The sequence below is a fragment of the Calypte anna genome, chromosome 3, assembly GCF_003957555.1.
Source record: "Calypte anna isolate BGI_N300 chromosome 3, bCalAnn1_v1.p, whole genome shotgun sequence".
Lineage (NCBI taxonomy): Eukaryota > Metazoa > Chordata > Aves > Apodiformes > Trochilidae > Calypte > Calypte anna.
In genome coordinates, this window is record NC_044246.1 from 65,894,906 (window position 1) to 66,166,485 (window position 271,580).

The 271,580-nt window shown below is 40.4% G+C and overlaps 4 protein-coding genes across 4 annotated transcripts; 2 read left to right on the forward strand and 2 right to left on the reverse strand.

The window, feature by feature from the left end:
* Positions 1-7,872: 7,872 nt before the first annotated feature.
* Positions 7,873-55,972, forward strand: MCM9 (minichromosome maintenance 9 homologous recombination repair factor). The gene is made up of 12 exons (XM_030448354.1): positions 7,873-8,182; positions 12,122-12,438; positions 14,339-14,420; positions 15,334-15,534; positions 17,404-17,529; positions 18,773-18,892; positions 39,865-40,039; positions 41,918-42,120; positions 43,232-43,435; positions 44,923-45,005; positions 51,386-51,531; positions 54,405-55,972. The coding sequence occupies exons 1-12, from the start codon at positions 7,873-7,875 to the stop codon at positions 55,957-55,959; spliced, it is 3,522 nt and encodes a 1,173-aa protein (XP_030304214.1). The 3' UTR covers positions 55,960-55,972.
* ASF1A (anti-silencing function 1A histone chaperone) lies at positions 26,698-37,705 on the reverse strand. The gene is made up of 4 exons (XM_008497339.2): positions 37,210-37,705; positions 33,431-33,546; positions 28,799-28,975; positions 26,698-27,130 (listed from the first exon to the last, which is right to left on the reverse strand). The coding sequence occupies exons 1-4, from the start codon at positions 37,316-37,318 to the stop codon at positions 26,918-26,920; spliced, it is 615 nt and encodes a 204-aa protein (XP_008495561.1). The 5' UTR covers positions 37,319-37,705; the 3' UTR covers positions 26,698-26,917.
* Positions 55,973-135,451: 79,479 nt separating the features above from the next.
* CEP85L (centrosomal protein 85 like) lies at positions 135,452-241,328 on the forward strand. Its single transcript, XM_030447275.1, has 13 exons — positions 135,452-135,808; positions 152,114-152,275; positions 173,439-174,205; positions 208,924-209,045; positions 222,954-223,071; positions 224,478-224,654; positions 227,809-227,961; positions 228,243-228,397; positions 229,968-230,085; positions 230,424-230,474; positions 234,812-234,919; positions 235,285-235,498; positions 236,874-241,328. The coding sequence occupies exons 1-13, from the start codon at positions 135,760-135,762 to the stop codon at positions 237,035-237,037; spliced, it is 2,358 nt and encodes a 785-aa protein (XP_030303135.1). The 5' UTR covers positions 135,452-135,759; the 3' UTR covers positions 237,038-241,328.
* Positions 185,404-192,087, reverse strand: PLN (phospholamban). Its single transcript, XM_008497340.2, has 3 exons — positions 192,009-192,087; positions 187,073-187,107; positions 185,404-185,819 (listed from the first exon to the last, which is right to left on the reverse strand). The coding sequence occupies exon 3, from the start codon at positions 185,708-185,710 to the stop codon at positions 185,552-185,554; it is 159 nt and encodes a 52-aa protein (XP_008495562.1). The 5' UTR covers positions 185,711-185,819; positions 187,073-187,107; positions 192,009-192,087; the 3' UTR covers positions 185,404-185,551.
* Positions 241,329-271,580: the final 30,252 nt, after the last annotated feature.

A 271,580-nucleotide genomic window follows, 5' to 3' on the forward strand; every position in this document is an offset into this window, starting at 1 on the left:
TTCTAAGATTGCCACAAAGTAACTCACACTGGTAGTCTCAGGGAGAAAATTGTCTCTTCATTTTATGAATGTATTTTTAAGCTGAGCCTCTTACCTTTAAAAGCAGGAAACAATGTTTCAGTTACTTGAGTAGGTTTTAGTTGGCATATACAAAGGTCTTGAACTTGAATATTTCATCTGAAGCCCTAACTACATCCTTTTTTTTGCTGTCTGCACAAAGGTAAATACCCAGATGAAGATACTTGGTAATAACAATAAGTTTTATATGTAGTATATGTATAAATGAAAAATTTGTATGTTTTCATATAAACAATATAAAAATCTTCTAGATGAACATTTTAAAACTTCTGTCTTGTACTTCAGCTTGGAAACTCCACTGAAAGCTGTATTCTGGTGATGCTGCCATGGATTAAAGGTGTGTACAGCAGACTTTCTCTAGCTGGTGGACTCAACTGTAGGTATATGCAACTTTTTAATTTGAAAAGAAAGCCATATTGGGCAAAATGTCAGATTTCTTGGCTGTTACCCAAAATAAAATACACTAGCTCATTTTGTTATAATGTACTCAAGTCAGTGTTGTGTATTTTTTCTAGCATGCTTTGCAAGGGCTCAGCTTTTTTCTCCCATCCTCCCCTTCATTTTTACGTTGTTACATGTGAAATTAATAACTGAACAGTAATCCAAATATTAAAATATCTGTATCTTCTTCACCTAGTCAATAAACAGTGTGCCCACTGTTTTTTTTTCTAGTAGGCACTTATCTTTGGGATGGAAGAAGAGAATTAAGTTACCATGCCTGCCACAGCCAGCAGCTGTTCTGCTACCAAATCACTCTGTTAAAAAACCACCAACCAACCAACCAAAAAAAAAGCCCAAAACTAATAGGAAGAAACTAAGGAGAAAAAAAATTATTTTCCAGCAAATGATATTGAGAACTCTCTAAAATGTATTTGTTAAAAGAAGTTAAGACACAGCATTTGAGATTAATCCAGAAGCTTGCATTACCACAATGCCACTGTGTTCCTGATCTTTGCAGTATCAGGTATTCTGGAAAAAAGCTAAAAGTGCACATAGTCAGGAGTCCAGTTGCACAGGGAATTCTGCAAAGTCTCCACACACTCGTGCATGCAGACTTTCCTACCACAACAGACAATGCTGAGTAAGGAGGTACAGAATTAGCATAACCTGGAGTTGCATAGCATTTACAACACTGGGAAAATCTTTTGGCTCTCAGGAGAGCCACTTTCTGCACTCTGGCATATTAAACCTCAGCAACAGCCCTTACTGTAACTAATTCCCCCTATCCTTTAGTTTTATTCAGAAAAAGCAGTAAAAGGTCAATAGCAAACAATAAAGAATGCAATATTTTAATTCTTACTATGTTTTCCTAAGGAAGTAACAAGTTATACTTGATAAAGTGGCAAAATGCAGAAGAATCCTACGTTTCTTTAGAACATCATTGTAATAATCAGTCCTAAGGCCATGTTCAGCCCTTCAGTCTGGACTGCTCCAATTACTTCCATGATAAGACTGAACGCAAATCAATTTTCCAGGTTAGTGGAAAACTGCTCTGGCTGACCCATCTGACACAATCTCATGGCACAGGGAAGAATTATGTCCTGAGAAGTGCATGCCTTTCTGCAGGAGGAATTGTACCCAGAAGGCACACTTGGAAAGGAAAAAAAGAAAGGCGTCAAGATGGTTGAAAACCAAGCTGCAACCAGTGCCGACATAGATATCACTTTATCAGGTTGCCTTCTTCCTTTTGCATTTTTTCGGTTACTTCAACATAAATGTCCTTATTTACCTGAGACTTCAAGGAAAATTTTAGTCCTATGAGAAGTACTGGCAATACTATGCCAGTGATGTGACCCAATATGGGTCAATATTACAGAGTTTTTAACATTCTAACGTAATTAAATTTTCACTTTAGTTTTCCTCATGATCTGCTATTTTGAAAGCAAATGCTTGGATTATTATCTGACTGGTTTGAATAGCTCTACATTTAACATGTAGACGTTTAAATGAAAATGAAATGTATGATGTATTATAAAACAATGATATGGAATATTTAGTTTTGTGGTTATGGTTTTTTAAGGACATACCTATCATCTTTTCTTCCTAAATATCTTCTATAATGCTGCAGTAATACTTGTTTTCGTTCTTAAACAGAATATATTTTTTTCACTCTTGATGTAGGTAGTCTCTGGTCCTAAATTTTCCTGCTTTTTGAGACTAGAAAACTCTTTCCACTTATGACCTTGTTTGGTGAATTGCACTTCAAAACTCAAAGGAACAGTCTCCTGGGGAAAAACCATTTTGATTCCTGTAAATGAACTTGGAGAAATTGTAAGCAATAGCCCATATTTTAACACTTGCCTTTCACATACGCTATCGCAGTAGCCACGTCTAGAAAATCCACATATTAATTTTTGATTAAGGGTCATTTACTTTTACTCCAGTTTTAGTCTTACCTCTGAAACTATATTTGAAATCCATAGGATGTGAGGAATTCCTAATGAGTATCAGGAGACTTCACTCACAGTATTAGAAGTGAGACTTGATGATGACCTCAGAGCAATTCCTCCTTACTGTGGGTTATTTTAAGCTATATGTGAATTTTGTTATATGGTTGAATTTTTGTTACATGATTGAATTTTTGTTACATTTTTCCACAGGTGAATTTCACCAGTTCTGCATTGAGAAAATTACACCCCAAGTTTTCTTCCCTTGCTTTAATTTACTTCCCTTACAAGGTGACTGAGTCATATCTCTTAAAAAAATCTTCAGCCTCCTCTGCTCTCAACAGGTACCTTCAAGGGTGAATCAGCCCACTTATCTCTCTTGATTGCATAAAGACTATAGAGCAACAATAATAATAAGTGCCTCTTGCCTTTTTCTTTTTTTAACCAACATTTGCAAAAGTATAGGAGCTTTGAAAGGTACAAACTGACTTCCCTGACAGGAGGGGTGTTGTTTCTTCATGGTATGTTCAATGTAGTTCAATACATCACAGCTGCCATCATAGGCAAAAGCTTAACCTTATTTTGCTACAATGAAGTTGACTCTCTAATTTGTAGCATTGTTGTTCAGCCACTTTTGGTTATCAGGCAATCGGAGCAGTTTTATTTATGTATACATTCCTTAGCAAAATCTTTAAATAGAAATATGACTCCTTTCCATATACAATTATATACAGAAATCATGTTGCAGTTCTAAAGCCGATGTACTTTGCAGTGTATTTTGGTCATATGGGTAAAGATCCATTTCTTTGGATAGGCTGCAGTGATTGGGAACACCTGTGGATAGCATTAGCATCATGTAATGAAACGAAGTAGCCAAGATGAAAGAGAACTCTTCCCTTTTGAGATGACTGATTGCTGAACTCCATGTCTCTTAATCAAACAGAACTTGTTATTTGCTGGGATCAGCACCAGGCTCATTACTGCACAACAGTGTTAAGACTTTTCAATGACATACACAATTAGACCTACCCATGCTTTGGTGACTGTAAAAATTGCTCTGCAAGTTCTTAGGTTAAGGATGGGAACTATGAGGTGAACTACTGATTCACTGTCCTGCACAGTCTTAAGGACGAGCTTATAAATTGCCTGTCACTGGGGCAACTCAGTTATTTTGAGAGTTAAGCCCAGTATAGAGGCCTGTTCACAATAAACAGCTGGCTGAACACAGTGAGAAGCAGCTGCTGCCAGCACCACTGATTGCAATGTTGCTAGGGAACAAGAAGAGCCAGGCTGAAGAGAATAAAAGCATAATTCAGTAATGACTTCCAAAATCTGGCTTCATTATGATAGCGAGCACTCTAGTAAATTACAAGGCCTTCTATGTTCAACCTGGCAGAGGGACTGAATAGTTTGGAGAGTCTTCAGCTAGGACTACCACTCTTTAACTTAACATCATGATGCCTGGGCACAAGAAAGAGTCAGCAGACTTCAGGCTGTAACCACCACAGGCAGCAGGGGCTGGCAATAGGACAGACTGCCTCAGGACAGACTGAAACCCAAGTTTTACGGTCAGAGGAAGATCTGACCACATTCACACTGCTCAGTCTAAATCTTTACCTAAGCTGTGGCATCCATGTGCCCTTCTCAGCACTAGTGCAGCCTTGTGGGAGTGTCCCAATGGCACGCTGGAATGGACGTGTAGCAGCCACCCCGACCATGGCATTAGTGGGAAGTTCTTGTGCTCTCCTGGGACATTTCAGGATTGATGGCACACTCTGTAATTCTGTAAAACTGAAATACAGCGGAGGTTTTTTTAGTGTTCACAGCCACAAAAACACTATCACAAGTGACCTGAAAGCAAAAGCAGCAATATTGGCTTATGTAAGAGAAGCAGAGACCAAACCAGGAAATCATTCTGAACCTAAGACAGGAAAGCTTTGCAGGTTGGTAACTGCCAGCAGTGCCTCCATCCACTTATTTGCCATAATGACTTCTTGTCCTGTTTTGCACCATTATTCCAACAGGAGCTACCTCATGGATTTTCATAGGGGTGCGTTTTCTTATGACTACTTGCTGTGTAGTTGGAATTAGGATATGTAGCCTGCTCCGGTTGCAGGCTGCTGCTTTCTTTTTCATCCTGTAGTTGCTGTAGTTAAGCTTCAAAGTGCAGATTCTGAGGTAGGACAGGCAGATACCCTAACCCTAACCCTCCAGGAAAGCACAAAGATTACAGCTATGCCATACCAGAAGCCAGGCAACTGTCTGTGCTGATCTAAAAATGTCTAGAAATAGGTGTGTGTCTCATCACTAGAAAAAGAAGCAGCCTGCTTCTGGTACCTTGCAAGACAGCACTGTAAACTGAGTAAATTGATGCTGAAAACATATTGCTGAGACAGGGCTTGCTTGACACTCCAACCAGGATGAACATTACCAGAAACAGTTTTGAATTTTCAGTGATAGAATTATAGATTAGGTGCAGCTCTCAGATGGCTTTTGCAGCCATATCCCTTGAATTGGTCAGAATAAGACTATTTTATGAACCAAGATGTTTTTTGCTTCTAGAGACATATGTAAAGGTTAAAAAACATTTCTTTTTAACCCTCTGAATCAGTCTTTTGTTGTAAACACTGTTTCCTTCAGATGAGGATTTAGGCAGCATGTACAAATACCCTCAAGTTTATATTTGCAGATGATGGAGGGCAGATGTCTGCAGTTCTGTTCACTGGTTTCCCAGACAGGAATCATAAGCACAAGCTACCCTCTGCAATTAGCTCATAAAGCAGTGATTCAGAGGAATGTGATTTGTGATTGAAAGCACCTGAAGTTCTACCTAGAAGCTTTCGCTCAAACACTCAAAGACCCTTCCTTTCTCTGCTGGCCAAACGTTCTTTAGTCAACTCATGGATGATGAGATATTCAATATTTAACAGAGGTGAAGTAACTGCTGTAGCTTTCTTATTAAGATCACAAATATGATTGAAAGAAAAAACCTTAGCCATTCAAATTAATTATCTTGGTTTAATTAAGGCAAGTAAGACAGTTACTTTACATATTGAAGCCATAAATCATAACTGGGAAAAAAGGTAAAGAACATCTTTTGTGAAAAAAGCATTTATTTTCCTCTCCACCAACTCTCAAAATTCTTCTGATACTTTTTTATTGTAGAACTACTGGCACAGTTCCAATACCTTGGTAATACACTTTTTGTTTAAAATCTGTCATGGGCAATGACTTTTGATTTGGTTGCATATCAATAATTCATATATAATTCATAATAGTATTCATGCTTTAATTCTAGGACCATGGTCCTAGAAGCGAGGAAGTGTTTTAAGATTCTTCAAAGACTGGAGTTAAGAAGGCATCAAGTTATTCTTTGTGATATTACAAGAGTTGAATGGATATATACTCAAATATATACTCAATGGATCTATACTCAAATACAGTATCAGAAGTACTAAAAGTACATGTAGAAGACAGTCTACTTAGATGGAATTCAGTGGGGGAAAGAATTGACTCAAGCAGGCACAGCACTGAAGAACACACACAAATGTGAGTAACAAAGTAACAAGGTAAGAAACAGGTGCACCGGGGTCCATTTCACTTACGGCTACAAGTCAATTTTGAAACAGATTCAACTATATAAAAGATAAAATATTTCATGGAATTGAAGCCTGTCACTTGGTTGTAATACATGCTCAAAGAATGCAGACAGGAAAACATTCGAAACAACACAAAATTGTGGGCAAACGTGAACGATTTAAAGCATCCAGCAAACTATTTTCTGTCTGTATTAAAAATAAAATCCCTGAACTCGTGAGACTTTTGCTCTGACGTGTCCTCACAAAGAAAAGGACTGACAAATTTAGACAATATTCTTAAATAAGGGTGGGGGCGGAGGGCCAGGAACCAGCAGCAAATACAAGCTTCAGCTACCACGGGGCTACTCCTGCTGCACAGCATTCCTCTTTCCCCCCACGAGTTGCCATTCTCCCGTGTTGGACAGAGGAGCAGCGTCCCTCGGTAATGGAGTCAACACGGACATTTAGGGAGACAGCAGCGTGCGGCAGCGCTAGGACAGAGACACCCGATGGCTCAGCGGCAGGCAGAGCAGCCGGGACAGCCCCGTACCCACCGAGCGCCCTTCTCTTCCTCCAGGGGAACCGGGCCTGCCGCCCCTCACCAGCGCCCGGGGGACACAAGCCCTGCCGAAGCTGCGCGGCCGCTGAGACACCCGATGGAAGCGGTTCCCCTACGCAGCCCGGCTCCGGCCGCACGGGCTGGCGGCCCCGCGGTCACTCTCCGCCTCAGTGCCCCGTCAGGCTGCAGCCGGGCCCGGGCGTGGAGCGGAGGGGGCGGAGACGGAGCCGCTTCTCCTGCCGGGTGAGGAAGCGGCCGCCCTGGCTCCGTGCGGCGCAGCGGGGGGCTGGACAGAGGGGCGGTGGAGAGAGGCCCGCGCTACAGGTACCGAGCGGGGCGGTCGCGTAGAGCTGCCCGCCTCCGCCTGGCGGGTACTGGGGCGACGCCGAGCACACAGCCCGCGGCGGGGCTGCCGGCGAGGGCGCTGGGAGCAGACCCGAGGCCCGCGCAATCTGGAGGCAAGGCGTGCCGGAGCGAGACGCCCTAGAGGCGGTGTTCCGCAGGCGGGAAGCCGAAGCGGCGTGCTGCCGGCCCGGCCCGGTTCGGTCCGGCCCACCTCCGCTCCTCGCGGCACAACGTCTGCCCGGCCGCGCCGCATTCAAAACTTGCCGCGCTGAAGGCGGCTGAGGAGGGAGGCCCGGGGCGGGGAGCCCCACGCCTGCCGCCGCCTAGGGCGAGACGGAACAAGCGGCTGCAGCTTCTTCTCATCCCCCGCCGAGTGAGAGGGCAAAGGAGCGGGGGGTCGGCTGGAGGTCTCCCTTCCGGGCATCACCGGAGAAGAGCCCCGCTCGCTCCCCGTCCCGGCGGGGCGGGCAGGAGGAGCACAGCAGCCGCCACCCGCCGCGGGGATGACTGAGTGACGAGAGGCGGGACGGAGGTAAAGTGGCAGACGCAGGGCGGGGCTGATTGGCTGTCTGGGGCGGGGCGTAGGTGACTGACAGACGGAGGGCGGGGCTGATTGGCTGTCTGGGGCGGGGCGCGGGTGACTGACAGACGAAGGACGGGGCTGATTGGCTGGCTGGGGCGGGGCGGGGCGAGGCGGGTGGTTGGCGGGAGCTGTCAGTGAGGGGCGGCGGGCCAGAGGGTGTCGTGGGGCGAAGTAACGGGTTGTTCGATGCCCAAGCGCTTTATTCCCGCCCTGCTTTGGGCTCGGCTCCGCGATGGGCTTTTCCCAGTGACAGGTTTTTAAAGTTTTCCACTTGGCAGCCGACGGGAAAACCCTCGCTTTTGTAACTGCCTTGTCTCTGCTGCCCACACGCCAGGTGCCAACATGGTGCTGAGCGTGGATCAGGTGAACCTCATCGGGCAGGTGTTCGAGTCCTACGTGCTGGAGCACCACAGGGAGGACATCCTGGGCATCCTGAGGGAGGCCGATGATGAGGGGCACTATCCTGTCGTCGTCGACGCCTTGACGCTGTTTGAGACCAACATGGAGATCGGGGAGTATTTCAATGCCTTCCCCGGGGAGGTCCTCCCGGTTTTTGACAGCGCTCTGCGCCGGGCTGCCCTGGCAGCGCTGCAGGACACTACGGACCCCGGGCAGCTCAGCGTGAAGCAGAACCTCCATGCTAGGATCTCGGGTGAGTGGTGGGGCAGGGGCACCCCCAGGGGTGTCTCCCAGTCAGCGCTGCTGAATTCCCTTATTCTGCAATGAACTGCTGGAGGGCAAGGGGAGGTGTAAGTTTAATTCTTGCAGTTTCAGTCTGCAGAGCAGTGGGGAGCGGGTAGCATTTATTAAAGAGAAAAAAACACCTGAACATAATTTTTCACTTACGAGGGTGGTGAGACACTGGCACAGGTTGCCTGGGGAAGCTGTGGCTGCCCCCTGCCTGGAAGTGTTCAAGGCCAGGTTGGATGGGGCTTGGAGCAACCTGGTCTGGTGGGAGGTGGCAGGGATTGGGACTAGATGGATGTGATCTTTAAGGTCCCTTCCAACCCAAACCATTCTGTGATCCTGTGAACACTTGGAGTTGTGTAGGCCAACCTAGAAGAAATTGTGGCTGTCCTTGGTGGTGTGTGTGTAATAGTTGGCATTTGTTGCTGGGCCAGGACTTACACCAAAGCCAGTAAGGCTCCTCAGATCAACAGCTGGTCTCACATAATTGCTTCTCTAAGCCAGAACCTGTAAAGAAAACAAAACTGTTTTAGAGGAAGGTATGCATTGTAGATTTTCTTGTAGGTTGACTTCCTTACCATGTCAATTGGTCCATGGTATTTATTGGCTCCAGCCATCTCTCAAAAGAGGCAAAGTCTATAAATTTTGAGTTGCCTTTTAAAATCCAAAATTGTCATCCTTTTAATCCAAAATTGTCAAATTTTATGCTCAATTGTAACAAAATGACTTACTAAAAGATTGGAACAAGCCATTGGAAGGCGTGATTGTTAGTACAGGATTTTGTCCTTTTTTTCCAGTACAATTTGGCATGCCATTATTCCTTATTACTATGAATTTTTTAGTATCTTTGGGGTGTGGTAATTGATGAGAGCAGGTTCTGGGGCTAAAATGCCTGTCTTTATTGTTGTGGAGAAGAGGGTCAACAGAGGCACCATCCTTTCTGGTCATTGCTGACCAGCAGTTTGGAGCTGTCGAGTCTGCAAAGTCAAGAGCCAGTGACCTCTGTTTCCCTCCCCTGCCCTGTGTTGGAGTGGTTTATGGTGATGCAGCCTTTTGGTAGCTTGACCCTGGATGAATCACAGTTGTTAAATAGACCTATTTTATCCCAAGTTCACTTTTTTCATTAAGAATATTGTCATTAAAAGAGACACATTAGAAATATACTTAGCCTGTGGTTCTCACGGCATCGTTTTCTTAAGGTGTGTACAGGGGAAAAAAAAAAAGGCTTCCTACCTGCTTAGGTGCTGCCAAGCTTGGATACAGCTACTGAGTGTGTGATGTCAAAGGTGTCCCCTGTGTTGTACTACAGTTTGAAATGTCTGGCATTTACCTGTACCTGCAAAAGTTGGAGTGAATTAAAATTTTCTCTCTAGTGTTCTAGGATGTGTTTGCGTCATTCAGGGCTTCAGCATTAAAACAGAGCTATTTTCACTACAAGTATGGTTACTTCATAAGCTACCAGGAAGTATTAGAAGCATTAAAGCAAGGGGCAAATGATCTTTGGATGAATAGCTGTGTCTTTCAGACATTCCTGTTCCTATTATCAGCCTGTTGCTGGCACTGAGCATTCCTGCCACAGTGATGGTTTGTCTGAGTATTTCCTAATCAATCTCATGCAAAATTAGCCAGGTTTGATCAAATAGTTTTAGTAACTGGTAAAAACAATCCTGACTGATCCTTGATGTGAAGAATTAGTCGGCAGACTCACAACTTGCTCCATTACTAAACAGGGAGGAAACTGATGAAGAGCAGGGAGTGGTTATCCTCACATGGTCCAGATGGATCAAAAGAACATCTCTCCTTGTAGTTTGGTTTCTGTTCTGTACCACTGGACGTCTGGAAAAGCAAAAGCAGTAAGCTAAATGATCTTTAGACTTTTTTTCCACCCAGATTTTCCCATGGTACTGTTAACTTTTAAGTGGAAGCTGGGTTCTGATGGCCTTTGGGATTCTCATCTTGGAGTGCTGCTTCCCATTCCCACATCAAATGGGAATGAGGGAAAGGTTGTGCACTCCTCCTGGTGGGAGTGGCAGCACTGCATGGAGTGGGGCTGAGGGAATCTGAGTGTCAGGCTAGGACTGAGGTTTGATACAAAGTGTTCTTGCTTATGCTAGGTGTAAAATGCAATCTTAGCTCACTGGTACCAATACAGACTGGTGGTTCAAAGAAGGACTTGTGGAGTGTGAGTATGCAGTGATTAGTAATGGGTAATTACCCAGGTTCACTGAAGAAAGTAAAAAATTAAGTTCTTCATCTAAGCTTTAGCAGTGTGGGAATTTGATTATAAATTCTACTTTTGCTCCAAATCCATTAAGAGATTTTTTCTTACCTACTGTTAGCCCAAGCACAACTGTGTCTGTTACTGGTGTCCAAGGTGCTTCTGATAGTTCACTTTTACTCTTCAAAACTGATATAATAAAGCTGATTCAAAGAGGCACTTACTCAGAGAGTTTGTCAAGCATATAATATGATCAGAATGAAGACACTTTTTTTCCTCGTCCAAACCTTTGTCTTTTCAGTTTTCACAGAGATGATCAAATCATATATCCTGACAACAGTGCTGCAGCTCTCTCTAGTGTAAGATGTGTTGTATTTTACAAAGGCTGTTTTACAAAGAGCTGCACCAATACTGAGCTGGAGGAAAAAAAAAAGTCAAAATAGTTGAAAAAATTATGGATTTTGTCTTTTTTTTTTTTTTTTTTTACTTTATTCTTTTAACTCTTAAAATTACCTTTATATATATTGTTTAAACAAAAGATCAAACATTTTGCTTAAAAAGATCAGGTAGAATGGTTCAGCATGTCTGAAGTAAAGCATTTGGTTTTGAAAATACTGAAATAAATGTATGATGCCCTTTTTTTTAGCAGCCAAAGCTGCTAAGACGATTTGACCTAAATGGACAAATAGTTTTGATCCCTGTAGAAACATCATCTTCCAACAGATTTATTATTTTACATCTCCTTGTTTTCGAGCTCTATTTTGGAAGCTAAGAATTTATTTTTTTTAGAGCAGTTATTTTCTTTTTAAGTTGATAATTATTAGGATCTTGCAGTTTCTATACTGGCTTCTGAAGATGTGATCTTCTGATGCTCTCCTCAGGTCTGCATTTCAGAGCCCATTTATTGTTACAAAGACTTTGTAGGCTGTTGAGGTAAATAAATCTTCCTGAGAATTTCAGCTGCTGTGGTGCTGAGTGATGGGCACACAGATGAGTGGTGGAGCAGGACCAGCCCACTGCACTTGGGGTGGAATTAAAGGAGAGGAAGTGCCACGAAGATGTTCTGTCACTACTCATTTCATCGTGCAAGTGAACTTGCATTGCTTGTGCTCATAATGCCTTTATATTCTTCTTATGCCATCTTCCTTGTCTTTGAGGTTTACTGGTATGCAGTGTGGATTTAAGGTCAAGTGCTCACAGGCTGTGAATTTCAAATTTGCTTAGGCTTCAGAATTGACACAAGATTAGGAGTTTCACTTGTTTAAATGTGGGGATAACACTGAGCCAGAATTAAGCAGCGTAACTGTAATTTTGTAGTTCAGATAAGCCTGTGGGATAAGTGGCATTTGCCAAAGGGTCATTTAAATTAATAAACAGATCTGAGAACATCGGGAGCTATTTCCATGAATGGAAACTGCTCATGACCATTCAGCCCTTGGCAAGAGCCAGAGGGTAAAATGGCAACATTTGCTTTTAGTGCTCAGTGTCTGAAGTTTTTCGCTAGCTGAGGTCGGTGAATGAGATTTATGTTACAACAGATGAATTGTTTAATCACATTTATGAAAAAGTCGTAACAAAGGCTGCTGTTAATGTCTGGCATTTTTCTAGTCTTTCTGTTTAACAACATTGTAAGTCCATGTTTTATAGATGCATGTCCTTATGCTGCACATGTTTCTGTTTTAACAGGTTTGCCTGTTTGCCCAGAGTTGACTCGAGAGCACATCCCTAAAACCAGGGATGTGGGTCACTTTTTGTCTGTTACTGGGACTGTCATACGTACCAGTCTGGTGAAAGTTTTGGAGTTTGAGAGGAGTTATATCTGCAATAAGTGCAAGCATGTGTTTGTCATCAAGGCTGACTTTGAGCAGTACTACACCTTCTGTCGCCCGTCAGTCTGTCTGAATGAAGAAGGCTGCAACTCAACCAAGTTCACATGTCTCTCTGGTACAACTTCTTCTCCTACTTGCTGCAGAGACTATCAAGAAATCAAAATTCAAGAACAGGTAACAAAAAAATATAAGATGGAGAAAAAGGGGAGGGTGTTAAGGTATAGATGTCTCAAGTGCAAAAAGAATTAACTTACTGAAGAAGGCATTTTGGGCGTAACTTCCTCCTGGAATGAGGAAGCTCTGCTAATTTTAGTGAAACCATTCATGAATTAATTTGTTGACTAGACTTCCATCACTGCATAACTCCATTCCAGATCATACAAACCAGCCAGGATCAGTGCATAGCTTAAATTTCTATGCTGAATCCTTGTAATACCAGCTTTACTAAGGACTAAAGCTAGCTCGAGTGTGCCTGAGGCCACCTGTAGCAGTGCAGTATGTTCATTACATTTTGTCTGCAAATATCTGTTACCTTCTGCCAATATTGATTTCAGCAATCACTCAGTATATGCTCCTCATAGAATTTGCACTCATTTTTCTGAAGGCAGTCCAGGGTGGAGGTACAGCTAAGCTAGAGGAGTGAAAAATGATCAGACCTCTTCTTACAGTAGCACATAACCAAGACAAAACTTGCACAGGAAAATTTACACTGCTTGGAAACTGAGAATAAGTATGGTATATTGCAAGCATTGTTTTCTGTGTTCATGTGTCAGTATCCTTTTAATAAATATTTTCTCAGACTTATGAAAGACATTGTTTCAGGGTTTTGATCTTATAAATCTATAGTGGTGCCAACCTTTGTGCAAGATGTATGAAAACAGGAATGTGTGAAATTAGAAATGAAGCACTTCAGAGTTGAGAATAGCAAAATGTAAGGAAATAAAACTGTTTCTGGGGAATAATCCCTATGCTGCATCTTTATGTATGATTGTTTCTGACATATGGAGTGGTTTCTGACATATGATGTCAGGTAATACATGGTTTCTGTAACACTGTCTTTTTCTTTTACTGTGGGACACACAGGTCTCAGTGATGGGAAGGATTTTGAGCAGCACCTCAACAGGCTTGTTAAACACAGTAAAGTTAAACTGGGAATGAATTTCACCTGTGTAACCTATTGAGCTCCACAAGGAACAGTGTATGTGGCCACCAGTACTGACAGTGATGGGAACTGCCAGTGGCCATTAGGTAGTACACAAGGATGAATTAGCCTTCCTAGGCACTAGAGAGTGAATAAATCTAGAAATCTTGCATGTATGACCTGTGCTGCAGAATGAGCAGGTACTTCTGATTGCTGTCCTTGTGCATTGGATGTTCTAAAAACTACAAGCTTTAAGTGTAAATGGAAAAATTGCTGGTTGGAAATAGACTGTGACAACATTGTATAGACTTTGTTCTGGAGTAAAGAAATAGAATTACAGGAGTTACTGGCACATTTGTCAATATACATTTGTCTGGCTGTGTTTGATTTGTTTTTTCCTGATGTTGATTCAATCCTGGACATGTAGGTACAAACATATATCAGCTTGGCAAGTTATGGTTAAATACCAGAAAAATATAGAGAATAATATTTCAGTATTTACTTCAGTGACGTATATACTAACTATACCATATCTAACCCATGGACATGCCTCAGTACTCAAAGTAAATGTTACATATTGAAGGAGTCTCTGAAAATTGTTTTTTAAATAAAAAGATATCTTAAATTATTTTTAAAACAGAAAACAAACCAGCTGTTTCAAATGACCTCTTGTAGTGAGCTTTCTGCTAGAATCCCACAGCACTTCCTAGGACTGAGCGTCTTCAGCAAGTTTAATACCCAATCCTGTTGCCATTGGTACTGGCATTAAGGTTCCATCGTCAAATTCTTGGCAGCAGTGGCATGATTACTGTGTGAAAAAGCAAGAACTGACCTCAGTTCCAGGAAAGAAATGTAGGTCCTTAAGCCAGAGCAGCTATAAATGGCTTTTGAAAGGTGCTGCTTTTCAGAGTGCTTTTCCTCTCTGTCTCCTAGGTTCAAAGACTGTCTGTTGGAAGCATCCCTCGTTGCATGGTGGTTGTTCTGGAAGATGACTTAGTAGACAGTTGCAAGTCTGGTAAGGATACAGCATATATATCACATATGTTTGTGCCACAGGCATTTTTTATTTCTCCATTTGAAATGAATCTTTGCCAAGTAGTCTGTCAGTGCTGAGGGCTTGTTGAATGGTGTGTGTTCATCTGTCACATTGCTGTTGACTTTGGGCTTTAGCACAGCAGTTGAAGACTCTTCTAGAAAATGCCATAGATTCCCCATGTTTGACTGTTTGAGCTGTTTCAGTAAGTAGTATGTTGTGATGTATGGAACATAGATTAAGTCTTCTCAGTGTGGGAACACCAAGCCTCTTGAGGAAATTGGTCTACACCAACACAATGTGTGGTGCCCCTCCGTAGGGTTGGAGAGCAGGGTAACCTGACCTCCTGTCTAAGCAGTGCTACAGGTGGAAAAAGGAAGGTAGCTGGCAGGAAGATGTGTGAAGAATGGACAACAAATTCTCAGACAGGCACATCTCCACAAGAAAGTAATTTCTGGTTTTACATTCTCAGAACAATTGGGGCCAGAATGTTCAGGAGTGGTTCTGCAATTCATCACACAAGTTACCAGAACTCAAATAACTTTTGACTGATTTTTTTTTATATATATAGTAAGCCTAATTGAAAGAAGACCTCCTACAGTTGGGAGTGAATTCCTCTTTTCCAAAAGAGGAAACAAGCAGGGGTATACCATTAAAAACTCACCTACCTGAACCAAAATTAGAAAGACATAGCAACTTCCCACTAGATACAGGCAATCTACTTAATGTTTATTTTAGACTTCCAGTAACTGCAGAAGACTTGATTTTTGTTGCTGGGTATTTTAATGTTATTACTGTAACACAGGGTCTTAATGGTATTATTATGCATTACAGCTGAGAAGCCTGCATATCCCAGGTCAGATGTTACTTTACTGATATTTGCTGTAACCTCCAGGAGATGACATCACAGTGTATGGAGTGGTGATGCAGAGGTGGAAACCTTTCCATGAGGGTGCACGCTGTGACTTGGAGCTTGTTTTGAAAGCCAACTATGTTAAAGTAAACAACGAGCAGCTAGCAGGGGTTGTAATTGATGAAGAAGTCCGCAAGGAATTTGAAGACTTCTGGGAAAAGCATAGGGATGATCCCTTAGCAGGTTAGTAGTTAAAAGCTTTAAAGTAGGACACATGATTAGATAGAGATGAAATCAGGAATGAAAATACAGTGACTGAACACATTTTCCCCCTGTTATCCTATCCCACTACCCATTCATCCAATAATATATTTTTTCCAGTGCAGAATGAATCTCACTTTAATATTACGGGAAAAAAGTAGAAGAAATACTGGAATGATCTTCCTGTATTTGAGTGTTTTGTGCGATATTTATTGACAATAAATTAGCTATAATGTAAGTATCAGGGAAAAAAACACAAGCATTTTGTAATCAAGAAAGAAAAAGCATACCTCTTGAGAGAAGTAGTGCAGACCAGGTATGCTTCTGGTCAGCATAGCTGATGACTCTGGGGTGAGAGATCAGACTCACTGTCTCTGCATCCCAAATTAACCTGTGAATCTTCACCACCAAGCTTAGCACATCTCATCTTTAACCTAACTCTTGAATGCCTAAAGCCTTCCTTTAGGTGCAGTGGAGCCTCCAATCTCCAATGTGGAGGAAGTCTCCCCCTTCACAGTGCCTTCCAGAACAGCCAGAGTTTTTAGTACACTGGCTCCTAAACGTACCATGGTCTGCAATCAGACACCTAGGAACTGGCACGAGTTTTGTCTGGAACTCTGTCCTTCTCCATAATCCCAGGGCCTTCTCCTGAACAGCAGGGAAGCTCTATGGACTCTTAAGGATCTCTGTCACTGAATTGTCTCAGGCTACCACTCTATCTTTTTAAAAAAAAAATGTTTTTGTCTTTCTTCTTGAACGACAAACAGGAGGAGAAGCAGGTGGGAACATTGCCCATATCAGCTTAAAAATTAGATTGCTCATATAAGAAATTTGAGACCTTGTCAATGGCAAATATTCTTCAGAACTGCATTTCCTGGAAAGCAAATCAATTGCTAGCCTCCTGCTGTTTGAAACAAGAATATTTCTTCCTCCTGCTGCCTGTAGCGAGAACATTTCTTATCACCCTGGTTAGAACCGTTCAGAATGTAATTCAGTAAAATCTTCTTTGAAGGTCCTGTTTAATCTTGCATTCTCAGGACAATTTTTGGAAGCCTGCAGGGAGCAATATGGTTTTATGTAATATAAACCCATTCAGAATACATAAGCTAATACTAAGTGACTACGGGAGAACTGAGGTGGATATTAGAAAGACCCTTATTGCCCAAGATGTCTGTGTCGGACCATTTGTCTGAATTTGAGTCTCCTCAGGTGAGGGCAGAGATCAAATTTTACAAAGGAGTCTAAAATATAGGCCATTTCACAACATGATATATGTACATTTACTCTTTTTCAAGTGATAATGGTAGTCACTACTGCGTTTTATGGCAGTCAGCTCCTCATGCTGTGTATTTGGTGTTCTGAGAAAGCCCTGCCTTGGCAGGGCTCTAAGAGAACTTATGCAGGTGACTTTATTTTTTGGGATACTTCTAGGAAAAAGCAGAACTGCTGAGCTCCTCAGCACTGACAAGGCAAATGAATACAAAATCAAATAGAGGCAACTGTGGAGTTAAATCTAGATTTATGCAATGACTGACCAAAGTTTTAAAATTTAATTTTTGGACAAATGTGTGTTAATTTCCTCAGAAGATTTTCATAAGAAACACATATATCTCAAGTTATTTATTAGGTGCCTTCATATTTTGCCAGTACCATATCTTTATATATACATTTAAAACATCAAGAACTCAAAATTTGTCACTCTTGTTTTATTCCCTAGCAATGGGAGTAAGGTATGGCATTAAATCTGTGATCTCTCATGTGCTGTTAGTGTCAGAATCTCAAATAAAAGAATTAGAAAATGAGATTTACTTTTAGGGCAGCGCTGAGTGTCAACTTTTGCTCCTTTTCTAGGGAGGAATGAAATTCTGGCTAGCTTATGTCCTCAAGTTTTTGGATTGTACCTGGTGAAGTTGGCTGTAGCCATGGTGCTTGCTGGTGGTGTACAGAGGACTGATGCGACTGGAACTCGAATCAGAGGTTAGTATCATTTCTAATAATATCACTGCCTTTCAGTTGCTTGTTCCCAGCCCTATCTTTACTCACATACCTTCCCTCCTCCAAAACCAAACCAGTGAGGTCTCAAAAGCATAATCGACCATTCCATTTCATTGAGTAAAAGCAGTTTTTGATCAATACTGATGATTCTTCCATAAAACCAGACAAATAAAATGGGTGTCTAGACTTCCTGTTTTATTTTATTTTTTCCCAAATAAAACCCAGTAAAAGCAGTTGTTCAGGATCCCATTAGGAAGAGTATTAAAGGCAGTTGTTTTAGATAAAGCATAAACTCACTTCTTATTGTAAAAATGATGTTTTGAGATTATTTCTTGTGGAGTGTTCCCAGCAGTATTTGGCATCAAAGGGCGGAATATTAATGTTTCCTTAATGTGGATCACTATAGTTCATTGAGAGGAAAACTTTTTAAAGAGTTTATTTTACTTCCTAATGCCAGACTTTTCCATCTGTGATTACCAGCACATCTCACTTACTTCTGTTACTGAAAGTTATCTGCCTACTGATTCTCCTTCTGTTGTTATTAGATGGCAAATATGCCATGTGCCAGGTGGTATGCAGGTCATATGTTATGTAGGTCATAATAAGTCTAAAATAGGATGTCTGCATATACAAATACAGGATTTTGTTAATGTTTCAGAGGCTAAATAAAGTTATAAGCTTTATATTGATTTGAAATTATGTTAATATTGTGTAGAAGGCAAATGATTTGAGAACACTTCAATAGCCAAATTATTTACTTATGTGATTTCATTGTTTTGAAATTACTAAATTGTGGAAGTGTTGGCAGTGTAACAGAATCAGTTAAGAAAAGTTACCTGCTGATTTTGGTAGTCCTTTTTACAATAATTTAAGTGACTGAATATGATAGCTAAACCCTGGTAGCCTTTTGTTTCATGTTCAAGAATGGGTCAAGTCTGAGAAATGGGTATTTTAACACGTAAGAACTCACATTACAGGAAATGTCAAATACCTGCTAATACTTATAAAAGGTTTCATTATAAATATTTGATTTGGAAATGGCTGTTGGATGGATGTTGTCATTAAACATATTTATCTGACCTAATAAACAGTGGAGTCTTAGGCAGAATTACATATTGTAATATATATGCAGATGTTAGGTGAATAATGAGTTAATTCTGAGCATTTTGTGTGTATGATTCTCCGTATACGACCATCTACTCCAACATCAACTTTTTCCCTGCAGGTGAATCACATCTTTTGTTGGTTGGAGACCCAGGTACTGGGAAATCTCAGTTTCTCAAGTATGCAGTAAAGATTATACCACGCTCTGTGCTTACTGCAGGAATTGGATCTACAAGTGCAGGTATGTGCTTCTTCAGCTGGAATGCTTTACTTTTTTCACTCAAGTATGTTTATACAGAGGCCTTCTACATACATGAATGTAAGTGCTTGGGTTGTATGAGTACAGCTGGAGCAAATAACTGCTGTGAAGGTGTAATGAGATGTGACATAACTTTCTGCAGAGGGGCAGTCCTGCACTTTCTTTGTCAGTGGAGCAGTCTGATTAGCTCCTAAAAAGGGAACCTCACAAAGCCTCATCCAGCAGCATCTCTCACTGCTTTGCTAGCAGAGGATGATCTGGACCTATATTTTTAGTGTTTTTCACAGCTATGACAAATCTGACATCTTTCCAGAGCTCACACTGTGTGATGGGCTAGCATCATTTGGTTTATCCTGAACAGATACTCTCCTCTCTTCTGTTCTTTTATATGTTCTGGCTGAGTGCCAGATTGATTTCTGCTTACTTCCTGGAAATTCATCACTGTGCTGTGGAATTATTTTTGACTTGTAAAGATGGTTTCAAGAGGGTTTCAGAGAGCCAGCTTGTTGTTGCTATTGGGGGATGTTAGATTTAGGTATGTCCCAGCTCATCCTGAATGCCAGGTATCTTTACAAACTCGTCTGGGGCCAGTGTGCAGGGTCAGATGACCTCTGCAAATGTTGAGCAAATGGCTACCTTACTGGTACATCCAAAAATCACAAAATAATTTGGGACATTCCCCAGTGTCTCAGCTAGCACATGTCACTTGAATGCTTCTCAGATAGTGCTGCTTTTCAGTTTATGTCTGTGAAGCAGCATTATTCATACATGGGAAGACCAGAGAATAAACCTTTTGCAGTTCCATAGCTGTGTGTACGTGCACACCGGGACTTCTGTAGCTGTGGGAATGCAGTGTGATGCTGAACATAGACACACTTGTGTAAAGGGAACTTGTTATGAAACACATGTGCCTCTAGTTTTCCGTTCAAATTGTTGACAAATAGGTCTGGAGAGAAGCCAGAGAGAATATTTTGGCTCAGCATAACCTTTTCTCTGCCTTTTGTTCTGCATTAAGAACTGAGAGCAGGCTGGATAATTTAAATCTTGCTGTGGGACTGACAGTGATCTGGTGTGAAATTTTGTCATGCATTTCAATGTGACCTTGCCCACTTTTGTCAATAATGATCTCCCTGTGTCAGCTGCTTTTGGCCTCTGATGTTGCTGCTGCCTTCTTCACCAGGTCTCCCTCCTGTGCTTCATTTTCTGTATGATCTGGTTCCCAGCTCACACATGATAGGCAGTTTCAAAGACATTTCCCTGAAAACTGATATTGCAATTTACAAGCTTACTGTGTGTGCCATAGAACCAGTTGTAATGATGTGTGGAGTTGAAGTTTCACCTTATGAAAGGATTGTCTTGGGTCTTTAGATCATCTACATTTCACTTAAATATTCTTTGTATTTTAAAAAGCTCCTCCCTGCCCCATGGCTTTCTGGAATCTGACAGCAGGTGCAACACATTTCCACCTTAAAATGCCTTATCACAAGTGAAACTTGAATTCCTCAAAGAAATCATACTAGGTCTGGTTTAATTTCAGGGAACCTTTCCAAGGCTAGAACTGCTGGACTAAAGCATTCATTTGTAGCCCAGGTGTTTGGATGTATTTTGAATTATTTTCTTTGCCCTCCCTCTGCATAGAGTGTCTTACTTACCAATGTTTTTAACTGCACTTAACGTTGATCTTGTCTACTTGCTCTTCATGCTCAAGCTTCAAATGATGAGTTTAAAGAACTTGTAGATTGTTTTACTTTCCCTGTTGTAACTGCACACTTCAAATTTTCAGTTTCTGTTTTTCCATGTTTTCCCCTTTTAAACAAAGTCTGTGCTTCATCAGATGTGTTTTGCCTGATTCAGAAAGCATGATTCAAGCTAACACACTGCTTTCATGTTCTTCTGAACTGGTATGGAAGACCCTCCCCTTTCTTAGCTCACCAACATGCTCAAGCTGCCTGCTTGCTGCAAAAAGCCCTTACAAATGACCAAGAATCTATTCTCTGTTTCAGAAAAAGCAGACCTTTACCTCCACACTCTGTATAGTGTTTCTGAATTTACTTATTTTAATTGCCTTTTTTGCAAGCACTTAGTAGAAATTTTCTACTAAGTTGAGAGTTCTCCACAAGCTTAGGACTTCTGTGAGGAACTGGGGTTTGTTCCTCTCAAACCTAATGAAATTTGGCAGCCACAAGGCCAGCTCAACATGCAACAACTCACTGGCATAATTTTTTGACTGCTTTATGACTTCCTGATTTGTAAATAAAAGATGGGGTAACCATCTGTCCCACTGTCTGGTTCTGTCTATACAGCGTTTAGGTTTTTTTGAAAGTATGATTAATTCTTCCCAACTAGCATCTCCCCTAAGAGGCACAGGGAATCATTCAACAACCTGTCATTTTTAGAAACTGATACAGTTTTCCCAAAAGATAAGAGACTTAGTAACCTCTAACAAACTCTGGGTGTGTTCCCACCTTACTACCGAGTTTAGCTGTTTTGCAGTCTCCAATGCTGCTTGTGCATATTTGAATGAAAAAAGCACTAGTAAGCTAATGCTTTGTTTCCCTCAGAGCTTGAGATTTGCTGTGATAAATTGAGTGGTGTCCTTGACTCACCAACACATGCCTGGACAGGACAGGAACCAACACATACCTGCTGCTGGCAGCTCTGGGGCTTGTGGACACCCAGGCCAGAGTCATTCTGCTGCTTCCTGGTGCCTATTTGGCTGTTCACATTTCTGCAAAGTTCTCTTTGGTATCGTGTCCATCCACAGATGGACTGCTTAAAGAATTTTGTGAACTTAACTTAGAGCAGCTTGTTTAGAAATCTGGGAGAATATAATCTGTTTCTCCAGCTCTCCAGTTCTGTTCAATATGCCTTCCTGACCTCCATGAAATGCAGCCTTCTGGCCTCTCCTCTTAAAGCCTCTACAAACCCCTGAGAGTACTGCCTTTTTGCTGACATTTTGCAATGTCTAATACTGTCCATATCATGCCAGCAGCTGCCTGCTACTAGGTTTTTTTTTTCCTTTTTATTGAAAGCAACCAACTCAAAGGGGGAGAACCACCATTTTTCTTTTTCATAGAAGCCTCTCCCTGCTAGGTAGGCTTTGGATGCTAACAGCTGCCTCTCTTCTGAGCCTGAAATAAAAGTGGCTGTCATGAGCCCTCCAGCTGTGTTTATGAATGGATTAGATGGTGTCAGTATCCTGAGGTACACAGGACACTGTCCCTGCTTGTGGATGCCCAAACAGTTCCTGGGCATTCCCAAGTTGACAGAGGCCAAGGCAGTGCCAGGGAACACACTAGCAGTTTGTTGCTGTGGATCTGGCCCTGATCAGGTTATTAACAGAGATGCAATGTTTGGACACTCTTTTGGGATCTTCATTTCTACCGCAGGATTATTTATTGTTGAAAATACTTTCCTGAGCACCTGATTTTAATTGGCTGTTCCTTAAACAGTTGGACCTCAAGCTGAAGAGGCCTTAGCTCTATAGGGAGACTGCTAGACTTCTTCAATGACTTTTTTTAAGTTTTGGCCATACCTAGTCAGAGATGCTGCATCTGTAACAATGTCTCATCTCTCCAGTTCCTTGAATTTCCTTAATTTCCTCTCAATAATGCTGCTCCAAGATGACTTTATCCTAGAACAGTGCTTACCTGCATGCAAAATATTGTTTAGCCAAGAAGATAATCTGTCTTCAGAAATTTTGACCTGTACATACATCTGTAAGTGGAGACCTGTATGGACAGGAAATACTGCAGGAACAACATCATCATCATGTTGGCTGGAGGTTTCAGGTCTTATTTCTGACATAATATATCCAAGCAGACCATCAACAGTCTTTTAATGCTGCCATTGAAATGTCAGGCATTTCATGCAGGTTTTTTGGATGGATGTTTATGTCTTCAGGATTCCCTTTATCAAACCATAAAGCCCCTGCTTCTTCCCACTTCATTGGTGTAGGTCTGCCACACTTCTCTAGTGAGATAGGACAAACTGGAGGGCTCCCTTATTTTGAAAGGTTGGCCTCCTTTTCTTGTGGTCCAGGTGTTTTCGGCGTGGAAGACCCAAGAACTCCTTAAAAGTTCCTGACATTTCAAGTCAGTTCTTAACACTGCTGTTAACACAGCTGTTGTCTCAGAGCTGGTATGGCCCTTTTGCAGCACACACACCTGCTTCTGCTGATTTCCTCTTTATGCAGGAAGGACAGTGACATCCCTTATGCCATGGACAGTGAGTGCACAGCCATGCCTCCAAACAGGCATTACTGACAGATGTATTCTCCCTCCATCCCCTCCTCAAAGGACTTTTGCTTTCTAAGTTCCAGACAGAAACCTGTTTCTACAAACCATCTATAGTGACTCCATCTGGCTCTTCTTCCTTGGTCTAGACCAGAAATCAGGCAGAAATCCCTTCACCTGTCTTCTGCAGACCAACTCCCATATCACACCCTACAAAACCAGTAGTTAAGAAGCAGAACTTGGACTAGAAACGTAAATATAAATGGCAAGTCATACACACTGCCAGCTCTTATAGTTGTCAGTTTTGTTGTATCTTCCCTGTTGGCACTCAGCAAAGCCCTTCAGCTAGCAACAACAGGAACAAGTAACCCATCATCTCCAGATGAAATTTCTGTGGCTGTCAAAAAATTGAGAGAATTTCCAACCTTCCTGACCAATACGCTATGGATAAGGGATAGGGTAGTTACAGATGTAAGGGGTCTCCTGCACCTACCTAGACAGAAGCCACTAACAAGATTTAGTTAACTGTGCTCTTTTTCTGTATCTGGTAAAAGAATATTTGTCAAGAGTTTATGTGCATAAGGTAATGTGCATAACTTTAAAGGTGCATAAGTTTATGTGCATAAGGTTAAATTTCACCAGCCTCCATTATGATGGAGCCTTCAGACTCAGAGTGTCATAGGAATACAGACTGAAGGTGATGCATGAATTAATCACAATGATGGTATGATGAAAAGACAAAGGTTTTTATGAAGACAGGCCTAAAAAACCCCACCCATCATTTTCACCCCTAATGTTAACTTGTCTGATTTGTTTACTTATTTCTACACAAATAACGTGTGACAAGCATTTTGACAACCTCATAATGGAACTGAGTCTATTTATCTAGCTAAAAATTCAGCAAGGTGAACCAACAGTACAGTCAATAGAATCTGTAGCATTCCCTGGCATCTTGGTTGCTGTGCAAGCAGAGGTTTGTGGGATGGTGAACTCATCTTCAGCCTTGAAATTGTCATGTTTTACTGTCTGCACTAGCTGTCTATATGCCATGTGTACAGCCTTGCTGTTTCAAAACTTTCATAGGCTAGGGACAAATCTTTGAAGGGACATCTTGTATGCACTGTTATCTTTTAATACCACTAAGTTTGTCCAGTGATGTTGCCCAGTGATCAGACCTGAAGCCTCTGGAGTACTGGAATCTGGTTTCTTAAATTCTGTGTCTCTGTGATTTTGCCAAGATATGTGATACTCAAAAGACAGTGTGTATGGACTGCTAAGATGTGGTCAAAGTTGCAGAAGACCATTGTCTCAAAAAGCATAGAATGACCATTTCCCTTGGAAGATCATGAGAGGCTCTCATGAGTAATGGTAATTTTTCTCCAGCTATCACCAAACACGGCAGGGTTATTCTTTTTTCTGTAATTCATGAATCAGCTATATCTAGGATGTATCTGTGTATCAAGTAAGGTGGTACCAAATTCTACTGCAGCATAATACCATCCCATCTCGTTTGAACTTTATCACACCAGAGTTCATGTGCACAGTTGACTTTTTCTCCTAACCAGAACAGCAGGATCTTCATGTTCTGATTTCTCTAAGGTAACTGGATTGCTGAATGACTGATGTAGTTTTGCTGACTGTATTTTGTACTTGATTCTGCAATAGCAGTAATACAGTTTGCTTCCATCACTCGTGGCATATGCTTCTAAGCAGCCTTTGTGCTACTGATGGATGGATTCTGGTTCCAGCTTGTACTTGATCATCTTTGCATTTGAGTCTTCAATAGGTGCAAGGGTTTGACATACTATTACAGAAACCATAGCTCAAGGAAGACTTCATTAGGCTGTCAGTCTTAGAGCAGATGAATTTACATGCTTACATTTAAGAGAGATCTGAAGTATTTCTAAATAGACCAATAGAATGCATGAAGAATCTCAAAATATCACAGTAGACTTTAAATTTGCAATATAATTTAAGAAAGATCTTTTGATTTTCAAAGTTAACATAATTTCAGCCCTTGAGTGAAACAACTGCTGATTTGGGGCACCAGTCCTCTGTACTAAAAATCAGTGTTAATATTTTTAAATTGTTAATCATAATTTTAAACAACACATGATTTTTAAGAGCACACATTAGAATCAGGGTTCCAAATATTAATGGATTTCATTAAATCACTCAGCTACCATATGTACTGCTGAGTTTCCACAGAAGAAACAAACATGTGCATGTACATTCAGATCAGGTCATTCATTTCTGACTTTAAAAATATACAATGTTAGAAATGAAGACAATTTCACTAATGGTGTGGAAAGACAAAAGTGCTGACTGCTTGGGACAGCTTCATCCCTATTAGAGAATGCAAAAAGAGAAGAGAAAGCTTTCCATTTTTATTCAGAGCTATACTGTCAGTCAACATGAAATCTACCTTTTTTTTTAAGGGCCTGGAACCTACAAGGGTTCACAGTGTGGGCAGTTACTAGTAACTATAGGAACATTATTCCTGTAATCTGACATGACAGATTACAATCTTAAATGCACATATAGTCACAGTAAACATATGAGGCTAATGAGGATTGGAAGGAATAACTAAACTGTTAGTGTCATAATAATGTTTTAAGTCTTTACAATTTACTGCTTAGTTCTTTTTATCTTCGAGGATGCCTCAGGTAACAGAGATGTCTCGGTGCAAGAGCTTCAGGGCAGGCAATGCATTCTTGAGTGTGACATGCCTGCCACAACAGGGCTTGAATCTTGATTTATACCAGTGCATAGAATTGCCTTAAAGGGTAGAGAAAACAGTTGTTCTAAACTCCAGATGCTCCAAAAACCTGAAAGAAAGCATCTAAACTCCTTATTACTAGTCAAAAAGACTACAAGAATGAAGCATACCTGAAAATAAACGTACCTAACAGCAGTTTTACATAATAACCCTGCAGAAGAGCATTTTTGGATACTCATGCTACCCCTTTTGATGCTTGCATTTTCTAGTAATTGCTTGAATCCTTCCAACCAATTCTGTGCTATTAGGGTGGCTGAAAAAGAGTTCTTTCCTGAGATACCCACCCAAATCCACACAAAACATTGTCCTTAACAAACCAGTTTGACTAAACAGCAGCAGTAGATCTAAAACACAAAAAAGAATCCTAAAATCCAAGATAGCAGATGGTAAATCTCAAATTGCATCCTTTAAGTAACAAGTATGTGCCTTGAAATGAAAAGAAGCTTGCACCTAAAATTATACTGTACTGTCTGCTTTCACAGCAGGAAGACATTTTTGGACTTTTTTTTTTCTTTAAGAGATACTATTTTCTTTGCACTTCATCTAATGAGTTTTGTTCTTAAGCTGCTATTAAAGGGCACTTCATATTTGGCAATCTGGATATCAGAGATGAGGACATGACATTATTCCTTCATCTTGCCTGAATGTTTAAACTTTCACTCTCTTAGCTTTTAGCAGTGCTTATAAAGTAAAGGGGGAGGGGGGAGAATATGTATACTTTAATCAGGTTTGGTTTAGACCACATAGAATAACACATTAGAGAAAAAAGGCAATTACTTAAAAATAGTTGTATTTATATTCCACAATTTGCTCAAATACTGTTTGGTTGTTTTTTGGTTTGTTTTTTGTTTTTTTTTTATAAACTTTCTACAGGATGTTTTAAAACAAGTTCTTCACATTGCTTGACAACTATGTACTTATGGAATCTGAGGGAATAGTTCTGGTTGTTTTTACAGTTTAACACATGTACAGTACCAAAATGGTGGTGGTTAGTCACATGCAGTCCATATGAGATTCTAACATAACATTTAATGAGTTTTCTGATGTTGACCACCCCTTTGATGCTGAAGGTAATGCATCTGTAGAAAGCAGTGACTGTAGATTTGGGTTACTGCTCTCTGCATCTTCCAGTTTTTCAGTGTTGTCTTCCCAATTAATGTGGAATCTTGTGACTCTGGGATTAGATGCCAAAATATTCCTTTGAAGCTGGGAGAGAAGAAAAGACACGGATTATGTAATGTGTACATCTCAAACTGGAGTTCAGGTGCATATAGATTTTTTTTTCCTTTTACTCCCCATGGTCTTCTATATGTAAAACATTTTTTTTCAAAGGTAACTCATAAATGTGAATCTATAGCTATTATCAATGGATCAGAAACATGCTTACAGAAACACACCACTCTTCATTTATTTTAATATCCTACTCAGCAGAAGAATTGCTCTCTTGAGATGGTATTTTTAACTGTTCTGAGAGTTCAAGGCTGTATGAGAACTCTGCAAGTAAAGTGTTTATTGTTTCAGCCAGATTCAGTAAAGCAAATTATTACCCCCACAAAAATTTCTGCAAAGCACAGCACTTCATAAAATTCTGCAGCAATTTTTTTGAATTTGCAATAATTATATCAATTCCATTAACTCTGTCTTTAAGAGTACAGCTTTTCCTTAAATTAGTATGCTTTAGATGGATTTCACTAACTGAACTTTAATTTAGTAAAGACTTAGAAGAAAAAGACATTACTTAAGATTTGGAGGATATTAATGTTGTGGCAGTGGACATGCCTAGACATTTGTCATATATTTTATTCTCATGGCTGGCCTTCATTTTCCTTTGAAAACATATTATTTTCAAGGTAGCCAACTGGAGGCTGGCAACTTACCATCACTGGCCACTCATTACAGAAGTTAAGGTTATTCACAGCAAAAAACCATCTTGGAGCTAGTGCTGATTTTATTCTCCAAGGAAGTACACTCATTAAATATTATCCAACCCTCTTATGCAAGTTAATAAGACCAGTTCTTTTTCTGAACCTAGTAGGGTCTACTACCCATCAATTAATCAATTTAGTAACCTTCTACTTGTATGTTTAAATTTTGTCCCAAAGTCGTACTAAGAAATTAAAATACATGATAGCTTTTGCTGTTTCTTCATAGAAGCAGAGCTAGCTTTTTGTACAAGCAGAGAACTAAGACTAGGAGTTCTAGGCAATTCTAAATTCAAGTGCATAAAAGAAGGCCACATTCTGGCATGTAAACCAAAAATAACCAGTAAGTACATGGTTTAATTGAAATAAAAGAAAGGGAAGTTGTAAGCTTAAGAATTCTCAAGATAAACCAGAATTTTGAGAACATACTGAGCATCTGATCATTATGTAATCAATGACCCAACCTGCTCTTACTATGTTAGCTGCTTTTCCTCATTTTATACACAACTTGTTCTTCAATTTGTTTGTCCTTTTTTGGCAGAAACTGTAGCTCTAACACTAGGACAACCGGATAACAACTGAATTTAATTAATACTTAAACTTAGTTCCAGGTTGACTGTTCTAGAAGAAACATTGCTCTGTTTTTCCAAAGAACAGAGCCACTTTGTCAGTGATGCAGGTAGAGGGAACCCTAGTTTATTTCACACAGTGTAAAATAATAATGAAGTCCAGCCAAGGTTTTCACCTGCTTGAAACTCAGCAAGTTGAAACTCACTGAGGTTTCTCAATGTTCTCCAAATGTAGGGCAACTACATGGCACTTTGTACCCCCAAGTCTTTTCTCTTATTTAATGCCTCATTCCATGCACTTTGTGGAATCACTTGGGTTCGTTTCTTAAAAACCTCCTTCTGGAATCATACCTTTGATATGATTAGAACAAAACATTTCTTACCTTAGAAAAATCTGGCTTTACTGGTGGATTCTCTCTCAGTTCTGTTTCAGTATATTCATTGTTTACATAGTAGCCAACTCTAATAAATTCTTGACCTCGATAGGTACATGTAATTAGCACAACTGTTACACCTACTGCATCTGCATCTGGAATAAGCCCTGGGTTAGGTGCATCAGCCTAAATATAAAAAGGAAAGATGGATTAAAATAAAATTTATTCTACATGCTTATCTAGCAGATGAATCTTAAGTAGTATATCTCAGCAGCAGAACAGTGACTATATTTAAAATGGTTCTTCAAGTTAACCAGAAGATATACTTGCTTTCACAACATCAGCACTATCTGCTAGCACACAAATACTTTGAATGCAGTAATATTGTGTACTGACATTTCTCATGGGTGATTAGACAGCTTTGATCCAAAGCTACTTTTAACACATTGCTCAAGCAAATGCACCAACACACCTTCAATTCTACTGTGGCATTGTTCTCCAGCCCATCTCAGTAATTTATCAGAGTAAATTTTTTTTTATTTTTTGTACCTTTGAGGCTGAATTGGTCTGTACATGTTTTTTTAAAAGGACTAAACTGTTAAAAATGCAGACTGTAATTTATACTTCAGCAAGAAGACTAGAGACAGGCTACAATGAGGTTTGGGCTGTCCCACAAATTTCTAGGAAAGTAAGACTTCCCTCTTGACTCCTTCCATATGCCTACACTTGTTAAAATATATGCAGTTAAATGCATCGTTTCTCTAAGATAGCTGACATTTTTAGCCAGGATGCAATCCTAATTAGTAGGCAACCCTCAAAATCTTCCTCAGTGTCCTTAATTAGAGTGGCTTTGCCTGTAGCATTGATTAATAATGAATAAAATTTGCCTCTTAAAGTGCTGATCATACTGGTCCCTTAGAATGCTTCCTAACTGGACATTTATTGATAAAATGATGCCTAATATTGCTGTAGGATTTAAAGTAACAGCAATCTAAAGATAAATTAAAGAATTTGATACATATGATTTTAAATTAAGATCTGAACCTAACAATGAGTACCTTTTTCCCCCAGTACAAGTTGTTACCTCCAACAGCGTATGTTAGCACTGTTAGTACAGGTGTAATGAAATCCTGCCTACAGACCAAATGGTATTAATTCCTGCTGTCCTTCTCATCTCTGCTTTTTCTGTACTATTTATATGCTCCAGCACTGTGAAATTTGGGAGCTATGGTAATGCATCATTGGCTTCTGCTCTTTGCTACTTCAATTCTGAGCCTTCAAACCACTCTAGCTTTTTATAAGAAGCTGTAGGCACTCTGCAGAAGACTTAGGTCAGGTAAAATACTCCAGGGGGAGAAGCAGCAACCTGGGAATTAGGTAGAAGACAACTTCTCCCAGCCCTGAAGGGAATAGAAAATGACCAAATAGCTTGACGGTTTGCACAGGGGAATGGAAAAGATGACTAAGGAATAGAACAAGCACAGAAGCTTGAAGAATTTAGAATAATCACCAATACATATGAAGTCACTAATTCAGTAGTCTTGTTCTAACAGTGCCCATGACCATGCAGTTACTTGGAATTCCACAGTAGGAATTACAGACTAAAACACTGCAGAAGGACACTTCTGTTCAACCCCCCCCGTGAAACTCAAAATCCCACACTAGAGTAAGAGTTACTTTCATGTTTCCATTGTCATTTCGTGTCCTGTAATATTCTATTGTACAGTTGCAAGTCCAAGGAAATACTTGGATCCTACATAACTGTCCTACTTAACTCTCAAGCATTGTTGTACTGAGTGGAAAGCACAATGAACTGTTTTCTCAAATTTTGAACTTCCTGTGTTGGATATCAAATCTCTTAATTGCCTGGAAAACAAATTATCATGCACAGGTAGATGAGAAAAGAAGAGCTTAATACAACCAACTGTTAAATGACCAGTTGCAAATACGTATTTTCACAGGGAAGAAGAGGCAGCAGATTAACTTTTGCAGAAAAATCAGTCTTGCTATGCAATTCTTACGCTGTAAATTGAGAATTTTATAAAATCTCTCAATGTAGTTATCTTGCTTTTCCCCATGATACATTTATTTGCATAGCTATTATTGCAGAGTAGGTACCTAAGGTCATATCCCCACTTCCAGAGAGTAAATTATTTATGTGGTTATATTCTCAAAAACAATTTTGACAATTTATTTATTACAAATTCCCAAGTGCAGAGAGAAGGAATCAGGTTTCACTGCCACTATCTTGGTATTTAGAACCACACAGGCCATGCTGTAGGATTTTAATATGGAAACCTTTTTAAATGTTTTAGGTTCTGGGTGGTTTGTTTTTTTGTTGTTGTTTTGTTTGGGGTTTTGTTTTGTTTGGGGGGGGTTTGTTTTGTTTTAAGCTGGTTGTGTAAGTCTGAAAAGTATGTATCTAAGGCTGACTTCCCAACCTGATACACATCTTTTCTACAAAGGTAGTTTTATAATCTAATTTTATCATCCTTGGTATTTTATCTGTGTGGTACTACATTTTACTTACCATTTCAGCCAGTAAATTTATTTTCTATTTAGAAAAACCTACAGCATATTATTAGCTGAAAATTCTATACACCTTTGCAAAGGTACTTTCCTTGTTCCACCACTGGTGAAGACAACCTCTTTGTATTATAAGCCTCATGCAGTTTTGTGCTTTGCCCCGTTCTGGCCTTCCTTGGCTAGCTCTCTGTGTCTCCCAGGCTCCTTTAGTTTGCTGAATAAAATAGCTGCAGTCATCACCAAAGACTTAATGCAGCACTCTGAATTTTGGTAGTTCATATGAACATTAGTTGAGTCTTATCCTCACCTGAAATCCAATGGTTTTGAGGTGTAGTATACTTAGACCAAATGTATTTCCATAGGAAAAAAAAGGAAGACTTTATTATAACACAAAATAAGTACTGGCTCTCTTATAGGACCTATTAAAATCCAAGCCAAATGTCTACATATTTACTCCTAATTTAGCTGTAGTGTCAGTTCTTGCCAGGATACAATCAGTAAGCCCCTCCTACAGAAATTGCAAGACCAGTGATTTTAATTTTCAAGGCCACCCTAATCATACAGCCAAAAGATGCCTTTTTAGGCACCTGCTTCCTGCTCCTTTCCATCACCATCAACAATGGATGGATATAACTTAACTGAGAACAGTGCATATTTTTAAATATGCCACCTTATTTCTCTGGATATAGTCCTACAAGGTAGCCCCTTTGTGGGCAATAGAGCATCACCTATTAATGACCAATTAATGCCATAAGCTGTAAGAGCTTGATAATGGAGGAACTGTTAGTAAGTGATGCATTTGTTACACATCTGCTTTATTTGTAGTGTGGAAAAATTAAGCCCAGTGCTAAACCCAGTGTTTCAAGACTGATTTGCATGTATGTGGTTGACAAATGTAACCTCTAGTCTAATCCTATTCTTTTAGCCTGTCCTGTAAGAAAAAAAAAAGTTGTCTTGGAGCTTACAGGATTAATAAAAAAAATGTTGGTATTTTAAAACAGTTACAGTAACTGTGAAAAATAAGAAACTATATTCACTAGGACTTTTTGGTTTTTTAATTCTCATACTCCATGCCTTTGCCATGGAATAGTTACATGAATTTACAGTGTTTGGGGAAAGTAGCATGGTTCTTATACAATAAGCTGCACTCAGTTTCAGTCTGATTTTTCTGCTGATGGATTTTGCTCTCGGTTTACAAGACAAATACTAGTATTTAATAGAGAATACTAGTATTTAATAGAGAATAAAGTGAGCTAAATCATATCTTTGATTTTTAAAAATCCAAACAAAAGAAAACATCTGTAAGAATTTAGGCAAGTCTGCTATAGTGTTGTGTTGTCCCCCTCCCCTGCTGACTTAAAATGGAAATCAGAACAGGCAGTAAGCAGTAAGCCATCTTAGTGCTGCTCTTCCCATGATTTCCTTCCCTTTGTTATTCCTTCTTAGCAACGTTTGGCTTTAGCAGCAGTATTTTATAGGACTGTCACATGCTCCAGTATTTGTTGGACAGTCTTTAGGCACACGTGTCCCAGATGCCTGCCATCTACCTACAACTGGAATTCTGTCTTACTTTACAAATTACTAAATGTTGTGGTTTAGCAGGCTCAGCCAAACATTGTGGTTGAACATTTATCCTGATGAACAGAAATTAACTCTCTACTCTTCCGGCAGAGTTTTACAATATACTTGACATGATGTTCTGAAGATGTTACCTATGTTAACTTGCTGCTCCTGATTATGTGCATCTTTCACCAACTTCAGTAAACTTAAGCGTGATGGGTGCTAGTGTAAATAAGGTAACTGGCACTCTTGATTACTGAATGATCTCAAATACACTTATAAACCAGGCTTGTCAAAATTATCAAGTGGCTACAGGAGCACTGCTTGTATCACCATCTCTACTAATTATTGATACCACAAGTGAAAACACTACCATGGAAATACCAGGGGCAAAAATATCCACTCATGAACAGACTTTAAAGCAAGATAGCTGAAGATACCGTATGTGAAGAGCTGACTGAAATAGTTTTCTGAAATATTTTTCAAGTGCCTTAGTTTGATAGCAATTTTTAAACAAATTAACATGACTCTTAGCAACAATGAAATCAAACTTACCTGAAATACAAACATGTGTCTTCCTGCAGGAACAGGCCCTACTAAAACAGAGTCTAACACCTGATCATACTCTTCACTTTCAGCTGAACCCACATAAATTATTTTCCACTCCAAGTCTACAGAAAAAAAAAAACACAAAAAACAACACATAAAAACCAAACATTAATTATCATTTAAGTTTTATCTTCTGCTTTTGCCTATCCACAGTTCTGTGTAGCCTAAAATCGCTTCTTTGGACACACACCTAAAATAACAAGGGCCTGCCCCCTCCCTGGAACTGTTCAATGCCAGGGTGGATGTGGCTTTGAGCAACCTGGTCTAGTGGGAGATGTCCCTGCCCATGCAGGAGGACTGGAACTAGGTGATCTTCAAGGTCCTTTCCAACCTGAACCAGTCTACAATTCTGTGATTCACTGGGGAGTTTTATCAATGCCTGCCCCAGTCTTCATGAACCCCGTCATCCCACTCTCTCCCTACAGCCAGTCAGCACTGCAGGAACTCCTCTATTTTCATAGGCAGGTTAATTTTCAAATTCTTTAGAGGAAAGGGCACATTTGCTTGTTGGGAGCTATGCTTAACATTTTCTCATAGCCTGTCAGAATGGCTTCAGCACAGGAATGATGTGTATTTATGATTATAACACACTGCATGCCTTGATTACTGACCCACCTCTCAAAAGGTAATTCCTACCTTCCACATATTCACCTCACAGCTTAAATTAATACAGATCAGGAAAGGCAATTAACTGAGGCACATTACACACACAACTAACTGCACCAGGCACACTAACTGCACACCCTCATTCCTTTATGCATAACTTGTGTAACCTGAATAAGTATGGAGAATTGAGATAGCATTGTAAGATCATATTCTGGTCAAAGGTATTGGTGCTTGGATTTTATCCACATTCTGTAACAGTATTATAGGGGAAAAAAAAGAAAGTACCCTTTTGTAGCACCAAAAATCATTAACTTCTTACAATTCAGTTCTTTCTAATTCTCCCTCTCTACACTACAGGTGTTTCCAAGTTGAAGCTGCAAATCAGCATATATTACATCTTCCCAGGCCAGCTTTTCAATTTCACTTTTTGATTAAAATCATATGCCTAAGTAAATATCTAGAATTACTCTTAAAAGAGAGAAAAAAGATCACTATTACATAAAACTATGACTAAGTCTTTTTAAAAATGAAAGAGTTGCTTCAAAACTGGACCTTAAAAACTTAAGTGGTACACTTTTTCCTTTTAAAAAATGCCCTGATTTTCTACTTTAAAGCACTAGCCTGTACCCTATTGCATCAGTACTCCGCAAAATCCAAAGCTCTGCGCTTTGATTTCTTGACACAGGAACTGAACTTAAGCTTAGAAAAGAAAAAAAAGCAGCACCGCGACTGATGAGGACTCTAACTCTTTCCTCATTAATGAATTCTTCCTTATCACGTTTTACTTCAATGCAGGTATTGGGATGTTAAGTAACTTAATTAGCAGTGCTTAGGAAAAGATTTTACTCCTTTGTACAGGACACTGCAACTGGCTAGGTACTGTACCAGAGGTTTTATTTACCTTCTAAGCACCTAGTACTAGCTATTGCCAGCATTACAGACTATTGCTCATGTAGGAAAATTAAGGACCTCCTTTGTCAGCTTCTGACTGAGTTACCAATTACAAGAGAAGACTTTTAGGCTAAATTGCTTAAGATTAACATGCTATCGTGTACTGTTATCCAAGGAGAACAGTATGAAGTTCACTCTAAACCAGTAGTAGTATTTAGTACTGGCAAACTGACCTATTTTTAAAGTTTTAAAACATACATTTAATAGGTTGACTCAAATACTGTTTAGGTATCTTGATACAGAAAAACTTTTTTTTTTTGAAGAGGGGGTGGCACTCAAATTTAATTTTAAGATCAGTGCTGCAAAGGACTGGATGAAAACAGCACAATCAATAGACATAAAACAGCACAATCAATAGACATTTTAACACCCGAAAGCTAAGGCAAAACCAGCACATTCTTAATTAAGTATAGAAAAGGCCATGTGAAAAATAGCGCTCATTCTGAATTTATTCTGTAGTCAACTAGCATTTAGGTGGGGGAAGGGAACTGAGAACTTTGCTTTAAAACATCTATAATACTTCCCATCCTGATTGTCCGGGATTAATTCTAAAGTACATCCAGGGAGTGAGGACCACGTCACCTACAGCTGTGCACAACTGGAAGGAAAGGCGTAAGGCCTTGTGCAGAGCCCCTGAGCCACCTGCCACAGCAGCTGCCATCGAGGTCAGACTGACTAGAAAGGTCCGGAGATGGGCAACCTGGAGATGGGCAGGGAGCAGCACAGCCTGCCACGGGCAGCTCTAACTAAAGCGTGGGTCACTTGTAAAAGGCAGGAGACCGGCGGCAGAGGCCTAGAGGAAATCCCAGGCTCGGCCGAGACTTCCCCTCAAGTTCCCGCCAGCGCCAGCTCCCTCCATGCTGAGCGCGCACAAGTAAAAGCTGCTACAGGGGCGGGCAGGGTGAGGCAAGTTTAACCGCAACGATAGAGAGGCCGATAGGCGCGATCATCCCCCGAACTCGGCTTAGCCTTTTCCTTTCCCTCGCCCCTCAGGCCGCTGGGCTCCGCCGGGGCGAGAAGCCGCCGGGGCCAGACAGCTGTCCTCTTCGGCCCTCAGGCAACGCCGGCCGGGCCATCTCCTCCTCCCCCTCGCTCTCGACGTTGCCGGCGGGCAGAAGCGCCCCGCTTCCCCTCCCAGCCCGCCGCCACTTTCCTCGCCCTAAGCTGCGGTGTTCAAAACTCCCGCCCGAGGGGCGACGCGGGGCCTCTCGGGGCGACTCCCGCGGCGCGGCCTGCCGGCGGGCGGCGCTGCGCAGCGCCGCTGAGGCGAAGGCGGTTCGCGGCCCGCCCGGCTGAGGGGAAGGCGGGAGTCCGCCGGCGGCGGCGCGCCCCTCGGTGGGGAGCACGGCCGGCGCCCCGAAAGCAGGCTGGGGGTCCCCGTAGGGCGGCTGCAGGGCGGCGGCGGCGCCGGGGCCGCACCCCCCCTCTGGCGGCAGCCGGTAACTTTCGAGTGACTTCCAAAAATAGTGGCTGGCGGCCGGCCCCCTCCCCCACCGGCAGGGCTCCCGCAGCCAGCGTACCGCGCCGCGCAGAGCAGCCGGCCCCGCGCACCCTCCGCGATAACCCCCGCCGTGGCTGCCGGCTGCCGGTACCCGGGGACGAGCCCGTCCGCCTTTGCCTCCCGCAGCGATTTTTTTATTTTTTTTTTTTTTTTAAGTATTAAAATGGAGCACAAAGCCAACGAAACGCTCATTGCGGAGGGTTTCCGCGCTCCGAGTAACGCCGGGGTGTAGGGTCGCCGGCCGCGCAACAGCACCGTCTCCCCGCGGGCGCGGAGATGCGCGGCGGCCGAGCCCGGTTAACCCTCTCCCTCTCGTGCTCCCCCCCCCCCACGCACACACAAAGCTGGCAACATGGCTACCACCACTCAAACAAGTTCCTCGCAACTTGAAGCTCGCCTCGCCGATGGCGCGGCGGGGAGAGACGGCCCCGGCTCGGCGGCCAGGGCGGGCGAACGCCGCCAACTTTCCCCGCCGGTCCGGGGGAGAGCGGTTTTCCGGCGGCGGCTCGGGCGCCGGCGAGCAACATCCCTTCGCCTCGGCACGGCGATGCGGTGAAGGAGAAACTGTGAAATTGTAGGAGCAGGCCTGTGCAAAGTTTAAGCCTTAAAACCCGTGAAAAGGAGAGCCCCGAGTTAAAAAATCCGTATCGGGAAAAATTCTACTCACCTTCCGACAGGTCCTCTATGCACTCAAATGTGATCTCGAATTGGAAAGGATTGTAGAAAGGAGACGGATTATCCAACACCACTACATTGTTCACCTGAACCTTTGCCATATTTTGAAAAAAACACAAACAATAGGGAGAGCGTGCTCACGCAGCACCACCAAGTCCAGTGTGTTGGTTGTTTGCCACGCACCAGCCCCCGTGCCAGTGTCGGAGCGAGGCTGCAGAGCCGCGACTTGCAGAAACTTTTTTTTCCCCCCTTTTATTTACACCAGGAACACTCCACACTGTTTGCAGCTTTCCTATTTCACTAAACTACAGCCCATTCTGCCTTGCTCGCCGCCAGCGCCCGCCCGGATTGGCCGCACGCCGCCCTAAGGCCCTCCTCCCTGAGCACGGCGGCCGAGCGGCAGCAAGATGGGCCCCGCCGCTCCCGCTCGGCTCCCCGCGCCTGCCTGCGGCGCCCCCGCCCGGACAGCGGCGGAAACCGCCTGCCAACGGCCGGGCGGGGCGAGACCGAGGCCGGGCGGGCGGAGCCGGGGAGGGCGGGGGGCCCCCGCCCCTACCAGCTTCGGCTTTCCTCGAGTGTGGGGCTACGCTCTGTCTTGCGGGGCTATCGTGGGGTTTTGGGGTTTGGTTGTTTGCTATTTTATTTTTTTTTTAAGACTTTTTTCCTCATCCTTTTTCTGTGCTCAGAGGGTGGCCGGATCCACACAGTGAGCTGCTTTCGGCTGAGCGCTGATGGGCTCCCGGGGCCAGCCACCCCGGCTCTGGGCTGTGGGGCTGCCCGGGGGGGCATCGGTTTGCAAGAGGGCAACACTGCAGGGGAGCTGCGCTGCCCTAGTCAGGCCCCTCCTGGTGCCGCCTCTTGGTCAAAATGTGTGCGGAGACGGGGTAACGGGTCCCTCACTGACTGGGGTGCTCTCTGAATAAAGGGGGGGTTTGCTGGCGGGTTGCTGAGTACTCCAGATACGGGCAGGAGGTTTGAACTCTGCCATGGGTCCACCTCACTGCTGCTAGAGACGTCCACCATCGGAAGGGCTGTGGAGAAAGAGCGTGTCGTTTACACAGATGTGCTGACAAGAAGCAGTCCCATGCCTCTTATTTGTCGAGAGCAGCTGAGGTAGCATCGTGAACTGAAACGTCTCCCTGTGCAGCTGTAGGAAACCCAGAGAGGAGGCCATCTTGAGTGGCAGTAGGAGGCCTGTAGAGGAAGCCATCTTGTGGCTGCCACAGGCAAGGGATGGAGGGAAGTGACATGGCGCTGTAGGACCAGTTTGCATGTCTCCTGCTGCTCTAGGGGCCAAGGTATGGGGTGGGAAGAGCAGAAAGCACTCAGGGGTTGGGGGGAGGGGGGGCAGGGGGGTGTTCGAGTTTGCGATGAGTTGTGTACCAGCACCTCAAGAGGAGATTCTGTGTGGAAATGAATACACAGCCATCAGACTCTGGTTTTGTCTGCGGGGTGCCCTTGAATGTGGTGGACTGTGCAGAGCAGGAAGAGATGTAGGAGCCATCTTCCCACCTGTATGGAAAGGCCAAGCCCTGCTGGCAGGAGCAGAGTAGCTGCGAGACCTGCACTGGGTGAGAGCAGAGCACTGAGGCACGGAGGCCCTCCGCTTTCAGCACATCTCCAAACCTATACAAGGTTTGGAAGGTAGATGGCACGTTTCGTTTGTATGTACAAATAAATGCCATCATCTGATACTGGCCTGATTTATTGCTCGCTCCACTTTTAAATTGCATTCTCCTCCTGTCTGTCACAAGACTATAGATTTTTTTGCTTTTTTATAATTCTGCTTTACAATTGACTGCCTGAGTAGTTCAGTGGAGAGTCCAGGAATTGTGGAAAAATGGCACAATGGAGAAGGTTCCTCACAATAAGCTGAAGTACATGCTATCAGGAAACATATTTTTCCAATATTATTTTCTGACCGGGAACAAATGGGTACTGTGGCAGCAGTGCAGTGATGAGAAGGCTTCAGCAGTTTCTGCTCCTTGAACCAAGGGAAGATGGGGGGCAGGGGGAGGGATATTTGGGCAGGGTTTGCCATAGCATTCAAAGAGATTTTAGGGTGGTTGCAGCTAGTCACCTACTAGGCTATTTTGAGCTGATCACTAGAGTGAAGAAGGAGGGCTAAAGATAGAGAAGAAGCTGGGAAACAGGGAATAGAAGGTTTCTAAGGAGCTGCACATGAGTGTCTGTTCTACAGTTGTGTAGAGTTTCTGACCTGCCATGCTTCTGGTTTTGTATCATATGGAGTTACTGCTCCCTGCTAGGAATTTTTTTTCCCCCCTCCCCTGCGTAATCTTTGAATTTTCATTTTTGTTTAATGTGTAAAGGAATATAAAATCTCATCAATAAATTTTAATTACTTTAGTTTAAAGTGAGAGTTTGTCTCCATTTCCTGGGGCCAGGAGTAAAGAGTACTTGAATTTTATTTTTTTTTTCCTAAACTTTGGTTTGCAGCTCCAAAATACTTGTTTTAGTAGCTGATGGGGAGGAGGAGCTGAATGGTTCCTAGAGGTATGTGGTGGCACTAGCACGATGTTTTGCCTTCTGTCTGTTACACAAGCCAATGCGCCAGGTCCTTTTCTTTCACTCAAGAACAATCCTGCATTTTAAAGAAAAGACTTGACAGAAGTAATTGATTCTGCAGGTTTGACAGTGACTGCTGTGAAGGACTTGGGGGAGTGGAACTTGGAAGCTGGAGCACTGGTGCTTGCAGATGGAGGCCTTTGCTGCATTGATGAGTTCAATAGTATTAAAGAACATGACAGAACCAGTATCCACGAGGCAATGGAGCAACAAACCATCAGTGTTGCAAAGGCAGGGTAAGTGCCTTCATCTTAACATGAAAAAAAAAAGTAAAATGTTTCTTTTGTAGTTACAGGTTGGAATGAGGTTTGTAATGCTGATTAAATGTATCTGGTCTCTTTATTGTACTTAAAGAATGTAAGTTTTGTTTGCATCAGTATTCTTAAATGAGAGCTGTCAACATTTCAAAGGGCACTGTGCTGGACCAAAGGTTGCAAGCGATCAAAAAAAAATACGTACCCTCCTCTTGTTTTTCAGTCTAACAGTGTAGGCCAGAGCACTTTCCTAAGCAGAATTGATGTTTTTTTTTCTTGTTGCTTGCTGTGAGTGTTCAAAAAATCATATGTGCAGTGAGAAAATTTGTGATTTTTTTATTATAACTCAGAAAGCAGGACTTCATTTCTCTAAAATCCAGTAACACTGCATGGTAGCAAAATCAGACTAAGACATTTCCAAGCTGCTGAATTTTATGTGTTGGGTATGGCATAAATATAAACTCCTGCTTACTTTTCAGTTCCTAAGTTGCATTTTCAAAGTAGTCTGTGTTCAAATCTGCAGTTTCTCCCCCCTGCCACTTTGGTCTTTGAGCTTATATGTCATTCAGTGAGCCATATGGAGCTCTTGTTGAGGCTCAAATAATTTCCTGGCTGGTATTGCTGAAATCTCAGCTGCTCAAAAGGCTCACCCTTTCCACATTCCTCCTTGTAGCCTTTGAATCAGCTCTTGCTCCAGTCACATCTTTTCAGCTTACCTAATGGTTCATTTCTTTCCTTTATTCTGAGCTCTTCTCTTTATCTTCTTTGGCAGACAGCAGAAAAGTAAAGTCAGTCTCACCTGGGATATCCCTACCCTGTGCCAGTAATGCAGGTGGGGACAAAAATTTGGAATCAACCTGGTCCTGTCTGCTTAGTAAGATAGCAACATTTTTTATCTGGGTTCCATTTTGCAGCTGGTTGGGTTTAGTAGACCCCAAATCACAGTTTGCTAACTTGCACGTATAGCCACAGTTGCTTATTTTTATGGACTATGTGTAACGAGGATTTTTTTTGAGAGGTAATTTAGCACAGATAGGTTAAGCACTTGATTAGCTTTAGGTCTTACTTTGGTCCATAGGAGATAAAGTTTTTTACCCATTGCACATAAGCTAATAGAATATCTGTGGTCCTTTCAGTTACAGAAGAACTTTGGACTTGAGGAAGCAATTACTCAGGCACTGACTAGAAATAGCTCAGTGACAAACCAAAGTTAGAATAGTTCTCCTGCTGCCTTAACCAAAAGCATTACATTTGGACTACTAGAATAAAAATAATCCCTCCTCACATCTAAAAGCACACGCCAGGGTAGCATGAAGGATGAAATGATGTCATTCTTCAGAGAGAAAAGTAGCTATTTCTCTGGAGAAACAGTTAATGTGACTGCTAGCATTTTTGGGGTTCATAACATCTTCACATACATGAATGAAATTTATATTTATATTACATTTGATTTTACTTTCTTAAAATGTGAATTAAGGTAAAATGTTACTTTCCACCACACACACACACACACAAAAGTGTTTCCATACTGTATAAGTCAGAAAAATAACATTTATTTCTGAATAGTTACACTGTTTTTCACCATTTAAGGACCTAACTGTATACAGAAATTACTCATGGCAATATTGGTTGGTTATTTTTGTTATCCTGATCACTGATATTCTATTTGCTATTCTCTGACTGAGAAATGCTGTCTGTATAATACATATTAATACAATAATTGTATATATTATTTGCCTCTTACGGTCTTTCAAGGTAAGATGTGATCAATATAGCATAAAAATGTGATGATTTTAAAGGTTTGGAGTAATTTCCCCTACCCAATTTGATGCAATGGTAATTCACCATATTTTTCTCTAGCTTGGTGTGCAAGCTTAATACAAGGACAACTATCCTGGCAGCAACAAACCCAAAAGGCCATTATGACCCTAACGAGTCTGTCTCTGTCAACATAGCTCTTGGCAGTCCCCTGTTGAGCAGATTTGACTTGATCTTGGTATTATTAGATACAAAGAATGAGGAATGGGACCGCATAATTTCATCCTTCATATTGCAAAATAAAGGTAAGAGCAATCTTTTTAAATTATAAGGGGTGGCTTTTTTTGGGGGGTGGAGGTGTTATTTTTTTGTTTGTATGATTTTGGTTTTGGGTTTTGTTTTTTTGTTTTGTTTTAATTTCCCCACCTTTCAGTTTAGTTTATTATTTTTGAGTCTTTCATATTAATTGTGTTTATATTTTTGCTGTGGTGATTTCCTGCAGTGTGGCTGTTTCTCTAGTAGGCATAAGATAAAGATCACTAATTAGTTAATAGAGCTGAGATGACAATGTTATACTTTTACTCTAGTAGGCATAAGATAGAGATCACTAATTAGTTAATAGAGGTGAGTTGACAGCACTATACTTTTACTGTATGATCTGTGATCATCTGCAAGAGGCCCAGACTGCTCAGTAAGTAGTTAGTTTCCATTTTGTGTCTTTACATTGCTTGATGTACAGTTGCTACACACCATGCAACTGTACATTCTGGTAAGGAGAAACCAGTTCAGACAGAACGAATCTGAGCTGCACGTGCTGCCCAGCTCAAAGAATGAACAATAGCATTCCCTATGTGGAGCTCTGTGCTCTGGAATTAGGGAAGGCAGTGGGATTTCATTTTAATCAGCCCCTTCTCCCTCCATCCGCTTCGGGAACACAGCTTTGATCCCCACTAGGGAAGAAGTAGTTAGAGGAAAATTCTTCAGCTAGCCTCCTTCTTTCCCCAAAATGTTTCTGTGCAAAAAATGTTCAGAATATGGCAGGCTAACTTCAGGCTCCTACAGTGTAGGTAAAATGGCCAGAGGAAGCCCATACATTCATGTAGCATCTTACATTTCAAGGAATGGTAGAGCATAGTACTGACTGTACCATCTGGTGGGCAGTGAGTCTGACAGCAGTTCTGCTGAAATTACTGGAGGCTTTGCTGTGGAATTCTATAGGGGAGGGATTGAATGGTGTGTAAAATTCCACACTGGAATTTTACCAAGTCTTTGAGGATGAGTGTATGTACAACCCAGTATGCCCCAGAAATACTGTGATGTGTCTGTTGCAGTCACCTGTCTATTTAAACGGAAGGTGTTAGGAAAAAGCTTGGTATCTGCTGTTACAGAATCACTGACTGGGCAGTTTTTACACAGGTTGTCCAAGCAAATCAGAAAAGCTCTGGAGCATGGAAAAGATGAAAACCTACTTTTGCCTTATAAGAAGTCTACAGCCAAAACTGTCTGATGAGAGCAACTTGATCCTTGCGCGCTACTATCAAATGCAGCGTCAGAGCGACTGCAGAAATGCTGCCAGAACAACCATTCGCTTGTTAGAAAGCTTGATACGCCTTGCAGAAGGTAAGGCAGTCACAACTGCATTTTTAGGCTAACAATTAACCTTTATAAAATGAATAGATCAGGAGTGTAAGTATAGCCAGTAAGAACAGTAGCAGCTTTTCTATAGAGGTAGGGATAGGTGATTCCTATATTGTTTTGTCTTTCTAAACCTGAGAGATAGGACTGGAGATTTTGAATGTGGTAAGAGGTGTTACATTTAGATTATCAAAATTGGTTTTAATTTTGCCATCCTCATGTCCATAATAAAAACTAAAACCACTGGAAGAAATCATAGTTGAGAGGAAAATCTTAGAAGTTACTTGTTATTATGAAGAGCAGTTTTAGGATTTGCTTTACTTCATTTGAGTCCTGGGTTGCCATCCTATTCAGCCTGTGGGAAGATGCCAGCTATATGCTTGTATCCGAAAATTAATATAATGTAAAAAATAATACATTTTTTTCCTTAAGTATTAAAAATCAAGTGTGCATTTTGCAATAGGATTTCAACATTCCCATCCCTGAATTCAAATAATACTTCATTTACATGAACTAAGCCAAAGGAAGCAGTAGGTCTCTGTCTTAACAGGATTTTGTTTTGTAAAATGACATATCAAAGATTTTTCAGGAAAAATACCTTTTTCATGTATTTTTGTGTAACAATCATAAATAGTTTTTATGCTTTTGTATGAAAGTCAGCGATGTAGTTCTTCCTCCATCAGCTGCTTTCATTTTGTTCTTCCTTTTGGGGAAAATGTTATTTAAGTGAAAGACATTCCTAACTTTTAAAGATTCATATGGTGTTTCTACATTCAATCTCTCTTCCGTTCTTACACATTCATGTAATTATTGGGGTTTTTAGTACCATTTTGTTCTTTCAAAGTATTATATAGTAGGTATTAGGCTGCCTTTCTCCTGCTAAGTAAGAACAGTGTGTGTTTCCACAGCCAATTAGGAGGAGAACTTCATGTGGTAAATTATTTGGTTTACGTACATTTACTAAAATCTGTGGAGATTTATTGACTTAGGAAAGGAAAGGAAGAAAAAACAAAAACTCATCGAGAAGAGCACCTTACATAATATTAAGTCTGTAACCTAGAGCAGTTAGAGGAAATCAAATATTTTCCAATCTGTGATGAAAATAGTATCTAAATTTTCACTTTATGATCATGACACATGCCTGTATAGATAGGGATGTTTCATTTCACACTATTTGTTGCGATATCCAACACTTTACATTTTTAACTCCTGCATTTTGAGCATCCTTATTTGAAGCATCACTGTAACCATAATCTGGGAGCCACAGTACATTCTTTACTAGTAAAAATGAGCCATCAATTGATATTGACTCTAATAGAAAAAAAAGATTATATTACTATTTACGTTAGAATCATATCCAAGTGTTTGAAGAGGTAAAGAAATCTGAAGAAATACCCTGTCCCTTCTTGTACAAAATAATTGCTTTTTGACTTTGGTAATGCTTGATTTCAATGCCCATTTATTTTCTATAGCTCATGCCCGGTTGATGTTTAGGGATACTGTTACTTTGGAAGATGCTGTAACTGTGGTATCGGTGATGGAATCTTCTATGCAGGTAAGGTGTCTTGCAAACATTGCCATTCCTGCAATACCACGTTTAGGAGATTCAGTTTCATGTAGATTTATGCCAATAAATAGATTTGTACTGCCAATAAATAGATTTATGCTTCCTTCACCTCTTTGGAGAGAGTTCCATGGATTCATGGAAAGAAGGTCATCAGGGACCTTGGTAAATAATTTTTAGCCCAACTTGATTATTTAAATCCTTAAACAGATTATACTGAAAAATCTGGATTTCTGATAAAAGCCTGGTGCCTTTTTTTGTAGACTTTGTGGTATAAGTGAAGTTTTGGCCTACTATTGACCTTTGGTAATCTGTGTTCTGAAGATCTTTTGAGCCAGAAATTCTGTCTATATTGCTGTATTTAATAACTTCTGATGGGTTTTTCTTACATGTTGTTAATCTTGTCACTTAACTAGGTATGAGAGAACCCAGTATATTTTTTTTGCAGCAAAGGTCAAACAGTTGCCAAAACCTACACATTATTTTTCCATTAGATCATTTTAAAATATGTTAGTAGTGATACTAAAACTTAGACCTTTTAGAAGACTAATTTTACTCTGAGAAATTGTAGAAGTTCAAAATTTTGGTTGCGATACAGTGAAAACTGTGCTTTCCAGTTATCACATGCATTTGTGTAATGTTTCTTCATAAAAAGACATTGAAAAAATGTGGAAGGCTGGACTAGTTTACAGTAACATTATTAAGATGTTGAATGTAAAGAAAAAGCAGCACATCTAGAATTAATGAAAGGAAAGTGAATCTGGTGGATGCTTTGTAAAATGGAAATGTGGAAAATGGTACAGACACTGGTACTTTAGATAGAATAGTTTAAAAGCAAATAAATCTTCATAATTTGGAGCAGCAAAAATTATCATAAGCACGTTATCCAAAGTTTTATGCATGGGCGTTTTTAGCACTTCTGAAATACATGGATTTGGCTCTGTCAGAAATGGTGTATTCCACTGCACAGCTGACGGGTCTGATCCAAAATGGCATTTCTTATGAATCTGTATAGGTTGATATGAATATATTTAAATTAAAACAATTTTATATAGCACCCGTCAGCTCAATGGACCTTAAAGACCTCTGCAGGTGTAGATTTGCTTCTTTTTTGGAGTCAAAACTCTTCAGGATAGATGCACAAAGTCACATATGGCAGGTAGGCACTTGTGATCTCCCCCATTCTTTCCATGAGAGTTGAGAGACTAATTGCAGTTTGTGCCATGGATAATCTACTGCACAGTGCTGCAAATGGAGTTTGTCTCAAAAATACTACAGGGCCTGACCTCATTAAGTAGCAAAAGATTATTTCTCTCTCTGCTTAAGTTCATCTTGCACTGTTTTGAAGGGCTCAGCTTTTCAATGACAGCACTGCGTCCAAAGTTAAAATAAGAAGCTGTACTAATATACCCAGCTGAAACAGCAGAAGATACCACCTAAGTGTTCATTAACTGCAATTAAACCTGTAATTAACTAGATGGGAATTTGATGGAAGAGTAGTTTTAAGCAATATGGTTTTGGATGTAAGAAATCTGAAATAGTACATGTTTTTTTTCATAACAGATCAAAAAGTGGTATGTCTGTGTATGATAAATGAATGTGTATGGTCACCCATTATCTCACTACCTCATTAGCACAAGTAAATGTAAAATAATTGTTTTAACTGTGGGTCACTTTTTCAAATTTATACAGCCCCACCCTTGAGGGCTGCAGTTTGCATAACAAACATCTATGTAAATAACAGTCAGAGAGAAATTTTCCTGAATTAGGACTACAGAAGACTACCTGGGTGTAGTTGGTATGCTCGTCATATTTTCTTCACTCTTCACTTCCTGTGAGCAAGTTGGAAAATGTGTTAATTTTTTCCTAGGAAACTGCAAATTTAAGATCTGCTATTTATAGCCAAGCTTTACTTACCTCCTGGAAAGTATAAATGAATCACTGAAACAGTTTATTTTTGAAGGAAGTAATTAATTTATTTTGCTTAAAAAATAGAGGTAACATGCAAAAGTTGATTTTCAGAGATTGCTTCCTTTTCTAGGAAAAAACCAACAACCAACTTTGTTATTCAGTTTATGTGTTTCCAGCCTAATTGTAGAATGAAGTTGTAAATGGGAAATACCAGTGTCTTTCATCTCACCAAACTCTGTCATTAACACCGTCTTTGCAACTTCTATGGAAACTCGTATTCTTGCCAGTATAAAATCAGAGTTCAGGTGCTTCTTGTGAGCCCTCTTGGGAAGGACTATCACATGTTCATCACCAACCCAGTTAACAGTGGTTTTTTTGTTTTTTTCATCCTCTAATCCACCCTTATTTTTCTCTTTCCTATTTCGTGAGCATATTCTAATCCTCTCTGGCTTGATCTTTCCCTTGCCTCATTTCCTCTTTGTTAAGATTCTCTCTCCTTCTCTTGGTCATGGTTTTATCCTTCTTTTATTTCTTTCCAATCCCTCTCCTTTTATTCCCTTTTCACATTTTGTCTTCCCATCCATAAGCACTTCTACACCCTTCTTTTCTGCTAACTTTCCCTGTAATACTTTCTTTTTTCTCTCTCTCTTGTAGATCCTGTGCCCTCAGTTCCATAGCATGTAGATTTGTCATACAGCTGCCTTCCTCTTCTCAAAATGATGTCTCAGAGGGACAGATATTTCAGAGACGTAAGCACCAGCACAGGAATGAAACTCCATTGACATCTTAAATTCAGTCCCATCCCACTTAGAATTTTCCACTTAGAATTGTGATAGCCAAATAAAGCACTGAAAAGTAGTGAGGGCAATATATAATTGTACCCCTTGGGCATATATCTCAAGATATATAATCATGCATTCCATTTTTTTTTTCTATTTGGATCCTTAGGTCACAGGTTAACAGTGCTGAAGCCAAATGCAACTATCCTTTGTTAAGAGTTCTGCTCAGTGTTTTATTTATTATCTGCTGTTCTAAAGGTAGAATTCTCAATTCATGTTTTTACGTCGAATTCATCTCCAGTGTATTTGAGTATTTCAGAAATACCATTTCACTTATCTTCACAGAATCCTTCTGTAGTTCCTGTTTTATGGTCTGAAGCTGAATTATGCACAATCCAAAGACATTTTCCAGTGGAGCATACCTCTTGAGATGTGGTTAGGGCCTCAGTTTCAGAGTATCACAGAGTAATCACAAAATGGTAGTGGTTGGATGGGGCCTCCGGAGACCATCTAGTTCTACTCCCCTGTTAAAGCAAGTTCACCTAGAACAGATTGCACAGGATTGAATCCAGGAAGGTCTCGAATATCTCCAGAGAGGGAGACGCTGCAACCTCTCTGAATGGCCTGTTCCAGTGTTTTGTCACCCTCAAAGTAAAGAAATTGTTCCTCATAATTCAGATGGAACTTCTTGTGTTCCAGTTTGTTCCTGTTGCCTCTAGTCCAGTTGGTAGATTCCACTGAAAAGAATCTGGCCCCATCCTCTTTACATCTGCTCTTTAGATATTTAGAAGCATTGATAAGGTCCCCTCTCAGACCTTTCCAGGCTGAACAGACCCAGGTCTCCCAACCTTTCCTCAGAAGAGAGCTGCTCCAGTCCCCCAGTGATCTATTTTCATTAGCCCTCTGCTGGACTTTCTCAAGTAGTTCCTTGTCTGTCTTGAAGTGGACACTGAACTCCAGATGCAGCCTCACTAGGACAGAGTAAAGGTGTAGGATGACTTCCCTTGGCCTGCTGGCTGTGCTTGTCATCCTGCACCCCAGAATTCCATGAGCCTTTTTAGACACAGGGGCATATTGCTGCTGGCTCATGGTTAACTTTTCCACCAAGACTCCCAGGTCCTTCTCTGCAGATATGCTTTCCAGCAGGTCAGCCCCTCACCTGTACTAGTGCATGGGGTTATTCCTCCCTAGGTGCAGGACCCTACATTTACCTCTGTTGAACTTTGTTAGGTTTCTCTCCACCCAACACTCCAACCAGTCCAGGTCTCATGGAATGGCAGCACAGCCTTTTGGTGTATCAGCCACTTCTTTCAGTTTTGTATTCTTAGCAAGCCTGCTCTGTGGACACTCTGCCCTCATCCAGGTCATTGATGAGTATGTTGAAAAAGACTGACCCCTGGGCTACACTGCTGGCTACAGGCCCCCAGCTAGACTCTGTGCTGCCAGTCTCATCCCTCTGAGCTCTGCCAGTCAGCCAGTTCCCAATACACCTCACTGTCCACTCATTTAATCGCCACTTCATAAGCTTACCTTTGAGGGTGTTATAGGAGACTATGTCAAAAGCCTTCCTGAAGCTGCGCTAGACAATGTCTACTGCTCTCCTGTAGAGGAATGGCTTAAAAGGCAGGGGCATTTTGTGTTGCAGCACGCTTGTATGCACAGCCCCATGTTTGAAGCTGATCAGAGTGACAAGGACACCCTGTCCTTGACACTGGATTGAGAGGAGGCACGAAGTGAAAAACAAGCAAGAGCAGATGCTATGTAGGACATTGCTAACCACTAGGAGGGAGGCACGAGCCTGTGCTAAGCTCGTGGCTCCCACTCCTACATCAATAGGACTCGCTTTTGCTGCGCGTGAACAGCGTTGGGTGACCAATAGTAGGTTGTTTTGGAGTGCGGTGGAGGGGGCATGGACAGCTGAAACAGTATATAAACTGAGCTTGTGTGCAATAAAGTTGGAGCATCGACTATACCTCTATGAGGACTCATCTTTGACTTTGCGCCGAACCCATAAGGTTGCCCTTCACTCTCCTATCACCTACTCAGCCAGTCATGTTAATATAGAAGGCTATCAGGTTGGTTAAGCATGATTTCCACTTTGTGAATCCATGTTGACTACTTCTGATTACTTTCTTTTCCTCCACATGCTTAGCGATGACATCCAGAATGATCTGTTCCATCACCTTTCCAGGGATAGAGGTGAGGATGATGGGCCTGTAGTTTCCTGGGTACTCCTGCGTGCCCTCTCTGGAGACTGGGATGACATTGCCATTCCTCCAGTGGTAGCACTGGTAGCACATTTGCTTCTGACTGCAGTTTTCTTCTGTGCACATACCACATCAGGATCCCAGTTACAGATTTATTGCCTTTCAAAACAGTTGCTTAAATGGCTCATTAGGAATCACAGAGTCTGGAATTCAGTGTCAGAGATAGGATCTTGCTCTTTGTCTGATTTAACTGTTCTAACCAAGAGACTAGGCTTCCCTATCTACCATTCCTGCCTCACTAACTATGAAACTTCAGTCCTTGAAACAAATACAGCAGAGAGCTTTGGCAACAACCTTTTCCATGACTGCAGACTACTGCCTCTGTGTGGAGCAGACTATCATGTCCCTGAAGTGATATGCAAAAAAAAAAAACCCAAGTGATAACTTCAATGGGATGCATTAATGGTTGCAGAAACAGCCTTTGGTTTAGCACTGTGTGGTTTCAGAGTGTTTTAGTTAGCCACCAGAATGATGATTTGTCAATGTAAATTTTTATTTTAATACCAAGTTTTAAAATTTCCAAATGGAAGAACCAGAAGTTGCCACAAATGAAAACGTGTGGTCCATCCCATATGTAGCAATTTCAGGTTTGAGAGACCCCACTAACTTTTGCTATTGCTTTCATGGCACTTGATATGCATCCTGTTCATTAGTTGTGTTGAGCTTTATAGGTGGGATAGGAATGGTAAGTGCTAAGGAATCTGTGCCAAAAGAGGGTGTTAAGGTGTAGATTTTTTTTTTTTTCCAAAAGAGCAATTAACTACAAAGCTGTTCTAGATTATTTGTTGTGGAACAAATCACTTTGTGCAGATGCTCTGTTCCAAATAAAAATTACTTCTTTTTCACAATGCATAGCAAAATTGTCCCAGATTAAATTAACTTGCTCTCTGGCAGTATTCCTGAATAGTTAAATACTCTTAAAGAGCTATTCAGAAATAGTTTTGCTGGTCAATTTCCCCTGTGTTGACAAGCCTGAATACCTAGGTCATTCCATTTAAATAATTAGCAAAGCTAAAGAAAACTTGTAGCAGTGAGAACTTCATTAATAAAAGTCGCTCACATGGGCAAAGTGATTCTTACAAGGTATTTGGAAAACTACTTTAATCCTAATTTCCATTTTTAGTCATGATGTTCTCAAGCCTTAGGTAGACTTTCAATTATTTATATAAATAAAAATAAACCAGTAATAGTGAACTGCGGGTCTGATCAGACACTTTTTATTATGTTTGTGAGCAACTCTGCCTGTACAAGCAGACCTAGTAGGATTATTTGTGCAAATACAATCACTTGGTAAATATTTGCTACCTTAAACTTTAAAATATCTAAAAGTTGTTTAAAATGGTTTTTGATGTTTGAATTCTATGCTGAATAATAAATAAAGCTTCCCTTTTTCTCTTTCTCTTTGGTGACCTAGGGGGGTGCACTCCTGGGAGGCATCAATGCCTTACACACCTCATTCCCTGAAAATCCAATGGCGCAGTACCGAACACAGTGTCAACTCATACTGGAGCGACTGGAGCTGCAAGATCTTCTGCACAAAGAGCTACAAAGACTTGACAGGTTATAATATGCCAAAGTAATAAAATAATTCAATAGCAAAAAAAAAAAAAATTGACAATAATAATCTGGAGAGGGTCTAAAAATAGAATCTGACACTGGGAAAGGACTTGACCTTTAGAGGACATGGATAAGCAGAGGGATTGTTTTAAAGTATCGCTCTGAGATCATCACAAGATCATTTCTTCCTCTGGGTTAGGGAATTTACAAAGAATTTAGGAGCATTTTAATCATTTCCTAAATTATATCTTAATTCTATGCTCAGTTAAGTTTCAGCAGACCTTCTTAGGGTCAAAATGCTATATTCTGTAGCTGAGCAAATAATTTTATATAAACTTTTGTTACGTGCTTGGTAAGTTGCAGCAGATCTGCTTCGTACTGTTAAGCCACCTTCTTTGTTGGGCTTGTCATGATCCTTCCCTTTCTGTTAATGGAAAAGAACAGCCTGAAACTAAGTTCTTTTCTTTTGGTTAATTTTTCTTTTTTTACATACTAGAATTTTTACTACCTCTTCTCTAGTTTTCAACTCTGTCCTGGTTTGGGCCAGGATAAAGGTGATTTTCTGTCTTGTACTTTTGCTTTTAGCTAAGTGTCTTGTAAGTAGTTGCACTTGGTTGCGCCATTAGAGCTCATCACCGTTAAGGTGAGGCTCTGAGTCTCGCTTTTACCTTCCAGAAGGAAGAAAGAGGTCCCACCTGTCTGCCTTTGACTCCAGTTCAGACACAAAAGTATAAAGCCTTGGTGGACACTGGTGCACAGTGCACCCTAATGCCATCGAATCAGAAAGGGACAGACTCCGTCACTATTTCTGGAGTGACGGGGGGATCTAAAGAACTGACTATTGTGAAGGCTGATGTGAGCCTCACTGGAATAAAGTGGCATAAACACCCAATAGTGACTGGTCCAGATGCTCCGTGCATCCTTGGCATAGACTAGACCTCAAGGGAGGTGATTTCGAGGACCCGATAGGGTACCGGTGGTCCTTTGGTACTGCTTGGTTTAATCTCTGCAACTCGATGTAACCGGAATGGAGTCTCTAGTCCGAGATCGAGGTGTCAATATGGTAGTATAGACTCGGAGGATGTGGTTTGAGTCTATTGCCCACAGCGAGGAACTAGCAAGATGGTCTGCTGCTATGGAAGCAACCAGCCACTCTCTCAACTAGCTCCAGAATGAGCTGCCTCAGTGGGTGTGAGCCTCACTATTTATTGGCCCCATGGTCTTGCACATGCTCCATAGGGGCCCTGCCCTGACTGGGCACAGGTGGAGTTGATAGCGGCTCACACCCACTTCCTGATGATCAGAGGCACCTGGTCGCTCTGTTCCACTACAACTCTCTGCAACAATCTTTGGAAAGTGTGTTTGCTTTTATTAATAGAAAACTTGTACTGTACTGAGGCTGAGAGGAGAACACTAGAACCGGAAGGAAACAAAATACAAAAAACCCCCAACAATTAGTTTCCTGAAATTACATTTGGCTCTAAAGAAACTTATACTTTCTTATTGTTAGAAGTCAAATGTTACTGAGTCTCATGGGATAAGAATATCTGAGAAAATACACTTTTTCCTTTAAATGTTTTTCAGACTTCTTTTGTAACTCACAGTAAGGACAGCTTAAATAATCACAGAGGCAATAAATGCAGATGTCCAATAGATACAAACCAGCTAGTTTTAAAACATCAGTGTTCATAAGAAATCATAGAAATGTAGAAATGGGTGGGAGATAAAATACAAAGACAGCATCAGGTCTCCCACCCGTCTGGCAGGTGCTTGTGTTATCTTCTCCAAAGGAAGAAGATTTTCCATTCCCATCAACTTGCCTATTCCATTAGTGCTCCATCCTAATTCTATAAAGATTTTCTCAATATCCCACTGAATCTCCTAGGCTTTGAATTTAGCTGATTTCTTAAGCACCTTAGAGAATACTAAATGAAAGTCCTCTTTAAAACATCCTGTTCTGTATTAGGCTTGTCCCACGCACTCCCCCTAAACAATAATTCAGTAAGACAAACGTGTACATCTCAGTCTTTCTTGGTAAGTCAGATAATTACTTCTATATTCTGTCAACATTTTAATAATAAGCATAGCAGTAAATAATTATATTAATGTTTCTAAAACATACATAGTAATGTGGCTGCTCTTCATTCATGGTTAGGATTACTCATTAGCAAAATGTAGAATACTGTCTCCCTTGGAAAATACATGTTTAGGTATAATGGAGTATCAGCTATACTGAGACTCAAGGGACCTCTCATTCCAGCACCTCTCTTGTTTTGGAGACTTCTGAGAATAGTCACAGACAGTGGTAGTGAATTTTTATAGGTGATCTGAGATGTTTCACTCTACTACTGTGTGGAATTTTTGACATGTTGAGTCCATAATGATTGTGAGAGTAAACCACTAGCAACCATTATTCCAAATAGTAGCCCCATTTTACATTCTGGTAACTAATTTGAAGCTTTGCCTTGCTTAGGATGAAACCTAATAATATTCCTGCTCTACAAGATACTACAGAATATGTAAACCATAAGAGACCCTAGCAATGGCTGTAAACTGTTTGGGTGGTGGGGTTTTTTTGTTTGTTTGTTTGATTTCCAATGGAAAGGAAGTTTAACTCATTGCTTTCTTTGTTCATTTGCCTATATTTTATTTGGGACACTAAAATCAGCCACTTAGAGTAAGTAGAAGGTGCTGAAAGATCACAGACTTCAATACCAGCTTTCAGAACTGTATGTGCAACTTAAAAATGCACTTTTTGTGTCCTATTGTATTTGTAGCTTTTCACCATTCATACACAACAACCATCACTAATTCAATAAATAAAGAAAACAATTTAAATAAGTTACTATTACTTTTTTTTTTTTTTCATCCCTTAGATTACAGAAGGAGAATTCATGCCAGCTGCTTCCTGAAGAGACAAGTTTCGATCCTACAGTAGGATGCTTGAACAAGGATACATTTGGGCAGTCAAAGCAAATGTGTCCATCAGAACCTCCAGATCCACAAGAGAATAACTCTGGGACACAACCTTCTTTGCCTGAAGGCAGCTCTGGAGGGGATATACATCTAGAACCTGTATGCAACCCAGCACATGGTAGTAGCAAATATACAAAACACTTGATTGAACATAGTAAGAAAGGTGATGATGGCAGCCTGGCATGGTTTGACAGCCTGGAAGGGGGCAACACTGCTGCTGAAGAAACTTTTCAGAAAAAGTCTCCATTGCCCAGGACATCTCCAAATAACTTGGCTTCAAAAACACTGTGTGAGACATCCCATTCTGAAGAAAGATGTGCTTCAATACCAAGGAAGGGAAATGGAATGAGAGAATCACTAGCAACAGTGGATCTGCATGCACCTTTAGAACAGGACAAGATTTCCAAGATAAGCAGGAAAAGGACTGAAGAACACACATGTTCTTCCTCAGAAGAAAATATTCAGGACCCAGTGTCACCAAATGGTAGCGTGCAGGATTTAGTTATTACACAGAGGGTTTCTAGAAGCTGCCAGAGACTGCACAGGGAGAGATCCCATGGATTCTTTACAAGCACACAAGACCCTGAGGCAAATACCCTTCCTACAGTAATACCTGCATCTGCTCTGTCAGATCTTTCAAGTGATGCAGATTCTGTGCTAGGGGAGGAAAAGAACGTATCTGTAGCAGCACGAATTTCCTTGAGAAAACGAAGTAAAAGTCAAGTAGTGAGGGAAATAAAAGTAGTGAATTCCCATGAGCCAGAAATCCTTGACAGTGAAAGTCCTCCAGCAGCTAAACTAGCTAAATTTTCTTTCAGACCAAGGACAAAACTTGACCATTCTTCAGAGAAGACAAATGAAGAATTTTCTCTTTTTCAGAGTGAAACTATTTTTAAACCTGGGGAGCAGCTCCAGGGAGAGCAGCTGCCAGAAGAATGCTGCCCCCCTGAGAAATCCAAGATGACATTGACTCACTTAGGAAAAAGTAGTTTGGAAAACCGACCAATTACTAATAAAAGAAAAGAAGAGCAGCAGAGTCTGGCCTTAGGCAAAGAGATCAGAGGAAGTGCAGCAATATCCTCTGATGTCAGTTTTGATGCTGGGTCATCACCCACTGAAAAGAAAAGGGAGGGAGAGGAGAAGCTTGGTGGTCCAAGCACGGGAAAGGTGCGCTCCAGCACGTTAGCCAAGCTGTCAACATTCTCCTTTGTATCACGTCCTGAGTCAAAATTGCAAACCTCACCTACCATTAAGAATGACACCAGCAATGAAAGCCCTAGCCCATTGCTGAAGGTGCATGTGAGCAATCCTAGCAGAAGGAAGAGTTTTGCATTGGGAAATGCTACTACAGTCAGCGTGGTTGCACAGAAACCTCTCTTCTCAATAGCAGAGCTGGATGATGCTGCGTTAGATTTTGATTGGGATGAAGAGGTTAAGAAAAATCCAATCACGTAACATATATTATCCAAATCACTTAACCTACAGTTCTTACAATTCTATCAGTGGTATCCATAGTTTACAAAGCATTAAAAATAATCATTCTGGAACTCCATTAATACCAGTAAACATACTTTCTTTAAGGGCTGTATCCTTTACGTCAGCTAAGGGACTGCAGGTACTGAAGCCCTGATGTAGCTTTTAATTTTCTAAACTCTTCCCAAAACTACTTAAATTGGATGACTGTTTTGATCAACCTGATGTAACTTGAAGAAGGGTGTGCTTATGTTCATACATCCATAGTGTAGTGAGTCTTGCAGAAAAGCAGGTTCAACTGACTGTTGTTTTTTTTCTAAATTGACTCCTTTATTTCATGTAACGGATAGAACTATACATTATTCAGATTGTCCTTCCACATGACTGTACCAGAGAAATGATGATGCTAAAGCTATGTCATTATATTTTGTTCACCAATATAAGCTGTTTGTCTCAGTGCAGTTAGCAATATTCTGATTTATCATGCTGTGATATTTCCATATTATCAGTATCATGAGAATTTTGCTTCATCAGTGGTTACTGTGCTCTTTAAAACGCAGCTGATGTTAAAGACATGGCTAAAGAGCTTTTTGTTTATATTTTTATTTTATTTGTTTAATTTCAGCTTTAAATACACTGGTTCAGATACCTGTGTCTGTGTTCTGGGTCACTTTATCAAAACACAACTCTGTGATAAACATACAGTTCTTCACTGCAGAGAGAACAGATTTCAGGTGATTAAATGGGAGTCTTCAGTAACCAGGGTAACTTTAATATAGGCATTAAGCCCTGGTATATAAGATAGACTTTGAAGAGCTACCCTAGAGTAGATTGGTTCTGACTCGGATAATGTTTACTTCTCTATTTTAATTGTAGTTAGAGTTTTATCACATCTAATGTGCAGTTCATCTTCTGGAGCATGGTGCATCCTATGTCATTCATTTGTCTAATGGGAAATTAATCTCCTATTGCATTACATGTTTACAGAGAAAGGTAAGCCTTAAATTTCTTAGAGTACTTGCGTGGTACGTTTCATCTGTGTTTGAATTCTCCATACAATATAATTGGTATTACCTGCAAGGTAAACAGAGAGTGGAGTGGTTGCTTACAGCACAGTTAATCCTCTGAAAGGATTACTAGCACAAAGAAAATCTGATTCTCTCTTGATTTCCTTAAATTTAGAGCTAACTCCCTTGAAACCAAGTGAGCTAAAATACTGTAAAATTTCAGAGAATGAGGGAGTGTGAGGCCCGAGTACTTCATTGTGATCCAGTGAAATCATGACAACAAATCGTGACAGTGGCTTACTCTTAAGAATTTGAGAAAATGACAGAAACATTACTGTTCAGACTGTTGTTCCTCCACTGGGAATATGACATCAGTCATAAAAAGTGGAATTTACCTGAGCAACCCCTTCATGTTCCCCCTCACAAAGAGGAACCTCCCTTATGCCAGAATGAGGATGGCCTGTGGTTGTGATCCTACTGACCATAAAAAACATCCGTTTCCCACAGGCTGCTGTGTTTACACTGGAACAGCAGAAGGATCGAGAATCATTGAGCCATTAACACTTACGGTGCTCTTCTTCCTTGAGTTTTAAGAGCCTAGCTAAAGGCATGATTTTTCATCACCATGTGAGCTGCATCGTACCCTTGCACAGTGGTCTCATTTACAATCAAAAATCATCCTTAATAACTGGTTTGATGGATGTTACTAGCTGGCAAGTGCAAAGCCAGAACATCGCTGTCAGCTCCCCACAGTCAAGCATCACAAACTGCAGGGCAGTCGTGTTTCAAGAAAGACGAATTGCCAGGTAGTGCAGACAGCTATCTTCCTGACAGCTGAAATGTGCAAAGTTACATGAAGCAAGGGAATGCCCAGTTAGCAACAACTTTGAGAACACTCTTGGTGTCCTAAACCTGTGTATAAGTCATTGCATCTGAGTAAACGGTAGTTAAACCAAGTTTTATTTTTCATAAATGAAAAATGTTTCCTTTGATGCAGTAAAATTCAGCCTAGAGTATGGAGGCACTGTATTTCCCACAGCTTTTGGAGTCATACAGTCCTAACCACACTTGTGGTCCAGTTCAGTTGTTTGGTTGATAAAATACTAGTAGATCTTTTTTTAAATTACTATTAATCTGTCTTGAATTGAAACCTGCAGTTTAACTTTGTTAAAGGATTTGTTCTTTGAAGCACAATTAGTGGAGCCACAAACAAATTGGCAATTTGCTGAAGACTGAATCTCCTGCAATAGTCTGCCTGATGTGCCTGGTGGACTCGACCACTTCAGTCTACTTCTGGACCCTTAGGATACACCCTTTCATTGCCTTAGAGCTGTAAAACTAAGCAAGGTATGGGTACTGAGGTGTCTGAACTTGGAGGAGGCAAAATGTCTGAGCTTTTCAGCAGGCTTCCTGAAATTCCCCAACAGCAAAAGGAAAGTTGCAGCAGCTTCCATTGCCGAGAAAGCCCCCGGTGCTTAGCAGAGAACAAAAAGAAGGATAAAGATACACTGCAGCATGTGAATTCCTGCTAATGTGGGCAAATCAGCTCATTTAAACCAAGGTTTTCACTAGTAAGTGCAAACTGTACATTCTTTAGTGGGGACCATTTGCAAGGTCTGATTGTAAGGCCTGTGGATGTCCTGAACACTTAACAACAGAAGCTTAAATCAATGAGGCACGTAAGGTGCAGTGTCACTGTCATTCTGCCCTTCTGTCTTCCTCTCTCTCTCATATTGGTTGTGAAATGGCCCCTTCAGGAATAGACAGTGAGTGGTCTCACTTAAGATACCCTGTGTACTAGGACTAAAGGAAACAGGAAACTGACACAGGTTTATTCTCCTTCTTGCTGAGGACATCTGAGAACTTAAGACCTTTGCCATTTTAGAACCTATCTTTACTAGATTGCAAGTCAACTTTTCATCCCTCAGAACAGTATCTTTGAGCACATCAGGACAGATTTGATAATGCCCAGGAGACTTTGCAAGACTAGTGAGGACATTTTAGTTGTCTACAGAGCTGTGCAGCTTCGAAAAGAGTATGGAAGGGTTGCTATCTACAATCATACATATTTTAGGTACCTAAACACATCATTTAGAATTTAGGCAGAAATAATTTTCTGGTTCTGTGTAGTGTCTTAATAATTCCTGAGGGCTAATGTATTAGATAGTATGTCAGTAAAAAGAAAGTTCTCTCTTCAGATTCCCCAGATTAGAAGTAGTCAGTTTATTACTTTATGAAATGGAGGTATGCTTCATTGAGCAGAGGTTTTTCAGGTCTGAGGAGTCTGCTTCTCCCTTTGGTACAATGTAAGAAATGGAACAAAAGCCATAAGGAATTAAGATACTGCAAACTGTTCATTCTGAGGTTACTCTGCCTGGAAAGCTACTTGGGCAGCTTTGTTTCTCAACAACCAAAGAAGAGAGGGCGCAAGGATATTTTGTTCAGCTTGCAGAAGGGTCCACCTATCTCTAATAGCAGAAAAAAAAGCACTGTTGTATTCTCAAACTCTGTTCTGCAAAGAGATCTGATTCACCCGGTGGGTGATGGGTAAGGAACCAAAGAACAAATCTGGAAGAAAGATGCTGCTGAAATCTTTCTCTTTCAGGCCATTTGAAATATTACTGGTGTGTTACTGCTTCTGATTCATAGCACAAATTGCCGGTGTTCAGGGTAAATGAGAAGCATGCAGAAATAAAGAAAATTGTACCTGCTGCTGATTTACTCCACCCTCATCCTTGCCATTGCTATAGAACCCATTTATTAATGCCTTGACAGGGAACATGACTAACTTCTTTCCCTTGCCTTTTTAAACCAACTTCCCCCACGAGCAACTATGTGGGGGTTTTTAGTGCTACAATAGCCCAATGATGAGAAGATTTAATCCATTATGGCAGCGACAGTCTGCTGGGCAGATCATTTCTTGGAGTGCTTTGTGAAGTCAGTGGGCAGATGAGTCACTTCCTGCCAGCCTGTCCAGGAAATGCCATTATCTTCTCCATGTAGTAACACTTGCTTCTCTGAATTTATGATCCTAGAGAATAAAAACATGTCCAATGTATCTTCTCTGGGTTATTATATACAGATACATACCAAACCAATTATTACTGTTGAATAATATACTGTTTTATTAAGCTATGTTTTATGAGTCTGGTTCATTAAAGGTGATTATGTATGTTGCTGTCTTAAAACCTTGTTGAACCAAACCTTAGAATTCACTGGTTCTAGCAATATGTTGATCAGTCTTCATTTGTGACCAGGAGTGGAATGCTTTGTTAGATACTCTGTGGCCAGACTCCATTGCCTTGGTTGAATGCAGGTTACATCACGTCAGCGTGGGACAAGATCACAGTTTCACTGGCAACTAGTCCATAGTAGTGTTCTCCTGCATGGTCCATGCAGACGTGCTGATGAGTGAAAGGGAACCAGAAAGCAAAAAAACCCAAAAATGTAATTATATTTTTATATTGTTTAATTATATTTTTTGTGGAAAAAAGTACTTATTCTTCATTCCTTTAATCCTCCTGCATGGCACTTTTGCTGGGAAAAGAACAGCCTTGGCTGAAAGAAGACCATCACTCCTCCATATTGGGAACCCAGAGAGGACTATCCTATAGTGTCATGAGGTCTCACTGCTTTATGCCAGAATCACTCCCTGTTTGTCTTGGGAAGAGGGAGCTATGTGTGGTTGTGTCCATCACTGGTTGTTTTACAGACCTGTCTCATGGCCTCTCTTCTCACTTCATTCCTAGCTGAAAAATCCTGCTCAAAGGCATCCTAGGGAGTCTTCAGAACTCCCCAGGATGTCCCTACAGAAACAGGCTACTGACCCTGCCCAGCTCTTATTTTACCAGTTAGATGCTATCCATGGTAACTTTTATAAGGTTGTGCCTGGTTATGCAACCACAGCTTATTTCCACATCTTTATTGGAGCCTTTACCTGTTAGTTTTTAAAACAAATTCCTTTAGTTTTAAAAAACTTTCAGTGATTTTTCAATTTTGCCTTTATTCATCTCCTTATTTATTGATTACTCGCTTGCATATGAGGCTTAGCACACTACATGCAGCAATCTGGCATTTGTCATCCATGTGTTGTAGGCATCACTGCAAAAGTAAGATTCAAAATAATCAATGCAATTCATAGACATTTATGTGAAACTTCACAAAATGAAAAGGCAGCACAGTAGAGAGGAGCTGTTAATCTATCCGGTTTTCTTCTAATGTTTTTGACCTCTTTAACTTAAACAGCAACACTATTAAGTTATGCTCAGCTCCAACCCGTCAGGATCACCTGAAATTTTTCCTAGAGACAGCAGCATGTGTGGGTGTTTGTTACTTTACAGGAACTTACAGCACTTGAAAGTACAAAACTCTGCTTCTTGACCTTGTAGTCCAGTCTTGCTGAAGAACATTAGCAATGCTCTACCACTGCAACTGCTGCCACTGGTTCTATACCTTCCTCTTGATTATTTGTCATCCACTTGTCATCCTCCTCACCTTCTTTCTTTCCTCCCAGATTGTTGTTGCCTTCTTTCTCTGCAAGTCAAGACTGCTGCCACTGCCAGTCCTACACTATCAGTGCACCTCTTCTCAAAACTGGGAAGTGCTGCCCATTTTAAGGCAATTCTGGGGGGGGTGTCTAGTTCTTCAGTTTGTAAAAACAACTTATAATAGGAAACACTTGCCATATAAACATCTTTCAAACCTACCTTCAGTTGTTCCCAGCATTACAAATGTTTTAGACATGGCACAAAAACCTTGTCAGAAAAGAAACTGAAAAAGCACCATGTGTATCTGTTACTCTTCTGACACATTCTTGAGCTGACTGCCAACTTGTCTTATTCCAGCCTATATGCTGCTTTTTGTTCTAAATAACTAGTAAGCAGGAAAAAAAACCCCACAACAAAACCTTGCTTGTTGTTCACGGACATATTTGTTCATGGACATGTTGTTCATTAGTTCGTGGACATGGATTGTTGTTCATATTCTAAGGACAGTAGTTTGAATGTCATGATTCTTGTCAGATATGTGGATTAATTTGTTAAATATAATGTGATCATAGAATCAGAGTGGTTTTGGTTTGGAAGGAACTTTGAAAAGTCATCTAGTCCAATTCCTCTGCAGTGAGAAGGGACACCAGTGAGCAGGAACATCTCCCACTAGACCAGGTTGCTCAGAGCCCCATCTAAGCTGGCCTTGATAACTTCCAGGGATGGGGGAACCACAGCTTCTCTGGGCAACCTGTTCCAGTGTCTCACCACTGTCACAGTGAAGAATTTCTTCATAATGTCCAATCAAAATCTACTCTTTTCAGTTTAAAACCATTCCCATTTATTCTATCACTCCACACCCTTGTTAAAGTCCCTGCCCAGCTTTCCTGTAGGACCTCTTCAGATCATCAATGGCTGCACTAAGGTTTCCCTGGAGCCTTATCTTCTTCAGGCTGAACAGCCCCAACTCTCTCAGCCTATCTTCATAAGAGAGGTGCTCCAGCCCCTCCATGGGGCACTTCTCTGTAGTTCCCAGGGTCTTCCTGGTTTTTGTTTTTTAAACTGGGGGTTATGTTTCCTCTTTTCCAGTCAGTGGGAACTTCACCAGACTGCCATGACTTCTCAAATATGATGCAAAGTGGCTTTTCAACTTCATCCATGGGTTCCCTCAGGAGCTGCAGATAGATTGCATCATGTCCCGTGGGCTTGTGAACTTTTGGGTTCTTTAGATGGTCTTGAACTCCCTCTTCTCCTAAAGTAGGTAGATCTTCCATCTCCCAAGTCCCTTCCTTTGCCTTCTGCAACTTGGATGGTGTGGCCAGAGCCCTTGCTGGTAAAGATACAAGTGAAGTGAAGCCAAAGGCAAGAAAAGTCAATATAAACTGAACTGAAACTTCTAATTAGTGGATTAAATGTGAACAGATCTCCCAAGTGAGGAAATAACATCACATTCCAGAGAGAATGTATTTATTGATTGGAAGATGAGGTAAAGAGTATTAAGTGTTCTGCATTTCATGTGAATGAGGCAATAGCTTCATTAATAATGAATGCTAATTATGTCATCTCCCTTAGGTATCTGGTATGCCTTTTTCTTATCAATACTTCCCTTCCTGTTAGACAGAAGAATGTTAATAATTCCAAAGAGTAACATTGTTCTTTACTGAGTAAAGATCAGGGCTACTTTAGAAAAGACTATGAAAACACATTTCTTAACAAGTTTGATTATTCTGAACAAATATGTGTAGTTATAGTTGCACACATAATAACTATGTGCAATTGTATGATTGTATATACACAATAATTTATGCAAAACAAATGCATATTGTGTCATAATGCAAATATTATTGTATAAAGAAAATGTATTATTGCAATCCAATTTAGAGATAGCCTTTGGAGAAATGATTTTTCAGTCAGTAGCATTTCCTAACTTAAACTCAATAATCATTAATTGTCATCTTCTATGTCCAGTGGCATCCTTATATTGTTCACTGCCCCATACTAAGTACACCACAGTTCTAGGAAGGTCACTTGCCTTTGTCCTGAAGTGTTTTCCTTCATTCAAGGTACCTACTTGCCACAAGCTATTGTTCATCTGTCAGAACAAAACATCCCAGATGACTGTGATTAAATCACTAGCCAGTGATTGGAGCAGCTGCACCTGCAGTTCTGCTTCTGGCCCATCTGGGTAGCCTGGAAGCCATGATCTGGCTCAAGGAAGCATGCAGCTTCATTCCCCCTCTACACGTCTAGTAGGACAGTAGCTTTACTCCATTCCCTGCTCCATGGAGATGTAAAGGTGTAGGAATTCCTGTCTTTGAATGCAAAGGTGTCTGTGGACTGGAGCAATGGGCTTTTAAGTAGTTCTTTCAGGTCACAGATACAGGTCAGAAACAGGTCAGCTGCTAGGAGAGCAAGCTACCCACTAACAGCTCAAAAATGCAAGGCGGTGACTATCTTGCAGTGGATAGGGGATGCCAGCTGACACAGCCACTCACACACCAGTGCAGCCATTAAGGGATGTGCTCCGGGCCAACCCGTGGATCTGGATCAAGATGTTGCTTCCAGGTGAGCAGGTATGTCAGATCTGTGCTGAGTGTCACGGCAGTGCAGCCTTGCTGTGCCAGGTGTTCTTTTCTCAGACTGATGCTGTACTCAAGCAATCAGTCTCAGCTTTCATCTCAGCAACACCCAGAGCTACTTATGACCATGGGAAACCTCAGAAATATTAAAGATAAAGGCTAAAAACTAGAGGAAATGGTGGGAGTCACACGGTCAACTTTGTATTCAGAAGTAGGATAAACTCCCCCTAAACTACCTCAAGTCAATTTCTTGGGTAAAAACCTCTTTTCATTGTTTTTCATTGGTTTTCAGTTTCTGAATGTTTATGACTGACAGCGGTGGTCTAATATATAGGTAGAGATGAACATCATCACTGAAAGGTCTTTCTCCTTTAAATAAATAACAAAAAGACCCAAGCCAAAAAAATTTTAGATATAGCATAAGAAGTTAAGATTGAAACCTTTGAAGTCTCTAGTGGGTTGTTCCGGTTTCAGCAAGAATCTGAAGGAATGTTTCCAGTGGCTTCAGTGGAATAATTTTGTAATGACCTTCACAAGATTCAGCTCAGTAGCTTCTATTCATGGTTCTGTTCTCCAGTTATCAGTATTCAGAGTTATGAAACGTTCCACTCTTTGAAAGAAACCTTTCAGTCAAGCAAACTGGAACTGAAAATACACTGTTCTCTCAGTGAACAACACAGAGGAAAGAGAAGGTTTCTTTCCTGTATTAGTGATTAAAAATGTAAATTAAATTGTTCAAAAGTTGAAAGTCAAAGTTCCATCTCTAATCACCTGTCAGCGGTATCACTGAAGTGATGATATAATCTAATGTAATCATTAGGTTTGAAATTATATTATTCTGGTAAGTGCTATCTTGATTTAATCAGCTGCTCCTGTAATTACCTTGTGGCTCTCCCATTAGTTTTTTATCAGCTTTGTAGGGTTGTATAGCTCCACTATTAACATTTTTATAGGCTACAATTTTGTGTGCAAACTTCAGGTTGGCTGGAATTCATTGCAGTTTCACTGCAAAGACAGTGAGTTAGCTACAAGAAAATGAGTAGGGAAGTTCTCTTTGAGAGTCTTTGAGATCCTTTTAATCCGTTCAGAAAATACTTGGGCATAATGAATTTTTACCTTTTGAATTTTTTATTTTTTATTATTTGAAAAAAAAAAAAAAGCTGAAGTAGAAAATGATAATTTTTGCAGATGAGATTGTTGAATGCAGAACAAAAACATGTCCCAGAAAGGCTTGAGTCTCAGGTCTGACCCCATGCAATTTGGAGGCTATTCTGCAAACCCAGCTGTAATGACATGCCTGCTGTAAGGCAACAGGTGAGCCACTGCCTGTAAAAATGGGGAGGTTCATTTTCACCTCTGAGACTTTTAGAGTAACAGCCCTGAAGTCATGAGCAAAGGGAAACAGCTGATAGAAAAAAACACCCTGAGCTCTCTTTGAGGGTAATGAAGCTCCAGCAATACCTCAGACACACACTGTTTCTGAACACATCTGAAGTACCAACGTGATTGCTTTGTGTGGCACATTGAGCCTGGTTACAACTTAGACCAGAAAATTCTGAAACCCCATAGAGCCTGGACATACATGACCATATGAAGATACTTCTAATAAAAATGAGGGAAGTTCTAGGCCTTGTAACACTCAAATAAGATGTATAAAGGATGAGTATAAAACACAGTATCTAGGTTCTTGTGCTAGCGCACAGCATATTCACAGTGCCTTCTTTCTGGTTTACTTTGTTCATACTTAGTAAGGGATACTCTAAAATATACATTAGTAGTCACTTAACAAGTGCACACATATTAGGAATTAATGGAAGAATGGAGTGATAAGGACATCTGCTTCCATTTAACACTTGCATGCATACACTATGCATTTGCAAGTCCTAAAACTAGACTTAGAAGAAACCTTTTCTCTCCTTGTTACAGGAATGCCCAGGTTTTCTCCAGTGTAACAGCAAATACCTCAGACACATGCTCTGATAAGAGAGGTAGCAGCCTTTTTTCTTTTTTTTTTTAATCACAATACATTACATTAATTGTTTATGTGATAATCAGCAGCTTGAGAGAAGGGAAAGCAGTTGTGAGTGAAAATTGATGTCGAACCAGCAGAGGGAGCTCCAAAATTTGAATTCTTTTTTTTTGCAGCACGAAACGGCCTTGGGAGCCGACTCTCGGGAAAAATAACTCACAAGGTGAGTGTCTGCACTGCATCTTTCCTAGTCCCAGGAACCACGACAGCAAAGTTATTTCACATTTCTCTAGGTAGGAGCACTCTTCTAACATGCTTAAAATATAAATTAAAAGGTCTTTCTTGTAACATCGCTTGTTGAAGAAACAATAATATAATTGTAAGATCTTCCAATTATTGAATGATATGGCAAACACTTTCTTAATATAGTATATCTACACTGTTGCCCTTATGACCTGAATCCATTGCACTTAACAGTATGAGGAGCCAGACTTTGCTTGGAAAATAGTGTTTCATGTCAAAGACATACCATGCCTCAGCACAGTGCCCTGGCTTGTAGCAAAACATATTTTCTTATTTTTAGAAGTAGTTCCAATATGATGTGTTCCATGACACCAAAGGGACATGGAGCACAGGGTCAGCCATGGTGTGCTTTCTTCATGATGGGGCCAGCAAAGTTGATGTGCCCCAGCAGCCCTCCCTGGCATGGACTCACACAGATCTTCCTCATCACATTGCACCTTCCTCAGCTCAGGGTAAGAAATTGTCCTGGCTAAAGACAAATGTTACTGGAAATAATTTCACTGTCAAAACCTCATACTGAAAAACAGCACGGTTGTGGAAAGAGGTGGTTAGGTGCTTGCCAGGTCTCTTTGCTAAATGTAGTCATGGACTGCTTCTACCTAATGGCTTATTTCAGCAAAAAGAACCGGGGAGAAATGAAATAACCTTTCAATGCAACGTATTACCCCTGAGAGATGCATAACTGAAAGTTTCTTGTCATCAGTGTCCAAGGCAGGGGTAACTTCAGTACCTCTCATCCTTTCCTCAGTAACATGCTTATGCATTAGCTTGAGCTGATTAACCTTAGTTTAATAGGTAGCAAGCCAGATTTGAACTGAATGCTCTTGAAAACTCTTCTTGAATACTTTTGTGAGAGATTTGTTTGTTCTCTCTCTCTGTGGAGCAGGGAAAGTAGTTTATTCTCATTCTCTTTTACTGATAGCAACAGACAAGTCTTTCTGAATTATAAACAAGCAGCTTTGACCGGTAATACAATACCAGTAAATAGCAGTATCTGCTGAAAAGACCTTCTTGAGATTTCTCTTCTGTTTCCTCTTCTGTTTCTCTGATCTTTGGGGTATTATTGCCAGCTTCCCTGAATCACATGCATTTACAAATCCCCTTGCTCAAAATTAAGACAAAAGTAACATGCTTTCTGCAACTGATCATGTTAGCATCTTTTTTAGTCCTAGTTTCTGAGTAGGTATCTACCATTCTGCAGCTTTTTCCAGCAGCTCACCAATGTTTTCTCTAAGGCTGTTACATCATCCTGATGACTCCCTGCCTTTCAAATGTTTGTTTGGTAGGTGATTAGAACTTCACAGAACTCAGCCACTTCGCTCCCTCCCCCCCTTATCTAACACACCGATGTTAAGGATGACTGTCAGTTCACTATCAAGGTCTTGGACCTATGGGATTTGAGGACAGAATTATCAAAGCTGGTGTCTTGTTCTGATTTCATGTTTAAATTGAAACTCCAGCACCTGTCTGTATACAATCCTTGATTGCTTTTAACATAAGTCAATAGTTTCTTAATTAGTAGGCCTTCACGTCTTTGTTTGAAGTTCCCTCCAAAGGGGCACCTCTGCTTTCTTGGGGCTCAGGCTGTGCTGGGGACAAGCTGTGCCTGCTGGCTGAGGTGCTTTGAGGAGCACATAGAATCATAGAATCATAGAATAGGCTGGGTTGGAAGGGACCTCAGATCATCAAGTCCAACCCTTGATCAACTACCGCCACAGTCACTAGACTATGGCACTGAGTGCCATATCGAGTCGCTTTTTAAATGTCTCCAGGGACGAAGAGTCCACCACCTCCCCAGGCAGCCCATTCCAATGTCTGATCACCCTTTCCGTGAAAAAATTCTTTCTAATATCCAATCTGAACTTCCCCCGGCACAATTTAAGACCATGCCCTCTTGTCTTACTGAGAGTTGCCTGGGAAAAGAGACCAACCCCCGCCTGGCTCCATCCTCCTTTTAGGTAGTTGTAGAGAGCGATGAGGTCTCCCCTGAGCCTCCTCTTCTTCAGGCTGAACAGCCCCAGCTCCCTCAGCCTCTCCTCATAGGATCTGTGTTCGAGTCCCTTCACCACCCTGGTTGCCCTCCTTTGGACCTGTCCCAGGACCTCAATCTCCTTCCTGAGCTGAGGGACCCAGAACTGGACACAGGACTCAAGGTGTGGCCTTACCAGGGCTGAGTATAGGGGCAGAATCACCTCTTTGGACCTGCTGGTGACGCTGTTTCTGATACAGGCCAGGATGCCATTGGCCTTCTTGGCCACCTGGGCACACTGCTGGCTCATGTTCAGCTTCCTGTCAATCCAGACTCCCAGGTCCCTTTCTGCCTGGCTGCTCTCCAACCACTCTGTGCCCAGCCTGTAGCGCTGCATGGGGTTGTTGTGGCCAAAGTGCAGGACCCAGCACTTGGCCTTGTTGAAGCTCATCCCATTGGAGTCAGCCCATCTCTCCAGTCTGTCCAGGTCCCTCATACTCAGGTGCTTCCAGAACCAGGAACATGGTCTGGAAAGGCTGTGTGCCTATGTGACACTTCAGCACAGGCTCCAGCCAGCTTTTTGTCACACCCAGGAGCAAGCCTGAGGGCTGCCAAGCAGCAGACACCGAAGCAAAGCTTGGTGCAGGTGCTATGAGTTTGCAGAGTTGCAAAGCCAGGGATCAAAGAGAGACTGTAGAAGTTTCATCACCGACCATCTTAAAGGTGTCTCTTCCTCTGGCACTATGATAACGGCAGAAAGAACATGTGTCACAGGTGTCTACAAGATAGAAATAACTGCAGATGTAACTACAGGTCCTGTATCCCACTGTGCTCTGTATTTGCTAGCAGCGTGCCCCCTACAAAGTAAAGACACAGAAGCTGCAGATTTTTAATAGCTCACTGTCCATTCACTGAGCAACTTTTGTTCTGAGTGCAGGAGCTCTGTACCTGCTCACTGTTCAGGACTCAAGGTAACGTGGTTACTTTTGAGAATGAGAGTAAAATGAAGTGCTTTTTAAAATGCATTCCCAATATATCTAAGATAAAATTATGTCTTCAAAAGGTGTTATTAGAAGAAGCTGATATGTGATAGACACATTAACTTTAGACTTCTAACTGATTTTAAAAGATGAATCTTAGAAAACACTTTACTTAGTTCATTATGAAATTTCAGGGCTTTAATCTAAACATCATACAGCTACTTAAAAAAAATAACCAGAGTCTTTGTTTTTACTCCTAGGCTTGTATCAGTTAACCTAAGCTAAGTAAAAGCATCTGCTTCATGAACCCAGGATTCCTAAACTCATCTTGCTAGTAGACTCTCAGTTCAATTTAATTTTATTTCTTCATCCAAAACACCACTGCTAGAGACTCCTAACTGTTTTGTTTGAGATGTCTAAGACAGGGAAACAATACAAGAAATATCTGGTTCCTATTACTGCCACACAAGAGCAACCCTCCCTGAGCTGAGAGAGTGATGCCAAAAAGATGATTAGGTCAGTGTGTCAGTTTAAATTGTACATGAGATGAGCATTAAATGTTTACTATATTTAACTGTATGTTTCTGGATCTGGAATGTCTGTTTGCTGGGAAAGAGCAGGAACAGAGACACAGGGCTTTAAATTAATCTTAAGCAGTAGACTGACATACATGCAGAAAATGAAGTGGCACTCAGAATTACAGTATTTATTATATTACCTAAATTATAAGGCCAAGCAAAAGCTGAATAAGAGATGGGTTTCAGCATGGATGTTCTGCAAGCATCTAGGTGGCTTGCTGTGGGTGCAACTTGGAGCAATTGCCTAGATAAATAATTTCAAAAATAATGCAAAGGAACATTTTTTAAATACGTGCAACAGGAATTTGCAAATGTTAGTTCAGTACCTTCAGCTGTGTCTCAAGTATGGGCCATGGAAGTACTTCCTAGGTCCTGGGTCTAGGCATGTGCCCCAAAGGCATCTCATCTTAATCCTGTTTAGACTTTAACATCCACCATCCCTTTTCCCTAGACCATATGCTTACTTCCAAGGGAAAAATCTGGGTGCACACCCCAGAAGGCAGCACTGCAAGCTTCTGGCAGGAACTCAGCTGTGAAATCAGGAGAGCAGAGTATGCTGTAGAGCATACCTGGCCCAGAGCCTAGATACATGCTCTTTGCAACTAGGATTCCTAGACTGAAATGTTTTTTAGGTTTTTTGGTTATAGGAGCACTCCCTTATCAAGTCAATCATATTGATTAAGTTTATTCCTATATAATCACTGACATGTCCACCCTTATTTTTTGTATTAGGGGGACATAGGTTTGATACTTAACAGTGATTTTGCTTTTGCTTCCCACTATGGCTGAAATATGATGATCCTGTTGAGGGGTGACTCTACTAGGAACCTTCTGGTTCATGGTACTGTAAGGGGAGGTCATGGGCAGCCTGTTACCTTCACTGCAGTCCGTAATATCTTGATATGTGAGAAGTTCATGCTCTTACTGTTGGCTAAGTTTGCAGAACATTCTGGTGATAAAGCTGGTGATCTTCTGGGAACAGAACAGAGGAAAACTTGTGAGAAATAGAGTGGAAAGGAAAAGTACCTCAAAACCAACTAAGCTTAGTTTTAAAAGCTTGACAGAATTAGGAAGACTAGCAGTTGATAAGCTTTTCCTGCACTAAATGAATGGATTTATTTTGTGGTACTAAAAACTGTGCATGGTTTATTTTTAGATGGTATTATGCAGTGTATGCTCACTCAAACAATAAACACTGGGAAGCTGATGTAAAAATATGGCTGGAGTAAAAATAGATATTTTTCTCTGTATTTTATCAGCTTCTTGGGAGTGGGTGTTTCTTAAAGTGCCAGTATGAAAGTAACCACTGACAAAATGGACAGCAGAAATTGTCTCTGTTCCATGTGAGTTAATAACCTGCACAAGGTGGATTCCTTGTTTTCTTCAAAAATATGTTCTAGACTTGTAATCGAACAGAAGCTGCTGAAATATAGCATACATTATCAACTTCCTAAAAGAGCTGTTGTCAACTATTGTCACATATATGGTCAAACTCTTACTGTATAATCCTTATTTCTATTGGTCAGCACCTTCTGTAAGTAGATGCTCATTTCTCCTAGATGTCAATGAAACAGAAAGGGAACTGATGGTAAGAAAGAAATCAACGTTAATTGTTATTTAATATAACTACCAGAAATGTACCTCCAAGACATAAGAACACCACCACCTACCACTGCGCTATGTATTCTCTGTTTGCCTCCCGTGGCATTCCAGACATTACCAGTGTGAACCTAAGTTGATCTGTTAGGAGTTTACACAACTAATACCATCTGCAAAACTTGAAAATAAGGCACCTGTCCCATGCCACAGCCTCCCTGAAGAATGCCCCCCTCGAAAAACCAAGCTTGTACGCTTGAAATAGAGCACAGGGACAGGAGGATGAAAAAAAGCCCACCTGTTTGAGAACAGCAGCTCTCTGTTTCTCAGGGCTTGCTCCTGGCTATGCTGTGGTGCTCAAGCTACAGTCTGCCCAGGCAGCTGCTGGCCAGCTGCAGGCACCAGCTGTATCCAAGGGGATCCCAAGGACAGACCCAGTTCAGCAGCCATGGAAATAGTAGCCTGAAGACATGGACCAATTGTTGGTCTGCATGCCATCAAGCTTCAGGGAGAATGAGTAGGGAATAAAGGGAATACTTCCTTTTTGCCCCAGTTTATCTATCCCGTCCTTCCTATTAGATCTCTCTCTTCTCCTGTGATTAATTCCCAACATGGTATTTTTAACAGCTGCATATTTGATTTGCATTTCATATTTTTAAAGGGTGCAATGATAAATAGATGACACTTCTAGAACTACTGCACATTAAGACCCCTACCTTAAACAGTGGTACTACCATTTGGTAAGTCTTGAAATAATATTAGCTTCTTAATAGCTATCATGGAGGCTACATCCCTATTACAGCTACTCTTGAACAGACCAAATAAAGTTAAATTAATTTGTCAGACATGATCTCATATTCAAAGAACCAATGTCACTAAAATAGCATTCTAAATTCAACAGTCTCACGTAATTATTCAAGTGGAATGGGATCTGTTTAGTACTGTATTGATTTAAGTGAATGTCACTGTTCAGGCCCAGCCAGTACCAACGGGGCCTCTGCTCTCTCACCCCCCACCCCCACTGTGGGACAGGGAGGAGAAAATCCATCCAAAGGCTCCATGATCGAGACAGGACAGGGAGGTTTGTGTTTCCCAGTTATGATTAACAGGAAAAAAATAGACAGGTTCAACTTGGGAAGGATAAAACCTAATTTAATCTACAAGGAGAAAGAGAAAACATGGCCAGATCTTAATACTTTCCCCCACCCCCCTCCTTTCCTCTTGGGCCCGGTTCCCTTCCCTGCTGCCTCCCCCTCAGGGCACAAGGGAGGGCAGGGGGGGTTCAGGGTCAGTTCCCCACACGGTGTTTCTGCCGCTCCTTCCTCCTCAGGGGGAGGGCTCCTCACAGCCTTCCCCCGCTCCAGCGCGGGGTCCCTCTCCCGGGAGAGTCCTTCAGGAACCCCTGGGACATGAGTCCCTCCCACAGGTGCAGCCCCTCAGGCACAGACTGCTCCCGCCTGGGCTGCACACAGAGCCACGGCTGCTGCGGGAGCAGTCACCTCCTCTGACACGGGGTCCTACACGGTTGCAGGTCCACATCTGACCCTCTCCGTGATCCTGCACAGGTTGCAGCTTCACGTCTGCCCGTCTGTGACACTTCAGGGGCTACAAATCCAGATTTTCCCCACCGTGGTCCTTCAGGGACTGCACCGCCGCTCCGCTCCTCCATGGGCTGCAGGGGCACAGCTGCCATCTCACCATGGGCTGTGGGGAAATCTCTTCTCGGGCACCTTTCCCCCTCCTTCTTCACTGACCGTGGTGTCTTTGCTCTGGCATTTATCACTTCATCCTCTACTATGCTCTGCAGGTCTTTTTTTTATATTGTTGCAGTTTCATTTTCCCCTTTCTTGAATATGTTACTCTCAGAGGCACATCCAGCTTCCCATATCTGCTCGGCCTTGGGCAGAGGTGGGGCAGGGATTGGAACCTGGGGAGCTCCTTACAGGAGCCACCCCTGTGTCTCCCCACCACCACACCTAGTAGCTCTGCTGTTATCGTTACATCTTGGAAAATATTTACAATATAGCAATGAATAATGTTAATGACAAAAATTTATCATATAGAGTCTTAAGATTTTCATAAAATACTTAAACCTATCATTAAAAGAGGAGGGCTTGTATTTATGAAAATAAAAGATCAAAGGTAACAAGAAACTATGAATCAGAAGACATTTCTTTTGCTTGTCAAGAATTAGAAAAAGGTGACTTCCCATGTTCCTTCCTGTATGGGTTGTTGCTGGGGGAAGGGGGTAGTTCTCAGAAAAAGAACTGTGAGATATGGTGGCACTCTTCCTTTGTCCCTACAATTGTGTTCTTCTACCCAGCCTGTTATGCTGAGCCTTTCCGCCTCCTTTTCTCTCCTACCTTTTCCTCTTTCTCTGCAGCCCCGTTCTTTCTCATTTTCCACTTTCATCAGTGCTGACCTAATAACCTCAATCTCTTCTTTTTATATAGCTCTTTTTGCTGCCATATCTCAGCCTCCTCAAAGCACACACACTCCCCACATGCACACACATACATATCCCTAAGAAAATTCTTTTACTTCTTAATCTCTTCAGTGAGTTTATATCCATTATATATGAATAGAATGCATACATATGTATGTATATTAATGACTCTACATGCAGCTTGTGAATTCTGGATCTGGGATGATGGACGTCTTTTTTTTTGAAGTATCTCTGTGAAGTCATGCACATCCAGGCTTGCCAAGAAGCTGTGCCAAGTATGTTCCACACTATCCTGGTTGGGCAGTCACTGAACTGTATGATCACACTGTGAGCAAAGCAGCTGATACACTCCTATAGCTGAAGTCAGTGGCCTTGCCTGCCTGCAGACAAAAGGTTAGAAGAATAAATGAACATAGGTGATAAAAACTGTCAAAAGACCTCTTTGAGAAAGCACTTAAATGCATTTTATGTTCAGTAAAAAATCTCCTTCCACAGCATGCTTTGTCCCATCCTATAATGGCTGTTTAAAAGGGCACCCTGCCTGAGTTGACACACTTCTGATATGCTCCAAGCTCTCATCCCAAAAATCTTGGTCTTTCAGGGCACTAATAACTTAACAAGATATTTGGGGCACTGTCCAATTATGCTTACAGATACATTTTTAGGTTTGACTTTCTCATAACTGTGTCAGCTCTGCTGCATGTGTGTCGTAAGTACTGCAGTATTTGCAACTATCTTTAAGGCTTGTTCCTTCAGTAATGTAATTAAAAATGTAGGTTTTTGTATTTTAAACATTAACTTATTGATTCCTTGTTGACTTGGTAGAGAGAAAAAGGAGAACGAGAAGGGGGGGGAAATGCTTTGTGAATGGCGATTCCCATGCTAAAAAAAGAGTAGAAATAGCAAAAGAAACCTCACTGGTAGTACTGTCAATCTTTAAACTACACTTGTAGGTTTTTTTCCAGTTTTAGAGCCAGAAGTACTGCTTTACATGCTCTTCTTATGTAGAGAGGAAAAAAAAAATCTGCTTTCACATGTTCATGTGAAATGTGCAGTTTATTGCTGAAAAGGTTGTGGGGTATTTTTGTTTTGATTTGCTTTGGTTTATTGTTTTGATTTGGTTTGGGTTTTTTGTTTTGTTTTATTTGTTTGTGTTTTGTTTTGGTTTGGTTTAGTTTTTTTGGTTTTTTTTTAACTTCTCTGTTAGGTGCTCAGACTGAAAGTAAAACGAAAGTAACTGTGTCCAGCAGAGGGAGCTCCAAAATCTGTGTTGTGTGTTGTTATCTTTATTTTTTTGCTGTTTGTGAGTGGGACAGATGGCAGGTTTTTTTTTAAATAGATGATCTCTGGTAGAATCCTGGTTTTTAACATGTAGATCCTTTGATAATTTTAATTCCCTTCTGTTTGGAATTCCTATCTGACTCACAACCCTCAACCCTAAAATGAGACCAGAATTTGTCTGTGCACAGGGGTATTTTTGAGGCTGTCTTAACATTTTAAAGCATTTTTTATATGTGTACATTAACTCCAACTTAACTTTTAACGCAGCAGTTGGCATAGTTTTTCATAGCATTTATTTAAAATACTTATGCTTAGCTTTTCTTGAAAAGTATCGTAGCATAGGAATTATTTATGTGCATTTTCCTAGATTTCCACATGCAAACTATTTCAGCTCAGCAACTTAGCAAACCTTTTTCCATTGTATAAAACATATATCTATAAATAGCTATGTGTTTAATCTTCTAGACAAGTCAAGTCAGTCAGCCCTAGGATAAAGGAGATAGATGGCAAATGACATGAGTTCTGAGCCCTCACCTCTACTACCAGCACCTGCTCTCCCCTCAACCTTCAAATTCACTAAAGAATGCTTACAGATCTTGATAGATCTTTGTTCCTTTGAGTAATAATAAACTACTAATCTAACAGGCATTCATGAGGTGTGAAAGGTGACAGCATATGCTGTTGTCCTCACAAATGACATCTAGTAAGTATACTTTATTTATTTTACCATGAAAAAAAAAAAAAAATTACTGCCTGTCTCTTGTTCATAGTTCTTAAACCTTTGTCTCCGTGGAGAAGCAGATCCCAGCCTTTACTGGCCCAGCGGCAGAGATGCTGAACAAGTGAAGTGTGGAAAGCAAAACCATGCTTAACTCTCCCTTTTGGCTTCATTTTCACTTTTTAAATATTTTCTGATGCTCAAAGGCCTCAGGAACTTCTAGCAAGCCATGTCTGCTGCCCTCAACTTTTACTCTTATGTGAAGACATAAAACATACGGCATTTAGCTCCTGGTCATGTCATGCCACTAAAATATCCAGTCTACTGGGGCTTTTTTCTTTTTCTCTGGTTTAGAGGAGAAAGAGACATAATGGGAGCAAGCTTCAGAGGAATAGCTGTGCAGTCCTTCAGCAGCTGCTCTGTGTGAACAAGGAGTGCAGAGAGTTGTGTGTGAGGTGAAAGCCCTGGAACAGTATGGCATGGCCCCTGATGTAACTCCTTGTTCTGCTAAATAATTCACATCATGATGTGCTCCTTTCCATCTCTGCTCAGGCTGTGGCAGGCCCCAGGTGCAGGAGAGTGTGTCATCATTCATTTTGCAGACAAGAAGGCAGTAAATATTTGCTTGCTGTTGTCTGCTCGATTTCTGCATACTCTGCTTTACAGGCAAAGGAGAGCTGGAAGCTGTTTGTGCAGTTGGGAGCTTCCCATCACCAGCTCCTGAGTGTGTTGTCACTGTGTTGGCCCCAAATAATCAGAAAGCAGGATCTGGCTCCACAATCTGTTCTGTTCCCCTCTTCTCCTTCTCCTTTTGATCAGCTTCCAGGAGCTTCCACTGGAGTCAGTGATGATGGCTGGGTGCTTTGGGTGTCTGAAAAGGAAGCCACTAATTTGAGTGCAAAAAAAAGCGCTCCAGGCTTGTTTTTAAAGCAGTTTACTGATGCCTGGGGATACAAATATTGAAACATTTGTCACACTGCAAAGAACAGTTATTAAACAGGTTCAGATTTATTTGTTAATTTTAAATGAGCTGAAGTGTCACCAACTATTGCTTATAAATAAGGTGCTTCCCCAAGTTAGCCTGTCTCACAGAGGATGGAGAAGTGAAACTTCCATCTGATACTTTTAGCTCAAAGCTTGCACATTTCCCAGCTCCTCTCCCTCTGACATAGTGCCAAGCAGAGCTGGCAGATCAGATTAATTCCTGGAAGTCCTTGCTCTCCCAAACCACAGCTGAATTTACTCTAGAAGTACTTTCCAGCAAGGCTTATTTCAGGGATTGGTTCCTCAAGTTTTTTCTGTCTTATGTCACGCCTGCCTGAAGGAATTTTCTCTTTTTTACAAATCAAGGTTTTCTCAATATCATTTTTTTCTGTAACTTCCCTCTCTCCTGCCTCTGCCACCCAAAGTCAGATCACTGTTAAAAAAAGTAAATGTTCACTTCATTAAGCATCTGTTTTTTTCTTCTTTTATTAGTCCTTTTCAGCAATTTAGAACTTTTTGTCCGATTTTGCAGCTGCTTAACCTCTGGTATTGCTGTTCTCCAGCACATTCTCTCTGAAACACAGACTCTGACAAGCTTGCCCTCTGAGCATGAGATCTGAGAGAGAGAGGGACAAACAGAAGAAACCGCTCTTTTGATCTGGCTCCTCTTCTTTGACTATTCCCATGGCCTGACCCCGGTGTGTGACGAACGCCGGCCTCGCGCTGGGCCCACGCCTGTGGGCAGAATGGGAGCACTGTGTCTCCAAATGCCATCACTCCTCTGCCCACAGCCCAGGCCTTTCCTTTGGCCACCACCATTCCCAGCCCCTCGCCACCTCCCGCTGCCCCAGCCGAGGTGCTGCCCCTGCCCTGCCCCAGCCCGGCCTGGGTAAAGAGGGCACTGGCTGGAGCCAGGGAAATACTGGGTGATGTTAAACAGATCACCTGTCTTCAGTTATATCTTCCAACGGGATGAGGTTCAACAAGGCCAAGTGCTGGGTCCTGCACAACAACAACCCCATGCAGCGCTACAGGCTGGGCACAGAGTGGCTGGAGAGCAGCCAGGCAGAAAGGGACCTGGGAGTCTGGACTGACAGAAAGCTGAACATGAGCCAGCAGTGTGCCCAGGTGGCCAAGAAGGCCAATGGCATCCTGGCCTGTATCAGGAACAGCGTCGCCAGCAGGTCCCAGGAAGGGATTCTGCCCCTGTACTCAGCCCTGGTGAGGCCACACCTTGAGTCCTGTGTCCAGTTCTGGGCCCCTCAGCTCAGGAAGGATATCGAGATCCTGGAGCGGGTCCAAAGGAGGGCAACCAAGCTGGTGGAGGGACTCGAGCACAGATCCTGTGAGGAAGGGCTGAGGGAGCTGGGGGTGTTCAGCCTGAAGAAGAGGCGGCTCAGAGGAGACCTCATCACTCTCTACAACTCCCTGAAAGGAGGGTGTAGCCAGTGGGGGGTTGGGCTCTTTCCCTAGGCAACTCTCAGCAAGACAAGAAGGCATGGTCTCAAGTTGTGCCGGGGGAGGTTTAGGTTGGATATTAGAAAGAATTTCTTTACAGAGAGGGTGATCAGACGTTGGAATGGGCTGCCCAGGGAAGTAGTGGATTCTCCATCCCTGGAGATATTTAAAAAGAGACTGGATGTGGCACTCAGTGCCATGGTCTAGTAACAGCAGCGGTAGTGGATCAAGGGTTGGACTTGATCTCAGAGGTCCCTTCCAACCAAACTGATTCTATGATTCTGTGATTCTATGATTCTATGATCTTCATCACCCTGGTTGGAATAGAAGGGAGTGCTGACATTTTGCCTGTGAAATCAAAATTGCCGCCATTTTAGGTGCAAGACCTATGAAGTTGGGACCTGCCAAATGGCTGCCTCAGGGGCCTGCAGTGCATGGCTGTGTGCCTCCTCCTCACTAACAATAGGGCAAGGGGCCAATGGTTATAAACTGGAGCACAGTCGGTTCCGTATAAATATAAGGCAGAATTTTTTCACTGTAAGTGTGACAGGACACCGGCACAGGCTGCCCAGGGAGGGTATAGAGTCTCCTTCCCTAAGAGACATTCAAATCCCACCTGGATGTGTTCCTGTATGACCTGCTCTGGGTGACCCTGCTCTGGCAGGGGGGTTGGACTGGATGATCTCCAGAGATCCCTTCCAACCCCTGACTTTCTGTGATTCTATGATAAAGGTGGCCACCACCTCCTGGTGCTGAGGCGATGGGGCGGGTGCCCATGTTCTGTCGTCAGCTGGAGGCTGCCTGCGTGCGGGGAGCGGAGGAAGAGCAGGGTGGGAAGGAAAAGGAGGCCAAGCAGGCAGTGAAGGTGTGAGTGGCTGTGGGGGTACCTGCTGGTGTATGCAAGCAGGCAGAGATCCCTGCAGCAACAATCAGTATCTGTAGGCTGTTAGGGCAGCAAGAAGTTTAATTCAAATTGAAGCTGGTGTTCCATATACTTCAAATAGAATATTTCCTGCCTTTTTTTTTTTTTCTTGCTTCTTTTTTTTTTCCCCCATGCATACCCTCTTACTCTGCAAACATGCAATCTAAAAGCTTTCAGCAGCCCACAAACCATTGCACTAATGTGCATCAAGCCTTTCAGTGAAGAAGTGATTGCCCTTCCTGAGAGGATATGTATTGTGCCTGTGGTATTAGTGCTGGTATCATCAAATCCTAATTGAATTGTACGGCTTTTTCTGATGGAAATCAAAGGTAGATTCAAAACTGAGCTGGCCCTTAATAAATGCAATTAGGCACAGTTTTTGTATTATTGTTCTTGCTGTTTTTAAGCATTAAGTAAGAGAAGCTCAAAGCTTCACAGATGTTGAGGTTTTCAAAATGTGCACATCAGTAGTAAGGACGCTGAGGTAATTCTTCTCTTGAAGTTCCTTTTAAATTCAGTGAGTTTTGGATCCAATATGCAATGCATATGTTAACAATAAAACCAGGAGAATGAGAGAACTTTATTTTACTCATACTTATTTCTGGTCTGGAGAAACACAGAGAGCTGAAAATTCAAAAATGTTTCAGGCTTTTTATTTGATTTGTAAATCAATTTTACAGCTTCTAGGACTCTGCTGTCACAAATGGTGATAAAAACCACATGCAAGACAACTTTGGTGTGTTCTTCCAACAAGCAGCGTCATCTAATATTGCAGAGAGGTAATTTGCCCTGTGTCAAACACCGCTGCTGGCTTTAACAAAACTAGCTGGGGAAGCACCTGCCATATCCCTGGGGAATGGAACAACAGGGAGATGTCTCTTCTGGAGCTCATCATTGTAAGAAGTCCTCGCTGTAACAAAAAATGCCCAGTTTCTTCTACCCTTCCCACCCTGCCAACAGCCCCCTGCTGGTCCCATGGCTCCCCTCACTCTGCATCGTTCCTGCCATCCCCCAGACCACCAGGAACAACCTCAGCACCTTGAGGTTCCTCCCAGTCACCCCAGTGTCTGTGTTGCCACAGCCTCCTCCCCCAACATCTGCTGGGGACTGTGCCTCAGGATAATCCCATTTACCTCTTCCGGTTCCTTCTCATTTCCAAATCCTCTCACAGAGTAGGCAGCCACAGTTATTAATTTTGTTTTGTAATCTAGCTTCTTCTTTGATTCTTTGCCGTGGCTTATGTGTGAAAGCATAAAAAATGTTCATGGCTCAATGTTTCAAAGCCCTTCACCTATTTACGGGTGAGATGAAGAGCACTGCTGTTTTTCCCAGGCAAGGCCTGAGGACCCATCAGAGTAAGCAACTAACACTGAGATGGCCCCAGAGAGCTTTTTAGAAGTCTTTAGAAGGCCACTACCCATAGGCTATGTCTATACTAGAAAGTAGGACAAGACCAGGACATTGGTCTGCAATCATGCATCTTGTTTAATTGTTACAGTGCTCCCTGGCCAGCTAGAAATACTGGGGGGAACAGAAATGATTTGATACAGCATACTTTTCATAATGGGTGGTTCAGGTATGACCATCATGTCTGGAGGAACAGTTTAGCTTTGTGTATGTGTGCCAGGCCACGTTGCATTGCTTTAGGCTACAGAAAAGTGTCTAGCCTGTTTTATTTACTGGTACAGATATAGCCTTACAGTTTCATCCTCAGTGCTGCTACTGATTTTACAGAATAGCATCAGTGTGGGGCTCTGCCTGTCTCCAATGCTGACCAATGGCTGCTGGCAACTTTTCATGCTAAGTTGGATGTATCTGCAGGAGATGCAGGCACAGCAGCACCTGTAGTCTGTAGTGTGGACTTACCCTGCAGGAAATGTTTAAAAATTGACTTAACTTTTGGGGTTTTTTGTTTGTTTGTTTGTAGGCTGCTTGTTTTGTTTTGTTCTCAATTATTTTTCTTTATTTTAAACCTCCTTTGAACTGTAAATTCCCCAGTACTGTACTGTATTTCACTTAGGCTGGTGAGGAGATTCTCCAAGTAGGATCATCAAGTCTGCAGACAGCAATGCAGTCTCCACCTTTTGTTCTAGACAGACTAGATGGAAATTCATTGGTTTGTTCTTGTTTCTTCCTGCAGTTTCACAAAAAATTAGGGATATCTGTTAAGTAGCTTATTCTAGTAAAACACTATTAACTAGTCACTTGTCTTTTCATTAACTTTGAAGGAAAAACACCTTTCCTAACTGAGCTGCTGCAGAGTTGTTATCACACGGGGGGCTCCCTGCTTCATAATATTGAGATTTCTGGTTTACAAAATAGAGCTAGGTTAACACCCAGCTTTTTTCTTCCACCAGGGCCCTATAGGAAAGGTTTTTGAAACTGTTACTGTGAATAAGATTTTATTTTGTGTCTTGGGAAAGAAAAAGGCGATTGATGTTAAAAATACGTGAGTGGGGCAGTAATCTCTTAGACCCGGCTGACTGGTGGCTTACTCCCTGGGAGAGAGCTGTCCTACTAATGCTCTTTGGCAGAGGAGTGTTTCCCTGCAGAGCTCTGGGCTCCATGTCCTGCAATGCCACTGCATTCAGGGCTGCCAGTCACATGGCTGTGGTCCTTGTTGTAGTCCCTTACCAGTGATAAAGAAGTTTAAAAAGGGAGGTTTTCAGCCTTGTCTGGCTGCACTCCTTGGCACACATCCCTTCCTCCTAGGGAAGAACAGCCAACTGAGTCCTACAAAAGCCCCACTTCCAGAGCCACTTAGAGAAGAGCCAAAGAGAAGGATGACTTTTAGCAGATGTGCTGGGAGAGACTGAAGAAAACAAAGTCCAGAAATTCTGTACACTTTCTTTTCGTAACTGTTTGTAGGTGTGCTGGTGTTACTTGACATGAAGGGACATGGACAGATCAGGACAGAGCCACATTAGAGCAGTAATAGAGGGTCTGACTGGAGGCCTGTCTAGCATAGGTTCTGCATATCACTCTGCTGAATGAGTAGATTCTGCAGGAAACAAAATCAGCAAGAGGGAAAATATTGCAAGACTATTTACATGAGCAAGGAGGTCAATGCCAATGGCATCCTGGCCTGTATGAGGAACAGTGTGGCCAACAGGTCCAGGGAAGGGATTCTTCCTCGGTACTCAGAGCTGGTGAGGCCACACCTTGAGTCCTGTGTCCAGTTCTGGGCCCCTCAGTTCAGGAAGGAGATTGACGTGCTGGAGCAGGTCCAGAGAAGAGCAAGGAGGCTGTGAAGGGATCCAGCACAAGTCCTGTGAGGTGAGGCTGAGGAAGCTGAGGGTGTTCAGTCTGCAGAAGAGGAGGCTCAGGGGAGGCCTCATCACTCTCTACAACTCCCTGAAAGGAGGGTGTAGCCAGGGGGGGGGTTGGTCTCTTCTCCCAGGCAGCCATCAGTAAGAGAAGAGGGCATGGACTGAAGCTCTGCCAAGCGAGGTTCAGGTTAGATGATAGGAAGAAATTCTTTACAGAGAGGGTGATCAGGCATTGGAATGGGCTGCCCAGGGAGGTGGTGGATTCTCCATCCCTGGAGGTTTTTAAGAAGAGACTGATGTGGCACTCAGTGCCATGGTCTGGTAACCACCGTAGTACTGGATTAAGGGTTGGACTTGATCTCAGAGGTCCTTTCCAACCTGTCTGATTCTGTGATTCTGACCTGAGGCTGTAGCAAGAGGCCTCGATGTGTTTGCTCCAGTGTGCAGAGACAGAGACTAAGGTGTCATCGGAGGACTGGACACTAGACAGAGCAGAGCCCTTAAATGGATGTTGCTTAGTTCAGGAGAGAGTCCTTCTATGGCAGGAAACATATGAACTATGTGTACTCTGGAGAGAAACAGACAAGATGTTCTCAAACAATGAGCATGGATCCTGGAGCAAAAGCTCCATCAGATGTTGGATACGCCAAAGACCAATGAGGAAATTCAGCAGAAGATCAGGTAGTTACTGTGTTGCATTCAGGTGTGGCCCTGCTGCCTGGGTGGGGGAGGTCTAACACTACACCTCACACCAGTTGCCCATGATTTGGAGCTCCATTAAGCTCTAGAGGCATGGGCCTGTCTCATACCCACAATACTCTGCTGGAAAGCTAGAGCAGAGTAGAAATTAAACTGAACTTGACTGCTTTTTATTTCTTGCCTAAACAAATTGAAGTAAGAATATGATTTAAGAGAGTGGAGGTGGAAATCAGGACTTTCAGCTGCCTATTCTCATAGCACTGGCAGGAATGAATAATTAGATAATATTAATTATAAAACCATATAAAGACCCACATTTGGCAACTCTCATTTGAAAGCATTTTTAATATGAACTCCATGTTGGCCTTGTTAATTACTGCCTTTTAAAAATCCCTTGCATTTGGAATCTCTACAAGTATATTTGATTTGTGATTAAAAGAAGCTTTGGAGCACAGATAAGAAGCATGATGTGCAGAAAAAGCTCTACATAATATTTTTTTACATTTATTTGTAATAGCATTATGACCATCTGGAAAAAAGATTTCTGTGCATGCATTTTTATTGCAACAAATGTCAGTATGTTGTCTATCCTGTTATCACACCATTGAACCCTATTGTCTGCTACTACTGCAAATTGATTTTTTCCTAATAATAGAAATCAGGTCATAAATGAATGTCCCAGTTTTTTCTGCATTTGGGCCCAAAAAAGTGGAGCAGAATTAAAAATACTCGTGAGGTTTATATACTGCAGGGAAAGGTGGTAATTACTCTTTTTTATACCAAAGCCTTCTTAAAGTGCTTGTGAATTTTTAAAATTTTTCAGTGCTAAAAATTACATTTCCCCTTGTGTAAAATAAATAAAGCAACAAGTGGTCCAAATTTTAGTCTGGTTTAAAGGCTAATCCATACAACTAAGATACAGGCTCGTAGTAACCAGGCTGTCCACAAGGTTTTACTAAGTGTCATACAAGCAACGTAGCAGCTTCTGAAGCCCAGTCAGATTGAATTTTTGTACATAAAGCAGCACTAAATTTTCAAGAGTCTGCTGTCTCTTACTGCTGACTCTGGATTGATGTGAAATGGCAGCCAACTGCTCACCAAGAGTTTTGTTCAACATTATCAAAGTTTATAATAAGGTGAAAATCCACTCTTTAGAATATTAATAGTGGTAATTCTCAAGTGGTCACTCTAGCATTTAAGGCTTTCCTCCTGCATCAATGCAGAGGCAGGGATAGTAACAGATAGGATGCAGAAGCTTTGCCAAATCAAAGCGAGTATTTGTAGATGGAGAAGTATCACTGTTAAGTAGAACAAATGTTTTTTTCCACCTTTATCTAAAATCACAGAGCAAGAAGGACATTTCTGTTTCTCTCTGGGCTGCAGGCACAGAGTACAATGGAGATGTCTGTGAAGAGCCAGGAGGCCTCTGGGGTGCAGCTCTGTATTGAAGTTCAGCACCAGGTACTTGCTGACTTGGTACTGTCAGTTCGAAAAGAGATCTGGGATGAATGGTTTCCTTTTCACAAACCCCTTTCTCTGGCCATATTTCTCAGGCAGTTTTTTCAAAGTATTTGCATTACTCTGAAGCTGTTTTCTTGCTCTCTCTGCTTTTCTTCCACACATGATTCTCTTGAAAGCTCTCCACTAGCTTACATTTGTAGGCTGTGAAAACCTGTGGCAGGTAGTGGGGAAAATAGGACAATGTAATTCCCAGAGGTTGTGCACAGATTTAAAACCAAAAACAGTTTTATGTTTGTTTGTTTTGGCCCACATAGCTGGAACCTAGCTCTGTGGAGTTATTAATGTTCAGCAAAACATTCCAGTGGGTATGTACCCATGAGCCTGCTGACTTCTTGTTACTGTATTTAAAGAGACGCTGTAGAAGATAAAACCTAGTTTATCCAGAGAACTTTAACAGCACTGCATCTGTTCAGATGACGTCGTTTCTAAGCATATGCTTTTTTTAGAGCTCCTGTTACTTTTCTGATCACTCTTTGGGCCAGGACACAGAATCCTTCATGCAAATACAGAGTGTCTCCTACATTCCCTGTGACTCATTTATCTGAGAGGAGGAAAAGGAAGAGAAACAACTGTGACTTCACTCTCTTCAGTACGTTGAAGGTTTTTTTCTGTGGAGTCTGTCATGGAGTTACTTCCTACACTGAGGCACAGGCAGCTCTAAAGCATAGGTGAAAATTTGTGCAAGTCCCTTCATCTACTTTGGGCCTCTCTTTGCAAATGCTTATGGCTGCCTCACCTTCTTTTGACCTATACACTAGCTTCTGGCTTTGGTTTTAAGCCAGAATACAGACATCCTTGTCATGCTTTTGTTCAGCAATGAACTCTGTGGCTAGCGTGAGAAAAAGAAGATATAAGATATAAGGTTAATTAAAAAGTACATTAGCCAACAACAAAAGCAAAACTCAGTCTAACCTGTAATGAAGTAATCTCTGGAAGTTCCCTCCATCCTCAGAATTAGAGATTGGACTTTGTTCTTAAGCACAAGAAGGCCGAGGAGTTATCCTGAAAATGTCACAGTGTTGTCATGATTTAGGATCTGCCTGAAGCTGCACAGCACTTTTCAGCAGTTTGCTCCCCTGAGAGAGTGGCAATGTTCTGTGCCCTTCAAATGGAATTTCTGGTACTAAAACATCATACTGGATGTAATTAACAGTTCCACAGGCTTGCACCAGCTTCTAAGAAAGGTCTTCTCGGGTGTGCCTTCTAATTATGTCTCAGGGTATCTGTAAACACCACATGCAGTGGGATGCTACTATTTTGTAGCGAATGGTTTACCCTTTGAACTCCAGAGTATCTTTCTCTCATAACACAGTATCAGTTTAATGGTAAAATAAAGAAAATATTGCTGAAGCAAGATTTCAGGTCATGTTTTAGCTACTGGACTGGAATCAATTGTCCTCAAGAAAAACAGATACCAAATCCAAACCTTGCCTTTTTCAGCAGCTAAATGTTGTTGAATTGCTCAGGCAATTTGTTTTATCACTTCTGAATGCATTATTTTTTTGTTTTCTGCCCCTTTTCTCCTGTACAACATAAACTGACTTTCTACTCACTACTCATCATCACTGATAACAGTGCTTTCAGTGATGATCCCATGAAACTGTACCTGTTACAGATAATAGCTTGCATCCATTTTCCTACCCTCTCAGGCATTTAAAACTGGAAGCCCATACTAGAACTTACCAGCCCAGTTAGGAATGATAGCAGTGCCTTATGGAAGGATGCATTTTCTTGTTTCTCCCCTCAGCTCAGCTCTGTACTAATGCCCTGGGAAGGTGTGGGAGATAATTGCTTTTTGATTGGGGGTGAGGGTCTCTTTCATCTGAGCTGTACACTGAGCAGATAGATAGTAATTTGAGTAGTTCAGACTAAAAAAAGATTTGCCCTACCACAGCTTACCTTAAAGTTTTTACCTGCTAATTGAAGGTTATCTTCCACTTAACTGCTTTTCAAATTCATTAACATTGTTCAGCTGGGGAAATAGCTAAATCGTAAGTGAGACTGGAGGGCATAAGAGACAAACATAGGAAGCAATCAACCTCTTTTTGGTAACAAAATATCCCTGGCATGTAGCAAAGTTTAAGTATGTGCTGAGCTATGCTGTTCAGTGCTGGCTGAAGAAAATGTCTAATATTACTCTGATTTCTGCTGTCTAAAGGGTAACAGGACTTTTTCTTGTTCTGTGAAAACAAGCAGGACCAGGACAAAATACATTATTATTATTACAGTTAATGCAGGCATAGCAAAGACATCTTAAAACTACCATCTTGACAGATTACTGAGCTTCTCAGGTAGATGCTGCAGCACACATTGGTTTCTGTAGTTCCACAGCAGTCCTGCTAACAGCACACAAATATTTAGTTTAAAACCAGCTCTGTCATCACTATGCAACTCAGACTTGGAGTAGAAACACAGTGCTAGCTTCTGCAGGTAACAAAGATAACCCACTAAACCTTCACAACTAGCTCACAGGTTGAGGCAGAAAGGGTTTCCTGTCCATATAAATGATGACTGTGCTTCCTGCTTACCTCTCTTCCTGCTTGCACCAAAAGTGGGAGCTTCATACTAGATGAACCAAGTCTTCTTAGCATTAATATGTATTTTTAAGAGGAAAAATCAGCATAACTTCCCAGAATGTCACAGCCACTTGGTCAGCATGACACAATGCTGGTATGCCTCATCCTTTATTTTGATCATGAGCTTGGATCTGCCTCAGAGAACATGTCCTGTTTTAGTCTCTCAGGACATGGAGACCCAAAGTGTTTGTATGAATGTCCAGGGAAAACAGCCTGGAGGTGGACCCAGGCTGCAGCATTTCTGGACATTTCCAGTGCCACTTTGCTCTTCCAGTTCAGTCAGTCCATCCTTGGAGCATGCATCATTTCTACAAGTCATAAAATACTTGTTCATGGATGTGCAGGTAGCACCTGGCTTGTGATGAGGATACTTACTTTCTTTCATTCTGCCAGGGTATTTCTTAAACTACTGTAGCTGCTGTAGAGTGTGGATTTTGGTATGCTTATAAAAGGACAGGAGTGGTAGAAGTTGCTATTTTTAATCCAGGACAGGAAAGCAAGCTTTTCTCTGTAGTCTGATTCCATCCATCTGGCCTTGCTGCTCTCCTCATCTTAGTGCAGGCTTGTCTGAATAACCTCAATTCTTGTTCTTTTTAGATATTTCCTTGTAGCTCCTGTCATCTATTATAACCCAGGGCACAGCCACAGTGGAACTTCAGTGGAGTCAGAATGCAGATATCTGCTGACATGTTAAATACAGGCTGATCTAGCCATGCTCCAAGAACATTAGCCAGTTCTTCTGCCACAATTCCCACCAAGGGATGTTACAGCAGCACAAATTTACATCTTTGGCATATGGTTTCTATGGTGGCTTGAGTGGTGGCTTGAACTCCTCTTTTGTTCATATTCTCCCTTCATTTGTTCATACTCTTTTACTTGCTTCAGACACACAAATGCAGTCATGATCTACACAGAGGAATTTTTAGACTGTGGGCTCCATAAAAGCTAAAAATTCAAACCAAATGTTGGAAAGTTTTGCTACAACATGCACATTTCAGTGAAACCCATCTGGGATTTGTCTGACAAAAATGTGTGGGCTAAAAAAATACCCCACCCAGCTCAGTTTCCTGCATTATACCTGTAGATCTTGGGCTATTATTGTATCTTTTCTCCTCTCCAACACTTTTTCTATGTTTAGGATGGTAGCTGACACTGATTGTACTTGGCTGATGAGTTGGAGGAGAAAATGAAAGGGTTTTTTGTGGGTTCACATTACCTACAGCACTTGCCCTGAATAATCTGGGCTCATAGATATTTCCAATGTAAGCTTTCTGGCTCTGTGCTGCTAAATGGAACCAGAGGAAAAAAAATGGTTTGTAATGCAATTACCAATATGTGGTTGAGATATGAAAGGATTAAAATTACAACCCACTTGGCATCACCCACATCTTTTTATCAGAGGAGCAAAGTCTATTTATACAGCCTCAGTTATAAACCTGCTTATCCTTACACAGGAAAAAAATAACCACTTTTCATTTATGTGGATTGCAATAAATAGCAATTAGAAAGGAGTTTTAGAACTGTACACTGAATTTAGTTCTCATGTAAATACATGTGATGTCTTCCAAAGTACCAGTGCCTGGACTTATCTGTAAGTAAACCCTGTCCCTATAGGGCTGAATTTGTCTTGAGATTTCTGCAGCCCTCAGCTCATTAGTTCAGGTTGCATGGAGCTTTTTGGAGATCACTCCAGTGAAGTGTGAGCAGCAGCAACCAGCTCCACGCTCCAGTTTTACACAGCCATGTAAAGCAGCAGGGGAAGCAAAGATGACAGGTCACACTTGCTGTCACTGCAGTGAAAGGATTAGTATTAATGGATTAGGAATCCAATTAGCCACTCCTCTTCTTTTAGCAAAAGCTGGCATGTCAAAGGTTCCTGCCTCTCAAGAGAATGGTGGGGCACAGATGGCTGAAAATTCTGAAATGCTTTGATACAAAATAAAATCTTGGACTCACAATTTTGTTTCTGACTCTGGAACTCCTGAGGAAAGCAACCCTGTCACTGTCTGGCTGGGCTCCTCCACGCAGCCACTTCCATCTGTAGCTCTCTCTCTCCATTCTGATCAAACAGATTTCTTACCCAGATTGGTAGATGTTTGCCAGGCAGTGTTATGGGCCTGTCAACAAATTGACTGCAAATCACTTTTGTATTTGTTTAAATGAAGTTTCTTCTCTTGTCCTTTAATCATATATAGTGAATCTCAAGGTTAGCAGTTAGAGGCTTTTTAAACAGAAAAAAAAAATTCTTACTTTTCCACTTTGTGTCTGTTTGTAGGATTTTATTGCTTTTCTTGATGAGGTTTAATGCTGGACTTATTTCAGTACTGTATTCCTTATATAACAGTGTTATCTACTCTACACATCTTTTCTGAGAATTCATTTGTACCCTTTGGGCATTCAGAAACATTTACACTTTGAAAGCCTTTAGATAAACTGTTAAATTACTATTTGTTAGGCCAATAGTGACCAGAAAAAATCCAGAACTCCAAGGTATCAATTCATCTGCTACTGGGTTTTGCTGTGATTGAGGAGAGATTTGTCAGAGTAGGTCAGTGCTTTAGTCCATCACTCACAGTGCCTCCAGCATTTTGGTGCTCTAGAGGATGATGGATGTTTCTATCCTATTGTAGACCAAGTCCTATTCTACAAAATGCCCGGTTTATTGTAGATAAGGAACATATACTTATTAAAGAAAAAAGGAAACACCAGACTGTAGAGAAACAAGATAAACCAGGTGCCTCGAGTTGCCAAAGAGTGGTGTGAGTCCACCTGTGCCTGGTTAGGGCAGGCCCCCTATTACCAGGGGGCCAATAAAGGTGGGACACACACCCACAAGGAGGTAGGTCACTCTGGTGCGAGGCATGGAGAGGCTAGCAGCTCGTCGAGCCCCAGGAGCAAGAAAAGCTCCTCCTGCTACATTTGGTGGAAAATGTGGGCAACTTGAAAGAAGAACAACTTCTGAAAGGCAGCAGTGTGAGGAGCTGGCAACAGGAACATTCTCCCTGATTTGAAAAAGCGCCTGGGCTACACTCTCCCTGAAAGGTATGACCAGCAAGCTCAAGGTATGAAACCCCTGAGCAGAGGGAAGCCAAGATAAGGATTCTCTCTTTGGAAACCCCTGAGCAGAGGGAAGCCAGGAGGATGGAATCCCATGAGGAAGGGTTAAAACCTGTGTATGGAATCCCATGAGGAAGGGTTAAATCCTGTAATCCCATGAGGAAGCAGAAACCCATGAGGAACCAGCAAGCTCTTTGGAAACCCCTGAGCAGAGGGAAGCCAAGATAAGGAGTCTCTCTTTGGAAACCCCTGAGCAGAGGAAAGCCAAGAGAAGAGCAGATAGAGGAGGGAGAAGAACAACTCAAGTCAGAAAGGCAGAGACTTTGTGAAAAGTGCCTGGGCTGACATTGAACAGTTTGCCTAGGCTGCAGCAGTGTATGTTTGTGTCAGTCGAAGCTCGGGTTAAATCCCGTAAGCTATAAGTGCATGTTTGTATGTTTAAGTGTAATGTTCAGTGATGTGTCAGTCTTACAGGCTAGGGTTAAATCCCGTAAGCTATAAGTGTATCCTGTAATCAGTGTTAAAATGTTTGTAAGCTAGGGCAAACTGGGGTAAGAAAAAAAAAGGGGGGGGGGAAATGTAGAGAAACAAGATAAACCAGGTGCCTCGAGTTGCCAAAGAGTGGGTGTGAGTCCACCTGTGCCTGGTTAGGGCAGGCCCCCTATTACCAGGGGGCCAATAAAGGTGGGACACACACCCACAAGGAGGGAGGTCACTCTGGTGTGAGGCATGGAGAGGCCAGCAGCTCATTGAGCCCCAGGAGCAAGAAAAGCTCTTCCCGCTACACCAGACAGTACAGATTTTCTTCAGGCCGTTTGCTGCATTCCATCCCCATCTGCTGAGCTCTGCCCTGATCACAGCAGAGTGGCAGATGAGCTCAAGGAACCTGGAGTGCCTTTCCTCTCTTGATAGCTGCTCTTCCTCTGGGTAGCCCGGGGCCACCTTGCCCCTTACCACCTCTCCCCCTCTATCATTTCAGTGCTTACCTCCCTCACACAGGGCTCTGGGGCAGCTGTTGCACATCTACCTGCACATCTGGTCAGCCAAGGGGTATCACTGGCCAGACAGTGGAGCAGAGCTGCAGGCTCCCTCTTTTCCAGGACCCGGCAGCCAAGCTGTTACTGTTCTTGCTATTTTTTGCCACCTCTCTCTGTACTCAGCTCTGTCACCCCACGTGGAAAGAGGAAAATCCCAGGAGATATCTGCAGAAAGTGGCCAGGACGAGGTCTGGGGGGGTGACACTTTCACCAAAGGCTTGGTAATGCCAGACACCAGGGGTTGGGTAAAGAGTTGAGCCTTAAGGCCTGAGTTACAAGTATATTGCTTGTGCACCTCTCTGCTCTTCAGCAGAGGATGGAAGGAGAATGTTCTTAAATTTCTAGGCTTTTGCATAAAAAATAAACTAACCTTTATGTACCTCCCAGCAGGACTTTTAACATTAAAAGAATTAGAATGCATTATTTTTTACAAAGAATGGGTCAAACTATTTCAGTTTAACTAGAAAACAGCACCATTAAAAATAATGATAAAGCAGTGGGCAGAGCAAAGCCTGAATTCCAATTCAAAAAAGCAGATTCGTTTCAACACCTCAGATGGCCCTGACAGTGTTAATAAAGCTCTAGTAAACATCCATAATTTATCAGAATACCTTCCTAACCTTTGAAGGTTTAACTCTTTACTGGATGACTGATGCTTTTATTATAACTCTAATTATGAAAGGACAGGGAAACTTCAAGGAAAGCATGTGCTACAGAATGTTTCTATGCTGTAGGACAGTACAGGGTTCATTTTTTGATTGCCATAGATGAAAGGTAATATCAGTTACAGTGCCTTTATTCTCCTTCTATTTCCTCAGTCTCTGAGGAATAACATAAAGCAAGAAAAACTGAATATTCTGAATATCTCATTTCTTCTGAGACTTTTTTGACTGTACCATAATCAAAGGTTTAGCAATTGCTTAGGTCTCTAACAAGTCTGTTTCCTATACCTAATAATAATACTGACATTGACTGTTGTGGAAGCAGATATAGGCTGCTGTTGGTTTCCCTTCAACTGAAATAAATTTAATGCCATTAAAAAGAGTTATGTTAATTAGAATGGGAACTATTTTCTAAATAGCAGGCACCAATGTGCTCCAGAAGGATGTATGACCATGGAGCAGAATGGATCCGTACAACCTGTGTTTCCTCAAGTTTCCTAAGCCCCCACTATCATAGACCATTTATAATCTCTAAAACTGAAATTATTATATATTCTTGTAATTCAAAATCTGTTAGCTCGTTACAACCCAAGAAAGAAAAAAATTATGTATATTTCAACCTTAATTTATTTTTCAGTGATTAAAAAAGTAATTAACACCATTTCAGGCAATCTGCACAATCACGTTTCTTGCCATCAGTTAAGTTTTCTTGGAACTCACAAAACTAACAGCTTTTTAAATTAAGCAAAACAAATGTTGTTTTCATCTTTCCAGACTGTTCATGGTGAATCCTACTATCCTCCTGCCTGTAAGTAGCTGCAGTAGTGTTTCACTGAAATCCCTCACTTAACATTTAAGTGGAAAAGAAACAGAAACCTGGAGCTGCAAGGGTAAGTGGGAAGGAGTCTCTTTCAAGCTCGTTGCTGGGTTTGGCACAGGAGGTAACCCCAGCAGCTGTGCTGCCACCCCATGCTCTGCAGCGGGGTTGTGAGCTCTCCTGGGGAGAGCCTGGCAGCAGCAGGACTCTCACACACAAGCTTGAAAAAGGCTTTTTTTCACCCTTTGTACACACAGAGCCTTGGGATTCTGGGTTATGTTTTCTTGTCTGGCTCCAGTGTTTCCTCCTATCAAAGGCATGGATTGTGACGACCAGTTTATGATCAGTTTTCTTTGATGTGTGCCTCCTTCCTTTTCTCTTTCTTCCTCTCTCCCTTCCTCTTTCTCTCTCTCTCTCTTTTTTTTTTTTTTTTTTTTTTTTTTTTTTTTTTTTTTTTTTTTTTTTTTTTCCTGTTTAGGCTATGTGTGATTGCAACCAAGTTTCTGCTTACAGTGCTTAGGTTAGGTCACTCTGCTGCTCCACCTATAACTCTAACTCATTGCAAAAACTGAATTCTGTCTGAAGTATACCTTTCATTCCAGCAGGCTTATTGTGTTTCTCTTGTGTTCATGAGAAGAGTTCAGTGGCTGCCCCAGCAGCCTCCTACCCTGAAATCCCCAGGACAGAAACCTGGGTGCTGCAGAGCATTTTTACACTAAAGTGACAAGTGGCCACAAGAGCAGAACTGGGGAATTGCTACCGGAGATTCTGGAGATAATTTTACTTTTAATTTTCTGATATATAAACTTAAGTGTTTTCCATAGCAAAGAGCTGGTGAATTTTAAGTAGTTGATATATTTTCTAAAAGACTCAGCATTATCACTGTAATCATGTGCATCAGTGCAATCAGTGAGTGTTGCATCAGTGCAATAATGCAGATTAGCTTCTCAAAACATTTGGAAGCATTAATATTTATCTATCTGTCACTGTGTCTATATTACAATATATTTAACTAATGACTTTTGTCAGTTTGAAAAAATTTGTCAGATGTGCTGCAGAGGTCTAAAGGGAATACAAAAAATAGTAACAAAAAGAGATCATTATAGAGGGAGTTGTAAACGTTTATTCACCTGGTTCTGAAGTGCTCGACAGGCAAATATCTTTGATAGTAAATCTTTCTGTTCATGTGCTCTAGGAAAGAGACAAGGAAAGAGGTCAACAAACTTGATTCCTGTTACAGATGTCTTCATCACTGCCTTGCTAAATCATTTCAGGTAAGTTTTGTCACAGGCTTTTCTGACCATATCTTTGTCCGTGTAGAACAATAATTCCCAAATGCCACTATTTTATTTATAATAGTGCTAGTAAAATTGTTTACAGCGAAGGTCTTCAGACTCAGCTGATTCATTAAGCAGTAAGTGTGGCTTTTACATCTATTAGGTATGGCCTTTTTATCCTCTGGCTATTAACCCAGATGTTCATTAACGTGTGACTCTCTTTGGAAAGTGATTTGCATTTTAGTTCAGTGGTTTTCCTTGGCCTAATGCATAACATAGAAATGGGTCTGAAAATGGAAATGCCAAGTGAATGTATGGTAGAAATCTGACTACCAAAACACAAAAGTAAATATCCATTTAATACCAGGTATGCAGGAAATATTTAATTCTCCTGTGTTTCTTTCTATCTGTAATTAGGCTTTGAGGACTTTACTGCCATCAGGCAGAGTGCCTGGTCTTTAGCAGTTGCATGTGCACATTTCTTACTGTTTCCATATCCTGCACTTTCAATTTTCTTTTTCATGGCCCATTGCTTAGCAATTGATTTTCTTTCACACAGTGAATTCTCTATAAATAAAAGGTTGGGAATAACACTTTAACTTAAACCATCAGTTATTGTAGTTCTCTGTTTATTGGCTTGACTAATAAACAGCTTGACTAACTAGCTTACAGTTGGTAAAAAAATATATTTGCCCTGACATAATGGGATGTTCATGCACACCTTTCCCATCAGTTGCAAAAAGATCCTTTAGCAAAATGTTAGAGGTAGGAGTTATCAGTGGATGTCACAGCACCCTCTGTTTCTTTTTTTCTCAACTACATCAGCCTTGAAACATCAACTGGCAGGCCTGAGATGGGTTGGCCTGGATAGGTGCTTTCATATTCATTTACACTGATACCAGGGAAATTGTTACTTCAAAAGCCAGTCCCATGCAAAAACAACATAATACTGCCATCCACTATACTGAGGTGTTGGCAGAGAGAAGCTGTTTCAGTCTGCAGCAAGATTGCTTTTTAAGTTAATTGCTTTATCGTTGTTATTGCAGGATCATGCATATGCATAGCAATTTATGCAGTCATTTTGTGGGGCTTATTACGAAAACCCTTTGTCACTTTAATGAATAACTTTCACTTCATTGAGAGCATATTTTAATGAGTTTGAAATGCAAAGGGTATCTTGAAAAATCAGAAATTACTGTCTCTGAGAGTGGATGAGGGAGGCAGGCTACTAATGCCAAAATTCTAGTGATCTGTGCTTTAGATCCTTGATGTGATCTCTTTTAGTACTCAAAATACCTTTCTCAGTTCTAAAGCAGTTTTGTCCAATGCTTAAGACTCTCAGGGAGTGGTGATTAAAAGAATGTGGCTAAGAAACTGAGGAAAAAGGTAAAAAGAGAAGTATCATAATAGTTTAATAAGGATATGATGTAGGGGAGGAAATTTCATCTGATACTGTTACCCGGCAAAAAGGTATCTGAAACTCTGATTCTGCAAAGGCTACATAACCCTTAAATGCAGAAGAGAAATACAGAATATGCCTGGATTTAGAAATATGAAATGTATTTTTTAAGGTTTGAGAAACAGGTCCTGGTATTTAGATTCTCTATGCCTGTAAGCATTTTCAATATGACTCTTTAGTGACCTATGTTTGACAGACAAATGTACTGAGAAAGTTATGTTTTCATGGGGTGTCCTGCTCTGTCAAAGGATTCCAGCACCTACCTATGTCTTATAGGTAGCATTTTCCATGCACTAAAGTGGATATGTATGATGAAACAAAGTTGATGTCAATGCCTGGTGTTACATTAACTGTATCAATGCAATACCATTTCAGAAGTCCTCAAAGAGGCCTAATCCTAAAAGTATTCACTTATATAAATAGTGTTGCTTAAAATGCATGTTTTCTCTGAATCAGTATTCTCCATGAATAGGTTCTATTAAAAGAATTAAAGAGAGTTCCCTCTACTGAATCAGATATTCTAGGTTAACATGTAGGAAGAAACACAAGGTGGGCTGCCTAACTTGTAAAATTAATCTGGTACCTGAATTTTCAAGGGATTTTTACAAATCAATCTGTAAGCAACAACTTCAAGTGAAATTGTACTCAAAATAAACCTGGGGAATGCTATGGCTTTCTGTAAATTGCAAGTGAATAGGACCAAATTAAGATTTTTTTCTTCATATACAATGTGGAATAGGATCAATGGCTCCTTCTCTCATGTGTCATCTCCACAGGTATCAAGGAACTTAGGAAAACACAGAAAATTGCACTGTCTGTGAGAACTGTGAGCTTGACAGAAAGTGTGTGAAGAGCAAACTACGGAAGTGTGACCCTCCTTGTCCACTTTCTGTGTAAAGCCACATTTTAAATAAGTGGATTTTGAACTTATGCATTAGGCTGCATATGGTCAAGATAAACATATATGGAGCTGGCAAAGTGGTATGAAAGAAATGTATTGTGGTTAAGTAATTGCCCTGTACACTGAGGAGAAGAGACATATGAGACCACAGCTGGAAATGCTGGAAATAGGGCAGTTTGAAGGGGATTCCATATTTTGGGTACTTGCTGAGGTATTGTATACATATTTGCAGCTCAGTGTCAGTATGACCACATTTCTAAAATTCACCCTTGACTGCTAACCATTCCTCTAGAATGATCTGAATCAATCTGGATCAGAAATAGTCTTCTGCTTTATTTTTTTCTTTCTTTTTTTCTTTTCTGTTTTTCTTTCTTTTTTCTTTTCATTTTTTTTTTTCCCCCTGTAAGATGCACTGTTGAGATTCCTGCTGATTATTTCCACCTGGGTTAATAAATTTTCTGAAAAGATGGAATGTAATTGTTTGGATGTTGTCTTTTAATGGTCTACAATCGATTTTGAATTTGAAAAGGAAGTGTCTAGTATCGACTTCAAACATACAGTTTGCAAAGGATTAGAAAAATTACTGTGGGGAACAAAGCTTTGTGAGGAGTGGAGGAGGAGCAGCCCTGAAACATTTCTGTGATTCAGGTATTCTTCAGAGGTTCTTCCTTAAAAAGGGCACTTTGAAATGAAAATGAAAATGTTCCCCTTTATTAAAGAAGTGGAGAATATGATGACATGCTTGGTTTTAAACATAACCTTGTGTCTTCCCACACAGTGCAGCCAGAGTCTGAATTAATGAAACAAAGATGCAATAACTATATTTTTAAAATGCTACTGTCCATAACTGAGAGTAGCTACTATGATGAAAGAGCTTTGCATAACAAGAAGGCTGAACTCCAAATCAATTCCTTATTCATTCAAAAAATAAAACTGCATAAACATCTATTTACTATAGATGGTACTATCAGCTCTAGAGAACCACAATTTTAATATCAATTACTGTGGCTTGTTTTTGTTTCAGGCAGTGTTTATCAAAACACACTGTTTAGAGGAATTATTTAGCCCACAGGTGTTTATCTTTCCACCCAGTAAACCTCTAGTCTTGGTTTTCAGATGTAAAATAGAGACCTTAATGACAGATCTGATTTAGCAGATCTGATCATTCTGAGAACTGTTAAAATTTGTTCCAAGGAGAGAACGGCTGTATTAGCAGTGGTCTTTGTCAGAGTAAGGACAGCAAGGTATCTCAGAAGGTGAAAATAGTTGTATAAATGCAGTTGTGAGAGTCACCCTTGGCAGGTAATGAGCTATCATTACCCAAATGCAATCAAGATATCAAGATCAATATTTATTTGACCAGTACTTATCTGAACATTTGCCTGGGTCCCAAGAGAAAATGGCAGTGGGTAAACCCCATTAATCTCATGAGGAGATATATTGCCTGGCAAGGAAAATACTTCAGTGTTTCATTTAGCCTCAGGAGTATTACATCAGAAAAACAAACACTTTGTTGGCTATCTGAGTTAAAAATTCATATCTTCAAAACCCCTGCAGTACTTCTGCACAAGACAAATGGGAGTTTCTCTGTGCCAACTTTCCAGCCATGAAATTCCCTCAGGAGTTCAGTGCATGTTTTGTGTACAGTCTGTTGCTACCTAGTGTATGTAGCTAAGCTACACTGAGATCTTTATTTTAAGCAAATACCTACTGAGACCATTAGTAAGATTGGGTGCTTTTGGTATTCAGTTACTCTACTTCAATGTACAAGATATCTTCCCTGTCAAGTAGTAGCTCAAACACCTGTAAAAGTTCAAATCCATCTTCTGTTCATTTTTTAAGTTGTCATTACTATGGATGCTTAAGTTAGCATAATAATGCTATAGAACGAGGCTGCTTAAATCTTTTCTATTGCAATATGGAGCACTTTTATGAAATAATTAGAGCCAGACAATAAAAGTCTAGACCACTTGTCTAGACTAGGGGAGGGAAAGAAGACTCAGGTTCTTCCTTACACTCTTGTGAATAATTAATGTTAAGTATCCTACCAAGAAAACGGTTTCCTCAGACCTAGGTGAATGCTTAAACATCAAGGCCAAGGAAAGACTCAGTGTAAATGGGTAAATATTAAATGCAAAGATCAATACTCTCAACACAAGGAATCAAGAGAAGCTCACTGGATGATGAGGCCAAAGCCAGTAGCTTCTCTGTGGCTCTTCCCTGTGAAATGAACTGCTTCCATGGAAATTCTTGGCATGTGACTTGCTCTCAGTCAAATTAAAATTTCAATATGCATTTAAGGCCAGCAGTATCTAGTTCCATAACCTGGCACTTAGAGCATCTTAGTAGGAAAACACAGGTTTGCAGTATTCTGTAGAGGGGGTAAAAAATTAATTTAGACCTTCCAGATGCTGGTCTTCTGAATAAGAGGTCTTCTGATGGTAGTGACTGTGACAGTATTAATGAAGAATCACTGGCATGGGTAATTAGTTTCAGGACAGTGTTCATGTCTGTGAGAGACAGGAACATATACTTAGAAAAAATGGAAAAGCTTGTCTGCACTGGAGGGAGAAGTATGTAACACCCAGTGTTTTAAAGGGATGTTTCTGGCAGCTAGTCAGAAAAACAACCACCAGAATCTGCTTTTGAGCCCCTCAGAGAGCTTGGGCTGAAAGCATGCCTTGCTAGTAACACTTTGGGTGCCTCTCTCCTCTCTCTTTGTGGGTTTCACGCAGCATTATGTCTCAAGTTAAATAGAGAGCCATGTGTTGCAGCGTGCCCATCCTTTTGTGAAGCTAGTCCCCAGCATGAAGCATCTGGATCTTCTTTTCTCCTATACTGCTGTTGTTACCTGTGTGTAGTACAGCTCAAAATCATTGCTAATTCTTGGCCAGAGAGATGGGCTGAGAGAGAGAGAGGGCAGGACAACTGGATGACCCTCCAGAGAGGAGTTAGTGATGTTAAACTGAAGAAATAGAAATGGTGGCTATACCTGAAAAATCTGGGTAGACAAGGGCAGAAGGGAAAGAACAATCCCAAAGGGTTGCATTATACAGTCCAGACTAAAGGGAAGAAGGGGGGGAGAAAGGGAACCAATAAAGACATTAGAATACTTTTAATTTTTTTTCTTTTTGTTTATATAATTACTTATTAGTAATCTTTTTAGAAAGAAAAGGGCCTGAGGATGAACTTTTTAGTAGAGCATGTTGGGGTAAGACAAGGAATCATAATTTTAAACTAAAAGAGACTATATTTATACTAGATATAAGCAAGAAATATAACACAATGAGAGTGGTGGAACACTGGAACGGGTTGTTCAAGGGAGGTAGTAGGTGTCTTGTCCCTAGAAACATATGATTCAAGGTCAGGTTTGATGGGGCTCTGAGCAACCTGATCTAGTTGAAGATGTCCCTGCTTATTGCAGGGGGATTGGCCTGGGTGACCTTAAAGCATCCCTTCCAGACCAAATCCTTCTATCATTCTATGATTATATCTATATATATATATATATATTCTATGATTCTATGATTATATCTATATATATATTATATATATATATTATATATATAATATATATATTATATCTATCTATATATAATTATATCTATGATTATCGCACTGCGACATAGCAGTAAGAGAGAAGTTAGGAAGCTAGAAATTGAACAGTCACTTGCAAAGGAAACCATAAAATGGTTAAAGCAGTAAGGGAAACTGTGAGAGGAAACAAGATGAAACTCAAGAGCAAAAGGACATTTAGCTCTGGATCAGTTGCAGAGGTGCCTGACGTGTCAGGGGACAGCCTTTTCGTGTCAGTTAGCTGGCAATATCCACCATTCTTGTCAAATCATCTGGTGTAGTTATTTGCAGATAGTAGAGGTAGAGGAGGATAGGGTAGATGCTACTTTTTGTCTATGTTCACATGTTCTGTAAAAACTATCAAAGTTACCTATAAATAACCTGCATGTCAGGTGTGTTTGGTGCAGACAGGCATTCCATGGAAGTTCAAATTATGTTTTTCCAGACACTGCTGCTCAGACTGTCTGCAGACGCAGTGAAAGAAAACTGGATATGTTTAATAGGAAAAATGATAATGCAAAGAAACCAGATGCATTTTACTGAAGATAGGTAAAATTGTTCCTTTGGGGAATCTCTACATCCTTATACTTGTATTTTGTAAGAAAGCATTGCTAACTTCTTTTAACTGCTGGCAGAGGTGTTTCCTTTTACATGTGCATCTCCAGTGATTTTTCTTGGTCCTACATGTAGCTGTGTAAGCAGAACCTCCTGGACTCTATGTCATGGAACTGACTCAGCTTACTAACAAATACTTTTCCTTAATCATTAACCCTTCAGAGTCAGGCTGAGATCCTAGAAGCATTCTACATGTTTTTTGACTTGTTCCCAGAAACACAGATTCTGTAGGCTAGTTCTGCCCTTCAGCAACCCTGTACCACTGCTCTTTTTCTGTAATTCTGCTGTGTTTTCCAGCCATGCCATCCCTGCAAGATTTTTCAGCTGTCAGAACAATCAGAATTTGTTCTTGCAGTTACAACTGAATTAACAGGATTTCATACACTTGCATGAGTATTTCATTGCTCTGATGCTAGTTTCTACCTCATCTAACCATCCAGTGGGTGCTAAACTGACTTTGACAAAAATGCAGCTTTGAAAAACCTTGGTGAGGCAATCCATTTATTACAGACATGCCAAGCTGCCTGCAGTATCTGATGTTATCAGAGCTTTTCCATGCCTATACAGTCTTACATACATATTTCTGTGAGCTGGATATTAATGGCAGCTTTTTGCATCTGTCAGATGCTAATTCAGAAACAAAAGAGAGATTGTAGTTCCTGTCTTAAAGGCTGTAGGATGCTGGCCCAGTTTCAGCTAGCTGTTTGCCCTACTATGAAACCCTGTTGTAAGAAAAAGGTAGGGGCAATGTCCTTTTCACTGCAGATGAAGTTCTGCCTCTGTTGAGGATGTAAAGGCATGTGGAGTTGTCCTTGGACCTACTCAACCCATAAATGTGCACATCTCAGTACCTTCCCTACCACACTGCAGCAAAAGACAGGGCAAGGGAGGTCCAGGTTAATCCCTATATGACCAGGAAGGAGCAAAATGTCAATACTGCCTTTAATATAGACATTTAACATATCTCCAGGTAAAATCAGTAACAAATGTTAGCACACCTAGGATGCTTTTCAGTTGAAGCTCTCAGGGCACTTCACAGAGGTAAGGGTTGCTATTCAGAGCATAGAGCTATCACAAGTTATAAAGCCTTTTCACAGGTGTATTTCATGTGCACCTTTGTTAGAGCCACTTCTCTCCACATGGCATCTGTTTAAAATTTACATGCAAAGTACAAGAAGGGGAGGTGGCTGTCAGTTGTTGCTTGCCAACCCAGTGCTGACTGCTTTTGCACTTTGCAGTGGGGTGGTTTGAGCTGCAGAGGCACAGCTTGCCTGTAATTACCACAGTTTCCTGTTACACTCATTTGAAAAGACAATGTTCCTGAGGAAGTTATGAAGACGGCAAGTAAGTTTGCTGCCTTAATTTCTGAGTGTTTGATTAAGAGTGCTGTCTTAGTTATGCTGGTTAGAGCTTATTTACACTGCTGCTCAAACGGTGCTGTCTCTTGGAGGGGTGAGAAGGCTTGTGCTTCCAGATAACATATGGGCAAATTTGGATATTCTGCAGTCCTCTCAGCGAGCTGCTCATAAACAGCTGCAGAAGAGTCGAGGCAACTCCTTTCGCTGGTGCTGAAACTGAGAAAAGTGGCTTAAATATGCAGTTGCAAAATGCTGCTGCAAGCTGGGATGCTAGATGAGAAAATGCAGCCATTAGTACATCTAGTGTATGACTATAGATGTTCCTTAACAATAGTAGCTGAAAAAAAGCAATTTCACATGTTCAAGCCAGCATGGTTTTTTTTTGAAGTACTGAATTATTTATGCATCAGACAGACTGTCCCAGCGGTTGTGAAGTGTGCACTAGAGAGCTCTTGCACTGCCGGCAAAACAGGTTCTTCAATAGGAAGGATATCTGTACCTTTTTGCTAACAGTCATGGCTTCCTGCTTTTGTTAGGGGAAATATGGTGAAGGGAAGCTGAAAGTTTGCTGTCTGTCTGATGCACAGATAACCTGTTTAGGGTGCCTGGTGCTCCTGCACAGCTTGCAGCACAGATAGGACTGGTGTGACTTTGCCTGTGCTGTCACAACAGCAATTGCCTTGCTATTTACATCTCCAGTGTGTACAGAGGGCTGAATATGACTCTCGAATAAGGGGATTATCCAGAGAGAATATTGGGTGCTATACTTTTTTCTGAGCACACGAAGTGTGCGAGGAAATGTTGTGGGAAAAGCTGGGTTGCTAGGCAGTTGTTTTGCTGGTAATGCTGGAAGTGAGCCAACACAGAGCAAGCCTTAGAGGCTGCTGCTTTCAGACCACAAAGAAGCAGAGAGCCTCAGTGTGTTCTTTGCACTCTTAGTTTTGCTCTGTGTCTGTTTGGAAACCATTGATGCCACGTACTACCACTCTTTAAAACTGATAAACCTCCTGTGGCACTCTTCACTCACCCAAAATGATTTCAGTTTTTGAAACACATCTCTGGTTTTAAGTTCCAGTTTGTGCAACTTCTGTTGTCACCTCCAGAAAAAGTGAGATTTAGCAAAGGAAAGAAAGCTACTAACTTGAAAATTAGCAAATGCAAAAAATGAGTGCAAAAATTATTACAGCTTACTGTGTAAAATGAATAGTAGAGAAGATAAATTATTTAGGTGCATGCCCATCAATGACACTCCAGGTTTCTTTACGTCACCACTTTTAAGATTCATTCTGCTTAAGGTTGAGCAGACTAGAGTACTTCTGTAAACACCTACACTAACTTAAAGCACCATTAACTGGATATGAAATGATGTGAAGGTCCAGGAAGTTCCCTGTAGATTAAGAACCACAAGATCCTGAAACTTGTGGCAGCCTTAGTAATAGGCACTTATTTCCATTTCTGAGCTAAAGTAGGAAGAAGAGTACAGCCCAGGGGCACCACATGGCATTTCAGAGAGCTGTGCAAGGCAATCTTAGGTACTTCAGCTGTAGAACTGGACAGTGGGAAGCCAGAGACTTGCACTCTAGAAGAGCTACAGATACTGTACCAACAATCTGATGCTGATCCAAAGAAAAGAGAGGATGTTTCTCAGTGTTACTATTCAGCTTGTGTCTGTTGCCTCCTGTGAGCCAACAAAAGGCTTTGTGGCAGAGGAACTTCCATTAGACTCGGTGCTCATGGGCATCACCAGTGTGTGCCAGCAGGGTCTCATGGCCAGACAAGTGTGGAGAACAGGATCTTGCATTCTAAGTCACCTTCCTGCTGTCTGGTGGCAAGTTTTGTTTTAAAGGATTATTGTAGCTTAATGTCAGTGGTGCCAACCCAAATCTGTGTCAGTGCCAAGGCTGGCAATGGTGTGAATGGTTTGCCATGAACGCTCAGGAGAAGGATGAGTTTCCTGTAAAAGGGAACTCTCATTCCTGATGCCTGCAATGCACAAGTTGTGGTGACCTGAGAAACCAGAAGCTGTGTATCATCTTGCACAGTTACTATATGCACTTTTCTTCATTTGCTTTGACATATGTAAGTTAATATTTCCCAAGCTGTGGCTAAGAGCATTATGGCATTTTTACAGCTCATCTTTGTTAGTTCCAATTTTAGCAAGGATTTAGTTGAATATAAAACCTTATTTTATTAATACACTAATTCATCTTTTTTCTTACTGAACTTCATAAATAAGTCAATGTACAGAATTGTATTACAGAAGCTCTACTAAATAATAAATAATGCATTTGGTTTGTCATATGATTCTGTGTTTGTCTCTGCCCAGTGCTCCTCTGATTCACAAAATGCTTTTTAAATCATAGGGTATGTAAGATAAGATTAGATGTTTTGCTGTACCTATCATGCAACTCTTGCCTAGTCTAAACTTGATACTTCTGCAAAGAGCTTATACAGAGCGATATTCCAGAGCAAAAATGTTCATTTATTTCATAATGTCTCTCTGAATTTCAGTTGTGTTTTTTATTTATTTATGGTTTTGTTATGAGTTAGTGAAGTTTGGACTTGAGAAGCAGAGTATTGTCCTAAAGCCCTATGGCTGTCACATACAGATTCTGTTTTTAAAGATCTCCCAAGGGTTCTAGAGGAGCTCAGAGGCTAGCTGTTCTGTGCCTGTTGTGTACTTCACCTAAATTAAATCCATTCATATTATATGTGTGCATCAGGAGATCAAATAATTCTTTTAGGAGACCAATGGTCTAGAGAGCAATCTGGGAGAAATGTTTGTTAATTGAGCATTTATAGGAATATCCAGACACTAATAGCTTGCAAGAGTAAGTGCAAATGTGGAGCCAGAAACTACTGAGTGATTGATTGTTTCTCTTCAAAGCTTCTACTACAACATTTAAGTGTGTATTGTAATGCTCAAGCTAAATAGAAAATTGACCTAAGATAATCCACCAGGTATTAGAGAGTATCCAGAGTGATTATTCCCTGAAAGCTATTTACTCTTTGACAAAGTTTCCAGTAAATTTTGTGTTGCTTCATTGCAGCATGAGCAGTGAAGTCAAATCAAGATATTAATAGATGCCAGAAAGACATATGACAAAACTGCATTGTGAGAAGTTGGTGAGCCACAAGCCTCTAGCACTAGACCAGAAAAAATTGCAGAGGAATATCAGTTAAATTATTTCTGAAAGGTTCTGCCTAGGGAGTGGCTAAGGTACCTTTGATATTAGAAGGTACCTTGGACTGTGAAAAGGCAGAGGCAGGGGGACACTGTGAAGGGGCATATGCATTATGAATGGGAAAACTTCAGAAACTGCAGAAAATACAAGCAAACAACTAGGGTGGAAATAAACCGGTTTTCCAGGAACATTGAAATTGCAGGACTATCTTAAGATTTTGTAGGCTGAGAGAGCTAGTCAAAATAATAAGGACTAAGAAGGAAGTACCAGGCTGACTGTAGATCACCAATGCTGAGCACTTGATTATCTCAGGAAAAGGCACTCTATAGATAAGAAAATATGGAGAAGGATGAGAGTTGCTTTGTACTGGAGAAAGTTACAAGTAGCAGCTAGAAGTTGCTGGGAAAGCAAATCCAAAGAGTAGATGTCTCTGAGCAAGATGATCCAGAGGAGAAGGAGGAGCTGCTCTGTTCAGACACTCACATGTGCTATATCATAGGCAAAGAGAGAGAGAAAAAAAAAGTTCTTAAATAAACAACGAGGAAAGTCAGTTCTGCAGACAGTGCTTAAGAAAGGTAAGCTGCTAAGCTGCACAAGTCACCATAGATGGCTGATCTGTGAAATTAAGTCCTTCTCAAAATACTCACTGTACAGGAGAGTGTGTCTGAGGAACAGGCCACTGCTTAGTGTCTGAAACCGACTGACTTCAGAGCTGTGAGCCGTTTGATCTGCTATTGTAAAGTGCTTTGTTCACAAAACACCTCTCTGGAATCATAGGAGGCAAGCAAGGCTGGGTCCCCAAACCACCCCAGGTGTAGTGAAATCAGTGATCCTGACAAACTGCACAGGCTAAGCACCTGGTTCAAGGGGATAACTGGCAGTAGATAGGGTATCTGTTATCCATCAGTGCTTTCCTAGTCTTCCTGGAAAAAACTCATGGGAGTCACAATGACAGAAAGGGTCAGAACAAGAAGATTTTGCAAACACAGAAAGTACAAGCCTGAAGAGTAAAGTCAACAGCTTCCTCAGGCTGGTGAATTACTTGAACTTTTTGTCAGTGTGTACATAGCATGGCAAAAACAGTGGCCTTTTGCAACAGGGAAGAAAAAACTGCATGGATGTTAAGAAGGCAGTGGCCTGGATGATATGCATCATCTTCTGTGGAAAGGCAGCTTGATTGCATAGGATGGCAATTGTTTAAGGAAAGGGGATTGCACCACTGGGGTGGTCTTGGCTTATTCAAGGTCTCTATAGAGGGAGAGATTATTAATTTTCAGCCACTGGTTTACAAGTCCTTGCAAATGTATGGACTGAGCCCATGAAACTCCATGCAAAAAACAGTCTTTGCTGTCAGTGAACTTAGCATTTGTGAATGGTGTGGAAAGAACATAGAGGATTAGTGGAAAGGACAGAAAGAGTAGCATGTGAATCAGTTTAGTTCCACCTTTCAGATCTGTTAAATCTCAGAGCTCTCCCTGACCCTGTAACTAAAGTTGCTCTTTAGACCTAGCATTTATTTTGACTCTAAAATACAGCTACCAAAGCTTTAAAAGAGAAAATATTTTCCAATGTGCATCATCACTACCTAAATTGGGGCTGGACTACACCGTACTTTTCATCATCTCCTGAGTCACTTCCTCCTCAACATTCTGCCAGGAGGCAGAGGATCTTATCCAAAGATCATTGCATCTACTTCTAACTAATAGAAACACAATAGCATTGTCTTTAAAACATTGGTGAGTTGTGTGGCAGGACAGCATTTATTAAGTATTCCTCTGCCTTGTTTAATTAATTTGTGTCGTTTAGTGTCTCTGTGGTTTTAATTTTTCTATCTACTGCCCTTAGATTTATGAGCAACAGCATGGTCTCCCCTCTGAAATGTCTTGTGAGGTTGAAATCTTATTAGCTCTCACGTAAGCTGTTGTCCCTTCTGAGAGGTTCTTGAAAACATGTCAGTGAAATGTCCATAAAGCAGATTGTTGGGAGGAGCATATACTGCAATGAAATGCACAGAGAAAAGGTTGTACAGCAAAGATCTCAGTTAAAGTTCTAGGAAGTAAATAGATGTAGCTACCTTCCTTTTAAGCTCCTCTTCTTTAATACCACCTCTTCTAGCAAAGGTGTAGTTTTTGTCCACTTTGTCTGTTCTTATAAACATTCAGTTCTGCTTGCTGGTTGTTAGTATAGTACCATCCTTTTCAAATACAGATGATAAATTTCTGTTCTCCTTTCCTCCTCCGTGGACGTGTATGTCACACAAACACCATACAGTCATGCTCTGGTGAACCTTTGGGGATAAAAATAAGAGTTACCCAAGGGAAGAGATGAAGTAAATGGCTCAGAGGACCAGAGCCTAAAATTTTAAACAACAGCAAGAAGAAACTGATGCTGTAGGAAAGTAAAGACATTTTAGAAAAAAGCAACTAAGCCTTAATTCCTGACTGTGGCTTTCCAAGCAATAATGGTTTCCTTCCCCTGCTCCTCCCAGCACAAACGCACATCCCTCAGACCACCAAATTATGATGATTGCAGTACAAAGAGGCAGCCAAAAGATTTGCTAATATATATTCTACACATACCAACAGTGTCTGTGTCATACAGAAAAAATGCATGGGATTTTTTTTTTTGTCATTTTTAATAGCAATAACCAACAGAGGTCAGGGCATGTCCTAAGGATATATTGACTGTTTGGAGATAATATCCTTAACTTTACTTATGGACTACCATTAGTTCCCATTGAGCCATTAATCTGCAGAAAACACTGTGAACCAAGGCTGCTATTTCCTATGTAATAGCAGTGCAAATCAGTAGAAGACATTTTTTAAGAGTGGATAGAAATACTACCCTGTATCTAAAACGCATGTTGTGCAAGAATAAGGGCAGGAAAGGAAAACTTCCTGTACATAGGATCAGACTGATTCTTGTGGGACACACCACCATCCTTCTCCTGTACATTCAAGGAAATAGGCTGACTTCTTCTGACCCTCTTCTACACAGAGTAGAAGGTCATCATTGCTTGTCACCCACAACTAAGTTCCATCAGGAAATACTGCTTAACAGCAGCAGCGTCTTTTCTGTCACTGTTGACTTTTTCTGCATTTTTTACATCTCTGTTTTAGTGAATTAGCTAAATGTGTCATCTTCAGTGAATGACATTTCTTCATGCTTGCAGTTTGTTCAGTAATGCAAGCATCTAATTTCCTTCATATGAATGAAATTACACTTCCCTTAGTCTCTGAAAAATTACAGTCTGAGAGTAAGTGCAGTGTAAGGAGGACTGTCTCCAGGAAAGCACAGAGGGAGTTTGACAAAGTAAAGCCATGGAAACTGTATAAATCAAAGTAGAATTGCTTATAAATATTTCCCTTTTTGGGGTGTGGTTGTAAGCAATTGCATTATTTGAAGACACCTTTCCCTCATAACATCTTTTCCCGTGGTGCTGCAGTGTATCCTTAGGGAAATGCATGGCAGTGGGCAGGATGGCTGTGGAAGCTGTGGGAACCCCTCCAGGAAAGCCCCAGGAGTTCCCAACCTGGATCTGCAGTGGGAACCTGGGCATGGGGCAAAGCTCTGCCCTGCTGAGCACCCTCTGCTGAGCAGCAAAGCCAGCACAGCCCCTCTGCTAACGTGACTGAGCTGCTTCCAGCAACCAAAATAGTCCTTGTACTGATGCCAGCTGACTTTATAGCCAGTCCTGTCCTGTCACTCAAGTGGTTGCAATTGGAGCTTTCAGCAGATAATCCAAAGCTGGTGTGATGAGAAGGGTGTTAGAGTTTCACATAATAGAGTTTGGGTTTAATTTAATTTACAAAGCACAGCATCATAAGTGGCTCGGCATAAAAACTCTCCTGAAAGACCTTGGCTTCCAGTCCAAGAGGTGGCTTTACTTCTGCAGAAGCTTTGATCCTGTAGAAGCCCATCTTTCCATCTTACGTACGCTGCCTCACACCTTTCAAAATGACAATGTCCATGCTCATTATTTCAGCTTTCCAAAGCTCCCTGGCGGAGCTCTGAGGGGGGCAGCACCAGGGAGAAGAGCGGAGGGGAGCGGAAGGAACAACCAATGCAGGGATCTCATATCAAGGTGAAGCTTCTCTGAGCAAACATCCAAGCAAGACAGATGGTCAGAAGGTGATCCAGAAGAAGGCATGACAGAAGAGGACATAGAAGTAGAATTAGGAGGAAGCTGAGAAGAGAATGTGATTGACCAGAGGAGACCAGGGTATGGGGAAATAACAGCCAGTCTCAGGAGAGAAACCAAGCAGAAAAGATATGAGCAAGGAGTTGATCTCATAAAAACCCATAAAGGACATGCCTAAATGACAGAACTGCTTAGAGATGGTGAGGAGGAGTAATACTGTGTTGGTATTCCTGCTGGCACAGGCCAAGAGTCTGAGATTAGACAGGCACAGGGTGACAGAAGGATTCTGCTATGGAAAACTCACAGGGCTTTTATTCATCTTTTATTCCCTACTTTTAAACCTGGGAAGTAGAGTGGATGTGATGAGGGCCATGCTCACCCCATGGGGCCCCAAGACCTGGCACTAGCATCAGGATGGACACACAGCCTGCACTGGAGTCCAAGCAATGCTTAACACCCACATGGAGCTCAGTGTGCAAGCCTGAGACACCTGTCTCACACCCTTCTCCCACAAGTCCAGGAACCAGTGAGATCCTGTGGCCATGGCCTGTTGAGACAGGGAAAATTCCATATCCTAAATTAAAATCTGGGATGAAATAGGGTTCTGAAGCCTGTAGGAGCAGGCTCAAACTTGGAAGCATTTTCCAGGGCTACCTTGGCTGATCTCCTTAACTGTATCTCCACCCAGGCCAAATGTCCACTCAGACTTTCCTCAGGTTTAGCTGATGATTTCCTGGACTATCCTATTAGTTACATCAGGAGGAAAAAGCATTTGACAAGGCTTAAATCAAAGATAATTAAGTTTGCTAAACTGGAAATTCCTTTATTTGTCTAAATGTGATCATCAGGGGGCTGTTCAAGGGGTAGTCAGGAGGCACACAGGAGGTAGGCTGCTCTGATGGCTGGGGCCATCTCTGGTCTACAGTGAGTCCTAGAGAGCAGGAGAGTGGGAGACCAACCCAGGAAACAGGACTGAACAGCAGAGATCCAGAGGATAGGACACTGAGCTTTGGTGCAAAGGAGGTCAGGATGGAGAAGCCCGATGGATGAGCTGAGTACTGATCTTCCTATGGATTTCCAGAATTCAGTTCCCACCTCTCCTGTTCCAGCCTTAATCTGTTAGTGCTTCTGGTTTAGCTTTGCTGAAACATGAAAGGAAACGTGGGTTGCACCAACTCTTATGGTTCCTAATTTTACTTGGGTATTGATGCATAGAAGTAAGTAGGCTCTAATTAGCCAGAACGTGACTGTGTATTCTATAAGCTACTTTGTACTATACTCTTTATGAGCATCCTTAGTAGTCCATAAATATTACCATTACTTAATCTGTTTTCACAGAGATCATGAAAAAGCCTAGTGCAGATCAGCTTGTGGGCTGTGAATTCACACTTCAGCGACTGCACACTGACTTACTCATGATAGACAGGACCCGACTTAAAACAGCATCACTTCTATGCATAGATGAGGTTTATTTGCTTGTACTTGTATCTCCTACATGATCAGGCATCAACCGCAACTGGAGTCTCTAAGTGGTTTTGTAATAGAAGCATAATAATAATAATAGAAATCGAATGATTTTCACATTAGGCAACTTAGCAGTGTTTACAGTTGTACTCTATGATCTTAAAGGTCTTTTTCAACCTTAATGATTGTATGATTCTAAATTGGTCATGTCATTGTAAGCATGATACAATCCTTTTATTTGTAATCTCTTAAATGGAGACACACAAAGGCCCAGCTCTAGCCTGTAATTTCTTAACTCATGTATGGGAGAAATGTTATGAGTATTTCTTTTACTTCCAACCTGCCAAAGATGGGGTTCAGTTCTTCCACTCATACTCAAGGAGTATGTTGTGTTTTGGCTGGGAGAATCTGCCACTGATGTTTCTAAAGCCCTGCTTGCTTCTTGTGTGTCTGGGAGCATTTGGCTCATACCACCAGGACTTAAGGAAGTAACTGTGAAGCCAAGTGACAAGATGGGAGGTATTTTCTTGAGTCTATTCTCTGGCCCAAGCTCCTGTATTTGGAGGGCTTGCAAAGCTATTTGCAAGATCCAGGAATGTTGCTGTGAAGACAGCCCATCCCTCTGTCCTCACCCAAGCTATGAGAGAACCACTGCTTGGAGACAGTGTTCAGGGGGAGCAGTTCTAATGGGATGAGCATGCACCCCAAAACAGTTCCCTGTATTGGACATGGAAGGGAATTAATCAAGGCTATACAGGCAGAGATAACTAACTCTTTGTTTAATTAGGAGATCACATCGTTGAAAAAGGATGTTCTATGGATTAATAATTTCCTGTGGTGTTTAAGTGCCAAGACCAAATTAAATAGCTTGGTAAAAGCAAATGCTGAAATGAAGGCGTAAAGACACAGTGTGTTAATGCACATAGGCTTGTAGTAGCATCAATTTATTTTGTTATGGAAAACAACTTGAATGGCTTGAATATTATTATCTGAGGCTGGTAAGTGACACTTGACCACTCTATCATTAATCAAGGGCCACATTTTGAGTTCTTCTTTAGAAGGCCATTTATTTCAGTGTAGTTTTACAATCATAAAAATATCCTTTTTTATTTAAGTATCAGCTAGTTTTAAAAGAACAGTACTTGTAAATAGTCCTGGCTCCCCAGCAGCTCAACAGACATGACAACACTCTGGTATCATTGCAAGGTTCAGACAAATAGGTCATTCCAAAGGGTAATGGTCCTGCTGATGCATAAATATTCTGACATTTATAGAGAAAACATATGTCAAAGTAAATAACCACAAAATTTCTAGAGTAATGTGTGAATTATGTGCTTTGGCAGAATTCCTCATTTATACAAAGTCTTCTTCTAAATGATGTCTGTAAATGAAGAGGCTTTTTGCACAGTAGCTGCTGGTGAAGCTCTGGGTGGGTTGCTTTTGGTGTCACTACAAACCATCTGCATTCTGAATGATGCTCTTCTCTTTGGGTAAAACATGAAGTTATCCAGAAAAATAAAGATGCTGTAGCACTTAGGGAATGTTACTTCTCTTAATTTATCACTGTCTCCTAACTCTCTTTGTAGGGGCAGACACTGGGGAGAAGAGACCTGCTGCTGACACTGTCTCAGTATATCTACCAGGCTCTCTCCTCCTGATGCATATGTAAATTTGCCTTACTGGCTTCCCCTCCTAATTTTTATCACTGAAAATACTCTGTTAGACTTAGTTCTTTTTGGTGGACTTCTCATTTGGCTGTGAGCTTTAGCATGTGTCCTGGTTTGGGCCAGGATAAAGGTGATTTTCTGTCTTGTACTTTTTTCTTTTAGCTAAGTCTCTTTAAGTAGTTGCACTTGCTGAAATTAACAGCAAGTTTCTCAGACAGTGTGTGCTTCTAGGATTGATAGCACTTGATGTTTATAGTTACTGCTAGAGACTGGTGTGCAGAGCCAAAGACACTGCTCAGCTCTGAGGAAAACATTTTACCATCCAGGAGGATAAAGAGGTCCCACCTGAGCCCTCCTTTGGGGAGGAACAGACAAGATAGATGCCAGAATTGACCAAACAGAGTATTCCATCCCATATATGTCACACTCAGTATAAATTTGAGGGATCACGGGGGCCAAGCCAGACTTCTGAATTTCCAGATTTCCTGATTTCCTGCTTCCCTTCCTTCACCTGGCATCCCGGAAGGATTCTGTCCGTTCATCTGTCTGTGGTCCTGATCCATGCCAGCCCATATCTGTGTGTTCCTGCCTCCAGCTCCCGACTGCTGCCGACTCCAGGAGTCCAGCCTGGACTTTCCCAGGGCTGCCCTGCAGCCTCGGTGGTGACGTGAGAGTTCTTGGGAAAAGGGGGGAGGAATGTGGTTTCCATTTTCCTGTATATTTGTATATATTTAGTAATTTTTCCTATTATTACTGTTTCATTAAAGTTGAATAGTTTAGTTTCCAACCCATAAGTCTGTCTCCCTTATTCTCTCTCCTTTCTTTATCAAGGAGGAGAGAGAGATTAATAGAGAGCGTCTGTTATTCGGTTTAATTGTCGGGCCAGTGTTAAACCGTGACACATGTAATTTCACAGAAGAGAGACATAGTTTATGTGGTTTTAGAATTAATAGCATTCATAAATACTATTTCTAGGTCTTTGTAAGTTCTCTTTTTTTGTTTGCCTTATTGAAAAGATAATAAATTATAAGGGAATGTATTCAAACTGCAGGGTTTTTACCCAGTAGATAACGTGAGAGGCATTGCACAAAAGCAGTTTTGACTAGCTGTGGATTAACAGGAGGCTTAATCTTTGCAAGGGAAAGTTTATAAGGTGACTCAGTCCTCTCCTGTGTACTGATAGTCAGAGCCTGTTAGGGAAGAAAAAAATAGTAAATAAAATAGTAGGAGCAGGATGGATCTTTGGAGAAGTGCCCCTGTTGCACTGTATGAAAGAGGCACACGGAGTTGGTATCTAAACTGTGGGACCCAGGGTGAGCACTTCCAGCTCCATGTTGAGGTTCAACCCAGGTACACACCAATATCCTGCCCTGTGCCTCATGTGTCCCGGGTCCTCCCACCGGGAGGCACGAGGGTTTTTGTATCTCATTCCTAAGGAGGGAAATGGGGCTGAAATGTGCATTGCTGAGGCCAGCTGCTAGATAAAAAATGGGAATGTTCCTACCCACTCATTCCCTTCCTCCATCTACATGTCAGCTACATGTCAGCTCACTGGAAAGAGTTTCAGCCTTAGTTTCACTCAACAGAAGAAAAAACTACTGAGCCATGCATTTTTAAGGTCAGTTCCTGCCTCTTTATGAACTAATACTGAATTTCACAGACTTTAAACATTCATGACAATGAATCTTTGCTCAATTTCTTCCAAACATGTGAGTGTCAGCCTACCTTTGAGGTGAGAAAACAATTCCATGTTTTAAGGCTCTGTAAATGCAACATAGGTAATGGTGATTTTTAATACTATTATACAAAGTCCTGCAAAATTTTATGGGGAGGAAACTTAAGTAGCGTCTCATTAGAAAGCTGTGGTTTTGTAGATACTATAGTAAATAAGATCAGATATTCCACTCTATCATTTATATCCAGCCAGAGTATGTGCAAAATGTGAATGTGAATATGTGAAATTTATATTTTCACATTCTAAATTTTTAAAATGTGAAAAAAAAAAGGGTTGGGGCAGTAAACAACCACACAGGTGCAACAGATTGTGAGTCAGAGCCATAAACCATGTTTTTCATGGTTTTTTTAACATAGAAAAGTATAGCTATCCTGCAAAAATATCTAGATTTTTACATTTAATAAATACAGTTAATACTATATTATTTTCTTTGTTATGTTGGGTTTTTTTTTACAGGAAATACATTTGATGGAGGAGCTCTGTTGCTGTTACTGTAGGGAGCCAAGCTTGATCAATAGAATGAATAAAGCATCCCACAGGTACTAATTCCTTTTCCATGTAGCCAAAGGACTTCCTAAGTTTAAAATACATTCACTATAGACTAGAAAATTGTTTCTGATAACTGACCAGAAAGAAGCAAGAAGATCAGAATGTGGAGTGTGTATATTTAATATGAATTCATGACCTTTCTTGTCTCCACTCCTTATACCTGTGTTGAACACATTGCACTGGTGCAATAATGCTGATTCTGCAAACCTCCACATTAGAACTGCTTCCAGTCATAGGTGAGTTGTGCAGATGTGGTGTCAACAGTAAGCCAGGTTTCAGGAGCCAACTTTCATGTTAGGAATGGGGTGCTGGGTGCTAACATCACTGAGTGATGCTGTGAGAGAGGCGTTGCTAAATGACAGAAGCTCTGAAGAGTGACTTCCAGAGGGAAAACACATAAGGTAGTGCAAAGCAACAAAATTCTTGAGATGTTTGGTACTATTGTCTCAGGGGTATGCCAAGGGCCTGGTTTTGGTTTAGAGTTTAGAGGTTTTTTAATTCCATTACTACTTTTTTCTAAGCATGTCAGATGCTACTCTGGACTAGGATGTAATTTGACAGTGTGAAGGTCGGCATATTCGATATGCCTGAGGCCATGGCAAAAATGTAGAAAGGTTTCCTGAGAAGCACTAGGAACTGTTTTGTTTGGGACATTTGAGAGGATGCTGAGGAAAATACTGTTAAACAAATAAAAATCATGGTATTTTGCAAAGGGATGAATTGTGTCACCCAAAAAGTTTCTTCTAGATGTACCTTTTATGATTATTTGAACTAGAGAACAGGACCAGAAACCAAGATATAATTTTTTAAAAGCTCTAAAATACTATTCATCTTCTGATTCCAGCAATATCGATGATTGAAGGACAAACTCTAATTATTGCCATCATTGTTGTCTAACTGAAGTGACATATTGTAGCTAGCAAGATGCTTATATAACACTGTTTAAATGTCTTTGTGCTCAGAAAGGGTCATAAGTAAGTGACTTTGAAACTTAATCAATGGAAGTACAGGAAAAATTCTGTATTTCATTATAAATCCTGTTTAAATCCATTGAGGTCATTAGAGTTACTTGGGATTTACAGTAGAGTAAATGTGTGCAGAATATGCCTCTGTAATTTTAACTGTGCTTTATTTCGACTGTACAGATACAATGTGTTTATCTGCAGCTTGCACTGAATAATTTTAAAGAGAACAATATGCAGAACAGAAAATGATAGCTATAGGACAAAAAGTAAAAATCTTGAAATTCTTTAATATTAAAGGTGTTTTCTAGTGTTTCTAAAACAGTTTGTAAAACTAGTGAATACTTTATGTAAGGACTACAGTGACTAGCTTTGTATGTAGGACATTTTAGAATAGGATTTAAAAGTACGGTCTTGCTGTCTTTTTAATACTGTTTATCTTCTTGGTACATTATATATTTTTGTAATTTCTAGACAAAGCCATATATCCTTTAGAGAAGGAGCAGCTTGCCTGAGAAGCTTGTTTTGTTATGCTTCTTTTGGGCCAGTTTAGATATCTGGGTTTGTTTGGTTTGTCTTTTGTCGCTCTGTTAATGGAAAGCAATGTCACCACCTGAGATCACGCAGAGGAATCAGTAGGGCCCTTTGTTTCAGGATGTAAATGTGCAGTCAGAAATGCTGGGCAAGCAAAGGTAGCAGGAGGAGGAGACTTTTGGCCACAAGTGGTTGGTTTGTTTTCTAAAGCAGCCAAGAGTGAATTTGAACCCATAACACAAATCCTGCTTTTCTGTATAATTGCTTATGAAGATTACAGTATAAGGTGAGACTTGAACAGAGATAAAAATCAAACCCAGAAGCATAATAGAAATCAAATTTTGATTCATAAATTTTATATGCAGGTCTGGATCAAAACTTTCACAGGAGATCTAGACTGATTTAGGTCCTAGGCCTGAAGTCATTTCACTACTAAGAAGAATGATATAAAACAGAGAAGAGAGGAAAGAAAACCAGAAAGCTGCTGGTGGAAGGTATTATGTAGCCCATGTAAAACAGTGCTCCTCTCCTGGGATTCCTGTGTGGCTTTTCTAGATAGGACCTATAGAAACTTACCCTTACTGAGCAGACTGCAGCTACGCTCTTCTCTTAGAGCCAGTGCATTTTCTGCTGCTGGGACTCTTTTCCCTGCTTCATGTGCACAAAGAGAGCTGGAAATAACAGATAAAATTACAGCACTGTTTTGTTCAGTGCTCTGATTTGGGAGGATGTGTTGGGCTGTGCAAAAGTCAAGGGGCTGGGTTTTCCTGTTTCTTTTCTAATGGTGAATTTTGCAGTGCAAATGTGGGAGGTGTACCTGCCTGCAGTAAATTTTCCTGCAAAAGCATCACGGAGCAGACAGATAACACAGTACAGTTAGCTTATTTAGGGGTGTTATTTAAAGAGTTGAACAACACAAGTAACTGTTAAATTCATTGCAAATACAACAGCTTTTGTGAGTGCATTAGAAAAATAGTCATAAATGTGTTTGTATAAAATATTTGCTCTTCATATGCCTTGTTATATTACTGTAAATTTAAAAATGCCCTACCTCTTGGGAAAATTTACTGTGTTAATCACTTTTCAAGCCAGAATATGTCTGGTTTGGAAGACAAGTTGCAGCTGCACTGTCTCAGGAGGAAAGGACAGCATTCCTGGGCATTTCCTGGCCCAGGAGAAGTATGACTCCAGTCAAAAAGTCTGCTGGTTTGAGGGTAAAGCTTGTAAGTCTTCTGGCTGGACACCTTGCTGCTCTGCAGTGACTCTCTGCCAGGCAGCAGAAACAGTGCTTGCATGCTTTCTGTCAGGGTTCTCCAGCAGAAGACTGCTTGATGCATTGGAATCAAGGCTTTCCACAGCAAATGTCCATAGTGCTTGCAAGTTAATCAAATAAACTACTGGGGAGGCAGTCTGGCTCAGAGAGATCTCACGTATGATGTGGCTTGGTGCCTGCCAGCTCAGTGTGCTACCAGGCCACCCCAAGCTCCAAGGGGTCCCCAGACAGGACAGGGAGCAACTCTTCCTCCAAGAGATGAGTTGGGAAGGCAACTACAAGGAAACGAGGCATCAATAGGGACCCTAATAATGCAAATCAATGCATAGGGATGGAACATTCATACCTCTCCTCTAAGCTAGTCTAGTCCTATGCATGCAATGCTTTCTACCAGTTACTTGGTAACACATTATGAATTACTCAGTGATTTGTTGATTTGAAAGATGTGCAGTGATTCCTCTGCTAAGGCAAGGCAAGAGAATTTATATTTGAGAACAAGTTTCTAAATAACTATCAGCTGTGTCATCAGAGATGTATTCAGATTGTGAGACAGGGAGATATATTTTTAAAAATCTAGTTTTACTAGGCTTTATACTCTACTGGCACTGCTGATGTAAGTTGTGGCAATCAATTCACATTTCATGTAAATACCTAAGAGGTTTGCTGATAGTGATTTTTTTTTTTTTAACCACAAGAGTGTCAATCTATCCAGTATATGGAATTTACTGAAAAGAAAATTAATCATAATACTATCAAGCACCAAGTTCTTTTCTGCATATTCTGGTGGCAGGTCTGGGCACAGTGCAAAGCACATGACCAGAGCAGCTGGTTTCCATCAAACGGCATCATGATGGTACTAAGGAAAGTAAACTGGGACCTGCTGGCTCTATGGTTTATGCTCTGCAGATCAGCTGATGTAATTTTCTCTGATGGATCTCTCACCCTCTGTAGTGTCCTGGGGAGCTGGACTGCAGTTGCCTATTCAGGCTGCACTTGATGAATAGCTACATGAATAGAAACACACTGCCCAAAAAGGCAGGGGTGCTGGCTTGTCATTAATATTGCTGTGTCTCCTGTAGGTGAGTTTTAGGGGTAAAAAACCACCAAGGCTGGAATCTGTTACCTATTAGGTAGTTGTTACCTTACAGACTTGGCAGTGTGGATGCAAGTTCTTGTGATTCAGTCTGTTGTGCAAAATAATGGCATCTGTCTGCTGGAAATCAGGCAGAGATTATACACATCTCTCTTTATAGACCAGTGACCATGTGTCAATGGCAATATCTTTTGTTCAGTGACCTGGAACCTGATCTGTAAATGCATTTGTCTGGTTTCATGCTCATGTACATACTTTGTGTTTTTTAGTATACTAGTGCTGATGTAAGCACACTTCATGAATCAAGGACCTTGATTAGATCTGGGCTTGTGTAAATATTTTATTTAATCTATCCTAAGTTATTTCTACCAGACAACTACATTTTCTTGCTTGTCTGATATAAAACTTGCCAAGTGCCTCACACTTTGGTGTTCTGACACCAAATTACAACTTTACCTCTCCAACAGAAACATTTGTGTGCAGTAGTGCTCTTTTGCACATTTAAACATTGCATTGTGAAGTAAATACACTGTTCAATGACTATTAGAATTTATTCAGTAAAAATGTAGATATTAAAAAATTATGTTTAATTTAAGAGCCAAAGCCACATCTCAGTGTGAGCTAGGAAAAACATTTGTATGGAAAAAGCCTCATATGTAATGATATACTGTAATGGTGACATACAAGACAGAGCTAAGATTTTCTTCTTCCCTAAAAGAAAAATAGTAACAATTTCTAAAGTAAAATCCTTGATAGCCTCTGATAAGTTCGGTCTTCTTCAATGTGTTCAAAAAATTTCATTACATCTTTTACTCCCCTTCCCTGATTTCTTGAAAGTATGCAGGAAACAGGCTTTAGATATGCTGTCAGATTATTTTTCTATAGCCAAATATATTTTTTTTAGAATCTGCAAACATTTGAAATATGAATTCTTTTTAAAACTACATTGCCAGCAAGGATAAGGTTAAATACAAATGTTGTAAGTAACATTTATAATGAATGCTACTGCAAAAAGAACAAAACTTTGAGTGTCACTTCAGCTGGCTGATTTTATTCTCTGTTTTTCAAGATGAATAAAATGAGAAAATCCAGGGCATAATTACTCAATGTGTTTTGCACAGCAGCTTTCAATCTAATTGCATGAAGAATGATATGTAAAAGATCAGACACATCATATTAGTCAGAAGAGTGCCATCCTCACTGCATGCGAGGGCTGGGAGGTTACAAGAACTATCCTGTCCCTTGGCCAAGCTCTTTCTTTTTACTTTGCCTCTGGCTCGAAAGAAATTCTAGATTCTGACCCAGAATTCAAATAAAAATAGGATACTAGTACAAATTCCAGATTAGAAATCCAGAGTGTTACATGCTTTTTGTGGATACTCCAGGTTAGTTTTAAAGGTCTTGTGTTGTATGGCTTGTCCATATTCCGTATGCCCTCGGGTGTTTCAAAGCTGTTGGAAGGAAAAGAGCTGTGGACCCCTACCCAGGTGTCAGATGGTGAGGGATTCTGCAGCAGGCAGAGCTTGGAGCTGGCTCTGGTCCCCTTGTGGTGCCAGGCTGCACACCCTGTGGTCAGGCACACACACAGCATTTGGGATGTCAAGTGGTCTGTAAAGGACTTTTTTAAAGGTCACACGGTGCTTCAGCTGGGAATGTGGTCTCTCTAGAGAGGACACTGATTAAGACAGAGAGAAAAACATTTTCTGGTGAAGTCTGTAAATTATATAAAACCTGGTGAAATAGTAAGCAAATGCAACTCCTTAGAGCTGTGCCTGCACAAAGAGCCTGTGCTGGCTCCCTGGGATCCAGCCAGCCAGAGACCACGGACACTGTTCTCAGACACTGGGGAACTTCTGGTCCAGATGACACTCTGCTTTCTAGCTTGATGACTATGACTTCATTCTGCAGGCTACAAAGCTGCATGTCAATACAAATCCCTCAGAGTGATTAGATTTTTCCACACAATGTGAACACAAAGATCCCAACCTGCTCTCCTATGCAGAACACTGTATGATTCCCAAATAGGTGCCAGCTGGGTTGCTGGGACTTTGCTGTCAGGGAGGTTTTCATTGGTGTCCATGGAAAATCTGGAGCCTGTCATGCTCAGTGCCCATACTCTGTTTTATAGCAGTGGTCTTTTCACTTCAGCCCCAGCTGGGAGCACTGACATTCACCCAGCATGTCTCCTCTGTGCCAGATTCCTCTATGCTGAATGACTAACAAGAGACCAAGGAACACTGTGAAGATATCTTTTCACTGCTAGTGCTAAGATTTTCCATTCATTGCCAAGACACAGCATCCATTACCAGCAGTAAATGTCATGCACACAATAGCTCTGCTGTCGGTGTGAAAACCTAGCTTAAACAGAGGAGGAGACAGTAAAGATCAGACACATCGTTTGTGTGCAAAACTGTACCATCCAAAATATGCCTTACACTGGAAATTCAGATTGATTAGACAGGGTTGTATCCTAGGGCTTCATTGTGTGCCTGCATCATTACTCGTTTTTTTGTTTTTTTTTTTTTTTTTACTTGAACATCTTTACATGTCTAGGCTCTAAAACCAATTATGGTCCTTGCTCTGCCCAAAGAAAGCAGCATTTGAGGAAGGTTTGCAGGCTACTTACCTACATGTGGTCTTCACCTGGGTGAACATTAGGAGATACTGGGGCTGTTTGTCTTTAACCAGCTTGGAGCAGACAATATTCCAGAGGCCATGTTTAAATGAGGAAGAGATGTGAGGAACAGTGAGGGAAGATGGAGTAGGACAAAAGAAAGCAGAGCCAGGAAGGTCTTAGTGCAAGGCAGTGTTAAAAACAAACACCAGGGAATGTGTCTGAGCTCAGACTTTGAATCAGGAGCAAGACCCAAATTAAAATCTGAGTCTTCTGCCTTGTAGTTTGACCTTCACTGCAAAGCCTGTAAATTGATTTAAAAGTGGTAGAATTCCTCAGTACAAAAGTGTTTCATGCATATGAGCATACTTCTCCATTTTTGTATAGTAAGACATAAAATCTGATTAGAAAAATAATATAGCGTGCAATGAATAAATGACATGCTCTGACATTTGGTGGTGTTTGTGAGAGATAAATCTATTTCTAGTGCAGTGTAGGCTTAAATAGCTAAGTGGTGTTTACAGGACATGGGCTTCTGCATTCCTTTTCAGTTTGCTAATATGTGCTAGTCTAGTAAGTAAGCCAGCCCTGCACTGAATAAACATGTGGGACTCTTCATCTATAGGATTATGTGAATAAACCATCACCATGCATACATCATGTCTTACATTGTGAAAGCATCAGTTTTTAAGCTAATTGACTATGATTCTTAGATAGAGTCTCAGCCTGAAGTTTGCCTAGGTGAAACTTGAAGTAAAATAATAATATAATATGAAATAAAATAACCCATAGCTGGAAAAATCTTTGTGATGGATACTGAAAAATTCCAGTGAGATGATTGCAAGGCATAGTTGATTCTTGTAAAACACTTTAGGATCTTTGTTTTAAATGTGTTTAAATCATAAATGCTATTGTTGAACTGCTGTTCAGCACTTTCAGTATTACATCATTTCATGAAGAAATGGGGGCATGTCATTTCAACAGGATTACCATGGGAAACTATGTGGTGAATATAATAGAGAGATGGGGTTACCCAGCTGTGTAGCACCACCACCAAGTAGAAGAGGTAGGGAAAAAAAAACTTTTATGATTTTATGATTTTATTTTATGATTCTTTTATGAAAAGCAAACAAACAAACAAAGAAAAACAAATGCTAAAGCAGTGGGGCAAATGTTAGTGATTCTTCCTCTTCAAGGGAATTTTGGCATATTACAAAGTTATTCTAAATCTGAAGTACTTTGGGAGATTGTGAGAAAGATTTGAATTTTAATGTGGATTATGCTCCCAGTTTTACAGTGGTTCTCTTTCTCTGCAATGACTTGAACAGCTCCCTAAAAAACCTGTGAAGTCCTATAGATGCATTTGGTGCAGCATGAGGAGGAATCAGGCTTTATTCAAAATATTGCTCCAAAAATTCAAGTCCTGTCTAGCCTAGGAAGGTGCTGTGCCAAAGTCCCTGATCCTTTCTTCTTGGATCTTGCTTGAGCAGTAGCTAAATGAAAAGCTTCATCCAGTTCTGCTGAAGCAGGTCCCTCCTACTCTTTTGCTGAGAATCAGGTTTGCTGATATAATTGCTGTGATCAGTTGACTAAGAGAGGAACATGCAGAGAGCCAAGGCACAATTTTCACTTGTAGCATCTAGGTCTTGAGAAGGAAAATGTTAACATGTGGTGCTTTCTTGCCACTTGGAAATACATAATTGTGCTTGATTCCCTCCCTTTCTCACTAGGGAGGGAAAAGTGGAAGCGCAAACCTTCCTAATAGGAACAAGGACAGATCACAAACAAGGTACCTAAAGTAGTTGCTTGCTTGATTGTATTAATGCCCAGAAGGGAATATGTCCATTACATTTTTTCCATGTCTGTCTTTCTCTCATTTAACAATGATCCATATACAAAGAAGGGTAAGGACAATGCAAATTGGAGGAGCGAAATAATTGTCTTTAAGCAATGTCCTTTTGCTTTCAGACTGTCTGGGATTGTTTTCCCTTGCTCTTAGAAACTCCTATGTATAGCTGGAGAGCAGGGTCGGCTGCCTGGTTTCAATTTCTCTTTGTCTGTTTACTGTGACAAAATTGACCTCAGCTTGTAAGCAAACTGTAAAGCATTGAGCAAGGATGTATTCTGAAGGACAGGAACAGCTGAGCCTTCTGGAAGCTTTACAGATTGCTGATTAGTGTGGCCTCCAGGCCGATTTTGCTTACAGTCATATGTATGTGATTTAAAGAGGAATTGGTATAATGCTACTCTTCAAGCTTCTCTTCCCCCTCCTTCCATGAAGAAATTGTCTCTCCAAAACTGCATGTTATCAGAGCTTTCTTCTCACCATTCCTTCCTTCCTTCCTTCCTTCCTTCCTTCCTTCCTTCCTTCCTTCCTTCCTTCCTTCCTTCCTTCCTTCCTTCCTTCCTTGTTTTTTTCCTTGTTTTTTTCCTTGTTTTTTTCCTTCCTTCCTTGTTTTTTTCCTTCCTTCCTTCCTTGTTTTTTTCCTTCCTTCCTTGTTTTTTTCCTTCCTTCCTTGTTTTTTTCCTTCCTTGTTTTTTTCCATCCTTCCTTCCTTCCTTGTTTTTTTCCTTCCTTGTTTTTTCCTTCCTTTTCTTCCTTCCTTGTTTTCTTCCTTCCTTTCTTGTTTTCTTCATCTCCAGCCACTTTGCTTCTTTGTTGCTCATTTCTTGCCTTTTTTTTCTTCTCTCCCTTCTCTAGTTCTTCATGTCTTTCTCTTACTCTTTCTCTCGTTCTGTTTTTAAAATTTGTTTCTGAAAGTGACTACAGTCTTATGGAGGGAACAAATAACCTTTGTATTTTGTTTACTGCTTTCTGAAACATTTTGTACAAAAGGAGCTCATGGTCTAAATGCAAATTTTGCTGATGTTTCTTTCGATACCATGTGAGCTCAGCAAATCACTCATCAGCTGAATTTGGAACAGGATCGGGCTCTCAAGATAGGTTTCAGCTCTGATTGCCCAGTCAGCATGAAAGATTCAACAGTCTACTTATTTGTCTACTTAACACCAAAAAAAGCTTGAATGGCTGAAGAGTTTTTGAGAACAACATAAAAACTCTAGGAGCTGATAGTGACACATTTCTTATAAGGCATAACTTCATGGTACTGGTATCTGTTCCTTTGTAGCATCTAGAAAATTGTGTTTGGCTGTTGTTACTTAGTGAGAATTAACAGTGCACTTTGTGATGTTCCAGAGGCAAATGAAAATTCAGGGCCTCCTACCGGGAGCCTGTTTCTCATTTCTGAAAAGCTAACTATGCTTTAATTGTGGTCTGGAAATTAATGGTATTTCAGAATTGTCTTCTTAATTCCCAACATTCCTGTTCTACAGATGTGGAAGATCACCCTCTTTACTCCACAGCCCATAGCATTCTTCATTCATGTCAGCTAAGAGTTCAAAATCTGTTACGAGCTCACTGCTGGTTTCAACTGCCTTACCTTTTTTAGGGAAAAAAACCCAACCCACAGCAGAAAACTACTCAGCTATATATCTGCTAAACAACATACCCTGCTGTGTTAAAGAACTCTTTTCAGAGACATAAGTTGATACTTCTGCTTAGGTCAGCCAAAAGGAATTGTCTTTTCTTGGGCACATCCTACACACATCTCTTCTTTCCAAGGCAGAACAATTTTCACCAGGCAAGCTGCCTGCCAGAAAAAGCAGTGGTTTTTTAAAAAAATTAAAAACTGTCTTTAATAAAATCCTCTTTTCTGGTAAACCTGTTCTTTCTCTATTATCCAGCTATGTAATATTAAAGTGTTCAAAAAATAGTATTTTAAATTAAGAAAACAATAATTTTCTAAAAAGTGCAATCATTTTAAGTTTTATCCATTGCCACTTTTCCTAATAGCTACATGCAGCATAGAAGTAATTGGATGGTTTGGATTCTCCTTTTACTTTAAAGGTATTTAATTTAAATTATAGACTTGAAACCATTAGTAATAATGACACACTGTTCCCATAAAGTACATACTTAACAAACTATGAATGCAAAGCTAGGAATAAACAATTCTATGGGTAGCAATTATATTTAACATTGTCTTACAGCAAAGTATTGAAATTGGAGAGCCCTGAACTCCTGCCCCAACTCCATCCTGGGTTGTTGTGCACCCAGTTTCCATCTTACTTGAAACAGCCACAACTGCACTCACTCCCACAAGTCTGAAATTGATGTCTGAAAGTGCAAGGCAAAATAAGATCACAAGCTTTTGAGCAGTGGCTCTATATCATGAAGGCTTGGAGGGACAGATATTTTACACCATCTCTCTGAAAGCCTCAAAACATGTATGCATTATCACAAATAACACTTGTGGTACATCTGCCACTTACTTCAGCAGATACCAGTGACCAGCTAAATGAGCTGCCTCCTCCAGAAGAGGACTGAAGGTGTTGGCAGTGCTGGCATCAAAGCTGAAATATGATGAAAGGATTTGTGTGGTGTGCAATGAATGGGGGGCAAACTTCCATCAGGCTCATTTCTCATCCAACAAATTCTACTTCCCGACACCGTGACGAGCTCACTGGGCCAGGCCTCTCTCTTTTCTGTGCAGAGAAATAAGCCCAATGAAGTCTGCCACTCTTCTGTTAAATCTTTAAGAGTGTGACTGACTATCAAACCTCAGGAACTATATGGAGCTTGCTTTGTAAAAATAGAGCTGAGGAGGGTGGGTGGTGGAAAAGCACATTCAGAAATCTGACTTTTTATTCTTTGCCAAACAATTCCACTCCCTCTCAGGCAGATTTTGCAAAGAGCTTCACCACATGGGAGAACAAGGGCTTGGGGAAATCTGACCCAAAGTTCATTTTAAAATGTGGTCTTCTGTACAATGGCAAACCGTGGGATTAAGTTGCTCAGCTAATTGGATAATTTGTTCTGTGGTCTTAATGTTCTTATTCATCCTGTATATAATCATCAGAGCCAGTCCTGAGGTCCAGTTAGTCAATGGGCTGCTTTTCAAGCCTTTGCAAGTGGTTCAGAGGCCCTGGAGGTGCTTCAGGCAGTGTTTCCCCAAAGGCCAGAGCTGCAGGGACCCTGAGCCCTGGCCCTCTTCTGTACTGAAGTAATAACCCTTGTGTCTGCTCATTTTTTTGGAGGGAGAAATCCAACGACAGCACTTCAGGGAGCCTGCAAGCCCATATAGTCCTGCTCTGTATGGAAACACCACCAGCAGGGAGGGTCTGTTTGTGTGTCCCCCGTGCTGTTTCTGTGGAAATGTTTGAAGTGGCTGAGGTCCAGGGACAGTAAAGCTCTATATTGTAGTCACTTCTGGGACAGCAAAAAGGATTTCTGTGGCAAATCCTTACAGCTGTAGATATGGTTGATCAGGACTCTGCAATAAAGTCCATTTCAGTGACTGCTTGCTTGTATTTTACATGACTGAGTCTTTAGCAAACTAATCCCTTACCATATAGTCCAGTTTGAGTCTCTATAAGTATATTTCAAGCAAAATTATATCTGAAAATCATGTAAAGGGTTATGCAAAAAAAAATACAATGAGGGAAAATTAGGGACTTTGTTATATAAGGAAACACATTTCACAGCCTCTCAAACTGGATACTTGGATCTGTTGGACCCAGCTTGGCTCAAAAACTGACTTGCTAGCCCGATGGAAGTTACTGTATTTACTAACTTATCTGCTTTTTTTAGAAGGCACTAAGCTGCCAACATTTTCTGGTCATCTGTGTTTCTCCACATTTGAATTTCCAGTAGGTAATGTTATGTTTGTGGGGGTGAGCTCTGAGAGGGTTATCTGAAGGAAACAAAATGTTGATAATTCGTCTGAATTTTAGAACTTTTTTGTCCTTCAGAACTGATGTGAAAATCTTGCAATGTGAAGCTTTGTTCTGAACATTCAATGAGGCTCATGATGATATGATGGAAAAAAAACCCTTGTTTTGTCTAGTGGCTTTTTTAAATGCTTCTTTAGGGGCAATTTTTGCAATTAATGCATGAACTCAGCAAATGGCAAATATAGACTCAAGTAAAATGGTTGGTAGACTTTGGTTTACACATCTCAGTTTTCTCTGTGCAAGGGAGACTGGCTTACTTCAATTGAAATGTAAAAACTCAAGGACATATAACACTGAGTGTTGTTTGATTATGTTCTGCTTTTAGAGTTTGTTACATACTTCTTGGGTTTTAGATCTCTCAGATTACTTTAGGGTCAACTTTCAGAGGTCATATTTTTATGCTTTAAAGTTGTGTTCTTGCATATTGGTAACAACTGAAAGCAGCAACATATAAATGCAGGAAATGTGGTTTCAGAATATATGCTTCAATGTATCTTTTTAAAAATTAGTTCTTGAGTTCTACCCTTAATGCAATGCAAAATACATTGTTTTCTTGTATTTTAATCCAAAACCTGTGAGCTGCTTGGAGCAAATATCTTGAAATACAGAAGCAAAAGACAAATAATATATGCATGTATTTAAAGATATTTTATCACACCTTTCAGCTTTCTTTTAACTTCTTTCTCATTTTTCTCTTCTATCTTTTAATCACAGTGTTTGTGTTAAGTAGAGGTCTTGCCATGGTGGCTGCTGGGGATGCATTCCAGCAGGGTCACTGTCATGAAAAGCTCATGGAATGTAACCTCAACAGTGTCTTCCAGCAAAGATTTCCATGAATGAACTGACTTCACAGAACGTTTGCTGGGGTAGTTTGCAGATGAGAGTCTTTTGTATGGCTCCTCTTGCACTTTCTTCGTGCCTATCAGTTGCTATTCCTTTTAGCTTTCTGCACTGCTTGTCATGTCCTGTTTCAGGATATTTTTTTGTTCTGTGCAATTTTAACACTGGGAACATATACATAATGGGGTTTTTTGTAAGGATGCAGCCAGTTCTGAACTCTTATATAGGTTATTTATCTCTTCCCCTAATACAATTTTTGGGGTGCTTCAAGCTACTTTCCTTGTGAACAGATGGCAATCAAGGGGGACATTCCCATGTTCTGGATTTACCTTCTGATGCTTGGCTCAGAAGATAGTAACACTGACAACTACATGGTTAAAGTATAGAGCATATTTATTATGTCCTGCATTCATCAGAAAAATGGAATCACAAGTCTTTGTCTTAATTTCAATTGATTTAACCAGATACTTTTAAGTATTAGAATGGTACACCAGTGTACTATATGGTAAGCAGTTCTTAAACTGTGGGATTCCTAAATTAGTGAGATAATCCCCAACAATTTAAGCAGCAATACTTAAATCTGTATGCTTCCTGTATTTAGGTACATTTGAAGTTATATGCTCACTTAGAAGCATAGTTTCTTGTTGTTTTCTCTGTGACCAAAGATCAAGTTGCATGTTTACTAAAAAGCCTCCCATACAATTTGATCACTCAAGACATGTGTTAAAAGTGGAATAGTAGAGAGCAATCCTACAGCCAAGCCAGAGTCACAAAGTTATTTTTAATAAGCACTCTTGTCTGTGGTAATTTTAAGACAAAAGCAAAACAGTCTAAGGATACTGTGGTGGATTCATATGTATGTCGTATACTAATCCTCAGGTCCTGTGAAACAAATCTGGTGGATGCTTTGGTCATTACAAACTAGTGCAGTCCCCTCTTTGCATTTCAGTCATTTTCCACCTCCTTGAGTGAACTGGATTTGTCTAAAAAGTGCATGCTGACATGTATGTTTATTACTTTAATCTGAGAATGTCACTTAAAAGACTGTTGGATATGAAACACGAGATTAAAAAAAATTGTGTTTTGCAGTCTCTGGCATAACAAAAGCAGAGAGTGTTTCCAAGGGCCCGTCCTGAGCTGCAGGCAGCTGCCAGCATTCCTGCAACCAGTGGCTGCTGTCCCTCAAGAGCTGTACCTGGAGCAGGCTCCTTTGGGACATCTGCAGGGGGTGTGCTGGGTGGGTCTAAAAGTGTCCTTTTCAACTGGCTTTTATTCTGCCAGCATAGAATACCCCATCATTTCAGGCATGGACCTCTCACTGCTGCAAGAAACCAAGTAATGTAATACTGATACATGATTATAGGATATAGTAGTGAACTACTGTGGAATCAATGTCAGTGATTTTTGTTGAATAAAAGTCAATGGAAAACAAAATACAGCAGGGAGCTTCATCAAGCTAATTTTATTTATAGTTAAGGCATGAAATAAATTTTTCCATCTGACTTTTACATATGGGCATATGACAGCACTGAGCTGACTAAACTCAGCACTGGCATAGCTCCATTCACTTTACTGAAATTTCATCCCTTTGCAGCAATACTGGGTTTGGCTCAAAGACAAGTGATCAGATAATTTTCTGACTGGTAATGTTCAGAGGTTGTATTTCTGACTTGGAGTAAGCAAAGTACATATTTCAGGTTATAAGCACATAATGATGGCCCCATTTGAAAGAAATTTCCATTTTCAAGGATTCATACAATGTTTTACCACTGGCTAGTTGTGCTCCGATGTGTTTGACCTTCCTGTACACAATCACTGGTAGTTTTAAATTCTGTATTTCTCAAAAGTTATAGAATTGAGTGAGGATGTTTGTGCAAAAGGAAAACACGATTTATTCCTTTCTGCTCCAAGATGGAGACAGAGCAGGGAACCTCACTGCATGGTCCTTTGATTCAGTGGCTGCATACAAGAGGGATGCTTTCTGATTAACCTTAGATTAGGTTAATCAATAGGTTAGGTTTTAAACAGGTCTGGCTAAATGCTGTTTTGTGCTTCAAATACAGCAGTTACTTTACATTTGAGGTGGAGCTTAACCTACACAAAGAAGCTTAAAAAATAGGCAAATTATTGTATCATCATCCAATGCTTTATCCTTCTGCCAGTGTTTGCCTGTGTGTAACAGTCAAACAAGACTGCCCTGAAGTAACTTGTCAGCTGTAAAAACTCAAGCATCACCAGTGGCAGTCAGACTGAAAACCTGAACAGAAGTACTGCTGAGGCTTCTTAGGCTTTAGCAGAAGTTTCTGCATAGAAAAGTAAATACAAAAAGTTCAGTATTTTGATAATCCCAATTTGAAAGGACTTTGTGATAGCCATTAAAAAAATACTGTCAAATGGTTTTAGCAATTTTTTGATTTCTGCCTGCCTAGTCTGATGACTAATGACTGTTAGCAAACAGACTGTTATTTCTTAATTTTGCTGGTCTTTCTCTCTGAATAATATGAAAGAATACTGGCAAGCTCCAGATTATCCTATTTTATTATTAGAAGGAAGCTTCTACACTGCAAAAGGTCTTAAATATGATTTTTGTCATCTGTTTCAGCATCATGACAGATGTAGTATGTCACCAAGAGGCCTCAGTCCTCTCTCTCAGGAGGATTTACAGCTTGCTATGTCTTTTTGTCTCAGACCTATAGGGAAAAAAAGGATGGATGCTCCTAAAATAAATGGGTTTTCTTGTAGAAATTCAAGGTGGCTCAAACCTTTTATTTAAAACGAGAACTAGAAAGACTAAGGCAATGGGAGTAGGAGAACCAATTTTTAAACAATATTCTTTGTTGACATGTTAGGTCCTGAAAGGAAGTTAGATATGTTAGTGAGTCCCGCTGGGGCCAGGGCAAGTGGCTTGCTGCTCCAGTACAAGCAGTCTGACTCTTAAATGTGTCCCTGGACACATGGGAGAAGGGAACGTGCCTGGGACCCTTTAAACATTGTCTCCACCCCCCCAGCCCCCCACGACATTTGTGTTTCCCCTTCCTTCCCACTTCCATTGGGAGAGGAGGGGATGGAGAAAAGGCAAGGTAGAATAGCAGAACTTAAACTTTGCCCCTTGAGAAAACCACACCTGGGAACTCCTGGTTGTCTTCACAAGTTATTGGTTAGATGCCACTGGATCCTACCCTCTACATTTGTTCTTTCTTCCTGTGGTATCACAGTTGGTGACACAAAGTTGATTTAAATATCTTACACTTATTTTAAAACCACATGAAATTTTTTTTTTAAATTAAAAAAATAAATGTTTGTTCCACCTACCAGTAATGAACCACATGAATTCTCTAACTCCCAGTGGTGGTCTAGCAATGATGTAAACAAAATATTTTTTCAGGCTAAGATTCTCAGGTGGAAATCTGATTCTGAAACCTGGAACATTAAGAAGAATTTGAAATTTCAGGAGGTTGGTAATAAACCATAGCTATGGTAACAACAAGCTGCTTGGGTTTATTCTCTCATGGTAGAAGGTGCTACTCAAAGTGCAGGGCAAAGCAGATTCAAATCTCTGTCAGCTTGTCTTCCTTTGTGAAAAACATGCATTCTTACTTGCTTGTAGAAAATTCAGAAATAAAACATTGTATACCCCATGCTATTTCATGATGCCTGCTTTGCAGATAGTAGGTGACACAGTTTATTGTTAATGCTGTGAAGTGCACACAATGGACTTCAGTGGAACTTTTCAGTCTTTTGTAGGTCAACCATCCCCCTACCAGCAGGGATGCAGTTTATTAGGTAAGTTAATCTGTTCTTAATTATAGTGCTACCCAACAGAGTTTAACATCTTGCTTTGTAACACACATAGTTATTTTTTGCAAAACAGGAGGAATTGCTCTAAGGCTTCTTAAAGACTGCTTAGACTTTGTTAGGACACAGTGTTTGACTGAAAAAGTTGTGGGTGAGGAAAAGGATTTCTGTACATAGTGAAGCAACTCAGTAACTGAAACGTTGTGATTTTAATTGCAAAGTCATTTACAACATAGATGTGCTTGCAGAAATGCTGCTGTTGCTTTTTGATAGAATGCAGGCATGCTTAATGTCTTAAATAGATGGGGGGAAAGTCTGCGTTCTCTTAGAACAATGTTTACCTATTTAATGTTTGGGTTTTTAAATAATCTTTTAATTCTATTAAACTTGAAAGTAAGTGTGTCTAATAAATACTGAGTGCATTTCTGGCTTTAATCAAAGAAAAATGCTTTCAGAGGTTCTGCTTCAGCTTAATTCCATTTACAGCATTTTGTTTTTACTCAGGGCAAAAAGAAAAAGACGTGATATCTCAACCTGGATATAGATTACAAACACGTGGGTAAAATGTGCTGCAATTGACCCTAATGAGACAGCATCTGCCTAGTACCAGTGCTTAAGCTGTTACTTTCTATTGTTCTTTTCTTTGTTGACTATGCCAAGAGGGTAGTGTTGGTGGCAGAAGAAAGATGAGAGGGGAGAAGGCTTTTTAGACAATAAGAACTTGAGTCCGTTCATTGACTGGAGCATCACGTTTCACAGCAATTATCTGGGGATGCAGGCTGTTTCCACTTACCATTGATTCACGTGTAAGGTTACATGAACTTTGTTGCATACCACTCTGCCATTTTCTATGAGTACTGAGAAATTTATACCCCTACTGAGTAGGTCAGTACTGGAAGACGGGTTGCCACACTCCTTATCAACTCAAGAGATGTAAGAGATGATAAGCTAGTGAAAGTCATCTTAGTGCAGGTAGGCTCCATTAGGTGCAGAGAAGGACAAGCAGCTGTAGAAATGGACCAGAGTCAGTGCTACACATAACCTCTCTGCACTGGGCCTCAGAGGTCCAACAATAGAAACTTTTTAAGACGAAGGGCTTGGGAAAGGCATTAAATAGCACAGACTCACCTCTGCAGGTCATATAAGTGAGTTAGCACACTTTTTCAAGAGGTTTTTTGAAAATCTAAAACAAATACTGCTTCCTGCGCTGTGTACATAAGCAGACTGCAGATGAAAAATGTTGCTGGATAGTGAGTAAAGCATTAACAAGCTAAATTTAGTTATAGAGTAAAACTACTGGCTTCAGTTTGGCCCAGTTTCCAGACAGATACACTGAGGTTGTTTGTAGTGAAAAAGCTTTACTGATTACATCAGTTTCTGTAAAAATAACTTAAAAGCCAATCAAAGGCATGGACTTGCCTCAGGTTCTGCTATTTGACTACTTACATTTTAGCATTTTTTTCTTCTTTATTCTCTGAGCAGTAGCACCACCAAAGAGCAGATGCTGCAGAGGGGACACCTTGGAAGACAGCGTTGCTGAGTCAACCTCCCCCACAAGCAGCATTATCAGAGGTGATTCAGCCACACTGCTTGGTTGTGTTCTGCCACTCTCATCTTGGCCTTTTATTCAGTTTTCTTCCTCTGTGGTATTGTTCATACACAGGAAACTGCAAAGCTTTCATGAGCTACAATATCAAGGTACATAAAAACACTGCAGTGTCATTTATTAGGAGATGCAAGGACTGTTCTCATACGTTTCCCAGGCATGCAGCTTTCTGGGGTTGTGATAATGCCTCTGGGTTCTTGCAGCTGCACTACCAGACAGCATCACGAACTCCAGTGCTCAGCAGTGATGTAATTTTTCTCCTCACCTGCTGTTCAATGCCTTCCCCTTCTTGATATTCAGCTTCCTCAGGGCTCAGTGTCCTCCTGTAATATGCTAAACATGATTATTCATAAATAAACATTCATAAACATGATTATTCAACAAAATAGTATGCAACAAATGTTACATGCAGACAAGTTTTTAAGAGGTCTTGAACTAAGCTGTTTATGTGTTTCTTGGTCTTGAGTGCTTTGCAAGATACTTTAGCTGTTCTTCCTTCTTATGTTCATGTTTATCTCTTGAAACATTCTTTGGTATTGAAAGGTCTGAAAGGCTGGACGATTTCATTGAGGTGTGATCAGGAACAGTTTCCTGCATTGGTCTTCTACTATAAGCAAGTATTTGTGGCTTCTTGAAATTGCTTCTCACCTTTTATCATTCAAAGGATCTCTAGCAATGGTCTGAAGGTTTTGATGGGACTTCCTGGGAGGCATTTGGGTTCTTGATCCAGCATTTTACTAAGTTTTTGAAGCCCACTATTTCTACATCTCTACTCATGAAACCCTTAGTGACAGATACACTCTGTAGTTAAACTGTTGAGGAATGCACGTTATGTCAGGTCTTTGGGGAGTACCTCAGGGCTTCATATGGGGTAAGAAGGAGAAAGTAACAATATGCAGCATGCTCACACCAACACTTCTGAGGCCTCTCTTGTACCGAGTACAGTATGAATACCTAGCTGGGCATAAATAAAATATTACTTGTGCTGAAATATAATTTTCCAAAGAGAAAAGAGCTATACTGTGATCATCAACCACTAATTAAATACACATCAGGTCAGCACGAAGTGTTTGAACACAGGTTTTATATATTGATTGTGAATGTTTCCACATGGATACAGAACTGGTACTCGTTCACCTCACCTCCCTAAGCTGTGAAGTTCATCGTACTCTGCAATGCTGCCTAAAGCCTTGCTCTGGTTATCTCAGAGGTGGTGGGTTTTGTAATTTTGAAATGGTTACTCTAAAGTTTGAAGCTGTCCAAGTATTTTCTCTTCTTTATGTTTTTGTCTGACAACATGCGTTGCTGATCAAGTCAGGGTATGCTTGTTCAGGAGACAGGGGCTACTGGGATGCAGTTGCAAACAACAGAAAGGATGCTGTTAAAAAACTCCCTTGAAATGCCCGGAGTAAACTCAAAGCCGCTTTGCTGCCCGGGGGAGGAAGCTTCTTACTGGGCTTGAACTATTGCTGACAGGAGCATTTTGTTTCCAGTCTTGCGGCTTAAACTTTATGATGATACTGCGGATCTTTTGCTGGAACTGATCGTTCAAATGAATGTTACAATTCTTCTTTCTTTCCACTTCGTTTCCCTACTCACACAACAACAAGCCAGGAAAATGGGGATTTTCATACAAACTCTAAGTCTGCATGTACCAGCCTTGGGTCTGTAATTCTAGAGCGAGACATTTCACTTCTCTTTACCAATTATCTATATTCCCAATTAAGGGCTTTAAATTAAGTGTTTTCCCTGATGACACCGGTACTCACAGGCCCCGGTAAAGCGGGGAGGCAGCGCGGGTCCCTCCGGGGGACTCATCCCCCCCCCGGGCAGACCCGGGAGCAGGTGGGCAAGTAAGCGAGCAAATGCAAACCCGAACCCAAAGGGAGCGCCCAAACCTCGGGCGGGGCCCGAGCCGGGGCGGCAGGTCCGCTACTTTCAGGCTGGGCCGAGCCAGTCGGACTCGCCCCGGGCCCGGCTCTTCCTCTCCCTCCCTCGTCCCGGCCCCCCGCAGCCGCTCGCCCCGCGCCCCCTCCCCGTGGGCCGGGTTATGTAAGCGGCTCGTCCCTGAGCAACAGCCGCAGCATCTGTGCGGGGCTCCCGCCCCTGTCTCCGCCCCGCTCCCAGCGCCAGAGAGGCAGGCGGCGGCGGCGGTAGCGCAATAAAGCAAGTTTTGTCTCCTGCCGAGGCTCGGCGAGGTTCTACCCGCCCTTCGCCGTCCGGCACCATGGCTGCGGCGAACCCGGGGCAAGCAGCACCAGCAGCAGCCCCCGCCGCGGCGGCAGCCCCCCACTAACCTCCCCCGGCAGCGGGAGCGGCCGCCTCCTCCGGCCGTACGGGCCGCGGCTGCCCGGCGGAGAGCGCGCAGCTCCGCGCCGCTGCTGCCGGAGAGCGGCGGACACCCCCCCCGACCCGGCCCGGTCCGGCACCATGTGGGGCGGACTGCACCCCCAGCTCGGCCTCCGCGGCTACAAGGCGGGTAAGGAGCTCCGCGGCCCTGCCGCCGCCTACGCGACCCTGCGGGGCGGGAAGGGACGGGGTTGGGGGGGACAAGGGCCCCGCCGCGATGGGGCAGCAGCCGAGGGGCGGCCCGGCCGGCGGGCCTCGCCCCCGGCCCGGCTGGCTCCCGGGTCCCCATAGAAGCGTAATGAGGAAGCGGCTTCCTCCCCACCGCGGGCGGGGAAGTGTTACCGTCCCCCCACCCGGCTCCGTGAAGGGGGACGTGGCGGCGGAGCTTCCCGGAGAGGGCGCGGAGGCCCTCCCGTCCGCCCGTCGCCGCTGCCGCAGCTTGGGTCCCGGTAAGGGCCGAGGCGGCAGCCGGGGGCCGTCCGTCCAGGGGGCTTGGTGTTTGCTTAGCTGGACCTTGCAGCGGATGATAAAAGCTGATCTTAACCTACATAATCTGTTTCCTTGTTTTGAGATTATTTTTGCTTTTTTTCTAAAATTTTTTTTTTTCTTCCCCTGTTTTGTTACTGTACCCTTCGGTACAGGCTGGAAGTGCCTTTATGCTTTTGGTTTTAAATTTAGAACGCAGCAAATAGGTCGAGTTCTATTTTTTTTTTCCTTTGCACCACTTTTTTTTTTTTTTTTTTTTTTTTTGTCTCGGGAATAATTAGAGCATAGTTCCTGCAGGTTGGCCGGGATGCCTTGGCATTTTACGCCTGGAGTTAGGTTGTTACTGGGGAAACATCCTGTCTGTAAGCCATGGGCTAACTTTCCCCCGTTTGTCAGAACTGGCAGAAGAAAATAGGTGAATTGATTGCAGAGCCGTAGAAGCATTACTTCTGGGCAGGTAAGACAGGGTACCGAATCTTCTGGGTGCTCTTTTCAGGCTATGAAAATACTGCCGAATGTATCGCCTGCTTTACTCTGGCAGTTTCTGCAAATCTTTTGTGTTACTTTGATTTACTGAAGTAACAGATCACTGTGAACCTTTGGCTCGGCTGTTACAAGTGCAGAGTAGAGCTGCTGGATTTTGATTTTTTTTTTTCTTTTTCAGAAGTCTGGATTCATATTTTAATTTTGGTACTGCAAAATATACTGTTAGTTGTAGTATTTAAATGGCAGGATTGTTTTGCTTTTGACTGACAGGGTTTTTCTTGCAAATACAAGAGCTGCTAAGATGTTCTCAGCAGCTGCCTTCATCTCCACAAGAAGCCTAATGTTTGGTCCTTAAAATGTGAAAGAATACATTGATCCTCTTTTATGTAAAATTACTATATTATTAATTTCTATATATAACACATTTGCCTTGTTAAAGTGTTGTAGGGTTGTCTTGTTTATTTATTTATTTTTTTTAAAGCTTCTCGCAAAAGAATGGAGTTACTTAATCTTTGTGTTGCAGCTTGCAGAGATAGTGGGCATTTGGAACATTAGGTTACAGAGATTTCAGTTCATTTGATGGAAACTACAGGAGTGTAGGGTGTTTCAATTCTTGATTATTTGTGTTTGAGGCAAAAAATATTAGGAGGTTAAACCACAAACAGCAGTAGCTTTGGAGCATTACAAAGATTGTTGGTGTTCATTTTTACTTCTGTTTCGGAAAACTTTGGATTGTGCCATTAGTTACTGTGTCATCCCTTTTGTTGGGGTCAAATAAAGTGTTTTAGTACTATGTTGAATTTGTGAGCAATACAGAAAATTAGTCAGTTTTGGATGATTTTTTTACCTTTGCTTGTCTGTCAGAATTGTCTTTAAGATTTGAGAACAAATTTTGGGTGTTGCTTTTCTTTTTTCCACCATCTCCCCTTTCCTTAAAATATTAGGTGTTAATGCCAAGTTCAAAACGTATGCTTATCTATAAGGCAGCAGAAGTGTAAGGTAGCAAAACGTGTGCAGAAATCTCTAATTTGAGATAGGATAGAGTAACAGAAGGTGGTGGTCAATTAGAAAGCAAGTAAAAAAAGTTTTAACTTTGAGCTATGATCTGTGCATTATAATTTCCAACTTAGTCCCTTCCTTCATCAGTTTTAGTTTGAAAGAGTCAAGAAGCTGTTTATTGATGCTCCTAATCCCTCTAAAGAGGAGGAAGTTAATTAGCTTCAAGCAGATATTTTAATGAAGGGATGATGGCTACTGAGATCCCGTGCAATTATATTATTATCAGGTTAGATTTTTAGTTTATTCTTCAGAAGGAATCTGTCCATGGGAGAAGTATTTTGTCACAGTACAGTAACGTCCTACTAGGAGACAGAAATTTAAGCACTTTTTTTTTTCAAGTTGAAGAATTTTTCTTTTGATAAAGTATGTTTAATTAATTTACAGCAACTACTTCCTATGAATTCTGATTATCTTTCAAATATTGGTGTGGGACCATAACAGTAATGAGTTGTTACTTTTTGTTAAGCTGTGTTTATACCTCAAAATCAATCTACTGGGGGGTTGGACTTGATCTTTCAAGGTCCCTTCCAACCCCTGATTTTATGTGATTCTTGTTTTCTAGTTGTATTTTATTTACCTATGGATATGGGTAATTAGAAGTCCTGTTTTTGTTGAAAATATCACAATTCCCTTACAAAGCTAGGTGTCTACTGAAGAGTTCTCTATTTACACAGAGGAATTCTCAGTTTCAGTAATAGATGTGAGCTAGTTCTGATTTTCTTAACATGTGACAGGCAAGAACATTTTTTTGGGGAGTGTTTTCATTTGCGGCCTTTGGTTTTATTGCTGCTTGTCATTTTCAAATTGTTCTTGCTTTTCAGTGCATTTTCTGGGGGGGTGATGGAGGGTGGAATACTGTTTAATTTGCTGGCATCTGAGGGTTTTTTGCATGTTTGGTTGGTTTGTTGTTGTTGGGTTTTGTTTTTTTTTTTTTGATAGGGATTTCTTGTTTTATGGTTTAATGACAAAGTTTGTTGCCCCTGCCAAATAAATTCAGCTTCTCAGAGTCTCAGTACCTGTCTTGAAAAATCAAGTTGCTCTCTGTGGAATGTATTTGATTGGCTTCCACCTTGCACACAATTAGCTGTTTATGAAAACCTTGCAGTATAGTTTATACCTCTGTAAAAACAGCAGTTACTCACTATGCTGCAGGAATTTAAATAACTGCAGTGAAGGACATGCAGGGTGTTAGCCCATTTGCATCCAGAGCATCCTTCAAAATGCACAGGGATTAATAACTCTTTTTAAGACTATAAAAGTGTTTGTCTAAATGTGTTGTTCTTCTGGGGCATGCGGTCATGCAGTTAGGTTATCTGTGTCCAACAGATGCCTGTGGCATGTGAAACAAGTGTACTTTAAAAGTGGAACAGCAGGTATTTATTACTTTCAGTAAACTGTATCACCTCTAGTCAAGCTTCTCTCCACTGTCCAATATTATCAATCGTTAACCACTCCTGAAATTTAGCTGGTAATAGCAGTTTAGGTGTCAAAAGCAGGAAGTGTTGAAAACTCAAAGGTGCTCAAAAGGATGTGATTGACACTTAGTAAAAATGGTAGCCTGTGTCCCGCTGCTGCCGGAGCCCTGGCATAGGGATTTGTTTGTAAGACAGCTCCCAGAAGTTGCCCGAGTTCTTGCACTCTTCAGGCTTGTTGGCAGAGAGCGTGAAACGCAGGGATCTGAAAGGATTTAATGATGTCATAATCAGTGTCAGCGCTGTAAGGCCCATGGGGCATCCCCTCCTGGGGGTAACCATGGAGTTCATGGGCAGCTTCACAACACAGCCAAGTTTGGGGTAACAGTGATGCTCCTTTTCATCCATCAAGGTGAAGGGGGGACAGAAATCTGATGCTGTTTTTGTCTGTAACACCTTCTGTTGATCAATTGCTGAACATCTCCAGGCTGGGATAGTACTGCTGTTGGGACATCATGAGAAGGCAGGTTTATATTTGCTGGCCAGGTAAGGCAATGAATAGTAAGTTAGTGTTATCAAGTGTGGGCTCCATATTGTTTACCAATTCTTAGTGTTTGCATACATATATGTATGTATTTGGTGCATTGTAAAGATTGATTTCCCAAGCTTAAAAATGTAATGTTCCAGCTACAAGACTGACTGCTGGAATGGCCTTTGCTATCTTTCACAGACCATGATGATGTGAAATGACATCATGTGTTTGAGTGGTGGTGAACAGGGGTTAGTTATTTCCCTTCAAAAGCAGTATCTATTCCCTCCTGGCAATTCACATTTATGGACATATTATCCACTCTTCTAGAGTATATAAAACATGAATGTCTTAACTACTTAGCAGGAAAAGAAGGATAGATGTAAGGGTGCATTATATTTGTCTAGAGGGTCAGCAGTTGTTCTGACCTCTTGCATATTAGCTGTATGTTAAGCTTTTACTGACAGAATATAGACTTGTGGTTTTGGTAATTCTGTGCTCTCAAAACTTTTTAATTAAAGGAGGTAATGATGAGTTTTATGATTTTGAGAAGAACGCATTAATTTTAAACAGCTGTACAGAATGAGTATGTGGTAAAAAGCAGCCTGAGCACATCATGACCACAGTACAGGGTATTGTTGAAGGAAGTGCTAAGTTAAGAGCACTTGTAGTTTCTCTAAAGAACACCTAGGATTTATGTTCACCAAATATTTGTCCACCAAATACTGCTAGTTATAGTTGCAAATCATTTGTACTGAGATGTTAGTTAGCCATTTAATACTTATTGAAGAACCCATGCATTTCAAACACTGAGAAGTTGCCAAATATGGTAACAGTGAATGGTGGTAGGAATACCTGAAAGCCTTGGAAATCAAAAAGTTCTTGCATTACTTGTGGTTGTAGTGAGAGGTGATCCTCTGCCTCTGTTGGAAGCAAAGCCTGTTTGCTGTGGGCAGCTTAGTTAGGGAGAAGTACTACATTTGTTCCATATAAACAGGTTTGCCTTCTGTACTCTTGGGATACTTGTTTGCATCACGTAGCATGACTGTGGTTTAACAGTTGGAGAATTAAACTAATTGCCAATTCTGTGCTGATCTTTTTTTTTTTTTTTTTTTTTTGGTTGAAAAAGTGCTTGTTGTAGTTGTCAGTTGTCTCCCAGATGCCCAAATGTGTCTTGAAATTGAACACTAATGCTGCCATTGTGCTTGTGATTAGCTTTAATGGATGTTCAATGTATTTGCTATGTGATTGGAAAAGTGACTTTCCTACTGGCTTCTGTGGTGTGTTGACCTTGACTGGCTGCCAGATGCCCACCCAGCTGCTTGCTTGCTCCCTGTCCTCAGTGAGATGTAAGAGAAAATAAGATGGAAAAGCTTGTGGGTTGAGATTAAGACAGGGAAACTGCTTACCAGTTACCATCATGGGCAAAAAAGACTTGGCACAGTCTGTGGCAGCTTTTCCTCATGCTCCACATTCCTCATGCTGTTTCCCTGCTTCAGCCTGGTCTTTTCAAGCAGTGATGGGGAGTCTCTGCCCTGATGACCAGAGCTGCTACTGCTCCTGCTGCTTCTCCTCCCCTCCTGTTCTCACCTCTGAGTTCATGGGGCTGTTTCTTAGACTTTTTTTCCCTCCCACCCATTGCTTCCAGGCACTGTTTCACCTTTTCTTACAGAGGCTGAGGTGCCTCTGTTTTGTCTGAGGGGCTCAGATACTCCTCTTGGTGGGTCAGCTGGAAGCAGTTGTGTCCAGCATGGGGGAGGCCCAGTTGCTTCTCAGAGAGGCCCATCCTGCAGTTCCCCACCAGCACCTGGGCACCTGCACCCGGTACCAGTGCTGAAGAAGAAAGCCAACCTGGAATAATATTTGATGTAGTCCTGAAGTTTGTTCCTGCCAGTGCCGGGGGAAAGTGTACCAAAGTGTAATAAAGTTATGGTTTCTGTTTTAGGCTCCCACATGGGAGTTTCTTGCTGTTTAGGGCGAGCTGAGGAGGTTCTCAGTGTGGCATATGAGAGACTGCAGATGAGCTGCAGAGGCCCAGAGGTGGGATCATGTGTCCTTACTGCTTCCCATGTGCCCACTCTAGCACTTAATCAGCCTTACGGCAGGCTAATTTAGGGAGCTGGATCAAGATGATACTGAAGGGGGGAATTTAGTTGCCTAACTCCAGTGGGAGACATTGGTGCAGGAAGCATCAGTGCTGGTGTCGGGTGGGTGCAGAATACATGGAGTCCAATGGCTGCATCTTCAGTCAGCTGATGGATAGTGGAAAAATCTCCTAGCACAATCTTGCTTTGCCACTGCTGATGACATCAGGAAGTATATAGTTAATCCTCAGATTTACTGTGAAGGCCAAGGAAGATTAAAAGAGAGGACGAGGAAAAAGTGACATTAATTCCACTAGACAGTGTAGCTTCTACCAATTAGTGGACTTGCTTACAGGTTGAAACAGGTTCAGAAAAATGGATAATACCTGCAGAGGTAGCAGAAGACTTTCTCAGTCTTGTTGAGGAAGGGCAGTGCAAGTAGTATCAAGGAAAAGTCATGCCACATTTTTGATGGTTAAAATACCTGAAGTAGACTTCGCAAATGCAAGTAGAAAAGTAAATGAGCCTTTTAAAACTTTCAACTTCCTAATGTGTTAAGAGACTGGTGGTACAGTGTTCAGAGAAGAAAGTCTTGAATCGCCCTGGAGTTGGATCCGAAATTCTTTACAAGGTATCCTTATATTTTTGGTGTCTGCTTTACCTCTTTTGTAGCATAATTTCAAGATGGTGTGGAAAGCTGCAACTTTTTCAAGTATTGCAGAATAAATAAGACTTTTTTTTTTGGAGTGTGTATTTCTTTAAAAGATGGTATCTTCTCTCCTGAATGCCTACTTGAAAGCAAAGCTATTAAGCTATTTGTACCTTTTGGCAGTTCTGAACCTTTGGAGACATTATTTATAGCTGAGAATTAATGCTTTGTATAAAAGTTCAGAGACTAGCACTGATCAGAGGCCTGATAGTTCTGTGGGTAGTAAGAAAAAAATGTGAGTATAGTGACCCAGCTGGAAGCATTAAAAGACATTGAAAGTGCTGTTACTTAAAAGTGTAGCACTTTTCTTAGAGACTTTATGGAAAGCAGAGTTAATATTTGTGATCTTAACATCATTCTGTTCACTTCTCTGTCTGAAATACAGCAATGCTTGGACAAGGTCTTTTCTGTGGTTGGTAGAATTATTGTAAAGCTTTACATCAAAAGTGATAGTAGCTGTGAAGATGGATGTGCAAGAAGTAGTGGCTTTGACTGGAAGTATCCTAGGTAGGGTTGGTAGTTTACAGTGTGAAGGAATTATTTTTATTTAACTACTACTTTTTATTTTTAATTTCAGGAGTGTTGAATAGGTATGAGTAGAAGCTATGAAGCTGAGCTCGGGGAAAAGTTGTGCCTTGTGACATGAACATTGGAAGTTTGTAAGGAAAATTTCCCAGTGATTTCTGAAGCCAGCATTTCATCCTTTTAACCCAAATGTTACAATGTGGGACTTCCCTTGTGCAAGCTTCTGTTAACTTGCACTAAAACTGAAGGCTTGATCTCTGGTACATCCATATTAAAGTAGAACCTGTGTGTGTATAATGCATGAGACCTCTGAAAAAGATAAAAAAAAAGACCTAGCATCATTATACTTGAGCAAAGTGTTTTAGAGAACTAATTTTATCTTTTTGTCTCCAGCATTAATTTCAGTGTCACGTATAGCTTTATATCTGATATCTGATTTCAAGGGGGAGAGAAATTATGCTCTTTTTTGAAAAAATAAGATTTCTAGACTCTTTTATTCACTTTAGTAAGTGTAGGAACTGCTTGAAACCATTACGTATCTTTTGACTTACTCTAGCAGCTGCAATTGCTTCACATTTCCTGATGCACAGGGGAGATAAAATTAACTCTAAACAGGAAGGAGGGCAAAGGTTACTCTATAAGGAAAATGGTGGAATGACAGAGAATGTCAACAAAAATTTACCTGCTTGTGATTTCATACTGATTGGTATTCATATCAATATAACCACACGGCCAGAACGTCTGAAGCATAGTTGATAATCTGTGTAATTAGTGTTGGGTGGGGTGTCTTTGGCTTTTTGGTGGTTTTTTTTTTTTTGGTGTGTGATAGAAGTTTTCAGCTGGGCACCTTGAAGTGCAGGGCTTTTTAACAGACTGCATGTCCTGAGGGCTTACTGTTCCGAGTTTATATTAACTTTAAGCATAACTTAATTTGTTTATTTTCTTGGATGTGTTCCCCTCTTCATGTTGTTATAAACTTTCCAAGTTTAAAAGGTAGCCTGCTCCTCTGAAGTTATGTTATGGAAGTGAATGGAAACTAGGAATATAATTCTGTGTTTCTGTGGGGTGAAAAGTGCATTGAGTTCGAAGACAAAGAGGCAAGCCCGCAAAGCAGGCATGAGGTAATATATGTAGTCTGTGTGCCAAATGTGGAATAAGAAACATCTGCAGTTTGTATTTTGAAGTTCTGCTTTATGCAAATGTTTGATCTGGAAGTAGAAGACTCACAGGAGTGCTTTAAACAGTTGGAATGAATTCTTGTTCTTGCTCCTGTGATGCAGTGATGAAATGAAAGGAAAGTGTTTTTAAAATTTTTATGTACATATATTTATTATTATATATATAAATATCCTGCCAAGGATGGCAATTTCAGCCTTGGGTTGATATGAAATAACTACTGCTAAATGCTGTCTGTATAAAAATTAGTTATGTTATGAATTTGACTTCTTGTTTTACATTTTAGACAAGAAATCAGGGAGGCCAAGTCCATTATGATGTTTTAAGGATTTTGCTACCTTTTCAACTAGCAGGATGCCGTTTTAAACATAGTTTTCTGCTTTTTAAATACTTTTGTCCTTTGCAGTGAAACCAGCAGAGATTTATGCCTATCTCACTTGAGTTTAGAGTCTGCCTTAATGGCAGTACAGATAAACCCAGTCACTAGCTGGTTGCTGCTAGGCATTGGAAGTGTGCCTGTGTGTTCCCTTGGCACTGGTACTAGCCTGACCCCTTCCTGAGCCAGCTTAGGAAATCAAATTAACAGATAACTTCTTTCACTAAGGGGGGACAGTTTGTTCCTGAGCCACTTTCTGTGGGGTCAGGAGTGGCAGGGTTTATGCTGTGGGGAAGAAACAGTGAATAAAAGAGATTGGGAAAGGTGACTAGTATCAGCTGACCTGTAGATCTGATTAGCTCTGATGTCAAGCAGTATTCTCAGCTCAAACTTATTTTAGCCAGTGGCATAAGCTGGCCAGCTGGGCTCTTTGATGGACAGACAGAGAGAGGCACCTCTGACTTTCTATGGACTGTGGTGTGATCAGGTTGAGAGAGAGTGAACTAACCTGATTATGTCTTTAACTGCCATGGCAAGATTCTCTAAAGCCCCTTGGTCAAAAGGATATCTTTATTCTTCTTGGTTCCCATTTTGTTCTTCTAGATTGCATACATCCCTGCACAGGAAGCCTTGCAACTTGTTGCCCTTGTGTTGTACAGTGCCATGCATATTTGTAAAGGCTTGAAAAAATGTAACTTGTGAAAGTTCACACTGAGATACTGTTCTGTATAGAAGACAAGAAATTTTGTAACTGTAATTATCTTTGATGAAAGGAGGTACATTTAGCAGCTTCTGTATGGTACAAAAAAAAAAAAAAAAAAAAAAAAGTTTTAACCTTTAATAAGGAATTCCAGAAACAAAAGAAGCTGGAAATTTAATCAGTTTGCTTAAAATTTAGCTCTCAAGAACATAGAGCACAAGGTCATAGTCCTCAAAATATAACCCTATTCAGGTTCTTTTAATTGATACTTCCAATCAGGTGTATGTTTACTTTGAGGATTCTTTTTTTGAGGATTTTCTTCTCTGGGTTTTTATTCTCTACTTTGGTGTTTCTTCTGATAATTTTTTTATCTCTATACAGTGAATTAATTCTTTTGTATATGAATGATACAGAGGACAGGCAATGGCCTTTGTATATCAGGCAGTCTGTCATCAGGCTGTACAAGTAAAAATGCTGGTAAAATGGCTTCATATATTATAATTCTGCTTAAACTCTTGCATGCCTGTTCTTCTTTCCCTGTTTCACTCTGTATATTTTTATCTTCAAACTCAGGATTGTTCTAATCAGTTTCCAAATGAAAAACTAGGAGAACTTGGTTAAATAGCTTGCAGGCTCTGTCAAGAAAGCACATTAATAAAGAATGAGTCCTTGGGATGAATCATACTTAAGTTGTCTGATGTAAAGTGCTTCTGAGAAACTGAAATACCAGAATTCAGCAGTTAGGGTTGTCACTTCATCCCACTTTGCCCTGTTGCTTTTTGCACTTAAAGATTAAGTGGTATCATCCACCTGCTCTCAGCTGTATTCATGTGAGGGGAGGGACTGTGACCGTCTGCTACCTTAGTTCGTAGCCAGCTGGTAGACCCAGGGGCTTCCACTGCCTCCAAAGTGATGGTGAAAAGGACCCTGAAACTGTCACATGTCCATCTTCCATGAAACCATTAGAAACCCTCCCATACCAGTGACTCTTGTCAGGAGACAAGAGTTTGCTTTGTAGAACTGGAAATTGTTTTGGACATTTTTATTAATAAAAGTTGCAATATGTTTTGCAGAAGGATCATAGGGATATGGTGCACCTAGTGATATGTCTAGGTGTCAGGGTGGGGATACCAGTTTTAAAATATTATTTTAAAGAGTATTTATTTGTCCATATAGGCTTTCTTTTAGCCTTTGTCTGCAAGGAATAGTTATATGCCTGTTTCTTTTTATTCTGTCAGACTATTAGATTGAATGAATCAGCTTCTCTTTTGCTTCACCTTTGACTGAAGAAGGTTGCTGTTGCAGTTTTAAAAGACTAAGCTTTTTTAAAAAAGCTATATAAATATCTTAGGCATCTACATTTTTGTCTACTTTTTTGGAAAGGGAGTTTTTGCATTTTCCTACTATTTGTGTTGTCTTTGCAGAAATTGAAAAAGATAGGATACTTACTGGCAAAGAGTTGTTGTGGACAAAACACACTGAAGTGGCATTTTCCTTATTCGTGCAGCTGTGATGAGTAAACAAACATTTTCTAACTGAAGTGAATTTATTCTTGCAATACAGCAAACTGAGAGACCACTGGTGGGTTGCTTTTTAGACTTTACCTTTTGAATAGAAGTTACTTAGGGATGGGGAGAATGCAAAAGAGAGCAACCCTGAAGGATTTGCTGACAATGAGTGGGGGTGTGTCCTGGTTTTGGCAAGGATAGAGCTAATTTTCTGTCTTGCAGTTTTGCTTTCAGCTAAGTCTCTTGTAAGTAGCTGTACTTAGCAATGGCAGGGGACTTTTAAGAGTAGGTGTGGAGGAACTGGGTTGAAGGTGGACTGACTTCTTTCAGAACACTACTATGTTATCTTCTCAAATGAGTAGTAGGGGTTTGGGCAATCTTGTTGGTAGGGTGAACCAAATACCTTTGGCATCCTCTTTGGGCTGAAATGCTAACTATCTTTTCTTGAAAGAGCTTCAGGCAGGCCTTGGTGCCATTGTGGCATTGGAGAGTTATTGTACAGCCTGGCCACATCCACGGTGCTATATTGAGCTTCACATAGTTGTCAGCTTTGATAGCACTGTAGTTAAGATTTCCCTCTCAGAATCCTTTGGTAGCATAAATTTACACAGGCTGCTGTGGGCAATTCACTTCTTATCCTAGTTTGTATCAAAGTAATGGTGTGGAATAGAAAAATCAGTATCCTTAAATAATGATGTATCTGCTGTGAAACCCATCTAAGTCTTTTGCTGTGGCTTTTCATTCAGCATCTAGGTAAACTAACAATACCATAGCTGTCATTAAAATAATAGTTTTTACATTCAAGTGTTTTTTGGGTATTTTAGGAACAAAATACAAAGATGGTGCTGTTACTATTTTGTATATGTAGATCATGTGGGATCAGTGCATGCTGCTGAAATGGAGGGTAGTAATCATCCAGAATTAACCAGGTGCCTTCCTGCTAGCAGTAGCTGACAGGACTCTGTAACACATGGAAAAAGATAGAGGTTTTTGTGGAGTGAAATTGCAACAACTGTGCTCTTTTCATAAATAACCTCCTTCCTGCACTTTATATACTTGGTTCTTAACTGATCTGTTCTAAATGCCTAGGCTGGGAACACAGCACTGTGCTCGTATATTTAACTGGCCAAATTCGGGGATGCAGTCAACTCTTTGTATAAACAAGGCTCCTTCTGAGATATGCTTATGATCTTGGATGTATTTTATTTGTCATGTTTGGAAATTATAGCCAAGTAGGATGGCATTAATGTTCCTCCTCTTCTATTTTTTCTGACCCAATAAGGAATGATTACAGTCAGATTGTAATAGAGAATTTATCATCACAAATATATATTAAACTTTTTTCTTGCTTCTGTCACCCCATTCTGTTTTGGACAGATGGACAGTAGCTGTTGATTGGCAGGTTTGAGATGAGAGCAGCAGGGTAAAGCAGGTGTTCTAGTTGAGCAATGTGGGGAATCCTGTGTATCTTCTCCCTCTCTTATGCCTGGTTTATTTAGTGAAGACTGTTGTGTGAAACACCATACATTTACAGAGGGCTCTTGGAAAGGAGAGAGCACAGAACATAGTGCATGATGATTGGAGATTCTTCAGGACTTGGCTTTGAGGGTAACTTTCAAATGATGGAAACAGTACAGGAATTTTTAAGTAATGACTTGGACTAATGAGGTCTATAAGGTCTTATTTTCTGGCTATGTTTCCTTACTGGAGCTTGTGTAATTACCTTTCCTCAACAATGGGGAGTGGGTTTGTTGTCTGGCACTTTGAATTGGGTGCACATGACTTACAGGAATGGATTTAATTAGCTCTGAAAAGCTCTTTTTTGTGTAGGCATTTTATTTCTGTAATAGCCTTTTACTGTGCAGAATTACCATTAGGTCAGCAAGGTAAAACAGCAATGCAGATGTACCAGGAGGTATTATAAAGCCTGAAGTCCTGGAATATGTAATTAGTTATTTAAAAAAAAAAAAAAAAAGTTTAGTGAGTGTCAGGACTTCTGAAGGAGAAAAAGAGAAAGCTTTTATTGAAGTTCTCACATGCAAGCATAATCTGCTGGCATGTCTGAAATAGGTTAAAACAAACTGCTTTCCTGTTCAAATTCTGAAGAAATTTTCTTTCTTGGGATGGATCCCTTCTAAATGCAGAGGTTGCTCATGGACAGCCCAGTGAGTGAGCAAACTGATCCACCCTGTCCCAGCCCAGCTCCCTGCCTCTGTGCACCGGGTGAACGTAAGGGTGACAGCACTGGAGGCACAACTCCAGCTGCATGCAGTCAGCTGTGCATTACAGGGAATAGTGAGAGGCAGTGTATGAGTGCAGAGACTCTTCTGGAGCTCAGGGTACCTGTGCAGAGAAACTTGAGTATTTCCCTAGAGAGCCAGATGGGATCTGGCAGACCTGTACTGAGCCAAATCTGAACTCCTCAGGCTGCTGAGCTATGTGTAGCTATGCATGTATTGCTGCACTTACCTCTTCCAGGGCTACCAGCTCAAGAATCAGGTTCTACATAGGAATGCTGTGCTGCCCCTGGATGCAAGGTTGCTGCAGAAATCCTTGCATTTGTTTTGTTTGGGACCAGCAAGCTCTCTTGGACCTGCTCTTCAGGGCCACACGTGGGGCTCGAAGTGTCTGCAGGCTGTCTGCATGTAGGTGTAAAATTCAGAATGGGTATAGTAGTGTTGTGAGGCTTTGTATTTGCTCAATTTCCAGTACATATGGAGATCCTGATGGGAAAGGCTCTGGTACCAGTGTGTTAGCCTTTTTTGTATTGCCAAGTTGCACTGCATTGTTGCAGCTAGGCCAGGAGAGACTCTGAGATGTTAGGAGAGTCTTCTTGGCATGAAGGGTGGTTTAATGTTTGGAACAGGCTGCTCAGAGAAGTTGTGGAATCTATGTCCCTGGAGGTGCTCAAAACTCAACTGGATGTGGCCCTGAGGAGCCTGATCTAATTAGCTCTGCTTTAGGCTGGGAATTGGACCACATGACCTCCAAACATCCTTTCTTGACTAACTTACTCTGTGTTATTTTTAGCTTTTATTGCTACTTTTCACTTGAGGGGAACTTCATCTGTCCCTTTTGGGACTCTGTCTTTGTATGGTTATAGGTCCACGTACTGAATGCCTGTCCAACAAAGAGGTTTAAAGAGTTTGTTACTTAATGTTGTGTTGACTTAATGTGCAGGAGTGGTGGCATTATCTGCTGCACAACACTTTTTTTGTTCCTTAAAAGCTGAAGTGTCACTACAGAGATGTCTTACAGAGAATAGTGGAGTAAAGGGTAAATGAAACTAAATTTGTCTTCTACAAATGTATTTTAAATGTCTTCTGAATCAGAACCGTCTCTGGTTTAATTAGCTTGGGCTCCCGTAAGTCAGCTTTACTCTTGCTGGAATATCTATATTCAGCTTGAGAAGTATGAGGTGGAACTCCTGCATAAAGAAGACCTATTTAGAGGGAGGGACAAGAAATTATTGTACCCAAAGCAGCCAGAGTGTTTATTGAAATGAAAAATGTGCTGGGTGGTGGGAGAGGAAGAAAAGTCCCAGTTTGTCACTAGCTCTTTGTGAAACTGTCGCACTTTAGAGTGTTGGATGGTGACACAGAAAGGGTGGAATGAAGAATGATGCCTGTAGGAGGTGTTCCCTTGGGAGGTTGGCTGAGACCTCTTCTCAGGGTGTGACTGCTGTGCTGTGGGTGAGCCAGGGACAGCTCTGTTCATGTCTGACTCCTCTGCTCTTCTGCTTCCTGACCCTTGGACCTGATAGCTACTCAGCAGAATAATTAAGAGACTTTTGGGGAGGAAAAGCAAAAACTTAAGGAAGGAAATACATTGCACAAGGTATTGCTAAACTGAGTGATGCTGAAAACTGAGATAAAGATGGGGAAATACGTTAAAGGAAAGAAGAGGCAGTAAACTCAAAGGAGAGTGAAGTTGAGACAAATTAGATGGACAGGCATATCTGAGACCTCCAAGAACTTACTGCCTATAAGTAGAACTGTCTTTGTTGTCATGTTACAGTTAAATAGTGCATACAGTGAAGAAGTGTGTACTGTATTCCTCAGTTTACAAATGGCCTGATGAGCAGCTGTTAGCCATTCTGGCTTGTATGTGTAAGGATCTGGCTGCTCTATGGGCAGCATGTATATATTCAGACATGTGGCTGGGGTTATATATATATATACACACACACATATGTAGTAATTTTTATATCCTTTTCAAAACTATTTAATCTTATGGGAAATGAATGCAGCTGGGAATAGCAATAATCTGCAGATGTCATTGCAGAGGCAAAGTGCTGTTACGACTTTGGATGGACACTGCTGAAAATGTTTAAATAACCTAAAAATAACCATGTAATGTGAGAGACATTGTATGTGAACTGATACTACTTCATGAGTCATTTCCTGCTGAAATTGTTACACAAAGCTAACTGCTACAAGGGGTGTATATGTGATATATATGTATATATAAAATATAAATATAATATCAGAAGCAGACTGTGCTTTTTTTCAAGTTTCTTTATGTGGCTCTGCTGCTTTGGAGTGCAAACATGATGGTCAGTGTTGTGCCTATAAACAATGCTCAGGTTTAGATAATGGCTATGGTAAATTGTGATGGACATCTGGGGTTGTACTCTCTGGTCTGTTTTCCCTTAAGACTAGGTATAAAGTCGTCCACACATTCTCAGAAGTTCCCTGAAGTGAGAAAGTATTTGCTGCTCTGAATTGTGCTATGAAATTTAATATTTTAATCATTATTTTATTTTTGCAAAAAATAAACTACCAAAATGAAACAAGCTACTAGATGGATAGATGTGTTGCAAAGATAGCTTGTGTGAAGCTACAGTGTACCTGCTTGACTTAATAGTCTGTCTTTTGATAACTGAAAACTGCTGATAACAGTGAAACATAATTATTTTACATGTCAGTATTAATTATTTTGCTGCTGGCTTTATCGCCTTGGTCATCTGGTTTATGAATAATGGGAAATGACTGCATGTCACTGGACAAATCTTCAGCTGGTTTCTATCCTAAAATTTGTTCATCTCTGATTGTATTTAAATGCTTGTAATGCAAAATTCAAAATGAGAATCAATTATAGGATAAGAATTGTAATAAGAAATGTCTTGTTTAAGTCAGTGGAAGGGTCATGTTTTTAAACAGTAAAAGTAAATTTACTGGAACTTTTGAAGTTCCACCTAGGAAGAATCCACCTAGGAGGAGGATTTTGATTTAAAAAAACCCAGCAAACCTTAAACGTGGAGATGGAATCTGTCTCAAACCTGAGCTATTAAACATAGGATTAAGTTTTCACCTTGGCCAGTATTTTGTTATTGACTTTTGTACCATATCTGTAATGACAGACTTCTGGCTTCCTTCTTTATAGGCTCAGATTATTCCTCAGTGGGATGGTTACCTGGTACTGAATCCCTGTGGCAGCCCACAACCATTTCATCAAGCAGTCAAAGCAATCCTGTCAGAAGACACAGTATAGCTTCCGACAGCGGGGACACTGGGATTGGTACCTCCTGTTCTGATAGTGTGGAAGGTGAGTTGACACTCTTAAGTTTTGGGTGCTTCTGAGGGAGAAAAATTCCGAAATGTTTTAAAGGTATGTTCCCCCAAATAATGGTACTTTTTCAGAGCTGTTGAACACATGTGGTCCTTTGTCTTCCTGGCTGGACCAAGTAATTGTTTTGGAGAGATTTAATTAATTGATTTCTGCATGAGTTGTGTGCATTAACTTGCACAAAGCTGGTAATTATGTTAGATCTTTTGATAACTGCAATTACAAGAAGTGTCAGGTTTATACAGAGAACCTCCAATACTAACAGCACTTGTTTATCAAGTGGTAAAATCAGAAAAGCTTTTTGGAGGAATTGATGAGGACGGTGCTTTTTGGTATTTGTGTGTGTCAGCAAAGAAATCTTATCCATTGAGCTAAAAGGGGTGTGTTGTCTTCTCATTTCTTTCTTCTGGTGGGAACTGTATTTACAATTTACTCCATGGCAATTGACACATAGTTAAAGATGTTTAAGGAGAAGTGAGAGTATCTAGAGACTGTTAAAACTTAGTTTGGACTAAATCATGATTACTCAAAGTTCATCTTATCAGGGAGGAGTTCAGCCTCTAAAGTAGCAGCATCTCCATAACATTGGCACCCTCCCTATGGAATGTGTCACTGGAATTATGCCTGAAGGAGAGACTGGGTAGTAATAAGGCTTGACATTGTCTTCTTGCACAGCCTTACTTCCCAGGAAGATTTTCAAGACTAAGGTACTAACAGTGGACCTATGTTTTACACCTCTTTCTAAGCCTGGCAAATTTTACATGAGGGATAGCTGGAATGAGGAGGAAGAGGAAGAATTAGTAGAAATGAAGAAAGGAACATGGAATCAATCAAAGACAGAAGTCTCTATAGGGGGGCTGAGCATTCCTGAGGAGAGGTCCAAACGCTTCAGATACTAAGTCTATCAAGCCTGTGCACATGAGGAAATCCTTTCCACCCTCTTCCTCTTGCATCTGTTAGTTAAAGAGGAACTTGTCAGGAGAGCTGTCATAACTTTCTTTATCTGCTTGCATTTCTAAACCTTTATGAACTGTGGCAAAATAAATGTTTTACTCAAATACTGACACTCTTGGGTGCAAAACTGAAATAATAAGTGGTTAGTAATTCAGAATCCTTGTTGCTTTTTTTTTTTCTTTTAATAACAGAGATCTAGGGGCAATAAAGCTCTCTCTTGGTGTGTGTGTGTGTGTGTGTGTATAGATTTACAACCAGTCACCCAAGGGCTGCACAATAGTATTTGAAGATGCAGCATTTGGATTGAAAACATGAAAACATGCTGTCCCCTCCCCCTCCTTGAGGCCTTCCCCGTTTGAGGGGTGGGAAGAGGGTGAGGAAATGAAACAGCAGCTCCTAATCAGAGGTTCTCCTGGCTAAAGAGGAGAACAGAACACCTATTCTTGGGGGCTGGGGTAGCACACTGATACAATCAAAGCATGGCCATTTGCATGTTTTTAGTAAAGCACTGTTACAAGCGACTTTGGGAGTTTTTCAAAACTGTAGTAACAGTTCATGAAGGTTGTGCCTCTGGCAATGCTTGATGATGATTGTTTCTAATTTATCCTGAATGTTATGGATTTCCTGTCCACTTGTTTGAAAAACTTTCAGTAGCAGAAAAGAAAGTATTAAAGAAAAAAAGGATATAAATCTAAATGTAAAATTAAAGTTAATTGTATGATAGGTTTGGAAACTGAATGTATGTACAGTGCTGTTCCCTATGGTACTAGTTGTCTGCATCTCTCAAGCTGCCACATCCCTGCATCCACAAAGGGAAAAGAGAATAATTGTGATCTGTTGGACTGCTGGGCCAGAATGGTAATTGCAGACTTGATGCTGGCCATCTGCTCTCAATGTGGTGCTTGGGAAGAAATCCTTGGGGATTTTTCAGGGTGGAATTTTTTTCACAAGTCAGCAGATTATTACAGTTTTTAACAATGCTCACAGTGAAATGCAGCTTTGCATTTCTATTATGCCTACTAAAAATCTGAAATTTAATTTAAAAATTAATACCTGCTTTAATTCTGGAAGTTGCAGATGAATTTATTTGTACGTATGTGTAGTTACTTGTAAATAGGCTTGTGCAAGGAGTGCATTTAAAACGCATTTAAAATATTTTTATTGGTTTTCCTTGCACCTTAACCGTTCCTTTAAATTAATCTTTGTCTTCACACTTAATTTTAGGATTGTCCGCTCTCTTTAAATGTATAGTTCTTAGGCACAAGAGCCACTTGGCATTTTTCTTTGGCTTAAACCTGTATGATTTGGAGGGGAGATGGGTTTTGACAAAGGGAAGAGGAGGAGAAAGCTTCTATCTTAATGTGTAAAGTTGGTTGTCTCTGGTATACTTTGCAAAGGTAGGAAAATTAGGAAATTAATAGTTGAGTTTCATTGTTGAGCAATGTTGATGTGCTCAGTGCAGAAGCTAAGAAAGAAATTTAGAAATTGTAAATATGGGGATGTTAGTTTGGGTAGAATAGATCTTAAATTTCTAATTCAGACTGCTCTTAATTTAAGGAATTGGTTAGTAAGGCATTTTTATCTCTGTTTAAACGACACTTAAATTAAAGCTTCTTGGTTTGTTTGCTTCCTGTCAGTAAGTGGTTCTGGATTCAGATCAGCTCTTTGAGTGATGTAGTAATCACTGTATTCTTTATAGAGCATGTGGAAAGGATTTTGATATTGCCTTTCCCAGGTGTTTTTGTATTTAAACTTAACTCTACTTATAAGTCAAGTCTGCTGTTACTTTTTTCTACTTACCCTGGACAAGTCTGACAGAATAGTTTACTCTTGGGCATTGATTTCAGCCAGTCTTCAGAAAAATCTCATTCTCTCTTACAGTAGAAGTGAAATACAGAGCCGTAGGAAACTGTTAAAACACACGCACTTCTGAAAGGTTGTGTTCAGGATGAATTGTGGTTTCCTCTTAGCTTTAAGAATGAAAGATTTTTGTTGCTGTTTCAGAACTGAATCGTACAGAGGGAACAAGGTTAAAGGTTGGTGGGTGGCAGAAAAAAGCCTCTTGCAATGGAAACATGCAGGTAGAAGTTCTAAAAACTTTTATTACAGGATCTTGTGTCTTGTCACAACTTTTGAAATCTTTCAAATGGAAGCCAATTCCAGAGAAAGTACTAAAACAAATACTTGTAATTGTTTTGGTGTAGGAAATGTGATGGTAAACTTCTAAATTATGATTTCTCTAATTCTCTGTCTACGTGAAGTACATGGTCTAGATGCTGCTTTTACATCTTAAAGTGTCCGTTGGGAAAAATCCATGAGAAACTGTGTGGAAATGTGCAGTGTATTAATGAGGGACAATGTTTTCTATTCTCTGTCAGAAATAATAGCATTTATACTTACAGCTTTAACCATTGTGACACCCATGTGACACCAGTCATCTGTCATACCTATTGCATAAGAAATACAAAGTCTATATTTTAAGCATTTTTTGAGACCTGTTTTTATTTGGGTTACTTAATTAGAGGATTCAGGTTTTAGCAGAAGCTAAATGAGCTTTAAAAACCTCATTAGAATTCCTACCCATGTACATATTCTGAGTTTTGCCTTTTGGACAGGAAGGATAAGAACTAGATATTTGATGTGACAAGATACAGGTCCCATGATTCTTCCAGGCCAGAATGCTTTCCTCTATCGGATAAGCTTGCTGTGCAGTGGAATGTTCCTTACAAGGCAAATATTTCTCCCATACTATCAAGCAGGATTCTTGATTTACCATTTCTGGTTGCAAATTAAGAGGCCTGAAAATTCATAGAATGTGGCTATCCTTGGATGCAAAGGATCAGAATTACTGCTTTTGTATTGGAGAGTTCATATCCTACTAGTTTTATCTTTAAAAAAAAACCTTTAAAATTTATTTCATTTTATAAACTGCCCCCCCACCTCCCTCCCCAGTAGAAATGTTGATTTAAGATGGATGGGTAATTGTGTCTCTCTTCACATAGAAATGGCATGTTCCATTCAGATTTTAAAATGCTGTTCCATAGCTATCTATATATAGGAGTTACCTTCAGGGAAGGAGTTTGGCAAGTAGTGGTTCAGGGAGTAAAGTGGACTAGAGACAGCACGTGTGGTACATTGTCACTGCATTTTGTATAAGTATCACTTATCTGGAACACTTAACTGATACAATAGGAACTTGTTTAATGTTTTTAAGGTCATGGGGAGCCTCTTTTCTCTCATTTTGAATGAAATACATTACTTTTCTAACAGATTTTTTTTAAAAATCTAATTGCTTCTATTTAATTGCAGTGTTCCTTGGTACTTCAGGGAACATTGTGGAACCAGCTCCAAAATTATTTGATTTTGCTATTTCAAAACCTCTTATTCCAGCAGATCCCAAGCATAGTGTTCTAACACTGTTACACTGTTTGGGTTAGTTTGGTTGTGTTGTTTTTCAGATTCCTGGTTTTTTGGGTTTTTTTGTTTTGGTTTTTTTTTCCTTCCTCTGAAAGAAAAAAAATAGAGTAAATAAATATCTCTTGGCTATAGTGAAAGCAGAATTGGATTTCAGGAGAAAAAATCTAATTATGACTATCCTGAGGGATTTTTTTTTCTTTTTTCTAGCTTGACATGCTGGTAAAGATAATTGTTCTTGACCTGTACACATTCTCAATCCTAGTTTGTGTTGCCAGTTCTGATGTCAGGACAGTGCACTAGTGCCAGGGTGCTAGATCTTGAGAGCTGGCAATGTACTTGGCATTCCTTGTCTGCTTTGCTCAGTACTGTTTGCCAGATGATGGATTTTCACAGATGTCCCTGAACTTACTTGAGTTGAGGTTAATCTCTGGGTCCTAAGAAGCAGTGGCTTAAGTTTGGTGAAGTAGGTCATTATTTTCTAATCTCCAAATAATTGATGTTTGAGGCATTCTTCCTTCCTTTCCTTCCTCCCTGCTTGCCAAGTGTCGCGTTGTGAAGCGGTGTCCTGCCCTCTGTGAGTCAGCCTTATTGTGTTACTTGGATATTATCTGTCCTGGCAATCAGAAATGTGCAGTTCACTTAAAACTGTACTAGGCTGTGTACCTTGTAAAAAGATACTGTCATCCTATGCTAGAATAAAGTGTCTGCATTTCTGAGGGGAATATAAATATTAATGTCCAGAGCCTAGCTGCTTATTTTCTGAGGGTTTTTTGGTGGGATTCAAGCAGAATTTGAATGTGTGGGTTACTTTGTAATTCTAGTAATCTGTTTCCAGGATTTAATGGCTAGGAAAAAAATGATGCTAATGGGTTTCCACTAAAATAAGACATGGGGAAGCTGCTTCAAATGACAGTAGCCTACTCCCTGTGTTAAACTATGTATTCTGAATTTGAAATTATCTGGAACCAAACTAAAGGTGCTCACTAGTTCTACACGTGAATGTTCTGCAGAGAGAAACAGATGCTGCTTTAACTTGATAGTTTGCTGCCTTTTGTGATAGTTTGTCCATAGAAACAAGCTCATGGTATGCACACTTTTAGTTTGCCTGGCATAAAAGATGCTAGCAGGATTTTTCTTCAGCTAGTGGGACTGGTCTGCTCAGTGAACTTGGTGAGTTTTGACGTTGGTTTCAAAACTTGTTTTTTAGAAAGATGACTTCTGTTTCTTCAATTCAGAAATAACTCTGCTAAATATTATTAAGTAATTATAAAATATCGATTAGGATTTGTCAGGATTCACTTTGATACCATGCAGGAAGTTATTTCTATTGTATATATTGGAAGCGATGTCACTGTTTGAGTCACATCAGCAGGAATGTGCTTGAAATGGTGTGGGAGGTTGTCCCCGTCTGGTAGGTAACTCTACACATAGTCTCACAGTAACTATCCCCTAATGGGATGGGGGAGAAGATCAGAAGAGCAAGAGCAACATAGAAACAAAACAAGCAAAACTTGTGGGGCTGGCAGTTCAGTAAATGAAAGAAAACAAAAATGAAGTGATACAGAAGCACCACCAGCAGTCTAATGCCCAGCCAGCCTCTGAGCTTTTATAAAATAAAACACTACCCTCCCACAGTTTTGCTGAGCATGGCATTATATAAGTGTGGCATCTCTTAGGTATTTCAGGTCATCTGTCCCAGCTGTGTCCTCTCCAACCTCTTGTGCAGCCCCTTGCTGGGTTTGCAGAGGCCTTGGTGCTGCTAAATGCTCTTCAGCAGTAGCTAAGTCACTGGTATGTTATCAGCACTGCTTTGGTTACCAGTACCAGTATTTTGGGCTGCTATGAAGAAAATAAACTCTGTCCCAGTCAAATTCAGTACAATCTCTGCTCCTTATTCTGTATTGTTTGCATTGTCCTCAGGTGGAATCTCGGGGAGTTGCTTTCAGTATGTCCCATGGTCTGTATGTTTTGGAGTATGGTGGGTTCAGGCATTCTGCTGAAAAAAACAAGGAATATCATACAGTGACCTTGTCTATATTTAGATAAGTACTGTGAGACCTGGGCATGCCAAGCCTTTTGTGTCTTTCCTGAGTGTTTTGTGGAGGACACTGCGTTTTTTCCTTGCTGCTGTTATGTCAAAGAAAAAGCTTAAGACCTTCTTTCTACCTTAACACATGCACAGATGAAACCTTTATCTGTGGGTCTGTTTATTTTTGTTTTGTTTGTTTTTGCTGTGTGTGTGTATAAAATCTTGTTAGTATGTTTAATGTCAGCCTTTATTTTAGCTGTGATTTCTGTGGACTGATGATAAGGAATTTTTGTAAAGTGTGTTTTGAAGCAGGACTTAATAATACCCTGTTAAAGAGAACCTTTTTCAGGGCCTCACTTGCATTTCTGTGAGCTTGTGTGGGAAGTCAGATGGACTTTTCACATCGGTGTTGGCAGTATAAAGGCAGCAGTGAGAGAGAACAATGTGCAGAGACCACACTTGGATGAAGTGTAGTTACTCAGTCTTGCTTCCTGCATCCCTGACTTTCTTGAGGTTTGGGGAATTAAGTGTCTGTATGAGAAAGTGAGAAAATAGTCAGCAAAGGGCAAGCCTGACCAGCTAGCCCAGGCTTTGAATGAAATGAAACTGTTTGAATTTTGGGGGCTGGCAAGGGAAAAAGAAGCCTGGATGTATGCCTGCTTTTCTGCTTCTTGGGGTGGGCATTTACAGGAACCTTATATGAGCAATGGCTGGTAAATTTTCAGGCAGAATAAATCTAAGTTTGTTGCTATTGAAATTTTAAACTCCTTGGGGAACTGTGACTGTGTTGTTTGTCAAGCTATTAATGTTGTCATTGTGCTTTTTTTTTTTTTTTCACCATCTTCAGTGCTTCTTGCTCAATCAAATTTAGAAGGCAAATTGTGGGTTTTTCCCAGTGCAAACATAGTAAAAGAAATCTTTTAGATTTTTCTGTTTCTTTCTTAAAGGGCTGACAGATAAGATTTTGCTATGAAGATGATGACATTTTTGTCAGCTGCGGTTACAGAAATCTATGTTGTAGAAGTATAGTCAGCTACACAAAGGTCACTTCTTTGCCACTGAAAGGGAACAGCTTACACTAGAACGTACTCTTCCAGTTAATTACAGGGGTTTTTACTTCTATACCAGTAATTTGATTTTTACTTATTTTAGGAATTGCATCAGAAGGTTATATACACATATTTTTCATTCATTCGTATGGAAGAGATAACTAGGAGATCTAGTATGAGATAAGCAGAGGCTGGAATTAATCTGGAAAAACAAGGGCTGACCATTTTAAAAGGATTTGTTAATCTGTAAAAATTATTTTAGTTTATTCTTCATAGTAAGTTATTCCTGTTTCAGCTAATATTACAGTAATTAGAAGGTCTCCTAAACACTTTTTGCTTTAAATGTAGATGTTAGTTTTTGTGTGCATGTTGCCCTTGGAAAGTGTGCAGTAAATGTAGTTCTCTTCCTGCTGTGTTGTAGAGGAAATTACAAATGAAACCCCAGTCACCTATGTGCTGTGGTATTAAATATTTTCTCTTCTCTGTTTTTATTTTCCTTAAAACACTTTTAAAGCTCCTGGAGCTAATAATGTTCTCACATCATCACATTGCATTCCCGTGTGTCTTGTAAGGGTTGCTTCTCATTTATCTTGACAGTACTTAGAAGTTATAACCCTCTTTCATAGCCTTATACAGAGTTCTACAATATAATTGTCCTGAAGTTTTGGAGACTCAGGTATTTGTGTCTTTAGGTGAACTTATGTACTAGTAATAGCTGATTTATCCAGGTTTACAGTTCTTTTGTGTTTTCATATAACAGTACATGTATAAAAGTAGCTTGTTAATTCATTGTAAACACAAGTATTTGAGATTTGAAGAAAATTGGGTAATGATCGTGTACTAAAGCAAATTCATTATTAATGTTGGGTCTTAATGGAAGAAAACAAGATTCTACAAAGCAGAAGTGTATAAGCAAATTTGATTTCTTTGGTAGCTTCTAATTTTATTGTTCTTGTTATTACTAGTAATGATGTGCAAGAAGGTTCTTAATTCAGAATCTACTTGTGTTTAGGAGGAATTGGCATGGAATACGTCAGGAGAGCGGAGGTGAGAACATCTCCTGAGTAGATGTTCTTTCTTTTGAAATTTAGCTTTATAGCTGTGTACAAAATACGTTACATGTGCTATTTTAAATTAACGTAAAATAAGTCTGAAGAATAGTCTTTGCTGTATAAAACACAGAGTTAAGACTGTCTTATCCAGTTTTTGCCACCACCATATGAACTATTTGCTGCATTCATTTGGATGTGCAAGGTAGCACCAGGTAACCAGTTGTGAGGATCAGCAGTTGGTATTTGGGTTGAGAACTGCACTGAATTTAGAACAGAACTGAAATGAAGTTGTTACTTAAGATTTGCTTTCTTGTGGCTCTGTTGTTGAGACCTAGACAATGTGATTAGTGTTGGTACTGCCAGGAGGAAAAAAAAAAAAAAAATCAAAAAAACCCAACTAAAAACTGGAGGCACTGTGTTCCCTGCTGACTGCAGGATGGACATTGAAATGTAGTAGTAAATGGCCTTTTGATTGCAGAGTGAGAGTTGAACCCTTGTCCATTTCTTCATGTTTTCTTTAAGAGAAACTCCTTTAATCTCTAACTTAAAAGAGCAAAAGCATCATGCTGCAGATAAGGCATCTGAATATGCTACAGTATTAAGCCAGTTGCTAAGAAAACCTTAGGATATGCCTCAGTTGTGTCACAATGAATTGTCAGTCATACTGAAAAAAGAATGTTTAAACTTCAAAACCATGGGTATTAAAATGTGTGGTTCTAAAAAAATATTTTTATTTGTGTAAGAAAATCTTGCCTACTGCTCTTCAACAGACCACATGGAGGCTTTCTGAAGGTTTACTGGTTTATTTTAATACCCTCTATTGATAATAAACTTCTTAAAGTATGTTCTTGGCTCTTCACTGCTTTGAACTTGTTGGAAGGAAAAAGCTTCCAAGATGTTCCTACTGTAATTTTATGCTGCTGCATTGTACTTAGCCACTGTAATTGATTGAAAAGTTTATGCCTTGTTCTGCTTATGAAAACAAATAAAGCTTACATATTTAATAGTTTTTTAGTGAATGCTCAAGCTTTTTCTGCAGAAAAATGTTTCAAGGCAACCCTGGTCGGAAATGTAAGTTGTATAAATCTAAAGGGTATCTCCTGTATATGTATTGTTTTAAAAATATTGTAGCTGTGATATGATGATCATATCTTAAATGTGTGGTACTCCTGGCATTGAAGGCCTGTGACAAATCGTACCTCAATGTAGATACAATCCTTGCAGCTCTCCTGATCTTTAATATAAATGCCACAGTCCAAATAGTTTATTTCAGACCTTTTTTAAATACTGAAAAATGAATAAGGATTTTAATCTTCTTGAGAGAGAATTTACACTATGTTTTTATGCTGAAGAGTTGGAGAAATGTAGTTTGGAAAAGATTGCTGGAGGTAACTGTTTCAGCCTTTATTACTGAGCCAAATATGGATGTAATGCACACTAGTGGTTTGTATAGATTATCTAAGTTTCATGGTTTAAAGTTGTGTACTAAACTGTGAGTTAGGATGCTTAAACTCTGTATTACTTTTTATCTGTACACAAATTCTGTTAATATAGAGTGACCCTATTTTCCATCTGAGAGTAGAACTGAAAAAAATCAAAAGTATCTTCAGGGTGTAAAGATCTGCCCCTGAAATGTGATTATTTTCATACTTGTGTGAATCAGATGTCATAGATCCATGAACAATCACTCTGGATTGGAACCAAATGGAAAGACAAGCTGCTTGCAGGTTTGATTGATGCATGGGGGATCATGGAAATCATGGCTTTTCTGTAAGTTTGTAAATTACACCAGAAAAGTTTGTTTTGTTGGGGCTATACTGCTTGGGAGAGACCAACACTTTTGCCCTGATTACACTAAGAGTAGTACTCAATGATGGAAAAAAATCCCTTTGAAGAAAATAATAGCCTACAAATGGTAACCCAAGCTACAAGAGGGAATTGAGCAGTGACTGATTATGAGAATATTTTATGGAAAGTTAAGCATGTTGGTTTTGATTTATCAAAAATCTTTTCGTGTCAGCCTCTCTTTTAAAGCTGAGAGTTCATTAATAGCTTTCTACCACTTGAGTGCTGATGCAAGGATCTGTATGTAGCTGCTAAAACTGCTACCCTTTGCAGAGTTTCAGATTTCATCCTGGTAGCTTGGATGTGGGCTGGATGCCATTGCAATTTGCTATGTGAGGGATTTACTGGTACTATTAGGTAACACTGGAGAACACTATTAGATACTGCATTGTGCAGAATGGCTCTCTTGTGTTTCTCTGGGGTGAAAGATGACTTCAATTATTTAACATCAGGAGTCAAATTTAATTTTTTTCATTTAAGTACTTTAAGTCGACAGTTTGGACCCTGACCTTGTGGTTATAGAGATTATTTTATTTCAGAGCCAGAGAGTGGGTCCTGGTTCATAAGCTGTTTTCTCCTGCACCAGCTTTTATTATGTGCTTTATTCCCTGCTTGTTTTCATCAAAAAGCAAGGTCTGAAATTGTGTCTAGCTTTTTAAGAGTTCTCTTTTTAATTTCTGGAACATACTGTGCTAGTAATACCACAACTGAGGTGTTTCTTAATAGATTGGAGAGCAGAGAAGAAACTGTTTTGTGTTGTTTCTCATGGGTCAAAGCACTGATAATGTGCTTGGATACCATAGTGATGAGAACTATAAATATCCAAATACATGAGCCAACAACTAGAAATAAATTTATAAACACTAAATTCTTTCCATTATCAAAGGCAGTAATTGAAGCATTCTCTGCTCTCCCATCTCCGGCTCCGTACTCATAACTGCACATCAGAAAACAAAATGGACATACAAAATGTCTTCTAAATTTCATGGGGTGCAGAGAGAAATGGTCACCAAACTCAATGAAGTAAAATGTGATTCTGATTGTGTTCAAGGTCGTTGTTTGTAAACACTGAATTGCTCCTCTGTTTTAATGTTCTCTATGAGTCAGTGCTTGGAAGACTGGGTAGCACTACAGATAGCAGCACTTAAAGTAACTGCATGCAATTTATGTGTTTAAACATGAAGGCTGTGTGTTGGGAGATGTGAGATGCCATGTGAGATGCCAAATTTGCAGAATTATAGTGAACAACTCCCAAAACTTTATTAAGGAAGGATATTTTGTGTGTATGTGTTGTCATCTCTTTGTTTTGAAGGCTTTAGCATGGCTTGTCTTGCAGGACTACTGAAATTCTCTCACATGTGCAAGCTGGAGTTTGGTTACAGTTCTGTTCTCTGCAGTGGATCAAGTCTTTGAAGCTGAGAGTGTTTATATCGTTTGTGTCACACCAGGGAGGATGGATTTGGTGGACTTAATGATGCCTGAGATATATAAGTTAGCAAAGGAACTTTTGGTCTTTCAGGATAAGAAATGCTATTTTAAAGCAATTGTAATTAATGGGGTAGATTTTCTTAAGACTCAGTTGGATTTTTCACTTTCATGTAATTGGAGTGCTAAGTCATAAAATTTTCTAAATTATGGCAATATTAAGGCAGTAAACTCTATCCTTTCTCTAGCATAGGCAGTAAGGGGGGGGAATAACTTTCTGAAGTGAATTGCCAGTGAAAGAACAGTGAAGAAATAAACTACTATTAATGTTTTTTAGGAAAAGATTTGCAAAGCTAAATATTTTCATGAGGAGAGGTTGGGATAAAAGACTCTACTGGGCACTCCTCGCCTAACCTGGTATGTTTCTTTAAGCGTGGGTTATAGTTAAAATCAGATCTTTCAGCCAGCCTTTTGCAAGAATATTTCTGAAACAAGTGGCATACTGGTTCAGATGAATAGCATACAACCATCATTACTTAACAAACAGACCACTAGCAAGTAAAAAACTGCTGGTTAGCATTAAGATCTGCATATATGTTCCAAGAAAAATTCAGAGTAATATTATTCAAATGGTAACATGCAGGAGTTTTTTCTTCAAACTTTAAATTTATCTTTTGTGGCTTCTTTTGTGGACATCTAAAGAAGTATAGTTCCCTTCTGGAGTGAAGGCTTGTTTTTTTCAGTACAGAAATCATCCTAAGGGTGTAAGATTTACTTCTAAATATAGCCTCTGAATTAGGACTGCTAATTTTACCAGTGTATTATTCACATTTGCTCCAACTATCAACTGTCCTCCAAAAAAAGCAAAATTAAGTCCTCAGAGCATGTGTGGGGAAGGTGGAGGTCTTGAAAACGGGGGTTGTTTATGGTCATTACAGAAATATGAAATGATCTCCTTTGTTTTATGCTGTAGAAAAATTATGTATTAGAAATAAGAAATAGCATTCAGTTATTGTCACTCATGGCTTCACAGGTATGCATGAAAAAAGAAAATACAAGGATATAGAGTCAAAATGGCAAAAGCCAGATGGTGTAGGAAAAAAGGTGCAGGAAAACTGAATTTTTTTCACATTTGCTTATTACAATCAGATTTTTAGGATGGAATTTAGTAAATCGTCCATGTCTTGTTGCTGCTGCTGCTTTCAGAAACATTTCTTTCGAACTCCTTTGGCAAGTATCGAGTGTTTGGTTGCTATAGGAAAAGGCTGAGAATTCAGGTGGCTCTTCTGCTCTTTCCCCCCCCCGTTTATTTCCTGTTCTGTTTTGCTTGAATTTGCAAAGTTACACACATTGCATCAGGGTATCCAAATATATACAAACTGTATAGACAGCTTTAGGTGGAAGCAGGTAAGATTATCAAATGTAACACTTCACCTCCTGTCCTTAGTTTGGGAAATTAGGGATAATGATGCTCAATTTTTGAAGTATAAAATGTTACTACTTCTGGAGGATATAGAGCTACATTGCAATCCAATTTAAGGTTAATCCTCTGTGACCTGATCTAGGTTCCAGATGGTGACCTACATGTAGAGTAGGCTGTTGATTTTTAATTTTTTTTTAATATATATACATATAAATATAATTTATAAGGATATTTATAAGGATTTTTAATGAAGGACCTAAAGCATACAAGGGACTTCATGGAAAGAATGAGTCTTAAATAGTAAGTGAATGGTAGAGTAACAAAGCTAAATTTACATTTAGAGTGCTAGATCTACTTCTCTAAAATTGTATTTTTTTGTTTGATTTATTATATGGTTTGTTTTGGTTTTGTTTTTCATATCTTTTTTCCCCCACGTCTTAGTAAGTAATTATATAGACCAAGACTGTTATATCCTCTTCATATCTATTCCAGTAGAATATAAGCTACTGTTAAAATATTACTCTTTTACCATTTGGGAATCATCATCTGTAGAGGGAAACTCAGTGAGCTAAGTTATTCCTGAGGCAGCAGTAGAATTTTTGGGATTCCTCGGGGATGTTTCTTGGCCCTTGTAAGGGATTACTGCTTGATGAAGGCTTTCCCAAAGTGTATTAAGTGAATTGTCTGGGGTACTTTTAAGTGGTAGGTAGCAGTGGCAGCAACCTGATCTGACCTTTGTGTGCAGTAGGAGGAAGGAGATGGAGGGAGGCAGTCCTGCTATGAAGCAATGTGAAAACCACTCAGCAATATCCTCCTGCCTTGCTGTACCCATGGCAGCCTCACTCTGAGGCTGCTTACAGCACCTGCTTCTGCCAGTGAAAGGATTTATTTTTCCATCTGGGTAAAAGCTGATACACATGTGCTCTTACTGTACAGAAGCCTGTGTGATACTTGGGGAGCTCACCCATTAGAGTGTGTTCAAGCACTGGAACAGGCTGCCCAGGGAAGTTGTTGAGTCACCATCCCTGGTGGTATTTGAAGGACACATGGATGTGGTACTTAGGGACATGGCACAGTGGTGGGTTTGGCAGTTTTAGGTTAACGGTTGGACTTGATGATCTTAAGGTCTTTTCCAACCTAAAATAGTTCTATTCATGGCTATGAGTTTGGGCTGGGGCTTCCAAAGTGATAATGTGGAGGTAAATTGGGAGGATGACCGTGTGCAAGGCTCAAATAGGGGAATCAGTAGATGAAATGGAGTTGGAGGATGAGCTTGGGAGAGGAAATGAAGGCACATTCATAGCCTGGTGTAAAACTGAAAGCTGCTGCTTCTGTTAGACCTATTCTTGGTGGGCTATGAGCCAAGATTGAGATCTACTGTGTAATGGTGAACAGAGGGGGCACCAGATGAATCTAAATGTTGTATTTTTAAGCTAAAGACCATTTTTGTAGGAGAAGGGATTAAACTTCAAGTAATGGATAATGATCTCAAAAATATATCTAGGAACTCCAGTCTCCTTGGAAGTTGAAAGAGGGATTTAACAATCTGAAGTTACTTGACATTAACTTGGAGGCTGTTTCTGTCTGTACTTATGAATAAAATGTAAGGGATTGATACACACCTTGGTCAACAAAAAATGTTTTAATTGCTTGGAATGATAGTGCTCTGTGGGAACCCCCAAGTTTTTACTCTTGTCCCTTGGGTTACGGGGAGTCTCTTAACTCTTCTAGTGCAAGTCTCTCCTCACATACCTTTTCCCTCTATGTCTTAGGTGAGGTGACTTCACTGCTGAAAAGTTTCAGGCTTGCTAATGCAGCAACGCTGTTGTTGGAGATAACTCAACAGTCTAACTTACTCCAGGTGCTAATACAAATAAGTTTTCCTTGGAGCCTGAGGAAGTACAACTTCTGTCTTAGTATATGAATAGGGAGGGGTAGATATCTTCCTGCTACTGGATGAAGAGAGAACAAAAATACCCCCCCTCTGGATTTTCCCCCTCTGGACAGCAGAGGTAGATTTTTGTTCTGATGAGCCAAGTTGCTCCCAGATGGTTTTTGGAGTAATTTTTAGCTGGGAATGAAGAAGTAATACCAGTAAGAGGAAGGATCTGGTAGCTGTTGTAGTAGATGGTATTTGTGGCATTGGTATCTTGCAGACTCAGAAAGGAGGCAGGACAGATAGATTGTGACATCCATAGTATTTTTTTCTTTCCTTTAGCCATTACTTTTAAAGAAGATCCTAGGGGGATATTTTATTTCTGCATGTCTTCACTTTTAAGCGCTTGTTGCTGGAAAATGAAATTGGGAGCTGTAAATGGCCTTCATAAAAAGGCAAATGCAAGTTAAGATCTAGACGTCTTTAAAGACGAAAAAAAAAGCAACCAACCACAAAGGGAAAAAAAAAAAACCCAACCCCATGGCAGTGCAAGTTTTCACTCTGCTTTTATTTCAGCAAAATGAAGTTTCCCAATTGCGTGACTGCTGCCCTGGAATATTGCTTTATCCTCTTATCTGGGAGGGGAAAAATAGAACCTGGTAATCTAAAAATCACTCTACTTAGTTATGTAACTGTTTCTTAAAAATAGCTCCGGATTGCTGGAAAAGAAAGATGGATATATGTGGGCTACAAAATTTCTCTTGTTCAGAGTCTGCTGTTTTACCCAAGGTATCCACATTTTACACATTTTTTTACTCTTTTGTGGTGGTCAGTTGTATGGTACTTGTGTGTCCTCATACAGCAGCTTACAAAGATGAACTGTAGCACAGTTCTCTGTCAAGTGCTGTGGATGTTCAGCAGTGATAATAGGTCCAAAGCTGAATGCTGAAGAGCTGTTAGGCAGAGAGGTAACACAGAGAAAGCATTGAGGATGGGGGCATTTGTGTGTGTGTCAGTTACCACTGTGAAAGTTTACTATGAAAATTAAACGTATTACGTGTGTGTGGTAGCTTTGTTTTTTGCTTTATTATTATTATTATTTAATAACAATTATATTTAACCATGGGTTTGCAATATCCTTGGGACAAGGAGGCAAAATGCATAAATCAAAAGGCTTATTATACTCTGGTAAAATGAGTTAATTCTCCTAAGACAGAACATGCTCAGTTTTCTCGTCTGAGGAGGTGTTATGTAAGTTAGGTCAACCTTTGTCTTTGTAGATTATTTTAGCAGACAAGTCTCATTCAGAAACCCAGTTTTCACCTCTCATTTTTTGGATATAGTAAGCTTGAAATACATGAACAGGGATTGTGAAGAGAATAGTAAAGATTTCTTGATAGTAAGAAAAACTCCAACCAACCAAACCCAACCAAACCCAAACTGTTCATGTTCGTGGTACTTCATCACCATGCTTTTGGTTCCAGGAACTGATGAGTCAGCTGCTTCGGGGCTTTTTGATGGGTCTGGCCTCCTCCCTATCCATTTTGAAATTTCTCATTTGGCTTATCTGGTTATCTGTGCTGCATGAAGGCTGAGTCCAATTTTTAAGTAGCTACATAGGGGGGAACATGTGCACATCCTGGCACATCCTCCCATGGTGAACAACAGCTCTTAGAGTTTGACAGAGCAGCAGACTGGAGAAGATTTCTGGGAGGCAGCCACATTCTCTCATGGTAGAATGGGGGCTCATGGCCCGTTCAGTAAGTTCTGTATTGCACACTGGATTTGCTTGTGTCTTGTTGCTGGGTCCATGCAGTTATGCAGCAGTACAGGGAAGCATTCAGAAGAACCAACATCCCATAACAAATGGGATGTAAGATGTAAGAATGTAAGAACCTGTGTACACTAAGCTGCAGCCAGATTCACAGCCTTCAATTTGTATAATGGGGGCTTGACCTACCCCTTTTATTTTTTTGCTTGGTTAATAAGAATAATTAATTTTGGTTTTTTTCCTGGATTGGGTAATCTGCATGGGTTTTTTTTGGGGGGGGGGGAGAATGGAAGGGCAGGAAGAGGTCAGCTGTTTTTAATACTGGTGTTTTTCTCCATGGTCAGGTCTTTCTAATTATAGCCTGGATAAAAATATCAAATTTCCAAGTCCTTCATACAAGGAAGGTTCTCTGTTTTCATTTCATCAGACACATATCCATCCCATAAACATATGCATTTTGATTTTCATTGCTGTTGGCTAACTGTATTAGCTGATTGCTCTGCTGTTGTTTGACAGTATCTTGTAGGTCAGTGTTCTTAAGGCACTAGTTTAATTTTGTAGTTACAGAAGCTATTCAGGGTTACAATGAACCTTCTCTGTTGTGTGTTTTCACAAGCTATTGGGTAACATAAGATTTTTAAGTAGCTGAACAGTTGTGTTGGGCATCTGGCCTGAGAAATGGCTTCAGAGATTTTCTTCTGGTTATTATGAATATAGTTGGCACTAGTGGTTTTAAAAAACATTGTATAGAAGAATGTAAATGAGTATGAGGCATTCATTAACTTTGTGTTGAAGGGTTTCTTTCTTCTCCTTCATCTTCAGAGAGAAGTCTCTGCTGTTCTGTCTCTGACTTAAAGAAAATCCCTAATTAGGTTTTTAGTAAGGCCAGTATATGTGTTATATTATGTTCTGTGTCAAATATGCAATAATGAAATGCTTCAGAAGCGTAACGCAAGATAATGTGTAACACAAGCCATATGAAATTCTATTATTCTTCTATTCAGTCCATTGCTACTATGTGCTAGAATCTTACAGTGTGTGTTTAAAATACATTTTTTCCAATTCTCTTTTATGTAGTTTGGGAGGTATGGGATCAAATATTGAAATGTTTTAAGTATTAAATAAGTCCTCTGAGGAGTTTTGTGGTGCACACAGAAAAAAGTTCTTAGGATAATTGAAAAACAAAATTTGACATATGGTCTTAATGCTTGTCAAAGGAAAACCAGTAGCAGCTAGCTATAATTTTTTTTTAATGCTCTCTCTCAAGTTTTCATTAATAAGAGCAGTCTTAAGCATTGAAAGACCCTGGAGACACCCAAGCCATGTTTAAGAGTGTTTATAATCTTGGAATAAATACTTGCTCAGTGAAGTGAGAATGTCAGTAATGCTGAGAAGACAGCACTTTTAGTTCTGAACTAGGCATTTGCTAAGCCCCTGCTGTATGAAAGGATAAAGTAATCTTTGGCAGGATTTGGCCAGCTGGAGCTTACTTTCATTTCTATGGAAGAAATAAGCTCGTAAGTTCCATGTGCTTTCTGAATTATCTCTTAATTAAATTTCTTAATTTCATGCTTTTTGTGTTGTGAGAAGATGTTTCAGAACGCAGACTGGCTCTTTCCTGCTGAGCCTGCATTCGAGGCAGACAGAAGCAATATGCTCCAAGAAGTGTGAATTTTATCATATGTTTCAATGAGCATTAGTGGGAAGACTAATTAGGATAACTTGAAGCCAAAATTGCTGTGTTTCACTGCGAGGCAAATTAGAGACATCCATCAGTTGTAGTTGGATGTTCATGGTTCTCCAAGTCCATTATCTTGAACTTGTTCTTCATCTGCTTGAAGAGTTCAGAATTGGAAGTGAGGAAAAGGAGTTAATTATAAACTTGGAGCTTAAACACACTAGAACAAGGCAAAAATGCTGCTACATAATTTTTTAATATATAACTATTAACTGTATTAACAGCAGCCTCTGGCTGAGGGGGACCTGTACAAGAAGAGGTGTGTTTCTTTCTTACTCTGTATTTTCCTCCTTATTTTCCCTAGGAGAGTCGAGGAGAGCAGGAGTCTCTCCCTGTTCTTCTGCTGAATGTTCCCAGAAATTCTGTGCTTTTCATCTTATGATGGAGCTGGAGGCTCAAATGTCAAACCTCTTTTCACCTTTTTGTCACTGCTTTGATGTCCTCAGCCAGAGGTGACCAGCTTTTTTTCCCATTCATCAGCAGGACTGGAAGCTGTCAGCCCCTGCTATGCAAAGGAGCAAGATGTACCTGATTTGTAGTGGCTGTCTGTGCAAGTGACTACTGTGCCATGAGGGAAAACAGGAAGGCAGAGCTGAAAGAAGCTGATACTGCATCTGGCAGAGTCAGATTGGTTTCATGTGGTGGGCATATCACAGATATCCCAGTTCTGGGAACTTGCAGTGTTACATATCACTGCCTCCACTGTTGCAGTAGCTGTGGGCACAAATGCGTTCTGTCAGGAGGCCCTGGTTCCATCCAGTTGAAAAGGGTTGTTTGGCCTTCTGTCTTCTCTTTCATGTGTCCCCCCTCTTAAACAATATCAGTATAGAGAAAAATGCCAAGGAAAATGTTTCCCACTCCAGTGTTTTTGGGGAAGATGTGCCTGGAGGAGGAAGGGTCTTTCATCTTGCATGTAAAAAAATGGTATCTCACATCTATTAGCAATGTGATCCATGAGGTAACAAGTTGGTAGTATTGTTCTTTCTATTTTACTTTCTATAATGTGAGCATCCTGGCTCCTCTAGATGCTGGAAAATAGGTATATAATAAACAGGTATCCGTCCAATTACAGTATTTTGTGGACTGTAATGCATTTTTCTAGGAGGAGTGTGGGGGTAGGGCAGTATTATTTTGTATTGTGCTGAAAGAGTGAGGAGGGAGAATAGTCCTGTCCCAACTAGAAAACAGTATACAAGTTGGGGATAAGCTTATCTTTATTTAAATGCATAGAAAAAGACTATTTTTAAAAAGTGTTGCACCTTTGGAAGTTCTCCTTTTTCATTTCTGTGGCATAGTATATTGAGTCAAATATATTCTTTGAAAGTGTGCATGATTAGTATATTCTGTGTGGGTCTAATTTATTAAATAATTAATAATTAAAGTGGGGTATGTCAGTTATACTTCTAGAGTAATAGTTTTCAATTTTTTTTTTAATTGTCCCTCTATGAACTCTTGCACTAGTTGACAAATCCCAAAGAAATGAATTCTCTCAAGGTTAGGGTAAGAGAAATAAGAAGAGTGTATCTGTCTTGCTCTTGGCAAAAAGGACCCTGTAAGAATCTTTTAATTAGAGCAGTTTCATTCTATTTGCCATGAACCTAACAAGCAATATGAGCTTGCTAAGGTGCAGCCAAGTGACTTGGTGGGAGCTGATCCTCTAATGTGGATTAGATATTTTATTTCTGGTTGTGCACAGCCTATGATGATGCTAAGCACATGTCACTGGGCATGTGAAAGCTCTCAGCCTGTCCCCTGTAACCTCTCATTTACCTCTTTCATCTTTGCTCATCTGTCCCCTCCTGAATATCACCTCGCTCATTTCTCTCATCTTGATATTTCAGCTTGGTATAGAATTCATAAACTAAGCTATACATGTTTTCTGTGTGATACTGTATTTGGGTCTGTAGATAACAAATAAAACCTAAGAGGAACATACAGATTTTTTCAGAACCTTGTGTTTTGTTTTTTTGTTTGTTGTTACGTTTTTTTTTTTCTCTTTAGTGAAGCATAGTTTAAAATCAGTGAGATACAGAAAAAATGAGTAGTTCTAAGAGAGCATAATTCAAATGGCTCATCTCCAGCACTGTCATTTTACAAAGTGCATTTAGTGAATTGCTTTATCTTTAAAAAAAATGAGAAAGAGGGAGTGATGGAAGAGGAGCCAATCCTGGAACTCTTGAATTGTGATACCTCTGCCATTTATGATATAGAACCACTTAAAATTATGTGGAGTGTGGGAGAAACACACCCTGCCACCTTGCAGCGTGGAAACGAGTGCTGCCTTCTGCCCACAGCATAAGAATTGTATGTGGAGCTGACATTGCCACTGCTTAGTACAGTTTTCTTGTAATTGTACAAGTACAATTTTCTTGTAAATTTCTAAATCTCCTACTTTCATAGGTTTCCATTCTCATAATTTTTAGTGGTTCAGAAGACCCTAGTTTATCAAGAAACTTGTCTCCTGTTTTTTCATTTCACTTTGAATATGATGTTTTTTCCTCTGGGCACCGATGTTAATGAGTTTTATATTGTATTTACTTACATGATCCATCTCTCTTCCCAGATCACTCAACTTCAAGTGGCACATCTTCGTTTAAGCCAAGCAGATCTCTGGTTTCGATTCCCACCGCCCATGTGATGCCGTCCAATGCCAGCTCTTCACTTTCCAAGCACAGGGAAGCTTTCCAGCCTGATGGCTCAACATGGAGCGCAAGCTTTGGAAGGTCAGGAGGAGGCAGGAATCAGGGTGCCCTGGACAGTTCTCTTGACATGAAAGATGCAAGACCTGTAAGAAAATGGTCCTCCTTGTCCAAGCTCAGCTCACCAAATACCTTCATCCAAGATGGTAGTAGTCACTCAGTGGACTCCAGGGGGAGTACAGACAAAGCTGTGTCACCTCAATTAAGGACAAATGGGCCGAGTTGTTTGCATGACAGCATGGAGCTGCTAAAAATTGAGGACAAAGAAATGGGGAAAAAACGATCTTCTCTCCTGGACTGCAAGTACAAATTTGAAACGTGCAGCAAAGACGATTTTGTTTCAGATTCCTCAAGTAGGAGACATGCCTTAGACTTGACCTACAGTGCCTTACCTGAAAGCAAACCCGTGGCAGCCAACTGTGAGGCTTTCGGACAGAGATACGCGACTCTGGGACCGCAGGCTGTGAGTGGAGCCCCCATACAGCCGGCAGTGAGGACTCAGATGTGGCTGAAAGAACAGCTTCGAGCAAATCCCCTGGACTGCAGGACTGCTGAGGAGCCCTATGGCCTGGCTGCCTGGCATCTGCAGCAGCTTGAAGGGTTTGGGACAGGAGGTGAACTGCCTGTGCAGGTAAGGATAAAGCTGGGTGTTTGCTGCCATCTTGTGGCATCATCTCTTATATCTGAGGAGTAACGTCAGGGAGTTTGTAATAAAGCAGGAAAGGGAACAGGGAACAGGTCCTCTTAACCAGCTGGTGGTTGTGTAAAACTCTGGGGATGCTGCTGCTTGCTTCTCAATATTTCTTGGGTGCCAAAAGGTGTTTTTCTCACATACGGATACAGTTTGCTTTGATTCGGTGTGCCTCTCTACATGAGACTGGCATCTCTTTTTCTGAAGATTGCTGGACACAGCAAGAGCTTCATAAAATAACACATTCAGTAGCTCTTAAAGAGTCTTCGGTCACAGTGTGCTGGAACAGAATGTATTTTGATCTGAATGGATTTGCGAAGGGGCTGCATTTGTGTATTCATTGCAGGGATGAATATTCAGTATCACTATAACAGGAAAAAAACTGAATTCAGTTGATATTACTGCTTATTTTTTTACTAATTAAAGTCAACTAATAGTGGTCAACTAATTTTATAAAACAATATGTAGCATTGGTGTGTCATACTTGAAATTCCTATATGAAATTTTCATATAGAAAACATCAACCATGTAGTTTTAAGAGAAAAATAACCTTTTTAAAGAGAAAAATAACCTTTTCTAACATGGCAATTCTTACCCCAGTGGGAAAAGATGACTTGTGAAGGAAGGCAGTATTTAAAATAAAATCGTTCAGATTTACCTATTGATTGGACTTTAAAAGGCAAGTAAACTTGACTTGCTAAAAAAATCCCAAGAGGCTTACAATATATAATTTTTTCTGAAATCTTAGACTAAGATATCTGTGCAGAGCTAATCTAGTTATTTGTGCAAGTACCTGTTTTCTCCAGCTTGAAGATACATTAAGAAGTTTAGGAAGAGTCGTGCTCAGATTTTGTTAGTCTGTGAGATTTGCGTGCAAATTGCTGTGCCTGGTGGTTCCCCTGTTGGATTTAAATATGTATTCAGAGTAAGTTTTATTTACTTGTTTCCTTCATGTAGGTACCAGTGTCTTCATTATCTTTTATGTACCTTTCACAACACTTTGCTTAGGATGAGTGTTTCTCATTTTTTTTTTTTTGGTAAAACCAACTTTTTTTTTTTTCCCACTTATGACAAGAACTTTCTCACATAATATGATTAAATATAGTGTGTCCTTTTGGTATGAAGGCAAAGTTTCTTGTTTGAAACAGGTGAAGCCTTATGTGTGCGTATTATGGTTATTCAAAACCTTCATTCATGTAGAGCTGAGCTGTGTTTTGAGGACAGAAGCAACAGGGGGAGCAGAAGCATTATTTATCTCTTGGCTGAATTCATAAAATGGTGCTTCACCTTTACAGGCTTTTTATATTGTAAGTTTACAGGATGAAGTTTTGCCTTTTTTTTTTTTTTTCCTTTCCCTTACTCCTGTTATTTTTATATCTCTATCAGTACTGAGATATTTATATATCTGCTACAGGATCTGCCCAGCCCCTTAAGAACTGTCTGATCAGTCTGATCAGTCCTGGAAATCAGGGGAGTCCTTAAAGCTGCAGCCTGTTCTCGGCTTACCACTTGGTTGTGAGATGGGGGCCACAGGGATTCTGACAGTAATTAAGGGCACAAGGAGGGTGGAGAAGGCTCCTACTAGTCTTAGCAAGCACTTTCGTTGATGGGATTTTTACTTGGTTGATGGGCCTTGAAATGTGATCTGCTGTATTTCCTCAAGTGAGATGTGGTTGTGAACATGTCCCCGAGAAACCAAGTTAAAGCTTGTGTGAGAACGAAGAGCCTTGGGCTCTGCCAGGCATCCTCTGCTGGCCCTTCCTGCCTCCCCTGTCTCTGCCCAGAGATTACAGCTGTAAGGAGGAGAAATGCCAGAAATGGTAAATAAAAGAATGGTTTTTCCTCTCCTGACACCTATTCTGTGTTGTTTGTAAAGAAATATCAACATAAGAATAGGGTAGTCCTTGTATGTGTACAAGCTGGGTGACAAGTAGCTGGGGAACAGCCATGAGGAAAGAAATCTGGGGCTTTGGCTTGACGGCAAGTTGAAGGAATCAGCAGGGTGCCCTGGTAGCCAAAAAGGCCAACCATGTCCTGGGGTGCATCAGGCACAGCACAGGTAGGTGGTCAAGGGAGCTGATCCACTCTGCCCTTGCACTGGTGCAGCCCCACTTTGACTGCTGTGTGCAGTTTGGGTACCTCAATATAAGAAGGACATCAAACTACTGTCTACATCTAACTGGAATTTGTCTAGAGGAAGGAGACTAAGACAGTGAAAGCTCTGGAGAGCAAGACTTAGGAATCTGATTTGTTCAGCCACCTGATTTGTTCAGTTTGGAGGAGATTAGTTTACAACTTCCCTGTGGGGGAGAGTGGGAGGGGAGGTGCTGATCTCCTCTCTGGTGACCAGCAGTAAGATAGAAGCAAATGGAGTGAAGCTGCAGCAGGGGAACTCCAGATTAGTTATTAGGAAAACTTATTCACTGAGAGGGTGGTCATACTCCCTGGGGAAGCGGTCATGGCATGAAGCCTGTCAGGGTTAAAGGAGCATCTAGACAATGGTATTAGTGATATGGTTTGGTGTTAGGTAGCCCTGTGAGGAGCAGAGAGTTGATCCTTATGAGTTCCTTCCAACTTTGAGGTATTCTGACTCTAAATTATGGTATGATTAATTTTTTTCAAAGTTTGCCATATGTGCACTTGGGAACTGATACACTATGTCTAAAGGAAACTACAATCCCGAGTGGAATATATACCTAGCAAAGTGGGAGCAGAACTCATAGGAGTTTACTAGAAAAAGCTGGTGATTTATAAAAGGGGAAAAAAGCCCCAATACATCTCTATAGAAACTTGTTTATTCCTTTTTTCCACTTAGTGGGATTACTTTTGCTATTTTGCTTTTCAGAAGTATGTATGCTGATGGAAATGCAGTAGTTTTTACAGCACTGAAAAAGTTAGTTTATCATCCATTTACTTGAAATACCCATTGCCATCAACAGAAAAAAGAAGAACATTGTTTTCATCTGAGAATCTAGAGCAGCTTTGTATATGTTTAAGGTAATCTGTGAGATGGAAAGGGCAGCTATCACTAATGAAGCAAGAATAGACTACAATAATTTATTTTTTTTTAATGAAATCAGACAAGTTTTGGATTTAAGTTTAATATAAGCAATGATGTAATGCAGTCTTTAAAAACTGTTCCAAGGATAATTAGCTCAAAATTAGGATTCTCTGCTTTCTTAATAGTCAGAATGTGACTGAAGTCAGCATCTACCTCTTGGGGTTCTTTTTTGTTTTTCTTTTTTCTTTAACTTTGCTCCCTAAGTTAAAAAAAAAGTGAAAATTTCACTTTAAGTGAAACTAATTTCCATGCAGAATTTATATTTTACCATATACTTTGATTTTCAATGTACAGCTCATCTTTCAGCAGACATGACTATTGTAATACCTGTATTAAGGAAAAAAAATGCTTACAATACATGGCAGCAGTTGCCATTTGAGACCATACAAATCTGGATGAAAAGGTTGCATGTTTTAATGCAAAGGCATTTCTTAAAGCCTGATCCTGTTATCTATTCTATTAACTGAATTTACGTAGGTACATATTGTATACTAGTCCAGAAAAGAGGTTTAAAATGAAAACATGCCTTTAGAGCTGTGGGAGATAATACAATAAGAAGGAAGGTTTCAGAAGGTTGTGTATCTGCTTATTAGCTCTGTGCGGTGTTGTAGACATCACATGGTGAATGTCAGTTGTTGCCAGTGTATGGGACAGCTGTGTGATTTCTTCATGGTGTGCGAGATTGTGTCAAAATATAGTAGAGATAATAGACAGAAATAGCTTAAGTGCATCTTTTTCCTGTAGTGTATCTGATTTACTGCTTTCATACCATGTATATAGAAGTTACTGAAAGTGAAATTTTAATACAGGTAAGTTTAGAAATAATACAACAATCTGCATTTCAAAACAGAAGGAAGAAAGTAAACTGCATGCATACTTAAACACTGGTAAACAAAAAGTTATTACATTCTTCAAATAATATTGTTGCCACAGAAAAATTTATTCCTAAACGCCAACTCAAAAATAGATCCTGGCAGATCAGAAAACTGAAACAGATTAGTATCAACATTCTTCCCATGTTGTATTTTGATGAAATGGTACTTTTCACCAACATAAAACTTCCTAATGCGAAGAATTATCACCTTGGGTCTGAAGGGTGAACTCCTTCACTGTAAAGAATCATTAAGCATCTTATCATCTGTTCCTTTTGCTGCGATGTTGTTAGTCCAGTAAGTGGCATTCCGTTTGTCATGGTGCATATGTGGGCTCAGTCTAGAGTAAGCACTAGACACTTGGTATTGGTTAACTTGTACCTTTGCCAGTTTTGTATGTTGTTGCAAGGAGAATGGGTATTTCAATTTCAGCAGCATATTTCAGTGTTTGCGGAAGAGGATGTAAATATCATTACTGGTTCAGAGGAGGCTGCTGGGGTTGTTTCTACATGCAAATGGGAGTATCTCATAGTCTTCATTTGTATGTGATTTTTGGATCTGGAAATAGGTCTACTGCCACCAACAGTCACGTATCTTTCTCTTTTTATTAAAAAGAAATATATGATTTTTTTATTTTTCTAGAACTAATTCATTTGTCTAAATTTAGCTATAAAACTGTCGCAGTCATTTCCCTAAGTTAGAAAAACTTCTGACTAGAATATATAGAAGAAAATACAGACAAAAATTTAGCACAATCCCAAGCAATGTATCAGTGAATTACCAGTTTGCTGGGAAAAAAGATTTTATTCTTTAGACTAGGGTGGGCTTCTTACTAGTTTCTGTGGTTGTGCTATGCTTTGTACCACCTATGGCAAGCAGAAATCCTAAATAATAAAATAAAACTCTTCCAATGTAGATCCCCTGTATATAACTTTACAGGTTATTTTTTTTTTTAAAGCGTAATATTTCAAACTCACCAAAGCAAGTGATAAAGTACTTATGGTAGCGTAGCTCTACAAAGTTTTCTGCTTTAAGTGCAAACAAACAAAAATTTATATTACTGTATTAGCATAAAAAATCTACAGATGTATAGTTTGCAGAAGCAATTTTAAATGTTTGCTGCACATATTTCAAAGCAGAGATGAAAAAATACTTTGTTTTGATTATTGGTGCTATACAGCTAGTGTTGCCTAAACTTTGGAGCATGTAGCATAGAGTGTAACATGGATGCCTGTTAATAGTAGAACTCATATAAGCCTTCTGTTCCTAGACATACTGGCTTTTTCCTGGGGATTTTTTGTTTTGTTTTTTTTTGTTTTGTTTTTTTTTTTTTTTTGGTAGATAAAGCTTAGATGGGTCTCTTCCAGATAACTGAACCATCCTCCAACATCTGGAAATCCCAAGTGTGAACATGAGTAGATAAGCTCTGCAATATATATTCAGCCCTTGTGGGAAGAGCTGGGTCGACAGTGTATGTGTTGAATCAGGGATGTGTGGTTGAAAATGGGTAGTTGGAAGCTGGGGCTTCTTCCACCTCATCAGCAACATCTTCCTCTTCTCCATGAGTGCAAAAACTGTTCATAGGAGTATGTATGGCATTATGCTTGCTGTACAAGGCATATATGTTGGTGTATTTTATTTCCATGTTGTACTTGGGAAAGAGAGATGCCAAGAGTAAGCTGTTTAGCCCCAGTCTGGCCACCTTGTTTCCCAATAAATCTCAGGAGTGTAGAGCTACCTTCTGGTCAAATAATCCAGTGGAAGTGAGCTCTTCCTGGTCACCCTCCTTCCCATGGGCCTGTAAGGGAAGTACATCACCCCACAATGTACTTTCCATAGAAGAAGGGCCTGTGAGAAGCTGAAGTTGTGTGTGAGGATAAGCTATGAACTAGGTGACAGCACTGGCAAGAAAAAAGTGGTTTGTCAAATACTGCTTGAGGGCTTTACCACAAGTGGTAAATCCAGCTTGTTGCAGACGTGGTATGCTTGGATTTGTGCAGCTGCCCCTAGCAGGTACTGCTCCTGCACGTGGTGACATTAAGGGCTTTATAGGCAGAGTTATGTTGATGCCTGTTAATGGGCATTTGGTTTTCAGTTGTTTTGACAGCTTCTTCCTTTGGTACTGCTTGATAACCTTAATGGGTTCTGGCTTTTAAGGTGTTGCTGTGAACTGTAGAGATCAAAAAAAGTATAACTAATAATTACGCTTTTGTATTAAAACTTAATTTATCCACATCTCAGCTGCTTTTCATGAAGATCCTCGTTTCTGCCTACAGCATCGTTTTGTTGCCATGGGTAATTTGTTGCATGCTGGCAACCCAGTTGGGGGTGTTTCATTCTGCTTTCCTGCTGTTTGTATGTCATTTCCCCTGGAGTACACATTTGATGGAAATTCCATTTTAAAAACTTGATTTCCACTGTCCTTTTTGCAGAAATGATGTTCCTTGAAGGCTTCAGATCTCTTGTAGATCTTTAAATAAAAGTCAGCTGAAGCAGTGAGAAAACTACTGTAACTGCTGATACATATTTGGTTTTCTTCATGTGTTTAGCAGGGCTCTAGATGCTTTCTTTACTCCGTGGCAGGTAGATACTGTGCACAGCTTTTAGGATTGCTATTGATAAAATAGGTACATGAACACTTTCTCTTTCAGATTTTTCAGTCTCTAGTTTTTGCCTATTTATATTCAGATAGTTCAAAGTGTCCACATTATCACTGCAAAATCCTCAAAACAAGACTTGATAAAGAAGTGAGAAGTTCACATCAGCTTCACAAGGAGAAATGCAAGCACCAGAACCAAGACAATAAGCAGAAAATTGAGTAGCAGGTTGGGACCTCTGCTGTTAGTAAGATCCATAATGTGTGTGAATCTGCCCTCCTGTGCTTGCAGCAGGCGTGTGATTGTAGCTCTGTGTTTCTCCTTCAGTAGCTGGCAGTGTAGATGCACGTGAATTTCACTGTATCCTTAGCTGTTTACCTGCTTTTAGTTTTGGTTGCTTAAGGACAAAAAGTTTCTTTACAATAACTAGATTTTTCTTTCCCCCCAAAAAGGAATCTGGATGCCTCTTTTTTCCCAAATACCTTAAAAATAAAAACAAACAATGAAATTAACGATAGCTTTAATTTAAGTACTGAAAAACTTCTAAAGAGCCGACAAATAGAGAAAGGACTGACTTTTATACAGTTTGTTCTTGATTTAGTTTTTCAAACATGTACGGCACTGCCCAGGCCCCTTTGATTTTCAGAATGACTATTCTCAGGACAGCAATAGACTGTTGAAGGTTTGGTTTCAGAAATCTCCTGTGTGTGGAAAAAAACCAAAGGAGAAGGAATGTGTGTGTGTGTGTTGGCATTGTGCAGCACTGTAGGTAGTGTTTTGGCAGAGGTGTGCTGTGTAGGATTCATTGCAGCTTTGCAATGCCTTATTAAGAATGTAGATTGGACTGGCAGAGGAGGCACTCTTAGTGCTTATAATAGAACATACGTAAGAGCTTATTTTAAGGTAGCATCAACAACTTAGCAATTGTGTTTTATATATAGAAATACGTGTGTATGCAAGTGAAAGAAACAAATTGAACCATTGAGTCCTAACAATGAAATGTCTCCTGAGCTTCCCTTTAATAACCAGCTAAGGTTTTAGGGAAGATCACAAGAGGGAGCTGTTTTATGCTTTCCTATTCTATACAAAAAAGGAAACTTTTATCTTAAGTACTGAACTTATGAAGCAATTTATTTGACTGTCAGCTATTACAGCCAAGGTAAGATGCTACAACAAATATTTTAAATAATTTAAATTACCAGGATTCTCACTGAAGTAAGCATCAGTCTTTACAGGAATCCTGTTGTTCTGTTTTTAATCCTTGCAGCCAGCAAGGTGTTTACTCATTTCTTTCCATAAGCAAACCAGATTAATTTCTCCCCCTATTTTTAACATCAAAGTCAAAGCTTATAGGACGGCATTTGCTGCTTAATAAAATGTACCTGTGGATCTCAAATGATGTTGCAGATATTTTATAATTGTATTCTGACAGACACTATTTCTCAATAGCCAAATATATGTCTGGTCTGTAATCTATAGTATATTGCTAGGCTTCCAGGTATGAATACGAATACACTTTAAATAAATATTTTCATCACTCTGCTCTAGACAGAGAGGATATAGGGAAATTACATCTCAGCATAAGCCTGTGTTTCTGACATGGTTCATGTTTCGTGTCTATTCATAGCAAAACTTATGCAAAAGTTCTTCATGCTGGGAGGACAATTTTTTAAAAATTCTAAAAAATTTTTTCTTTTAAACCTGTTTTACATTTGTCTTTCCACTAGGTGGTTAGGTTCTGTGAATTAGGGCAGTTATTACCCCATTGATGCAGAAAAGTTAAAGTATCTGCTGCCCTCTAAAGTGCCTTTCTTATTACCTGTTATTACAATTAATCTGATACTGAAATGGCTCATGTCTTCACTTAAAGAAACATGGGTAGCTTTTTCAGTATTTGCTGAAGACCTGGCTAAGGAGACTCATCTTTAAAACCTGCATATACTTTTTCCTGATGCTGTTCTTTTCTAGCATTAAGCTGGCACAGAAGTTTGTAATTTCTTTTTGGGGGGGGCAAGAGTGATGCCAGATTGTTGCCTGTTTAGCCGTACGTCTGTATGCAAGATGAAATTCTGAAAAAAATGTAGCCTTGAGTGATGTGGAGCAGAGAAATGAAAACTTAATCCAAGCTACACGCTGTGTTTGGAATTTTTATTATGGCTTATAAAACAATGAACTTGTTGATTACATTTTCATAATACTCATTAGGTTTGCTTATGTGTGTTAGTGGCTGAGTGTAAGCTAGATACGTGTGATATAGACACAGCAAAATGGGCAAACCACTATGAACACTGTGAACAGGTATAAAGAATTAGAAAGCTGTGTAATGAACAGCTCTATTTCACATAACTGTAGTAAGTAGATGATAGAATTGATGTTTCTTTCTAAAGAGAATTGTATTTAAGTATTTTATTTTATGCATTAATATATTTTCAAGCAGTCATTTTAGAGAATAGAAGCACAGTAGATGTTAGCTTTAAAGTCCTTAAAAATGTACAAAGAAGGAGGTATTAGGTATGAAGTGTTTTCTCTTTAATTTCTGGTTTCAGTTGACATTTAGTGATACAAAAGATGGTAGTTTTACTGAGGAGCAGAACCCTGAGACATAAATGAAACATACAGTGCATGCAATTTATTTGTATTGCTGTAAAATAACAGGCTTTCAGTTTCTTTATAGCTTGTTTTTTGGTTTGCTTTTATGAGGAAGGGTGAAGTGTCTTTATTTTTAGCAAGACTTCTGTCTTTTATATATTACTGGTATGTGAAATCTATAATCCCAGAGTGTCTTCAGAATGTATGTGTTGATGTTTTACTCGGCACCTGTTTTTTTTTTTCAGTGAGTTTCATATACTGTGAAACTGTTACCTGTTTCCAGTTTAAGTTTCTTGAAGCACCTCAAAAGCAAGCTAAAACTGGTAACTATTAATTACAGAAATACAGATTTTTTAAAAAGGGATGAAAGTAACTTCAGATTTTCTGTTTTTTCACCCCACATAAGAAGGGCACTGTGTAACTTCTCTTAAGAAGAATTAATAGAGGAAGAACATTGAATAAAGTAATTAGAGAGTGGTCAGAGTACATGAAATGGAAATTGAGATTTACATTGACAGTTCTAATCAGTAATAGTCACGTGTTACCTTGTGATGTGTGTTCTGTATCTCATCAGTGCTTGCCCTAATCATCCTATAGTATCTAATTGATTTCCTTTAGTGATTAAGGTTATTTCAGAGATCTGTTGCCAGAGGTTTGGGAGGTACATAATCACTGGATTTGCTTGCATTCTTTAAAGTATATAGCCTTTCCAAAGCTTTCTTCCCTTTCTGCTCACTTCTTTATTATCAACCTCTACATGTGGAATATTAAGTCTTCAAGGCTGAATACAAGGCTAGGATAAAATTTTGATTTTTCTCTATTCAGCAATAGAGATGGGTGATAGAGAAAGATACCTGTTTGAAATACAGATGTCTGCCTGACCTCTGTCTATTGGTTCTTGACCTCGCTTTAAATTTGAAATTGTATAAAGTTTCTTGGAAATTTGCTTGATAGAAGTGACACATGGGAGAGTTTGAAGCATTCTGGTCAGTCTTGTGCTGGTAACTGCAGGAGCAGAAAATTTATGTGTACAGTTTGTGGTTTATGTGTTGAAAAGTTATTTCTGCTGCATAATGGTGTGTATCATTTGTTTTGGGAAAGTACTTGCTTGTTCTTTAGCAGGCATTTGCAGATGATACTTCGATCACAGCATTAAGCAACCTAAACCTCTTCCTTTATCACATCAGCTATAAGCCACCTTGTACGACCTTGGCAAAAACCAAATTTTCTGTAATTTTAGACCAAGGAGATTATTACGGCCTGATGCAGTTTATGAAGTAAAGTTGTGTGAAGGCAAATATTAAGAACTCTGAGAATTATTGTTGAGTTGTTCTAATAGTAATGTCAGATAAATTACTACAGAAAGTTAAATTTTTCATAAGTGTGATAGACTCAATTTTTCTGCAAAGCGTAATGAAGAAGCTTTCCCAATGTCACTTTCTTCTGTAAGGTTGTATCTAGTGAAAAATACTGTATATTGCTGCCTCTTTTTTCTTTCAGATCCAAATTATGTGTGGGTGCATATGCAGATATAGGTATATGCATATGTTTTTATCTATATAATTAAGATCCCTTAAATAGGGAGAAAAGCATATGAAATAGTTTATTTTTGGGTTAGAAGACATTCATACTCTAAGTAGTTTGAATGCCTTCATAATGCAGAGTTGGGGCACCTTGAAGTAGGCAGAGCAGAAATTTTCCCAGAATGTGTTGAGGGCTGTGTGCCTGTAGCTCCTCATTGGGTGTAAATGGGTCAAATTTAGAAAGTCTCAAAGGGCATAAGGATTTTTAGAAGCCTTAAAAAGCACACCCACAAAAAGTGAAGTTGTTCATGTGTGTGATCTAGCTAAAGTATTGAGGAACTTACCAACTCCATGAAGAGGCATTGCTTTACCCCATTCAGAAAAGATGTCTCTTGACTGAAACTGACAATGTAGGTCATGCACAGCATTGTAACAAAAGGCTCTAAACACTGTTGTGCACAGAAGTAGTGTGGTTTTAATGCATGTAGCGGGTAGAAAGAGAATAGCAGGATGGTTGGCACGCAGCCCTAGTCCCAGTGCCACCCCCTCTCACCACAGGATCCATGCATCAGGAGTTGCAGTGGAGGTCTCTTTTCCCTTTGAGGTGACTTTCCTAGAGGACAGTGCAGAGAAGTGCTGGAACTTCAGAGGAGCATCACAATGATACAGATCAGCAAGAGGCAAATTAAAATGAGGCAGAAATTCACAAAGAGCTCTTGGAGCCTTTGGCGTGCTTGTGGGTTGACCTCGATAGTTGAGGCTCTCCTCAGAGCAGAGCGGGTTATGTGCTGGACCTTCTCCATGGCAACAGGAAAGCAGAGGTTTTAGGAGGGCAGGAAAGAAGGAAAGCTGTCAGGAACAGTGCAAAATGCCTCTTATCTTCTCTTTTTGTTTTAGATAGTCTTTGTGGAGCTGAGAAAGCAGGAAAGTGAAGAGTTAGACATGCAGAAGTATTTCAATGAGTGCAAATGGAAATAGTTTAGAAGTTCTAAGAAGCTTGAAGTAAATAGGTTGCCTTTACAGTGCTTTTACTTTAACACAGAATTTGGTAGTTCTGAATTGTGGTTCTCTTCCTGAAGGCTACCAAGCACCTGCTTCTTAGCAGTGGTGAAAAATTGTAAAGTGGAAATTATGGATGTGTGGGGCTTACTCAGATCATTGCTTTAGATCCTAATCTCTCAATCTTTCACAGCTGCAGATAAGGCCAGGGATTCTTTCTTTCTTTACCTGCTTTATTTACTCTAGCCTGATGATATTGATAGTCACAGACCTTTCAGCCAGGAGATGTGGATATAAGTGGTGACTGATAGTGACCTGAATTAACAGTACCTTATTTTGGAAGGGAGGAAAAGAAATTTTGTTAAAGCATTTGTCTTTTGTGTACACTCTCTGGGCTCTGGGCTGTGTGTGACCTGCTGCAGCAACATACCTGTCTTCTTCCCTCTCTTCTGGGCTGCCCTTAAAAGGATTGGAACAACATGAGTTTTTACCTGCATATGTGCACAAGTGCATTTCTGTGTACAGCATTAGATTTATTGCACATATACAAGCAGCTACACTGCTGCATTGCTGCATATGTTTGCACAGAATCATTGGAGTGGGAAGGGACCTCTGGAGATTGTCCAACCTCCCTTCAAGGGGCAGGAAGCCGAATCTTTGAAGTGCTTCTGTAAAAGGAAGCAACCAACTTAGCCCAGCCTAGCTGGTTGGGCATCATAGATGCAAGGTCAGTACAGGTGGGGGGAGAAAGTGAGATTGCTCAGGGAGGGGAAAAAATATTCTTCTCTACAGAACGGGTGAGGGATGCTTCTGAATGAGCAGGCAACAGGTCAAAAGTCTCAGTCAAGCTGTCACACTGATAACTAGTTTTTTGAACACACAGTAACAGGGAGGCAATAAGAAAGGATCTTAGGGAAGAAAATGCAAGTTAAAAATGTATACCTTTTATGGCTAGAAAGCAGTGTAGAGAAGGGATGAGGAAATGTCAAAATAGTTTTCTTGATTTGAAAGCTCATATGAAATTGTAAATTTCCAAGACACCTACATGCTGTTTTACCTACTAGGTCTGTGGGACGTGTTTTCTTATAAGCAAAAGAAGCAAATTTTGTCTGTATTTCAACAAGTTTGTCTTTTAAAGTGCATGGCTTCGACTATTAAACACATACCTTCCTTGTTACTCCTCCATGGTGCTGTCACCCACCTAAAATGTGCATAAAGAGAAACAGATTCAGTAACACAGTTGCATGTGGGTGGCTATGGAGGCCAAAAAGGACAGCCTGAAACATAATTACACTGACATGAAGGCTGATCATTGCAACAAAAATAGTAGCTCTGCTCTTTAGCCCCCTGTGTTTTAGGTTGGTATTAAGAAATATCATGCATACAGACATCACTTCTTGAAAGGGAAGTGCAACAAAAGGGTAAGGTATAGTTGACCTTTTTTTAAAGTTAAATGGAGTTTTACTCATGTGTGACAAGACCAGGATTGCACAAGAGAAACTGCTGGCTGCAATGCTGTGCAGTAGTGTGTTTAATCCAGTGTTGGTAATTCATGCACAGCATGAATCTGCAAGGAGCAGTCACATGGGTGTCCCTGTATGTTACTGCGTAGGGGATCCTCTATACCTGATGCCCTAGAATGAGTCCCTGATCACAGTCACTGCTTCCTCCTTCACTAACGTGTGACTGTTTCCCTGATTTGTATTAGGTTATTTTTGTCTTTGTTCCTGGATGTCCTTCACAATGAGAAGAGGTATGTGACCAAAGTGAAAACTGTGGGCCACGCTTGTTCTGGGTGCAACTGCATTGACTCCATTGAAGTCACATGTGATAAATTTGGCTCCTTTAGAAATGCCACAACAATTTTAGACACAGCTTGTTTCCTGTCATATGTTTACTAAATGAAGCAGTGATATCAGTGGAATAGAAGAAGTTTGACATGTTTGATTTGTTGCTGTCCCATACAACCAAGTGAAGCCCTGAAAAGGCATTGTTAAAAAGTGATAATGTGTAATAGTCTGTTGCATAGATTTTCACAGTGGGATGTCCCCAAGCCCCAGTATTCAGTTTCATCCACTGCAAATAAGTGTCTTAATAACCATAAACATAGTGATGCAAGAAGTACCTTAAAATTACATGATACTTGGTCTAGTAAGTGTTTGGAACTGTTACCAAAATGAAATGACGTGGCCTAAGAAATTGTTGGGACAGTTTGTGTGAGTAGTGGGATATTCCTAGGCAGGAAGAGGCATTCTCTGCCTGTGAGGAGGAGGTAAGTTTTAGATTAATGTGTATAGTGCTGAAGCAAAGAACCCTGCATACAGGACTGAATGCTGTGAGTTGAATTAAGCCTGGAGCCCTCTGTCACAATTGTCTGTGGATTGTGTGGACCCCTGAGAGGACATTGCAGAGTTTTAAAGGTCTGCCCAAGCACAGCAGCTGCAGGTGATGTGTGAAGGGGTGCTTGTCGTCTTTGCTGGCTGTCCTGTCTTAGTGTATACATCTTGTTCCAGGTTGCATTGCTTTATTTTGAAACCTGCTGTAAAATACCTTCTCACTGGCAATGTGAAACCTCTGCAGTTTAGCCCTCCAAGTCTGAAAATCCTTATTTTTCATATGAAAGTTGAGGAGTGAGAAGGGAGTGAGGAAGGAAGCAGTCTGAATTAAATCTAGGGAACTCCGAGCTTCACTACTGTCAGTTTAGTTCAATGAGTAAAAGTGATAAAACAGAAATTGCTCACAAAATTTCAAGTACAGAAGTGATTCATAAAGGTATGTCATGATTTTTATTTTTTTTTTTATTCTTAAAAAAATTAAGTAGGATGGAGGGTAGTGTTTACCCCAGCAACTGAATTTGATATTTACCTATGCTAGGAATGCAGAATTCTGCTTATTCTGATTTTAGGCTGAGTTACACTAATCAAATGAAGAAGGGTCTTAAGAGTATTACCTAATTCAACAGCTTGTCTGAAGAAGAAAAAAAAAGTTGATTTTTAAATTTTACTTTTTTTTTTTTTTCTTAAAGGAGAAAGCAGAGTAGTAAGAAAGGGCTGGAGGTCAAAAACAAAGACTGGGATGGATGAAGGCAGGAATGCAGGCAGCAATTAAGCAGAGGACAGATGGACTGAGAAAAGCAGAAAAATAAAATGAGCAGGGTAAGAGTATTGGAGTGTGGAAAAAGAGCAGGAATTGCTCAAAGAGAAGGAAAATGGCAGCTGGCATACACTGTCACTGAAGACAGTTTGTGGCATATGATGTATTTTTTTCAAACACGTGCAGAAAGCATTTCCTTTCCTAGTGAAAGAAGCAATAATTCAAGTCATAGAGAGTGCTGGTAATAGGAAAAGCAAACTAATTTTATTCTTTTTACATGTTTTAAAGAAGTCTGTTTTATACTGAAATGCCAATGTTTTTCATGTGTTTGTGAGAGGATGAGGGAAGACTCACACTTTGGATTATATTCCTAGTGCAGTAACTTTCTCTTCAGAGACAAACTCCTTTCTCCAATGCACACTCTGAGTACCTAACACCTTTTAAAGTTGGTTTTTAGGTTCTGGTGGTTCAAATGACACTACTTATTAATAGGAATTGGGTTAAGTGGAATTCAAACTGAAGTAAAAATGGAAATACATCTCGCATTTATAAAAGTAGAAGGGGACATTGCAAGTGGTGTTTTAAACCTTTTTAGCAGCTCAGGGCACAAGGACATGGGATTGATTAAAAGAAGCAGCTTCTGAGAAGTAACTTGATGCCAGGAAAGTTGTCTTAAGCCATGTATCAGTTTCTAGAAAGCAAAAGCAATCTTCCAGTTCTAAAGTGTTTTGCAGCTTAGGGAATATAACATTACTTTAATTGGGGATCTTTTGTTTCTCCAGTTGGGATACTTTTCTACTCCTAAATTGAGTTATTTTTAAAACAAATAAGGGAAGCTTTTTTATAACTGTAATCTTATCTGATTATAAATTTATTTTACTGAGTTTCATGTTGTACAGCGAAGACACTATATTCCTAACTTTTTCAGTGGATGAGAAGTTAATGCAACCTTTTAAAATAAAAATGTGGTCTGTGGATTGGAATCTCTCTAAATACAAACAACATAGTTGTCTTGAGAAATGAATGGTTAAAAAAAACACAAAACAGGCAATTGTTACTGAAATAAATACAGTATTAAAACTAAATACAGTAAATTAAATACAGTATTTCACATCTGATCTCTGTAGCATTTGTCACTTGTCATGTAGCACATATAGTCATGACTGTCAGCTGCTCTTACTCAGGGTTTGGACGTCTGTGACATGGGATGTTATAGGCATGAAATTTTTAGATTTTATTTAGCAGCTGAGCCAAATTGCCATCTACTTTAAATTACGTAACTCTATGGCAGGATAGAACTAAGATGAACTGGCATCCAACCTGCTATAGTTAGGGATGCATTCCAGTAAAGAGCTGCCTACAACAGTTAAGTTTCTATGAAACTTCAATCTGTGTTTGTTTACATAAACTCTGTATTTTAAAGGTGCCTTATGCACTGTATGTGTTAGCAGAGAGATTCCCTATGTGGTAGAATACAGCCAAACTCCTCTTTATTTTAAAATACATTTTAGGAAAGTTTAACCTTGAAAAAAACTGTCTCAGAAGCTTCTTGCTCACTGTGTGAGTTGGTTTGAAGGCATTGGGAGCTCTGAAGTAACTGGGAGTTTGCTTCTGCTGTCTGGAAACAGCTTCTAGAGAACTTTGTAACAGGTTGTTTGCCTTTGGTGTAACAGGTTGTCCAGATTTCGTCCAGTACTTGTCTACTCACGACTAGCACAAGGCTTTTGAGCACGAAACCAAGCACCTTCATGTGTTTTAGTGTGATGTAGACCAGTCAGCAATAGCAAAAGAAATTACCTGCTTGTTCAGGAACAGGGAAAACATTCCTCAAAAAATTAAGGTCTGTATTAAGTCAGTATTTTCTAAAACCAGAACCTTAAGTAGACATGAGTCATATGGTGTGAATTGATGGAAAGGTGAAACATGTTTGTCAGGAGGAGAAATGCCTTAGGGACCTTCATATGCATGAATTGTATGCCTTTTAAAATGTGTATCTAACTATTAAAATGTCCTTCATGTGACGTGTTTCTGTTAGAGAAGTGCTTGGCTTTTTGTTTGCAGTGACTTTAAAGCTGGGTTTGTGTTTTATTGTATAGTGTGTATGCTCTTCCCATGATTGGAAGAAATAAATGGGTTATTTTTTGCATTCAGAATTCTGTTTATGGTGTAATAAGTCCTAGCTAAATGATTTCTATCTTATTAGGAGCATTCTGTGGCAAGTTACAGTTAAAATTTTCTCCAGCAGGATAAAATAAACCTTTAAAGGAGTTCACAGCACTAATACTATATGAATTCTGTAGCTTTATCTGCAGTTTGAGTACCTTGATAAAATTTCAGTTCTAATGCTACTATAAACTACTTAAATTTTGCCTTAAGGGTACTTTTTTATCATTCAGCAAAAAAAAAGTTTTGCTCTCTTACTCTGTTAGATCAGAAAAATGCTTTTCTGACTTAAATTGTGAAAGAGCTTTACCTCTGCTGGGCTGAGGAATCACAGCTTTGGGGGAAAAAAAGTGTCTATACTAAACCTTAAGTGAATTACTCTTTTTCTGGATTTTGTATTTGAAAAGACACAACAAAAAAACCAAAACAAAACCAACACAACAAAATGTATTAACTTGAAAAGGAGAGACAAAGGTCTGACAAAAATGATGAAAGCTTCTCACCTTCTGGTGTAATGCTACCTGGATGTATCACCTACCCAAAGACAGTTAGTGTCTCACCATCATGTAGGAAAATCTCATTTTATGGACCTTATTGTCCCTCTAATATGTTTCACACAGCATTACACTTTGACTTAGCTTAGAGTTGTAATGCCTACATCTCCATATCTTTTGTTAAAGAATTAACCTGAATTAATCTGAAGAGTTGTTTTTGTAGAAAACGACAGCTACACTGCCTTGCAGTAAGAATTAAAAGCATGAAAGAACAGAGATTCCTAAGATTTAAAAGCATAAAAGAAGAAAAGTTCCTAAGATTTAAAAGCATAAAAGAGAAGAGGTTCCTTACCTCTGGTGAGACTGCTAGTGAAGCACAGAGGAGCTGCCCTGGGCTTTTGGAAGTGTCTGTAGATCACTGGCAACTTGTCTGAGTCTGTGATCAAATTGTGGGAACAATTGAAGTTGGCTGAGGGGAAAAAATAACAAAGTTTCAGAGGCAGGACTCCTGGTGTCATTCAGCAGCTCACCACTTGTGATTGGTCCTGTTTTTGCCTTCTGACCCAGGCAGTCGCTGCTCTAAACTTGTTTGCAGCAGTAATATGTTAAACATGGGGAACATCTTCCTCCTGGTGAAGGATTGCGTGACAGGAGACCACCTGTGCAGCCTTGGGACAAAGGAATCTGAGAAGCTGCACACTTCAGTGGGGTAGCAAAGCTGCTTGCTTACACCCTGCCTTGTCTTAAACAAGAACTTAAATGGCAATTTGTTCAGGGAGCTGCTTTGGATGTGTTATTTTTGCTACAGCAATGTTTTTTCATCATAAAACCCCTAAATCTGGTGTTGGTGATCATGTTTCATATAGGTGCATTTTTCTTTTTAATGATTTTCTTTAGTACAATAGATTTCTTGAACTACATATGTATAGTTTTCATACTTCTGTTACCTAGCTATGTTCAGTTTACAGTATATGATGTGGGGTTTTTTCTTCTGACAATACTCAAAGAAATATTCCTGTAATTCAAGTCTCTTGTAACATTTCAAATTAAATTGTGGGTTAATGGACTTTTTTTTTTTTTTCCCAGGTAAAACCTGGCATATGAAAGTTAATTTTTGAAATTTATTGTTCCTATATTATAAGAGGTATTTACCTTTCCTTTACAAAACACATACTATTTTTTTATCCCCCTCCCTCTTCCTGTGGCTGGAAACTGCCTGAGTGATTTTTGAGGACCCATTTTGATTGTTTGGATAGTAGTAGCAGTAGGATGCTACTTTGCAAGTTGCCTTATGTGTATTATCCTGTGCTGGGATATGACAAATGAGGCCACAGTGCATATACAGAGTAGGTTTTATGCATCTGAGAAGTGAAGGATTTAATAGAGGTGAAAATGTTGAACTGGTGAGTGTGTGAGCATCCAGCACCAGGCTTAGTTTATGCCCTTGTCTGATTTGGAAATAGCAGGGGAAAAAAAAAAGGAGACCTAGCCTAACTAGGAACACTTACAGATCTGGTTTTGGCAATAAATGTTCAGCAAAGATTAGTGCTTGGCTTTGAGCAGGAAACTGAAGATGGTGGGGATTTATTCTTTTGTTTATCTTGGGTTTTGGTTTTGGGTGTTTTTGTTTGGTTGGTTTTGTTTTGTTTTTTTCACTCCCTGTAAGCCCTCCTGAGATAGACACTTGCAAACCAGGGACAAAAAGACCTTGGGGATGATGTGCCACCTTCTTTCAAGGGAAGTGAGGTTTATCTCTTCTGCAAAATTTGTTATAGTATAGTTGAAATCAGAAACTCAGTTTTAGTATAATAAATCTGCCTCCTTTGTTTTATCCTCTAATATCAAACCCAGGAAATTTAGGGTCACACATTTCAGTTGAAACTTAATTGAATATTTCCACAGTAAGAAGTGATAGTTCTTTGCCACTGCACAGGATTTCATAACTTACTTATAGTGACATTATTAACATTATAAATCTAGCACAGTCAAGCTAACTGTTGGGCCTTTTGTGAGGCAAGATTCATGTTTTTATTGCATGCTGTCAACTAGTAAAGTACTGCTATCATTGTACTGTTTGCTTTTTGTAAGATGTAATATGAAACTTGTACTATTGCAATGCACCTCTGTACTTTGTCATTAAAGATTCCAGTTCCTCGCTTTTACCAAGTCACTGTAAAATGATAATTTCGTTTAGTTACTCCACCCCCAATTCTCAGCTTCTCTCTTTTTTGGTGAATTGGGCCTAATCATAATTTTGGAGCTTTTTAGAAACGAGATCTCTTAAAACTGCTGTAGTTGTTTGTTTGCTGCTGATGCAGTCATAGCTTATAGTGATACTTATATTGTGCAAGGTAAGGCATTAATAAAAATAGAATCTCATTGGAAATCTAAACTTCAGATAAGAAATTTTAAGATGGAAAACATCTTTCTTAAATAACATGTACAAATTCAAGACACATGAATTTTGTAGATCTTATGTCAATACTATTTCTCAGACAAGAAGTTTGTTTGAGTACCCTCTCTTCAGAATACTTTTGTGGTTCAGTTTAGTATCATACTCCCATGTAGTGCACAAGGTGGGGTTCTGAGACAGATTCCAAAGTGCTGCTCATGGGATGTGTTAGTCTGACAGGTACAGACAGCATATATGAGCACATCATTGTATTGTTTGATTCATCCTGGGTAAATAGGTCCAGACACTATTAGAGACCAGAAAGGAAAAGCTTTCAAAAAGGAATCTCATTGGGGGTTCTGTTCTACTTTATTTTGTTCTGAGGAACAAAAACATGCAGCTGTTGCTTGCTTGACCTTAAATAGAGATGGCCTGGGCTTTCTCCAATGGGATTAGAAATCTGCCACCAGAGCATGTTTCTTCTCATAAATTCAGTTAGAAATCTGGTTGATGCTTTGGACAATGTCTTAGAAAAAGTGTGTTATACTTCAGCATACTATCTCCTTTATTTAAATAATAATAAAAATTGTGTTCATGTTGGCAATAATTTCCTGGACTATTGTTGCCTTTTGTCTGCTATTTTTAAAAATTTCCGCTTCAGGCACTGGCCAGCTGATCAATCTGTGTAGTTTGATATATTGATATCTGCTCCATTGGTAGTAAGTGGCTCTGCATAGAAATGAACTATAGCCCAAGCCCAGCGATTTATTATACACAAATAAAGAACTTCAGCAGTCTGAGTACTCAATATTCCATGATGCTGCTCCAGTTTTCTCTCACACTGGAAATGTTCCTTTACTGTGTCACACTGCTAAGGTTCTTATGTCACACATTTGGTTTAAAAGTAACTAAAAATGTGGAGAAGGGAGTAGATGCTCTGACAAATGTCCACTGGTTTGTGGGTGTAGATGGGACAGAATGAAAGATTTTGGTATTGAAGCTTAACACTAGAGTGAGAGATTTCATTTTTGCAACCTGTGTTTTTGTGGCCTGATTCTGATGCTCCTTGCAGCATGTGTAATTGCTTGTAGCTGTCCAGATAGCAGCAAATGAGCCTTATGAGAAAGGGAAAGGACCCAGTGAATGTCTCCTTCAGTTACATTTGTACTGCAGGTCTAATACAATGTAAAGGGAGATGGGAAGCTTTTCTCCTAAAACTACAGGAAAAGCAATATTTTCAACTGGTGTGAACTGCATTCCAGATTTGCACCAGGTAAGGAGGACAGCCCAATCAATTTGGAAATAGTAACCTTCTTTATGCCTTTGAGCTTGCATGTTTGAATTTGATAGATTTATGGCTCATGTATTTGTATGTTTTACCTGGTGCATTCTTTCTCACTCACATCTCAAATTTCAGGTGTTTTTTTTAATGTCTATGTACAAAATGGCCTTTCTGACACTGCAGAATTTTCCTGCTTCTATTGTGAGACTTACAGTCTGTGTCATAGCAAACAGCTCTGCAGTAAACCTAGGTTTTGAAACTGACAAGAAGTACTTATTTTTCTTGTATTGGAAAATCATTAAATAAATTTGATCTTTGCATATTTTTCTTCATAATCAGTGAAGTGAGCTTACTTCTTGAAGGTGCAGTTTGTGAGGTGTGCTACTGTGAAGTAATTAAACATATACAAAATAATTTAATAGAAAAATATACAACTGAGGCTGAAATATTTCTCATTTGTGAAGTGGTGAAGGCTCTGGCAGGCTTAGTCTTGTTATTAACCAAAGATGTTTTTAGAAAGGTCAACTTGAATGTTTTCATTTCAGTTGCTGTTGCTGGCATGAACTTTTAACCATTAAAGTAGCTCACAGGGCTCAGAAATATGTAACGCCTGTTTATTGTCTTTGGTGCTTTGACCTCATGTTAGGAGAGAAGTAAGGGAATAAGAAATTTTGCCTGGCTCTTGCTCTGCAAATTCATAGCATCCTTCCTCTTCTCACATCCCTGCAGGGAGCACTTATTTCACTTGGAAGCAGCACAGTTAGCACAGGCTTGGCTCCTGTAGCTTTTTTTATTTTGCAGCAAAATACTGGCAGCACAAAAAGCCATGTTATTTCAAATACCTGCTTGCTTTCATATCAGTGAAGTGTACTTTTTTTGCTAGATTAATGAAGGCCAAATATTTAAATAGTGGCAGTTAATTGCAGTGCTGCACTGTCTTCAAAATAGCAATATGATACAGAATAGGAAGCTGGGGGGTGTTCCTTACAGTGGAATGTTTTTTCTTGCTATGAAATGCTTGGGACATTGTATTGTCATGTTTACTGGTGTCCTCAATTGGTTAAGCTGAACAATGTGCTTTATGTGGTGTGCAGAACTCCTTATACCTAAGAAACTGTGCTGAGTGTCTTTGAGATAAACTGTTCTAGGAAGCACACAGATTAGGTGTGTTGTTTGACATGTTATGAGTGATGCGTGAATGGTGAGACAAAGGCATATGAAGGAGAGATAAAGTTGGAAGACCACGTTGCAGTTGCCAAGTGGTGGTGCTGGATTATCTCCACTTAAACAGCAACTGCAGAATGGAGGAGAGACAATTGGGGTTTAGACTCAGCTGCTACCAATCTCCAGCTGCAGGTTGTCTTGACAGAAATGCATGAGCTTTGCCCAAATACCAAACATGTTAGCAGCATTTAGTAGATGAAGGATTCTCTTTTGTGTAGGGAATTGGTCTGACCACCCTCATGCAGTGTGGAGGGGGAGCCTGTAGAGAAGTGGCCTCAGCATCTTGCCTCATTGTCTCATTGGGATCCGTGTTCAGATCAACATGGAGATGATGTAGATCAGACATTGGTCCTGCTTTGAGATGTGCATATGGGAAATGTGAACCCAAAGCACCTTTATCTCTCCTGACTGGTGTTACAGAGTGGTGTCTTCACCTATTTCTTCTGCTCGTTGTCTTGTCTTTTTTTTTTTTAAATATGTATTTCTCTTAATGGGGTGGCTTATAAAGAGGACTAGCACAATTCCCATGCTGAATGTCAGCTGTCAATCACTTTCTTTAGTGCTGCTTCACAATTACATACGCAGGAGAAAATGCTTTATTTTAGAAATAAAGTTGTTTTATCTTTTGCACTGAAAAAAAAAAATCCCAAACTTTGTTACTTGAGAAGTTGAGGCACAGAACTTTGTTCTTTTCTTTATTCTATTAAGGAACATACCAAAATAAAAATATTGATGTACTTCTCTGGTTCAGACCATCTCTGAGTAGCAGAACAGATTTCCTGGTCTTACAACTATTTTCTGACTGTGTATTTTGTTATGAGTAGCTGTTTCCTCATGGAGGTTCTTTTGTCACTCACTGGAGCATGGAAACTCTTGGGTATTGTCTGGCAAGCCATGGTGGCTGTAGCATATGGCTACCAAGATGATGTGAAGGAAAGCTTTTCTTTCTTGTTTTATGACTCTTCTTACAGAGCAGATTGTTTGCTTTCCTCTTTTGTGGCTTTCGTTGAAAATTAATGGGCCCTATTGTTTTGGAATATGTTCTTTTGTTGTTGGTTGTATATTTGGTATAAAAATAGTATTGACTTCTCTGTGAATTAGAAAATGAAAACAAAGGCAGTTCATTCTGAAACATCAGCTTTGCTACATTCTAGATGAGTCTCCTTCCATGTTAAAATACGGTTGCCTGATTCATGATATACTGGATTACTCTTGCACTTTTTTTTTAAAATGAGAGATTAAATGCATATTTATAGTTCATTATTTTCTTGCAATAGACTGCAGCAATTTGAAACTCTGCAGACTGCAGTAACTCATGTGTGGATCAAGAAATGTACAATTTAAGGATATGTCACTTTACTTGATTAGTTTAATGCATTAACTACCGCTGTAAACAGTGTGAGCATACTTAATGAGGGAAAAGAAAAGGAAAAAAAGGGAACATTTCAGTGTAAAAAGGGTCTTCAAATATGCTTATAGTGTCATATAGCTGAAAAACTCCCCTGTTCCTGTGAGAATATTCAGGATGTCTTCTTTTTCAGTGTAGCCTGAAACATGTGATTATGCCAGCATCTGTCATCAGTGAATGTGAGGTTTATATTTTCATGATTTAATGTTTTCATTTATTAAAAGGGAACCATTTAGAATTTAATCAAGACAACAAAGGGAAAAGAGAGGTTCCTAAGTTCCCTACAGACCACCTGAGCTTCCTGATTCATCTTTCCATCTATGGAGCATTTTGCAGATTTTCTTTCCTCTAAAATGCCTCAGTAATTACAGTGCAGAAAGGTGAATAGAGAATTTAGCGAGCCTTTTGAGGTGTAGTGTAGCTTAATGAAAGTAGCAGCTGACTGCAATTTGGAAAACGCTGATTTTTAATCTGATCTGTGTCACCAGATTTGAGCATTTTTATTTTTCAAAGATTGTAAGAAGACTATTTTAATCTTCAATCACAGAGAAACTAGGTAACAAGGTGTACATACAGCTTTGAACCTTCTGCCATTGAATCAGCTTTCAGTTCTTCTCGGATGTTTGAATTTTGGTGCAGTTAGTATACTAGGAAGGTTTTACTACTTTCGCCCTACTTCTAGCCCAGTGGCTCATCACGATACTGGGAATTGTTTTCTGCTCTCATTCTCTCATTATTGGACACAGAATTGGAGTCCCCTGTCTGACCTGGAGCATCAGGAGACCTGTCTCAGGTTGGCCTCTGGTGTGGCATTTTCCAGCATGATCAACAATAGATTTGGGTCTCTCAAACAGAAGCTGCAGCTTCATCTCCACAGATGCTCTGGATGGATAAGATGGATAAAATTTTCTTTTTAAGTTGATAAAAAACTTAATTCAAAGCATGTTTTATTTTCTTTAGGCAGGCATTGTGTCACTTGTATCTGTTAAAGACAGAATTTTGTTTACAAAATTATTTCCACACAGAAGAGTCTGCTGTGCTTTAGTGTTGTTTGGAGAGCCTTGGACAAATTATCTTTGCTCTTGACTCAATCTCTGTTCTGTAGAATGAGAATTATAAGACCAGTTTCTTTTTAAGATACTTTGAAACCTAGAAGTGACAGGTAATAATTGCTGGTGATTTAAGTGATGTTTATGTTTTCACGTGAACTTTTTCTACTCTTCCTCTCTTATACTCTGCTTATATTAAGAAGGTGCTAGGGCTCCCCCCAACTTTATCTCCTAAGGCAGGAAAACACCATCACACACTGACACAATGTTCAAATATACCCTTACATCATACTGCTACTTTTGTTAGAGACAAGTGTGTTTCAAGTACCCCTCATAAACTCAAGTGGGGAAGGTTCATGATCTGGATTGAAGCCAAACAATTTAAATATCTGTCACTTATTCCACACACAAATTGTGTGACTACCTTCCATGCTCATGCATTTCCCAGTTTCACGGACTGGTGTCTAGTTGGCTGCATTTATTCTGGTTTTCAGTGACACAGAAATTTCAGATCAGGATTTTGAAATGTCTGACTTCAGAGATTTCCAGGACCTGATTTGTCAGAAACAAAAAGCCTCTGTTAATTCCCTTTGAAATTCACAAAGTCACAGAGGTACATGATGTCCTCATACAAATTCTGGGGCAAGTGCCTGAATAATTGTTGTTCACATGATGATGTTTGATGCATATGATGCTGTTCAGGGGTGATGGTAGAATCCCTTCTTGAAACAACAACAGTAATCTCTTCACAGTAGTTCCATGTGTTGTGCATCTTCATTTGCTGACTGAAGCCCAACTCATTTTCTTCAAGGGAGAATTCCTATAGTGGAGGCAGAAAACATGAGTAGGCCTCTAATTTTTCCAACTGCAGAAGTTTTTTGAGGGAGTCACTAGCAAATCTAAGTGAGGACTGTACTCAGGTTGGGCTGAACTCTGACATCCATAGATCTTACTAACTCTGCATGAGACTGGTTTTGTTGAGAACTTTTTGTCTTTCCATCTCCAGTAGAATATCCTTTATAGAATATCCTTGTCTTTTTTCATTGTGATTTTTTGAAAAATCTCTGATAATGGTATTGAGAGCTTGAGAAGAACAAAGATGGGGGCAGTGTCTAGTTTTCTGCCTATTACTTTGGCTCATCAGCCTAAAGGAGGGTGAAAAACAGTATACAGCCTAATCATTCCTTTGCCATGTGCTGTCAGTTGCAACAGGTATGGAAGCTGTATCTGCAGAACTTGAAATGCACAGGTTCCAGTCATTTGACAAGGCTCCCTTCTTTCTGCAAATGCCCTTAGAGACCAGTTCTGGATTGCCATTTTTAATAAAAGTGTGCTTTTGTGAGTTTGTGAGAGTACTTGGGTTGTTGCATAAATATTTTGAATATTTATGCTTTATTTTTTTGGGTAGCTTTTTTGTTTCTTTCTAACACCAGTTAAACCTGCTGAATGTTAGATTCGTGGCTTACATTTCTTTTAAAATATTGAAAAGCTAAAACAAATGGAACTCGGAGCAAGAGAGGCTCAGTTTTCTGGTTCAGGGGCCAACTCTTGACAGAACCTAAAGATCCTCTATTTGAAAACTTGGGACCCTCAATAAAGAATTTGCAGGGTATCTGTTTTCCCCAAATGTATCTTCCTAATTCCCATTGTATTCAGAGTGATATATCTCTCTCTCAATATGTTTGAATAAGAGAATCTGCTGTTCTGTGTTTATTAGGATTTTAAATTTTCTTTTCCAATGACTGCACAGCAAGTATTTTCTCCCCTTTTAAATACTCACCCAGGTTGCACTCTGCTATCAATATACATTTGTTTCAGAGGGGCTCCTGACCATTTCTGTGCAAGACTGATGGTCATCTCTGCTCATCCTTGCAGAATTCGTGCAGGCCAACAAAATGACACTTTTTTGCTTGTTTTCTAGGTCACATTTTGCATCCACTCTTCTTTGGCCATGAATGGGAGTACTAAGTCATGAATGAGTCTTTCCAGCTATTCCGTTTTTTCTAATCTATTTCTGTCTTACATGTGCAGTTCATAAGATTTTGTAGTGAATAATATATGTCCTATGTGTGTGCAGCACTTATAACAATGGCCTTTTTGTGGGTTTTGAATAACTACAATAACTTTTTGGTCATTCTGCTTTCTAGGCCAGAAGAGCAGGGAAAAAAAAAATCAATTTGTCAGTGAAGCTTTCAGTAAAAGAAAGAAAACAGTATGTTGAAGTTGTTGTTTTCCTTGTGGAATCTCTACAGACTTGTTTATTTATTTATTTATTTTTAGTAAAGAACATTTGAATTTCAATGTAATAGAAGATAAAATGAACACTTAATAAAACAAGTGCTTCTATACTTAGGAAAGACCCAGTTGTTATCAGTGGAAAATTCCAGGCACTGTTGCTTTTAATGTCCTAATAAGTGGCATCTAGAAGTGTTTTGTGCTTATAACATTTACCAGAATATAAATGGAAAGGATTTCTGACAAAAATAATGTTGTTGCTTGGAGCATAAAGGAATGTTGTAACAACACATAAAAGTGAGAGAAGTGTAATTGTTCACAGGAAGATAAGCAGAAAAGGGTATAGGATCTGTCATGCAGCTCTGGGAGTGCTAGTTGCACCCTTTCAGAACGTGGTAGCTTAAAGCAGAAGGGATGAGAAAATCAGGGAGGACTGCTGAGTGCATCATCTCGTAGTTAGACTGTCTTTGACTCATATTGTCATGACAGGTGTCTGAGAGATCTTGCAAAGTGTTTTCAGAGTTAATATATTGACTTCTTAATTTGTTGTGAGTCTTTTGCATGATACTATCAATGATTCTAGAGGGGGTGAAACCTTGCCAGTTAAGCAGTGGCCAGCATTCCAGTTCACTTCCCTTACTAATCCCCTTTTATCTTCCTGTTTTATTCAGGAACCCCTGCTGGATGCAGATTCTGAGCACATACAGATCTTTCACATGTACAGCCTCTGACTGTAGGCTACAACTGTGCTGCTGATCTGTATGTACTCTTATGATTCAGATAATCAGCACAGGCAGGAATATTTCAGAAGATAAGAAATAGCAGGAGGCTTTTGTTTTTATTCTGTTAGTCCACCTTCACATGGGAGTTCCATTTCTTGAACTGTTTGGATATCTAAACACCAGGTCTTCACCTATCACTAACTTGATAGTGTCACAGCAGCTGCATAGTAATATTTTTGCAGAAGCTTAGAAAAAATTCAGTCCATAAACTGATGCTTTCGGAGGGTTTGGCACCGTCTGGAGTTGAGATAATTCAACTCGTGATTGTGTGTTCCTATTAATCCAACACAAAGCTCTGCCACTGCAAAAACATGTTGTCTTGTACTCTGCTTTTTCCACTTACTAGTGTGTGCCAGTGCTAGATTTCACATGGCCTTGTGCAGTGAATCTGATGGCAGCTTGACCTAGATACAAATAACCTTCATGTTTATAGGGTGGAGGGACAGGGTAGGACTAGGGCTGTGAGGAGTGAGCTGAAAGGTATGTATGTTTGAAGTGGTGAAAAGAGGCAAGGGAACAGGTCTCCCTCTCTTTGATAGCAGTGTAAATTCATGCCATTTTTAAGTGACTATGCTGTTGCTATCAAAACCCTGTAGCTATGCTATTAGTAACAAATATGTCCTTTTTTTAAATTATTTTTTTCCACCATGGTGAATAACATGCCTGACCTTACCATTTGTTTTCTCTCATCTCTTTTAGTATCCCAGCAACCATCTACTTGCTGTGCTTTGCTCTTAATTCATTTGTAAGCTATTGTGGCAAAGGATCATGTCGTCTTCTCTTGCTGTGGTTATCAAACCTGACCTTGATAAAGTACAGAAGCCTCAGCTGCAGTTTAAACAACACTGGGGAAGAAGTAAATGTTCACAGTAATTCATAGAACAGTCAAATTCGTCTCTGGTTTATGTGGGTCAAGTCCATAAGGTCTCTAATAAAGCATGTAATGCCTTATGTGCAGTGGGGATTTCATTTGTGAAGGAGGCTTCAACAAACATGGTTGAAAAAAGTGTAATGGCTAAAGGGAGTGCTGCTTTTATAGGCATTTTAATGATGTTACTGTCTATTCTTTTCCTTTTTGAGATCTTTCCACTTTCGAAAAGATTTTATGAGAATGGTTTAGTCTTTAAATAGTCAGCATTAGCTTTATATATAATTTTTTATTGCAAAAGCTTTAAAAAGTAATAGAACTTCCACCTAACTGACGATGTGCACATTGGCCTCCCCGGAACGGGGAGGAGTGCTTCTATTTCTTTGATGGAAAACTCACATGTAGCAGAAATATCCTTGGTTTTGTTGTATTATATACCCAATTTTGAGACTCCAAATTACCAACACTTATTTAGAGTACTACAAACTAGGATAACCATTAATGTATCTATCACACTGGCTGCTTAATCTGTCAGAGTTGTTTATATAGCATCCCCATAGTTCAACTGTAGTTATATATTTTTAAGGTGAGAGCTTTCTTAAGTGAATTTTCTTCTTGTTTTTTAGTCTGTGAGGTTGAATCCTAACTGCAGTTCTCTACTCTCCTTTGTACAGTCTGTTTTGTCCTTAGGTACGTGTAATTGATCCCAGCATGATTTAACCTTATTACTGAGAAGGAACCCTGATGTGTCATCAAGTAAGGGCCTGCCCTGACATGGCTTGCCCTAATTTGGCTTGCCCTTTAAGTTCCTAAACTTTATTCAATATAAATCTTAAAATTTCATTCTTCTTTTGATTGTTTATGATATGCTTTTGCTACTTTTCCCTTCTTTTTAATTTGCTTGGTTTGAATTTTCATTATGTGGTGGTAGGCTGTTTCTGGGGTTTTTTTCCTCCTCTTATCCCAGATTGTCATATCTTAATTTTCATTCTGTCAAGCTTGGTTTACATGGACTCGGTCTAGCTAAAAAAGTGTTTGCTGGCTGATTTCATGTCCCTTCAGCCTTTGTGGTATTTAGCTCTTTACTCATAAATCACTCTAAGATTTTTAGTAATTAGAAATGCTGCTTTTTGCACATATTCTACTATTTCAGTGACTTTCTGGTAGTATGATGCCTAGAACCGAAAAGTTCTTCTACCTGGGTTTATGGCAGACCTATTTAAAGTCACTGTGTTATTCCTTCCATCATCCTCTTTCTCTGTGACCTGACCTATGTTATATAGGTAAACAAGACCTGCATTAAGGTGGCAGGTTAAATTTTGAACTCCTGTTAAGTTTCTTCTCCCTGTTAATTGTGTTCCCTTTTATATTAATTACTTTGCAGGTCACATGTATGTATAAAGTATATGTTTGGGAATTTTTTCCAAACATTATTGATTTTTTTTTCTTAATATTTTTCAATGCTGGATTTTTCACTAATTGCAGTTGGCATTGCTAACCTCTTTTGTATGTATCAGTATTTCTTAGTATCTCACATTTTGATGATATTTCAGTTTTGGTTTTAGTTATGTCCTCTTCATTAAAAATTCCCCAAAGAATGTGCAATGTGACTTAAATTAGGACCCAAGGGCATGGTTAGATGTTCTCTTCTCAATGACTGCTGGAGGTGTGTGAAAGTGTAATGAAATCTGATATGGCCTGGTTGTTGCTGCCAGGAATTGTAGTGATTATATCCTGCTGAGCAGAAATGCTGTCTCCCCTAAATGGCAAAGATGGAGCAGAGTGGAGTGGTAAGTAGATGGTGGTGCAAACCAGACACCACAATCAGGATTTCTTGAATCAAGCTATGGGCTTGTTTTTACCCATCTGGCAGTCTGTTATGCTTCTTTGTAGCTCTTCTTTCTAGTGCTTTTCAACAAGGCACAGCCTCTTTCTGCAGGAATGATTCCGTGCCTTGCTTAAAGTGATTTAAAATTAGAGCCTGATTTCCTGGTTGCAGTGTCCTCTCACTTTTCTTGCATGAGAACCGCTGGCTCCCTCATGTTTTGCTGGCGAGAAGCTGGATGATCTCTGAGATTCCTTAATTCAGGCAAACTGTTTTGAGTTGAAACCACTCAGCGGGATGTTAGTAAGAAATCTGGGTGGGGAGGAAGGGATGGGTAAATTTTTCGTTCCTCACCCAGGGTGGGGAGCAGTTGTAGAGCTCATCAGTGACTACTGCTCTGTTTTTACAGATCTAATCCTTTTCCCATCACAGGGGAGCAAATGGCAAGATTCTTCTCTCTGACAATAGTGCATTTGGGCTTGCTGCTGCCTCATCCACATCTTTTATCCCTCGTTGCCCAGTGAGGTTGTAATGCTGTTCCTATGCTCCTGAGGCACAGCCCATCAGGATACTCAGATTTATTTCCTGTTTGCAGTTGAACATCAGGATCAATTTATGCTACTGTTGACGTGGTTGCACCAATTCTTTGCTTTGTATTAGCTGTGGATGCAAGGAATTCTCTTTGAGTACTGGATGCCTGTAAAATACATTGAGAAGGACACCTACAGAGAAGGGTTTATCGTAGTGCAGGGCAGTGCATACAGTTGGTGAAAAGGGATCATTCACTTAGCCTAACTTTTGGCACTCTGCTAGCTGCTAGTAATAGGCTGTTAAACTTGGCAATTGTAGTATAGACAGTGCTGAATTACTTAGTCTACTGCTTTCAGAGAAAACAAAACCCCAAAACAAAAAACCCCACCACTGTAATTTTGACGTTTTTTGGTCACCTCTCTTTGCAATGCAGCATGTTACATGGAATGCTTTGTGTACAGAGACACTGAACTGGTTTAGGCAGAAACTATGAGCATGTTGGAGAAGGTAATTTTAATTAGCACAATTAAAACCCCAGCCATTATTTGCCTTTTCCAAATGTTGTTACCCTCCAGTCCAGCGAAATTCTTTTCCTGGTGTTAAAAGAAAGATGAGGGAATTGGTTAACAATGTGTGTTCCAGCAGTAAATATTTGCATATAGGCCAGTACAACAATGATTTTTTTTTTATTATTTTTTATTTCTTCCCTAGCAGCTAGGTGTACTTTAGCAGTTACTGGAAGGCTTGCCAGGTCATGAAAGTCAAGGCCAAGCCCTTGTCAAAAAACCAAGCTAGCGAGGACCTTTGGACGCCACTGTGCAAAGGATGCTGGTTTAACTGAGCAGATGTTCTCAGTCCAAGGCTGATACTCTTGGAAGAGATGCCAGGAGACAAAAACAGTTGTATTTTCTAGGACAAAGGGAAAAGAATGATGTGTGTTTCATGCTGGTATTTTATTTTGTAGTTGTGGACAACTGAAGTTTAGGACTTGGAGTTGTGGGTGGCTTTTTGTATATGAGTTCTAGAAGTGTATCTTGCTCTCAGTATTTGGTTTGATGCTTTTTATCAAGCCACCCTTGTGGCTTGTTTCTTCTGTCATCGTCTTTACAGAGATGGAGTTTCTGGATCTGAAAAGTAAGGATCTAATCCCAGCTGCGTTAAGGATGATTTCTTTCTCTCTCTCTCTCTCTCTCTCTTTTTTTTTTTCTTACTATACTGTAACAATATTGAGGATGGATATAAAAAAACATTCTTTAGCACTGTAAGTGGGAGAAGCAAAGAAAAAAAAAAGACAAAGTACAGTGATATTCCTCATAGTTCTTTGTGCTGCATAGCATGTGTGTCTGAGAGAGACTTTCACACAAATATTTTTGTGCTGGTGCCTGTTAATTCAGCTAGTCGTGTAGATAACTATAACACAGAACAGCATGTGACAATCCAACAGTATTCTGTAAGCACCAAAAATTACTTTATAGTTATCTGGTCTGGATTAAGTGACCCAGGGAAAATCAATTTTAGTTTCATTGATCCTTAAAGCCTCTGGACTTGTATTATCTGCAGGAAAAATCATGACTTGAAATCTTCCTAAGTTTTATTAGACCACTGTCCAAATAAAAAATAAAAAAAGGTAAAAAAATTTAGCATTATGAATGCTAGTATTGATCATTGTGAATGGAAAACGAAGCAAGAAAATGGCTAAATTTATCACAAATGTTAACAAATGGGTGGTAGACCTTAATCTAAGCAGCACTTAGCTTTGCCATTCCTTGCCTCCCAGTAGAGTTTGGTACCAGCTTTAGTATAGCTTCCTTGAATAAGTATAGGTTTAATGGACTAGAAATTTCAAATGTGAAAAATTTTATTTCTCAAAACTTTAAAACCTAGAATATGTTTCAGTCACCAGCTGTATTAGTCACTTCTTTTAGGCTCAGCAGTTGAGACAGTTTTCAAATGTTTCTGTGGGGTTTTTATTGCTTGTGGGATGTAATGATGAATAAGCATAGGATAAGAAGTATTAATCATAGTCATAAATCAGCCATTTTGAGACAACTTTTTAAAAAATATTTTCACATTTCACTTTTCCTCAAACAGCACTGTTTAACCAGTCAGTACGGCTTTTTCAATGAAGATACAATACGTGATTATTGTCTGGCAAGGAGCACAGTCAACATTTTCTGTTTGTCTTTGGCCAGAAATTGAAACAAAGTGTTTAATGTGGAGAATTATTGACTTTTAAAAAAATTATTAATTAAAAATTTTACTATTGAAGCTATCCAGTTTCTTAAGCAAAGGAAATACTCCCTGAAGCAAATGAATTAGATTTGGAAGAGTTTTGTGTGTGTGTCAGTCTTGAGAGATTTTAAAACTAGTAAGTCTTGTCATTTTATATCTGGCTTTAAGTTATGTCTTAAAAGACAGAAAATGTGTTTCTGTCCATTTTATCAATGGGTAAGATAGGAGTTGAACTGAACTAGACTGAATGGGACAAAGTACTTCAGCCACAGCCATCAGTAGTTGGTTCCTGACTTCAGTGCATCAGGGATGGGGTTCTGTGCAATGAATTCTTTCCAATGTTACAACTAACAGTAAAGGTTTGACCAGAAGCATGAAGTGCTTGGTATTTGTTCACCTAATTTTAATTGTTTGGTCTTAGAACAGTTTATTTAGTTTCAAATGAAATTTAAAACTTTTTAGAGCAATACAAGGACAGATATCCTATGTCAACTATAACAAAATTTAACCATTTTATCACTTTTTTTTCCCCTTCCCTTTCCAAAAACACAGAGGCAAAATAGTGCAGAATACCTCCCAGATAATAAAAACTGAAGTCTTTTTTCTGTGATTAACAAACTGGTAGAAGATGAAATCATACCTTCTATCAGCCAATCCTGGGATCTCTCAGTCTGATAACAGGAGTTCTGACTTTAGTCTTCCCTTATGTGAATTTCTGATACAAATGCTTATAGTAGTTTTTATATTTTATGTACTAAAATGTTCTTGATGAATCATTCCAGTTAACTGTTAACTTTTTCTTCCAAACCATAATGGTGGTTCATACTCAGTTCAGCTGTTGCCCTGTTTGTTACGAGACACATAACCTGCCTTTTGTGAAGCTGAATGGAGGTCCTGAAACCTGTTGCTTCTGAAACTTTTATTCTTGGAAGCAGCTAGAATTTAACCACAATGATAGTCCCATATTCTGTATTTTAAATGGACACAGCTCTAGGGAAATTTCTATTTCTCTAGATGTTAAGGTTACAGGTGGGAGCGGAACATGTGAATGGTAACAGTTCCCAGCAGGTGCAAAGCTATCAAACTATCTTGTTTGAAGTATTGTAAGAATTGCAGCAGGATATGAACATTTTGTGGTGTTTGTCTTAATTATAGAATTAGATTAAAAGCTTACTTAGAATTTCAAACTGCTGTCATAGCTATGAATTCTTTAGTAGAGAAATGATAAATTTTAAGCCACTGACACTGGACTGAAGGCTGTTTCAAGAAACTTTTAAATAAAACTGATGGTGTTCTATAAAGCAAATCTGAATTAAACTGAAAAAAAGCCCAAAATGTTAGATTTCTAAAACAGCAAACTGCTTTGTAAATACCTTAAAATCTAAGATACTATTTACCTTTACCATTTTGGAGTCTAATTCTACGTTTCTTCTATGCAGCTTCCAACTGCAACGTCTCGTCAAAGTTACCCAGCTACCAGCTACCAGGACTTCAGCAACTGGGAATCTCTAATGAAAATTAAAGAGGGGCTGCTAAGACAGAAAGAGATTGTGATCGATCGGTGAGTAACCTGCTTGTGCTGCATAGATTGGATTAGATTAGATTAGATGATGTAAAAGCTGTGATGTCGAAATGGACTTCCAGGAGAGCTGCTTGCTTACTCAGTAAAGTTGTTAGGGTCCAGTCCAACAAATATTTATGCAAAAATATGTGGGAGCTAATCTTTGCTAAGAGAAAACACTGGCTGCTGGCTAAAACTTTTACAGAATTCAAAATCTAATTAGGGTTTTAATGCCTCTGCAGCAGAAAAGGGAGAGTAAGACCAACAGCCTGCGGTTCTGTTGTCAGCTTCCCCATCTTAGCTTCCTACCAGGCTGGGGGTCGTGTAAGACAATGTTGTGTTTATATAGGTTTTGGAGTAATTTGCAAGATTAAGATTGTTCAGCTGCATTACCTTTTCCATGACAAGTACAGAAATGCAATCTGTTTGCAGTCAGTTGATAAAGCTGTGAGAAATTTGCCTCTGCAGTAACATTCATTAGTAAAATCCTATTCAAATGCTCATACAAATTATTCAGATGAAAAATTAAATCCAGAATCTCTGTATCAGTAAATACATAACTTCTTAATAAAGTTGCTGTCAATCTCAAACAGGTCTTGGCAGCAACTCAGTGCTGTCAAGTTTCTAGTGTATCTGAAGTAATTTATGGAGTTCTTGATGTTTGGATAAAATGGAGCCTTAATGAGGAAAATATGTTTTTAATAAAGGGCTTGAGCTTAATGAAGCTCATATAAAATTAGCAGATGTCATCAGGAGCTGCAGAGTTTGGATGTAGGACATTAAAGAAGGGTATTATTATATTTCATGTAATTGTCATTTGGCTTAGTCTGTGTTTTAATAATAAACTCTTGGCTCGTAGCTGAAAGAGGAGAGGTTGTTCTGATCTTGAAATAGTTATGCCCTCTTATTGATACTTGGCTCCACAGCATGAAGAGAACTGTGTAAAGCAGGTGTGTACTGATCACAGGAATGTCAAGCATTTATTATGAATGTTTTTATATTTTATCTAGGAGTTCTTCTCTCTTAGTGGGTGGAGATAGAGAACTTGGGTATAATTTACTTTGGAAAAAGGAGAATTATACTTGTACAAGATCTGTTCCTTCCTCTGTTGCAACAGAGCAAGGAATTACAGTGGTTTAAGGTGTTTCTGTTTCCTAGTGATCTGGCCAGTACCTCTAGTGGCATTTCAATGATGAAGGGTTGGTATTAACTTGCCAGTTTGTTGCTGATCAGTGTGGATTTACCTGCCTCTGCAGCTGAAGGTGGCATGCAGAGTTCTGAGCTGTGGCAGCTGAGGCATGGCACAGCATCCCACTCTGCCAGCCCTCCTGCAGAGGTGGTGAACTCCCAAGGGGACAAATGTTTAAAATGGAAGCATCCTTAACTGTTGCTTGGATCTCCTCTGACAGAGCCTTTTGATCAGCTGCTTAAAGGCTGTCTAAATTAGTCTCTCTTTTTCGGGCTTGCTCTGTCAGTGGTAATGCTGTATAGCCTGCAGCCCACCTCTCAGGGCCCAGCCTTTCAGCAGCATTTGCAAGCACATTGCCCATGCTGGCTGGGGGTGGTCTTTGGTGCCTCTGCTAAGTACATCATCCTCTGCACTCTGTATGAAGGCTTGTTATACAGTGACAACTAAAAAAGTAATGCACATCATACTTCTCATACTGGAAATTCATTTACAGTCAAGGGTGAAGTTTCTGAAGTGATAGATTGTAACCTAGTCACCTGCTAACATTACTTGATGCCGCTCATCTTGAGTGAGAAAAGCTATTTCTTTGTCAGGTGTCAGTGGACTGGTTTTTTTTTTTTTGTACAAATTGTGCTTTTTTGTGAGTTAATGATAGTGAATACAGCTCTTTCTGACCTTTTCATTCAGCAAAAAAGACAGAATACATTCTGGAAGGCTATTGAAGTGAAAGAAACAAAGACCAGTTAGGGATGTTACAGTAATTTTTTTAAGTAGACACTTGCTTTTACAGCTAAATTGTGCATTGTACATGTACTTTGTAATAATGCAAATAATGCAGTGTAGTATACTGTATTATAATATTACTATAATAATACAACACAGAAAACACTTTTTTAATATTAAGCCTCTGTTTGGGCAAAATATTTGCCTTAAAAGCTATTATTTTAAAGCAAATTGCAAGTATTTAAAGTAGATACTTTTTTATTTATGACAAAAATAAAGGAAAAAAAATAAAGGAAGAATTATTTTGTTGACTTGAGATTTGGTTGTAGGCATTTACTGGATAGGCCCTTCCTACCTGAGGCTCTCATTGAAGTTTGAAAGGTATAGTCCATGAAGTCATGTCATGCCAAATTTACCAGCTGGTAACTGGAGGAGGCCAGCAAGACTTGTTTATTTTCAGGGAGGCATAATTTTGTGAGAGACAGGTTAGCCCTTTACTGCCCTGGAAGCTGGAGGAGCAGCACAGCAGCCAGCGTGGGGCTTCAGACCCAGCTGCTCGCTGCCAACAGGTACGAGGAACATCTGGATGAAAAGCAGCACCCTGGGAACACCTTTTTCTTGCCCTTGTTAACAGCGTCCCTTTCAACCACGGAATCATTGCCCAGTTTTTTGAAGGTTGAATCTTCTTCTCTTGGGAATCGCACTGGAATTGCACTAACCCAGGAGGTGGAGGAGATTAATGTCATTTTGTGCCACTCACTGCCTTCTGCATAGTGATGCTCAAATCTGTTGATAAGTAGGAAATGGAGGCTCTGTGTGGGGCAGTATCCTTAAGCTGTTCTACTTTTATCTTGTTAAAAAAGAAAGGAGGGGCAGGAGGAGAATAGAGAAACCTGGTGCCTGCTTTCCTTCTTTCTGTACAATAAAAAGGTAAAAAAAAACCCCATCCCTTCCAGATTAGATTCTTAAGGTTCCTTGTTTTGCATTAGAAATCTAACAGCTCAGAATAGTTGCAAGCAAGTTCCAAATAGTTTTTAGAAAGGATTCAGGGAATAATGCTTACAATATAAGTTGTCATACTTGGGTACTCTGGAAATTCAGACCCATGAATACAATTATTAAAAACCCAAGCAGCCACTTGCATCTGTGGATAAAACAAGTGTCCTGATTTTCATTCTATACACTGTGTTGAACAGAAGATTTAGTAACACATTAGTTAAAAATGGATTTGATTTCTGTAGTCTATTCAGCATAACAAATGCATATTTTTAAGTATAAATGAACAGAGTAGCATAAATGGTTGTGTTTAAAAGTGGTTTTGGTTTGCTTTTTAAAACTAGTCTAAAAATAATTTCAAATATAAAAGTATGTTCTTTACAGCAGTTTTTGGGGAGCTAAAACATGACTTGAGGAAGGGAACCTGGCATCTGTGTGTGCATGGAATCACAGTGGCAGTTCTTAAAAGATGTGTGTCATGTTTTCTCCATGAAAGAGCTCTTTGTTCAGGCTGTGAACAAGGTCTTAAGGATTTTATCTGTAAGAGGAAATGTGCAGCTATAACACTTATTACTCAAATGTCTGTCCCCTACTGTACAGAATAATTGGATTATATCATTGCCTTATTCTCTGGTGGTTTAGCATGTAGCACTGTGTCATTTTTAACACCAGAGGGAGCCAACACTGTTTTAGTTTAGAAAATCATGGCATCACATTTTAATTCTTCGTGGTGCTGCTCTGTTCAGTATATTCACAACACTGAAGTTAGGGTTGGGGACAATTGAAAATGTCTCATAAGACAGACCAGCCACTCTAGATGTCCCTCCTGTGGTCCTGGTTCTGTTTGTTTGTCAGGAGCTGCACGTATCGGGTAGGTGAATAAATGCCAAATATCTGAACATATGACATAAGCTGCTGAGTATAATACTGTGCCGTGTTCTCTTCCAGACAGCTTTAGAGCATTTGAATGACTTATTAAGGTAGATTTAGAAGTATAATTTTTAGTGAATATCTCATTCTTCAGGGCATAATAACATTTACATTCTCAAAACAGTTGCTAAATCATTCTCTCTTTATTGATAGCTGAATTATGCTTATGTGTTTTTATTGGGACAGCAGAATTGGATTCTCTTTGCCTTCTGTCAAATTATCCTGACTTCAGTAGTTGACACCAAGCTGTATGTGTTCTGTTAGTGCTTGTCTTACTGCTAATGTAACACTGTAATTCTTTTAATTCGGTATGGCATTAGCAGCTTTAGCATCACCACTTGAGTGGTAATCTTATGCCGTTCCTGAGGAAGTTTTATGCCACATGGGGTCTGAGTACCTAAATGTGTAACTGAGAGTCCTTTGCAGAGAGAAGGCCTCTGAGGAACTTCCTCAGAGTGCCCTGCTGTGTAAAATATTCTTTGCTTGCAATTATAGCTTGAAAAAGATATATGTATCTAACTTGTGGCTGATGATGGTAAAGTTTCAGGAAGGTTTGTTTACAGGGTAATTTTTTTGGCAGTTTTAGAAGTGCACATTTTCAGAGGTGAATACTAGTAATGTCTATCAAGTGGAATTTGTTAACATTAATCTTCACATAATAACTTAAATCTTGGTAATAATGAGAGGATGTAAAGATAGAAAGGACCTATCTAGTTGCTAGGCCCTAGTGGTGGACAAGCTGTAGCGTTGTCACTTGTTGTGGATGTCTGTGCTATTGATATCTGCAGTAGCAGTTGTTCCAAAGCCTTTTGGGGTTGGACAGTTTGGTGATTAATTAGCTGAAACATTGGAAGACTATTCCTAGTATGACTTAGTCTTGCCTTCTAGGTCATGTTTTCTGGACCTCTGGTTGCTTTTGTTATTTCTTGAGATCTCTCCAGCTGATGAGTACATCTTCCCTGAAGTGTCCAAATGGAACAGTCAAGGCCTCCTTCCAGCTGAGCACTCGTCTCTCTCCCAGGCCATGCTTGTGCAGTGTCTACTTTTTGCAGTACAAGATTATGTAGTTTTGGTCAGCTGCAATCCCAAAGCCTTTTTTGTGGAACTGGTGCCAAGCCATTTCCTATTGTGTAGATTTAAATGTTTTTAGGACGTTCTAGTATTTGGCAGAGCTGAGGGGGGAACAGGGGAGGTGCAAGGCTGCTCTGTATCCTTCCTGTCAGGAGACTGCAGAAGTTGAAAACCCCCAACTGTGGGAAGGCAGAGTGCAGTCCTCTCTCTGAGCAGGCAGTCTCCTCTGTGTCCTGCTCATGCTTCTCCCCTCCAGACTAAGTAGCCCAGAGCGTTTCAGAAAGCGGAGTACAGTTGCTGATTGTGCTCTTGCCTGCATTACTTCAGTGCTAGCTTACCTCCTGTGGGTCAGGCTAGCATTTCAAACTTGAATGTGACTCAGAAAAGTAACCTTAAAAATAACAATCCATAGAGAACAGAGATCAGCTCTTGACTCCCAAAGGTAGCGTTCCCATCTTCTTTTCAAGATAAGCTCTCCTGTGACTAGTGGAAAGGTAGTATTCACTTTGAATTGCAGGCTCTTAACAAAAGAAAAAAACCTCCAAACCAAAGCCACAGAATTTATTGCACAGGAAATTTAAAATCATCTTTTCTCATGGGATTTGCTGACGTTGAAGTTCTTTGTAATCATCTTCCAAATTACGGAAAATGTATTTGCATTGTTTACTAGCAGTCTCTTTTCCTGTCAGTACTCTGCATGTTTGGACTTGTGGTCCCAAGAGATTATGCCTTTAAAACAAAGGGATATAAAAATTAAGATCCAACTTCTTAAGCAACAAAACAAAGCAGCATATCTCCAGCTGTGTTGTGAAATAAATTATAATACAGAAGGATCCTTACTGTATTGAATTTTGCACCCTGATTCTGAGGAAATCTGCTCAGGCATTTTCACCTGTTTCTCATTAACCAGCCTTTTGAAGGTAAGCTTCAAATGTAATTTGATTTATTATGAAGTTACTAGTGGTATTTCTGTAGTGGACAGAGCTTTATTCTAAGGCTCCCAAAATATTTGAAATACTGGACCTATGTCTCGACTTATAGTGTGGCACTTACACTAATTTAAGCCTCTTAAAAGTTGAGTGGGGGAAGTGCTTTTGTGGCAGATGTGGGTTTCTGGTAGAGTAAGAGATGGGTTTATGGAGGTGAGCTGAGTAAGTTCCAGGCTGTGGTTTATTTTCAGACAAAAGGATATATGAGTGTCTGTGTAAGCACATGTCCACAGTTTATTTTTTTCTGTGTGACTATGACAGAATTACTTTAATGTCATTTGTGTCTTACTCATGTTTTTGAGACATAGAGACATGCCTTTTGTGTATTAAGCCGCTTATTTGTTATCAATGCTGGTCTCCAAGTAGGATCCAGGCTTGTGCACATTAAGCCGAGTACTCTTATCTGCAATCCCATGCCCTTCATGCTGACTTGAGCTTCAGAGAGGATTGTCTGAGCTAAAAGACAGAACTACAAATGGATCAAAACTGAGCTCTCCCCCAGTCAATACTTCACTCTTATGGCTGTAACTTCATTTTATTCATTGGTGTACAGATCCTCGTAGTGTCAGGTGGCACCAGTAGATTTCCTCTGTATTCTAGCCAGTTTTGTAAGTAGGAGTCACAGTCATCTGGGGTGTGGGAAGCGCTGCTGCCATTTCATGGGGCACAACATGTTGTCTTCCCCTGTGTTTGTCTGCAGAGAGTAGTGGCACGGGGATATGTGCCACCAGAAGCAGCCCCTTACTGTTTATGGACAAAGAGGTTGCAAATTTAATAGACTTGGAATTGAATTGCAGATGTGAAGCCCTTTTTTGGTCATTCCCTAGCCTGCCTTTAAGTGTTTGCCAACTCTGACCTTTAAATACAAATTTCCTAGCAAGGTGCTTCTTGTACCACTGAGGCTGGTATTTGGCCTGGTTCTCTCTTCACTGATGTGCAGAAGGGCTCTAATTCTCTTGATTGGTCAGCAATAGAATCAGAATTTTCAGGGTTGGAAGGGACCTTTTAAGATCATCTAGTTTCAACCCTCCTGACATGGTCAGGGACACTTCCCACTAGATCAGGTTGCTCAGAACCCTGTCCAGTCTGGCCTTAAAACCAGGGAGGGGGCTTCCACCACCTCTCTGGGCAATCTGTTCCATTGTCTCACCACACTCATGGTGAAGAACTTCCTCCTAACTTCCAGTCTAAATCTTCCCTCCTCTAGTTTGAATCCATTCCCCCTAGCCCTATCACTACCTGACATCCTCAAAAGTCCCTCACCAGCTTTCCTCTAGGCCCCCTTCACAATTAGGAGACAATTAGGTCTCCTCAGAGCCTTCTCCTCTCCAGACTGAACAACCCCAACTCTCTCAGTCTGTCCTCATAGGAGAGGTGCTCCAGCCCTCAGATCATCTTCGTGGCCCTTCTCTGAACACACTCCAGCACATCCATGTCCTTCTGGTAACAGGGGCTCCAGAACTGGATGCAGTACTCCAGGTGGGGTCTCACGAGAGCAGAGCAGAGCGGGAGAATCACCTTCCTGGACCTGCTGGCCACGCTTCTCTTGATTCAGCCAAGGATCTTGTTGGCTTTCTGGGCTGCAAGTGTACACTGACAGCTCTTGTTGAATTCTCATCCACCAGCACCCCCATGTTCTTTTTTCCTCAGGGCTGCTCTCAAGCCAGTCACTGTCCAGCCTATATCAATGCTTGGCAGTGCTTGCACTTGGTCTTGTTGAGCTCACCTCTCCAGCCTGTCAAGGTCCCTTCCCTTCCCTTCCCTCCAGCATGTCAGCTGCACCACACAGCCTGGGGTCATCAGTGAACTTGTTGAGGGTGCACTCAGTGCCACCGCCCTTGTTGCAGACGTTAAACAGGACTGAGCCCAACACTGATCCTTGAGGAACTTCACTTGTCAGTGGCCTCCACTTGGACATGGATCTGTTGACAGCCACTCTTTGGGTGGCCATCAAGCCAGTTCATAATCCACTGAGTGGTCCATCTATCAAACCCATGTTTTACCAGCTTGGAGACCAGGATGTTGTGCAAGGATGCCAGGATGGGCCAGAACAGATGCCCCTCTTGACTGGGCAGTGCTCACAGAGGAGGGAGAGCTGCAACAGTTCTGCCTGGACTCTTGCCTCTGCTTCTCCCCAGCTCTCCCTGGTCAGTCCCTTGCCTTCAGTGCCATCCCCGTCTGGCTTCAGGGCCCAGCCTGGCCCAGCTCAGTTCATATTGCCACAAGACTGCCTCTGTTTTTTATCACACGGCTTCTTCAACCCCAGTAACTTCTCAGTCTGCTCTCTCCCTTCCAGCCCCATGGAGGCCAGCAGTTCCCAGGGAGCGTGAGGGGGATAAGCAGGGTAGTACAATCCAGTGAGGTGCTGAGAGCTGATGTCTGGGGCACAGGAGGGACATGAACAGCCTCGCCTCAGACAGGGCAGCACCGTGTTGGTGCATTTTTTTCTTGTCATCTGCATATACCAACTGAAAGTGAGCTCTTCATTTACACACCTGGGTTTGGGCAAGGTAGATACAGTTACTTGGTGCTAGAGCACACTAATGGTCGTTACAGGAGAAAAGGATAGCTGGTGGTCTGTTTTGCTGTTTGCAAGGAATTAAAAATAGTGTTTTTTCCTCAGGTGAATAATTGGCTGAAAGTATTCTGTGATTTGCTTTTGTCCCACATTCCCTCATTACCTCAAGCATCAAGAAATCTGAGCCAGATTTAGTGAACTGCCCTTCTTGTACGCTTGATGCTTAGAATTTTCTTTGTCCCCCAAAATAGTGGCATTCATTATCAAGGGCTGCTGTTTTCTTCTAAAGCAAATGACATTGGCAGAGCCATGCTGTCACTTCATCATTTTCAGTCCTTCAAGTGTGGGCTTTTAGATTCCTGATGATTGATATGCTTCAGTTTGATTTAAGTTGTTGGGCTTCACAGAGAGGTTGCTGTGTGAGAATGGAATATCTCTGGCAGTCAGGAAGTCAGATGAGAACTACTTTCCTTAAATGCCCTAAAAATAGTTACACAGAATCAAGATTTGAGGTAGCCTAGTCTCTAGTCCCAGTCCTAGTTCTTACAGGGACAGTAGTTGGTAATTCTGGGGAAGGTGAGATAAGAACCTGTCATGGCAGATGATACTATTAACTTTCCTTCCTTACAACGTAGTATTGATCTGCAGTAATGAAAGACAACTGAAGCCTTGAAATTTTGTTTACAAAAATAAAGAATGCTGGAGGAAATAGAAGAAAAGGCAACATGAGATGTGTGCATTTGACAAGACCTGGGAATAAGACAGAGTTGTTACTTAGTGGAAATGTAGGGTTTTCCGTAAATAACCTATCTAGCATGTAAATAACTAATATGTAGGAGTTGGGACAAAACAGCTGGTTATAGGGGGCCATGAAGCATGTAACCACCACTTGAGCCATTTATGTTGGAGAACCTGCCACCTCAGAAGAGTTCCCTCAGAAAGAATGTACCTGGGAGCAGTGCTGGGAAGATCTGATCTCAGGATATTTATAAATTATGGCTGAAGGTTCAAAAAATAGAGGGACAAAGTGTGGTCTCAGGGTATCAGTGAATTTTTTAGGAGGAAACATAATAATAATGAAAATATAACAAGCAGTTGCTTCTGAGGAAAAAACAAACAAACCCCAAAAAACACAAAAAGCAAACCAACAAAACAAAAACAGCACAGCAAAAAATAAACCCAAAGCAAATAAACAGAAACCTTAAAATAATTGAAGAAAAATACAAGACTGCTTTCAGTTCAGAACCCTTCTGTGTGTAACTCCTGTGGTCTTATGTGTACCAAGCAGTCTTCTCCAAGATCAAAAGGAACTTCAGTTCCTGTTTTGTCTGTTTGCTTTTGCACAACCACCCCTCATTGCTGGAGACAAAATCACACCTTGAAGGAGTACTGGTGCATTAATTGTTTAAATAGAGGAGTTGAAAATGTCATTAAGAGGTAGCTAAATTTTTTTTGAAACATCCATTTAATAAAGAACACTCTTAAATGTCTGTCCCAAAAGGATGTTTTTCATTCCTGCCTTTTGTGACTTTTTTCTTTTTCTTGTTTTAAAAGCACTTTTCTCCCCTCTGAGTCCCTTTAATTGATTGATTTTTTTGGAGCCGGGGTATTGCCACCTTTTCTCAGTAAGTCTGAGTGTATCAAGACAGGCACTTGAAGTGAAACAGAGTATTTTCTCTTTGAAGGAAGGAGCTGTGTGAAACCATGCGAGAAGTCCCATGACATTCACGTAGTATGCCAATACCTCTTACTTTGACACGGACATAGAATTATAACACGCACTCGTGGAAGAAAAATTGGAATTTTTGAAGCAGGGTAGTTTGCATGGTACCTAGGGACAGTATTTTCACTGAACCTGGCTGTGTGAGCTGCTTTCTGGCTGCTATAGCCATGAGTTTTGAGGGGAGGTTCCCTCATGCCTTGAGCTCAGGCCATAGCCTGCACCCACTTGTATGCAGGTGGCTTCTGGAATCACAAAAGACTGAGGAGTTTAATGTTTGGAGACTTCAGTCCTGTGTAAGACTGAGTGGTTGGAAATCCCTGTGTTGTAAGTTAGAGGAAAAGGAGTAGAACAGAGAGAGTGATGCAATACACCTGTGTAACTCTACTGCATATGGCAAAAAAAGCTAATAGATTTAATTTATTTTTTTTTTTTTAACAAAGTATCTCTTGTGGAGAATTGAGGGTTTGAAGCTGATGACAGAAAAAGGAAGACTTGAGGAAAGTTTGCCAACATTTTCCACAACAGTTACAGAATTTCAGTTTGCTCTGGTCTGGCTCTCTGAACGGGGAGAGTTACAAAAGTTAGAGCTGATGCAAGGTGTGAGTAGTAGTGTTGCCTAGAATGCAAAATCTCTCAGTTTCAGTGTTATTTATATTCAGTTTGTGTGTACCCAGAGTGGCAGTTGCCATGTATTTGAACAGAGTTTAGAAAGCACCTATGTGTTGAAGGTTGTGGGGTTAGTTTTTTTGTGGGGTTTGCATTTTGTGTGGCTCTGGGGTTTTTTTGTGGGGTTTGGGGTTGTTTTTTTGTTTGTTTTTGTTTGTTTGTTTGTTTGTTTTTAAAGTGCTGGAATGATTGATGAATGAAAAGGAGGCTTCTGGAGACAGTGTTCCCACTGCAGTACACGAGCTGTGTTTGTGAAAGCATTTGAATTTTTCTACACTCCCTTCAAGTAAAACTCCCAGCCTGTAGTTATGCAGCAGATTAATAATAACAGCTGTGAGCTAACAAAGGATTAAAACTGTCTTAGCATATGAGAGCACGAGTGATAAAATGCATCTGGGATGAAGTCTCCAAAGACTTATAGGATTGTATGTAAATAGTAAATATGTTTCTATGGTGCTTTCTATTGTGACTTGTGACTGCTGGTCTGTTTTCAGAATTTTTGTTTCTGGGTGTCACAAGGTTAATGGTATTTTCAGAGAGGCAGTTATGTGAAGAAGTTGTGTGGGAACTGCACAGCCTTAAAACATTTCCACGGTGTGTTTTGTTGGCAAGGTCTTATAATGGTGAAGAGTTTCATGCTTTGCAGAGTGAAAAGAAGCAAGCTAGTTACACTCTGTGCTAGAGGTGCTCTGTTACATTACAGATTAATTTGTCTCACCTTTTTTCTTGCAGGGATTTGGTAGGGTAGGGGAAGGATTATGAAAGGAAGTATGGTAATATAGTTCAAGCCACACTGGAACTTCAAAAATATTTTAAAACATTTACTTCAGGCTGTAATGTTTAGTTTGGGCTATTGAAATCCTGCCTGTGAAGGAAGGCACTGCTAAGATACAGTCAGCAACAAACAGAAGACCACATAGTGCCTTCAAGGCATAAGTGAAAAATGGATAAGTGATTTTAAAACACAGGGAAAGAATATTTTAATAGATCTGTCTAGTAAGTGATAAGGTGATAAAAAATGAAAAATTGGTTCCATTCATAAGTTACAACAAGTCATACTAAATTATTTTGGCGTTTGTGGCCAAGCATGCACATAAGTTATCAAGGCTTTGTAATTTTCTTAAATGGTTATACAAGCTCTTTGGCTCATAGAAGGTCTGTTACAAGTTAAGAGCATATTCTTTTACCTAATCTTCAACTCTGCTTCTTCTAAAATAAGTGTGATTGTACAAGCACCAACCAGAACTATATGTCTTTCAGTATTACCTAATCCCCTCTATATTTGTACCAACTTGTTATATCTGTGTAGTGGAATAGAAGGGGGAAACATCAAAATCATCTATGGTGATACAGAATATTTTAACACTTGGAGTCATACAAATGCATTCAGTTTCTCTCTATTGTTAATTATACTGAGTGAATTGTTCTAATGTATTACCAAATTTCAACTTGTTTATACTATTTTTCCAGTAGTTGGAAAGTAGTATAAACCGTTCCATTCTTTATAGGTACAAAAATAGGGAAACGGAAAAAAGATGTTTTGTAAGCTTGCACATCTTCTGCAACACATAAAGCTTAAGTCCAACTTTTAATATCTTTCCTGTTTTTGAAATACTAAATTCCTCTTATAAATCAAATAACTGGAAAACAGTTGGCTGATGATAAGTTAGGAGAATGTACATGATTAAAATATTCCCTTTTATTGAGTTTTTGCATCTAATTTTTCATCTTAAAATTTATACTTGGCATCTCTTCAACTAATACAACTTTTGTGTTGGTTTATATATTTTATAATACATATTTTGTATTCTCATTATAACATTCTGAGGTGTTCTTCCTAAACACAGCCCTCTCCAAATTTTTAAAAAGCATAGAAACTTTTGATCTTTGTCTGTACTTCTAGGGGATTTGCTTTTTCTTCTGGGTGAGCAGTCAGATCTTCTCACTTGAAGTTAACCCATTCATCTCCTCATAAGGCTGGTTTTAGGCATCTCAGTTCAGCATCATTGTTTCCAGAAAAGCCAATCGTACTTCATGGTTAGAGGTGAAGTTTTGAGAAACAATTTAATGCTTCTATGCAGATATGTCCTAGTATAAAAAAATAAGGGAAAAGGAAGTTTAAGGGAGTATACAAAATTGGTTTTAAGTTTATTGAAAATGTTTGTGTGTGTGTTTCTGATGGGTGCTTTCAGCTCCATTCTGAAGTCAGTTATTGAGGTGTCCATGGCTCCATAGAGAGTACAGCACACCTCACAGGGCTGTAATCTGTAATGTTGGGAGACCTGGCTTGTATTTGCCCTGCAGTCCTGCTAGTTGAAATGCAGCCATGATTTGAATGGTGGCATACTTAAATAGTAATATAATACTGATAGTATTTCTGCTGTACACTGGCCAAGTAATTAGTGTAAGAAGTTAATTCTGGTTTATGACACAGTGTTGTATTTTGCCCTAGGGGTACAGAATATCTTAGGTAAAGCAGTTGTCTGAGAAATAAAGCAAAGCGAAAAAAACACCAAACTACCTTGTGGCAAAGCCATACTGACTTTTTAATAAAATTACATTATCTTCCTAAGTTCTTTCTGCTCCCCTTGATTCACAAGTCTCTTTAACCTGTGTCAAAAGTCACCACCGGCAAAGAGAGAAGGGGGCTGAGCAGAAGTGTCAGTGAAACAAAGGTGTGAGGTTTTTTAGTGTTCTTTCTGCTTTTAATGTATTCTCTTTCCTGCTTATACTTCTAGCTCCATCAGCAAATGACTGCAGAAGCCTCCCTCAACCCCTACAAGTTGCTAGAGCTTTCAAATTGTATTTCTACAAAATTATATTGTTGTTGTCAGTTGAGCACAGGCCCTTTGGGCTATGCTTAAGTGAAATTTACATGGCAATTGTAGTTTAATAACTTATATCCTGAGGAGATTCCAGTCCTAGTGGTAAACTAGTCTAGTTGCAGGCAGGCTGCGGTGAGGAAAAGCCCACAGCTCATGTAGATCCAAGATAGTCAAATAACATTGTTACAGTATTCTTTGGTGTTAGTTTTAAGTTTTGTGGTTTTTGGTTTTTTTAATCTCAGTTCCTTTTCTTTTCAAATAAAATCTGTGTATAACAGGCAGAAGCAGCAGATTAACAATTTACATCAGAAGATACGGGAGAATGAATTACGAGCTCAACACGCAAGACTGAGTCATCTTGTGAACTGCGAAGAACCTTACATGACTAATTTGCAGGTAGGATGGATGCTTTTCTTTCAACAAAGCTTTCCATTGCCTTCTAATTGACACCTGAAAGCATGTTCACCGTTTACTGCAGGCCAAAATGTTTTGGGATTATTTATCTTAGATTTGCAGAATTCCATGCTGTGTTAACATTGTCTACGTACTTGTTTTGAAACCTGATAAAAATGGGGTAGGAATGGTTGATGCTGTAAAAATCAGGGTTTAACAGCATGCATGTAGCACAATTATAGAAGGAGGTATTAGGAAATGAAGTAATTTGATAAGGGAGTATCTGAAAACAGCTGATGGAGGTTTTTCTGAAGAGGAGAATGAGGCACTACCCAAAGGAGTGGTTGGACTGTGTTGATAGAACAGATGGAAAACATGCAAGAAGGCAGAATGGTGGAATACCTTTGCACAGTGCACCTGAAAAGGATATGAATTAGACTCCTAAAGAACACTTAGTCTTAAAGGGAATGCATGGTGCTATTTTAGGCATACCTGCCCTGTTTTTTTTCGAAGTAGCACAAATATCAGAAAGCATTAAGTTGCAGTTACATGGACTAATACCAACATACAGATCAGTTTGAGGACTGAGGCTGCTATCCTGTTGTAGCAAATTCCATCTCCAGATCTCTGAGTATCTAAAATGCAACATAGGAATGCTAAAGGCAGATATGCAGAGAAACAACTTTTTTAGTCCTCTTTTACTTTTTTAGTTACTTTTTTCTTCACAAACATTGCACCAGGTTCTCAGCTAGTGTACTTCAGCATGATGTAATGTCCTTGGAATAACACAGCTGTGCATCAGGTGAGAATCTGATTTGTGTGAGTCAGGACAGAACTTCAAGTAGAGCCTCAGTGTTAAGTTAGGTATTTAGAAACATTTTCAAACATCTCGGAATGTGGTTTTCTAAAAGAACTAGAAGTTCTTTTATGAAATACTTCAAAATTCTGTCTAGAACACAATCTTTGAGGAAAAAAAAAAACCCAAAACTTTCTGCTTTAGAAGGATCTTGAGTTTGGAGTATCTCTTACTTTAATATATTCATCAGCCATTTTATAGAGCGTTATTCTTCCTAGAGGTTGGACTTATAATGCATTAACAGTGATTTGTTTTGAAAACAGTTTGAATTTTCAAGGTTTGCTTTTGGAAGAAAAGGCACACCTGTTCCATAAATCTGAGGGGAAAAGGAGTGTTTGTTTGTATGTGTTTTGAATAGAAAGGTGTCTGGCTTCTTCATTTTTTTGATCCAGATCCCCGAAATACATGCTGTTACTACATATTTTAGTATTTGAAAAATGTACCCCCCACCCTTCCTGACTCTGAAAAAAACTGTGGGACTGTTTTCTGATATGGTGCTGAAGTATATGATGGTATGTGTGTGGTCACTTGTATGATCATTTCTTTTTCTAAGCAAACACAGTATGAAGGAACACCACTGCAACCTCACATTTCAGAAAGATCAGCATCGCACCTTGAGGAGCTAGAGCGAAAGGTTGCAGCAGCTGAGAATAAGGAATTACAACTCAGTGAACTTGTAAAACAAATTTCAAACAAATCCAGTGAGGAGAAAAAGAAGATGGAGGACAAAGTAAGTGTCTTTCATGTTCCAGATTTCCTTTTGACACTGTTAAAGCAACATATGTTTTGTTTGCAAGAGAGCGACTTAGGATGTGGGTTGCTGTGAACTATTTTCAAAAGGTAGTTAAGCTGTTTGATAGAAAAACTGGTAGGAGTTGACAATGGATAAATCTGAACTTGTAGTGAATACATCCTAAAAAGTGATCCTAGATGAAATTGGAGTCAGGATGACAGTTTTAACTAGGTAAATGTTGAGAAAAAGCTGCTCAGCTCTAAGAATTCATGTAATGAAATGTTTATTACCATAAAGTATCATTTAAAAACATAGAATAGAGTGTTAAAATGAAAATCATATTCTTAGCACGGCTTGTAAATGTTGCCTCATGCTTTGAGATGCTCTTACCAGCTTGTGTGTGCCTGCTCTGCAGGAGTGAGTCTCTTCCAGCATTTCTAGGGTATGCAGAGTAGATGTTAGTCTGAGACAATGAATTGGCTTAGATTGGTGTGGTTTTGCAAGTGTCTTGCACGGGGTTTCTTTGGAGGCTGGAGCAATGCCCAGGAGTATTTTTGAGTGTCCTGACAGCCTTCCTTTATTGCAAGCTGGAATGTGCCATTGACCAAGTGATTCTTAACTAATGTTTTAGGGATATATTGTCACTGCTACATTCTCTTCTTTGATCATTGGGCCTTACTTCTGGGCTTAGATTTATATTAATGCAAATTCAGCAAGTAGAACCAGTATGATCAGTGAAGAGACAGGTGGGAGAAAGAAGAAAGCATAATTCATCTAAAACTCTGTCTTGCCATTTCCTGTGAATCCCGAGGGATGATTTGCACTATGGGTAACATTTGGGAAGGGCAGAAATTGCGTTCTGCTGCTTACTCCTGTCTCAGCTTTTACTGTTTGTGTTCCTCACTATGTGGGAACCCCATCTGTAGGCAGTGGTGAGGGCCTGTGCAGCAGTGCTTGTCTGTTGCCAGGATCTACGGAATAGATGGTCTTGTAGCTACAGACCATCCACTAAACAGTGGGTCCTGATTCACCTCAACACCCATTGATTCTGTGCAGAGCTAAAGGCTCTTGAGGAAAGAGAAGAGAGGTAGTGCACGTGTTTCTACAATAAAGTTAGTGGCCTTTTGTTTGAAGGAAAACTGCAGAGAGAGGAAGGAGTTGTGCAGTCTTCCTGCAGGGATATGGGAGGCTTGGAAACTGAGCAGTAGGCTGGGTGCTGAGCCTGGGGACAGCCATCTCTGGAATTCCTCTGGTGTCCTCACAGGCAGATTAACCTAGAGCCCAAGGGCTTGGTGTCCTGGGTCAGTGACTGGTGCTAGGGGATCAATGCCAGTAGCTGTGCTGGGGTTATTTCCGAGCAAATGCCTCTTTAACCCAAGGTCAGGTTTAGCCAGGGAGCAGGGAAGATGCTGTTAACATTCCGATGAGCTTTGCTTTTAAGTGTATGCTAATATAACACACAGAAGTTTAGTTTTGGGTTGCTGGTATGCATTTTTACTTCTTTGCTTTGCTTTTGCAAATAATATTACCTTTTCTGTTGTTGTAATTTTTAACAGAGAACACTTAATGTGCAGATGGTATGTTTTTTGACAAGGGACAAGCTGTGGTGGTTGAGTGTAGGTGAGAGGAATGAAAACATAAGGAACATTCATGTTTCTTTGACCTTTTGACAGTAGTAAGAAATGTGGGGATATCTCCCTCATCACAAAACCAGGAACTGGTTTTTTGAGGTTTTTTTTTTCCCTTCTTCCTTCTCATGTGGGGTGACAGAGGGTAGAAAGAGGTCTCAAGTTGGTGCTTAGGATTTAGAGAGGGCTAGAAGGGCTGGAGGAATCCTAAGGCAAACATTGTAGCTATTAAGAGAGAGGGAGCAAGGGAGAGCAAATGCCCTGTGGTATATATGCAGGACAAGAAGATTTGGAAATAGTATAATCTTTTCACAAATACTAATATATTCTTACCAGCCAACTTGACATCCTTAGTCATTTGTAGGAAACAGCAGGAAGGGATTCAGTTAGCTAATGGTCAGATTCTGGACAGTATTTACTTTGCAACACTGGGTTACATGTATGTATTTATATCACTGCCTTAAGATTTGGAGGGGGCGGGTGGGTGATGGGTGTATGGTTCTGAAGCACATACTGTAGCAAAAGGTCATGGCTGAGCTGCAGCTTTGCCTTTCTAAACATGGGGTGTGCTTGGGCTTTGTCTAGTCAGAAGGATTTCAAAACAGCCTGAAAGCTTTGTTCAGTTTTGAGACCTTGATAAAAGATTCAAAGATTTCCAGCCTTTTGACACTCTTTGGTTTTGTGGCCCATGTAGAAGGCTATCTCTGGAAAGACTTTTCAGATATTATTGACTTAAACTTGTCAGTAGGCTTTGTTAGTGAGCTTTGACATTGACAGTGTCACACATTTATTTCTCAGTGAGATGGATGTCTATAGCCCTAAAAGAGAAGTACGCTCACCATTTACTCTAGTGACAAGTATCTGTTATCTGTGAATTACTACACCTTTGTTCAAGGAATGAAGATACTACTTTTCATTAAATTGGACTATGACTGGAAAATACTCTTTTTCCTGCTTATCTTCATGCTTTTTTGACTTAGGTAATAAAGCAAAGTAACTACCAGGTATGCAAGCAAAGATAACACAATATGAAAAACCTTTTGTGGGCTGACGGACAATTAAGATGCCTGCGGAAAAGGTGTTTAAGAAAGCCACTATTCTTTTCTGATATCTTCTGATGTACTTGTCACCTTGCATCAAAGTCAGGTTTTAGCTCCAGATTGTGTTAAGTTCTATGTCATTATGTTTTATTTTCCTAAGACAGAGAAAGAGATTGGACTAAAATATTTCTTGATCATTTGTTACATATGAGAATCTCTATTGGAAGGGGGAAAAAAAATAAAATTGACTGTTGGACTGTTCATGTTTTCAGTTAGCAAGGCACATGGAGTGTTCTGGGTAGAGGTGAAGCAACTGTGGTTTGAGGTTACATGTGAGTCTGACTTGAAGCTGCTGGAATTAATCATTCTTGTTTTGTTTTCTGCAGTAACTAACCCTTTGATAGTGCAGCTGGAAGCCTCTGCTTCCAAAGCAGGTTTATTTATCACTGTAATCATAAAACATGTGCTCTTACTTTCTTCTAGCTTAAAACTAGAGACCGATATATTAGTAGCTTGAAAAAGAAATGCCAGAAAGAGTCTGAGCAGAACAAAGAAAAACAAAGAAGAATTGAAACCTTGGAAAAATATCTGGCTGACCTACCAACGCTGGATGATATAGAAGGGCAGACTAAACAGGTAAGGTAAAAGGAAGGTTTTTTTACATTTTAAAAATACAAGTAAGCTCCTTATTATCTGCTGTCAAATTTTTTACCATTTCAACATATATTTTCTTTCCCTGTCTGTTAAGAAAGACAAATATTTCAGTGTTTTGGAAAGCACTGTAGATATTAGGGGTTCTTGTACTCAGATAAGTGAAATGAGCCTAACATCTTACAGAAGGTAACTGCAAAGCCGTGGCCTGTCACAAAGCCTTCTGCTAGCATGGCAACCTGTGTGACTAATGTAATCTGTTTTAGCTGGAAATTCTAGAAGAGAAGAACAAACAACTTCAAGAAACTATGACTGAATTAGAGAAGAAGCTTGGAGAGGCCCGGTCACAGTGCAGAGAGAAAGAATTGCAGCTGGTGTGTCAGAAGAAAAAAGAAAAAGAGCTGGTCACAACAGTACAGAGGTATGAACAGTTGTGTGGGGGGGCTTTGCCCCCAAAAAAGTATACTTTCTCACCTGATATCAAGACCTAATATTAGTTATTTGCACTCTTAATTTATTAAAAGCCTAATGATTTTTTTTGTGGTATAGATACATTACTGAGCAGAATGACAGTGTAGGCAATAGATAATCTGCCAAGATTTTTATTTGAGTCAAGTTGAAAGTAATTCCACAGAAGAGAAGAGTCTGGCTAGGACACTCTTAGCTTCCTTTAACAATCTGGGACACTGTTGCAATGACTTCATAGCCTGCTGCCAGTTAGAGGATAGAATAAACGTGGAGCAAAGGGGCATTGTATAGAAGCTGTCAGCACTCCTCTTTGATTAACTAATCCTGTCACAAGCTGTGGAAAGGCTCACTGGATATTGGCTGACGGGTATATCGGGGAAGGGTCAAAGATTTAAATAAATTGTAGCTGTTTCTTACCTTTTCACTGGGGGTAGGGATATTTACAGGGAGATTTAGCTGTAGCTAATCTGCTGTCATGGGAGTTGCATAACTATGGAAAAACAAATAAGACAGATATCTATGAGAAGTTTCCAGATGAGACTTGGAGATGTTGTTACTCTGGTACATCTTAGATCAGAAGAGATGCTTAAACACTTATTTTTAAAAAAAGGGGGAGGAGGGGAGCAGGAGGGAATCACTTCTACTAATTTATGTGGATATTACTCTAGTACACTGTCCCTCCATTGGGTAAAGGTGCATGCCACAGGAGTCTGAAAGTGTTTCCATGATGAAAGGCAAGCTGGTTGAGACATCCTGCCAGCCAAATTGTTGATGCATTGTTTCCATCTTACCAATGATAGATTCCCCTAGAAAGGGGATCATTTTGTTTTTTCTGAAAGCTTATGAATAGTTGAGGTGGCCTCTGGTTTATGAACTAAGGCAGCAAGTTTAACTCTTAATAAAATGTGTTTCCTTTCTTGAGAGAAGGTGAGAAGGCAAAGGCTCTAGCTACACCTGAGAGCTTGAGTTGAGGTACAGAAGATCTGAAGGTCGTGACTTTTTGTGGGCGCAGCTGGCAGGAGTGGCTTTATCCTCCCCCTTAAAAGTCAGACAAGCCACCAGTACTCAGTGCAGCCTCTAATTCTGGTGCCTGCTTTGAGTTGTATGTGCCCCAGTGAGAGCCTGATTTTAAAGATCCTGTAACTTTGAGAATACGAAGGCTTCTCTGATCTATGCTGGTGCTGGCTTTACCCTCATGTAGTAGCGGAGTGGTTGAGAACACCACAGAGCTTTTCCTTGCTCCTCTCTGCCCTCTCTACCTGTGCTGTACTTCTGGAGAATCTGGCCCATAAAACCATTCCTCCATTAATCTGGTTTCGTCAGCTCCACAGTGACTTCAGTAGTTTAGGATTTTTGCATCGATCCACTGTTGGTTTGCTCATTTTATGGCTGGATTCTGCCAGGTATGATTTTACAGTTCTGGTTGGGAGATAGTGCAGCTTTCTGATGTTTCACTAAAGCACACAGCCCTTCTTTTTTTTTTTGTCAATGTGCTTACCTTTTTGTTTCATGTTGAATGGCAGTTTACAACAGAAAGTTGAAAAATGCCTGGAAGATGGGATTCGCCTTCCCATGTTGGACACGAAACAGCTTCAGAGTGAGAATGAACTTCTCAAAGAAAAGAATGAGAAAGCCAGTAAGGTTAGTCTGCAAATGATCAGTTGGTAGCATCATTAACTTTGAGTCCTGCATTTCTTTATTTATTTTTTTTTTACTTTAGAAATTAACATCTCACAGATGTTTACATGGAAGAGTTACACAGTTGTTGCCAATTCAGAGTACTTTTCCATACCTGCCTGTTTCTGTTCAGTACATTTATTTTGCATTAATTTCTTGTTCTATCAGTCAGATTCTGTCTTGTCATTAACAGTCTCAAAGATTCCATTTAAAAATCTATGGCTCCACACCTTTAAGATAATTTTTTAAAAAAGGATCTGAATAGATTCAAGCCTTTTAAATTACTGAATTTTATGTTCTAGGTCATAGACAATCAACAAAATCAAATAGCTGGACTGATTTTAGACATTCAGGTAAGGAAGAGTGTATATTCTGTTGTTTACTCTGTACAATTTCTAGTTCATAAAGATAACGTTACTTAAGTTGAATTTTGTCTTTTTATCTTTCCAAATAGGAAGCAAACATAGAAATGCAAAGAACTTAATCCCCTGGCCTGTAGTTGACCTGTGTTCTCTTGTAGGCTTATAATGTGTTCCTTATTGATATTTGTAGGGCTTAGCACTTCGCTGATACTCATAAAGTGAAAAACTGTTGCTAAGTAGCATCTTTATCTGCTGGTCGAGTGGATGTTGTATCAGAACTGCTTTTTTCAAGCGTGAGGACTGCCTCTCTGAAGTAAAAGTGAAGCCACTCATCGAATTTTGGGGTTCATATTATAATCCAAAGTACAAAGTGATACTGCTGTGATCCTTAGAGAGAGGTGCCTTTCCAAACCAAACCACACCACTTTAGATTTCACATTGTTTAATCCAAGTCCCTGTTCAACTGTCTCCTGACAGGACACCCATTTGGATACCCAAACTCTGTTAGTAAGTCTTGGCCACCTATCTTGGAGCCAAGGATTTTTCAAGACTGTAGAGCTTGTTAGCTAGCAGTCAGTTGCAGCCCTGTGGATCATCTTAATACATCAGGCTCCTGAGACTTGAAAGTTACTTGGTTACCCATGTTTGTTATGGAGAAAAGGAAATACTATACGGGTTGCAGGGGAAAAAGATACGACTTGCTCTTGAAAAAGATGAGTATTTTAAAAAGCAAACATCTGTTTTCAGCAAATACTGAAGCCAAATTCAATAAATTCTAGAACAATGTTTCGCATTCTTCTTCTAGATTAGCGTTTGTTTCCACATTTTTTACTTCCCTGCCCTCCAGAGAGACTGAAGTTACAGGGTTGTCCTTGGAGAATGAAGAAGCAGCTGATTCTTTGGCTCTGTTTACATTAGGTTTGGAAGAACAATAGAATGGTAGTAAACAGTCAGCTGAATGACTGTTTCTTCCAAAGTGGAATCATGGAGCACTGTGGAGCTAGGATCCAGATAGTGAAGTGGCACACAGCTGCCTGCATAACACTTTCTAAGACAACATGCTTTCTAATTTTCCCTTTGCACAGGGAAGCCAAGTTTGCTTATTTTGTAGCTGTTCAAAGTAACTTGCAACATAAGGTAGGTCTGTCTGTTAACTGCAAAGCAAAATCAATGCTTTAAGCTTCTCTAGGCTTGAAGATGACAAAATTTGTCAAATTGAGATGTTTGCACAGAGCAGCCTGTTACACACAAACATTTTAACACAGGCAAATGTAATTTCAAATATTTCATGATACACAAAAAAATATTGAATTGAACTCTGTAATCCTAGAGGTACTCTGTAGTTGACTTAAGATTGTTTGCATATATACTATGTGTATACATTTTCCTTATTAGAAATACGTACAGCTTGCTTAAATGTATTCTCAACAAGATAATTTTTTTCATAATTCCTAAACTTTCTCATCTTTTTCTTTCTGTCCCCTTTATTTTGAGACTAGTGATCTTTGTACGTGTCTCTAGATAGCTGGTTTGGAGTGCTTAGTCTGATGTTGACTTCAGGGAGCTGAGACTGGGAAATGGTGAATAGTTGTTGACAGTCTGTGAACAGAGTGTAGTGGTTTTTTCTCCAGGACTTTCTCTTACTTTTCCTCTTTTGGTGTATTTTATATAAGGACAGAAGCTAAGGTTTGAGAATGCTCTTAGCTCTCAAATTAGACTACAGCAGCTTCTTTGTATCCTTTATTTCCCTGGCCTTCCACATTTGTTCCCTGGGAAGCAGTGAAAATAAGTTCATTAGAAACTGAAATCCCTTATCAGCACAGAGATTTATCTTCAGCTTAGATGATCTCCTTTTATTCAGTCTTCTGCCACACTGTAAATTTATGCTTGAGAAAGTATTTCAATTACTGTTGTTTAACTTGGAAGGTGAAAACAAAAATTCTATTTCAGACAGCAGTGTATGAAGCAGTACTAGTTTCATAATTGTGATAGGATTATTTTGATCTACCTTGTATGGTTATGGTCAGTTGATTTGTCTCCTGAGTGTGAGGGATTAAAATCTGGTTGGTCTTCACAAGATATCATGATTAATATATAGTACATCTTGAGAAAGAGAAACATTGTAGATGAGAGTAGTGCTTAAAAAAACATTCCATATTTACACAATTAATTTGGACATCACAAAATGAACATATTTTTGGTTAAAAAAAAGACAGTAGATGTAAGTCAGATTGTATGATGCCTATGTTACCCAAAGCACATCTTTCAATCCTATCAGTCACAATAAACCCAAACTGTGCCAGGCTGGGAGTAATGCCACCAAATTGTAACTTTGGAAAGCATATGGAAAAATTAAGGGTGAAGTACAGAGGACTCAGTGCTATGAGCAACTGGGAAATCACAGCACTGTGGGCTCAGCCAAGCCGATAAGCATATGTGCTTTTTCTGAGCTTGAAGTTTAGGGTAGCAGAGAGTGATAGGGTGTTACATGTATATTTTAGAAATAAACACTGATTTCCAGTTCTAGTAGTTCCCATCATAGGCTGCAACCCATGAACTCAATGTGTGAAATATTTGTTGCTTTTGAAATAGTTTGGATGGTCAAGTGAATTTAATGGCAGTTGTAGTTCTGAAGATACTGTGAAAGTAATATTTCTGAACCTCTCTTCCCCGCCCACCCACCCTGAGGAAGGCTGCACAATCAAACCTTTAATGTCTGATTGATGTGAGCATGAAACATATAAGTGGTACTATTAATGCATGTATCGTAATTGGAGCTCTGGGTGTGCCTGAAGTTGTTCATCATCAAAGACTAAAGTTTCAAGATACTTGGAAGTCGGGAGGGTATTTTTGGCACCTGCATTGCCCTGTTTTCTTCTTCCTCCTTAAGCATCTTGTGTTTGGATGCTGCCATAGACAGAGCTAGAGGGACATTCAGCCTGACCTGATATGGCCATTTTTCTCCGTGGTTTTCTCAAAGATTTTAATTAACTAAAGACAGCATTTCAACACCAGTACAGGTTCTGCTCATCTGCAAATATGACACAGGAAATGCCTGAAGCAGAGCTATTTCCTGCCCTCTCCCAGCTCAGGATGTTTCCTTTGACATGGGGCAGGGCCCTCTTTCTTCTTCCCCTTCCTCCCACTGGCGTGTGAAGCTGCATTTTCTTGCACAGCTTATCTTTAGGATGCATGTTTCTTTAGCACTTCCTTTTGAGGGGTATGGTGTGAGTGAACTCTGAGCAGCAGGTCAAGTGTGTGAAAAAGGTTTTAAAAAACAAGCAGTCATTTCTGGATTCTACCTTTTGATCTTATTGCTTATATGAAAATAAGGTGTGGGGGTTTTAGCCCATACTAGGTAGGTAAATTTTAGCACCGTTGTTTTCCAGTTTTGTGAAATGTTTGACAGAGTACTGTCTTTTCTCACTGCTTGTGCAGCATTGAGCTGAATACATTGGTAAATTTTGTCAAGGCTGCACATCTCCCATGAATGGCCAGGCCATAAAAAACTCTATTCACTGTCAGCCCTGCCTTGCATCTTGTTACTCCTTGCCTTCTCATCAGTGCTGGTAATTCTTACAGCTGGCAAGTCAGCTTCTATCCTTCATACATCTTAGGAGCAACTCTCACAAATGTAAATTTGGGTTTTCTTCTTAGGCTAAATTGTTTTCCTAAGACCCCCCCCCAAACCAACATTCTTGGACATAATTTACTGTGGTTCTGTAAAATGCAGAGCTTGTTTGTTTTTTGTTGTTTTTTTTATCTTGTGTGTGAATGGTTTTATAGAGGTTGCTGCTCTGTATCAGTTGCCAAAAACTTTATTTTCAACTGTATAGAAGGTGAGGTGAATTCTATGTTATGAAAGTTTGCAGGAAGCCCTGCTGTAGTCGTCACAGAAAGTAGAGGACAGCAAAAAAAAAAAGTTCTAAACTTAGAAGTTAGAATTGCAGACATGAAGCTTACTTTTCATTATTCTGCTTATTTCAAGTGACATCATTTGGTTAGAAAAGTAAAACTACATGGTTATTTAAGACTTCATGTGTTCCATAATGGAGTAGAGATTTGCATACTGTCTTGTTGTTTGTAAACAGTGCATATTTAAAGGATTTCACTGATAGTTGGAATAGCTGTGTTAGTGTACAGAAAACTACTGGGGTCCAGCTGAATATTAGCAGGTGGAAAATGGTAGAAAATAAAAAGTGAAGAATCAATGCAAAACCAATCTGTAACTAAAACTCAGAAATTTACTGTGGATGCATTTTTTGTCAGTGCTAATATATATAAAGTATGAAAATTTAAAATAATTATCTGTGGTTTGTTTACTTTAGTCTATGCAAGAGAAGCTTTTGCAAGAGAAGCTGGTAGTTCAGAAGATGACAAATGATCTTGAAGAAAAAGAAAGGCATATAGAGCAGTTAAATAAAACTCTCTCTGAAGTAAGTAAAAGCTCCAGTAACCCAACTGGGAAGAATGTTATAGAATTGATTATAAGATCCCACAGTAGGACTTTATGAGCTTAATAACATACTTGACTGTGCTGGTTGCCATGCAGACATAAAATCAATACCATCCCTATCTCAAGAAATGAGAACTTCAGGGGTGAAGTCAGTGGCAACATGAAATACAGCCATGTAAAAGCTTTCTATCTGCCATTGTTTGGAGGGGTACAGCAATACTGATTGTATGTGTGGAAATTAATTATTTTTAATTATATTTTGTGGTTTGAAACAGGAAACTTTCTGCTACAGTGCATGCTGCAGACTAACTTTCTCTTTTTTTTCCCAATTTCCTTTTCTCAAAGAACCAAAGACTGATGGAAGAGAATGCCTGCCTGAAGGAGCAGATGCGTCAGGTGGAGCAGTCCAGGCAGCCAGTGTCTGAGAAGATGCCCATAGCAGACCAGTTGTTCAAGGAAATGTCCCATTGCTTGTTTGACTTGAAAGCACTGTGCAGTATTCTTACACAGAGAGCTCAGGGCAAGGAGCCTAACCTTTCCTTACTGCTGGGAATCAGATGTAAGTGATGTTGTCATTCCAGTGCTTAATAGTGTTTTAACAGAGAAAAACAGAAAATCAGCTAAGTGGTGCTCAAACCTGCCAGCTGGGGCCATTGGCTCCCTTCCTATGCAGCTGGAGTATTTGTGTGTGAACCATGCTTCTGCAGCTCTCTGGAAGAGCTGAGCTTGTAGTGCACCTGGGCTGCTAAATGTGTATAACTGCGCAGGTTCTTGCCAAGTCAGGAGAGCAGGTAGCTGGCTCTTCATATGCACCTGATTATGGATATTCTTCCCCCTGGAAAAGAGGGGTGTGTAGGCATGTGTCCATCCCTCCCGAGACACACTGTGGTCACCCTGAGGGTTAATTGATGCTTTTCTGTCAGTCATGTTCTGCCCTATGAACTCACTATGAGGGAGGTGAAGCATAAGCAGGCCTGGTGTGGCTACATCTCATGGTGAAGCATAAGCAGGCCCGGTGTGGCTACATCTCATGGGTTTATTTTAAGGCTCTTGGGGTCAAAAAATTAATACATCTAGTATTTGAATGTCTGTATGTCTGGTTTTGTGGTGGGGGTATCTGTGCGTGTTAGATTAACCTCATGATAGGCAACTTTATCTCCAGCAGTGTTAATGGCACATGTAGTCTTTGGCCCTTTCTGATCCAGGAAATTTGAAATACACGTTAAAGCCAGTCAGACAAAGTTTCAGCATGGTTAGTTTGTGCTAGGTATCTTCTCTCAACAAGTTCAATAAACAATTACCTTTTTAAAAATTTTTTTTTAAACTATATAATGTATCTAACTATTGGTTTTGAACTGATAAATAGAAATAATCACATAGACTGGCTGCTGAACTGGACCAGCAGCAAGGTAGAAAGGTACAAGTAAAGTGTCCTGTGCAGCAAGAGCTACTGCATGCCAGATACTCATCTGCTTTGTGACCCCTGAATGGGCAATGCAGCTTCTGTCAATCTAAAAGTCCAGCATCAGCCAGCAAAATGAATAGTGCAGCATATCTGTAGTACTTACTGTCTCATCTTACATGGCCTTGTTTCCCAAGCTCTCTTATTTCTGTTTTCTGAGTGGATCAGAAATCAACAAAAGGACCATGAGGAAATGGCTGTTGTACCCAGTTTTCTCACAAATGCTGAGATCTGTCAAACTTTTAGCAAGTTTAGATCTTGGTAAAACAGAAAAAATTATCTTTTAGGGAAACACTGACAGGTTCTGAACTTAAGTTCACGTGGTACTACGTTTTGTTGACTTTTCATCATAGTAAGGCATCATTTGCCTGGATGTAATTAAAAGTGACCTACCCCTTATTTCAAAGTGGACTGAGTAGTTGAAGTTTTCACAGAGCACACTTATTTTAACCTTCTGTGTTGTTTTTCATAGCACTGAGCTGTTCAGCTGAAGAGAATGAAAACTACCACAGCACAGAAACCCTTTCGAAGAAGCTCTTGGACGTTTGCCAGTTACGAAAGGATATTGATGAATTAAGGACTATAATATCAGATCGTTATGCTCAGGACATGGGGGACAATTGCATTACTCAGTGACAACATTTCATCTAAGCAAATGACTTATTAAATGCTGCTGTGTCACAGGTCTTTGCATTTCTATTAAGGAGCCATATCAGAAAACTGCAAATAGCCCTGCACATGCATCTCTTTGAAGACTGTGCATATTTGATCTCGGGACTCTGGTGGGGAGGGTCATCTTTTCAATAGAGTGGTGCAAACCACAAGAAATGTTTTTTCCAAACTACTGAATGTAGGAACAAGCTGTGAAGAATTACTGAATTGGATACTCTGTTTCCTTCCTTGGGGCTCATTTTATTACTTCACCTGATTTCTGTAATCAGAGCATGAAAGCAGCAGTGCTGCTACTGCTCTCTGTCCTTTCCTTCATCAAGGGTTTGTATGGCATGATCTATGTTCTGAAATTAGAGCAGAGGGTCGAAGGACCTGTAGCCTATATATGGTGAAGTCAGAGACTTCTGCAACTGCAGTTCACTCCAGGAATTGCAATTGGAACGATCTTCTAGTAAAAAAATTTGATACAGGAAAGATGTTTGTTTTAGTGATGGATGTCTAGCTTGTTTGCCCAGTAGCAGAAGATGATGTTTTAACTCCCTTATGCAAATGAAGTCCATAAAATATACAGTTATCAGATTGTTTTAAGCACCCTCACATTGCTGGAAGACATTTCAATAACACGAAGCCTGTGACAATCCCAGAGAAGGTGGAAGGCATGAAACTGCAGCAGAGTAGGTGGCTGTCGGGGAAAAAACAAAGCAAAACAAAAGACTCTGAGTGTTTCTGTCATACTTATTTTTCCATTAGGTCATCACCATTTTGAAATGTAGCTGGTCCATGTTCTGTCCCTGAAGATCTTTGATGAAGTTGTATAAAATGGTTGAGGTGGTGGTTCACCACAGCTACAAAGTGGGTGTTTGGCACTTGGCAAAATCAGGGCTCAGAACAGATTGTGTCCACTTAGCAGTATTAAGCACTCGGTTACCTGAGGACTGCAAAATTTTCCACATCGTTTGGGAATTCTCAATTTCTCCATTTATGTAGGAAGCAGTTACATTAAAAAAATAAGATCATGTTCCATAGTTTATTCAGCAGGTTTCACTTGGCAGTGCTGTTTCATTCCCAGGGGACAGATGACACACTTAACCCTTCTAATTTCCTGGAACATTGCTGCACATTAGCTGCAGAGTTTTGCATGCTGTGAAAATAGTGTTTAAGTGAAGGAAACAAAAACTTGGAAAGAGCAAAAGCACTCTCAAATCACACTGTTCAGAAAAGATATGAGCATCAGTTACAGATATGGTATTAAAAGAAAGTTTCAAATGGCTAAGGTGTAAGTCAGTCAACTGCCCTGTAGCATGGATAACAGCAGAAATCTCTTAGAAAGCTTAGTGTTTAGAACCAAATAGATTTTACAGTAACATTTTTATGGCACAAGTGTTAATATCTTGAGTTTTCTGATTATATTTCTGTTAATAGAAAATGGCATAACAATGTAGACTTGTTACCATTTCAACATGATGTCTTGCTTTCTGTTCATTGTTAAACAGTTCATGTTTTTACAAGTTAGTGATTTCATTTTTTTTTTTTAGCTGTATCGACTTATTTATTTGACAGTTTTCTCCATCCTGAACCTACACATGGATTAATGTGTAAAAAATAGTGTTACTTATATTATTGCTACATGGTGTTTTCAGATAGATTAATCTGATAGGTTCAGCTCCTGGGAGTACTAAAGCAGTGTCTGGACAAAATCTTATGTGAAATTGGCTGGTATCTCGACTTAAAGGTAAAAAACAAGGCCATGTTATTTTAATTTCTATGCTTTCTGTAGATTTGAAGGTGTACTTCTACACTAGTGCAAAACTGAAAATAAGGATCTTTACACAAATGGGTTTTCACAGTTTCCTGTATGTGTAACAATACTGGCTTTTGTGACTAGGGCCTCAACTCATTCCTTTGGTGTAGTTTGTTGGGTTTGTCCCGGCAGTAAAATAGTAGTCTCCAATTTATGGCATGTCTCGTATCAGAATTCTACAGTAGCATTTCAGGTAATTAAATACATGCATTAGGAGACAGGAAACACCTAAGTTCCACGTTATTATTTCCTTAGATGGAATTGTTTTCCCTGTAAAAAAAAAATAACCATGCAATGCATTTTTCGAGACTTGGTGGAAATAACAAGGAGTTTACCAGATCAATTAGAGAGGAGCAGGAGATTTTTTGAGTCACTTAAAGCAATTAAGCTGGTGATGTGGCTGGTGTTCCTCCAGTGTCCCTCCTGGTAAATGATGATACTGTACTGCAGAGTTGAGATCAGTCACTTCCATTTGCAAAGCACTTCAGGAGCTTTCATGTGCTTCATGTAGTCCCTCAGGAAGGAGGTCCTATTTTATTTGTAATGCTTTGATTGCAGTAATCCTGCAAAGTAATACTTTTCTTATGGAACCTGTAATATTTATGTTGACTTTAAAGCACTTGATTTTAAAAATCCCTGAGTTTCTCTGCCTCAGTCAAATTAAAGTAGGGAGGTAAATGATGGAGTTATGAGCCAAAGATGCAGACTACCAATTGACTGTCTACAGTGATACAGTATTTTGCTTTGATTTTTTAAAATATGACCTGTTGTAATAGTAGCAGTTACTAAATATGCATCAGTTTATAGATGCCTCTAAAAAGGAATAAGCTTTGTCTAAGATATGCATGATTGTTTAATTGGTTAAACTAGTGTGTGTGGTCTCATTCAGTGTATTTAATACAGAGTTGATAAATGAATGTTAAAATTGGAATTGCTTAGATTTAGTCATGACAACTTTTTGCTGTAGCTATTAGACAATCTCAAGGGCTGAAAAACAACAGCTAGTGAATGGATACTGTACCCTGCTGGCTGTCAGAAAGTTTGTACAGCAACTTTTTAATGTAGTTTCAGATTGAATATGTACAGTTCTTTAGAATATATTTACAGTAACTACTGTATTCAAGAATGTATTTTGAAAAAGGCTTGGAAAGAAACTGTCTTTGGACAAGCTATAGATAATGTATTTACTAAATAGAAGTAATGCAGCTCAGTTGTGTAAATGTGGTTTTGGTTGCTAACCTCCAGTGTGCAGCTTTGTAGTGTAATAGTGTATAAAATTGTGGAAATTGCTGTAACCACCCACTCAGGCTCCAGCATTCGAACCTGCTGGTAGCCACAAAGTCATTATAAGACCTGAAATCTTGTCTTTTTCACTTAAAAAGGTTTGCTTTTTTTCCCTTTTCCCTTGCTTGCCTGGCTTTTTTTGGACATTTTTCTTGCAGGGTAAGAGCACAAGGAAGGAAAGACAGTAAACTCTTCCTCCAAGGCTTCCTTCCCCCTGCTGATCTAGCACAGGCAGCATTGCCATGCTGCAGTCTCTCCTCATGGGATACTTGGCTCCAGTTTTCTCTGTCCTTTTCCATGATGTTAATGTAGGTGGAGTTGGAGGTATAATTGGGCTCCTCTCATTGAGTTCTGTCATGGGTGGGGAAAATATCTTCTGAGCAGATCAATGGTTATTATCTAAAGGGATGATGTACTCCAGTAGCTCTTTAGCAATATTAATTCCACGGCTACGTACCTTTGTGCCTTTTTTTTGCCTGAAGTAAGCATATATTCCCCTTGAACTTTAGATAGGTTGTTAGGATGCTGATGACTGCACCTTCTTTTCCTCTTACTTGCCACTATTTTGTTTATAAGCTTTTGTAGGAAGAACTCTTGCGTAATGTCTACAAACAGAAGTACTTCAACTGGGTACTAGGTGTACACTTTGAATGTTGGGCTGGTCTGGTGGTAGTGTGCAGCTTTTCTTTTAACATGAAGCGTGAGCAGGAAACTCAAGTCATAATCTGTTTATTTTGTGTATATTAATTACAGTATATCATTAGTTCAGTGGGGAGGAGTGTCTAGAGCTATCTTTTAAAAGCACAGCTGACATATGTACTGGATCAGTCCCTGTAGACTGGTAGTTTTGTAAATTGGGTTCAATTTCTGAACCGCTCAGAATACCTCATATGTAAATAGAGTTGTCATGACTTAATCACAATGTGTTCATTGTAAAAAGTAAAGGAGCCACTGGCTGGCTCAGCTTTAGGCTTGTTGTTCTTGCCTCTTTTTGTAAATTTTTTTTTAAAAGTAGGGTTTACAGCTAGAATTTTGAATGCCAAAGTTCTATTTATTAAATAATAATAAAAGTTTTCATTGTTAATGACTGGTATTTTTCCACTGGAATTTGTTTGTTGATGTTTGGGATTTGTATCCACAAAGCAAAAATAAATTTTGTAACAAAAGTGATTTCTTCATGCTTCTCATTTGTCCAATATCTGGCATGTGACAAAAGTGACCAAAGCTGGGCCAAGGGCAGGAGACAAGGAATCGCAGGATATCTTCCCAACACCCCTCCCTTCAGTGGTCTGTAGTTCTGCTTGAATATCTGCTGACTGATCTCACTTCACAGCATTTTTTTTTTCTTTAATAAAAAAAGAACAAGGCTTTGGTAGCAAAATGTTGTATGAATGTAATGGAAGTAGTTTAGAGCAGAGTTCCTTGTAAAGTTAAATCCCTGTTCCTTTTTTAGACAGGTACTGCTGTTGTCCATTTTGGATGCAGACTGGAGAGATCACAGGTAGGACTTCTAAAATTACTTAAGCTGCAACAAAATAGTGGGCAGAAGTTATGAGAACTAGTTTCAAAGTTGCTGAAAGCTTGATCTGCTATGGAATGTGTGGTTGCGCCAGAGCCAGTGACACAGGGCAAGAAAATTGGATGGAGAAAACTGGCAATCAGAAATTATATGTTTTAATTATTATTTTTCAGTTAAAAAGCAGGAATGGATGGCTGGTCAGATTGAGCAGTAGCTAAGGCAGTCAGAATCCCTGCTGCATGAGGCACAGACCCTATGAGGAGAGGCTGAGGGAGCTGAGGGTGTTCAGCCTAAAGAAGGGGCGGCTCAAGGGAGACCTCATCGCTCTCTACAACTCCCTGAAAGGAGGGTGTAGCCAGGGGGGGGTTGGTCTCTTTTGCCAGACGACTTTCAACAAGACAAGAGGGCATGGTCTTAAGTTGTGCCAGGGGAAGTTTAGGTTAGATATTAGAATTTTTTTACAGAGAGTGATCAGGCATTGGAATGGGCTGTCCAGTGAAGTAGTGGATTCTCCATCCCTGGAGATATTTAAAATGAGACTGGATGTGGCACTCAGTGCCATGGTCTGGTAACCGCAACGGTGGCTCAAGGGTTGGACTTGATGATCTCTGAGGTCCCTTCCAACCCAGCCAATTCTATGATTCTATGAAGTACTGCAGGTCAGTGTAGTCCTACACAACCAGGTCAGAATAGTACTTGGTTACAGACTTGTTTTCCAAGTCAAGTCAGTGCAGTGTGAGGGAGACGATGGTTAAGTTTTTCAGTCAATGTAACAGGAGACTACAGAAGTGCTGAGGGAAGTGGGATCACCCAAAAATGTTTTCTAAAAGTTCCCTGTGGGAAATCCTAGGGCCTGTTTGGAACGTCGAGTGCTGACTGAGGGTTGTGTGTAGAGCGATGTTCCCCTCTTCCCCCAAATATGCTGTGTTGCACTAAAATTGGTGCTCTTCTTGTCAAAGATGCTGGGAAATTTGTTTTAATTAGCTAATGTGTTCTGCCAGGTGCAGATCACTTGCTTTTTCTCTAGCCTTGTTGACTGAAGGTTGAATGATGTGCTTCTACCTCAATTAAAAACATTCTGTGCCCTGTATAAGTGCATGTAAAGGGCTGCAGGGCTGCCAACTTTCCATAAGATTTCTGAGGGTGACCTTTTGCGAACTGCCCAAAGTCAGGTTTAGGTTTCAAAGTATCATGATTAAAGCACTGCTAACAATAGTAATGGTAGAAAATGTTCTGTTGCCTTCATGCTACAAACAAAATACAACTCCAAATGTGGATAAAAATGAATCCTTGAACAGTAATGTTGCACGTAACACCGCACGCAGCATCTTGAACAAGCAACAGCTAAATCTGATGCAGATTGCTTATATTATGTAAATTAAGCAATTCTGCGGGATGTGCTAATGACACTGGGTCATTTGTTTTGTAAATGAATGGGTTTAGCATACTTGGAGAACTTCCAAGTGTCAAGGGAAAGCTTATACTATGAATGATGATATTTAATTACATTTTAGTATGTGCATAGTTCTCTTCCTCCTTTGTGCGAGTTATTCCCCCTCTGGGCTCAGCGGCTGCTGCTTTTCTCCTCTTTTCTTGATGTTGCAGGTATGAATTTCAAGAAGGTAAAGGCATGCTTCAAGTCATAGAGTGTAAGTCTGCTCAGTCTGTGAGGAACCTGATATGTTCAGCTAATGCTCCAGGGCTCTTTCATGAGTGGTTTGGCGGCTGCCCCAAAGAATGCAGTCCATAGGTATTAATAGACCAGAAAACTGATTTACTGGTTTGTGTACCTGTGAAAGCATTTGCCTGGAGGAAGGGAAAAGGAAACTGTTGTCAAGTTCTGCTTGAGAGGAAAGATGTATGTTGCTGAGAATGTGAATTGTAATGCTAAAGGTTGTGGTAAGAGTTTTCTTACTGAAAACTCCTCCTTGAGGGGCAACTGAATAGAATTTGGTATAAAAATCTCATCTCCCCTGCATTACAACTGAAAAGAATACAAGTAGTCCCTGACTGACAGAGACCTGCCAAACCCACCTCCCAGCCCAAATGTATTGTATTGATCTTTGTGGTGGCCCCAGGTACCAAACAGGGAGGATATTTCACAGCCCTGCTGCTGTCAGCCTGCATCAGCGTGAGGCTCCCCATTGCCCGGGGCTGAGCTCTGCCTTGCGGGTCAGGAGCTGACCCCTGGCCTCACGGACAAGAGCTGGTGATGGTGCTTTAGTGTGGGCTGAGACAGAGGATGGATTATTCTGGTTTCTCAAGAAGCCAGCTTGCCCTTTCCAGTGCCAGCATGATCCAGCTCATGAAGGACTTTGGGTAGCTGTGGCTTAGGTGCTGCAGCCTGTTGCTTCCATCACAGAAACATAAACCTTGGCCCTCTGATGTGCAGCCAAATTAGCCTTTTACCTGTTCCCAGGATGTTGGGAATATAGTTTCAAAATAGTTTTAAAATGTCTGCACGTGTGACCAACAGCTTTTTCTTTTGAGACAACAGTCCCTTATACTTACCAATTGTAATAATTTACTATTATGATAAAAACTCTAATTACTACATTTGAGTGAGCTAAAATTGGTTTTGGTTTTTGAAGGGTTTTTTTGGGTTTTGTTTTTTTTTTTTTTACTATTCACTGATGATGACAATTTTTTTTTTTCTTGGCTGGTATCTATGACTCACGTTGTGGAGCTAAGCATTATACAGAAATCAGCTTGGCTTAGATCTTGGAGCTAATGCAGTGGTTGGAGCAAGGACTCACTGCACTCACTGTAATCGTGCCCACTTTGGTTAATTTACCCAGTTGTTTTGCAGGACTCCACTATTGCTTACAGGCATTTTACTTTGGTTTTGTGTTTCTACTTGTAGAAATCAGGAGTGTTGTTATCTGGGCTTGAGGCTGAGGGATGAAACACTGAGCTATCTGCCCAGATGGCCATACAACGTGCCTTTCTAAAGGCAGTTCAGGTGACAGGACATAAAGAACTCATGTATTTTCTAACCTGCTATTTTTAATCTCGTAATGGTTAAATGAGGCAATGCTGAATTTATTGTCAGTTAAATCTGGAGGGAATCCAGCAGCAGGGAAGGAGTGAGCTCTGAGCAAGCAAGTGATGACACAAGGTTTTTCAGATGATCTGTCTTCCCTCATTGCATGGACACTTGAGCTGGTGAAGAAGCTCAGAGTTGCTTCATTTGAGCTTGGTGTTTCGGGGTGGCTTTAAAGCAATGCTGGTGCCTGGGGCAAGTTCAGAACTCTGGGGCAGGATGAGGTGCTGGGTCCTCAGCAAACTGTCTCACTGCAAACAAATCCAACCTCTGAGGCTTGCATCTGACACATCCCGCTCCAGTCCCTGAAAATGCCACTCGGATGTCCTGGTGGCCATCACATCTTGAGCACAACTTCTCTGGTTGTCATTCTGTCCAGCCCCTTGAAAGCTCCCACAGGATTTTCAAACTGAGTTTCTCTCTGAGCTCAGCTACACGTGTTGCTGGTTCTTGCCCTCCCATTAATCCAGATATTTTCCTGTTCTTTTTATGTCAGTGCTGGGGGACAAGGACCCAGTAACAATTAAAGTAAACTATTTAGTAGCAGGTTAAAGCCACGAAACTGCCACCTCCCTGAAAAATCACCCCTGAGGTATTATAGCAATGACCAGAAGATCATCAAACCTCAGCAGTTGCCCCACTCAGGGGGAGCTCATCGCTTTGGGGGAGAAAGTAAAGATTCCAGCGGAGGGGGAGCTGGTGCAGGGAGCTCCTTCCCCTGCAGAGAGCTCTGCTGAGGAGGGAGCGCTGGGAAGGGCTGTGATTGATGGCATAATTGAATCAGCCCCCAGACACGCTTCATTATACAAGCTGGTGACAATCAGATCATTAGCTACATTATCACCCACTGCCTTAATGCCCGTGAAATAGCGAAGATAAGTAATAGGATATTTTTAGTTTTAAATTATGGTTCGAACATTTTAATTAAAAGCCGATTATAATCAATCTGTTTCTAACACCCTTTACTTCACCCCCATTTGTGAAAATTAATTACTGCCATGAGGAGCCAGTGAGTGAGTGTATTCTGTTCCTGGCCAGTGGCAGCTTCGGAGCTCAGGTCTGCTGCTGCCTGGGTGGCTGTGTGCAGGAAGCCAACCCAAGTTGTGTGCAGGGGTGAAATCAGCTACACAGTGTAGGTTAAAATCCTGTATGGTACAGCATGGGGTGGGTTGCGAGTTGTTTAAGCAAAAGCAAAAGCCTGATCAGAGCCTCGTATCTGCAACATTGTCACGGTTTAAGGCTGGGCCATCAAGTGACAGATGCTCTCTATTAATTCCCCTCCTGACAGAATAAGAAGAGAGACTCATGGGTTGGAAACTAAACTACACAGCTTTAGTAAAATTGTAATTATAAAGGAAAAATAATCAAATATATACAAATATTCTGTAAATATACAGAAAAACAATACCATGTTCCTCCCTCCTTTCCACCCAGTAATGCTCACATCACCACTGAGGCTGCAGGGCAGCCCTGGGAAAGTCCCAGGTTGGACTCCTGGAGTCAGCAGAAGTTGGGATCTGGAGGCAGGAACACACAGATTCAGGCTGGCACAGATCAGGACCACAGGCAGATGAATGGATGGAATCCTCCCAGGGTGCTGAAGAAGATGGGAAGAGGTGAAGAAAGGGGCTTGATTCTCATGATCCCTCAAGTTTACACTGAGTATGATGTGTATGGGAGGGAATACTCTGGTCAATTTTGGTCACCTGTCTTGTCTTCTCCTCCCTAAAGGAGGGTTGCAGGTGTGACCCCTTTACTCCCTTTCTCTTTCCAGAGCACAAGATGTTCCTCAGAACTGAGCAGTGGCCTTGGTTCTGCACACCAGTCTCTAGCTGTAACTATGAACATCGAGGGTTATCAGTCCTGGAAGCAGACAGTGACTGAGAAACTTGCTGTTAATTTCAGTAAGTACAGCTACTTAAAAGAGACTCAGCTGAAAGTAAAATTACAAGACAGAAAATTATCACTGTCTTGGCCTAAGCCAGAGCAAACATATATTTGCATCTTGGAGGTGACAAGAGCTGATGAACTCTCACCAAATGAAAAAGGAAATTGTTCTCTCAAAGTGCTGGCATTTTCAAGAAGTCCCAAATTTTCCCTAAAGTGCTGCTGCAATGGCTCTGAATATCTGCACACAAACTACTACAAACAGCTGAGAGAGCAGCTCACAGCAAGAGGATCCTGGGCAACTTGAAACTAAATATGAGCAGTCAATGGCTAAATCCCAACCTTCTCAAGGCTCATCATTGATCCTAGCCTGCATAAATGAAAGGAGACTTTAGCCTTAAAAACACCTCTTTTGGGAATTAAACTCTCCAACAACTCTGGAGTTGGAAGCAGAATTTTTACCTCTGCCAGAGAGAAGTCAACAATGTTAACTGAGGACTGTTCTCAATTGCTAAAGGAAAAAAAAAAAAAAGATTGGTGATTTCATCATGCAGATTGGTGCGTTCACCATCTGGACTAGAAAGCAGCTCCTGGTATGAGATCAAAAGAAGGAACAATTTCAGACCTGCTGAAAGCAACCTTGTGCCCTTGCTGCCATTTGCAGATCCATGGACTGGTGTTTAGGTTTTGGAAGTCGAACTCGCAATGGATCAGATGCAGCAGATAACAAAACCTGTGCTTGCATGAAACTTACCCTGCCAAATTGGTGAAACACTGACACAGGCTGCCCAGGGAAGTTGTGGCTGCCCCCTTCCTGGAAGTGTTCCAGAACAGGCTGGAGGGGGCTTGGAGAAACCTGGTCCAGTGGGAGATGGAATTTCCCATGGCAGGGGGCTTGGAACTAGGTAATCTTTAAGGTGTCTTCCTTCCAAACCAAACCATGCTGTCACTTCAGACATAAGAGCACATTAGACTGCTTGTTATGACTGTGTTCCATAGGTCCTTTTGAAACACCATGTGCTGGTTAGAAATCACACACACAGAGCCCCCTTTGCAGCTTGGCTCCCTACAGGGCTTGAATAATTTGCATTTTGTTAGTGCTTAGCCTATCTTTTCTCTGTGGTCATCCACGGTACTCTCAGAGAAGTCCTTCACACTGTCTGACAAAGAACAGGAAAGCTAGATCAATGTTTAAAGAGGTCCAGGGGAGCACAGAAGAGCTGGCAAGGTCCATATGATCTTCATGGCAGAAGAAAAGGGAAGGGGAGAGGCCTTCATCCAGTGATAGATGGGTTGCACCAGAAGAACACGGCAAGCAAAGTTTAGCTCAGCCTTGGACATCTGGAGGCAAACTGCGCAGCACTTCAATCTCAAGTCATTGAAACCTCATCATCCAGAAGGACCTGGGCAAAAGGACTTGGACAAACTGGGGAACTGAGCCCAGGTTAACCTCATGAGGTTCAACAGACCAAGTGCAGGATCCTGCACATGAGTAGGAACAATCTGCACTATCAGTACAGGCTTGGGGATGAGGTTCTAGAAAGCAGCCCTGCAGAAAAGGACTTGGGGGTGCTGGTGGAGGAAAGATGGACTTAAGGCAACAGTCTGTGCTTGCAGCACAGAAAGCAAATTGCATCCTGGGCTGCATAAAAAAGGCTGCATAAAAAATAAAAAAAAGCATGTCCAGCAGATTGAGAGAGGTGATTCTTCCACTTTACTCTGGTAAGACCTCACCTGGAGTATTGCATCCATCTCTGGAGCCCTCAATACAGGAAGGACACAGACCTGATGGAACAGGTCCAGAGAAGGGCCATGAAAATGATCAAGGGGCTGGAACACCTCTCCTACGACGACAGTCTGAGGGAAATGGGGTTGTTCAGCCTGGAAGAAAGAAGGCTGAGGGGAGACCTAATAGCAACCTTCCAGTATCTGAAGCAGGCCTACAGGAAGAGTGGAGATGGACTGGCTGCAAGGGCCTGGAATGATAGGATGAGGGGCAATTATTTTAAAGTAGATTCAGTTTGGTTGTTAGGAAAAAGCTCTTTACCATGATGATAGTGGAAAAATGGAACATGTTGCCTAGGGAGCTGGCTGAGGCCTCATCCTTGGAGATACTCAAGGTGAGGCTCGAGAAGGCTCTGAGCAACCTGATCTAGTTGAGGGCATCCGTGCTTACTGCAGGGGGGGTTGGACTAGGTGACCTTTAGAGGTCCCTTCCAACCCAAATAAGTCTATGATTCTATGAAACAGAGACAAAAGGAGGTTTCAAGGGGAAATACTCTGAAGCAGCAGTAGTGGCAGTTTCTGTATCTTAGGTTTAAGGCTCCAGGCAGATGTCCAGAAAGGATTGCTAAAAATACAACAGCACCGTAGTACTATTATTTATATGCACATCAATACACAGACATAACATGGATTCTGCTTAATTAAAACAAAAAGATCTATTATGTCAACTGACCTTCTAATAAAAGAAATTTATTAGCTCTGCATTCACATGTTCTAAATTTGACTTCTGAATACTTTGAATTGTTTCAGTGTACAGAGTGAAGAATTTGTTCCTTCTCGACACAAATGAACCAAGCAGAACTCAACCTTGCATTTATGGCATGCTTCAAATGTATTTCAGAGATAACATCCTGAAAAATAGGTACAAAATGCCAAATGTGGTGCTGCCTGTTCTGTTTGGAGTGTGCAGGACAGCTTTGGGCACATCTCAGTGTATCTGTATGTCATGTGGAGATTACACAGTCTCCTTTGCAAAGCATCTTGACACCTCTGCATGTAAATTTTCACAAGACCTAAAGAGCATCTCCACTTACCAGCATTTGCATGCTAGACTGTGCATGTCAAATTAGAGGCTAAGATAAATAAGTGGTTTTCAATCTACCTGTAAAACCAGGACACTGTTTCTCCTGTCCTGACCCCCCCAGCCATCAGTAACACAGGAAAATATTCTACTCTCACAACCGAGATTAGTTGAGCTGTACAAAGCTAAAGTCATTCCTCATACAATAGTGGTAGTGGGGGAACCTTTAAAAAGTTTCCTGATTCATAACCAAAGGGCTAAATTCAGCCAAAAGGTTAATTTATGCACAGCAAGATTTCCTTGGACCTACAGGTACTACTGCAGCAACACTTAAGCATTTTTTCTCTCCTTCTGTAGACACAGAACAGAATGTAATTTTTCTTTCAGGGACCATTGCTGCCTCTTGTGCTTGCAGAGGAATGACCAAGAGAGCAGAAGGAGTTGGTGCATTGCTCAGGCATCTGGCTTTTTTGGGAAGCTGTCCCTTGGGAAGCAAGCACCAGGGGAGAGCATCATTCAAGCCTGGGGGGGCTGCATGGAGCAGAGGTTTGCCTCCCACGCACAGCAGGCAGCTGACATCTTTGCTTCTTTCTCTTCATCTGCTCTTGAATTTAAAGAGCAGCAGCTCCCAGTGCTCCTTGGCTGGACATGGGTGCTTTCGCCCCTGACCTGCAAACCCAGTAGCCCCCCTGGCACTTCTCATTGCCCCAGTGAGCAGCATGGTGGCCGTGGCAGCTGTTGCACATTGGAGTTACTGCCTGGCTTAATCCTCCTAATTGAAAGGCCCCTACTTGTATGTTCAGTGTCAGAGCTTCAGGCTGTGGATGCTTAATACGAAATGGAAAATGAGCTAGAAAAATATAATGAAAAACTTCAAAAGCTCAGGCACAGCTGTTTGATCCTTTGACAGAAGTGGACAGCTCACTATTTCTCATTTCCACCCAGGAGAAGAACCATCAGGATTACAGAAATAAAGTAAACAGGGTTTTGCATCACTGATGTGAACCCTTGCAGGATAAAATGTATAGTATTAGTTGAAATGGGTAGATCTTGGGATTGTGATGATCACAAGTGGCATATTTACAGTGCTTTTAACTTCCTGCAGTTAAAAAAAAAATTAAAGGCAGATGGCTTTGTCCCCTTGCTTTCCATCTGAGTGCCAGCAGCAGAGAATCCTAGCCTCACTCTGCAAGATTTTTACTTCACTCCCTTGGGAGCAGGAGGCCTATGAGGAGCTCCTCCTACCTGTGTATTGTACTCCAGTCTAGGGACCAGTCTTCAAGTGGCAGATGAAAAATTCTCTCCTCTTTCCTACCCTCCCCATGCAGGTGGCTGCTGAGGCACCTGAACCACCACAGGCTCCCAGGTGTTTGGTGAGCCCTGGCTGCGCAGATGCAGCACTCTGAACGGGGTCTGCCCCAGGGTAGTCCAAAATAAATGCAGTAAAATATTCTTCACCATGACAATAGGATGTTCATTATCCTATTGGGACACATCCACTGTCCCACCTCCCATGGATCCTCCTTGGTCAGACACCATGCCTGCAGACCAGGGACATGCATGTGCATGGTCACTGCATTGCCTCTGCTGCTCTGCAGGAGCACTGGGGGGATATTGGACCCTGCAAAGAGGGGAAGGGAGCTGGGCAAGCTCTTTTCACCTATACTTGGCACAGAAACAGAAACTGAAAGTGAGGGCTGAAACCAATCCTGACTTGAATCCCTGTGCATCCTGCTCTCTGTCACCTTCTGCGTGTGCCACCAACTGCTCTCCCACACATTTGACATTTTACTAGCTGAGGAATAACATGTCTGTCCTTGTCCTAAGTAGGATTCAACAGCACAACCCTTTCCCAATACACTGCGCAAAGGCAAGAAGTGATGCTGTCACAGACCATTTTACAGAAGCTGAAATGTCTCTGTCTAAAGGCAGCATAGGATCCATTCAGTCAGTGAATTCTCCTTTATGTATGGGCAACCTTGGGAATCACAACTACAGAAAGATTTTCTGGCTAATCTAGTCATAGATTTTATTTTTAAACTAGCTACCCAGTGAGGAGTCTGTCCTCATCATGTAGCAATTGTACCATGTATACTTGTACCATTGCTTGTTAAAAAGGTAAGGGTATATGAATACTGACCAGGAAGAAGAAAACACTCTACGAGTGAAATAGCAAATTCTAGCAGAAGAAAAACTGGATAAATAACTGCAAAGACTTTAAGACTCATGTTCATTTGTCTGTATGTGATCATCTGTAACAATCAAGGTCATTATGGAAGGGAGAATAAATCAGGAAATTGCTGATGCCTCCCTTTGGATCAGAATTGAAGTTCCTTTAAAGCAAAAGAACCAAAAGTCAGACTGGAGGAAACAGTACAACAACACAGCTAATAAAATCTCTATTGAATTAAAGAGAAAATCAAGTGACTTCACCTGAGAAATAAAGACTGTCTCCTTGTACCGGGAAAATCCTGTACCATACAGTTCCCTTATTCAAAGTACAGACAGTGCATGCCATCAAAGTCTTTCTCACAAGCATATCCTATTATCCTGTTCTTTCTCCAAAGGCAGAATGGGAGCAGGTTAGAGAGGTTTGATCAGAAGCCTCACTAGCACACAGACATAACCCATTCAGTGCATGTCAGGATTGCTCGTGCCTGTGTGCCTCACTAGGGCTCAGGGAGAGCTTCAAAGCATCAAGGACCTTTTTGAGATGCTTCCTGTCATTCAGGGAGTCATTACCTGAGAACATTGTGAGAGAGGAAGGGAGATAAAGAAAAGGGAGAAGGGAAAACAAATCCAAAACACCCATGTCCAAGAAAAGCCTTGAAATTTAAAAGCTCACTGGATGTTACAAGTTTGGTGTTTTGAACAGACTAAGACTGAATGTGTGAAGACAGGGATTCCCAAAAGCAGTGCCTGTGTGTACTCATGGCCCTTCTCCATATGGGCACAACAAAGCTTTGAACACTGGGCTGGCTGGAGGCAGACAGGAGTCTTTGGACTGCTCTCCTGGCTTCTGTTCTACCACTTGGTGAAGTGTAATGAAGGGTGAGCTTCAGAGCAGAAGCTCAGGGAGGAGACCACAGGTCCTGCAGCTGGTACAATGCAACCAGCAGCCATCACACTGCTCTCTCAGCCTGCCCCAGTGGGAAGGTGGTCTTCTAAAAGGACCTTTCTCTACTCATTGTGATGCTTCCTATAAAAGCCAGCTAAAATGAGCACCAGTGTGAGGGGCAAGAAGACTTCTTAAAAGGGGCTTTCACACCGGGATATGTTTGGAAGAATCAGTGATACAACAGAGCTCCCTTGGCCTGCAGATTCTCTTTTCATGCAATGTGTTGCCCGTCCTGTTACCTGCTGGAGCTCCCAGCAATTATTCTAATGGCTGGTACCAGTAAGTGTATATTCTGGTTTCAGCTGGGATAGAGCTAATTTTCTTCTTAGTAGCTAAATAGTGTGAGCTCTGGGTTTAGAGTGGGGTTTGTCATGAGAAGAATGTCGCAAATATATCGATGTTTGTAGTTGTTGCTAAGAAATCAACCTTGCTTTGCCAGTGTGCAAGTACACAAGAAACTGTGAGGGAGCACAGCGGGGACAGCTGACCCCAGCTGACCAAAGGGACATTCCATAGCGTATGGTGTCAAGCTCAGCACATGAAGCTGGGGGAAGAAGGAGGAAGGGGGTATGTTCTGAGCAATGGTGTTTCTCTTCCCAAATATTATGAGTGATGGAGCCCTGCTGTCCTGGGGATGGCTGAACACCTGCCTGCCTAGTGGAAGCAGGGAATGAATTCCTTATGTTGCTTTCACATATGGCTTTTGCTTTACCTATTAATCTGTCTTTTTCTCAATCCATGAGTTTTCTCACTTTTACCCTTCCAGTTCTCTCCTCGGGGAAAGAGTGAACAAGTGGCTGACTGGGCTGAGCTGCTGCCTGATGTACTGCTGTGTACAGGAGGGACAAGGCTCAGCCTTTCAGCTCCCAGTGCTATTCCCAAGCTCTCCCTCAACCCATTAGCTGGGGTGACCCCTGAGCAATGTAGGCATAGCTCACAGAATGGCTCTTGGGAGAAGAGTTGGATTTCTGGTCTCCTTTTAGTCAGCAGCATAGATACAGCAGTGGAGATGTCTTTAGGAGTAATATTAGGACTAAAAAAAAGATTATTTCTGCAGCCTTCAAGCTTAATTTCTGTTCTTCAATGGCCCCTGAATACTCAAAAAAACCCCAACCCTATATGGACGCCTGGAGTCTAAGAGGGCTCGGATCCCCATCTATCTTGGATTAACATTATCTTATCTATCAGCAGTCACTGTTTAATTACCAACATTTACCCTAGCAATGGGCACATCAGCTCCATTATCAACACACTAAGGAATTTGCTTCCCCTGCTAGCTCTTCTGTTTCTCTTCTGAAGATGAGAAAAAAAGCATTTTAACCCAGCCTTTGGTCCTGATTTACATCCATAACAGCAGCTGTAAACTTGTTTACCCTGACTGCAAACATGGGGTCAGCAGGTTGGCTGGACAGGCTGATCAGCCCCATGCAGCTCCCAGCCTCCTGCTGGGGTCAGGGAGGGAAGATAGATACACATAAATGAAGCTTCTTCACTATGACACCAAATCAAAACCTAAGGAAAACATCCCTATTCCTGATAGGAATTTCTGCTGGCTGGAGACAGGAAACACAAGAGGTTTACATGTTATACCAAACCTTAGGTTATCATATAGTGGGGAATGATCATATCTGGGATCTCCATAAGGAGGTACAGTAACTTAGAAATGTTGGGGGCACTAACGAAAATCCATCCGACCCCCCACCCCCACTAGACCACAGCATTTTTTTGCAGGAATTATTATTATTATTATTATTATTATTATTATTATTATTATTTAGCATTACTGAAAAACTCCACATTAAACTGCAGCTGGCTCCTTATAATCCCATTCTTCCAAAGCGTGATGTGCAGGGAAGCAAACAAAAGGCATCACTGGTTGTGTCTGCAAGGGTTTCCATTAAACTTCTGAAGACAAAGATATGGAAAGAAAAACACACAGGCCTCAGAGGACCCTGGAGGAAGCAGTAGTTGGGCTTAAGCAGCTCCTCCCTGTCCCCTCACTGGGCTGGAGGGCAGAGACCATGTCCCTGTCTCTCCTGACCCCATCACTGCTCCTCTCTGGGAGGCACAATATCCTGCTCTGGGAACACAGTGCATTTTTTTTTTTTTATTTTTTTTTTCTCTCTGGAGACATTGGGAAGGAGGTAAGAGAAACAGCTTGTCAGGTGTATGCATAGCACATACACATCTGTAGAGCGAACACACCCTTTTCCTTCACTGAGCTTCTGACCCCTTCAGATGAGATGCAGGATAAAGAAGGATAGTGAAGAGAGGAAGAGTGTTGCTGCCACAGGGGTGAGCACAGTGCTCTGCTCTTAGGAAAAAAAAAAAAAAAAAAAATCAACATTCGTGCAGGATGACCTAAATTTCTCTTTTAAACCATGCGTGAAGCTTTAATCTTTTTCTCTCCCCTGACATGCCATATTAATTCAGAGCAATGGAGGTGTCTATATCTTGAAAGAAATTCAGCCCATTTCATTCAAAGGTATTCACAAAATATTTCACACGAAGGATGGCTGTCACTACAAAGAGCAAATCCTACATAACCATAGAACCTATTAGGATAGCACTGAAATGTATATATTATTTCACAGTATATTTTTTCATGGCACTTCAGAAAATGCTAAAAAAAAAATAAATAAAAAGTAATATCAAACAAGTACAAATGACTTCATGCCAAGTACCTAAGCCTTTATCCTGTAAATTACTGACAAAGTATAATCTATTTATTCTTCATATTTATAATGGACATTTTGTTTTCAGCCACTGCTTGGATAATGCTGGAGGCAGGGAAGGTTTTTGTGGCTGTCCCTTGTCAGCAGCTGAGTGCAGGGAGGCAGCTGCCTTGATGCCAACTCTCCTTCTGGACCTGGCAAACATTTTGTCTCCTGGGCCACACTCACCAGTGCCCCTAAGCTCATCTCATCAGTGGTTGCAAACTCACCTGAGATACCTGAGAGGTGATGGAGTCAAACCCACTTGACTGGAGAGAAGCCAAAAACCAAGTTTTCAAAGTCCCCTGGCCCATGCTTGTAGGTTGTTAGGAGTGAGGAGGAAACTGAGAAAAATGCATAAAGCCAAGCCCTTGTCTCCTTGCTTGGAGCTACTCTGAAGATAGTTTAAGATGTAAGATTAACAGAGGTGCCTCTATATTTTGTGAGGTTTTTCAATCAGGCAACTGGTCAGATCTACTTCTATGCCTAGGACAAGATTAGCAGAAAGTATCTGAGAAATCACAGCCTCAGATGAAATTGGTTCATGGCACTCACTTCATCTATGGTCAGTGGAGAGAATTATGCCCCTAACATGAGGCCTTCCATCATTCCTCATAGCTTCCAGGAAATCTTAAAATTCCCAATAGATTACACAGATTACCCTGGCAGCACCAGATTTTTAAATAAGTGGAGAACTTGTAAGTGTATCTTGAGAGGTCTAAATCCAGTCCCTCTGGGCCCTACATCCGTGGTCAAAAAACCCATGTAAATATCCATTTATTTTAAAACTGCATGCCTCAGTGTAAATGAAATGCAAATCTCAGCAAAACATTTTGGATAAACTAATGAGTTTCTCTTTCAGTCATGCAATGATTGCCTTCTTATATAAATTTGTTTGACACACAAAGTACACAGGCTCTGGAGACCTCAAAATCTATGAGCACTTAAGCTTATGAATGATAAAATTGCCACATCAAAATGTGAGAAATTAATTGCTGCTAAAATCAAGACTTGTCTGGTGTACTCACTTTAACTGTGCCTCTTTCAGACTCACAAGAATTGCTCATTTAATGGACACAATTTAATGGGGCCCATTTGTAACAACACCTTTAAGACCTCAAAACCTTTGCAAGAGCCTCAGAAAAAAATACACCAGAGATGAAGCAATGTTTGGAACAAAAGACACTTTTTGAGATGCAGTAATTTTAATTGAACTTGGCAGTCTAATCAGAATGAGAAACAGCAAATTATTATTATTTTTTTTTAAACTCATGACACATCAGAGATTCTTGGCAAAAATAAAAGCATAAAGATACTTGAGTATCCTTACAAAAGCCACAGCTCATTTGGATGTTGGATCATTCTGTATTATCCATATGGTTGTATCTAATTTTTTTTTTTCTTGTTTTAAGGTCAGCACCTAAAACACTTTTGAGTTTCTTCAATGCAAGTTCTTTTCACCTTATCTTATAGAAGATGGAACCATACTGATAGATCAGCCGCCAACATCTCTTACCCATTGCAGTTTAATATCACTGCAGGCCTTGGAGTCCCCAGATAAGACTGCAGCTCCCCTAAGAAGTTACCGTACAGACTGAGGCAGCCCACAAGATGAAGAGCTAATAAAGCAAGGAGACAGGATAGTAAACAAACAGGACAATGAAATGAGTATCCACCACAATCAGGAAAGACAGAGGTTGAATCCCTTACCTGTTTGTTAGTGCACACCTCATGTGTTAACCACCATGAAAACATCTCCCCTGACTAGCTGAAAAGAGTATTTGCATTGATAATTATTCAGGGCTTTTCATGAAAAGTACTGCCCAAGTGGGAAAAAAATGTGCTGTCACATAGCGTTAGAGACCTAAAAGAGAAGGCAAAATCCCTGCTAAGATCTAGAATATTGCCAGCTGCCCATGAAAAGGACTTTGAAACCAAGGATGGGATCAGACGAGGAAAACTTTTTAGTTATGCAGAAATTCTCAACTGAAAAATACTATGAATAACATCATTCAATAATACTCTATCCATTTTCACTAAGCTATTTGAGCACTAGAAAATACTGCAAATGTGTTCTGCATGTGGGTTACCTGTTTAACCTAATGCTCCTCAGTCATTTTTTGTGCAGACTGAGATGGAGCAAACAGGCAGCCGCTGTTCTGACCCAGTAGGAAACACTGAACAAGACCAGTGGAAATGCTGTCATAGACTTCCCAGCTACCACCACCTATGTTTGAAGATAAACAGGACAGCTGTTGATCTCTTACTGATGAGATGTTCACATCTCACAGCAGAAGTATGGTGCATTTTCTTTTCAAAATTTAACTTCAAAACTTCTGGGTCTTTTTTTTTTTTTTTTTTTTTTTTTTTTATCTGAAAGGCAGGAAATAGATTAGGAAAAATTCACCTGTGGTGTAAGCCTATTTACTTTGCTCAATTTAGATTAGATATGAAATTGGTTCCTACTGGGATTTTAAATGATGATTAAATTTGAAATGTCAATCTCGGGCTGCAGAAAAGCAAGAGCTGCGGCAGGCGTGTAGTGCCCGTGCATGGAAGTGCTGCCGGGCCACCTGGAGAGCAGCCATCCATCTTCCGGAAAGAAAATCATTACATCCTTCGACCAGAAGCTTATCAAGTTTCAGGACTTAGAGCAACCTTCTCGGTATCATACTTTGTCTCCCTGAGAGTGGCAGAAGTTGCCAAATTTCGTTACAGCAGGGACAAGGTGATTGGAACTTCCACTGTGGCAGCTGTGTGATACCTGTAACAACCACTGCTTTGAAGGAGCTCAGTAATTTCTCTCTTCAGTGCTGCAGCCAGCTGACAAATTTGTGGCACAGCTCCAGATGTTGACAGACATCTGTTCAGCAGCACTCCAGGTGCTATAAAATGTGTGGACGTTCTTGCAGCTTCAGTGTCTTCTCTCCCCATGTCAACCCTTGTCCAGTCTCAACCAGGTGGCTCTTGCCACCTCAGTGTTGCTCATCAGTGGCACAGGTAGGAGGGAAACACAGTTGTGACTTTGTATCTACAGCTGTTCCATATGATCTGGACTGGAACAACCTTCTTTGCATAGTAAATGAGTCATTATTGGGGTGAGGGAATTACTGAGACCTCAGGCTGCCACTCAGTACACTCAACCTTGACTGCAAACACGCTCTACTTTAGCAGGAAATCAAACCAATAACAAATCTTTAAGAATTTGATAAAATCCTTACAGCCCTACTAAACTACTGCCCTCCCTAAGCTTTTCTGACAGGCAGAATTGGAAACTTGGTTTCAGCAGCTGCTTTTCCAACATCAAAATTGATTGCCTTTCTTGTCTCAGCAGGTGGGTATGGTTCACTCCCACTGAATATCAGAGGTGCTTTGGAGTCAACCATTTCTCTCAGGTGCCCAGTCCCACCTGCAAAACATGGGAGTGCTTAACAGTTACCCTTGCTTTTTCCACAAAGTTGCAGCATACGATGTGGAGCAGCTAAATTTACTGTGGATTCAGATCTAAGCTTACTCACAACTTGCTTGTGAGTGACAAGAGGGAGGTTGTTTCTTTCCCGAATGCTATTCTAACCTCGCTGAATGCTGACCAACAGCAGCTTGAATGCTCCCTCTCCAAGTGCTGGGTTGTCCATAATGAAGTGTTTTGGAGGCACAACTGCCCCAGAAAGCCATTGCAAAAATGGGGGTTGTCTGGGAAAGAGCACACAATAGGCTGATGGGAATGCTGGGGGGATGGCAATAGAGGGGAGACACTGCTTCAACAAAGCTTGGGAAGTTCTCAAAAGGTATTTAGGGACTGACAAATGATAGGATCAATACTTGGACTAGGGGTTTTCAAAAAGTGCTTCAAAGTTGGTCAATGTGTTTCAGTGTTGGCCGTCATAAAAAAAATGACAGGTTGCCCATGAACCATGAGAGAAGTTTGAGATGAGGGCTTAGATCTTCTTTAAACAGAGCACTGATGTCTGAAATGCTGAAGGGGAACTGCTGCATTTTCTCAGAGACAATTACAAAAGTGAATAAAAGCAGAAATAAAGAGCTGGAGACATACACAGCTTTTAAAGTAGCATGAACATCAGTGAAAGAGCTAAAATCAAAACCAAAGAAAAAAGCTCTATCTCATTTTGCTTAATTTAAAGGATGAGAATACAGACATTCACATAAAGGGGAAAACTTAAGAAAATAATGCAGGAGACGTAACTGCAAGAGTTAAATCTTTAGAGAGACAATGAGTTAATTTTGATTTGACACTTTGTGAGCCACAGAGCAAATAGAAAAATCATAGTAGCAGAAAATCAGGAACATGAAAAGGAAATCGTCATGGCTATATGCCACAGTAAAAAATAATACTAAAAGCAAGAAAATATTATTAGAAATAAACAAAAAAAAGCATGGAGGCCTTCTAATGAGGACTGCAAATTCTGGCAGTACACAAGCCAAAAATTTGCAATGAGCAGCTTGTGAAGTCAATTTAAAAAGAAAAAAAAAAAAAAGAGTTTTTGTAGTTCATTAAAGGTAACATCTAAAGAACGTACAGATGATTAAGATAGAAATTCTGGGAAAACAAAGCATGGTCAGAAATCTAAGTGAATCTCTTCATGTCTGCAATTACTACTTAGTAACTTGATGAACCATCAGTCCTAGACCTGCTTTCTCTTGCCCATCCCCTTGTTTTGTTAGTGGAAGGAACAAAGGATCTCTCTAGACTCAGAATTGGCAGAAGGGCAATGGAATATCAGAGAAAATGGAGGGGAGGTGAACAAATGGTGAATGGACAGAATGAGCTGTGGCGAATGGCCAGGACCTCATGGCATTTGCTCTGGAGTTCTTGAGAAACTCAGATAAAATTGTTGAGCTGCTGCCAGTGGTGTGTGTCCTCTCACCTGGCACCAGAGGGAAGGGAAAGGTGGAAAAGTGATGACAATATTCCTAAGAGGTGCCAGGGAGGTCAGGAGACTGCAGAGCAGGGATTCCCAAATGACAGGGAAAGTGTTCAGTGCTTCAGAGAGCAGCCCTGGGCACATGGATCAGTTTGGAGAAGACTCAGCCTGGATTTTGTAAAGAGAATCTGTGTTCAACTCTTGCCATTCTTTCAAGAGAGTAACAGCCCAGATATCCTTGTTCATGTTCTTGGGTCAGCTCTCTGGTTTTCAAAGAGGCTTTCTCAGAGTCTCCAGAGCTTCTAAAGAGACTTGGGTGCCCTGCAGCTTGTTAGAGGATTGGAAACAGAGGTCAGAATTGAGCAGATAATTTACAGAGTAAAGTGATATCTCACAAGAATCTGTGCTAAAGCCAATGCTGTGCAACACATCCACATGTGATTTGGGAAAAAATAAAGTTAAAAGGGTTTTCTTCCAGTACTAATTGAACCAAGATATTATAGGTGGGGCTGGGGTTTGGGGGTGGTAAAGGCAAGGGAAGAGCTATAGAGGACTTTGTAATAATGAAAAATTATATTATGAAACAGAAGATGCAGTGCAGCTTCCCACTAAAATGTCAGCTCAGTGTAGGGAAAAAAGAAAAAGAAGTAGAAGGACAAAAAGAGGAATCATTTGGAACAAGATACAAACCTAAACATACAGCTGGGACCCTGAGTATATCTGCATTCTAAGTGCTGTAAGAAGTTTCCCTACCTCAAAGATGCTAAAGGAACAATGGATGTTTCATGGAACAATGGATGTCAGATGTATGGAGAAGCAGTGACTAAGGTCACTAAGTCACTAGTGACTAAGTCACTAAGGTGACTAAGTCACTAAGGTTCTTCAGCCTAACAGAAAAATACCCCCAAACTCCCCCAAAACTGCATTGTCTGTAAAACTGCAAGTGTCATAGAAGAAACAAGTAGAGGTATTTCTTATCCTTTACAAGTTAATGGGGCATGAAGTAACACAGTGAATGTCAAGTTCAAAACCAAACCAGTGTGGTTTACCCTAGCACAGCATAGAGAGAAGATGATAAACTCCTTGTTGAATGACATTATGGATGCTAAAGAGTTTTTCAGACTCGAAGGAGTACCAGGAAAAACTGAGTGAAGAAAAATCCATCACAACCTATTGCATACAAGTCACCACCTCTGGCTCAAAGCTCCCCCACAGCATTTCTGCCTGTGGCTAAAAATGAGTTCTGGGAATTATTGTTTCTCTCTTATCTTGCCCTTATCATCTCCTCTAGGTATCTGCTGCTGAAGGCAAGGAACTTGGCTATGGGTGTCTTTGCTTTGGCCAAGAAAAGCTTTTCTTTTTCTTAGAAACAGAGTACAGACCTGTTTTTAGAGGAAAAATAGAGCACTGTGTAAATGCAATTAAAGAAAGCTTTTATTTATTTATTTTGTTATTGTGCAACACAAAAGACCTCATTGCATCCATGTATGAAATGCCATGGTTGCAGTTTTAATCACATCCATTTTCATCTTTCACTTTGAAGTCTTGAGCCCAGTAATAAATTTCAGCTAGGATGCTAATCACTGGAGGCACGTGCATGTGCACTTTCTTTCATCATGGATCAGAATCAAGCACAAAGAAGGACAGAATGCTATTATTTTTTCCAGTGGCAACCAAATCCAGAAGATGTCACCAAAACACAAGTAGTGCTCAGTTCCTCGGACAAGGAACTTCAATTGAAGGACTTCAGACTTGTGTAAGAATGATTGAAAAATCGAGAAGGATGTTGAAAGAACACCTTGAAATAAAAGAACTATTTTCAAGGAGAAGATTAATCCCTTATATTGTCACAGAGAGAAGGTCATGTTAGATGAAATTATGTGGAAGCAGCAAGTCATTTAATAGACTAACAGGAGATTGTTTTGAGCAGAGCCAGAATTCTTGTAAAAATTCTTTCCTTAAATTAACATAGAACAGTCATAGATACCAAAAAACTCATTCCTCTATTTTTCCACTTTCTCTGAGCTCCTTTGCTATTTGCCTTCTCAACTCTCTCCTTATCAATACCTTACTTCTACTGGGGACTTGCATGTTAACCACCTCCTCCTATCTCAGCTTGTGTCTCTGTGCTGTATGCACTGAATCAATATCCAATTGCTGCATTGTAGTGATCAGCTTCATCCTTCAGCAGATCATGTTCACCAAGCCTGTTCCTCTAGCACTTGCCCTGTGAATTTGAAAGCACTGAAAAGCATCTTTGCCTGACTGCAAATAAAAATTAGAGCGAAGAAAGAAAAAGGGTATTCATAAATTGAAGGAAACCAAAAAGGAAGCAAGAACAAATAAAATAAAAACATCAGTGAACACAAACTCAGTCACTCTATTGGTACCAGTTGCATGATAGCTGAACCCAAGGCAAAAAAAAAAAATAATAATAAATAATAAAAAAAAACTACCATGACAGAGATTTTGCCACTGCTGCAACATCCAGCAGATCAGCAATAGGCAGCTGATATCCAGCAGGTAAATATAATTTCACTTCTTTCTAATGGCTGAGTACAGGTATGAGCCAAGATGACTCGTACTGACTAACACACTGTGGCTCAGAAGAGATGCTGTTGATGGAAGAGGTTTAACATTTCTTCATGTTCTTTATCACAGACCAGGACACCAACCATCAGGCATTGTCTTGAATCTTAAACTTTGGGTTTAAGGGTTCTCTTGTCTCTTTCTCTGGCACCGGGAGATAAGCCCCATGCCGTCATATTTACCCTTCTCTAATAATGAATCAAAATAAATCTACCTGTAATGGCAAAAATACATCAGTTGTTTAGGCAACCTGTTAGGGTGCATGACCATCTGGGTGTTACTTTCCACAGACCTGCCTGATGAAGAAGTTCTAGGAGCAATAATAACAGCATGCATCAGAAGATATTTCAGTCTCAGTAGTCCTTCATTCCAATCTTCTTTGTTCACGACTGCCCAAACTATTTACACATTTTTGAGCGTGAAGCTGAAACCAAAATTTTCTCCAGTGGCATTTGCACTGTTATGGGAGGAGGTCTGGTAAGACTTATTCCTAAGAAACTGTGCTTAGTAGTTGCATAAATGAGGAATCACATTCTTACAGTGTCAATTGACAGCTTTAGCCTAATGTCTATAAAACTTAGGCTGATGGAATCTTAGCTGATGGAACCTTAGGCTAGGAACCTTAGGCTGTGTCCTTTCTGATTCTGTATTAATCAAAACAACAGAATGAGGCCAGGTCTACATTGAAAAAAAAAGAGTTTCTGTTACCTTGAAATGGGAAAGAACTTCAGGATGAAGTTTCAGTGTCTTGAATCTAGTTGTAGTCTAGACAGATTTTATTATATGCTTCCATATTGCATATGTGTATAGATATACACAGTATTAGGAACAGTCCATTTCCATAATTAGATTTTCAACCTACCCAATCCAATGAACAAGTCTTTCGTAAAAATAATATCACTTTAAAGTCTGTATATATAGTACCAACTATATAAAAAAGTTCTTTCGTTTCTAAAAGTTCCTAAAAGACAGCTCAGCCAGTAGCAAGGTGAAATGAGAACTCATTTAAAAGTGGGATTTATTTAACTTTTAAAAAATGAAAAGCGTGCCTCTTGGCTGAGGAAGTTCAAACTGCAGACAGAGTCCTTAAAAAAAAAAAAATTGCATGGAGCCCAGCTTTGTTGCTTGTGTCTGAGCAATCAAAGCACTGTTTTGTTTCAACTAAAGAGAAGCAATTTCCTTACCAATCTCTGGAAGTTAAAACCACAGCAACAGGAAAAAAAAAGGTTTAGCTGTACATATGCTTGAAGTAGTAATAAAAATGCTATTCTGCCTTACTAGCATGTTGGATCCCAAGTCATGACTAACAGGTGAAACCAGCATCTTAAACACCTCAGAGTCATGAGCTCCCCCACAGGGAAGAAACTCTACTAGGAGAGAGGGTCAGGAAGTTAAAAGCAATCCTTGCAGAAGTCAGCTGTGCTATAAATGTAATTCTCCAGTGTTTATAATGACTACTTGCCTGGTTCAGAAAGTCCTTCTCAGAAAGCTCTTCTGATTTGGCTCTCTCTGTAGCAGGGGTTTTTGCTTTCTATTTTTCTGAGTGAGAATAAATAGAGGTGGAAGGAGTGGCGCAGGTTCTTGTTTCAGTGCAAGCAAAGGTGAGAAATCAGGTTGAGTCACTGATAAAGACTCTTCTCTTTGTCTCATGTTAAGAAGACCATAAAGCCTTATATAAAGGCAGACTTGACATGAAAATCTATTTCCTGATTAGACACAATTTGGGAAAATGGGCAAAGCAAACAGGCATTCAGCCTCTACTAAACAAAATCATAATTTCAAGCTCCTGGAAGCTCTGTTTGCAGATCCACCAAGCAATACATCACTGGAAATGCACAGACATTTAGACAGAATGACAGAAATTCTCCTCCATCCTAGAACGTAATTTCTTGCCCTCTTTGTTATAGCTTGAAAGAGGATGCTTGATAATAAACAGACTTCTCACTAATTTGGTGCTGTTTTTGCAAAAACCTTCCTGTTTTCACAAGTATGAAACAAGTATGACAAGAAGTATGGCCAGGAAGTAAGATATTGGGACCTACCAGAATCAGCATGGTTGTCAGCTGGGTAACTGATGAATTGTTTGCAAATTTCACAACCACTAATCTTTCAGTCATCGTCCAAGTGCAATGATACTTACAGATAAATGAAACTAAGACAGGAGATACTGAAATCCAGTTTTTTCTCTTTTGCAATGTTGCAAGTGGATCTGGATCCTATCCTCTGTAGACAGAGTTTAGTGGGGTAGACCCCAAGAAGAGTATTTACCATCCTAACACATATTCTGGGGAAAAAAGGCTTCCAAATGCAGCAGTGAGTGACCTGAGCTACTGTCAACTACATGCAATTGCAAAGTCAAATTTTACTAATCATTTAGTCTTTTTTGTTTTCAACCAGTGCTTAGCAGTATTCACAGGTTGTCATATACCTTGCCATTTAAAAGAAGACATAGTTATGTGAAACTTACTAGATCATTACATGCAGTTTTACCTCCCCTTCTGTGCTGTTGCCTATATTGGCACAGAACATGACATTACACATTCTTAGTACACATCAGACTCCATCATGCAGTACTTGCTGGTACAGTTTCTTGTATGCTAAAAGTCCCAAAAATCTAGGAGCTACAGTCATGGAGTTTCTGCACTTGGTGTATCCACAGTAATGATTGTTTAAAAATGGGATGGGAAATCTAATTACACAAACATACCATCAATTTCACTCAGAGCCCTCCTTCTTGAGGAGGGACCAGGGTTCCATTAAATCTGACCTCTCAATTTCTTCTCTGAATGATTCACTGCAGGCAACAAAACAGAAATGTAGATCAGAAGCAACATTACTGAAGTGGATGTGATCCACTGCCAAATATGCCACTGGTTCCAGGGACAGAGATTCAAGCTGGCACTAAGCCACAAGGTCTTTGAAATTAATTTGGTACCACACTTCAAAAAAGTTTGTCATCACTTTCCTGCTAGTGCAACAGACTGGCAGACACAGTGAGGGCTGTGGTATTTCTGTCAGCCTGTTTTCTCACTGATCATTTTTCAAACATATTTCCTTATCTAAGTTGCTCTATTGGAGCTCCTGGAGGATGGAGAGATGGTTTATACCCAAAATTCAATGGGTACAAAGCTGGGAGAGTGCCCACTCTTGGTCCTGGCTGTGCAACTTGGTTCTTTAAATGAGACACTGTATTAATGAGTAAAATAGGACACTTGAGGGCAATACAAGGAGAATCTGGTTTTTCCTGGTGAAGAACAACATTGGCCATAGAATCATAGAATCACAGAATCATAGAATTGGCTGGGTTGGAAGGGACCTCAGAGATCATCGAGTCCAACCCTTGAACCACCGTTGCAGGTGCTAGACTATGGCACTGAGTGCCACATCCAGTCTCTTTTTAAATATCTCCAGGGACGGAGAATCCACTACTTCCCTGGGCAGCCCATTCCAATGCTTGATCACTCTCTCCATAAAGGAATTCTTTCTAATATCTAACCTAAACTTCCTCTGGCACAACTTAAGACCATGCCCTCTTGTCTTGTTGAAAGTCGTTTGGCAAAAGAGCCCAACCCCCACCTGGCTACTCCCTCCTTTCAGGTAGTTGTAGACAGCGATGAGGTCTCCCCTGAGCCTCCTCTTCTTCAGGCTGAACAGCCCCAGCTCCCTCAGCCTCTCCTCATAGGGTCTGTGCTCAAGTCCCTTCACCAGCCTGGTTGCCCTCCTTTGGACCTGCTCCAGGATCTCGATATCCTTCCTGAACTGAGGGGCCCAGAACTGGACACAGTACTAGAGGTGTGGCCTCACCAGAGCTGAGTACAGGGGCAGAATCACTTCCTTGGACCTGCTGGTGACGCTGTTCCTGATACAGGCCAGGATGCCATTGGCCTTCTTGGCCACCTGGGCACACTGCTGGCTCATGGTCACCTTCCTGTCGATCCAGACTCCCAGGTCCCTTTCTGCCTGGCTGCTCTCCAACCACTCTGTCCCCAGCCTGTAGCGCTGCATGGGGTTGTTGTGGCCAAAGTGCAGGACCCGGCACTTGGCCGTGTTGAACCTCATCTCATTGGAATCAGCCCAACTCTCCAGTCTGTCCAGGTCCCTCTGCAGAGCCCTCCTGCCTTCCAGCTGATCCACACTCCCCCCCAGCTTAGTGTCGTCTGCGAATTTGCTGATGATGGACTCAATCCCTTCATCTAAATCATCAATGAAGATATTGAACAGAACTGGGCCCAACACTGATCCCTGGGGGACACCACTAGTGACCGGCTGCCAGCTGGATGCAGCCCCATTCAGCACCACTCTCTGGGCCAGGCCCTCCAGCCAGTTCCTAACCCAGCATAGGGTGCTCCTGTCCAAGCTGTGGGCTGACAGCTTTTTCAGAAGGATGCTGTGGGAGACGGTGTCAAAGGCCTTGCTGAAGTCCAGGTAGACCACATCCACAGCCTTCCCCTCATCCACCAGTCGGGTCACCTGATCATAAAAGGAGATCAGGTTGGTCAGGCATGACCTGCCCTTTCTAAACCCGTGCTGGCTGGGTCTGATCCCTTGCCCATCCTGCAGGTGCTGTGTGATTGCACTGAGGATGATCTGTTCCATGACCCTGCCAGGCCATGTCTGTGATAAGTGGCTCTGACAATCACCACCCTAACAGCAGTACTTCCAACATCAACTTTTTGCCCCTAAATTAGAAGTTCCTCAGGGCAGGTAGGCATCTATCTCAAAGTTCAGAGAGGAAAAAGAATTCTGAGCAGTACCATAACTAATTAGAGGCTCCTATTTGGAAAAATGGAAAATAAGGTTAACTGAGTTTCTGTCACCATTCAGATGTTTAAGGACTTGCTAATTAAGAGGCTGGATAACTCACAGGCTTAAACCTGAAGTATGCAAGTTCAGCTCATGACTGCACAAAGCTTGTATCTTCAGCCATTTTGGGGCACTGGGAGCATCCTGGTATTTACACCTTTTTGTGATATTCAAATCTATTTTGAAGCCTTAGTTTATCTTAAAAGCAAGTCAGTGAAGAAACTTAGATGATAGTAATTTTCTGTTAGCATTAATGCAGGATGATTTTGAAAAAATCACAATAAGTAGGAACATAATAAAGAGCCATCTCAATAAACTTAGCCACCTCAGCTTATATGTCTGTCTCTTTTGTTTAAAAAGCCCATAAAAGTAGAAATATGCAGGATCACTCCTTTTTAAGCATTGCTTTTATATAAAACAACAACAAAAAAAATCACACTGATCAGCCACCCACACACTTTCTTTAAAGCCCTCATAAACTGGATCAACATTTAGAAAGCACAGCAAGTACTGGCTTTTAAGTAACATAAAAATGGTCAAGCTGCAATAGTGAATATGTATCCTTAATTTGAATTTTGCTTCCCTATGCACACATGATGTTATGGGACTGAAAAAAGAGCAACAAAGATGGTGAAAGGTCTAGGGCACAGATCTTATGAGGAGTGGCTGAGGGAACTGAGGTTGTTTAGTCTGGAGTAAAGGATGCTGAGGGAAGACTTTATCACTCACTACAACCACCTGAAAGGATGTTGTAGCAAGGTGGGGTTTGATCTCTTCACCAAAGTAACAAGCAACAGTACAAGTGGAAATGGCCTCAGGCTATGCCAGGGAAAGTTTCAATTGTATATTAGGAAAAATTTATTTACTGAAAGTGTGCTGGACCAGGCTGCCCAGGGAAGTGGTTGAGTCACCATCCCTGGTGGTGTTTAAAAGACTTGCAGGTGTGGTGCTTAGGGACAAGGTCTAGTGATAGACTTGGCAGTGTCTGAAGCTAATAGTTGTACTTGATGATCTTAAAGGTCTACTCCAAACAAATTGATTCTGAGCTGCTGCTCAGCAATACAAGAACATGGTTTTCATGGGAATTCCACAATTAAAACCCACCTCTTCCATTACACACATGAGCAATGCAGCTGAGGTCCTCCTCTCCTCAGGATCAGCTACTCAGAGTTGCTCCCTCATCCCACCTCTGATTACACAGTTTGCCTCCCAGCCTGGCACCTGCATCACCCAATGCAACAGGTTACCAATAGGCACCTGTACAGAGCAGAGTTCTTGGTCCTCCCATGCCTCAATTTAAACCAAATTGGATCCTGACATTCCTTGGGGACAGCTGCAACTATTGCTGTGCCATACCCCCAACCTCATCCAAAGTCTGTTGTTTTGTCATTGGTGTGTATCCTCTGCTACCAAGGGAAGGCAAAATAAATAAGACAAATAAAAATATTGTAAGATTTTCTCACCACCCAAACACACAAGGTTGCTTTTTTATCCTTTTTTGCATACAATGTAGTCATATGAAAACAAACTTGGTTTTGGTTTGTTTTTTTTTGTGTCTCAGTATTTCAGGCAAGACTCACTGTGAACAGGCAGCAGTGGTCCATCATTCTGCTACTCTGGCTCCAGCTATTAGTTTGTGTAATATTTACATTCTTCACTTATTTTAAATGTGACTGTATTTTGAAGTGCAGAAACATACACCCAAATTTTAGGATGATCTCTGTATTATAAAGAGGCTGGTCACATGCATTATTAACCTTTAAAAGAACTCTAGGTCTTAAATGTTTACTTACTTGTTGCCAGTCTCCCCTTAGCAACAGTCTGAGCTACATTTGTAGAGATTTTTGGTTGGTTTTTTTTTGCCTTAGGTTTTCAATAGAGCGGAAAGTTAGCAAGTTACTGTGATCTATTTCAGCAAAGGCCTGATGAATCAGCATGGTCAACCCTTGCAAGACATATTGCCTAAGAATGTGAGGTGGCTACCTGCTTCTGAAACATGGCAGGGAATGTACATTCACCCCAGGAAGCCACTCCAAGGCTGGCCCACATATATTTTTGCAAGTGGAAATACTAACACACAAACCAGCATCAGCATATGGAAGGAATACATCAACCAGCTTGAGTCTTCAGCTACCTCACATTTCAAAGCCAAGACACATGTTAAAAACAGTGGACCTGCTGCAATCATCTGGGTTGTTGTTTTTCCACGGATGTCCTTTTTGTCCCTTCTGGAGTGCATAGGCTCCTAAAGAAGGGGAACCAGCAGGCTTTTGAATGTAGGGAATGTTACTTTCCAGGGAGGCAGAAACTGAAAATGTTTATAGTGTTGTATTTTAGTCTGCATCCTGCTGCTGTTGCTGTCAGAATTGTTGGTGAGTGATTATCACAAGTTAAAAATTTTGTTTGATCTGTACTGTCTGCCTGCCCAGTCTTCACAGGCTGTGAGGACAGGCAGCATGAATGAGCAGCCACAGCACAGAACATTGTTCTTTCATTCCCTCAGGGGATGCCAGGGTGAAGGGACTGGCATGGGGTAAGGTCTTTGTAGCCCCTCATGCCACCAGGATGGGAGGGATTGGGCAGCCTGGGCTAGCTAAGGAAGGAAGAAGATGAACCCACCCAGCACTGAGGCTTGGAGGAAAGTGCCCAGGATTGAGAAGAGAGGCTGCTTGGTGTGCGAAAAGTGCCCCTGACTCTGCATGCCCCAAGGGGAGCTTACAGCTCTGGGCCTTTTCCTCACTGCTACCCAAGAAGGTACATGGGGACCTATAAGTCTGAGAAACCATGTCTTGTGAAATTTAAGGAATGGATGTGGTCATGTTGGGCTCTCTCTTTAAACAGAAGTGATGACTTCTGCAGTGGGATGCTGGCTCCCATCATCTGTGCTCAAGGCAATATCCACTCACTCACTAAGTGGACCAACAGGATTGGGCTGCTTGGGCTAAACAGGGACCTTACAATGCATGTCACTCACAAGTGGAATTTAAAACAGTTTAAAACTTCAGATCCAGAAAACTGATCTTAAAAAAAAAAAAAAAAAAAAAAAAAAAGCAGCATTCAACTCTTTGAAGAGCTCATAAGCCTGAAATTAAAGCTTCAAAATAAATGCAAAAGCCATCATCTACCGCATTAGGTTTCTCAGTTATACCAATTTAAAATTTTCACACTGAGATAACCAGAGTAGCCCAATTCTGTGTCAGTAATATCACCTACAGTAATGCCCTGCAAGCACAGCAACAAATTCTCTCTCAGGCAGGAGGCCAGGTGCCAGCACCAGCTACTGAACTCAAAATCAATTTTTTCTCTCAAGTGTAACTTTATTGTTATACTCTATATCACTGTGTACAGGGACAGCTGTACACACATTTTGCAGATACATAAAATGAAACCACTGACTTAATAAATCCATTTTTCTATAGATGTACAGTAGTTCTGTTTAGCTGTGTAACACAGAGCAGGACTGAAGGCTAATAATGCAAGAAGAAAGTAAAGATAAGGAGATCTTTAAGATGTGTTACAGTTTCTTGCTTTGGAAAGAGAGACCCATTTCTTTTCTGCAAGCTTGATTGTCTTGGTGAGGGATTGCTTTCAGGGTTTTCACCATTGTTGTCTCAAGGGAGGTGATTGCAGGCTTTATTTTTCATTCTCCTGTCACCCATGCAAGGAAGCTGGTATTTGCACCCCCAGTCCTCCTTCTTCCATGCCACAAAAGTTTACCTGGTCTGTAAAGTGTCCCAAAACAAGCTGGGACATATACCCTTTGCAGATTCCCCCAAAAAAGTAAAAGTACAGATACATTACTACATAAGCCTCTGAGTTAATCTATGTGATTATTCCGAATACTAAATTTCATTTTCAAAATAAAGGAAGCTGACTACAGAAGGTTGCAGCTAAGGCACTGCTGGCAGCAGGCTGAGGTTTCTGCATTTCTTCTAAACCTTAGCAAAACATAAGCAAGTTCTAATGTACCACTGAAGGAGTGGAAAATACCATCTTACACCTTTCTGTTTGTAGTCATATAATTAATAATATGAATATCTATTTTTTCCCTGCTATTAGA

Excerpts from the sequence above, each read along its gene's own strand:
- MCM9 (XM_030448354.1), top strand. The coding sequence starts at position 7,873 with ATGGTGCTGAGCGTGGATCAGGTGAACCTCATCGGGCAGGTGTTCGAG. Across the intron at positions 17,530-18,772 it reads GACTGGAACTCGAATCAGAG|GTGAATCACATCTTTTGTTG; the intron begins GTTAGTATCATT and ends TTTTCCCTGCAG. Across the intron at positions 45,006-51,385 it reads TGATGGAATCTTCTATGCAG|GGGGGTGCACTCCTGGGAGG; the intron begins GTAAGGTGTCTT and ends TTGGTGACCTAG.
- ASF1A (XM_008497339.2), bottom strand. The coding sequence starts at position 37,318 with ATGGCAAAGGTTCAGGTGAACAATGTAGTGGTGTTGGATAATCCGTCT. Across the intron at positions 33,547-37,209 it reads CATAGAGGACCTGTCGGAAG|ACTTGGAGTGGAAAATAATT; the intron begins GTGAGTAGAATT and ends TTTTTTCTGTAG. Across the intron at positions 28,976-33,430 it reads GACACATGTTTGTATTTCAG|GCTGATGCACCTAACCCAGG; the intron begins GTAAGTTTGATT and ends TTTTATATTTAG.
- CEP85L (XM_030447275.1), top strand. The coding sequence starts at position 135,760 with ATGTGGGGCGGACTGCACCCCCAGCTCGGCCTCCGCGGCTACAAGGCG. Across the intron at positions 135,809-152,113 it reads CCTCCGCGGCTACAAGGCGG|GCTCAGATTATTCCTCAGTG; the intron begins GTAAGGAGCTCC and ends CCTTCTTTATAG. Across the intron at positions 228,398-229,967 it reads CTGGTCACAACAGTACAGAG|TTTACAACAGAAAGTTGAAA; the intron begins GTATGAACAGTT and ends GTTGAATGGCAG.
- PLN (XM_008497340.2), bottom strand. The coding sequence starts at position 185,710 with ATGGAGAAGGTCCAGCACATAACCCGCTCTGCTCTGAGGAGAGCCTCA.